Consider the following 276,477-nt stretch of genomic DNA (forward strand, 5'->3'; position numbering starts at 1 on the left):
TCAGTGAGTTTGATTTTCTGGAGCGGGGTTTTGCTGAGAGAATCGAGCTAGTGATCTGTTGCAGCGAGGGGCAGTTCGGCACGAGGCCGAGAATACATAATAGAGAGGCAGAGATAGTGTCAGAGAGACAGCGCAGAGCTTGGAGAGGCTGACGCAGAGGCAGCTGGGACTTACGCAGAGGGCCAGAGGTCTGACTCGGAGAGCCAAGGGACTGACATAGAGGCATCAATAGTTGAGCAGAGGCTAGCAGAGCTGACGCAGGGCTAAGAGGCAGTGTTGGGTGATTTTCATGGGGCAAACTGAGTGCTGGTGAGCTAAGAGGGTGATGCAGTCCCTAGTAGAGTGACGCAGAGCAGTGGAGAAGCTTGGAGCAGCATTCGTTGTCCAGCTAAGGAGTTGTCGTAGTTGCTGTGGGATCGATCATCTGGTGATTGAGTAGCCAGAATATCTGTCTCCAAGGAGAGGTACTTCTGCCGAGGGCATTCTCTGTTGGGTGAGCTATTTCTAGCACCCTAGTTTTATTCAGAAATTACATAATAATAAAACCCTCACATCCGTTGCACCGGTTTTCCCACATTGGGTTTTTTTTTCCGAGGACAATTGTCCAAAAATAACGGTGTCCCTTGTGTTGTCTCAGTTATTTCAGTTACTGATTTGTATGTGTGAAGGTTGCATTTGTGTTTATTTCGATGTTTATTGATAAATAACTTGTTAATATAAATAAAAAGTAGGAGATAATAAACCAGATAATGCAGTAGGGATTTCTAATGTGTAAGATTTAGAAATTTCCACATGGTATTAGAGGATTGCCTATCACAAGAGGACTGAAGACACCAGTAGAAAACAAAAATTTGCAGCAGAAACAATTGTCCCAAGAGACAGAGTTGTTCCAGAGCAGAAGCAGCAAAAGAAGAAGTGACATAGAGCCCGCGTCATCATTTCGAGCCAAGGGAAGGGCCAATGCAAAGGAGAGTGGGGCAGAAGAGGCTCACGAAGAGCCATGTCATCCTGCTCAGCCAGGTAAGATCGACGCAATTGGATGGAGGAGCAGATTCAACCTTTGTCGGGAATGAGCAGAGCCTAAAGGGCTCAGATTCTTCAGTTGTCGGGGCTTGGGGCGCTGTGTGCAAATTGTGATTTGATGAGCTTGTGGGGTGTTGTTTCTGTTGGTGCAGAACAGTGCCTAAGGAGACAGAACCAAGGTAGTGGGAATTACCACCTCAGCGGATTTCTAGCCAAGGAATCCAAATCCAAGTTGCAGCAACAAAAGGAGGATTGGAGAGGAGTAATCTAACAGTTGGCTAGAGGATTTCCAAGAGGGAAATCAGGACTCAAAGGTTGATTTCCAGGAGGGAAGTCGAGACTCAGAGAGTGTCCAAAAGAGGAGCTGAAATGGCAGTGAACGGACTAAGGGATCAGGACGGGTTGGACGAGGCTTCCTACTTTATCATCTGGAAGGCTAGGATCCCGACAGTCCTTGATCGACATCACATCAAGGACTGTGCCTTGAAGGCAGTGGTTGTTCCAGTTGACCCAGCTGAGAATGAGAAGTATGAGGAGGCAATGGCAAGGGCGAAGTGCATGATCCTAGACGGGTCAAAGATCATGTTATACCACATATTGTTGAGAAGAACACAACAAAGGAGATGTGGTACACCCTGACCTCCTTATATCAAGAATCTTTCGTGCAGAGGAAGATGTTACTAGAGAATCAGCTGAGGGCATATTAGATGAACAAGGGAGAGCAAATAGATCCGTTCCTTCTCAGATTGCAGGAGATTCGTGACAAACTTACTTTCGTGGGGTCTACATCGGATCTAGAGTTCATGGTGAGGACTTCCCTGAATGCAGTCTCTGAGGAGTGGGAGACATTTGTCCAAAGTATTTTGGGCAGGGTTACTCTTCCCGGTTGGGAGGAGATGTGGACAGCTCTTCGACAGGAAGAGCTCAGTTGGTTGACAAAGGCAAAGAGTAGTAGGAAAGGAGTCTGAATCAAGAAAGAGGAGTAGGAGGATGCAACTCTCGCATCTGCGAGACAGCAGGGGCTACAAAAGCAGAAAAAGAAGGGCTTCTACAAGGTAAAGTGCTTTCATTGTCGGAAGCTCGGTCATTATTCATCCCAGTGTCCCAGGAAGAAGGGCAAGGGAGAGGCTTTTGATTCGAAGGCAGCTCCAACAAAGGTGGAGCAGGAAGTCGAGGATGATGATGATGTGGCCATGAGTGCCCATCCACCTCTAGAGAAGAGGTGGGGAGACATCGAGTTGTGGTTAGGAGGACTACATACTAGGTGCAAGATCCTTGAGGTGCCCAAACTCTTGGATCATATCCAGCTATGGGAGCCCTTAACGACAGTAGCAGAATGACAGAGGTCAGGTGGAGCAAAGTGTAGTGAAGCAACTAGGCAGTGCTTGAGTGCATAAATCTGAGGCTGCGCAGTGGAGGTTGAGTAGTGCGAGAGGCACACAGGTGTATGCAGCAACGCAGTTTCGGCAGATGGAGCACAATATAGCAGTAGAGGCAGCTTCAGTTTCATGAGGCTTCTAGACTGACTCGAATGTCAGTATTTGGGTAGATTCATTACTTACTTCTCAGTAACTGAGTTGCAATGCAGCAGTTAGCAGTGGTAGTGCTAGGGGCAGCATGGGCAGCATATTGAGAGGGAGTTGCAGTACAAATGTAGTAGTGGCAGTGGTAGTGTCATGGGCAACTGTACAGGAAGCAGCAGTGCAGATGATGTGAGGCAGCAGGTCAAGCATCAACACAGGTACCAGTGCGGAAGGATCAGTGTGATGTTTCAGTGATGGAGCATTACTAGAGCACATTCCTCGCTAAGAGGGAGTGTTGATTTGTGGTAACATCGGATGTGCTCTAGCCATGAAAATTGGTGGAGAGGCTAAGGCACATAAGATCTCCAAGACCCAGAAATGGTTTGGGGAAATTCCACCTGGTTGGAGAGATATTAAAATAATTAATATTTTTAATGGGGTTCCTAAGTCTAAACTTAGGAAAATTAAAATATTAATGGGTATTAATATAAAACTGGGTGAGAATGTTCTAAATGACATGGATCAAACCAAATCTAATCTTAGTCATTGATTAGAGACTTAATATGGGTCGTTGAAGACTCAACAGGAAAAGTATAAGAGGAGGTTTGAGGGTCAGTTGGAGATACACCAAATTGATCAATTAGTTCAATTTTTTGGAGCGGGGTTTTGCTGAGAGAATCGAGCTAGTGATCTGTTGCAGCGAGGAGAAGTTCGGCACGAGGCCGAGAATACATAGCAGAGAGGCAGAGATAGTGCTAAAGAGACAGTGCAAAGCCTAGAAAGGTTGATGTAGAGGCAGCTGGGACTTACGCAGAGGTTGAGGAGGCCAACGTGCGTGACACAGAGGGCCAGAGAGCTGACGCAGAGAGCCAAGGGCCTGGCGCAGAGGCATCAGTAGCTACACATTGGCTAGCAGAGTTGACGTAGGGCCAAGAGGTAGCGCAAAGTGATTTTCGTGGGGCAGACTAAGTGCTGGTGAGCTGGGAGGGTGACGCAGTCCCTAGCAGAGTGATGCAGAGAAATGGAGAAGCTTGGAGAAGCTTTTGTTGTCCAGCTAAGGAGCTATCCTAGTTGCTGTGGGATCGTTCATCAGGTGATTGATCAGTCGAAATATTTGTCTCCGAGGAGAGGTACTTCTATCGAGGCCATTCTCTGTTGGGTGAAACATTTCTAGCACCCTAGTTGTATTCAGAAACTACAAAATAATAAAACCCTCACATCTGGTGCACCAATTTTCCCGCATTGGGTTTTTTTCCGAGGAAAATTGTCGAAAAATAACAGCGTCCCTTGTGTTGTCTCAGTGATTTCAGTTGTTGATCTGTATATGTGTGTAGACCGCATTTGTGTTTATTTCGATGTTTATTGATAAATAACTTGTGAATGTAAATAACAAGGAGGAGATAATAAAACCAGATAACGCAATAGGGATTTTCTAATGTGTAAGATTTAGAAATTTCCACACTATCCTTTTGTCAACCAAAATTTTTCATAGAAAATTATATTTGGATCTCTATAAAAAATCAAATTAGTGCAATTTTGAGTGCAATCCCTTTCAACTTTATTCATCTTCATGCATAAGAATCTTTGTTCTAATTGGATTTTGAACTTCAATAAAACCAATACTCAAACAAAGAAATAAGCACACTCTAAGTCTGCCCACCAAACAAAGCTTAACAATGTCAACTAAATGACATACGTTGTGTGCAATATTAGCACTCTATCATCCAACTACATAAGTTCTCCACACCCATATTGTATTCCAAGTATCATACAACGATGGGAATACTCGGAGGATGGCAACAGAGTCAACCAAACAATGGCTTAAAAAAAGTGCCCACTCAGCACACAGACCAATGATACGACAAAAATATAAGTGAAATCATTAATGAATCTATTTCATGTTCCAGTTAAATATATTCAAACCCAACCATCTATTAATGAACTTCTCAGTGTTTGGTATGAGTTTTATTCTTTGCACGACTATCCTCACACACATGTGCATCTGTTTTGGTTTGTAGGGGCGAAAGTCCCCGTGTGGGTTTCAGGGATAGTGCCCCAAAAAGGCAGTTTTTTGTGTCCATTTTTGGCAGTTGGCAGCACGGAGTTTTTGCTAAAAACAATTTTGTGGTGCATGGTGGTTTGCCCATGGTTTTGTAGTTTTGGTTAAGGAATTACAATTGTCTTCTAATCCACGGTAAATGGATTAGAAACTCAAGAATGCTGCAGAATATATATTGTATTGTAACACTGTATAAAAAAAAAAATCTTGTTAGTTTTCTTAGATTTTGGGTTTCTAAAATAAAATCTGTATTGATGTATATGTTTATCATTACATATTTTCTATTTTAATTAAAAAACTATTTGCAACAATTAATTATACAAAATTAAAACCTAACCTCAACCCATTCTTTATATTTATTGAAACAAATTTCTTTATATTTATTGAAACAATTTGTTGTAAGAAATTTACCATTATACATAGGCATGAGGCATACACGCTGTAAGTACTCTCCACACGTCTACCCACTATTCATATGAGCAATAACAAAAGGAAAATTATTCTCATAATTGTAAAATACTAACCCATAAATAATTGGTTGTATCTAATGACTTGGTTCACAACATTATAAAAATGGCTCCAGCAAATTGGTAAAAGGAAGAATCAATCATGGTAATTAGAATGCATTAGAGATGAGCACGTAACGGTATCATCCAATAGAAGGCGATCTCATCTGTAATTTTATCTAACCAGTAAGAGATCAATCACATCACATATGGTTCTAGGCTATGATTACCAAACGCATAAATTAAACCAACGAAAAAGCAACCACAAAATTCGTCTTCTATGTTGTAAAGATTTTTATGGGATTGCAAAGTAGATGACAGGATGTTACAGATGAATTTTTTTTTGAACTGAGGAAATGGATCGTCTGGTCGATCACAACAGGATTGTTTTTGCTTTTTGCAATAGATGGCTGGAGTAGTCTATTACAAGACATAACATGTATATTTATCTCTGATGAATATAAAGATATTTTTTTATGGAACAAAAAAACATACAAAATTCATTTTGTAACATGCTGTACACAGCAATATAAACAGAAGGCAAAGATTTCAAATGTGCAATAGACACACAGTTCTTTTTCATGGAAATTCCAAATGGAAAAACTAGATTTGATGGGGATTTTACCAAGCAGAAAAATTTATTACAAAAAGGTGAGATATAAACAGAATTTAGATGGCCATGGCTAAACAATAACATTCACTCATCATAAGACAGACTCAATTTCTTCTTCTCATCTGATCATTGAGTGGACTGCTTCTTCGAACTCTCATCTCTGTTATAGGCCTTCTTCATTTCCTCATCTCTATTCCATTGAATGCCCTTCTTCTTCACAGCTTTCATTTTTAATGGGTTGCCTTGGAAGACCAACCATCACAATGGTTCATTTCAACTTTCAAGGGAATTTTTGAACATTTCCTCAACTAGCCATAACTTGCTCCCTTCTATTCGCCATTTCTCAGTCTCCCCCATCCCCCTTGCTGATCATGCACTTCTTTCCTTCTCTCTCCAATTTGACCCTCCCCTTCGACCCCATCCCTCCCCTCGGGGCCCACCCCGAACTACCTTCCGATTTGACGAAGGAAACCCTAACATCTTCTCCTCTACCCTACGCAAGATGCTCCCATCAAAGACCCAGTTCTCCTTGCTTGATTCTGCTTCCACTAAATACACCTGTCTTTCAGCTGCCATTTGGGAAGCAGCACTCAAATCCTTCCCCCACTCCACTCGTTCCACTTCCATCTCTCCTAAAGTTGGATCTTGCCGTATGAACAAATGGTATGATGATGAATGCAAGACTCTACATCGAGAACTTCGATATGCTTTCACCCACTCTCAACCCTTCTACTCCAACCTCAAAGCTTCTTATCGTCATCTCCTTCGTCACAAGAAACGACTCTTTGTCTCCCATAGAAGACGAGAACTTTCTACTCTCCTTGCCCACTCCCCTAAACAATTCTGGTGTACCATCCTTCCCCGATGCTCCCCTCTTCTACCTGACCTCAACCCTACATCCATGTTCTCTCACACTTCCAACCTTTATGATATTCCCGGGCAGGCCCAAATTCATGTTACCTCCCCACCCTCTTCCTGTTATCTATTCTCAGACAGAGATATTAGAGAGGCCATTTGGGTGATGAACAGCAGCAAAGAAGCCGATGAGGAAGGCTACCAAGCAGAGTTCTTTAAGCACGGTTTCTGTGCTTTGGTTAGCTACTTGGTTGATCTCTTCAACCATGTAGTCCGTGAAGGTTTTCCACTGACATGGTCACACCACATCATCCATCTGATCCACAAATCAGGTTCCAACTCAAATCCCAATAACTACAGAACGATCATGGTGGGTCACACGTTCTCGAAGTTGTATGCTACTGTTCTACATAGGAAGCTCTCCAGTGACCTTGCATAGAGACAACTCAGAGCTAGGGGACAGGCAGGTTTTCGACCGACTCATCAGACCATTGACCACATCTTGTTCATTTTAGGTATGTTTTATGCTAGAGCAATTTATTTTAATTTCTTTTCCACATTAGCAATCACATCAGCATAAAGTAAATTGCAGATAGAACATAAATATAAAACGCAGAAGACAAGCCAAGACAAGAGGACACAAGATGTGGTGCTAGCCAGGGACAAACCCCAATGTGGGGAAACCCTTGATCAATTCTTTTTTTATGTTCTTCAAAGTTCAGCAGAGAAAGTGAGAGAGATAATACATTCACAATAGAAGTCAATCACTTTGACTTTTGATATCGGCATGAGATCAGTTGAAGACATATTGCTTCAACTGATTCTCTAAGGTGACTCGTTCACCTATCATAGTGTTGCATCTCGTCTATTTGCTGCACATTACCGTGTGACACCTTGTTGTACTGTCACATGTGTTGAACCTTGATGACTGAGCTGCTCTCATCTTCATGCTGCTCATCATGTTGCATCTTCCATGGTCTTATTCATCATCAAGCTGCCCATGCTCATGATCTCATTCATCATTATGCTACCCATGCTCATATCATCATGCATCATTATGCTGCCCATGCTCATATCATCATGCTGCTTATTATGTTGCCCATGATCTCATACATCATGCTGCCTTCCTTCAAAGACGGATGCTCCGGCTGTTTCGACAGTTCCCGATAGTTCCGACTTTTCTGGTAGTTCCAGCTTTTCTAGCAGTTTCGACAGTTCCGGCATTTCCGGCTTTTCTGGCTTTCTGGCTTTTCCGGTATTTCCGGCTTTTCCAGCGTTTCCGGCAGTTTCGGTTTTTCCAGTAGTTCCGGATTTTCCGGCTTTTCTGATTTTTTTGGTATTTCCGGCATTTCTGGCATTTCCGGCAGTTCCAGCTTTTCTAGCTTTTCCAGTAGTTCCGGCTTTTCTGGCAATTCTGGCGTTTCCAGCTTTTCCGACAGTTCCGGCTTTTCTGGTATTTCCGGCTTTTCTGGCGTTTCTGGCTTTTTCGACAGTTCCGGCATTTCCGACAGTTCTGGCAGTTCTGGTTTTTCCAGCAGTTCCGGCTTTTTCGACTATTCCAACTTTTCCTTAGGATCTCTCCTCCTACTAAAACCCAAAGACAAGTAGAGAGAGGAAGAGATCCAAGTATGCGTAGAAATGACTTGAAGTCCTCTTCTATTTATACTAAAACGTAGAGGTTGAATAGACATGACTGTTGGGCTTCTGAGCCTACATAAGTTGCTGGCCAGCTTAACAATTTGTCCATAACATAAACAAATTCATAACTTCATAAATACTTATCGGAATCGGAAGATCTTTAGATCAATCCTACACCTCTCAATGAGAGGGATCCAATAAAAATATCAGCTGCCATAAATAATATGACCCACATGGAGTTTGGCCCTAGTTGCCAATTTTAACACTCCCTCTCAACTAGGGAGAACTCCATCCGCTGATCCATATGTCCAACTGTACTATCTCTGCTATCAGTGCCCTGCACTACTCTACTCAGCTCTATTGGCTCTGCTGGCTCTACTTTGCTCTGTTGGCTCTACTCTGCTCTGCTCAGCTTTGTTAGCTCCATTGGCTCTGCTCTGCTTTGCTCAGCTCTGCTCTGCTCTGCTGGCTCTGCTCAGCTCAGCTCTGCTCAACTTAGCTTTGTTGAACCATGAAGAAGAAGAATTGATCGAGAATGTGTCATACCATTCTCCACTGACCCGAAGTCAGTGTTAGAGTGTGTACCACTGGTGCCAGACCAGTCCTCAACCAACCCAAAGTCAGTGTCATAGTAGGTACAACTCCTACCACTGGTCCCAGACCAGTACTCTACTGACTTGAAGTCAGTCTCAGAGTATGTACCACTGGTCCCAGACTAGTCCTCAACTGACCCGAAGTCAGTGTCATAGTGGGTACAACTCCTACCACTGGTCCCAAACCAGTATCATTGATCCCAGATCAATTGAAGGTCATCCTAGCATAGGGAGTACGGTAGATACAACAATGCGTCCATCAGTACTACTATGGTCCCTATCCTCATTTCCCTTCTCATTGATCAGATTAGAGGTACTTCCCATGAGTCCCAGACTGCATGGGTAGGATGCCTCGACAGGAGAACTTAATCAATCCTATCCTCACAGGAGAACTAATCATCCTGCTACACAACCACCATGGAGAACACATCATCCAGGCCTCACAGGAGAACTAATCATCTTGCTACACAATCGTCATGGAGAACACATCATCCAGACCTCACAGGAGAACTAATCATCCTGCTACACAATCGTCATGGAAAACACATCATCCAGACCTCACAGGAGAATTAATCATCCTGCTACACAATCATCATGGAGAACACATCATCCAGACCTCACAGGGGAATTAATCATCCTGCTACACAATCGTCATGGAGAACACATCATCTAGACCTCACAGGAGAATTAATCATCCTGCTACATAAGAGAGCGAATCATCCTGTCCCACAAGAGAGCGAATCATCTTGTCCCACAAGAGAGCGAATCATCTTGTTCACAAGAGAGCGAATCATCCTGTCCCACAAGAAAGTGAATCATCTTCTCCCACAAGAAAGCGAATCATCTTGTCCACAGTAGAGTGAATCATCCTGTCCACAGGAGAGCGAATCATCCTGTTCCAATGCGCACCACCAGGGGAGGGTGAGTCACCCTGTGGTCGTATGTTGCTCCAGTAAGAACCACAAGCCCCCAGAGCTCCCAGAGCTCAATGTATACAACATGCAGGACCCTTGTACAAGGGTCTCTTGACGACTCCAAGTCGTTCGAGAAAATCACAGATTTGATCTTTCCCCCAGGGCTTAGACAAAGTGTAGCGACCTGTACATCATCTCAGCGATTGAGCTTCCTTGCTCATAGACTTACCATATCCCAGATAAGGTAGTATCTGATGTCTATTTGCTCGAGCAATCGTCAAATACAGGATTCCTCAATAATCGAATCCCACCTCTGGTTGTCACAAAGAATCACAGTGGTACAAACAACGCACTTGAAGAGCTTCCCCAACCAGGCAGCTTCATACGAGATCATACTGGTAGATATGTATCCGGTCTCAGCGATGCTTATAACAACCGACTTCTTCTTCCTACTCATCCATGATATCGAAGCAGAATCCAAAGAGAAACAACACTAAGAAGTGCTCTAGTGATCCTCCACACTGCCTGCCCAATCAACATTCGAATAATCATGCAGTTTCATATTTCCGGCAGTGTATCTCAATCCATGAGAGATTATGCCCTGAAGATATCTCAGAAGATTCTAGGCACCAATCCAGTGAAGCTCAACCAAATATGAGCTCACCATACTAACTACAAAACATATGTCCGGACGGAGGTTCACTAAGAACATCAACGCGAATGAGTTTATGAAACTCAGAGGCATTTCCCAAATCTAGTCCGACATCACTACCATATAACTTCTGAAAGTTAAGATCCTCGAGGTAGTCACAGGCTTGCAGTTTATCTTTCCACATTCGGAATCCAACTCCCTCTGTCTCCTACAAATGAGAGGGTCTGCACCTGTCAGACATAGGTGCCGGTATGAGAGGTCTGTCATCCACAACCTTCGGATGGTTTGGATCGATTTCACTCCTAGTGAATCTCAGCTTCATCAGACAGCTGTTGATCCTCTCATACTATGCCCGGGGTGTTTTGCTTCAAGCCATAGAGGGCTTTCTACCACTTGCATACATGAGATTCCCGATCATGAATCTCAAACTCCTCGGGTTGTTCCAAACCTGTGGACCTGTGGCATGAGGGGAATGGTCCCCTTATAAGATTTTCCTTTGGTACATCTCAGACATGTACCTTCATGCTCTTTTTGAATTCAGGCATCCCTGTCACAATCTGACTCACAGACCTTCGGTGTTGTGTCAATGAACAAGGTCCCCAGTGGACTTCCTGCAACTTGATACAACCTTGAACTCAAAAACATCTTTGAAAAATATATTTTCAAACACGTACCTTTTCATCTATGAGTGCCACCCTGAAACCTTTGACTTCCATTTCCAAGATCGACACCAGGTTCTTCTTGCGATCAAGTACATAAAAGTGATTTGAGTTTCCTTGCTTTCTTTGAAGAGTCGACCATTTCCTTGATGACCTACATTACCTTCGGACACTCCTTCGCATAATGGCCAAACTTATTGCAACCAAGGCATCCGCCTTTCCTTCCACCCTTAGATCCAAACTTCCCAATGAAGTGATCTTTAGATGGGCCATCAGAAACTTCCACTACGCCATTCTGATAATATGTTCTGCTTCGACTTCACCCTTTGTGAACTTAGAAGAGAGATGTGGAACCCATTGATCCTTTTGTCTTGTCCCTATTGTCTTTGGTGATTGGTCTTTCACTCTTGCTTGGGCATTGTCTTCACTTTAGCTCTGATCCCATGTTAATTTTAGGTATGTTCTATGCTAGAGCAATTTATTTCAATTTCTTTTCCACATTAGCAATCACATCAGCATAAAGTAAATTGCAGATAGAACATAAATATAAATCGCAGAAGACAAGCCAAGACAAGAGGACACAAGATGTGGCGCTAGCCAGGGACAAACCCCAATGTGGGGAAACCCTTGATCAATTCTTCTTTTATGTTCTTCAAAGTTCAGCAGAGAAAGTGAGAGAGATAGTACATTTACAATAGAAGTCAATCACTTTGACTTTTGATATCGGCATGAGATCAGTTGAAGACATATTGCTTCAACTAATTCTCTAAGGTGACTCGTTCACCTATCATAGTGCTGCATCTCGTCTATTTGCTGCACATTACTGTGTGACACCTTGCTGTACTGTCACGTGTTCAACCTTGATGACTGAGCTGCTCTCATCTTCATGCTGCTCATCATGCTGCATCTTTCATGGTCTTATTCATCATCAAGCTGCCCATGCTCATGATCTCATTCATCATTATGCTGCCCATGCTCATATCATCATGCATCATTATGTTGCTTATTATGCTGCCCATGATCTCATACATCATGCTGCCTTCCTTCAGAGATAGATGCTCTAGCTGTTTCGGCAGTTCCCGATAGTTCCGGCTTTCCTGGTAGTTCCGACTTTTCTGGATTTTCCGGATTTTCCGGTATTTCCGGCGTTTCCAGCGTTTCTAGCTTTTCCGACAGTTACGACAGTTCCGGCTTTTCCGGCTTATCTGGCTTTTCTAGTATTTCCGGCTTTTCCAGCTTTTCCGTTCGTTCTGGCTTTTCTGGCAGTTCCGGCGTTTCCAGCAGTTCCGGCTTTTCCGGCAGTTCCAGCTTTTCCAGATTTTCCAACTTTTCCGGCTTTTCCGGATTTTTCGGTAGTTCCAGCTTTCCGGCTTTTCCGACTTTTCTGGCAGTTCTAGCTTTTCCGGCTTTTCTGGCAGTTCCAACTTTTCCGGCTTTTCCTTAGGATCTCTCCTCCTACTAAAACCCAAAGACAAGTAGAGAGAGGAAGAGATCCAAGTGTGTGTAGAAATGACTTGAAGTCCTCTTCTATTTATATTAAAACGTAGAGGTTGAATAGACATGACTGTTGGGCTTCTGAGCCTACATAAGTTGCTGGCCGACTTAACAATTTGTCCATAACATAAATAAATTCATAACTTCTTAAATACTTATCGGAATCGGATGATCTTTAGATCAATCCTACACCTCTCAATGAGAGGGATCCCATAAAAATATCAGCTGCCATAAATAATATGACGCACATGGAGTTTGGCCCTAGTTGCCAATTTTAACACATCTTCACCCTTCGCGTCGTGATTGAGGAGGCACGACACCACTCTTCGAAAGTCTATTGTTGTTTCGTAGATTTTCGAAAATCTTTTGACTCTGTTCCAAGGGAGGCTTTGCTCCAGAGACTTGGAGATATTGGCATCTCTGCAACCCTATTGACCGCTATTATGCGCCTATATGAGTCCGTTCTTGGTTGTCTTCACGCAACCCATAGGATGTCTAATTTCATTTGAAGCACTTGGGGTTAAACAGGGTTGTCCACTGTCCGCTACCCTGTTTGGGATCTATATTGATGAGTTGGAAGCATTTCTACAAAAGCATATCCAGGACACTGATGGCTGCCTTCTTCACCAGGTTCTGATATCTATTCTACTCTTCGTTAACGACGTGGTCCTCCTCTCCTCATCCCCAGAAGGATTATAGAGGTAGCTGGATGCCTTAGCTCTGTTTTGTGATCATCGACAGTTGATGGTCAACTTGGGTAAAACCAAGGTTATGATCTTCAATGAGGTGAAGAAAACCTCAGACCTTCACTTTCTATTCAGAGGGGAGGAGATTGAGATCACCAGCACGTATACTTACTAGGGGGTGCAATTCTCAGGTCCCCGCTTCAATTTGTGACCAGCGCTTCAACCTCGGATCAACAAAGGATATGGATCCTTAGCCCTTCTCAAGAGACATTGATTTCGACATCACTTCCAGAACATCTCATCCAAGATGAGCCTCATGGACACCTTGATCCATCCCACTGTTCTATATGGTTCAAAGATTTGGGGACCATCTTTACTTGAGTCAGACAGGGCTTCAGCTAAGAGAGTCCAGATTCTTCTTCTTCGCCGCATCCTTAGGTGCAAACTAACAGTGCCGCAGCACATCATCCTTGTAGAGTTTGGAGCCCAGCGCTTTCAACTTGAGACAATCTTCAGATTGGTTTCATTCTTGCATCATGTCCAGGGCTTGGCAGACTCAATAAAGAGTAGGGACCGATATCCTTACTTGGCATATTGCTCTTTTGAGACTATTGCCCGTTCTACTCCCTTAGGCTGAGCCAGATGTTGGTTTACAGGAGTTTCAAATCTCTTAGAGTCAGTGGGAATTCAATTGGATCGTCTCCCTCCTTTCTGATATTCCTTAGATGCTCCTGGTCACCTTTTACCTACTAGACAGGAGCTAAACAAGATCATCAAGGAGGACATCTACAAGCAGTTCGTCCAGGTCACCTGGGTCAATCCTCCAGAGGGTTGCGCCCAAAGATGGTCTTCTACACTGAGCACTTCTTGGAGTTGAGAGACGGGCTCATTGTTCGACCCCAGTATACGTTTCACCACTAGATGCATGCTCTTTGCATTCCTCTAGGCTAGTTCAGAGTAGGTTCTCATAGACTTCAGGTAGAAACGGACCACCAGGTGGATAGACTAGACAGACTCTGCCAAGTATGTCATTTATAGGAAGTGGAGACCGAGGTACAATTCATTCTTGGATGCCCTGTCTACTACGAGATCAGAGGAAGGTTTCATTGCTTGTTCAGAGATTCTCGGACCCTCGTCTACTTTTTCAGGTATCCCAATCAAAGATGTTTGGCCCTATATATGCAAGAGGCTCTTAGGTTCCGAGTGCATATTCTTCAGCCTCCCATCAGACCAGACCCCACACAGAGGATCACGACATTTTTCAGGGTACTACCTTCAGATAGGGGCACCAAGAGATCGATTGATACCAATACGTATCCAGACTCCAAAGTAGCAAGGATCCATGGGACCTCACCCTGCCACACGAGATCTCAGCAGTAGTTCCATCTCAGATTCGTTCCTAGGAGACGGACTAGGTCCTTAAACATTCAGCACCGTGTGAACCCCCCCAGGAAACGATTTAGTGGACAGTCTACATTTGCCATCGGCTCTTCATCGGGCCAACAAACTTTGTTGAGTTTCTTCAGTGTGATTCATTCAGCCTCAGATGTTAGGAGATATGGGTCTGATCCTCAGACCTATTAGCTCTTGGATCTTCTCCGCTAAGGCTAGATGTTGATTTACTTCATGCATTGTATCTTTTATAGGAGACCGTTTGGTTCTCCCGCTTTCTATATACATCAGTGTACTTAACAGTCCCTTTGACCTACTTTGTCGGCATTAGTTAGACATAAATATAATTATCTTATTATTATTATTATCAACCTCATTAGTTAGACATAAATATAATTATCTTATTATTATTATTATCAACCTCGCCCAAAACGCAATTACATGCTTATTACAAAATTTACAAAGATGTTATTTGGATAATTTCTTTCCCATTACAGAAAACTAGTGCAACATAGCTTTCAACATAATACGGGATAGACCAACCATTTTAGAATGTCATACATATACTAAATAGTTGTATATCTCTCTGTTATAACTCGGTGTTTGACAGCCCTAGTTCTGTAAAAACTAATGAACCTCTATTTCATAATTCTTCAACCACTTGCCAAAATCACCACAAACATCCACTCTACTTGCCAGAATCACTACAAACCATTTATTCTAGACTTGTGCTCCCGCCTAATGACGTTTAAAAACAACTTTTCTTCTGGAAATTTCCTCACAGAAACAAATAAACATTATTCTAGACTTTTGTCTTCAAAATTTCAGGAATTGTAGATCACATAAGATATTACACGCCATCCTTTGCTCAAATGCTACTCCTCTACAATAATGCTAGGTCAGCCCCTGTGCTCCTACGGCACTGCCGATCTCTACCTCATGTTTATATATGCTCAAGTCAGCGGTCAGTTGGATCCTACTACGATGATCCCCTACACGGACATGGTCAGAGTTGCTACATCTCGGCATCTTTCTACTCGTCGATTCCTCTGTAATCCTTATCCACGAGCTCTAAGAATCCCACAAAGGCTCTTCACACAGGAATATAATGTCACTAATGTCGACTCTTTGATCACGGTTCTTCACGATACTCTTCTCTGTCACAGGCTCTTCTTGATACCTCGACGACTCCCTCTCTAAAACGGATGTAACCTGTGTGGCTACGTTTGCTCACAATGACCAAGTCCCCATGACATCTCTCTTGAGTGGGACAAGACGACCTGATAGTTTCCTTATCCCTGGTGACTTTAGTCAGGGCTTTCACATTCATCATCGGGACGGGCTACACTCTTACTCACCATCATCCCGTCGGCCATAACCTTGTGGGGATTGCAGATTTTTGAATATTTTGGAAATGTGAAAGACATAAGAAAAGCCATATTTATTTGATTCTGCTCATATCTTTAAGCATAGTCTCTCTCAGCCATTCCCAAATATTTTGACATAACCAAAGTTAACTGTTTGAATTCGCTCATGTCCTTTATCATTTTCTTGCTTCTAGAGATCTTTATGTTAATAACAGATTCTTAAATATTTTGAAAATCTGATGGATATAAGCAAAGTCAAAGGCAACTATTTGACATTCCTCATACCCATCCAATTTCAGAAATATTCTTGAATCCTAATTTGACTCCTTTTGTAGCTGACCATCCTTGTGTAAATTGTTGATTCCCAAATATTTTAGACATCTAGAGATCTTTATGTTAATAACAGATTCCTAAATATTTTGAAAATCTGATGGACATAAGCAAAGTCAAAGTCAACTGTTTGACTTCCCTCATATCCATCAAAATTCAGAAATATTCTTGAATCCTAATTTCACCCCATTTGTAGCTTACTATCCTTGTGTAAATTGTTGATTCCCAAATATTTTGGAAATCTAATGGGCATTTCCACAAATAAAAACTCCATTTCAAAACTCACTGGCACCTTTCTCTCTGTGATACAACACCTTTCTCTCACCAAGTACATGCTCCTGGACTCTTCACAACCCTTTTTTCCAGTACCATCGAAACTCATAATTCAGATACAAATACAATACAAGATTTATTTCCAATAAATGAAAATTAAAATATACTCATTTCAATGCCCAGGTTGCCTCTTTTTTGTCCAACTGTGTGTAATTGTGGTTCTTCGCTACGTCACTGATCTATTTAATTACTCATACGTGTGCCCAGGTTCCCCATGTTTTGTCTATGTGACTGTGGTTCCTCGATCCATCACTGATGTAAGTAATTCTTGGAGCTTCACCCGCTTCCTACCTCGACACTTCATTACTATGGGTCTGTCAACTTTTACACAACAACATAGACAAAAATGCAGATAACAATGATAAATAATGGATTGATGTACATAAGAAAGAGAGAAAATGGATTGATTCATTACATATACATAAAGAGAGAGTATACTCCCAAATACTAAATCGTTTAATCACTACATTAATTAACCTTGATCACTAAGACTTATTGGTTACATCACTTTATTATAAAGACACTAAGACCCTGATTCCTAATTGTGACCATTATATCGTCTTTTTGCAAAACCACCATCCCAAACATTGGCTAGATGTAACTATAGATAAATCACTGAATATGTCCAAGTTGATTACAAGTACATAACAAAGTCAAAGATTTACCACAAAAAAATGTCTAAAGTAAAAACAAGCAGTTGGGTCTCAATCACAAGAACATCTCTCTAATAACATAAAATTTAGAAAATAGTGTTTGTAGCAATCATACAACAAAAGATGAGTGCAGATTTTGATTTTTTATGTTCTAATTTCTAAATGAAGGAAAATTTCCCAGAAAAATGCCACAACGTAACATAACATGTTCACACCCGAAAAGATGTAGCAAGAGGAGAACGAAAAGGATTTATGTAACACAAAAATTAACTGAAAATAAAAGTTTGAAGCAATTGAAAGGGAATTAAGTTTATTGTAGACTAATGGCAATAGAATTCTGCGACTAAAACATAGCCTTTACAGAATCATAACATAATTGCCTCTAGTTGCTTCCAATTTTCACTAGCAGAAATTCAAGAGGATTTCCTGCAAATTTCAATTTTCTATAACCATCAGACATAATATGTTCAATTGGAACAAGCTATCACATAATGTCAGTGGTGAACCTAAATACACCTAAAGCCTTATGGTACTGGGCAATTGTAAAAAGCTCAAGCACTCAAGCATTAGGTACCGGTATAACTTCAGTAGACAATTATATTTAGTATCACAATTTTATTTTATTTTCACACCCAAAGCATCAGGTCATATAGACCAGTCCATATAATTAATAGGATATCCACCAAAGTTTGTAAGTGCGCCCTTAACAGTACGTGCAAGCAATGGCATACGAACCATTATCGTTGTCTATAATATATTATAACAGATGTTAAAGAGAGAGATGCTCTTTACGACTCATAATTGGAGCATCAAAGTCGCTGTGAGAAAAACATCGATGTCTTGTCCTTGAACAGGATAGCTTAGACTATTAAAACTACAGAGCATGAATCTGTTTTGGATGTGGCGGTGGTGATGGATGTGATATTATCCATGGATTCAGAGGGGCATTGTGCTCAATGGGACCCGACCTAATTGTGGTTCGTGAGCTCGGCACTGGATCAACTAGATTATAATCTTTAAGATCCATATCAAACAAACTTCTTCGGTAGTCAATGCTTTTCTGATTATAGCTCTGCCCCTGTTCCAAAAAATAGTCATGTTGCAAAATTTACCCCCATATAAAAGAATAATACCTCACTAGTTCCTAATTCAAATTTAAACAAGCAGGTAATCAGAAGGAATTCCAGAGGGGAACAATGGATAGAGGCTTAAATTCCTCCTCTGCCCATCAGAATAGGATGACCATAACAATCTAACACCAAAGGCATTGGTGTTTCGTGTCTAACAGATAGTTCTTCATAGTCGGAAAGAACCAATCTCTATTCACAAGATCAATACCATTTGGCTGAATTAAAATAAAAATTAGCGACATACATTGAGTTTTCTGTGAGTTATCCTTGATGACATGTTCTCAGGCTCAGGCCAAACCATATCTGCACCACATAAGATGAAATGGATCAATTGCCAAATTCACAATAAACTTTGCATTCAATTCCCCAAAACATTTGAAATAAAAACAAGTATATGTATGAAACAATGTCTCATACTGTGGATTATTCACCGTAAGTGAAGATGCTACATTTAATTGATTTCCAAGATGCCTTCTAACCAAAATTTTCACCTGCTTTTCGTATTATCAACAACAATATAACTAGTTATGTAAGAAGATAGAACCGAATCCTAACTAATAATCTCTTACATGATTTTACTCAAGTAGCAAGAGGACGTCATCTGAAAGGAGATCAAGAAATATCTAAAGATGGATGAGTGCATCAGAAATGTGTTCACTTGGCCAGGAGAAATATCAAACCTTTTCTCCAAGTTCTAACGGTTGTTTTCTTGGTTGTTTCTTTGCCCGTGGCAGCTTCTTAAAAGGTACCAATATAAAAAAATAAAGACTAAAGAACCCAAAAAAAAATCTAACACTCAACAGACAAAAGGGAGTGGTGGAATGTAAATTGATTATGATGTGAACTCCATTATGATATAAGTATAATTAGACTCACAACATTGATGTGTTACATATGGTGGTTTTCTTTTGAGATATTAGCAGATTTACTGATTTATTTCTTGTAAGCAAAATCTGCAAAATGTGGAAGGGACCATTTCTTATAGTCAGAAACCCACTGGCCCCAGTTTCTTTTTTCCCTTATCATTTCTCATTTATAGTAGCATGCAGTGAAACCAATCACTCAACTGGACTATGACTACCAGAGAGTCAGGTAATTCTGATTTTAGAGTATTTTACTTTGAAATTATGTCTATTAGTTGCCAGTTCGACTGTGGTTCAGCAGTAAACCAGTGGGAGTGTATCTCCACTGGTACAGGTTATGCCTGGTGTATTGGAGCTTGCACCCTTTCTCATCACATGTCACAGAAGATTGACCCCACTTCAGCCTTGAAATGGGATGATTCTGTTAAAACAATTATGCCTATTAGTTGATTCAGCAACATAGTAGAATGCTGAATAAATGACAGACTTTTGTTGCAGTTTGAATGGATCCAAATCCATCAGAAGCTGTCCAGATATTTAATTCATAACAAATTATGTACTTTTCAGAGCCTCAGTGATAAGTTGAATTGTACCACCATTCAGCGAGGTGTAAGCATTGAGCCCATTTCAAGCTCTGTACGGTTATGAGCTTCTGATGGATCCAAATCGATCAGAAGCTGTCCAGATATCTAATTCATAACAAATTATGTACTTTTCAGAGCCTCAGTGATAAGTTGAATTGTACCACCATTCAGCGAGGTGTAAGCATTGAGCCCATTTCAAGCTCTGTACGGTTATGAGCCTCCTAAATGGAAGGACTTAGACATTATCAAGACAAAAGATCCAGCAGTTAAAGATCAGTTAGAAGAAACCCAAAAATTCCTTCAAGCATTAAAGGAAAATATAAGTATTACAAGAAATCGTATGAAGCAGCAAGCTGACCAACACAGATGAGAGAGAGAATTTGAGGTTGAAGAACGGGTATTTGAAAAACTTAAGCCTTACAAGCAATTATCCTTGAAGCAGAAAGGAAAAAACAAATTGGCACCAAAGTTCTATGGACCATATCAAATTAACAAAAAGATCAGCCAAGTAGCATACAGCTTAAGCCTTCCTGATAATAATCGAGTTCACAATGCCTTCCATGTATCTTGTCTTAAAAAAGAATTAGGCAAACACCAAACAGCGCAGACAACACTTCCAACATTAGATGATGAAGAGAAGATCATTTTTAAACCAGAAGGAATCATCACCACTAGGGAAAAGAAATTGCGATCACGAGCAATCAAAGAATACCATATTAAGTGGAAGAATCTACCAATAGAAGAAGCCTCTTGGGAAACGGAAAGGTTTTGTCAACAACACCCATCATTACGTATGTTTTGAAGACAAAGCATCTTTTCGAGAGGAAAGGAACGTTATGTAAAAAACTAAATATATGTAATTAGCATTAAATATATGTAATTAAGGCATGATCAAAAGATCATGCCCTTCTCGAAAGGGTACCCAAGGCCCTTTTTGTAAAATTAATCATTCAGTTTTTCATACAATAATATATATATATATATATATATATATATATAATTTCCTGTTAATTGAAGTTATTCACTTCACATTTCTATAAGAAGGTTGGAGATCTTAGAAACAAATCATGAAAGAGACCCCTGAAATGAAGACATTCCAGTGGTCCTAGCAAGAGCTGAAAAGAACCTTTAGACAAATTGAGCTCTATAGAAGCCATGGTGCAAAGATTAGGGGAAGACTGCACTGGATCAAGGATGGTAAAAACCAGCGTTACGAAAATCGTGATTTTTTTGCATGGCTGATAAAAATAATGATTTTTTCAGTTTGAAAAAATCGCAATCTGATAGGAAAAAATCATCAGTCAATGCAGCAGAGAGATTTTAAAGGTCAAATTTGGTTTTTTTCTCTCATTTTGCAGACAGAGGGCCAAGGTGAGAGCTAAGGAGGAGGAGAACTCATCTACAAGGGCAAGAGAGGAGAAAAGTGAAGGAATTTAGCATCCCAAGCAAAACAAAATTAAGTTTGGACCAAGTTTCTGTTGATTTGTGTAGCTTGGGAGGTACTCCAAGCCCCAGGGTTCATGGTTTGGAGGGCAAAGAACCACAAGGGTAGCTTGTGGGCTTGGAACCCAGGTATGGGTTTTGCACCCATCAATGTTTGGGCCAAAACCTTAATGGATTTGTGACATGTGATGGATGAGGATGATAGTACTTGGCGAGACGATTTGAACGCAACGAGAATCATCCAATTCCGAGTTGTCATTAGAGAGAAATGAACTTTTGAAATTGACAAGTTAATTATTGGTTGTCAAGTCATGTAGGCTTGGTGTAAATAATTCCAATAGGTGTGTCTCTTCATAATTCGTGTAAATAATTCCAATAGGTGTGTCTCTTCATAATTCGTTGAATCCCCTCAATATGTCTATAAATAGAGGGTGAGAACATGTGTTTTGAGCATCAATTTGAGAGCAATACATCCTCCAAGATAGCTCTGAAATTCGGATGCCCTAGCCCCAACAAGAGAGGGTCAAGACAGCGTGGGGACAAGTATGTTTGGAGGCCAAGAAGCAACGTGGAAGAAAACTGTTTGGAGGTCGAAGTGGTGGGCTGATTTGTGGATTGTCTTAGCATTGTTTAAGGGCTATCAAGGCAAGTCCAAGTTGTTGTTCAAGGGTCGAGTTGCTGGGCAGTGAAGGTCGCAAGGCTAAAGAGCAAAACAGTGTTGTTTGGAGGCAGTTAGGGTGGTGTCTAGGGGAAGTCACAGCCATAGCTAGCTGTTGTGCTAGGCCGGAGGCCATAGCCAACAACTAGAGGCCCTTTAAGGTTAGCATCCAGGTGGACATGCTTAGCAAGGGGCAACGTGGGTTAAGAGGTGTCTTCCCTTGGAGAACCGTAGCCTTAAAAGGCTCATCTTGTTGACTGTGTGTAGGGTGGAGGGCAGCATTGTGTGCCCTAACCAGAAGTGCAGTGACAGCAAGAGGACAGCAGCGTTTTGTGGAGGTGTGTTGGGTCAAAGTATTGACCAGATTTGGATCAGTTTACCTTGCAGCCTGTGAGAGCCAATTTGAAGACAAGATTGGGTGATCGTGTGTCTTCATCAAAGTAGATCTTGCAGTGACGTGATTGGGTGCCACAAATCTGATTGGAGGGCAGTGTGTTGGCCATGCAAAGTAGCCCTAGAGCAGCAAACAAGAAGGACATTGTTGGTGCGTGATTGGATGAAGGATTGCAGCCTTATGAGTAGCTCTTTGATGGACGAAAGAGGCTACTAGAACGCAGATTGAAGCTCGGGAATTGGCCAGCCTAGAGAGCAATTTGATGAGCTCGTGTACATGCAGCAGAAGTGACTTGCAGCATTGTTAGGAGGCAACCCTCTTGGAGTCTCGATGTGTAGTGGCCTTGATGGACTAAGGCACTACTAGTGAGCAGTACGGGAGCGAAGGACCGGCAAGACAAGATACGACATCGAAGTTGCGCAACAAAGTTTTTCATTGTATCTTGTATACCATAGACTGTTGTATTATTCAGATTTGGTTTAATATAACGAAGATTGGGATTGTACATATTGTACAATTTTGTTAAAAACCGTGTATATTTGTGCATATGTGATTTACTGCTTTATATTTCCACTGTGCAAAGTAGTTTATGGTTGAGATTCTTGGTTTGGTAGTGTCAATGATTTTAAGACTCTAACCTAGACCCAAGGTCGTGGAAATTCAACATGGTATCAGAGCATGTCTGAGCTACTTTGGAAGTAAGTAAATTAGAGTTGTGCACAACGAAGTACAACTTAAGAGGGAGTTGGTCACATTGTAGGTGACAATGTCGAAGTTGCAGGTAGGTCTCCGGTATGAGGACAGGTTGGAAGGGTTGTCCAACTATACTCCTTGAAAGGAAAGGATCAAGTTGATCTTGCAAGTCAACAGTGTCTGGGATTTTGCCGAGAAAGAGGTCAAGAAGGCAACCAACCCTAAGGAGCTGGAAATATGGGATCCTTTAGATGCGAAGGCGAGATTGATCATCCTAGATGGTGTGAAGGATGCCCTAATACCTCATTTTGTCCAGGAAGAACAATGCACATGAGATGTGGAAGGCTCTTCAGAATTTGTTCCAGAATATGAACGAGAATTGGGTATTGGTATTGGAGGATAAGTTGAAGTCCACCAAGATGATAAAGGGTGAAAGTGTGACCTCGTATCTGACGAGATTGTCTCAAGTCAAAGATGAGCTTGCTGCCATCGATGTTACTATCTCAGATGGAGATATGGTAAGGATTGCCTTGAAAGGGTTCATTGAGGATTGGGATCCCTTCAACAAAGGGATCGTTGCCAGGGAGAAGCTACCAGATTGGGATAGGTTGTGGGATGACTTCATTCAGGATGAGTTGCCAGACGAGGATCTTCATCCGAAGAAGAAGGCTATGGATGATGACATGCACTTGCATCACGAATGAAGGGTAAGCAAAAGGGCCTGAGTAAAGTCAAGTGTTTCAATTGTGGCGAGATGGGTCATTTTTCGTCAAGATGATCGATGAAGAAGGGAAATGATTAGAAGAAGAAAGGAAAGCAGGTCATCGGTGTTGCCACTTCAACTGAGATAGATGATCTCTCTAGGAGATTGGAAGAGGAGGGCTTTGCTATGATTTCTCATTTCTCGCAGGGTACTGTCGCTGAGGATGGATGGTACGTGGACAGTGGTGCGGCGAAGCATATGACATGGTCACAGGAGGCTTTTGAGACTCTAGCTGAATGGGACTCGAAGTTGTGAATGGTGTTGGGCGACAAGAGTCAGTGGGAGATTTGAGGATAGAGTGTTGTGCCATTCAGAATGGAGTCAGGACGTGTGATGCAAGTCCAGGATGTACTATTTGCACAAAGACTTAGATATAGCGTGATTTCCATCTCGATGATCGATAGGAAGGGGTTTGAGGTCTTGTCCCAGGATGGGAAGGCAAGACTCAGGCCTAAAGGCTCTAGCTTCAATGGATTCTGCTTGGAGTTAGAAAGCATGGTCTCTACAAGTTGACGAGCAAGCCTGTGGATCATGGAAAGAAGCAGGTGGAGCAGGTGCAGGTTCCAGAGAAGCAGAAGCAGGTGCAGGCTTCAAAGGAGCAGGTACAGGTTCCCAAGAAGGAGGTACATCTTCCCGAGAAGGTCCGGGTTCCAGAGACTCAGATGGAGTCTAGTTCGAGAGTGAGCTTGCAGATTGAGAAGGAGACTCTGCAGCCCAAGAAGAGTGCATGGTCAGTGGGGAGCAAGGGTGCTTCTACAATTGGCAAGAAGGAATCATGGAGAGAGTGGAAGACGTTACAAGATAAGAAGAAGAAGTAGGGTGCTTCCAGCAGTGACAACAACACTTCCGAGAAGGGCGTAGTTCACCGTACAGGGATTGTTGCGATTCTAAGTGCCAGGAGTTGGGCAAGTGTTGCGAGCGGTGATGATGGTGGTGAGAGACTTCCTAGTATTGGAACTACCTCCTTCACTAAGAGGGAGTGTTGATTTGTGTATTTTGGGAGGTACTCCAAGCCTTAGGGTTCAGGGTTTGGAGGGCAAAGCACCACAAGGGCAGCTTGTGGGCTTGGAACCCAAGTGTGGGGTTTTGCACCCATCGATGTTTGGGCCAAAAACTTGATGGATTTGCAACATATGATGGATGAGGATGATAGTGCTTGACGAGACGATTCCAACGCAATGAGAATCATCCGATTTCGAGTTGTCGTTAGAGAGAAATGAATTTTTGAAGTTGATAAGTTAATTATTGGTTGTCAAGTCATGTAGGCTTGGTGTAAATAATTCTACTAGGTGTGTCTCTTCATAATTCGTTGAAGCCCCTCATTATTTCTATAAATAGAGGGTGAGAACATGTGTTTTGAGCATCCATTTGAGAGAAATAAATCCTTCAAGATAGCTTTGAAATTCAGATTCCCTAGCCACAACAAGAGAGGGTCAAGATAGCATGGGGACAAATCTGTTTGGAGGCCAAAATGATGGGCTGATTTGCGGATTGTCTTAGGGTTGTTTAAGGGCTATCAAGGCAGGTCTGAGTTGTTGTTCAAGGGCCAAGTTGCTAGGCAGTGAAGGCCGCAGGGCTAAGGAGCAAAATAGTGTTGTTTGGAGGCAGTTTGAGTGGTGTCTAAAGGAAGCCACAGTCATAGCTAGTTGTTGTGCTAGGCTGCAGGCCATAGCCAACAGCTAGAGGCCCTTTAAGGGCAACATCCGGGTGGACATGCCTAGCAAGGGACAGTGTGGGTTAAGAGGTGTCTTCCCTTGGAGAACCGCAACCTTAAAAGGCTCATCTTGTTGACTGTGTGTAGGGTGGAGGGCAGTGTTGTGTGCCCTAACCAGAGGTGCAGTGACAGCAAGAGGACAACAACGTTTTGTGTAGGTGTGTTGGGTCAAAGTATTGACCAAATTTGGATCAGTTTACCTTGTAGCCTGTGGGAGCCAATTTGAAGACGAGATTGGGTGATCATGTGTCTTCATCGAAGTAGATCTTGCAGTGATGTGATTGGGTGCCATAGATCTGATTGGAGGGCAGTGTGTTGGCTACCCAAAGTAGCCCTAGAGCAACAGACAAGAAGGACATTGTTGGTGCGTGATTGGGTGAAGGATTGCAGCCTTATGAGTATCTCTTTGATGGACGAAAGAGGCTACTAGAAGGCAGATTGAAGCTCAGGAATTGGCCAGCCTAGAGAGCAGTTTGATGAGCCTGTGTACATGTAGTAGAAGTGACTTGCAACATTATTAGGAGGCAACCCTCTTGGAGTCTCAATGTGTAGTGGCCTTGATGGACTAAGGCACTAACAGTGAGCAGTATGGGAGCGAAGGACCGCCAAGACAAGATATGATATCAAAGTTGTGCAACGAAGTTTGTAATTGTATCTTGTATACCACAGACTGTTGTATTACTCATATTTGGTTTAATATAACGAAGATTGGGATTGCACATATTGTACAATTTTGTTAAAAATCGTGTATATTTGTGCATATGTGATTTACTGCTTTATATTTCTGATGTGCAAAGTAGTTTATGGTTGAGATTCTTGGTTTGGTCGCATCAGTGATTTTAAGACTCTAACCTAGACCCAAGGTCATGGAAATTCATTAGTTTCTTCAACAGGGTGTGGTTTTCAGGTACGGGCATCAAATTTGACCCTATTTTTTTCTTGTTCTTTGCTCGGGTTTCTATCTAGTATCACCCATATATTTTCCATGATTTTTTCTTGGATTTGAGTGTGTGTTTTTGGTCATTTTTGTTGCATTTAGTGGAGAGGAATTTTTTTGGTAAAAAATGCAAAATTTTGATTGTTAGTTTTCTTTGTTTAATTTCTTCTTGTGCCTTTTTTCTTTTTTCTTTTTTCTTTTTTTCGATCAAAAATTTAAAATGTTGTATGTAAATTTTAATTTCATTTGTTTAACTTGTAATTCTTCTTGTGCCCTAGGTTCAAACTTCAAACTTCAATCTTACACTAAAACCTTAAGATTCAACAAAGTTACAACATGCCAAGGAAATTGGACCCTCTGTGGAAATTTGGTGAACATGATGGAGGGTTTGACAAATCAAATTTGACTTGCAAGTTTTGTGGGCATCATATAACAGGGGGTGGGTATACATATTGAAGTTCCACCTTGCACAAATTCCTGGACATGAGGTAGGGCCTTGCACAAACACAAATCCCAAAATCATTCGCAGAGCCAACAAATCATTAGAGGAAATAGAGACAACCAAAGTGACCAAGGCAACTCTAAAGAGTCAAATGGCAGGGGATGGAGTGGCAGGATTGGGAGGTGACCGTGAGAGTGGTATTGGTTCTTCTTCAACATCTACACTCAACCCATAGTTGTCTCATCAGTTTTTGTTCCTAGAACCACACTTGGAGCACAACCATCTATCACATCAACTCTTAAAAAAAGGGAGAAGGAAGAAGCTGACAAGTTGACATGAGGTAGGGCCTTGCACAAACACAAATCCCAAAATCATTCGCAGAGCCAACAAATCATTAGAGGAAATAGAGACAACCAAAGTGACCAAGGCAACTCTAAAGAGTCAAATGGCAGGGGGTGGAGTGGCAGGATTGGGAGGTGACCGTAAGAGTGGTATTGGTTCTTCTTCAACATCTACACTCAACCCATAGTTGTCTCATCAGTTTTTGTTCCTAGAACCACACCTGGAGCACAACCATCTATCACGTCAACTCTTAAAAAAAGGGAGAAGGAAGAAGCTGACAAGTTGTCGGGTATGTGACTTCTTTGGAGTGATATTCCTTTCAACATTACAAGGAACAATCCATTTTTCCAGCTTGTGATTGATGATATTGCTATTGTTGGCCCAGGGTACAAATCCCCTTTCATGTGTGACTTTAGAGGGCGCATTCTTCAGAATGAAAAGGTTGAATGCACTAAGAGATTGGAAGAGTTTAGGGGCTCATGGGCGCACACAGGATGCACAATGATGTCAGAGGGTTGGGTCAATCAAAAGGGTAGAACTCTTATAAACTTCTTGGTTAATTGTCCCAAGGGGACAATGTTTATGAAATCTGTTGATGCATTTGCACAAATCAAAGATGCACGGTTATTATATGATTTGTTGGATGTGTTCCTTCAGGAGGTAGGTCCACAACATGTTGTCCAAGTCATAACAAACAATGTTGCAAATTATGTTGTTGCTGGGAGGATGCTTATGGAGAGGTATCCTAACTTATTTTGGACACCTTGTGCTACACACTACAAGGATTTGATGTTGGAGGACATCGGAAAAATTCCTTTTGTCAAGGATATTGTTGAATCATCAAAAAGCATTACAAAATTTATATATAATCATGCATCTGTGTTTAATTTGATGAGAACATTCACCAACAACAAGGAGTTGATGCGCCCTTCCATTACATGGTTTGCCACTAACTTCATGTCTCTTCAATCCCTCCTGAATTCTATATGGGATGTGAAGAGAATGTTTCTTTTAGAGGAGTACTGTGCTTTTTCATATAGCCGCAAACCAGAGTGAGAGGCCATATGTAGGCTAGTTTCATACCAGCAAAGCTTCTGGGCAGGAGTGTAGGAGGTGTGTGCATTACTGAACCTTTGGTAAAGGTTTTTCGATTAGTTGATGGAGACAAGCCCGCAATTGGCTACGTGTATGAGGCCATGGATAGGGCCAAAGAATCCATTCGCAACGATTATGATGATAAGGGGGATAAGGGGTTTTAGGGACAACAAATCATATGGGAAGTGATTGATGAGTGATGAAACAATACACTCCATCATTCCATTCATGTTGCAGGGATCTACCTGAACCCCGCATTTTCTTAATCCTACGGCTTCTTATTTGATGTTGAGGTCATGGATGGATTCTTCACTTGTGTTCAGAAGATGGTGCCATCTCCAGCAGAATGTGCAGAAATCTCCAAAGAAATGGAGATATACAGGATGGCAGGTGGCACATTTAGCTTCAACATCGCTATTGTGGATAGGAAGACTAAAATACTGATGAGCCTCATAAATGGGTAATTATATGGGCTCATTTTACCTCCTAACCTAGTCAAATCAACCATTCTCTTCTCTTATTGTATGATTTTCTGATTATATTTATGCTTATAGGGTGAGTTGAGTTAGTTATTATGCCATGTGGTCTAATATGTATTTAATGTAGATTATTAATGGATTTCGAGGTCAAAGTCAAGGATCCAGTGGTCAAATTGCAGCAATAACTCGAAGTGGACAGAGGAGAGGACTTATAGGAGGGAATCCCCCTCATTTATTACTCCTCACTTCGAATTCCCCTTCATTTAGCTCAGAGTACAAGCATCTCAATCATGCACTAGAAAGCAGTCGAGCAAGTGGAAGATGATTGATAGTTATCTCAAGTTTTGGAAGCCAAGCCTCCCTGATTTTAACTTTTAAGGAAGCTGTTGGTAGCTTCAGATGTATAAGTAGAGAGGCTTAGGGCCTCACTAGGGTCGGATTTTTTTTGCTTGTGTAAACTCGGCTCAAATTTCGAGCTTATTATTTTGTGACAGTTTCATGTAATCTTGCTATTTTTTTATAATGAAGATGGAATACTTTTTGAGCTAACACTAAGTTACCTCAGAGGGCTGAAGCTCTTGGGTTAGGGCCCAATCCAAGCATCGAAGCTTCTCTTTACTTGTATTTGTGTGCTTTACTTCAGTTTGTAGATTAATTTGTTGTTATATGTATTTCTTTTATGGTTTAAGAATAGGTTGCTTTTGATGATTTCGTAGCTTGCTTCCATTTAAGCTTTCTGTAGCAGGTTAAGAAATGATCAGAGAAGATTCAAAAGGCTAGCAGCAGTGCCTTGGCCTATCTTCCTCCCTCTAGGACCATGATTTGAGGAAAAGACTCTTTTGCTGCCCCAAAAATGCAGATTTTCCTCATTCCTAGGACTTCTAGTGTTTGCAGCTCTTTAGTAGGTTGATAGTCCAGTTTTGCTTTGCTGTAGATCTTCTTTATCATGTTCACTTCCTGATTTGCAATAGTCCTCTTTCATACTTTCCTTTCTTACAGCGTTTCCCAGCATTTCCTTCTACACATCATAGTTTAGGCCATTTCAATGCAAAACTCTGTTTTTCCTAGGATGCACTCATTTCATTGGTTGCTTGATTTTCTTGGTTGACTGTCAGTTTCTATGCAGCAGATTTCTTCCAGCAATAGGCCAGCTTACCAACGATCACACCCTCCATCTGATCCATGCCCTATAGATCTCCCAAACCACACCTCAATTCTGCCCTAGTTTCCTTCATTTTCATAGAACTTCTTCCTCTCTCCTTGAGCAAACTCAATCATCTTTCTCTCTCCTGGCGACTCATGGTAGACCTTAGGCACCCTAACACCTCATTCCAACCTTCATCCACCTTTTCCACCCACTCTCACACCCTCAAAACAGTGAAAATTGCTCTCGGCCTCCTCCTGTAGGCCTCCTGTAGTTACCCTTTTTTCCTCTTTTAGTTTTCCTGTGTCCTCCTGTAGTTTTTCCTGTAGGCTTTCTTTTGAAGGCCGAGTGTAGGAAAAGCCTGCAGAAGGCCACCTAAGACCTCTTAGGACCCATACACACCATCCTACATCCTCCCAAGCTCCAAAACCGCCCTCTAACGCCACCTGTTCCCTGCCACACACACACAATAAATTAGATGCATGTTAAATTCACATAAAAACACATAAAATCCAAAAATATGTTTTTTACTTATTTACTTCCAGAGATAGCATGGTTAGATGTTGTTTACTTCCTTGAGTAGGTAATGGCATTTCTTTCATGGTTTTCATAGTGTTTTTGGCAAAAGTAGAACTAGTTTGTTAATTAGTATTTCTCCTTTCTGCAGTTAGAATAGCATTTGTAGAGTAATCTTTCTTTCCTTTCATCATACATAGAGCTTCTTCTGAAATCTATGGAAGTTGGCTTGAGTTCCTAGTGATCCTGCGCCGGTTGACCAAGTGACAACCTGCAGTGAAAACTAGTACTTGTGCATACAACTTCAACGCTTCCAAGTTTGTTACGAACTACCGGGTTGATAAAAGTAAAGTTGGCAGCCCAAGAGTTGCAGCATTCTTGTTGCAATACTGGCGCTCACCACCTTTTTGGCGCTGTTCCCGTGAAGCGTCAGAGTATTCTGTGATTACTGCTTTTTTCTATTTTCTATTGCAACATTCTGCTAATAGTTTATTTCAGCAAAAGTAGACTAGTCATTTCTTTTCTTTCAGTTCTGCATTTCCTTGCTTTCCTTTTCAATTCTGCAAATTTCCATTCAGCAAGTTCATTTCAGCTAGTTGCAATTTGTTTTGTTCAATCACAATTTCAGTTTCTACAGGTACTTTCAGTGTGGGGAAAAAGAAACAAAAAAAACCAACCAAAAATATTTCCTTTCATGCCTCGTAGGAGTAGAGATAACTCAGGAAAATTTTTGCCCAATGCCCCCACTGCTTCACTTAGCCAACCTTCTCTCTTCTTCAGTGGCTGCAATCAAGAAGAACCCTTAGGTGAACATCCAGACATATTTGAAGAACCTATAGGGGAAGAAGAAGAAGAAGAAAACATTCCTCTGGAGCCAATGGCTGAAAACATAAATGCTAGGGGGAATGGAGAGAGAATAGAGGGTACCTTTCCCATTCGAGAGACCAATGGGGACACCAAAATGAAGAATATAAGTCCTTCAGCCCTACCTCACTTCCATGGTCTGACTACAGAATATCCTGACACCTTCTTGTTTGAGTTTGTTGTCATCTGTCGAACTTATGACTATGTAGAAGATGAGCAAAAGTTGAAACTATTCCCTTCTACTCTCAAGGACGCAGCATTGTTCTGGTTCATGGGATTACCTGGCAATAGCATCACAACTTGGGCTCAGATGCAGCAGGCCTTTAACAACAAGTATCGAGACTATTGTAGGTCAAAAGATACTAAAGAAAAAATCTTCCGAATGACCATGGGAAGTGATGAGTCCCTAGAAGACTATGAAGAGAGGTTCCAGCTCAATTACAAAAGGGTCGGGTGTACACTTGACCCTGAGTCTCTGAATTTGGTCCTGCTCAGGGGAATTTGGGAAGACCTTTTAGACACCCTCCATCTATTGGCTGGGGGAGACATCTACCAACTATCCTATGAGGACATAAAGACTGTTTTTAGAAACCATTATAGAGCAACTAGAAAGAAAGGTAGGGGGAGTCAACCCATAGCCAGTACCTCTTCTTCCAATTCATCCATTAAAGGTGAAATTGGAAGCATGCTGGAAGACTTCAAGAGTGAGATGCTGCAGACTCTTGCCATGCAAATGGATACCTTACATATCAAAAGAAAACAAGAAGAAGCAGAGAGGGCTTTGGCCATTTTTTGCCCTGGATGCACCAGGAGGCATCCTAGGAATGAATGCCCATTGAACTCTATAGGGGTTTGTTCAGTCTGTGAAGAAGATCATGCTACAAATAAGTGCCCTTCCTTGCCCGGACTTAAAGTTATATACCAAGGGGCTGAAGGAGTCACTGAACAGATCTATTACATAAACCAAAGGACGACGCCTAGACCTAGACCATACCAGCAGGGGATGCAAGGGACATCTCATGCATACTACAACCCCAACCAAGTCACCTCCATACCTTCTTGGGGCCCCCCTGCTCATCCTTCCTGGTCCACGCCTCCTCCTTGGTCCTTCACATCTCAATATCATGCCCAACCAACCACTCATTCATTTCAACCCTATGCTCAGTTGCAACCTCAGTGGAATGCATCTCATCAAGGGTGGAGGCCCCAATACAACTCTTTTCCCGCTCTTCTGCCTCCACCACTTGCCCAACCACAACCGTTACCTTCTGCTCCACCAAGGCAACCCCAAATGCCTGCCCAGCCAAATCCGAACCCGAACAACAAACAGGCTCAGCAAGTGTATAGTGGGGAACCATCATGCCCAACTTATGCTGTGGAGATTCAAGAAATTAACTTGTGATCCGGGAAGATTCTCCCAGATAACCAGCCTCCACCTAGGGAGGTTGAGGAAGATAAAGAGGAAAGCGAACCTAAAGCAAATCCACCATTTCCTGAGACTATCCATGACAATGCAGCCTACCCCAGAAGAGACTGAACTCCTGGGAGAATTGAAACATTTATGTGTGAAGATACCACTTCTCCAAGCCATAAAAGATGTGCCTATCTACAATAGGTTGATCAAAGAGAAGTGCTTTAGGCATCCAGGAAGGCGCAAGAGAGATGCCCCAACCATCAATGTCATAGGACAACTGTCCGACCTGATGTTGGGGCAGATAATCTGTCCAAAATATCTGGACCCTGGAAGCCTAGTAGTTGATGTCCACATCAATGGCACAATGGTCCCACATACCTTGATTTATCTGGGAGCTGCCATTAATGTGATGACAAAGGACACAATGCTCAAACTTAACCTCCAAGGCTCCTTGAGAAAGACCATAACAGTGTTGCAGCTAGTAGACCGCTCCACAGTGACCCTTGAGGGGATTGTGGAAGATGTGATGGTCTCCAATGATTCTTGGGAGTATCCTGCTAATTTCTTAGTTCTCCAGCCAAAGGCAAAGCTCACTGGGTATCCTCTCATTCTGGGAGGACCCTGGTTGGCTACAGTCGATGCCTACATCAGCTGTCGAGCTGGGAACATGACCATAAAGAACAGGCACATGTCCAAGCAGTTAACCCTATATTCTCCTGCCCAACCCTTGCTAGAACATGATCTACCTCTCTGGTTGGAGGAGGAGGAGGATGAAGTTTATTCTGCACCACTTTGTACATTAGAAATCACCATGGGGGGAAAACCGCAAGATGAGGATGATATGATTGAAAATTTGATTTAGAATCCAACTCTTAGTGCATCATGATTAGAAGACATAGTAAGAGAAACCCAAAACAACCCCTCAATTGATCTCTGTGTAGCCGACCCCACTCCTCTCCGTGTTTAAAATATAGAGTTTGGTCCAGAAAGAACATTGAAAATCAATCCATCCCTATCTACATCCCAGGAGAAGGAGCTATGCAGCATACTGAGAAAAAATCTAGATGCCTTCGCTTGGAGTTATAAGGAGATGAAAGGAGTGCACCCTTCAGTATGTACTCATCATATATACATCAAGGAAGACTACAAGCCAGTCAAGCAGCCTCAAAGGAGGATGAATCTAGCACTTAAAGATATTGTTAAGGAAGAACTGCAGAAATTGCTTGATGCCAGATTCATCTATCCCATTTGTAACAGTGAATGGGTCTCTCCTTTGGTGCTAGTGCCAAAGAAAAATGGGAAGTGGAGAATCTGTGTCGACTATTGGGAATTGAACAAAGCCACTAAAAATGACCATTTTCCTTTACCTTTCATAGATCAAGTGTTAGACAGTCTGGCAGGGAAAAGTTTTTCTCCTTCCTAGAGGGGTTTAGCGTGTACAATCAGATTCAAATCAGCCCAGAAGACCAAGATAAGACCACTTTCACTTGTCCTTGGGGTACCTTTGCATACCGGGTCCTTCCTTTTGGTTTGTGCAACGCTCCAGCCAATTTCCAAAGAGTGGTACTGAGTATATTTTATGAACCGGTTCATCATGCAGTAGAAATATACATGGATGATTTTACTCCTTATGGCTCTGACTTTCAGGAAGCTCTATCTAACCTAGGAAAAGTTCTAGATAAGTGTATTGAGATGAACCTGTCCCTTAGTCCGGAAAAATGTGAATTTTTTTATGACTAAAGGGACCGTGCTAGGTCATGCAATATCTCAACAAGGACTGCAGGTGGACCCCAACAAAATTGCCATCATCCAAAGGGTCCCACCTCCTCAAAAGGTGAGAGATGTCAGAAGTTTCCTAGGCTTAGCTGGATATTACAGGAGATTCATTAAAGACTTCAGCAAGCTAGCCTCTCCTTTTTTTGGCCTCCTAGGCAAAGATGTTGAGTTCATATGGTTGGAAAACTGTCAAGAAGCCCTAGATACCTTGAAGAGCAAGTTAGTGACTGCCCCAATTCTCAGAGGCCCAAACTAGGCCCTACCCTTTCACATTCACACAGATGCCTCGAACAAAGTGATAGGAGCAGCCTTAGGACAAATTGATGGAAAGTTACCTTATGCCATATACTTTATAAGCAAAAACTTGTCAAAGGCAGAGTTAAACTATACAGTGACCGATAAGGAACTCCTAGCTGTCGTGCATTCCTTAAACAAATTCAGACATTATATCACAGGCTATCTGTAGGAATTTACAGGGTAAGTTCCTCAGAAAGAATACCAAAAGGACACCGCTCACAACCAGATCACAGATCAATACACCAGTATTTTTGACGTGGTTAAAACCCTCAAAGAGGGAAACAGTCCACGGCCTGTCCCAACGTGGGTACTACAGGCAATTTATTAATCAAAGAATGAAAATTTACATAAGCTTCTCTCATGCACGGATTACCCGAACAATGACCCTCCATGCGCTTTAAATAGAACTCATGGACCAATCGAGTGTCAAGCCACGGATCAAGTGTCGGTAATACCGAGGAGAGAATGAACCGTCGGATCACTACATATCGTGACCGTCGGATTGTAAGTTACAATATGTACAACGGTAAAGAAACACACTTTACCTAACTCTATACCTAACTCTAAACTAGACCAAGTTGAACTTAACTATATCCTATGTGTCGGAATATCCTAACATCCCCCCTTAAGAACAACTTGGGATAGGATTGAAGGATTTACAAATATGACACAATAGGAGAAGGAAGGAGGCACTAGAGCCTATCCCCCCTTAGTGACAACTTCCTGAACTCCAAGCATATATCGAAGTTTAGTGAACTTCGCCTCTGTGAGAGCCTTTGTGAAGATGTCTGCAACCTGATCATCTGTGGGACAATATTGCACTTCAAGAACATGGTCATGAATGAGCTTTCTGATGAAGTGCATGTGTAGTTCAATGTGTTTGCTGCGCTGATGCTGGACTGGATCTTTGCATAGCTGAATGGCACTTTGATTATCACACCAAAGTGTGGTTGGATGCTGCTGCTCAAAGCCAAACTCTGATAGGATCTGACGAAGCCACAAGGCTTCCTTACTAGCTTCCACGGCACCACGATACTCTGCTTCTGCTGACGAAAGAGAAATGGCAGCCTGTTTCTTACAAGCCCATGTAATAGGTCCTGAACCAAGAGTGAAGACATAACCGGCAGTAGACTTCCGATCATCAGGGTCACCAGCCCAATCAGAATCAGTGAAACCAACTAATAGAGGAGCTGCTTTGGCACTGTAATGAATCCCAAACTGTACTGTACCTCGAACATAACGAAGTATTCTTTTAGCTGCTTTCCAATGACTTTCACGGGGGTTTTGCATAAAACGAGCAACAAGGCCAACAACAAAGGAAAGGTCAGGACGAGTATGGGTTAAATACAAGAGTTTTCCTACAAGTTGACAGTATAAGGTAGCATCAACTTCAGGAGAAGTACAAGAGACTGAAAGTTTGACTCCAGACTGAAAGGGAGAAGGGGCTGGCTTACAGTCTTCCATGTGAAAATGACGAAGAATATCACAAGCATACTTGGACTGGGAGAGGAAAATACCCTCCTTGGATTGCAAGACTTGAAGACCGAGAAAATAATGTAAGTGTCCTAAGTCTGTCATTTCAAATTTCTTTTTAAGGCTGGACTTCACATGGTTTATAAGGTTGGGATCACTACCAGTAAGAATAAGATCATCAACATAAAGAACAAGGATGATAAGAGAGTTGCCCACTTTCTTGGTGTAGACAGTATTGTCAGAATGACACCTAGAAAAGCCAGATTCTAAAAGAAAGCTATCCATTTTGGCATACCAAGCCCGAGGAGCTTGCTTGAGGCCATAAAGGGATTTCTTAAGTCGACAAACAAGGCTGGAGTCTGTTTGTATGAAGCCAATGGGTTGTTCCATATAGATTTCTTCCTGCAAGTCCCCATGCAAGAAGGCAGATTTAACATCCATCTGATGGACTTCCCATTTTAAAGAGGCAGCAAGGGAAAGAACAAGGCGGATAGAGTTCATTTTGGCAACAGGGGAGAAGGTTTCAGTGTAGTCAATGCCTTCAACCTGTGAAAAGCCCTTAGCAACGAGACGAGCTTTATGTTTATCAACTTTCCCATCTGGTCCATACTTGGTTCTGTAAACCCATTTACATCTAACAAGTTTGCGTCCCTTTGGTAGAGGAACAAGATCCCATGTATCATTTGTCATCAATGAATGATATTCTTCATTCATAGCTGCTTCCCAATGTGGATGGCCTGAAGCTTCTGCAAAAGTGTCAGGATCATGATTTACTGGAGCTTGAGCCAGTAAAGAAGAGGCTCTTTCAAACTGAGAACGTGTACGTCGCTGATCTGTAGGATCACCGGCAAGATCACCTGCTGCATCCCGAGTAGCACGGACCCATCTTGGAAGTTGAGGATCCTGAGAAGGTGGGGGAGGATTATCATCCTCACTTTCATCATCTGAAGAAGAAATGTTTTCAAAAGTAGAAGAGATAGGAAGAGGTGGCACATTCGCCGGACTAGGCTCGCAGGCCGATTTATTTTCATCAAATTTTACATCTCTTCTAATGATAACATTTTTGGACTTAAATGGAATAAGTCTATAACCTTTTACATCTTCAGAATATCCAACAAAAGTACATTTCTCACTCTTAGGTTCTAAAGCTTTATGCTTTTCATCTGGAATATGGGCCCATGCTTCACTTCCAAACACACGAAAGTGACTTACATCTGGTTTAATGGAACTCCAAGCTTCTTCTGGAGTGATATTCTCTAGAACCTTAGTAGGAGTGCGATTGATTATATAATTTGCACAATTAATTGCTTCGGCCCAAAAACTAAGACTGAGTCCTTTAGATTGCAGCATACAATTAGCCATTTCCTTTAAGGTGCGATTTTTCCTTTCAGCTACACCATTTTGTTGTGGAGTGTATGGAACAGTATGTTGCATTTGAATTCCATTTTCGGTGCAAAAGTTGATGAATGTGTTTTTAACATATTCTCCACCATTATCAGTTCTTAGCTTAAGAATTTGATGTCCAGATTGTTTTTCAACAAAGGCTTTGAAGGCCAAAAATGTGTTAAATACTTCGCTCTTGAGTTTTAAGAAGTATACCCAAGTGCGTCTGGAGAAATCATCAATGAAAGTTAAGAAGTACTTGCAGCCAAAGAATGAAGCAACAGGAAGAGGACCACATAAATCACTGTGCACAAGCTGTAAAGGGGCTGAGGCGTGCCAAGAGGCACGTTTGTCAAAACTGTCCCGATGATGTTTTCCGAGTACACATCCGGAACAAACACCATCTCTGCAAGATACCATAGGAAGACCTGTCACCATATTTTCTTTACATAGATGCTGAAGGGAGCGATAGTTTAAGTGACCAAATCGCTCATGCCAAAGTTTGCTCACTTCATCATTATGAGCAACAAATACTGAGGGAAGATTTGATGACCCAAAGTTGTGAAACTTATACAACCTTGTGGAATCATCAGCAAGACCAGTAGCTAGAATCTGTTTAGGATCTTTTAGATCCTTGATTACAACATCATGAGGTGAAAATTCAACAATTTTACCTTCACCTGAATGAGTTATCTGATAGACAGATAGAAGGTTGCAGGATAAGGTTGGAACACATAATACATCATTAAACTGACCATTGTCTAGATGAACAGTTCCAGTCCCTACAACATTAAGAGATCTATCATCACCAACATATATATTTTTGGTGTTACAATCATTTAAAGAAGAAAACATGGCTTGGTTTTTGGCCATGTGATAAGAGGCTCCAGAATCAATGAGCCACTCATGAGAATGAGAAGAAGAAGAAGATACATTTAATGCATAACCAGACTGAGATGATTGACAATGACATGCAGAAAGTGCCATTCCGGAAGTTGAAGTTGAAGTAGGCTCCACATGGATGTTATGTTTCTTCATTGCGGCTTCCAAGGCTTCCATCTTCTTAAAGCATTTAGATTCTAAGTGGCCATCTCGATTACAAAAGTTACAATGTCTATCAGTCTTCTTCCATTTGTTTTTATTGGTCTTATCATTTTGCTGAAATGATCTTTCATTTTGAGGCTGAGTTGGTTTAGGACCATTCTTTTGAGGATATGACTTCTTAGGATTCTTTGAATTTGGTTGCTGCTGGGCGGCTAACGCTTTCGTGGAAGAGTTTCCAAGATTAAGAAGACCAAGGTGTAAGAGTTTTTCTTGTTCTCTTATTAAGGAATCACAAAAGGAGTCAAAGGAAGGGGCCTTGTAGTCTTTTCCTTGACAAATGAAAGCTTCCCTTGTAGAATGGAAAGTGGAAACAAATACAGAGTAGGCTGGTCCCAACTTAGTAAGGATGGAATAAATAAGGTTACCATCTTCTTTCTTAACTTTAACACCTTCCAAGAGATATCTAAGGGTCTTGAATTTGGACAAGAAATCTTCAATGCAAGAAAAATTATTAGGATCCAAAGTAAGCAACTCATTTTCAAGTTGATGGGCTCTAATTTCATTTTTAATCCCAAAAACTTTAGCGAGTTTTTCTAATGCTTCATGAGGAGTCTCAAGTTCTGCAATGTGGAATCTAAGATCAGGAGAAATAGACATCCCTATCAAACCACGTGCTTGATCTTGTCTATTTTCCCATTTTGCAGCCTTGTCTTCATCTTTTGGTTTCTTCTCTTGGTCTGTGGCTATTCTGAAGAGACCTTTACTTCTAAGTAAATCTTCCATGTAGGCTACCCATTGGAAGTAGTTAGTGCTGTCAAGAATGACTTGGCATGGACTTTCCATTTTTTTTTTAAAACTGAAGCTGAAGATGCTGAAAGTAAGTGTTCCAATGGATAGATCTCGAAAAAATAGGCGGTTTTAAAAAAAACGGCTCTGAAAAAGGCTTCCGGATGAAGAAGTTATGACTTTTTGAAAAAAAAATTGTTGACGTTGCCGGCAAAGTGCGCGAATGTGCGGGAATGAAAAAAATCCGCCCCCACAAAATGGAGACTTGAACCCAAGACCTCTACTCTCTTAAAATAGCTTTGAACCAATTGATCTATACAAAAAATTTGAGAGAGAGAGAGAGAGAGAGAGGGGGGGGGGGCCTTGGTTTGCGTGCTTGCCTTGAGAAAGTTCTTTTTCCCTACAAAACACAAAACACAAAACCCAACACGAATATGCAAAGAAAAACGAACCTTGCGGCTCGAAGTTAGCTTTAGCCAAAAAACTAGAAATTTTAAAAAAAATCTCAAAGTTAGCTTTAGCCGAAAAACTAAATATTTTTCTCAATGTTTCTGATTTTCCGAGATCACACTAAGGTGCAGGGAAAAGAGCATACGCATGAGAAAAATCCTTCCTTTCTGTTTCTGATTTGCCCAGATCGCACAGAGTCACAGGGCAAAGAGCATACACAGAAATGAAAGGTATAGATCCGGTTAAAAAAAAGGAGCTAAATAACCGAAATCGAAATAAGCAGAGAGAAAATAACAGTAAACTGCAAAAAAAAACACTGTATACCTCCCGATCTGAAAAATGACGCAGCTAGGGCTACCGGAAACCTTTTCGCGTGAAACGAAAGGGGTTCCTCACTGGAACAGATGCTCCGAACGCAACAGAGCAGTCCTCTCGGCCCGAAAGCAATCAGAAACAGCAGATCTAGGAAACGACAGCCGCATGCAGTTCTACCGACTTCAGATTTGGATCACCAACAGACGCGGCCCTCAAATAGCTCTGATACCATGTAGGAATTTACAGGGTAAGTTCCTCAGAAAGAATACCAAAAGGACACCGCTCACAACCAGATCACAGATCAATACACCAGTATTTTTGACGTGGTTAAAACCCTCAAAGAGGGAAACAGTCCACGGCCTGTCCCAACGTGGGTACTACAGGCAATTTATTAATCAAAGAATGAAAATTTACATAAGCTTCTCTCATGCACGGATTACCCGAACAATGACCCTCCATGCGCTTTAAATAGAACTCATGGACCAATCGGGTGTCAAGCCACGGATCAAGTGTCGGTAATACCGAGAAGAGAATGAACCGTCGGATCACTACATATCGTGACCGTCGGATTGTAAGTTACAATATGTACAACGGTAAAGAAACACACTTTACCTAACTCTATACCTAACTCTAAACTAGACCAAGTTGAACTTAACTATATCCTATGTGTCGGAATATCCTAACACTATCAAACCTTTGTGCACACTAATCATGCTACAATTAGATATTTAATGAGCAAACCAGATGTAAATGCTCGCATTATTAGATGGTTGCTTTTACTGCAGCATTTTGATTTGACAATTATTGATAAGCCTGATAAAGAGAATGTTGTTGCTGACTTTTTGTCTAGAGTAAATTTGCCTGCAGGTGAAGAAGGGATGGTGGATGACCAAATGCCAGATGAACACCTATTTGCTATATCAGTACTCTCTCCATGGTTCGTTGATATAGCAAACTACTTGGTTTCAGCACAGTTCCCACCACACCTATCCTCAAAAGAGAAGAGCAAGATAGTAAGGAAAAGCGCCCCTTTCACCTGGATTGGAAGCAATCTCTTCAAATTTGAACCAGATCATATCTTGAGAGGATGTGTCAGGGAGGAGGAAGTCTTTGACATCCTCCTGACTTATCATGACGGGTCTTGTGGAGGTCATTTTGCAACAAAAATAACTGCCTTCAAGATATTGCAAGCAGGCTACTACTGGCCCACTCTTCATCAGGATGTGAGGAGATACACGAGCCAGTGTGATCAGTGTCAGAGGATGGGGAAACCCACTCCAAAGGATGAAATGCCCATGCAACCTCAAGTGACCTTTGAGCCATTTGAGAAGTGGGGCATGGACTTTGTGGGGCCTATCAACTCCCCTTCAAAGCAGAAGCAGTACATCATTGTGTGCACCGACTACCTGACGAAGTGAGCAGAGACAAAAGCAATCAAAGCAACGACAGAGGAAAAAGTAGTTGAGTTTTTGAGAGAAAACATATTTTACAAGTTCGGGTATCTGAGAGAGTTGGTCACAGACCAAGGCAGTCAGTTCACTTCCAGCCTAATTGAAGACCTGCTCACACATCATAATATCAAGCACAGGACTTCCACCCCTTACCATCCACAAGCCAATGGGCAAGTGGAGGTCACTAACAAAGCATTGGAAGGGATCCTAACCAAGGTAGTGAGCAGCCGCAGAAAACACTGGGCGGACAGATTAGTTGAGGCCACTTGGGCCTACAACACAACATGGAAGACCACCGTCGGGTTCACACCCTTTGAATTGGTCTATGGGAAGAAGGCTTTGCTGTCAATGGAGTTTGAATTCAATACCTTAAGGATGGCAGCTCAGCTGGACCTAGACCTCAGCCATGCACAGAAGGAGAGATTACTTCAACTCAATGGATTGGATGAATACAGATTGCAAGCCCTTCTCCATACAAAGGTAGTTCATCTTCAGAGAAAGATATGGCATGACAGAAATATTAGGGAGAAGAAATTCCAAGAGGGAGATTGGGCACTACTCTATGATTCAAGATACAAGGATTTCAAAGACAAGCTGAGGACAAGATGGTTGGGGCCCTACACTATGGAGAAATGCAATGACAATGGTTCAGTGCTGATCAAAACCATTGATGATGAAGCCATCCCCATGCTTGTCAATAGACATTGGTTGAAAGTCTACAAGAAACCCCTCTCCAAGAGATAGTTTATTGAAGATTTGAATAAAACAGTGATGGTAGTGGAGCATGTCTTAGCTTCCACTCCACCCACTCACTGATGAAAAAAGGGAAAAATAAGGACTCAAGTGAAAACCTCCATGAGGCGCTTGAGTCCCATCACTGAGTTGAAAACCTCTTCTGAAGCGACCTAGTGATGTCAAAAAAAAAGAAGGAAAGAATATGATTCCTGAGTGAAAACCTCCCTTGGAAGCGCCCAGGGCAGGAAATTAGGGTGAAAACCTCTCTAAGGCACCCTAGTTGTTTTCAAAAAAAAAAAAAGAGAAAGAAAAATGAATTTTTTATGCATTGCAGGTTTGCAGGAGGACTACAGGGAGCAGAAGAAGGTGACAAGGGAACCCTGACATTCATACCAGCATCCATCTCATCTTCTCCACATGTTAGGGCCCCACCCTAACCCCCTTATTTATGTAATAAGATCGAGTCATAGTTATAGTTAAGTAAAGAGTCGATAAAGCCCATATTAATAATTGTAAGTGGTTAACCCGCATTTAATGACGGGACCACAATTAGTTGCAAATGGGCCATGGTATTAGATAGATGGTATTAATAAGAACCATGGTATTACCCCATGGTATTGCATGTATGAATCCTATATAAAGGATAGAGACTCCCTTCGAGGAGCATCATGTCTTATTTTGTAATCGAGCTCAGCTCTATTGGAGGTTGCCCCCTCGAATAGGAAAGTGAACATTGCTTTCTGAATAATAAAATACTTGTCGTTATTGTTCATTGTTCTATGTTCTAGGTATGTTTCTTCGCATATTTGGTATTCTGGTATCGTCTTGCAAATTAAGAGCATAACAAGTGGTATCAGAGCGCTTTCCAGGGCTGGTGGGATCTCCAATTTTTAGCAAAAAAATTTTGGTTAGAGACGTGTTCCGGCGTCTTTAAACCACGGGATCTGTCGTTAAGCGCATAAACCTGCGGATTTGGGGAGGCATGCATGCAGGAAATACAAAAGGTGGTCACACTTGTTGGACTCCCTTGTAACCCCTATGGGTACCCCTTCGAGTAGTAGCGCATTAGACAGAACCGTGCACGGACTGTCTTCCAAGTACCCTCTGGGTATATCGGAAGCCCCCTAGCTCCCTTGGTAACCTCGCCATAGATAAACCGTCGACCGTCTTGCTGCTACAGTACACCGAGAACAGCACTCGGAGAGATTACTCGTGCGTACAATAGGGTAGTCGGGTTGTACGACTAAGGGTACGGTTGATCCTCCTTGGTTAGTGCCCTGAAAAATTGGGCCGAGTACTACTGTCAGACCCTTATGTATATTGCAATCTGTAGCACCTGACACTCCTGGAGACCATAATTCCTTGATCTATCTCTGGATCACGCATAATCTTTGCCAGATCAGATCTCGCAAGTGGGGTTTTTGTCGCCGCAGCAGCAATTAGTTCCGTCATTCATATCTATCAAATCAGCCATTCAGATCTCCCAGATCCATCAAATCCGCAACAACAATCAGTTCCGTCGTTCATATCTCTCAGATCCATCAGATCCACCATCCAGATTTGAGTAGTTGTGTGGGTTCCTATACCTGGGCGTGATTTTCGCAAGACTTTTGGCAGCATAGACATTTTTGGGATTCGGCTACTGCAGTATTCCTAAGCAAGGAGTAAAACTCCGTTCGGAGTAAAACAAAATTAAATAAAAGAAGAAAAAAAATCTGAGACCCCTCGGGGCGCTTATTGGTGACTTAGCCCATAAGAATCAGGACGATGAGTTGAGCAAGGTGGTACCATTCAATTGTTAGTGCCAAAAAAATTCGGGCGGTCCCAAATTTCAAGTACATCGCCTCGGTGCATGGTACAAACTAGAGCTCAAGCAATGGCGAATGAGAGGATGGATAGCCTTGAATCAGCCTTGAAAGACGTAGTGTCGCAGCTGAAGGAATTAAATGCAACACTCTCTAAGGGCAAGATGGAGGCACGCAAGGAGGCATATATTGGCACTGAAAACAGTGAGGGTGAGTCTAGCCAGTCTCTTCACCTCTTTGGCACCCACCAACAATCCCATCTGCGACCACCCAAGCTGGACATGTATAAATTTGATGGCTCTCACCCGGCAGCATGGATAGCACAAATGGAGCAATATTTCAATCTGAATTACATCCTAGATAATGCCACTCAGCTTAGTGTGGGTATCATGTACTTGGACAATGAAAGATGGCAATGGTGGCAATGGCATCAATGTTGCTATGGAAGGCCCTTGACTTGGGAGACATTCAAAAAAGCTCTTATGGATTGCTTTGACCATGAATCTGCCTTTTTGGGTCGTCTCACTAAGCTCCGACAAACAGGAACAATGGATGAATATATTACAGCCTTTGAAGCCTTAGCTTTCCACACTGGAGGTCTACAAGATGAGTTCTACACAAAATGTTTTGTCAGTGGTCTTAAAGAAGCCATACAAGCCCACGTCCGACTGCACCACCCTCCCTCATGGCTGTAGGCTTGCAGGATAGCTCGTGAAGTAGAACGTGCGTTAGCGGCCCAGTCTAATCGCCCAAATTTCACCGCCAAGGGTCGCCCCCCACAGGCTCAAAGCACTACCCAAACACTCAAGGTTCAAAAGGTGTCACCTGCAGAAATGGCAGAAAGAAGAAAGCAAGGATTATGTTACTACTGTGATGAAAAATACTCCCCCGGGCATAAATGCAAGGAGCCCAAATTCTTTCAAATTGATGCTACTGATCACAGTTCATCGGAGGAAGCCCCACCACTTGAGGAACCAGAGGAGGAAGAAGAGGACAACCAGTAGGACAATGTACCTGACGAATCAGTTATCTCGCTGCATGCTTTGGTCGGGATTTCTTCGCCTCAACCTCTCAAAATCAGAGGTTTTATTAAGCATCGCCCAGTAGTAGTCTTGATTGATAGTGGAAGTACACATAATTTTATCCATCAAAGAGTCGCGGAAGCAGTGCATTGTTTTGTACGGAACAATGAAATGTGAAGGCCGCTGTGAAAATGTCAAACTTCAAATGGGGGATTATCAGTTAAAGACCCACATGTTTGCCATACACATGGGAGGGTGTGACATTGTCCTAGGTGCTGAATGGCTTCGCACACTTGGCCCAATCACAATGGATTTCCAGGAGTTATATATGAGCTTTAAGAAAAACAACCACACACATACCCTCCGCGGACTCCAAGCGGGAGCTCCCTCTATCATCAGCTCACATCAAATGGAAAAATTGTTAAAAAAGGGCCACCATGGAGTTATAGCTCAATTTAATGCCATCCAGGCCTTCGAACCCAATTCTCTTCAGATTCATCCTGAGATGCAACAGATCTTAAATAACCATCTGCCAGTCTTTGACAAGCCTCATGAGCTTCCACCCTCGAGAGGGGAACAAGATCATAGCATCACTTTGGTCCGAGGGGCCCAACCCCCAAATGTGCGCCCGTATAGATATCCGTTCGCGCAAAAGAATGAAATAGAAAAAATAATCAAGGAACTTTTGGAAGCAGGCGTCATTCATCCCAGCATTAGTCCTTATTCATCACTGGTGGTCATGGTGCTCAAGAAAGATGGGGAATGGCATATGTGTCCAGACTTCAGGGCCCTTAATAAGTTGACAGTCAAAGATAAATTTCCCATCCCGGTTGTCGATGATTTGCTGGATGAACTAAATGGGGCTCAATTCTTCACTAAGCTTGATCTTCGCTCAGGCTACCACCAAATTCGCATGAAAGAAGTCGACATTCCAAAGATTGCTTTCCGAACTCATGAAGGCCATTATGAGTTCCTGGTCATGCCATTCGGTCTTTGTAATGCCCCATCCACTTTTCAGAGCCTTATGAACCACCTGCTCAAACCATATCTCAGAAAATTTGTCCCTGTTTTTTTTTATGGCATCCTCATCTACAGTCGCACTTGGGCCGCACATCTTCAGCATGTAGATCTGCTCTTGCAACTGCTCCGCGAGCATAAATTATTTGTCAAGATGTCCAAGTGTTCTTTTGGCATGGAAGAAGTTGAGTATTTGGGCCACATTGTGGGGCGTGAAGGTGTCAGGGTGGACCCCAAAAAGATCCAGGCAATGCAGGATTGGCCTCAACCTAAGACCTTGAAGAGCCTGAGAGGATTTTTGGGTCTCACAGGCTACTATCGCAAATTTGTCCGCAATTATGGTCGCATTGCGAGGCCCCTCACTCAACTCCTCAAGAAAAATTCATTCCTCTGGAATGATGAAGCACAACAGGCCTTTACAGCTCTCAAAAATGCCATGTGTTCCACCCTAGTCTTAGCACTACCCGACTTCACCAAATCTTTTGTCATTGAATGTGATGCTTCGGGTACGGGTATTGGGGCAGTCTTAATGCAGGAAGGTCGACCCTTGGCCTTCACAAGCCAACAACTAAGTGGGAAGAATCTGGGACAATATACCTATGAGAAGGAGATGATGGCCATCTTACATGCAGTAGATACCTGGCGACCATACTTATTGGGGCGACGTTTCCAAATCCGCACAGACCATCAAAGCCTTAAATATTTTTTGGAGCAACGCCTATCCTCACCACAACAAAATAAATGGCTCGCCAAAATGCTGGGATATGATTATGAGATAATTTACAAGAAAGGGCATGAAAATATTGTAGCAGATGCATTATCCTGCCAATTTGAGGAGGAAAGTACCCTGCTCGCAATTTCCCTTCCCATTCCAGAATGGATTGAAGAGGCTCACAAGGAATGGTTTTCACATCCCTGGCTCTCCCAACTCATTACTCAATTGCAGGCGGATCCAAATTCCATAGAGGGCTACTCGTGGCAGGATGAGATTCTTCGCTACAAGGACAGAGTTGTAACATCACCAACATCCACCCTCAAAAGCCGCATTTTGGCAGAGTTGCAGTCATCTCCCACTGTAGGACATTCAGGCTTTCCGAAGACGTATGCTCGCACTCAAACATCATTTTTTTGGATAGGCGTGAAAAAGGACATTCTTACTTTTGTAGCTGAATGCGACGTTTGTCAGCGCCACAAAGGAGAAACAGTCAAAGCACCAGGCACATTACAGCCATCGCCCATCCCGGCATCAATATGGATAGAGGTTTCTATAGATTTCATTACGGGTCTTCCAAAGTCAGGAAACAAGCCCGTCATCATGGTGGTTGTGGACAGACTTTCTAAGTATGCTCATTTTTGCGCCCTACCGCACCCTTTTACACCGACTTTGGTCGCTCAATCCTTCATGGATCAGATCTTCAAATTGCATGGCATGCCCACTTCCATTGTGTCTGATCGTGACCCAGTCTTCACCAGTAACTTTTGGCAAGAACTCTTCTGGCTACAAGGTATCCAACTACAACTCAGTACTTCCTATCATCCACAAACTGATGGTCAAACTGAAGCAGTCAACAAATGTTTGGAAACCTACCTTAGGTGTTTCACTTCAGAAAAGCAACATCTCTGGGTACAGTGGTTACCTATAGCTGAATGGTGGTATAACACCAACTATCATGCCACCACCAAAATGACTCCATATGAAGCAGTTTATGGTCAACTCCCTCCTTCCCCTACTTCTTATATCAAGGGGTGCTCAAAGGTACAAGCTGTGGATCAACTCCTACAGAACCGCACAACCATGCTGGCCCATCTTCGAGAGAATCTTCATCAAACTCAAAACCGCATGAAGCAACAGGTAGATCAACATTTCTCAGAACGCCAATTACAAGAAAGGGATCAGGTATTTTTGAGGCTGCAACCATATAAGCAAACATCACTCAAAGACAAGGGTTGTCAGAAACTATCTCCAAAATTCTATGGACCATATCAAGTACTTCAACGCATTGGAGAGGTTGCCTACAAGCTAGCTTTGCCACCCACTGCAAAAATCCATCTAATTTTCCATGTCTCATGCCTCAAGAAAGTGATTGGGAACAATTGTAGAATTCAAACCAGTCAAACTGAACTGGATGAAGAAGGGTCAATCTGGCTCCAACCTGAACAACTCCTGGACACATGAGAACAACACCTGCGTGGCCGCATGATCAAGGAAGTCCTCGTCAAGTGGAAAGACACCTCTCCGGAAGATGCAACCTGGGAACCAGCCACTATTCTTCAGCAGTTTCCACAGCTTCAACCTTGAGGACAAGGCTATTCTTATGGGGGAGGGCATGTTAGGGTCCCACCCTAACCCCCTTATTTATGGAATAGGATTGAGTCATAGTTATAGTTAAGTAAAGAGTCAATAAAGCCCATATTAATAATTGTAAGTGGTTAACCCTCATTTAATGACGAGACCACAGTTAGTTGCAAATGGGCCATGGTATTAGATAGATGGTATTAATAAGAACCATGGTATTGCATGTATGAATTCTATATAAAGGATAGAAACTCCCTTCGAGGAGCATCGTGTCTTATTTTGTAATCGAGCTCAGCTCTATTGGAGGTTGCCCCCTCGAATAGGCAAGTGAACATTGCTTTCTGAATAATAAAATACTTGCTGTTATTGCTCATTGTTCTATGTTCTGGGTATATTTCTTCGCATATTTGGTATTCTGGTATCGTCTTGCAGGTTAAGAGCATAACACCACACCTTCCTCCATCATTTTTGGCATCTCTTTCACCCCACTGTACCTTTTTCTTTCAACACTGTGTTTTCTACAGGAGGCTCCGGTAGTAATTATAGAGTGCCAAAAGTGTTTATAGGAGGCAGTTCGAGGGACAAGGAAAGCTTCATAAGGAACTTATCATCCCTCTTACCACCTTCAAGCCCCCTTGCCATCATTTCCAAGCCTGCATCACACTCCAAGCATCATTATTTTTTTCCCTGTCCAAGGAAAAACACAAAAAAACAGTTTTTCAATTTTGAAAAAAAAACAAAAATAAAAGGAGAAAAAGGCACCGTTAACCTTACTTGAAGTTTACCTACTATCCCTCCATCATTCATCTCCACCTCTGGCATCATTCTCGAGCTCCAAGCACAGGAAAAAGCTGAAGTTTCAAGGGGAGAAGCAGCTACAAGAGCTCCTGTAAGAATTCCTGTAGCAGCTGATCCCATAGAAGTCCAGCACCAGCAGCAAAAGAGTGCACATCTGCAGGTTGAAAAGGCACATGCAGCTCAGCTCCAGCAAGGGAGGAACCTGCAAAAGCACAACACACACATCAGCAAGCAGAGACAACATGCATGAAGGAAAATGAAGGCATGCAGCAGAGAAAGCCACAGCACCTCACAGCAAATACACTCAGATCACAGGTAAGTAACTAAATCACTCCTCTATCTGCATTTGTGTAATTAGAAATCATACGAAGGCAACGAGATGGTTGGAATCAAAAGGTGGCCAGTTAACTTGGCCACCTTCATGTAGATGACTCCACTTCACCGAGATGTCACCCACACGTGCGCACAGTCAACTCAAGCATAAGATGCCAAGGACAGGTAGTGGGAGGAAGAGTTAACTCCGATGCAATAATGAGAGATGATTACGAGGGAGGGTCATGATGACCAAGCAGGTGGGGACCAACAGCCTTAATCGGGCTAGCGTACACCTTGCCAGCTCAGCACTCCTAACCGAAAATATCCATAAAAAGTAATGAGCACTCCTCCCCGCGCATTCTCACCACCTTTTCTTCATTTTCTCCTCGTAACTCAGCCACACAGCAGTCTTCTTGTGCCCCCACAACCTCGTAACCACCATCCTCCATCGATTTCCTCCATATTCTTGCTCTCGGAATTTTCTACAAGAGCACCTACAGGAAATCTACAGGAGGGACAGCGGGCTTCTACAGGAGGGGCAGTGAGTCATTTTGAAGGGAGAAAACACGATTTTTGGCACGAATTTCAGTCTGAAGAGGTAGGGTTCATGAATGCCCCCTATTGAATATCAATATATGAAAGAAGTGGTCTCAATTTGAGGATGAAATAAGTCTTTAGGAGGGTAGAAATACATAAAAAGAATTTCTATTTTTTTTTTAAAACACAGTCCCCTCTGTTTTTCTATTTCACTCAAAATCCTTGTCTCCACCTCCATATTTGTTTTTTTCAAAAAAAGTACAGGCAGTATGATGGGGGGTTTATGAGAAAAGAGCCCACTAACTCCACTAGGCTCCATACACATCTTCAAGTGGTGGACATATTTACAAGGGCAAACTGGATGAATTTCTTTGAGAAGTTTAGAGGGTTTGATGATGAAATTTCCTAAGAATTTGCTCTCTCTGGTCCCTCACACAAGAACTCATGCCACTGTAACCATTAGAGGCCTCTCCATTGAAATAACCCCTGAATTCATCAGTAGGGTCACTACCCTTCCTCTTGGGCTGCCTTGGAGTAAAGATGAGAAACCAATTGGCCAGGCTGCCAAGAAGAAATTTTTCCAAGATAATGAAACCCTTGTTGAAGACAAAAATGGAATTAGGAGGGCTAGTATACCATATCCCTGGGATGAGGTTAGCTACCAAGTGATCAAATACATTTCTTGTGAGGGGAGGCACAACATTGTTTATGGATATCATTTCAGAATCCTCCATGACTTGAGATATGGCATGGATACCCCAGCACCTCAAAAGTTCAGTATCCCTTACTTTCTCCTTCAGTCCCTCATCAACTCCAACCAAGGTACAAGCAGGAAATTCACAGCACCTAGCTCACCATGGCCTAATCAAGATCCTAGTAGAAGAAGCCCTCCATACCCTTACACTCCCTATAGCATGGGAAGTTTTCAAAAATATGACAGCTAAGGATGACATCAAGGCACTAACCTATGATGTCAGTCCTGCTGTCACTGAGGAGGAAGAACAGCAAAGAGGAGAAGATGAAACTAGTGGTGACATAGTAGAGCAAGAAGGGAAGGAGGAAAGAAAAGAAACAGAGGAAAGAAAAGTTGAAGGGACAGAGCAGAAGGAAGGAAAAGAGACAGAAGAGGGAGAAAAGGAGGCAGAGAAGGCAGAGCAAGGAGAAGAGTCCCTTGAAACTTTGGAAAGAGAAGCAGCAGCTGCCCTCACTACCCTCAGTACACCAATCAAGCAGAAGCAGAAGAGGAAAAGAAAAACCTCCATGTATTTCAGGGCAAGGAAGAGCACAAGAATTAAAACAGGCAAACCTCAACCCTCCTCAAAGATTCCCATTACCATTGAAGATTCACTATCTGCCAAGGTGGAAGAATCTCCTTCAAAGACACCCATAACCTATGAAAGGGGGACTCCAAGATCTTCTACATGGAAGGGAAAGGCAGTTCTACAGGACCCCAAACCAGACCTACAGGAGGCTAAAACAATCCTACAGAAAACACTATCCAAGCTATAGGAGACACAAAAACTTGAGAAAAAGATAGGAGGACAGCCAGAGGTGAAGGAGGAAGCACAAGAGCTACAAGAACCTGACCCCCAGCCTAATCTTGCCTCCTATTACAATCTACTTGAGGGAGGCAGGATAATCCCACAGAAATTTGCAATTCCACTGTTTTTCGAATTGGAGAAAGAGAGAGTGAGAACACATAGGTGGATGTAGATAGCCAAGTCCAAAGGAGTTGAGGATATTGGCCACATGGAAAACAAACTCAGGGAAATGGGCAAAGAATTGAGTGCTCTCAGAGACAGAGAAGCCATTACAAGAAGCCACCTTGAAAATGAGAATGAATTACTAAGGAGGCAACTGCAGGAGAAAGAGACTCATTTGGCATACATGGCCAGCTTATCCATGGAAGCATTACAATGCAAAACACCAGCCAAATCTTATGGCCTCTATCTGAAGGATCAATGGCTTCAATTCCAAATAAAAACTTTGGCACAAAGAGGCACAATGCCTTTCCAAGACTATAGGCAGTTCATGGATTTGTGTGACCAAAGCACCTCAGAGGATAAAGCAAAGATGGTAGAGTTCTACCTACACAACATGGCCCTCACAGACATGAATGTGTGGGACCCCAATGCCAAGCTAGGGGATCTGCAATTAATGGCCATGGCCTCATGGATGAACCATGAAGAATTGAGGGCAGCAGAAATGAAAAGATTGTTAATAAAAGAGCAAAATGAACCATTGATGATAAGAGTTGAGCCATCAGATCCTATGGCACTCATCAACACACACAACCTGCTTGCCAATGACCCTCAGATTGCCCCTAAATATCTAGCCAATCAAGAACAAGCCATTGCACACTTTGAAGATATGTTTAGGCTACTTGGGGAGGATTGTGTGCATGCATGCATGAGAAGATGGAACACCCTACCCCACAGTTTGCAGATCAGGGAATACCATTCCCCCATGAGGCTGAAGGAGGCATTAAAAAGAGTGCCAATGTACAAGCGCTCCATGCAAAGGCTGAAGGTCAACTGGATTGGCCTCAAACTAAGTCCTTCACTCGTATTACGCATGCTGTAAGGCAGAAGAGAAGAAGAAGAGGAGGAGCAGTGGAAGGACATGGACAAGAATGCAAGATTTTATGGAGAACATGAGTAGAGCACATCAGAAGCTTGGAATGCTAGGGAGACCACCAAGGCCATAAAAGATGAAGAGATTGACTAGGTTGCTCAGAGGATGAGCAACACCTTCAATAGGGGGGTGATGATGAGCCTCATAAATGGGTAATTATATGGGCTCATTTTACCTCCTAACCTAATCAAATCAACGATTCTCTTAGCTTATTGTATGATTTTCTGATTATATTTATGCTTAGAGGGTGAGTTGAGTTAGTTATTATGCCATGTGGTCTAACATGTATTTAATGATAAGCCTCATAAATGGGTAATTATATGGGCTCATTTTACCTCCTAACCTAATCAAATCAATGATTCTCTTAGCTTATTGTATGATTTTCTGATTATATTTATGCTTATAGGGTGAGTTGAGTTAGTTATTATGCCATGTGGTCTAACATGTATTTAATGCAAATTATTGATGGATTTCGAAGTCAAAGTCAAGGATCCAGTGGTCAAATTGCAGCAATAACTCGAAGTGGACAGAGGAGAGGACTTATAGGAGGGAATCCCCCTCATTTATTACTCCTCACTTCGAATTCTCCTTCATTCAGCTCAGAGTACAAGCAACTCAATCATGCACTAGAAGGCAGCCGAGCAAGTGGAAGATGATTGATAGTTATCTCGAGTTTTGGGAGCCAAGCCTCCCTGATTTTAAGGAAGTTGTTGGTAGCTTCAGATGTATAAGTAGAGAGGCTTAGGGCCTCACTAGGGTCGGATTTTTTTTGCTTGTGTAAACTCTACTCAAATTTCGAGCTTATTATTTTGTGACAGTTTCATGTAATCTTGCTATTTTTTGATAATGAAGATGGAATCTTTTTTGAGCTAGCACTGGGTTATCTCAGAGAGCTGAAGCTCTTGGGTTAGGGCCCAATCCAAGCAGCCAAGCTTCTCTTTACTTGTATTTGTATGCTTTACTTCAATTTGTAGATTAATTTGCTGTTAAATGTATTTCTCTTATGGTTTAAGAATAGGTTGCTTTTGATGATTTCGTAGCTTGCTTCCATTTATGCTTTTTGTAGCAGGTTAAGCAGTGATCAGAGAAGATTCAAAAGGCTAGCAGCAGTGCCTTGGCTTCTCTTCCTCCCTCTAGGACCATGATTTGAGGCAAAGACTCTCTTGCTGCCCCAAAAACACAGATTTTCCTCATTCCTAGGACTTCTAGTGTTTGCAGCTCTTTAGTAGGTTAATAGTCCAGATTTGCTTTGCTGTAGATCTTCTTTATCATGTTCACTTCCTGATTTGCAATAGTTCTCTTTCATGCTTTCCTTTCTTACAGCATTTCCTTCTACACATCATAGTTTAGGCCATTTCAATGCAAAACTCTGTTTTTCCTAAGATGCACTCATTTCATTGGTTGCTTGATTTTCTTGGTTGACTGTCAGTTTCTATGCAGCAGATCTCTTCCAGCAGTAGGCCAGCTTACCAGCAATCACACCTCCATCTGATCCATGCCCTATAGGTCTCCCAAACCACACCTCAATTCTGCCCTAGTTTCCTTCATTTTTCATAGAACTTCTTCCTCTCCCCTTGAGCAAACCCAATCATCTTTCTCTCTCCTGGCAACTCATGGTAGACCTTAGGCGCCCTAACACCTCATTCCAACCTTCATCCACCTTTTCCACCCACTCTCACACCCTCAAAACAGTGAAAATTGCTCTCGGCCTCCTCCTGTAGGCCTCCTATAGTTTCCTTGTTTTCCTCCTGTAATTTTCCTGTGTCCTTCTGTAGTTTTTTCTATAGGCTTTCTTTTGAAGACCGAGTGTGGGAAAGGCCTACAGAAGGCCACCTAAGACCTCCTAGGACCCATCCACACCATCCTACATCCTCCCAAGCTCCAAAACCGCCCCCTAACGCCACCTGTTTGCTGCCACATTCACACACAATAAATTAGATGCATGTTAAATTCACATAAAAACACACAAAAATCCAAAAATATGTTTTTTGCTTATTTACTTCCAAAGATAGCATGGTTAGATGTTGTTTACTTCCTTGAGTAGGTAATGGCACTTCTTTCATGGTTTTCATAGTGTTTTTTGGCAAAAGTAGAATTAGCTTGTTAATTAGGGTTCACTAGGTTTTGGTTTACATTCCAGTCTTTCTCCTTTCTGCAGTTAGAATAGCATCTGTAGAGTAATCTTTCTTTCCTTTCATCATACATAGAGCTTCTTCTGAAATCTATAGAAGTTGGCTTGAGTTCCTAGTGATCTCGTGCCGGCTGACCAAGTGACAACCTGCAGTGAGAACTAGTACTTGTGCATATAGCACCGACGCTTCCAAGTTTGTTACGAACTACCGGGTTGATAAAAGTAAAGTTGGCAACCCAGGAGTTGCAGCATTCTTGCTGCAACACTGGCGCTCACCAAATACCAGGTAAGTTTTAGTTTGTTAAATTGTTTCAAATTTCATTATGTCTTCTTATTTTGCTTCAACTTTCAAATTTCAATTTTTTTGTTATGTTTATCGTATTTGTTGTAGATGCATGGTGGAGAAGCTACGGTGGTAGAGTATGTGCAAATGGCTTCAATATGTGCCAATGTCTACTAAACTCCAAATGGGATTAACCAAGTATCCTATTAGGTGGTTTCTACTTTTAAAGGGGATAATATGTTCAAGGTACGCCCTTCAAAAGGTGGAGGCGTGTGACAAGTAAGTGAATGAAGTAAGGGCTGAGAAGGCGCAACCTTAGGCCACATTCTGGGGTACAAGGGTAGCTAACAAAAGAGAAGCCCACAGTTGGGTTTATAATGTATAAGAGGGAGCAATTGTGGTTCATGAGGTACCTCGGCCTTGCTTTTTCCACCCTTATTTATATGTCTTTTGCCTTTTTATGTGTTTCTTTGATTAACTTCTCAGGGCTCAAGGGGTAAGAGCGTGATGCATAAGATATAGTAGTGAATACCCCCTCTTAAGGTAGGGCAGTTCATTTCCCACCAGGGGTTGGGACAATCATGGGTTCCTATATGATGAAGGAGGTTCATAGAACCTGTAAGAACCAAGGTGATAGCCATGAGGATGGGTAGAGCTCATGTATTGCCTTTTCCCCACGTGCTAAATGTGTTTATCCCGACCATCTTTTTCATTTTGTGGTACATTTTTCTATTGAATGTGGCCAAATATGCTTTATCTTTCTTTTTAGTTACATCAACCTTCAGGGCATCATTCCAAGCCTGACCCAAGGTGTGGGCAATGGGAAGGGGAAACCTAACCCTATGTGGACCGAGTGGTAGAATGTGGACCCAGGTGGGAGAAATGATGAATGGGTTAATAATGAGTGGAAAGAGGGCAATATGAGTGGATAAGGGAGCAGGACCACACAACTGAAATCGGGGTTTCCCATGAAATACCATCCCGAAAGCCAAATGTTCAATAAAAGAGATCCCATGGGACTAGAACGCAAGGTTAATGTATCCAAAAGGGGTCTAGGGGATAAGGGCACAGACCTAACCCATTCTTTCCATCGAATCCCCCCATTAATCCATGCCCAAAAGTGTCCATGATAACCAAACTACAATACTCAACTACCAAACGACAAGCAATACCTTTAGGTTCGGAAGGCCTGCCTTCAAACATACGATCATGGCAGATGGGCGAGGGACCACATGGTTGGCTCAAGTGGCAGAGAAGTGGCACAATGAGCTAGCTGGTGGCTGCAAGGGACTGTTGGCTATTGGCTGACAACCATCTTGGAGAAAAAAAATTCCTAGGGATATCACCAACAAAATGGTGGGTAACATCTGGCTCCAACTAGGACATGATCTCTCAAAGAAGTGGGCGAAGCTACTCGAACGGGAGGTCACGAAAACTCCAGCAATCTTTGGTTTCGCAGACCTGCCACCTACACATATAATAGATGAAAAACACGGGGCAACATGGTTTCGCGGCGTCTCATGATCGCACATGCTATATGTTAGGCCAGAAAATAAAATATGCAAATATGCATCTATCTACCATGAGAAATATCATATAACGTTAATTCTAATGCGGAAATGAGCATGCAATGCATCCTATCCTAACATGCATATGACAAAGCAATTATTAAGTGTAATCATAAAGCCAGTGCAACCAACATATCATCAAGTCAATATAAATATGCATGCATATATGATTACTAATGCAACAAGTCCCAAAGCGAATGCAAACCCAAACAAATTGAGGATGTTGTGGGCGGGAGGTGGGAAAATATGATGCCCACGTATGGATGATTATGTGAGAAGAGGTAAGAAAAGGATGTAATCTAGTCCATGAGATCTTCTCTTGCAACCAAAATATAGAGATGTCAACAACCAAGCTCATAAATTTTCGATGGATGGCAATCTCTGGCATATCACTTCCACCGTTGTCCTTATTATTACGTCATGGCTTATGGCCTTCATTGGGTTAGGATTAGTGGGAAAGGGAAGCTGACAAAATGGAGAAACACAAGTAGGTTGCACATGATGATTACACTAGAGAGGGGAGACTATGGAGTGATCAAAACCCTGAGGGTGCATCCAAGGAGGAAAAGTATAATCAATGTAGGGCTCCTCCTTGACACTATACTCAGGAGGGGGAAAGGGCTCACATACTTTAGATCATATGACTAGGGGTGAGGGAATCACTTGATGAAGACCCAAGATGGTGACCAATAGGAAAAAGGGAGAAAGAAGTATTGTATTCAACGAGTTTTGCTTTCCCAAAAGCACAATCTAAAGGCTCAAGCGATTTGCACATAGAATCGTACTCAGGAGAAGTGGGAACCTTATCAAGGTATCAAAGATTGGGTCTCTCCTAAAAGGAAAATTGATCACTTCCAACTGTCCCTCTTTATGCAAAGGTAAATGAAGATACTCCTTCCCAAGGGTATCAATGAGTATGTCATCATAAATAGTGCCTGAGCCTTGAGGGGAAGAGAAGACCAATCTCATCATCACCCTCCTTGTCGGTGTCGTAAATGGGAGCATAATCAAATTGATTACCAGCAATTTTCCATTTCTCCTTTTCAATGTGGAAATAATCTTCAATGTCATCTTCCAAGGGGCTATGAGATCATCTTTCTCAGGGTTTTCAAAATAGGATTCATCGGGAGCACTATCCTTGAGAAAGGTAAGGTTGGTCTCAATTTCACTTCCCATAAACTCATCCATCCCAACACGTGTCCTCAAAATCATCATTTTCATCATGTGGACCCAAGGAGGACTCGTCTTCTTGCTCATTACCTAGATTCTTGATGTCTTGATGATGCTCGATGAAGGCTTCCTCTTGGATGCTTAATGCAAGGTGTACTTGAAAATGTCTAAGAAAGCCATCAACGAATTCTTCAATAGAGGAGATACTCCTAGGTTCATGATCATGCATCCATGAGTTATGACCACCAAGGGATCCCATGAACAATAACATAAGGACATCTTGGTGAACAACCTTCTCTCTTGAAGCATGTGCATTAAATCTTTCTACGTGGTCAATTGCGGAGAGTGGATCACCATCAAACATGGGCGCCCCACCCCACTTACCATCCTTCTTGCAACATGATTAGGATGCCCAAGGATGCTAGCAATGTCCAAAGCGAGAAATTTATCAAACAAAGACAACCTATTTGAGGTATACATGAAAAATATGTAGGAGTCACCAGGGTGAAATTAAAGATGCCTAGAAAAATGCTTGCTTGACCCTACAAGCATCAACCTTAAAGTTCAATGAAGAACTACGGCTTCATTCTTCCAATGGAGTCGCCAATAATGATATGTCAATATGTTGTATGGGGAAAAAACACACACTTCACGTCCCCGACAATGGCACCAAAATGTTACCGCTCAAACTAGCAGGGGACCTAAAAGGGATCCCTAAAGGGCAAATGCTAGACCAAGGGAAACAAATGGAGACTTAGCCCACTGTCACCTTAGCTAAGGCTCCCTTCTATTTACGGACTTTCACTAATGGGAGGAGACCTGGTATATTATGGAGTCACTGATGAAGGATAAATCAATGAATGAATGTGGAGTGACCCAAATAATCCATTTCCAAAAGAGTTTGAAAGATAGAGCTTGCTTGTTTTCTAAGCAAGGTACAATGTCTTCTAGGAGAAGGAAGGGAGGATTTGAGGGTTAGGTTTATGGGATATGACTTGTGAAGGAGTTTCCCAATCCCTAAAATCCTTGTTGAAATTGGTATCCCAGATGGTTCTTGAAGAATTGTCTTTTTTAGGAACGGGACCAAGTGGAACTAGTCTAGGTCAGGAAGGAGTTTAGCAACCAATGGTGTCCTTAGCCTAGACAAGGTAAGGGAAAGGATCAAAGGCAAAATCTTCACTTAAAGGTGTTGAATTGACCTAATAAGGTACTAGCCTTTGGGGATGCTAGGGAAAAGTTTGATCTCGGAGCTAGGGCTTGGCTTTTCTCACAACTCCACTGTCGGAATGGCCTCAAATTTGGAGGAGGTCTTGAGGAAACACCAGCACAGGAGGGGCTAGGAGATCGAACTTTTTGGAGGGCTAGTTAATCTGGAAAATGATGCCCTAGGTGACCCAAGTTGGCTAGACCCAGGAAAAGGTGAAAGAAGTTGGTTTAAGGTGACCACCTTTTGGTATATCAGTGCCTTAGTCTTGGGAGAATGGAGTCTATGATGAATATTGAGTGAGGATCTTTGGTTCTTGATCGAGGAGGCCTCAAGACCACTTTGCTAGCCTTCTAGGTCAAAGAGAAGCAAATCTTGAAGCTTTTATACTTCGATGTGCAAAAGGTGATGGCTTATCAAGATAAATTCGTTGTTAGAACTACCCCTAGGAGATTTTTTTCACATTACATGGCTGACACATTGAGAGATGTTATATAGAGACAAATTCCACAATTTAAGTAGTAAATGCATGCAACAATTAGCCCTAAAAATAGCAGAAATCCCAGTCCAATGTATATTACAAAGTAAAAGAAGAATAGCATTAAAAGCATGTATTTACATGTAATATAGTATATCCAACCATCAACAATTTGACAATAGAGAAGCTCCAAGACAAGAGAAACCAAATCCACACATCAAAATTCATCCATAAAGCTCTAATTCATCCACTAAGAAAAGGTGTGAAATTCTCAAGAGAGAGAAGAGATCCAATCCAAAATGATGACAAGCAAATGAATTTATCTCACTTGTATTTATACACAAATTAGGAGTTTGAATTAGCCTCCTTGGCCTACATAAGCCCCAAAAAGAAAATAGTGTTCTAATAATTCAACTTTTGGTGACAAGTCCACCAAACTAATTCATAAATGAAAGAATAACCTTCAAGAGGTCAAATAATAATCTATGCATGGCATAGGCCCTTTAAGAGGCCTAATGAGGTCCATGGGTGCCACAATGAAGAGTAGGACCCTCAAAAGCAGTGGACAAGCGGTTGGCCCTTTGTAATAACATGTGGTGCTCCAATTGACATGTGGGGACGCACAAGTGTCTTCATGGGTCTCCAAACAAATCGAAGATGCTTGTAAATTGCTTCCAAGGGTTAGAATGATGGTGTAGGTGATACCACATCATCGTGCAAGTCCTGGATCATCTGCCAAGTGTATGGTGCAAATCTGGGGCCAGCTAGGCATGATGGATCAAGTGCATCTTCCTCGTCCAATAAGTGAACCACGAGCAATCTCTGAATGGTTGTGGGGATCCATGGAGTGCTATCTGCTGTTGTGGAGGCCCATGGATCTCAACACACACTCTACATGTGCCAATGTAGCCCTATGGAGGATTAGGACCCCGTATAGGGAGACCAAACCCAAGATGGAGACCATCTGCAATCCTGCATAAGATCCAATGTGTCCCCTAGCCTTCCAGTACAACAATTCATTAGAGAAATCAAGTAAATGAGCTTACCAATCATGGACCACAAGTGGGGACTTCATAATGGCCTACCCTTCCATAATGGGCTTTGGGATGTGCCAATGTCTCATAAACTCCAAATGGGGTTAACCAAGTATCCTATTAAGTGGTTTCTACTTCTAAAGGGGATAATATGTTCAAGGTACGCCCTTCAAAAGGTGGTGGCATGTGACATATAGGTGAATGAAGTAGGGGATGAGAAGGGGCAGCCCTAGGCCACATTCTGGGGTACAAGGGTAGCTAATAAAAGGGAAGCCCACACTTGGGGTTTATAATGTATAGGACAGAGCAATCGTGGTACATGAGGTGCCCTAGCCTTGATTTCTCCACTCTTCTTTATATGCCTTTTGCCTTTTTATGCGTTTCTTTGATTAACTGCTCGGGGCTCAAGGGGTAAGAGCATGATGCATAAGATATAGCATTGAATACCTCCTCTTAAGGTAGGGCGGTTCATTGCCCACCAGGGGTTGAGACAATCATGGGTTACTATATGATGAAGGAGGCTCATAGAACCTATAGGAACGATGGTGATGGCCATAATGATGGGGTAGAGCTCATGTATTGGCTTTTTTCCATGTGCTAAATGTGTTTGTCCCAGCCATCTTTTGCATTTTGTGGTACATTTTCCTATTGAATGTAGTCAAATATGCTTTTATCTTTCTTTTTAGCTGCATCAACCTCTAGGGCATCATTCCAAGCCTAACCCATGGTATGGGCAAGGGGAAGGGACGAGTTAATCCTATGTGGACCCAGTGGGGGAATGTGGACCCAGGTGGGAGAAATGATGAATGGGGTAATAATGAGTGGAAAGAGGGTAATATGAGCGGATGAGGGAGCGGGACCACGCAACTGAAATCAGGGTTTCCCATGAAATACCATCCCTAAAGCCAAATGGTGAGTAAAAGAGATCCCGCGGGACTAGAATGAAAGGTTAATATCCAAAAGGGGTTTAAGGGGCAAAGGCACAGACCTAACCCACTCTTTCCACCGAATCACCCCATTAATCCATGCCCATAAGTGTCCATGATAACCAAACTACAATACTCAACTACCAAATGACAAAGCATACCTTTAGGTTTGGGAGGCCCACCTTCAAACATACGATCATGGCAGATGGACGAGGGACCACATGGCTAGCTCAAGTGGCGGAGAAATGGCACAATGACCTAGTTGGTGGCTCATTGAGAAGAGTCTCCGACTAATGTTACAAAATTTTTCTGGTGATATTCAAGCCTGAAATCTTCATTCTTATAGCATGGAGAATTGTTAGTTAGCTGAGAAATTTGCACCACTTTGTGGGTTCGATTTTGGCTTGGAGACAGGTCAAACATTTTTTTGGGTATTTTTAGATTTGAGGAAAGGAGCTCATGGTTGCAATTTCAGAGCATTTCGAGCATTATTTTGAGCAGAACATCCAATTCTATTTGGCAGTCTGTAGGAGATTTTTTAGGCAATGCATATTATCAGTTTCGAGTCATTTCAGCAGTTGGGTCAGCGAGATTTCACCTGGGGTTTGCATAGCTTGCTTGGCAAGCCCAGGTTCCATTATTCTCTCATCTTGTACTCAAATTTCCCCATATTAATAAAATGGCTCATATTTTCTGCTCATATTTACTGGTGTTCTAATCTAGGTGCTTGATTTTATATTTTGTTTATTGTTCCTAGTACATAGCTCTATATTTACTATTATTTACCAATTAGGAATATTACAGTGGTATCACATCCATGATCTTGGCTAGCTTTGGGGTAGCCAATTAGATCATGGGAGATTTGGGCATGTATGCACAGTGATGGGTTAAACCATAAACAACCCATGGCTCAAGGAAGATTCAGTATGCAGGAATTCTGGAGTGGAATCCATTGGAATGATGAGAAGCTGGCCCAGTTGAGGAAGGTTTCAGACTAGATCCATCCTCATCCTTACAGCAGAGACACTAGAGGTGTGCAGGTTGTGGGGATGCAGCCATCTACACCATGTGGGGAAATTCGACAGAACCAGGGCATCGAATCTCCTCAAAAGGACTAGACAAAATAGGGATAGTTAAAGGGTAAGACCAAGGGATGCTTCTACTAGTGGAGACCTGACTTTAGATATAAGGAGGTTAAGGAGGAGGCTGAGCATGAGGTAGAGGACAAGCAAAGTGTGAGGAGCACATTGATATACCCAGTGTATCACAGGAGTCACCATTGTTGGAGACCTCTTTGATAGCACCGATTTACACCTTGGTGGAGAAAGTAGATCATACACCCATAGAGCCATACGTTGATGAGGTGTCGTTCCTAGATGGGGTTCGAGGAGACACATAGGTACCCAAAGCCATGATTGAGTTCCCAGACGGCAGCCACCTATAGCAGCATGGAGAACACATAAAGGGACGTGAGCTAGTCATGGAGGGGCAATCCAAGACTCATGTTGAGCCCATGGTGGAGAGGACAAGAAATCATCTTTTGGGCCAGCCACCGATTTAGAGCAGAGAGATGCATAGACCGTCAACAGAGTTACAGTACTTCCAGATAGTAGCTCTCTTTGGGCTTATATAGATGGGGCTTGCAACATTGCTAGGCTACCTTTGCACAGTGGAGAGAGAGATGCAGAATTACCCCGACAAATTTTATGTGTCGACCAGACCAGTGAGATGAGGCGACATGAGTTGCACAAGGGGCAGCATTCGTAGGATGGGGGGCTAGTTCTGTGTACGGGAGTTCATGCTTTTGATCCTTCCCTTGGGGTTGGATGGCGAGAGATCCTGAGTTGGTACCGGAGGGAGTGGGCTAGGCATATGGAGTTGGTCATAGATCAGAGTGAGGGTCAGCAGGCGCGATCAGGCATCGGGGATACTGGAGGCACAAATTCACATTGGGTTCCTGGTGGGACTACCTACCATTAACCCAATACGCAGATTGATTTTGACATTGGTCGCATAGATGACCCAGCAATCAAGCACACGCAGTCGCTAAGGGAGTTTCAATTAGCACCAGTGGCCAGTCAGTTTGTGAGGGGACTCCATGGGTCATCTTGGTATGTCGGTTATGCATGGGTTCGCGGGATGATCAACACACTCGGGCAGGTGATTGTCAAAGGAGGTAGCATTGGCAGGGCGCTAGACAGTGCCTTGTATGGGGCCAGGGGTTCTCCATAGTTATGTGGGGCACAAAGGACACAGAGGAGCAAAGCAGTGGTGGCATCGCTACTGGTAGATAGGGAGATTCACCTCGCGGGTCCTTCAGGGAGGACTTGGAGGGAAAATCCATGCATTAAATGGTATGAAGATGCGATGGTGGAGGTGGTCATGCACGTAGGATGCGGGCTAACGCGTACTATCTCAACTTTAGGCCATGGCATCCAGTGGTGTGTAGGAGTGTACACCGTCGAGCAGTGGTTTGCAGGAGGGCATGGAGATGCATGGTGATCTGTCGTAGTGTGGTGATTTGCACTATGGAGTAGGAGGAGCGACTCATTTTGCATTGAGTACACGTAGGGATTGTCTGGTACAATGGTACAAGCAGGGTACGAGACTATACAAGATGGTACCGTAGTAGCAGGGGGTATCCAGTGGTGTATAGGGATAGGTCACGCATGCCAAGGAATATAAGGATACTCGGTGGTATGCAGGGCATATGGTGTTGCACAACGAGGTCTTAGAGTGTTGCCTCCAAGGCGCCTTAGCGACGGGGACACCAAGCATACCTTTAGGTTTAGTTCACTCTGGATCGACGGGGAAGCAAATGAGCAACATTTGAGGGTATCCATAGGGACTCAAATGCCTATCCCTCTTCTACATCGCCTGCAAGCACAGATGATTTGACTGTTGCCCTTTGACACTCTAGGCATGAGAAGCAGTGTTTTGGGATCTCACCTGAGATATTCGGATGGGACTCAGCGCACGAGGGAAGAGACTTCTCAGCAGTGGCATTGGGTCAGGGCACGAGCTGACAGGTACAGGTTTGGGGAGTGTGTTGATTGTTGTGGGGATAGCGTATGTTCCACCCTTGAATTCACACTTAAGGGGATGCATGACACATTTTGGGCAAGGCACTCTGAGGTGTCACAAGAGCATATACAGCAGGTGGTTGACCTTTCTTATGGGTGGATGTTTAGTCTCCAAGCAGTATCAGGGTGCACTTTCAAGGGACAAGATAGCAGATCCGAGGATGTGGTATGGTAGGCACAGGGCAGTTTTGCATGCAAGGAGCCTAAATATCGATTGCATGCAAGGAGCCTAAATATCGATTGCATGCAAGGAGCAAAGACGTGGGGTAGGTGGATTTCAATAGTCGTCAAGACTATGCCATAGCAGATTTGGTTATGGGATCTAGGGATTTAGTTGGTTGACAGGCCACTCCATTTTGTGGGGAGTAGGACCAGAGAAGAGGGTGATCTAGCTCACTTTGGGGTTGACACATGGGGGATCGCTGAGGCCTCCATTATATGGCGAGGCAGGTTTTTCCAGTTGCAGTTCAAGATCGTGATTAGCAATGGAAGGGTAAATATTAACATCATACAAATACTTGGGTAGGATGAGCTTGGCCTTCATCGATATTTTGCCACTAGGTTTTAGGGGAGGAGGATACAGTGTGTTCCCGAAGGACATCCTATTAGAATCAGAGTGCCGCAGTGACAACATGGTGGCACCCTTCTGAGACTAGCATGGGACCCAGGCATCATCGTACTTGACAGCTCAGCGACCTTTAAAGATGAGTTGGATACTACAAGGGAAGATCATTCAAATCTTCCATTGGGCTTTAGTGACTCGCTAATGGCATGGAGAACTTCATCAGCATGGCAGGTTGGTCAACAAGAGGATATCAGGGGAAGCTCATGTGGGAGAGACTTCATCCTCATAGGGATTGGGTTGTATCTTCAGGAGTTTACTCCTAAAGTGCATGAGGTGGACTACTCGGTAGGGTAGCTCCATGGGGAGTTGGACAGAGTCCTACAATATAATGATGCTCTACTTAATGGTAGTAAGCAGAGGGTATCTGGTGCATATGTCAAGCCAGACAGTGATTGGAGCCAAGGATGCTTCATGTTGACCAGGATGGCTTGGGATCCTGGTATCGAGGGATTTCCCCATGGCAGGACAATGTAGAGATCAGATATGACTCAATGGCACATTTGGGACCCCGGTATTGTTTGCAGTTTTTGTTTGGGTTAGCTGATCGAGAGGGTGCTTGTTCATGCATTGCTCGAGGATAAGCAATTTTTGGTGGGGAGGACTGTAAAATCCCCAATTTTGATTTTCCGCATTAGAGACAATTTTGGAGAAGGGGAGAAATTCTCAACATTGGGGTTTAGGAGGAAAAAGGAGAATTACAACTTTAGTGGAGAGCCAGGACCACAAGGAGAGAAAATTCAACCCAAGTGGCAATTCACACTAGCGAGAAGAGCAAGAGAAAGGAAAGGGTGTGAATTAGTGGAAGGTGGGGACCACCAAGGGGAGAGGGCCAACAATTATAAATAGAGCTTAGAGGCCTCCATTTGATATCAATGATCATTTGACAATTTAACATTAGTTCTCTTGAGTTGCTTAGCCAAGACAACTGTGCTTTTCAAGACAAGGAATTTCCTAGCAGGAATTCCACCCTCATTTCAGAGAACTTCGAGTATCTCCCTAGTGAGGCAATTTGGGGAGCTCAACTCAGAGCTACCATTGGGCATAATTACAGGTTACTTCAGCTGGTAAGTGTTCCTTCCAAGGTGTAGAGGTGGCTCGAATTGCTTGTGGGGAGATTAGTTACAGAGGAGCAAAACACGTAAGGATTTGCAAGTATTTTCCCTTATTTTAGCCAAAGATTTTTGTGGTGATTAGCAGGGCTGAGTTTGAGGGAATTCTTGGGGCCGAAATTCTACATTTCTGGAAGTGTGCAGGGGTCTCCAGGCAAGCTTGCACAAAGGCTAGAGGAATAGAGGTTGAGGAGAGATAAGGGCCGAAGATTGGAGGTATTCCTCAACGAAGAATTTAGCCAGAGTTGGGATAGATTTCTAGTGGTGGATTTGGGCCTAATTCAACAATATCAATATTGTGGGGCGTTTTCTGGCCAAATTGGGTGATTTGCACTTGTTGGGGGTCATCGGGGGTCGGTGGATTCAGCCCAAACCCTTTCTGGGTTTTTGTGGGTTTATTGAGAGGAGTCTCTGGCTAATTTTACAGAATTTTCCGGGTGATATTCAAGCCTGAAATCCTCATTCTTATAGCAGGGCGAATTGTTAGTTAGCTGAGAAATTTGCACCACTTTGTGGGTTCGATTTTGGCTTGGAGATAGGCCAAACCTTTTCTAGATATTTTTGGGTTTGAGGAGAGGAGCTCACGGCTACAATTTCAGAGCATTTTGGGCATTACTTTGAACAAAACATCCAATTCCATTTGGCAATGTGTAGGAGATTTTTTGGGCAGTGTGTATTATCAATTTGGAGTCATTTCAACAGTTGGGTCAGCGAGATTTCACCTGGGGTTTGCATAGTTTGCGTGGCAAGCCCAGGTTCCATTTTTCTTTCATTTTGTACTCAGATTTCCCCATATTAATAAAATAGCTCATATTGTGTTCTAATCTGGGTGCTTATTTTATATTTTGTTTGTTGTTCCTAGTTCATAGCTCTATATTTACTGTTATTCCCAATTAGGAATATTACACCCCCTAATTGGGGGAAACCTGAACAATACTCTTCTTATAGAATCAGATCAAAATGAGACCTCCAAGACCCAAAGACCATTTTGAAGACCTCCTCAAGCCCCAAGTCAGCCATCCAAATGATCTCCTCCAAACAAGACAAAGTTTACCAAAGTCAACGAAGGTCAACATCTTCAAAGTTTGCACCAATCAAAGTTTTGGCTCTCAATTCAGGCCTGCAAATTTAGCTTGCAACTCTCAACCCTGTAACTTGCACAGAAACCCTAGACTTTCGCATGTGTGGGCAGAAATAAGTCAGATTTCAGATTTTCTTCCTTCACTAGGTCTTTCTTCTTGTTTCTTTTTCCTTCGTTCTCCTTGACTTGGTGCTAATCAAACTGGCTTCTGATTGGTGTCCAAATGAGTCGAAGTCTCTTTCCTTTTATACCCTTCTCAAGGGGTTGAATAAGCCTCTTCTAGGCCAACTTTCACTGGTAGGGCCGACTTGGTCTTGGGAGTCCAAATTGACTTTATAAACTCAAAAATAATGTTTCTTTCTTAATACAAATTTGCCCAAAAGGGTCTTTTACATATGACAATAATTCTTTTGACTCATGACAAATATTTCTTGACTTGACAAACCCTAGGAACATGAAATGCATTCTTGACATAGAAGACCATTAAATGGAGCATGAAACCCATGCTTGAAAACAATATTTTCTTTCTTCTTTTGCTTAAAACATAAAATATACAGAATGACATAAGTACAAAGACAATTATGAAGATCAAACCTAGTTACTTTTTCAACAGGGACCACTACTAAAGCATTATGTAATCTATGGTCCAAAAATTTGGAACCATGCTTCCTGGGTTTTCCATGCTTCCTGCCACTATGGAACCATGATGGTTCTATACATGGTTCCAGCAAGCTTTCCACGATTCAACAGATGATATTGGCATGTTTCCCATGGTTCAGCACATGGTTTTGTCATGCTTCCCACATGCCTCCCATCATGGTGGTGTAAGTGTTGATTTGGGGTAGCATCGGATGTGCTCTAGCCATGAAAATTGGTGTAGAGGCTAAAGCACATGAAATCTCCAAGACCCAGAAATGGTTTGGGGAAATTCCACCTGATTAGAGAAATATTAAAAAAATTAATATTTTTAATGGGTTCATAAGTCTAAACTTAGGAAAATAAAAATATTAATGGGTATTAATATAAAACTGGGTGAGAATGTTCTAAAAGACATGGATCAAGCCAAATCTAATCTTAGCCGTTGATTAGAGATTTAATCTCGGTCGTTGAAGACTCAACAGAAAAAGTATAAGAGGAGGCTTGAGGGTCAGTTGGAGATACACCAAGATTGATCAGTCAGTCTGATTTTCTAGAGATGGGTTTGCTAAGAGAAATCGAACAAGTGATCTGAGTTGCAGCGAGGGGCAGTGAGTGCATAGCAGAGAGGCAGAAATAGTGCCGAAGGATCAATGCTGAGGTAGAGGAGGCTAGGAAGAGCCAGCAGGAGCCACACAGAGGGCCAGAGTGACTGCGCAGAGGCCAGCAGGGCCTGCGTGGGTGATGCAGAAGGCCAAAGAGCCAGTGCAGAGCAGCAGAAGGCTGACGCAGGGGGTTTCAGAGTGACGCAAAGGCTAGGAGGGGTGACGCAGAGCCTCAAAGAAGCGTTGGAGAAACGTTCATGGAGCAGACTTGCCGAATATCTGCTTCCAAAGAGAGGTATTACTACCAGATAGATATCTCTGTTGGGTGAGCCAGTTTGGCACCCTAGTTGTACTCAAGAAAGTTGCTCAATAATAAAACCCTCAAAATTGCTACATCGGTTTTCCCAAGTTGGGTTTTTCCGGGGACGATTGTCCAAAAATAATGGTGTCCCTTGTGTGTTTGTCTGTTATTTTCAGTTGATGATATGTAGATGGTTGAGACTGCATTTGTGTTTATTTTCAGTATTTATATGGTTAAATAACTTGTTAAGGAATAAACAAGTAGGTGAAATAAACCAGATAATGCAGTAGGAATTTCTGATGTGTTAGATTCAGAAAAGTCAACAGTAAAGAGGAAAGAATAGTAGATAGATTCACTACATTATTGGTCATAGATGATAGATTAGTGTTTCGTATTTGGATTTTTCAGTCTTCTTTCTTTAGTGTATAAATGGCCTATTTTGTAAACATTACTATTTGATCATGTTGACAGTTGCTAGATAACCTATATCAATGATTTGATGGTATACTTTCTATTATATGATAAAATTTTGGTGTTTGTTTGTATTGCTAGAATCTAAATGGTTGATGCTCGAATAAGTAATCATTAATGTACTATGGATGCAATTTCTATCTTGATTTATGTACAAATATGCATGTTTATATATATTTTATGACTAACTTGGCATTTTGGATATATATATATATATAGACACTTCCAAGATGCTACGCTTCTGAGGATTTTTGGAAAATGATGCTCCCAACACTTCATTTCTAAAAAACACTCCCAATTCGTGCAATAATGAACAAAATAGAAGAGAATATTGAGGTTTATGCATGCCATTTTTATCTTGATTTATGTACAAATATGCATGTTTTTATATATTCTATGACTAATTTGCCCATTTGGATTTTTCTTTAATACAAATGCAATATGTATGTGTGTGTGTGTGTGTGTAGAATATACACTTCTGAGATGCTTCACTTCTGAGGATTTTTGGAAAATGATGCTCCCAACACATCATTTCTCAAAAACACTCCCAATTCATGCAACAATGAACAAAATAGAAGAGAATATTGAGGTTGATTTTCAACATAAATTATATAGTTCTTTCATGAACCTCCAAGTGGGGAGGAAGCATCAAAAGGTCACTATCAAAGTTGCATACTAGGTAAGGTCCCTATTAGTTTTTGTAGAATCGGAGGTGTTCTAGTCTCGAAACTTTACGAATAGGCAAAAACACGGGAGTTCTCCATAAACCCATAATTCATTTCTAGAAATTCCATCTAGAAGTGTCTTAATTAGATTATTAGCCTATCTTTTAATATTTCCTAAGTCTAAACTTAGGAAAACAAGTTAATTAATTAGTATTAATTGGCAAAGGTGTGAATTATCTAGAAACTCACACGGATCGACTGGGCAATAATCTCAACCATAGATTAAGATTTATTCTTGGTCGTTGGAGTCCTGTTACCCACCATTTTGTGGGCAATATCCCCAAGAGAAAATTTTTCTCCAAGATAGTCCTCAGTCGGCAGCCACCAACCCCTTACAGCCACTAGCTAGCTCATTGTGCCATTTTCTCCGCCACCTGAGCCAGCCATGTGGTCCCTCGCCCATCTGCCATGATCGTATGTTTGAAGGTGTGCCTCCCAAATCTAAAGGTATGCCTTGTCATTTGGAAATGGAGTATTGTAGTTTGCTTATCATGGACACTTCTAGGCATGGATTAATGGGGGGATTTGGTGAAAATAATGGGCTAGGTCTGTGCCTTTGTCCCCTAGACCCCTTTTTAGGAATCAACCTTGGATTCTAGTCCTATGGGATCTCTTTTATTGATCATTTGGTTCCAGGGATGGTATTTCACAGGAAACCCCAATTTTGGTTGTGTGGTCTCGCCCCTTATCCACTCATATTACCCTCTCTCCATTCATTTTTACCCCATTCATCATTTCTCCCACTTGGGTCCACATTGCTCCACTAGGTCCACATAGGGTTAGCATGCCCCTTCCCCTTGCCCACACCTTGGATCATGGACTGGAATGAAGCCCAGAGGTTAATGCAGCTAAAAATAAAGATAAAAGTATATATGGCCACATTCAACATGAAAATGTACCACAAAATGCAAAAGATGGTCGAGACAAACATATTTAGCACATGAGCAAAAGCCAATACATGAGCTCTACCCCATCATCATGGCCATCACCCTGGTTCCTGTAGGTTCTATGAGCGATGAACCGCCCCACCTTAGAGGGGGGAATTCACTGCTATATCTTATACATCATGCTCTAACCCCTTGAGCCCCAAGCAGTTAGTCAAAGAAAATCATGAAAAGGCAAAAGGCATTATAAAGAAGGGTGGAAAAATTAAGGTCGGGGCACCTCATATACCACGATTTCTCCCTCTTACACATTATAAACCCAAGTGTGGGATTCCCTCTCGTTATCTACCTTGTACCCCAACATGTGACCCAGGGTTATCCCCTACGCCATTCACCTACCTGTCACATGCCACCACCTCTTGAAGGATGTACCTTGACTATATTATCCCCTTTAGAAGTAGAAACCACCTAATAGGATTATTGATTAACCCCATTTGGAGTTTGGGAGGCATTGGCACATCCCAAAGCCCATTATGGAAGGGCAGGCCATTATGAAGTCCCACCTGTTTTCCATCATTAGGTAAGCTCATTTACTCGATTTCTCTAATGACTTGTTGTACTCGAAGGCTAGGGGACGCATTCGATCTTATGCAGGATTGCAGATGGTTTGCATCTTGGGTTTGGTCTCCCTATATGGGGTCCTAATCCTCTAGAAGGCTACATTGGCACATGTAGGGTGAGTGTTGAGAGCATGAGCCTCCACAACAATAGATTTCACTCCATAGACCCCCACAACCATTCAAAGGTTGCACGTGGTTCACTTATAGGACAAGGAGGATGCACCTAATCCATCATGCCCAGATGGCCCAAGGTCTACACCATACACTTCTCAGATGATCGAGGACTTGCATGATGATGTGGCATCACCTACACCATCATCATAGCCCTTGAGTGGGATCTACAAGCATCTTCAATTTGTTTGGAGACCCATGAGGACACTTGTGTGCCCCCAGATGTCATTTGGAGCACCACGGGTTATTATAAGGGACCACCCCCTTGTCCACTACTTTTGAGGGTCCTTCTCTTCATTTATGGCACCCATGGACCTCATTAGGCCTCTTAGAGGGCCCTACGACATGCATAGATTATTATTTGACGTCTTGAGAGGCTTATCTTTTCATTTATGAGCTAGTTTGGTGGTCTTGTCACCAAAAGTTGTATTATTAGAACATTATTTTATTTTTGGGGCTTATGTAGGCCAAGGAGGCTAATTCGAACTCCTAAGTTGTGTATAAATACAAGTGAGGTGAGATCATTTCTCATCATCACTTTGGTTTTGGATCTCTTATCTCTCTCTTGAGATTTTCACACTTTTTCTAAGGATGAATTGGAGCTTTATGGATGAGTTTTGGAGTATGGATATTGGTCTATCTTCTCTTGGAGCTTCTTTATTTTCAATTGTGAATGGTTGGATATGCTCTATTACATGTAAGTACGCACTTTTTGATGTTATTCTTGTTTACTTTTGTCATATATGTTGGATTGGGATTTTCGCTATTCTAGGGCTAATTGTTGCATGCATTTACTGCTTAATATTGTAGAATTTGTTTCTATTATAGCATTCCTCCAACATATGGGCCATGTAATGTGAGAGAAATCTCCTAGGGGTAAAATTTGACCTTGACAAGCCATTTTTCTTGCACATCGAAGTATAAAATCTGCAAGGATGCTTTTTCTTGACCTAGAAGGCAAAAGAAGTGATCTTGAGGCCTCCTTGACTAGGAACCAAGAAATCCTACTCTAACTCAACATAGAATCCATTCTCCCAAAGATTAAGGCACTGATCTACCAAGGGTGATCACTAAAATCCATATTTTCTCACATCCTTTTGGGATTAGCCACATTGGGGTGACTAGAGCATCATTTTCCCGACAAGTTAGCCATCAAAAAAATTTGATCTCCTAAGGTCTCTTGCATCAGCCTTTCCTCTAGCCCTCCTCCAAATTTGAAGCCATTCCGACAGTGGAGTTGGAAGAAAAGTCAAGCCCTAGCCCCTGGATCAAAACTCGGCCCGCCATCCCCAAGGCTAGTGCCTCATAGGGTCAAAACAACATCATTGAGTAGAAATACATTCTTTGATCCTTCCCCCACCTTGTCTAAGGTAATAATATCATTGATTGCTTCATGCCTTCCTCATACCCTAGACCGGGTCCACTTGGCCCCGTGTGGTCCCGCTCCTTCAAAGGACCATTCTTCAAGAACCATCCTGGACACCAATTCTAACAAGGATTTTAGGGTTTAGGGAACTCCTTCACAAAGCCCATTCCCACACACCTAACCCCCCAAAATCCTCTCTTCCTTTCCCTGGAATCTATACTACCTTGCTTAGTGAGCAAGCATGCTCCATCTTTCAAACATTCCTGAGAAAGGGTTAGTTTGGGTCACCCATATCCATTGACTTATCATTCTTTAGTGAACCCAATACATATCGAGTCTCCTCCCATCGGTGAAAGTCCATAAATAGAAGGGAGCCTTAGCTGAGGTGGCAGTGGGCTAAGTCTCCATTCGTTGCCCTTGGCCTAGCATTGGCCCTTTAGGGATCCCCCTTAGGTCCCCGGCTAGTTTGAGCAGTAACAAGTCCAACGGTGAGGTTGTAAGAAGAAGTCGATGGGTAGATGGAGAAACACACTTGAGATCGATTTCCTTGGGTAGTTCAATTTTCCAAAGACTGTAGCCAGAAGAGTTTGAGTCAGAAGGGAAACAAAGACAGAGAGGGGCAGGGACAGTGATCTGGAGGAAGTTTTCTAGTTCCAGAGAGGCAGCAACAAGAGGCCAAGTTATTCCCAGTGAGGTTGCACAGAGGACTACGCAGGAAACTTCATAAGGCAATTCAATTTAGCTGTGGGGAAATCGTTTAGCATCAAGAGACAGGGAAAGTCTTCCAGAAGGTCGGAGAATCATTTCCAGCAGCAGAGTAAGGCAGAATGACTTGATCAGAGGCAATTCCAAGCTAGACGTCAAAGGGTCTGCACAAGCACTGCGCAGAGGCCTGTGCAAGGGGTCTAGGAGGACAAGTTTCTAAAGCCGAGTTGTGTTGGGGTTGCTTGTGGAGGATAGGAAATTCCCTTAGATAATTTTGGCCAGTATTTCTTGTTGTGGATTGCCAATTTTCGACATCTAGATTGTACTCAGATTTATTTCACTATTTCTTAATAATAAATACCCTCAGTTGTTGCATCGGTTTTCCCAAGTTGGGTTTTTCCAAGGACTATTGTCCAAAAATAATTGTGTCATATTTTTTTTGTGAGTGCCGGTATTTTCTCATATTCCAGTTTATCTTTCGTAGTATTTTTATTTGTGAAGATTGCAGTGTGATTATTTCATTGTTGTTGTAGCAATAAATTGTTAAGTTAATTTACACTTAGAAGAAATAATTCCAGTTGTTGCAATAGGATTTCAGTAGTGAAATTTTCACATGGTATTAGAGCAATTTTGATCAACTGGGGAAGCTCAGAAGCAAAAGCAGAAATTCATTGTTCAGAGAGAGCAGCAGGACAAATTTCGTGGGGTTGCACAAAGCCTAAGCCAAGCATTGCGAATTGCTAGCCAGTTCGATTTTTCAGTTCAGGTTGGCAGAAAAATTCGGCTTGCCAATTCGAGTAATTCTAACAATCAGAGGGGCAATTGTAGCTCAGATTTTCGCTAAGCGGATTCCTTGTTTGGGCATAGAAGGGTTTTGTAGCAGCTTGCAGCAGTAGAATCAGCGTCGGGTGGAAGAGGAAGAGCACAGACAGAGGGAAATTTCTCTCAGAGGGTTTCTAGCCTAGAAATCTGAATTTTCCAGTTGCAGTCAGAAATTGTTATAGGCAGTTTTTCTCACTCCATAAGGGAGTGTGAGTAGCAGTGCTAGCAACCGTCCAGGTGAAAGAGGGAGATTTCCAGCAATAGTCTCCAGATTATTTGAGTTTCGTAGATTTTGTAGCTTTGCAAAGATGGTCGTATGAGATTGCCAGAGGTTGTGCGAGTTAGCCAAAATGGAGATCTAGGCAACAGATCGACTTTCAGTTGTTAGAGATAGGTGTCAGAGCTAGTACAATTTCTTTAGTGTGGGTTACAAAGCGAAGTTGGGTCCCAGACAGGGACCGAGCTCAAAAGGAGATTGTGAGGCACCAGATCCAGGAGGAGTATGAAACTCTAGTGTGCCAAATGGGTGAGGTCCAGCGTAGTTGCAACACGGAGATCAGTCATATCAGTTCCAGTTTGTTGCAGTGGGACCATCACCCTCGCTACAGGGGCCCACAATATCATAGTAGCAGGTTCAGTGTCAGAAAGTGCAGTCAGTTATTCAAATGGAAACTACATAGCTAGTTGCAGTAAGTACTCGAGAGACAGTTGCAGAACTAGTTGCAGTGACACAAAGTGAGAATTGCCTAATTGCAGGATGCAGGTGTAATTCCAACCAATAGAGATTCCTAGCATAGAGCTATGTAATCTAGTTTCTAGTACAGGAGGACAATGCAAGTTGCCAAGAGGGAGAAGAGAGATTTTCCATAAGAAGATCAAGACTCAAAGGGAGTCTAGTTTCAAAGGGAGCAGCCCTATGAAAGTTATTACTTATGGATCCGGGGAGATCAGACTCATTATTGCAGTAGTTGCAGCAGTAGTGCAGAAGCATCAGCAGAGCAATAGCAGCAGCAGTATGAGTAGATCAGATTTCTCCATGTATGCAGCTATACCTCCAGGAGTGAGGTGGCGTGATATGGAGTTATAGTCCCGTAGTTGCAAAGGTTTAGGCAAGGTCCATTGAGGTGTCCTCCTCATGGATCATTACCTTGCTACAGGGACCCACAGTATTCAGTAGCAGGATGGATCAGTGTCAGTGATGCAGTCAGATTCCAGAGTGACAGTGGCAGACTAGTTGCAGTCAGGTGTTGAGGAGCACAATGCAACATTGAAAACAAAGCAGGTGGCTCAAAGCAAAGTTAGCAGCAATGCAGATTCTTCAATGGACAATGCAAAAGATAGTAATAGTCATATGCTCAGGAGACAAATGCAGCACAGAGAAATAGTTGATTTAGAATTTTGGATATTTCTCAGTTGCAGTAGTTGCAGTAGCAGCAGCGACAGTTGAGAGGGAGTTGCAATGCAGATACAGAGTTGGTAGTAGTACGAAAGTGTTAGTAGCAGCATGGATGCAGCAACAAAGTTGTGTAGTGGTTGGTGGGCAAGGGCAGTCAGTCACAGTGGTCGGACATCAGCAACGTGACAGAGGGTGATACAGAGACAAGGTGTTTTAGCAGTAGTGCAGCACTAAAACACCTTCCTCACTAAGAGTGAGTGTTAGTTTTTGTAGCATCGAAGGTGTTCTAGTCTCGAAACGTTGTGGATAGGCTAAAACACAGGATTTCTCCATAACCTAAAAATTGTTTCTGGAAATTCCATCTAGAAGTGTTTCAATTAGATTATTAGGCTATTTTTAATATTTCCTAAGTTTAAACTTAGGAAAAGGGGTCAATTAATCAATATTAATTGAGAAAGGTGTGAATTATCTAGAAACTCACACGAATCGACTGGGAAATAATCTCAGCCATAGATTAATATTTAATCTTGGTCGTTGAGTTCCATACTGAGATTATAAAAAGAAGTCGATGGGTAGATGGAGAAACACACTTGAGATCGATTTCCTTGGGCAATTCCATTTTCCAAAAGCGATAGCCAAAAGAGTTCGAGCCTTCGAGCCAGAAGGGAAGCAAAGACAAAGAGGGAAAGAACAATGATGCTAAGGAAGTTTTCCAGTTCCGGAGAGGCAGCAGCAAGAGGTCGAGTTATTCCTAGTGAAGCTATGGAGAGGACTGCGCAGGAAGCTTCAGAGGGCAATTCAATTTCACTGTGGGGAAATCGATTCAGCATCCAGAGGCCAGGAAAGTGTTCTAGAAGGCCGGAGATTCATTTCCAGCAACAAAGTCAGGCAGAACGACTTGGTCAAAGGCCGTTTCGAACTAGACATCAAAGGGTCTACGCAAGCACTACATAGATACCTGCACAAGGGGTCCAAGAGGATGAGTTTCTGAAGTGGAGTTGTGTTGGGGTTGCTTATGGGGAGGGGAAATTCCCTTCGATAATTTCGGTCAGTATTTCTTGCTGTGGATTCCCAGTTTTCGGCATCCAGATTGTACTCAGATTATTTCACTGTTTCTTAATAATAAAATCCCTCGGCTGCTGCACTGGTTTTCCCAGGTTGGGTTTTTCCGGGGACTATTGTCCAAAAATAACTGCCATAATTTTTGTGTGTGGCAGTATTTTCTCAGATTCCAGTTTATCTTCCGTAGTATTTTTATTTGTGAAGATTGCAGTATGATTATCTCGTTGTTGTTGTAGCAATAAACTGTTAAGTTACTTTACATTTAGAAGAAATAATTCCAGTCGCTACAATAGGATTTCAGTAGTGAAATTTTCACAATCTCTTGAATCCTACTTCAATAAAAAGATCTTGAATTGGTCCTCTACTCTATAGCTAGTCAAAAGGCATTAGAGATGTATGTTTTGTATATGAATTCTTTAAGGCTATGTAGCCCACAGTTACGGGTGACACTTTATATTTTGAAGCCGAAAAGAAAGGCACCTTGTGTTAGATAACAAATAAAGGCTTAATCAAACTCATTCCCAAAGATGACACGAAAGATTCGATCTTGGTGTTACCCCCTGAGGGTCATTTCACATTTTCATGAGCTTTCCAATCTCATCAAGCACAGTAGAAGATCCTTGGAGTTCAATGGCAGTTATAGGCTATGAAGGTTATGTAATTTTTTGCATTTTCCCAAGATCCATTCATCATCCAAAGTGTGGAGGAATATGGTAGGTTTGTTGGAGGATGTTCCAAAGGCACATTTCACCAAGAGATTCCATTTGGGCAAACTTGGCAAATTTTAGACATGGATACATAAATTGCATTACCTTTTGTTGTATCATTGAAGAGTCTTATTCCAAAGATTGAAGACAAGAACTAACACCCATGGATATAAGAAGCAATCTCTAGAAATTGATTTCCCTATTTCAAAAGGTAGCTAAAGCATGACATAAGCCAAGACAAAACTAAAAAGAGAAAAACACCTACATTCGAGAAAGATTGAAGCAAGGCATGTGGCAAAGAAGACAACTAATATTGGAGCACCTTGATTGAAATGGTGCCATGTGGCACTAGAAAGTATTTTTATCATCAAATGTCCATTGGGGGTGTACCTCCTCAACCTGCACTCAATTCAAGCCCTAAAATGAAGTGCAACCATAGAGGAACTTAGGAAGGTTGCCCATTGTACCATAGCAACTTGTCCTCTCACCTTCGGTCACCTTTTCTTCGGCACAAGGGAGGAAACACTAGGGAAGAATGTGTAAAATATTCTTTAGAAATAAATTGGATGGTGGATTACCAATGCCCATCCAATGGGCAATGGAGTTAAACTCAATAATCAAAAGGGTTCAAATAATATGAAGAATGTGTAGATAAATTATTATAAAGACACTCAAACTAGCCACTTGGATTCACATCAATATGTAGATAATTGAAGGAGGCTCTTCCAAAGATGCTCCTTGCAACAACTACAAAATTAGCCAAGTAATAGTGTTTAGCCATGAATAGTTAAAGGACAACCACATATGAAATTATAAATGAAGTAGACATAAGTAGGAATCCCTCTTTATAGAAAATAGAACAATGATAAATCAATCCTCAAGTGTGATTTCACCCATGATCAAAGAACCGAGACATTGTAGAAAAAATATGATCTGCACCCTTAACCCACTTTACAAGTTTTCATGTGTTGTTTAGGCCCATTCCACATGTTTTTCATGTTGATATAAATTTCAGTATGCATTAATTGTAAACATTTAAAGAGTACTACTATTTTTCACTTTCCTATCAGCTGAAAATTAACACATAATTTTTGCAAGCATTTACACGTGAGACACTAGTTTTTGGTCAAGGTGACCCCGGAAAAACCCCACAACCTCTTGCGGAAAACCGGTCTTCAAAGGAGGATTTATTGGTTGGGAAAATTAGTCTACGTACATAAAATAATCACAATACTTATCTCCCTTAGCCCATTGATATTTTTTAGATTTTCACAAAAAAAATTGCCTATAAATTTTTTGCACTTTATCTCAGCTCAACTCCTCGATTTTTGTGCCCAGAATTCTGCCTTGGTTTATGTGTGAAATGTTGCCTCAATTTTTGTGCAGGAGGTGACTGTTGTACCTCAATTTTTGTGCAGGAGGTGACTGTTGTACCTCGATTTTCATGCCAAGAGACTTCTCGAAATTTGTGTTGCATGTAGCAACAAACCCAAAAAATTTGCCTCGAATTTCGGGCAAAGTCAACACTAGAACAACCCTCGAAATTCGTGCCCAGGTTCCTCGAAAATTGTGTTGTTGCCCTGGATTTCTGCACAGTTATTTGCCTCGTAAATCGTTTTGACTATCTCCTCAATTTTCGTGCCTCTCTCTCCTTGAAAATCATGCCTCCTATGGCTGACTTCCTCCTAGAAATTCAAGCCCTCCTTCTCTTGCTGTAAATTCTCCTTGAAGTTTTCCTCTCCTCTTCTCTTCATGCTCTCTCAAGTGTGAAATGAAGAATGAGCCTTCCTTTCCTCCTTTTGTCTCTTAGAAAAAATTGCATCCCTAAACCTAGGATCTAATGGATGAGATTTAATCTCCCAATCTCAAGATGTGTAGTTGAGATTAACTCTCTCAATTGACCCCCCTCACACATTGGCCCAATTACTTAAAAGCCTCCTAGTACCTTCTTCAAGTTGTGTACATTTTTCTATTTTTCTCATAAAGTGATTTTTCACCTCATTTTAATATTAGATAAGTACACTATGCACTTTACACATAAAACCACTTTATAAAGTACAAGTGACTCTAATATTAGAAAAAGTACATGGTACAACATTTTTAAGTATCTTTTCCACCCATGACATTAATTTAACTCAAATTCCACCAAGACAAAATTTATTAATGTGTCTACTAGGATAAAAGGGATAAATGCCTAGTAACACCTTTCCTTGGTACTATTTCCAACACTCCCTCTTACCGAGAAAGGTGTTGCTCACCACTCCCATCCTGTCTCTAAAGAAAACATGCTTTCCTCTTGGAAAATACTTAGTGAGCATGTTTGCTACCTACTCGTCAGTGGATATATACTCAAGCTTCATTGCTCCTCTCTAGACCCAGTCTCTGATGAAGTGGTATATGATCTCTATATGCTTTGACCGATCGTGAAATATTGGATTCTGAAAGAGTTTAATACAACTTTGATTGTCACAGTAAATCGTAGTTGGTCTCAACATCTGACCAAATAATCCATGAAGCATCTTGCGAAGCCATAATTCCTCGCACCCTGCCATATACTCTGCCTCTGCGCTGCTTAATACCCCTAACTTTTGTTTCCTGTTAAACCATGACACAACTATCGATCCCAATAAGAAACAACATTCGAAACTACTCTTCTAGTCACTGACACTGCCAACCCAATCTAAGTTTGTGCAACCAATCAATCTGACCCCATCAAATCTGACATAGTCCAAACCATAATCCACTATGCCCTGTAAGTACCTCAACACATGTTTTGCAACCACCCAGTGTACTCTCCTGGGCTCCATCATAAATTGACTCAATGTGTTGACTGCAAAACAAATATTTGGTCTAGTGTTGACCAGATACATCAATGAACCAATCCGGTGACAATACAAAGTGGGATCCACCAACTCGGAATCAACATCATGCAACTTCTTCCAGTCAGTGATCATAGGAGTATCCATAGGCCTGCAACCATCCATACGGAATCTCCTCAAGATATCTCCTGCATACCTACACTGGCCCACAAAGATGTACCCATGCTCCTACCAGACCTCCAACCCCAAAAAGTAATGCATCAGCCCCATATCAGTCATATCAAACTCTAAAGAAAAATCTCTCTTGCAATGTTGGATGAGACTATCCTCCCCTGTAATAAACAAGTCATCCACATAGAGTACCAGTATGAGTGGATCATCACCTACGAGGATAAAGTATAGGTTTGGATTTGCATCACTCTTCTGGAATCCCATCTGCTGCAAGTAGGCATCTATCCTCTCGTACCATGACTTCGATGCCTGCTTCAGTCCATACAAGGTTTTCTTCAGCCTACACACATGAGACTCCCTCCCATGCAACTCAAAACCCTCAGGCTGCTCAATGTACACCTCCTCCCATATAACACCATTGAGAAAGGCAGTCTTCACATCCATCTAGTGAATCCTCCATCCCATCTTAGCTGTTATAGATATCACTGCTCTAATGGAAGTATAATGAGCAACTAGTGCAAGGGTCTCCTCATAGTCAACTCTCTCTCCCTGTTAGAACCCCCGCGCCACAAACCAAGCTTTGAATTTCTCAAAACTACCATCTGCAACATGTTTTACCTTGTAGAGCCACCTGGAAGTCACAACTTACTTCACATCAGGACTTGGCACTACCTCCCAAACATCATTCTTCATGATAGAGGCATACTCATCCACCATGTCATCCCTCCAGATCTATTGTCTAGCGGCCTCTTCAAAACTAGCTAGCTCTGTCTCCACAACATTTTTCACAAAGCCACCCAACCTCTCTCGTGGTCTACTCTCCCTCACTGACCACTTAGATCTCCCCATTGCCTCTTCAGCCTCCTTCAGGGTCTCTCGAAGCCATTTTGGCTTCCTCTTCCTTGCAGTAGTCTCCTGTGGTGGTATGGGAAACTCCTCAACTGGTGCCTCTCCTCCAGATGAGGAAGGCTCTGAAATAACCAAGGGATATCCTGAACTCTAAGATATTGTGCCTGATGAACCTACACCAGGTGAGTCGGTACCAGGCGAAACTGTGCCCTGTGAACCTGTCACCCCTGAAGAAGGTGAATCTCCTGATCCTAATGTACCACCTGATGCACCTAAAACCTGTGGTGTGGCACCCTACTGCTCTACCTAATCAACCTCCCGAGACCTCCTCAAAGTCCTCTCCTCAAATGTCACATCCCTCCTCAAGATGATCTTCTTCTGTGCAGGAAGATATATGTGGTAGGTTCTACTAGTCTCACTGTAACCCACTAGGATTACCCTCTCTGCAGTGGGTTCCAAGTTCGTCCTCTTCTCCTCATGGACATATGAATATGTAAGGCACCCAAATATCCTAGTGTGCCCAACTTCCGACTTCTTGCCGATATATATCTCCTCAAGGGTCTTGCTCCCCAAGACTCTGTGTGGGCTCTTGTTCTGCAAATAAACAACAGTGTTACATGCCTCAACCCACAAGAAGAAAGGTAAACTCTGATCATGCAACATAGCTCTAGCTGCACCCACAATGGTCTTGTTCTTCCTCTCTGCCACCCCATTCTGTTGAGAGTTATAAGGCACAATGAGCTCCCTCTTGATGCCAACACTCCCACAAAAATCCCTCATCTCTGCAGAAGTGTACTCACCCCCATTATCTGATCTCAACACCCTGATTTGCCTCCCTGTCTGGTTCTCCACAAGAGCCTTAAACTCTTGGAATCACCGAAAGACCTCATCCTTGGTCTTTAGGAAGTAAATCTAGGTCCTCTTGGAGTGGTCATCAATGAATGTCACATAGTACTCATATCCACTCAATGAAACATGGGACATAGGACCACACATCAAAATGAATCAAGTCAAGGATACTTGCAACTCTGCTATCACTGCTATGGAAAGATGCCTTGGTGTACTTTCCCAAAGCACACCCGCTACACACATCTTGATGCTTCATGCTGAAGTCAAGAAACCCTGTAACCATCTCCCTCAACATCCTGAAAGCTCCATGGTTCAAGTGGGCCATCCTCCTGTGCCACAACTCACATAAATCACTGCTACTAGTCTACGTTACCATAGCTTTAAGAGGCTGAAATAAAAGTCCGTATAGTCTCCCACTGCGAGCTCCAACCACATGAGTAGACTCGATACTAGATCCTCTAGGATATATCAACACTTGTCCCTTTCAGAACAGTACCTCATACCCCATGTCCTCTAAGCTAGAAACTAATATCAAACTCTTCTTCAACCCTGGAACACAAAGAACATATGTCGCCTTCATAGGAGGTGATGACTCCCTCTAAAATGAAACTGCCCCCATACCTGTTGCCTTGACTTTCAAGTTGTCACCAAGCACAACCTACAAGTCAATATCATCCTCCAAAAGGCTCGTGAAGTGCTCTCTAACTCCAATCATATGGTAGGATGCTCCACTGTCTATGAACCATGCACGGGAAGAAGTGACATGAGTGGCTAAACTATCAAACATAGCCGCAAAATCATCCACATCTACTGAAGCTGCAACTCCCTGTTTCTTCTTACCCTTCTTATTGGGACACTGAACGGCATAGTGACTCATCTTCCCACAAGCAAAGCATTTCACGTTGGTTATGTCCTTCTCCTTAGCCTTTTGCTTCCCCTTCTCCTGCTTTGATCCACTAGAAGACCTCTTCTTGATCTTCTTTCCCTTCTTGCCCTTTGTCGCAAGAGCAACATTCTCCTCTTCACCTCCCCCACCACTCTTGTTGCCACCTCTCACACTCCTCCTGATCTCCTCCTAGATGAAATCGTCCCACATCCTCCTCTAACCAGGAAAGTGCTCTCTGGCCACCAAGCCGTGGATAAAACCATCCCACTTCTCGGTGAACCCATGTAAGGCAATCCTAACCAACTGCTCCTCTGGAACAACCTCTCCAACGACAGCTAACTCATCCTTCACCTGTGAGACTCTGGTGAGGAAAGATGTCACACTATCAATCTTGGTCATCTTGGTGTTGCGTAGTTTTTGTCTCAACACCATCTTCCTGTTCTCATTTGAACTCTAGTGCAAAGAGACCAAGGACTCTCACATCTGATATGCATATCTCATCCCTGAAACATGAGGGAATACATGGTCCTTGATGGCATCTAGAAGGATCCTTTTTGCCTTCACATTCTTTTTGCTAAACTCCACCAACTGAGCTAGATCAGTGGGTGCTTGCACAGCTGCTTCAACAACATCCCACACTTCCACCTCCTCCAATAAAAGCATGATCCTCTCCTTCCATGGGCCAAAGTTTTCAGCCCCCATCAATTTGTCCTCTACTCTCAACCCAGTAGCCATGACCCCACAACCAACAAAATGAAGCAAATTTGGAAGCTAGAACCATCCTCCCTCTAAACTGCTGAAGTCTTTGGATTTCTGGCAAAATTTCAAAGGTATGGTTCATTGTTTGAAAACTTTAGTAGTTTTCTGCCCTCTTTATCAGCTGACTGAAATTGAAGATTTAGCCTTAACTTGGCTCAACTTGGCTCTGATACCATGTAGAAAAAATATGATTTGCACCTTTAACCCAGTTTACAAGTTTGCATATGTTGTTTAGGTCCAACCGACATGCTTTGTCATGCTGATATTAATTTCAGTATGCATTAATTGTAAACATTCAAAGAGTACTACTATTTTTCACTTTCCAATCAACTAAAAATTAACACATAATTTTTTCAAGCATTTACACATGTGAGACACTAGCTTTTGGTCAAGGTGACCCCGGAAAAACCCCACAGCCTCTTGGGGAAAACCGGTCTTCAAAGGAGGATTTTATTGCTTGAGAAAATTAGTCTAAGTACATAAAATAATCACAGGACTTATCTCCTTTAGTAGCTGAAGCATTAAATGAAAATCTGGAAATTTGTGCCCACTATATTTTTCATATTTTCACAAAATATGTTGACCAGAAATTTTCTGTACTTTATCTTAGCTCAGCTCCTCGATTTCTGTCCCCAAAATTCTGCCTTGATTTCTATGCCAAATGCTGCCTTGATTTCTGTGCAGGAGGTGACTGATGTACCTCGATTTTCGTGCCAAGAGACTCCTCGAAATTTGCACTGCCTATAGCAGCAAACCTGAAAATTTTGCCTCAAATTTCAGGTTAGGTCAAAATTGGAACAACCCTCGAAATTCATGCCCAAGTGCCTCAAAAATTGTGTTGTTGCCCTCTATTTCTTCATTGTTGTTTGCCTCATAAATCGTGTTGATTGTCTCCTTGATTTTCATGCCTCTCCTTGAAAATCATGCTTCCTATGGCTTCCTTCCTCCTAGAAATCTGAGCCCTCCTCTTGCTGCAAATTCTCCTTGAAGTTTTCCTCTCCTCCTCTTCTCATGCTCTCTCAAGTGTGAAGTGAAGAATGAGCCTCCCTTTTCTCCTTTTGTCTCTTAGAAAAGATTGAATCCCTAAACCTAAGATCCAATGGATGAGATTTAATCTCCAAATCTCAAGATGTGTGGTTGAGATTAACTCTCTCAATTGACCCCCCTCACACATTGGCCCCATTACTTAAAAGCCTCCTAGTACCTTTTTCAAGTTGTGTACATTTTTCTATTTTTCTCATAAAGTGATTTTTCACCTCACTTTAATATTAGAAAAGTACACTATGTACTTTACACATAAAGTCATTTTATAAAAGTACAAGTGACTTTAATATTTAAAAAAGTAAATGGTACAACACTTTTAAGTATCTTTTCCACCCATGACATTGATTTGACTCATAAATGTCACAAAGATAAAAGTTGTTATTGTGTCTACTAGGCTAAAAGGGATAAATACCTAGTAACACATCTCCTTGGTACTATTTCCAACAGACATGTCATACTTAACATTGAACCCTAGCTAGGGCATCCCTCAAAAGAGATTCAAAACCCGTAACCAAGAGATTACAACAACAAAATCCTTCATCAAATACAAGGATTACAACAAGACAAAGGGAGGATTTCATCTTGACCTTAACATCTTATTTTGGGGGCAAGATTGCCCCTTTATGTAATGTTCCAAAAATAATTTTTGCATACATTTTCTTCATAATTTATGTCGTTAATTTCACAAACACATTTAACAAATTAATACCATAACATTAATCGGAAAAACAATTAAATATGAACTGCAACTGAAAATTGACAAAATGCACATGCAGTAGAACTCGACCTTATTTTATTAATATAGAAAATGTAGGTATAAGAAACTAAAAATGGTTCAATTAATCGCCTCAAAAGATATACAATAGTGCAGTATCGACCTCCAAAAATAAACTGATTTGCTGAAAACACCTGTGAATTCAAGATGAATTCACCAAGGGGAGAGATGGGTTCTCTCCCACTCTTGCTAAATCACCCGAGGGTTTCTGCCCTGGGGCTACAACTAAAGCTGGGAACTCTCGGTTCTCCAAACCTCTCCACAAGAAATATATTCAACTCAAGGATGTCTTAGATGATCTCCTCCTCTTTTTAAAGACTCCCTAGATAGATCCCCAAGCCTCTCGCAGCATCTTATTTTATTATTTTATTATTATTCTAGAAGCTCCTCTCTTGATTTTATCTTAAGTAACTTTTTAATTTTATTTTATTTCACTGAAGTCACTTTTGGCCTTTTCCTCCAACTAATTATTTTTCCCCTTTTTAATTAAATGACTAAGTAAAGATTTTTTAATCTAGGAAAATGGTAAATCACCCACCATACTCTCTTCAGCCACTAGAAGTTATTTCTTAGCATCCCATCCTGTAGATTTTCTCGTCTCGGTTCCAACGAGCTATTACACTGAGGTATTCCATCAAATATTCCTCCCGGAATGCCACTTCAACTATAATTAATTAAGTCAGGCCCAATAACAACCCCGTTTCATGAAAGTTGTCAAAATGCAACGAAACAAAAGGCAAGTTGTGTGAATGATGGAATATTCCAAGCAAATGCCATCAGATCTTGTAAAAACTTCTCAAAACCCCTCCAGAACCCCCGATGATGTAATCTTGCTCCTACGGCCTGGCCATCACATACCCTGGAAACCCATCATGGTTGTACTATGGAGGAAAATTAAAATGGGGCCATGACACTTTATAAAGATTATTTCAAAAAATTTGTACAAGTACTTTCAGCAATCAAATCAACCCAAGAAAAAAGAAAAGAAATATGAAGAACCTCACAATAAAATAACCCTTAATTGCTTTCTCCCAAAAGATCTTCAACTAAGATTGGAAGGGAACTCCCTCAATTCCAACCACGCCTAGCAAATGAGAGCTCTCTTTCTTCTATAAAGCTCCCCCACAACCATTTTACAATAAAATATTATAGAGAAGATACTAGAAGATTCAATAGTATTAAGAAAACTCTAGAAGCATCTAAGGAAAGCATTCTTCTAGAAGCTTCCAAAAAATATTATTTAGAAACCTCAAGAGATTCCTCCTCCATATTTTCTTCTAATAATTTATTTTAAATAACCTGCTAGAAACCTCCATTAATAAATTCTTCAAAGTATGTGAAATCTTTCATAAATATCACTTGAATTTCATATGAGCCTTCTCTTGGTGGAGTTCCCCTAAAAATTTGCCATGATTCCTTTCTTGAGTCATGCATAGATGCCATATGTCACCTCCTAAGCTAGGGCACTCCTAGAATCTTCTTGTTCTAATGTAAGCCATCATTCTAGAAGCTTCTCCATTTTTTGTAAGTGTGACAAAGGTTTGTTGATTTTTCCTTGGCAATTCACAATCAGGTCTATGTCTAAAACACGATCACAAACACACTAAAATGCCACAACACAAGAACTTTGCACAACGGAAAATGTACAACAGTGAATCAATGAAGTACACAAGAATTTTTCACACAACCCAAAACTTGTTATATTACAACTTTAATACAACAAATATAGGTCTCCCATACCAGGGATCATGGCCCTTAAAATTAGCCCTGATACAAGGAAAAACTAACGCTTGATGTCAACAACACATGATCACCAATCTACCCTTGAACAAGACACACTTGACTTACTTGTTGATGAAGCACTTACCATGGCCCTTTCAATCCACTTGCCCTGAACACCTGGCAAGTCCTTTGCCACCTATACATGCAGAGATCTTGCTACTCCAACACCTCTTCCCAAGCTACTCACAAGTTCTTTTGTTGCTCCAGATTAGCTTGCATCTTTAGCTCCTCAAATTTTGCCTTCTATTAATGGCATTGCTCCTCCAATGTCACTTAACATAGGCTAGCAAATCTGCCCTCCAACAGTCCTCTAGTTGCTCCTTAGATCACTATTATTAGGGTCTTCAACAATCACCCTTCACAACAATGATTGACCCCTTGGATCACTATACTTAGGCTCCACAAATCAGCCTCACCCAGTCCCTTTGCTCATTTCAAAGTGACTAATCATAGGGCATATCGTACAGTCCTCACAACAATGATTTGCACCTCAAATCATTGTACTTAGGGCTGCCATCAAATTGTTGTCCAATCACTCCATGTTGGATAGACCTTCCACACATCAACTCAACATCTATCTCCAACATTCATACCCTTCCTCCTTCACTTTATGACCTTCCTTCTTTCTATCCAAACCTCGCACCTTTGTCCACACTTGGAGATATACTTTGGCCTCTTTAGGATCACAAAACTTTTGTGCAACACCACTAAGATCTTCGGCCCTCACATAGTGACAAAACAATCACATTCTTGTCACCCCTCCAAGGTCTCGACCCTCTCTATAGGCACAAAACTTAAGTGAATAACTAACAGACTTCTGGGTAGACTTTGGATAGTTGTCATGCATAGAAGAAGCCCTAACGAGGGCACAAGCAACACATAATTTCAACCTCAATTCCTGCCAATGCAAATCTCCAACAAGGGATGAATTATACACAGAAAACACGTCTCACTCCTAAGCAGATTCGTCCATTAAAACAGAATTATAATAACCACAAAAATGCTCCAGCTCTTCCTTACTTGAGGTGTGCAGCTCTCTGAGGTAATCGCACTCCTTTCTTGGAAAAATATCACATGAGAAGATGCTTCTTAGATAGATGACAAATGAACTTGACTTGATCTCTTCTTATAGTGTCGTTAGGGAGAATATTAAACCCCAAGGGGCATGACTTTAGGCCAAGCCGACTTGAGCCTACTCACACAAACCCTACTAACATAAGAAATAAGTTCTCTTTCATTTGTTTTATCCCTCATCATTGTAGCCATAGTTGCAGCTTAGCCCTTCAAGGGTGCCCCTCATGCATCTAAAGAATAAACAATCATTTTCTCTTTGGGTCTTTCACCCACAACTTTGGGTGTTGTTACTGCTCAAACTAGCAGGGGTCCTAGGAGGGGATCCTATAGAGAAACTATTAGGTCAAGGAAAACAATGGAGTGATAGCCCACTGTCACATTGGCTAAGGCTCCCTGCTCTTTACATACTTTCACTGATGGGAGGAGACCTGGTATGAGAGGAATCACAATATGGATATGTCAATGAGAGGATGAAGGGCAATTTCAAAGGCCTATTCCTAAGAGAGACTCAATTGTATGGCTTTATTGCTTTGGATTTGTCAATGAGAGGATGAAGGGCGATTCCAAAGGTCTATTCCTAAGAGAGACTCAATTGTATGGCTTTCTTGCTTTGAAAACAATGTGATAAGCACTCTAGGAAGGGCTAAGAGGATTCTAAAGGCTAGGGTTTGGGAATGTATCTTGTAAAGATGATTCCTAGGCCTAGAAATCCTTATGGAGACTTGGTCTTTATGTGATCTTTATGGAGTTGAAACTTGGAGTTGTGAAATTGTGGGACCACACGGGACCAAGTGGACCCAGAATTAGGTCAAGGAAGTGGAATTGATCTATCAAGGAGGGGCTTGACATAATTGTGGAAGGGAAGAGGATCAATGGACATATCTTCTTATAATAGAATACAATGATCCAAATGAGGTTACAAGCCAAGGGAATCCTAGGACAAGAAACGATCCTTGGGCTAGGGCTTGCAATATTTCGAGATCCAATTGTCAGAATTTTGTGAAATTTGGAGGGCCTCTAGAGGAAACCCTAGCGCAGTAGTGGACAAGAAATCTAAGTCTTTTGATGGCTAGAACATGAGATAAGTGATGCCCTATATGACCTATGGAGGCTAGGCCTAGAGAGAGAAGGAAAGGAGAGATAAATATGTGTTTAAAGTGATCTCCTATGGAGGGGTTAGTGCCTTATCCTTTGGGAGAGATGGAGTCCGCAGAATTTGTGGTTTGGAAGAGGTTTACCCAATCAAGGAGGTCTTCAAGCAACTTCGCATGGCATTAGGGCATAAGAGCAGCTATTTGAGATCTTTATACTTCAATATAAAATAATTGATGACTTGTCAAGATGTATTTCAATAGAAATAATCTCTAGGAACATTCACCCATTCATACATTGCCCATGCAATGATTCAACGCTATAAAAGATCAAAACTTCCACAATTTCGCCTAGGAGACCAGTAAATTTTAGACTTGTATAGCGAAAATCCCAGCAACATTCATGTGACAAAGTAAATGACAAGAATAAGCATGAAAATATTACTTACATGTACAAAAGAGTATATCCAATCATCATGTTATGCCAATAATGAAGCTCCAAGTCAAGAGAAATAGATCCAAACATCAAAATTCATCCGTAACATCCAAACTCGTCCTCCAAAAGGGAATGCGAAATTCTCGAGAGCTACTCAATCCCTATCCAAGTGATGATCAACAAAATGAATCACCTCACTTGTATTTATACAATCACTAAGTAGTTCGATTTGCCTAACTTGGCCTAATTGAGCCCCAAATAATAGAATAATGTGCAACAATAACATCGCTTGGTGACAAGCCCACCAAGATAGCTCAATAACACAATAATAAGCCTCTCAAGAGGGTTTAATGATCAATAAAGTGAGTCGTTGGGCCTTTGAGAAGGCCTAATGAAGTCCAGAGTCTGCCATGATGTGAGAATGGACCTCAAACATAGTGGACAAGGGGTTGGCACCTTGTTATCCAAGCAAATTTCTATGATGCCCCCAAGTGGTTGTGAAGGGCACAAGGACATCCTCATGGGTCTCCAAGTGGATCGAAACTATCTGTAAATCGTCTGTAAGGGCTAGGATGATGTCATAAGCCCTCATCTGGACCTCGGATCATCTACCCAAGTGTATGGTGCAAGTGTGGAGCTCGCTGGGCATGGTGAACCAGGTGCAAAATCCTCATCCCAAAAGGTGGAACACGAGCAATCAATGAGGGGTGTTGTAATCCATGACATACTCTCTGCTATGGTGAAGGCCCATGGATCTTAACGCTCAACCTACAAGTGCCAGTGTGGCCCTCTGGAGGGTTAGTACCCTGTATAGGGAGACCAAGCCCCAAATAGAGACCCGCCTACAATCTTGTATAACATCCAATACATCCACTTTCCCTCCAATACAACAAATCATTAGAATAATCAAGTAAAAGAGCTTACAAATCATGGAACCAATGAGGCACTTCATGGTGGCATGCCCTTCCATAGCGGGCTTTGGCATGTACAAGTGTATCCAAGCTCAATAAGGGGGTTAACCAAGGGCCCTATTAAGTGGCTTCATCCTTTAAAGGGGGTGACATGTCCATGGTACATCCCTCAAGTGGTAGGTGGCAAATAATAAAGTAATGGAACGAAGTGGGGATCATGGGAATCATCCATACTACATGTCATGGTACAAAGGTAGCTATAATAAGGGAAGCCCAAACTTGAGTATATGAGTGTAAGAGGGAGAAAATCGTGGTACATGTGTTACCCCTGCCTTTGTTTTTCCACCCTTCTTCATATGCCTTTTGCCTTTGATTGATTTTTCTTCATAACTACTCGGGGCTCCAGGAGATTGGAGCATGTTGTGTAATATATAGCAGTGGATACCCCCTTAAGGTAGGGCAGTTCATCGCCCAGTAGGGGTTGGGACAATCATGGGTTCCTTAATGATGGAGGGGGCTCATCTAGGGCCCATAGGAACCAGGGTGATGGCCATGGGTGAGGGGTAGAGCTCATGTTGGGCTTTTGACCACGTGCTAAATTTGTATGTCCCGACCATTTTTTTTTCATTTTGTGGTACACTTCCTATTGAGAGTGGTCAAATTATGCTTTTTCTTTTTCTTTTTCTGTTTAGCTTGCATCAACCTCTAGGCATTGTTCCAGGCCCGACCCAAGGTGTTGACAAGGGGAGGGGGAGGCTAACTCTATGTGGACCCAGTGGGCACATGTGGACCCGAATGGGAAAAGAGATGAATGAAGCAAATATGAGTGGAAGGGAGTGATGTACATGGTGTTGGGAAGTGGGACCACACAACCAAAATCGGGATTTCCCATGTAGTGCCAACCCTAAAGCTAATGGTCAGTAAAGGAGATCCCACGGGACTAGGATACAAGGCTAACTGCAAAATCAGGGAATGGAGACAAGAGTATAGACCTAGCCCACTCTTTCCGCCGAATTCCCCCACCAATGCATGCCCAAAAGTGCCCATGACAAGTAAGGAAAATTACTCAACTATACCAATGAAAAGCCATATCTTTGCGGTCGGGGGGGGCACCTTCAAACATATAATCATAACAAGTGGGCGAGGGACCACATGGCTAGCTCAAATGACGAAGATAATGGCACTTAGAGCTATATGGTGGCTGCAAGGGGTTGCTAGTTGCCGGCTGAGGACCATCTAGGAGAAAAATTTTCTCCTATATACACTATCCACAAGTAGTGAGTAACATCTAGCTCCAACTAGGACATGAGCTCTCGGAGAGGTGCATGAAGCTACTCTAACGAGAGGTCATGAGAACGCTAGCAATCTCTTGGTACCGCAGACCTCTTATCGGCACATATCAAAGACCAACCACATGGGGCAACATGTTTTTATGGTGTCTTATGACCATCCATGCTTAGTATTAAGCCACAAAAATCAACAATAAAGTAAAATTATGCAATTTTTAACCTAAATGCAGCTAATCTACCATGATAATATCATATGATGCTAGTTCTAATGAAAGAAAAAGAAAAAAAAAAAAAAAAAAAAAAAAACATGTAATGCGTCCTACCCTAACATGCATATGATACAATGTCAAGTGTTAAGTATAATCATAGATCCAATGCAACTAGCATGTTAATTGATTAGTATAAAAACATGTACTTCTATGATTATTTATGCAATAGATACAAAAACACAAATGGGAGGAGCAATATGAGGGATTTTGAGGGAAGGGGGTGGGAAAACAAGAGACCCATATGCCATAGAAAGGAACCCTGGAAGAAGGAAAAGACACCAACCAATAAGATTGAATTTGATCCTCTAACCAGAAGATGGAAATGTCAATGATCAAATACATGAACCTTTGATGAAGAACTATCTCAGGCCTATCATCCTCAGGGTGAGAAAGAGTGAATGACATGTTTAGGACGATATTATCTTGGCTATTGGGAAAACAAGAGGTGGAATCATCATTGTATTTGGGGAAAAACCATGATTCTTCATTTTTCATGGAGAAAACCAACTCTTCATCAAAACTGGGGGAATGAACCTCATCACAAACATCTATATCCGGGCTAGGGACGCAACAAGGGGAGGAATGCTCAAACATGAAGAAAAACCCTTTATCAGTGGCATGGCTAAAGGAAGCATCTTCCTCAATCCCTTTCACACAAGGGCTATTGGGATTATCCTTAATGGTGGGAAGATATTCTTTGGTCGGATTATCGCCATCTTGGAACATAAAGAAGAGACCTTTCCAATCATTAGGAAGGGCTTCACAAGGACCACTATTGTCCATCGGGAGTGGTGGAGAATTTTCTTCTTCCTTGGGTTCATCTTTATGGATTTGAGACACCATGGGGCCCTCATACCCAATTCCCAAATCAAAATTTCTCAAAAATTCTTCACTTGCATGGTTATCTTGATTTTCCTCAAAATCGTCCTCATTACTAGGCAAGTGGGACTTCTCTTCTTTCCTTCTCTCTTCGAGAACAATAGTTAAGGTATCTGTTACATGAGTTTGGTATAATACTTCTAGGAGGAGATCGTCAGTAGGGTACTTTTCATATTCACATTTCATTTTATAGAGCTTCTCCTCTTGCTTGTATAAATGGAAGAATAATTCATTAGCATTATATTCCCTTACTAACCCCCTGCATGACCTACTATAGTCATCCATTCTTTCTTGCAGGTCTAGAGGCTTTTAGGATCAAACTCTTCGTCATCCTCTGAGGAGATGTTTTCCAATATATGAGTCTCTTTTTCGGTACAGGCCTCAAGTTATGCATCAATGACTTGATCTTGATGATCAAGATGTCCTTCCTCAAGCATAAAATCATATTCAATAACTTCCTCCTCCCGAAGGGCCATGTCCAACATTTGGCATATGTCTTCATGAGATTGCAAACCTGGCCCTTTATGCAAAAGGAAGTGCACAACCAACATTGAGAGAGAAGGAATGCTTTTAGGCTCACATGACTCAAGCCACTCGGATTGGGGGCAATGGATAGGACAAACAATTCCATTTGGTCACAAGGTTGGGTTATATTTTGCCTTGAAAGATACCTTATGAACCTTACAACGTGATTGGTTGCGGAATGTGGATCCCTATAGAACATCATCATATTCTTCATGGATTCCAATGAGGGATATCTCAAGGTCCCTTTCATATCTATGGCAGGAATATATGTGGTCAACCTAAGTTGCATGAAACGGATATGGATACAGGGTTTGAATCAGATGCGACAAATTTTCAAAAAAACTGGATACGATACGACAAGGAAATGGCATATATTAAAAAAAAAACATATTATCATTCATCTTTTAGTCTTTAGAATCTAGATTCTATATTTAAAAATACATAATTATCATCATGAATTCAACATAAACAAATCATCATCATCAGTAGTATAAACATTGTCGTCATCATCATCAATGATTATTATAACATTCAAGTTGGCACCTTTGATTAAAATGTCAATACCCACTCACAGTTTAAAGGAATATGAGATTGTTTTCAGAATCACATCTTACTTCATGAAATTATATATTTTTCTAATGAATTTGACAACACTAACACTGAGGCAACATAGTGAATTTGACTTTGTAAATAGTATGTTGTGCAGTATCTTGGTCTAGACTCTAAAGGAGTCCTGACATAGAAATATTGTTTAGTATCACTGAATATAATGTAAATTTAATCATTGTAAATAGCAATGTCTACACATTATAAATTGGACTGTATTTTAGTAGCTACAATAGGAGATGCTCTAAAATTCATAGAAAGCAGTATGTTGGATTTATTTATTCACAACATAAGATCATATGACCAAGAATCAAGATGCCACAATTTAACTAACCAAGTATTGTGAAGTATGATACTAGTAAAGAAATGTCGTGAAATTTAACCTAATGCAAAGACACTGTTTCCACTAGCCAACTTTGTGGGTAACAACTTTCCTTCTTGATTTCATAGATACCTTGTGAGTTTCCATTCCAAATTCCATGTTTCCATCCTTTAGATCTGGCATTGTTGAAAACATGTTGGCAAATACATATATCATGTCATGAATCCTTTTCAAGATAAATGTTCACTTTCAGATAAGTTGTAATCAGTGGATATAAGGTCTGCAAAGAATTCAACTACATTTAAAGGCTTTGAACAAACAAACCTGGAATATATTCTTGCAATAAAGTGCCTAAAACATTGGAAACCTGGAAACTTGGAAACGTATCCATATTTTCTGGAAATGTATCCAAATTTTCTAGAAACGTATCCAATTTTTTTGGAAATGTATCAAATTTTCTTGAAACTCCTTTGAAACGTTTCCAATCTTACATTGGTCGTTTCCAAAAAAGTGAAACGTGGCGAAAACGTTTCCATGTCGTTTCCAAGTCATTTCGTACGTGTTTTCGTATTAGGAACACCGAACGACGTTTCTAGGAGTTGGGGGCAACGTTTCAAGTAACTTAGTTGTCAACATGTTGTTAGGTCCCTAATGACATGGGAGTCACCAAGGTGAATGAAATTGCCTTGACAAATGCTTGCTTCACCCTACAAGCAATGACCTTAAAGATTAATAAAGAACTAGGGCTTCTTTCTTCCAATGGAGTCGCCAAGAATGATATATTGATATTGTCGTATGGAGAACAAGACACACGTCTCATGTCCTCAATAACGATGCCAAAATGTTACCGCTCAAACTAGCAGCGGTGCTAAGAGGGGATCCTATAGAGCAACTACTAGGTCCAAGGGAACAATGGAGCAATAGCCCACTATCACCTCGGTTAAGGATCCCTACTCTTTATGGACTCTCACCAATGGAAGGAGACCCAATATGAGAAGAGTCACAATAATGGAAGTGTCAATGAGAGGACGAATGGTGATTCCAAAGGCTTATTCCTAAGAGAGACTTAATTGTATGTCTTTCTTTCTGTGAAAGCAAGGTGATAAGCACTCTAGGAAGGGTTAAGACGATTCTCAAGGCTAGTGTTTGGGAATGTATCTTGTAAAGATGATTCCTAGGCCTAGAAATCCTTATGGAGACTTGGTCTTTATGTGATCTTTGTGGAGTTGGAGTTGTGAAGTTGTGGGACCACATAGGACCAAGTGGACCTAGAATTAGGTCAAGGAAGTGGAATTGATCAATCAAGGAGGGGCTTGACCTAATTGTGGAAGGGAAGAGGATCAATGGACAAATCTTCTTAGAATAGAATACAATGATCCAAATGAGGTCACTAGCCAAGGGAAACCTAGGGCAAGAAATGATCCTTGGGCTAGAGCTTGGAATACCTTGAGGTCCCACCATTAGAATTTCGTGAAATTTGGAGGGCCTCTAGAGGAAATCCTAGCGCAGTAGTGGACAAGAAATTGAAGTCTTTTGATGGCTAGAACATGAGATAAGTGATGCCCTAGATGACCAATGGAGGCTAGGCCTAGAGATAGGAGGAGAGTTGAGAGAAATATGTGTTTAAAGATTAACCTATGGAGAGACTAGTGCCTTATCTTTCGGGAGAGATGGAGTCAGGAGAATTTGTGGTTTGGAAGAGGTTTACCCAATCAAGGAGGTCTTCAAGCAACTTCGCATGGCATTAGGGCATGAGAGCAGTTATTTGAGATCTTTATACTTCAATATAAAATAATTGATGACTTGTCAAGATGTATTTCAATAGAAATAATCTCTAGAAACATTCACCCATTCATACATGGCCCATGCAATGATTCAACGCTATAAAAGATCAAAACTTCCACAATTTCGCCTAGGAGAGCAGTAAATTTCAGACTTGTATAGCGAAAATCCCAGCAACATTCATGTGACAAAGTAAATGACAAGAATAAGCATGAAAATATTACTTACATGTACAAAAGAGTATATCCAATCATCATGTTATGCCAATAATGAAGCTCCAATACAAGATAAATATATCCAAACATCAAAATTCATCCATAACATCCAAACACGTCCTCCAAAAGGGAATGCGAAATTCTCAAGACCTACTCAATCCCAATCCAAGTGATGATCAACAAAATGAATCACCTCACTTGTATTTATACAATCACTAAGGAGTTCAATTTGCCTAATTTGGCCTAATTGAGCACCATATAATAAATTAATGTGCAATAATAACGTCCTTTGTTGACAAGCCCACCGAGATAGCTCAATAACACAATAATAAGCCTCTCAAGAGTTTCGAATGATCAATAAAGTGAGTCTTTGGGCCTTTCAGGAGGCCTAATGAAGTCCAGAGTGTGCCATGATGTGAGAATGGACCTCAAACATAGTGGACAAGGGGTTGGCCCCTTCTTATCCAAGAAAATCCCTATGATGCCCCCAAGTGGGTGTGAAGGGCACAAGGACATCCTCATGGGTCTCCAAGTGGATCGAAATTGTCTATAAACCATTTGTAAGGGCTAGGATGATGTCATAAGCCCTCATCTAGACCTCAGATCGTTTGCCAAGTGTATGGTGCAAGTGTGGAGCTGGTTTGGCATGGTGAACTAGGTGCATCATCCTCATCCCAAAAGGTGGAACACGAGCAATCAATGAAGGGTGTTTGGATCCATGAAGTACTCTCTGTTATGGTGGAGGCCAATGGCTCTTAACGCTCACCCTACAAGTGCCAATGTGGCCCTCTGGAGGGCCACGATCCTGTATAGGGAGACTAAGCCCCAAATAAAGAACCACCTGTAATCCTGTATAAGATCTAATATGTCCCCTTGCCCTCCAATACAACAAATCATTAGAATAATCAAGTAAAAGAGCTTACAAATCACGGAACCAATGGGGCACTTCATGGTGGCATGCCCTTCCATAGCGGGCTTTGGCATGTACAAGTGTATCCAAGCACAATAAGGAGGTTAACCAAGTCCCCTATTAGGTGGCTTCATCCTTTAAAGGGGGTGACATGTCCATGGTACATCCCTCAAGTGGTAGGTGGAAAATGATAAAGTAATGGAACGAAGTGGGGATCATGGGAATCATCCATACTACATGTCATGGTACAAAGGTAGCTATAATAAGGGAAGCCCAAACTTGGGTATATGAGTGTAGGAGGAAGAAAATCATGGTACATGAGTTACTCCGACCTTCGTTTTTCCACCCTTCTTCATATGCCTTTTGCCTTTGATTGATTTTTCTTCATAACTGCTCGGGGCTTCAGGGGATGAGAGCATGTTGTGTAATATATAACAGTGGATACCCCCTTAAGGTAGGGAAGTTCATCACCCACCAAGGGTTGGGATAATCATGGGTTCCTTAATGATGGATGGGGCTCATCTAGGGCCCATAGGAACCAGGTTGATGGCCATGGGTGAGGGGTAGAGCTCATGTTTGGCTTTTGCTCACGTGCTAAATTTGTATGTCCCGAGCCCTGGCCATATTTTTTCATTGTGTGGTACATTTCCTGTTGGGAGTGGCCAAATTATGCTTTTTCTTTTTCTTTTGAGTTGCATCGACCTTTGGGCATCGTTCCAAGCCTGACCCAAGGTGTGGACAAGGGGAGTGGGAGGCTAACCCTATATGGACCCAGTGGGCACATGTGAACCTGGATGGGAAAAGAGATGAATGAGGCTAAAATGAGTGGAAGGGAGTGATGTATATGGTGTCAGGAAGTAGGACCATGCAACGAAAATCGGGATTTCCCATGTAGTGCCAACCCTAAAGCTAATGGCCAGTAAAGGAGATCCCATGGGACTAGGATACAAGGCTAACCGCAAAATCAGGAAATGGAGACAAGAGTATAGACGTAACCCACTCTTTCCGCTAAATCACCCCACCAATCCATGCCCAAAAGTGCCCATGACAAGTAAGGAAAATTACTCAACTATACCAATGAAAAGCCATACCTTCAGGGTCAGGAGGCTCACCTTCAAACATACAATCATAGCAAGTGGGCGATGGACCACATGGTTGGCTCAGGTGGCAGAGATAATGGCACATCGAGCTATCTGGTAGCTATAAGGGGATGTTGGCTACCGACTGAGGACCATCTAGGAGAAAAGTTTTCTCCTATATACACTACCCACAAGTGGTGGGTAACAAGTACAAAGTCCACTACTTGGGTACATTTCCCACAAAACCACACTTCTATGGATTAACTCCTCACACACCCAGTACCCCATGGGTTGTGGGAGTACCTCCCAAGCTACACATTTCAACAAGGTCCATATATGAATCATGCCTCCAAATATGCAATTTTGCCTTGTGGGATGTGTTATCCCACCAAAATGGGTAACCCTATAGCAGAAAAAAAATTCTCCCATTCTTCACATCTACTCAGCCAACCATGTAGCCCCTGACAGCCACCACTAGCCAAAGGCATGCCATTATATTTCTGCCACCTGCATCAATCATATATTTTCTCACCCATCCGATAAGAGCACGTGGATGAATGTGGGCTTCTGATCAAAAGGTACTTTACTGAATTTGCAAGCAGGTGTTTATGCTTGCTTGTATTTGGGCATTTGATATAGATTGTGGGGTGACCTGGAAGAAAGAGGGATTTTGACCATCATCTTCTTCCCTTACCTTAAATGGGGGCTTAATCTTTGATCCTAGTCTAGTGGGGCCTCCCCTAATGGCTCATTTGGTATAGGAGGGGCACTACTCGAGACGCCCTGATTGAGATAGCGCAATTCCATCTATCCCTATTCCATACTTACCACTTTCCATCTTACATTATAAGCCCATATTCCACCTCCATTCTTTGGGTTCAACTAACCATTGGTTCTCTGGGATTTGGCACCCATACATCCACATACTTGGGTAGGGCCCAGAACTTTGCCCTAGGAGGTTGATGCAGCTAAAAGAAAAGAAAAAGCATATCATGGCCACAAAATGAAATAAAGAAAAAAATATATCAAAATGCAAAAGATGGTCAGGACATACACATTAACACGTGGGCAAAAGCCTAGCATGAGCTCTACCTCACTCATTATGGCCATCACCTGGTTCCTGAGCACATGTTGCTCCATTACATCATAAAAGGAACCCTTGCATGTCCCAACCCTGATGAGCAATGAAATGACTCATCCTTAAGGGGTAATATAACTGCTATATATCATTCAAAGCAAGCTCTAACCCTTTGAGCTACGAGTAGTAATACAAGGAAAAATCAAGCAAAAGTAAAAGGCGCACAAGAGGGGTGGAAAAACAAAGGCCAAGTTGTTAACTCATGCATCCATGATTGCTCCCTCCTCACATCTATACACTCAAGATGTGGATCCCCATCATGTTGGTCCCTTTGACCATGGCACTTGGCCATGAAGTCTTCTCCCCTTCGTACCATCATTATTATTCACTAACACCTATCAATTGAAGGGTGGACTAAGGAAATGTTACTTCCCCTTGGGGGCTGGAAACACCTAATAGGGTTGTCCTTTAGCCACTCCTACCTAGGGAGGAAACACCATTGCAAGTTCAAAGCCCTAATTTTGGAAGGGAAGTCTTATTTGAAGTATTAAATAGCCCATTACATTCAAGCTTGGTTCACTTAGATGCAAAAATGATTATTGTCCCTGATGACTAGTTGCTTTCACTAGACTTTATGTTGTGATTGTCAAGTGGTTTAGCAACCCATGACCTAGGTACATTACCCATAGGTACCAAGGGCCCAGAGAAGTATATTGGCACCCACAGGTGAAGCATTGAGAGCCTTGGGTCTCCAAGCAGCAACAACACATCATATTTACCCCTGAGCACCTCTTGCACTCAAAACGTTTTGCCACTATCCACTACATTTGATGATTCTTTAGGATGATACACATGGACCCAACTTGCCCCCAGGTCGCCCTAGCAGTATATGAGGGATGGCAGTTGATATAAGGCACGGATGAGGACGGTCTTATCTTCAAAGACTTGGGAGGGTTAGTAGCACCTGGAAAGCCCTCAAGATTGGAGCGGAGATGGACATTTGTCCAGTATTGGAGACCCAGGAGACCCCTTTGTGGTGCCCCAAGTGGAATTTGGGCACCATAGAGGGCCATTGACAGAGATTTGAAGGCCAACCCTCAAAGGGTGATTTTTAGGTGCTTCTACATCACACTTGGCACTTTGGAGCACCAAAACTGACATTTGGAGCATCTTATATGGATGACATCAGCCTATAAGGTCTCATGGCTCACACATGTGGGTTTTCTTTTCCTTTTATGTTGAGAGCTAGTGGGTTGGCTTGTAACCCAATGCATCATTATGATTTTACTTTTCATTTAGGTGTTTTCAAACTCAATTAGAACTCATCCTCCTCATAAATAAAGGAGAGGACTATTTCATTCTCATCATCATCTCTTGGACTATTCGGCCCTCCTTAGAGAGATTTCGACCTCTTTTTCTTGGTGAAGATGTGATCTATTGGATGGTTATTGTACATTAGAGCTATTCACTTGACTTTGGAGAAGTTGTCTTGGATCAATAAAGGATTGTTCATGCATATTGTCTTGTAAGTGAGCTTGTTTATTGAAAAATTTCTGATTTTATGTCTAATGTATGGAATAAATTGATGATCTAGGGTTTTTCTATTGTGCCCTAATTTATTGAAAATCAATTGCATAGAATCTAGATCTCATTATTGTGTGCATTACTCATGTATGATATGTGAATGGTAATCCCCTTGGTGTATCTTGATTATAGCTCTTCCAAGTGACCTTGATCCCTCACAAAGGCAATAATTAGGGTTTGTGCTAGGGCATCAAACATCCTTACTCCTTTGCAAATTATAGCTTATCTCAAGTATCCTTAGACTCTATCCACCCAAGGACTAGGCACTGGCCTTGTCTACTTGGTGATTAAGTCAAATTTTTTCTCTCCTCTAATTCGGCCCTCTTAAGGCCAAGTAACCCAATTAGGGCTTAGTGCCTCAAAATCATTCCCTTGTGGTGGCTAATCTCTCCATTTCACCCATAGTTTCTTTTTCCCTAGGAGAAAACCTAGTTTGGTTATAGCTTCAACTTGAAGACTTGTTGAAGGTTTCATGTGCCTTTACCTTGCTAATTTTCATATTGGAAACCTTAGGTCATCCCAACTCACAACATATCAATCAAATCCTAGGTCTTGTGTTGCCTCACCTTGGCCTCTACTTGGGATGTGAATTGTCTTTTCTCATAGTATGAACCTTGTTCTTAAGCCGAGCCATCCCCAAGTGAGTTTTTTGTCACCTTGAACCTCTAAACCTAGAATATCTATCCTAGGTGACCTTATACGGGGACTCCTCCCATTAGTGTAAATCCATAAAGAGTAGAGGGTGGTAGCTATGGTGATAGTTCGCTACTACCTTATTGTTATCGCTTGGTGTAATGATTTCCTTGAAGGGTACCCCTCCACAAGGCCTGCTATATTTTGCAGCAATAAGATGTAAAATGCCTCAAAAGGTGCTCCTAAATGGAAGGATATGTATCAAAATATGTGAAGGAGCTTCTAAGGCAACATCTATTCTAATATCATGGTATTTTAGCCTTGGCGCTCAAGTCTTCAATCTTCATCAAGGGGTCACAAAGGGCATTGTTGCCCCAAAATCTAGCAAGTCTTGGAGAGGGAAACCCTACAAGGTATAAACTAGACTTATAAGCAACAATGGGTAGTGGCCCATTTTCACCACAACCAAAACCCCTGCTCTTTAGGGATTTTCAACGATGGGAGAAGTCCCACTAGGAAAGAGATCACTTATAATTGGTATTCTAGGTTTAGTGTATGAAATGATCTGACTAGGAGGTCTTTCAGAAAGAAACAATTTTTGTTCGAGGCTTCACAAGGAATCAATTCGCCTTCTATGAAGATACCTAGTAATAGAGGCACAATGCCTAGGGTTTGATTGATTTTGACGAGTGTTGGAGTAACTAGGGGTCAAGGCAAGGAGAAAAGGTTTCTTATAAATTTGACGCAGATGCCCACCAAATTAATAGGTTTTGTGGCAAAGCCTACCTACTTGATGTTTATGCTCCACAACTACCAAAATCCTCCCTCCCTAGAAATTAGCACTGTTACCCACCACCTGTGGTAGTGTATATAGGAGAAAACTTTTCTTCTAGATGGTCCTCAACTGGCATCCACCAGATAGCTCAATGTGCCATTATCTTCGCCACCTGAGCCAGCCATGTGCATTGTGGTCCCTCACCCACTTGTTATGATTGTATGTTTGAAGGTGGGTCTCCCAACCCCGAAGGTATGGCTTTTCATTCATATAGCTGAGTAATTTTCCTTACTTCTCATGGGCACTTTTGGACATGGATTGGTGGGGTAGATTTGGTAGAAAGAGTGGGCTAGGTCTATACTCTTGTCTCCATTGCCCAATTTATGGTTGGCCTTGTATCTTAGTCTCGTGGGATCTCCTTTACTATCCATTAGCTTTAGGGTTGGCACTACATAGGAAATCTTGATTTTGGTTACATGGTCCCGCTTCCCGACACCATATACATCACCCCCTTCCAATCATTTTAACCCCATTCAACTATTTTCCCATCCAAGTCCACATATGTCCACTAGGTTTGTTACCGCTCAAACTAGCAGGGGACCTAAGGGGGATCCCTAAAGGGAAAATGCTAGGCCAAGAGCAACAAAAGGAGACTTAACCCACTATCACCTCAGTTAAAGCTCCCTTCTATTTACGGACTTTCATCAATGGGAGGAGACCCAATTTGTATGGAGTCACTAATGAAGGATAAATCAATGGATATGACTAACCCAAATAAACCTTTTCCCAGAGGAGTTTGAAGGATGGAGCTTGCTTACTTTCTAAGCAAGGTACTATGTATTCTAGGGAAAGGAAGGGAGGATTTGAGGGTTAGGTTTGTGGGATAAGACTTGTGAAGGAGTTCCCCAATCCATAAATCCTTGTTAGAAATGGTATCCCGGATGGTTCTTGAAGAATGATCTTTCAAAGGAGCGAGACCACATGGGGCCAAGTGGACCCGGTCTAGGGTTTGAGGAAAGTAAGTAGCAACCAATGATATTCTTACCCTAGACAAGGGGGGAGAAAGGATCAAAGAAATAATTTCACTTGAAGATGTTGTTTTGACCCTATAAGGTACTAGCCTTAGGGATGGCAGGGCAAGATTTGATCTCGTAGCTAGGCTTGGATTTTCTCCCAATTCCACCATTGGAATGGCTTCAAAATTGGAGGAGAGCTTTAGGAAATGCCAGTGCAGGAGACCCTAGGAGATCGAACCTTCTTTGGTGGCCAACTTGTCGGGAAATTGATGCCCTAGGTAGCCCAACTTGGCTAGACCTGGAAGGAGGTGAAAGAATATGATTTTTAGTGACCATCCTTGGTAGATTAGTGCCTTAATCTTTGGGAGAATGGGGTCTATGATGAATATGAGTAGGATTTCTTGGTTCCCAGTCAAGAAGGCCTCAAGATCACTTCGCTAGCCTTTCTAGGTCAAGAAGAAATAACCTAACATCATTTATACTTCAATGTGCAAAAGGAATGGCTTATCAAGGTCAAATTCATTAATAGAATTACCCCTAGGAGATTTCGCTCATATTACATGGCCCATACATTGAGAGATGTTATAATAGAGACAAATTCCACAATGTTAAGCAGTGAATGCATGTAGCAATTAGCCCTAGCACAACGAAATCCCAATCCAACGTATATGACAAAAGTACACAAGAATAACATCAAAAAGCATGTACTTACATGTAACAGATTATATCCAACCATTCACAATTGACAATAAAGAAGCTCCAAGAGAAGATAGACCAATATCCACACATCAAAATCCATCCATAAAGCTCTAATTCATCCAATAGAAAAAGTGCGAAAATCCCAAGAGAGAGAAGTGATCCAAACCAAAGTGATGATGAACAAATGAGCTCATCTAACTTGTATTTATACACAAATTAGGAGTTCGAATTAGCCTCCTTGGCCTACATAAGCCCCAAAAAATAAAATAATGTCCTAATAATTCAACTTTTGGTGACAAACCCACCAAACTAGCTCATAAATGAAAAAGTAAGCCTCTCGTAGGGTCCTCTAAGAAGCCTAATGAGGTCCATGGGTGCCCTAATGAAGAATAGGACCCTCAAAAGTAGTGGACAAGGGGTTGGCCCCTTGTAATAACCTGTGGTGCTCCAAATGACATGTGGGGGCACACAAGTGTCCTCATGGGTCTCCAAACAAATCGAAGACGCCTGTAGATCACTTGCAAGGGCTAGGATGATGGTGTAGGTGATGCCACATCATCGTGCAAGTCCTGGATCATCTGCCAAGTGTATATTTTAGATCTGGGGCTAGCTAGGCATGATGGATCAGGTGCATCCTCCTCATCCAATAAGTGAACCACGAGAAATCTCTAAACGACTATGGAGATCCATGGAGTGCAATATGCCGCTATGGAGGCCCATGGCTCTCAACACTCACCCTACATGTGCCAATATAGCCCTCTAAATGATTAGGATCCCGTATAGGGAGACCAAGTCACCAAACCCAAGATGGAAATCATATGCAATCCTGCATAAGATCCAATGAGTCCCCTAACCTTCCAATACAACAAGTCATCAGAGAAATCGAGTAAATGAGCTTACCTAATCATGGACCACAGGTGTGGACTTCATAATGCCCTGCCCTTCCATAATGGGCTTCGGGATGTGCCAATGTCTCCTAAACTCCAAATGGGGTTAACCAATAACCCTATTAGATGGTTTCTACTTCTAAAGGGGATAATATAGTCAAGGTACGCCCTTCAAAAGATAGTGGCATGTGACAGATAGGTGAATGAAGTAGGGAATGAAAAAGGGCAGCCCTAGGTCACATGTTGGGGTACAAGGGTAGTTAATAAGAAGGAAGCCCACACTTGGGTCCATAATGTGTAGGTGGGAGCAATTTTTGTACATGAGGTGCCCCGGCCTTGATTTTTCCACCCTTCTTTTTATGATTTTCTTTGATTAACTGCTCAGGGCTCAAGGGGTTAGAGCATGATGTATAAGATATAGCAGTGAATTCCCCCTTTTAAGGTGGGGCAGTTCATCGCCCACCAAGGGTTGGGACAATCATGGGTTCCTATATGATGAAGAAGGCTCATAGAACCTGTAGGAACCAAGGTAATGGCCATGATGATAGGGTAGGTCTCATGTATTGGCTTTTGCCCACGTGCTAAATGTATTTGTCTCGACCATCTTTTGCATTTTGTGGTACATTTTCCTATTGAAAGTGGCCATATATGCTTTTATCTTTCTTTTCAGCTACATCAAAATCTGGGCTTCATTCCAAGCCATGACCCAAGGTGTGGGCAAGGGGAAGGGGCAAGCTAACCCTATGTGGAACCAATGGAGGAATGTGGACCCAGGCAGGAGAAATGATGAATGGGGTAATAAGGAATGGAAAGAGAGTAATATAAGCAGATAAGGCAGCGGGACCATGCAACCAAAATTAGGGTTTCCCATGAAATACCATCCTTGGAACCAAATGGTCAGTAAAAGAGATCCCACGAGACTAGAATCCAAGGTTATTTCTTATAAGGTGTATAGGGACAAATGAATAGACATAGACCATTTTTTTCGCCAAATCCCCCCATTAATCCATGCCTAGAAGTGTCCATGATAAGCAAACTACAATACTCAATTTCCAAATGATAAGGCATACCTTTAGATTCAGGAGGCCCACCTTCAAACATATGATCATGGCAGATGGGCGAGGGACCACATGGTTGGCTCAGGTGGCGGAGAAAATGGCACAATGAGCTAGCTGGTGGCTATAAGGGGTTGTTGGCTGCCGGTTGAGGACCATCTTGGAGAAAAAAATTCTCCTAGGGATATTACCCACAAAATGGTGGGTAACAAGATCCACATAGGGTTAGCCTCCCCCTCCCCTTGTCCACACCTTACGTCGAGTTTGGAACGATGCTCGGGGGTTGATGCAGCTAAAAGAAAAAGCAAAAGCAAAATTTGGCCACTCTCAAAAGGAAATATACCACAAAATGCAAAAGATGGTTGAGACATACAAATTTAGCACGTGGGCAAAAACCAAACATGAGCTTTACCCTTATCCATGGCCATCACCCTGGTTCCTATGGGCCCTAGATGAGCCCCTTCCATCATTAAGGAACTCATGATTGTCCCAACCCTTGGTGGGCGATGAACTGCCCCACCTTGAGGGGGTATCCACTGCCATATACTACACATCATGCTCTCATCCCCTAGAGCCCCAAGCAATTATGAAGAAAAATCAAACAAAAGCAAGAGGCATATGAAGAAGGGTGGAAAAACAAAGGCCAAGGTAACTCATGTACCACAATTTTTTCTCTCCTACACTCATATACCTAGGTGTGGGTTTCCTTTATTAGAGCTATCCTTGTACCATAACATGTGGTCTGGATGATTCCCCTGATCCCCACTCTGTTCCATTACTTTATCATTTGTCACCTACCACTTGAGGGATGTACCATGTGTGAAAATCTAGAAATGCCAAATCCTACTGCAGCAACTGATAATATTTCTTCTATTTGTTAATTTACTAAAACAAACTATTTTCAGTTGTCTACGGCAAATATCGAAATATATACACTGTAGCCTTCACACATTAATTACTACGAAAAATAAATGTAAGGAAAATACTAGCACAACAATAACACATTAACACAATTATTTTTGGACAAATGTCCTCGGAAAAACCTAATGTGGGAAAATCGATGCAGTAGATGAGGGTTTCTTTTATTATTCTTCAGCAAAATCTCATGTACAATCTACGAATAGTAGAATAGAAGAAGAATCACTGAGAGGAATTTTACAAACAAATTTCTTCACTCCACAGTGAATTTCTGACACTTGAGAGGACCTGTTGCCCTCACGCTAGCCACACTGCATCACCCTTTGCGCAATGACTGCGCTGTCCCTGCGTCACTACCTCTGCGTGGGTGATCTGCATCCCTCTTCTGCGCTGCCTCTTCCTATCGTTTCCTGCACTCTCAACTATTGTTGGTACCCTTCTCTCTCTCACCTGCAACTCACCCTCTGATTCAATTTCGCCTTGCCGAACTTCAGCCGGTGCGAAAATCAATCTACATGGGCAATTGAGTATATGCCTGGTGTATTTTTCAAATTCCCATCGAAGTCCTTATAATCTTCTCGTTGAATAATCAACAGCCCAGATTAGATTCTAATCAATGGCTCAGATCATTTTGACTTGATCCTCGTCTTCTTATAGAAGTTTCACACCTAGTTTAATTAATACCCTTTAATTATTTTAATTTCCTAAGTTTAGACTTAAGCATCGATTAAAAATAATTAAATATTTTAATAAAACTATCTCCGGGTGGAATTTCCCAAAATAATTTTGGGTATTCTGTTATACATGTGTCCTAGCCTCCCTGCAAATTTTGAGGCTTAGAGCACATCTGATGCTACCAGAAATCAACACTCCCTCTTAGCGAGTAATGTGCTCTAGTAATGCAATCTACTAAAGCATCACCCTGACTCTGTAACATCTCCCTCTGCGCTGCTGATGTCTTACATCACCACACACCAACTACTACGAAATTTAGCATATCTGTTGTTGTTGTCCCTGCATACTACTGCCAACTACTGCATTTGCACTGCAACTCCCTCTCATTTTTTGTTGTTGCAATTGAGAAGCCATTTGTTTCTGTTATTGAAACAGGTTATCTACCATACCCATCTGCTCCCTGAACTAGAAGAACTTAGCTCTTCCTAGAGCCTTTGTGAGTACGTCTGCTACCTCATCTCCTGTGGGGACATACTGTAATTGTACTGCCCCATGTTGAACACAATCTTTGATAAAGTGACATCCAATATCAATGTGTTTTGACCGATCATGAAATACTAGATTCTCAGAGAGTTTGATACAACTTTAATTATCATAGTAAACACTGTTCGCTTCCATCCTCTTCTTGAACAAACTCACAAGCAGTTTCCTAAGCCATATAGCTTCGCACGTAGTTGTGCTAGATGCCATATATTTTGCTTCTGCTAAGCTCAGAGCTACTGACTTCTGCTTCCTACTACACAAAGAGATCATTCCTGATCCAACACTGAAGCAATACCCAGAGGTACTTTTTTGGTCTACTGAACTACCTATCCAATCTGCATCTCTGAATCCGCTCAATCTGACGCCATCTCCTCGGGTGTATTTCAACCCATATCCGACTGTTCCACGGACATATCTAAGAATGTGCCTAGTTGCTACCCAATGTACCCTTTTCGGTTCAACCATGAACTGACTAAGGGTGTTGACAGCGAAACAAATGTCTGGCCTAGTGTTGACTAGATACATGAGCAACCCAATGAGTTGTCTGTACAAGGTGGGGTCCACTTCCTTGTCTCCTGATGCATCTATTTTATTCCAGTTTGTGATCATAGGCGTAGCCATGGGCCGACAATCCTGCATTTTGAATCTCTTTAGAATCTCTATAGCATATCTTCCTTGCCCAAGGAAGATTTCCCCATTCTTCTGCCAAACTTCCAACCTTAGAAAATAATGCATCAACCCCATATCCTTCATGTCAAATTATGCTTCAAGATTCTTCTTGCAGTCTTTTATGAGCCCAGATGACCCTGTTAGAAATAAGTCATCTACATATAATACAAGAATAAGTGGCTCATTCTCCACCATTAGATAGTAGATATTGGGATCAGCATCACTCTTGATGAATCCCAACTGTTGCAAGTAACTATCAATCCGACCATACCATGCTCTGGGTGCCTGCTTGAGCCCATACAAGGCTTTCTTTAACCTGCATACATGAGTTCTCTTTTCATGAGTCTTGAAGCCTTCAAGATGTTCTATATACACCTCTTCTTCTATCACCTCGTTCAAGAATGTTGACTTGACATCCATTTGGTGAATCTCCCATCCCATTTGAGCTGTTAGGGATATAACAAATCTGATAGAGTTATATCTAGCTACTGGGGCGAAGGTCTCCTCATAGTCTATTCCTTCCTTTTGTGTGTACCCCTTTGCCACAAACCTAGCCTTATACTTCTCTATACTGCCATCTGTAGTGTACTTGATCTTGTAGATCCACCTTGATCCTACAACTGATCTATCCTCTAGTCTAGGTACCACTTCCCAGACATCATTTGTCATGATAGAACTATATTCTTCTACCATGGCATCCACCCAAACTTGATGTTGTAAGGCTTCCTGGAAACTAGAGTGTTCTTCAACCTGTGCTACGAAGGCTTGATACCTGTCATGATGTCTACGTTTCCTCTTGTCGGTTCTAGGAGCTCTGACAAACTCCTCTGCGTCCCTCAACGCCTGTCGTACTTCCCTGCTGGTTCTACCACTGGTGGTGAGAGGCTCAATCAAATCCTCCTCACGTTTGTGTTGTTCCATCTTGCTGAGAACTAGCTGGATCTCCTACTCCTGAGGAAATACTGATGCTAGTTACGGTACTCGATCCTGATATATGTCCTCCAACTTGTCCTTGCTGTTGCCCCTGCTACCATTGGACTAACGGAACATCTGCTGACTGATCTTCTGTTGGCATCTCTCGGGATTTTCTAAAAGCTCTATCTTCCATGAACTTTGCATCTCGTCTTACTACAATTTTCCAGCTGCTTGGAATGTAGATTATGTATGCTTTTGAGGTCTTGCTATACCCTACGAGGTAGCCCTTTTCTATAGTCTGATCCAACTTACTACGCTTCTCATCTGGAATGTGACAATATGCCACACTTCTAAATATCCTGAGATGACTCACCCCCTGTTTTTTTCCCTGTGAAGACTCCTTCAGGCGTTTTCTTCCCCAATTCTCTATGAGGAGTTCTATTATGGATATACACCGTTGTGTTGCATGCCTCTACCCATAAGAATCTAGGCAAGTCCTGGTCATATAACATAGCCTTTGCTACCCCGACAATTGTTCTATTCTTCTACTCCGCTACTCCATTCTGTTGTGGATTGTATGGAGTTGTCCACTCTCTTTTGATGCCCTCCTTTGCGCAGAAATCTGTGAAGTTTTTATTCGTATATTCTCCACCATTATCTGAACGCAATACCTTTATCTTTTTCCCTGTCATGTTTTCTATGAGAGCCTTAAACTCTCTAAACCGATCAAAGACCTCATCCTTGGTCTTTAAGAAATAGATCTAGGTTTTTCTAGAGTGATCATCAATAAAGGTGACAAAGTACTCGCCACCACTAAGAGCTTTCGTGGACATCGGACCACAAATATCTGAGTGTATCAATCCCAACACGCCTCTTGCTCTGTTGTCACTTCTAGGAAAAGATGCCTTAGCGTATTTCCCTAGTACGCATCCTCTACATACATCATCATGCTCAGTACTGAGGACTGGAACTCCTGTAACAGTCTCTCTGAGCATCCTCAGTGCTCCATGGTGTAAGTGTCCCATTCGCCTGTGCCATAGTTCATTCAATTCCTTTTCACCATTATGATTACTGCCTATCAGTGCCATTGGAGATTCGAGTTGCAATCTATACAATCTGTTGCTTCGAGCTCCAATTTGTCTCTTCTTCTTCCAGCTGGGATGTTTGACATACACCTTCCTTCCAATGAAGTATACATCGTACCCCTTGTCCTATAATTGGGACACTGAAATCAGATTCATTCCTAACCCCGGCACATGCAGCACATTAGTGGCTCTTATGTTGGTTCCTGCTTCTGTTTGAAACGTTATGGTGCCTCTCCCTACTGGAGTACACTTCGTTATGTTTCCCATAGTGATCTGGAAGTCCATCTGCTCTTCTTGATAGCTAGAGAAGTACTCTCGTACTCTAGTCATGTGAGTTGAAGCCTTGCTATCAATATACCAAACACCTGTTGATGCTAAACTTGACAAACATGTGAATTCTTCTTCCAATCTGGAAGATAATACATCTTGACTATCCATGTTGTTCCATGCTATTCTCCTTCTCAATGTTGTACTTACTTCTGCAAGACACTGCGTTTTAGCTGGAGATCTGCTCTGCAAAAGAACCATAGTTTCTCCCTCTACCTCTAATAATCCTTCAATATGGGGATTGATTCTCTACCGACTTACTCAGAGAATTAACTCTCCCTCGAAGTCTTACCTGCCTGGCCCAAGGACTGCGCAGCCTTCTAGGGACTTTGAGCAATTGCTTATGCAGTGCTACACTGCTCCCTTTTCTTCTACACTAGATCTCTCCTACCTCTTGTCTATGCTTGATACCATGTGAAAATATGGAAATTCCAAATCCTACTGCAACAACTGATAATATTTCTTCTATTTGTTAATTTACTGAAACAAATTATTTGCAGTTGTCTACGGAAAATATCGAAATACATACACTGCAATCTTCACAAATTAATTACTACGAAAAATAAATGTAAGGAAAATACTAGCACAACAATAACACATTAACACAGTTATTTTTGGACAATTGTCCTCGGAAAAACCCAATGTGGGAAAACCAGTGCAGCAGATGAGGGTTTCTTTTATTATTCTTCAACAAAATCTCATGTACAATCTACGGATAGCAGAATAGAAGAAGAATCACTGAGAGAAATTTTACAAACAAATTTCTTCACTCCACAGTGAGTTTCTAACACCTGAGAGAACCTACTGCTCTCACGTTAGCCACACTGCGTCACCCTCTACGCAGTGACTGTGTTGTCCCTGCATCACTACCTCTGCGTGGGTTATCTGTGCTGCCTCTTCTTGTCGTATCCTGCACTCTCGACTATTGTTGGTACCCTTTTCTCCCTCACCTGTAACTCACCCTCTGATTCAATTTCCTCTTGCCGAACTTCAGCCAGTGAGAAAATCGATCTACTTGGGCAACTGAGTATCTGCCTAGTGTATTTTTCAAATGCCCATTGAAGTCCTCCTTATAATCTTCTCGTTGAATAATCAACGGCCCAGATTAGATTCTAACCAATGGCTAAGATCATTTTAACTTGATCCTCGTATTCTTCTAGAAGTTTCACACCCAATTTAATTAATACCCTTGAATTATTTTAATTTCTTAAGTTTAGACTTTGGCATCCATTAAAAATAATTAATTATTTTAATAAAATTGTCTCCGAGTGGCATTTCCCAAAACGATTTCTGGGTATTCTGGAATACATGTGTCCTAGCCTCCCTACAAATTTTGAGGTTTAGAGCACATCTGATGCTCCCAAAAATCAACACCATGGACATGTCACCCCCTTTAAAGGATGAAACCAGCTAATAGGATCCTTGGTTCCCCATCCCCCCACCCCTTCTTGAGCTTGGAGATGCTTGTACATGCCAAAGCCCGTTATGGAAGGGCATGCCACCATGAAGTGCCCCATTAATTCCACGACTTGTAAGCTAATTTACTTCATTATTCCAATGATTTGTTCTATTGGAGGGCAAGGGGATGCATTGGATCTTATGCAAGATTGCAGGTGGGTTTCCATTTGGGGCTTGGTCTCCCTATATGGGATCTTATCCCTCCAGAGGGCCACATTGGCACTTGTTGGGTGAGCGTTGAAAGCCATGGGCCTCCACTATAGCAGAGAGTACTTCATGGATCCCTAGTACCATTCATTAATTGCTCGTGTTCCACCTTTTGGATGAGGATGATGCATCTTGTTCACCATGCCCAGTCGACTCCACACATGCACCATACACTTGGCAGATGATCTGGGGTCCAAATGAGGGCTTATTTAATATCCAAGCCCTTACAGATGGTCTACGGGCACTTTCGATCCACTTGGAGACCCATAAGGATGTCCTTGTACCCTCCACACCCACTTGGGGTCACCGCAGGGATTTGCTTGGATAACAAGGGGCCAACCCTTTGTCCATTATGTCTGAGGTCCATTCTCACATCATGGCACACTCTGGACTTCATTAGACCTCCTCAAAGGCCTAACGATTCACGTTCTTGATCATTCGACCCTCTTGAGGGGTTTATTATTGTATTATTGAGCTATCTTGGTGGGCTTGTTACCAAGGGATGTTATTATTGCACATTATTTTATTATTCGGGGCTCATAAGGCCTAATTAGGCAAATCGAACTCATTAGTTATTGTATAAATAGAAGTGAGGCGATTCATTCTAATCATCATCACTTGGATTGGATTATTAGCTCTTGTGAGATTTTTATTGTCCCTTTGGAAGACGCGTTTGGATGATATGGATGATTTTTGATGTTTGGATCTATCTCTCTTCTTTTGGAGCTTCATTATTGGCATAATTTGATGATTGGATATACTCTTTTATACATGTAAGTTCTCCTTTTCATGCTTATTCTTGTTATTTACTTTGTCACGTGAATGTTGCTAGGATTTTCGCTATACAAGTCTGAAATTTAATGCTTTCCTATATGAATTTGTGGAAATTTTGATCTTTTATAGCATTGCATCATGTCATGGGCCATGTATGAATGGGTGAATGTTCCTAGAGATAATTTGTACTAAATACATCTCGATAAGTCATCAATTATTGCAAATTGAACTATAATGTCCTTGAAGTAGTTGCTCTCATGCCCTAATGTTATGCAAAGTTGCTTGAAGGTCTCGTTGATTGGGTGAATTCTTTCCCAACAATAAATTTTCCTTAACTCCATCTCTCACAAGGGACAAGGCACTAATCCTTCCGTAGGTGATCATTTTCAAAGCTTATTTCTCTCACCTCTATTTCTCTTTCTAGGCCTAGCCTCCATAGGTCACCTAGGGCACCATTTATCTCATGTTTTAGCCATCAAAAGACTTTGATCTCTTTCCCATAATTACGCTAGGGTTTCCTCTAGAGGCCCTCCAAATTTTAGGAAAATCCGACAGTGGCATCTTGAGATACACCAAGCCCTAGGTCAAAGATCGTTTATTGCCCTAGGTTTCCCATAGCTAGTTGCCTCGTTGGGATCATTGTGTTTAAACAAAAAAATAAATTCTCCATTGATCCTCTTCTCCTCCCTAATTAGATCAAGCCCCTCCTTGGTTGATCAACTCCACACCCTTGACATAATTTTGGGTTTGCTTGGTCTTGTGTGGTCCCACAACCTATTAACGCCATTTTCACAAAGATCACATAGAAGCCAAGTCTCCATAAATATCTCTAGGTCTAGGAGCCTTCTTGACAAGACATACTCTCAAACCCTAGCCCTAAAGACCCTCTTAGCCCTTCCTATAGAGCCTATCACCTTGCTTCTAAAGCAAGAAACCTAACTAATTGAGTCTCACTTGTGAATAGGCCTAGGAATCACTTCCACATCTTATCATTGATTATATTTTCTCGTGATTCCTCGTATACCAGGACTCCTCCCATCAGTGAAAGTCCATAAAGAGCAGGGAGCTTTAGCTGAGGTGATAGTGGGCTATCGCTCCATTATTGCCTTGACCTAGTATTTGCTATATAGAATCCCTTCCTAGGATCCCTACTAGTTTGAGCAGTAACATTTTGGCGTCGTTGTCGGGGACACGAGATTTTAGTCTTATTTCCCTTACAAAATCATTGACAATCATTTTGGCGACTACATTGGAAGAATGAAGCCCTAGTTCTTCATTCAACTTTAAAGTTAATACTTGTTGGGTGAAGCAAGCATCTATCAAGGCATTTTAATTCATCCCGGCGACTCCATTTTAATACTGATATGCAAAATCATGAAAAATGGATTATGGTCAAAGAGAAATTATTCTTGGCTCTCCATTTGCACAACTCAGTGATCAAGATCTTCAAGAACTACAAAAAAATGTGGACAAATATCTTGAGTTTTATGAAGACTTATTGGAGAACATGTATAAGGAATTCATGCTCAAGTTTCATGGGTCAACACAAAAACAACTCTACATAATCATGTGTGCCTATGAGAAGGATCCTAGTCGTTTCTTTGACTTTGTTGGCCTAACCTGTGCTTTTAATATTCTGACTGACCTAATCAATGAAAAATATTATAATTAGTCGCAAAGCCCCACACAATGTAATCAATTAGATGATCAAGGTGACCTTGAAGAAAATCTGAATGTGGAAGGCAATCATGAAAATGAAGAATATATGGAAGAATGGAACCCATCTAAAGAAGATCATAAGACTATAGAGGGGCTTCAGGATGAAAATTTAAGGATTGAGAATGTGCATGACATGAATGAGAGCCCCATCAAAGTCCATGAGGATCAACACGATGAAGTGGAGACTTTCATTCAAGAAAGGGAATTTGAAGGTGGTGTACCTTGGAAGACAACCTCTAGCTGAGGAGAGGTCAGTGCCCAAGACATTTGTTAAGAACTGTGATGAAATAAGTTTGTTGTCCCATTGTTTTAAAACCCCAGAAATTATAATTATAAAAATAGTGCTTCTTAGTCTTCTATGGGAAAAACAATCTTTCAAAGTGGCCTTCTGATGCTGAATACAATTTTAATGGTAGTATAGTGAGAAAAGATAATGGAAAGTCTTTAACAATAGACTGCTTAATGCAAAATCTTTTGTCTTTAACTTTAGAAGAAATATGTAGTTAACATGGAATGAAATATAGAAAAGAGGAGCACATAATTAAGGTTCTTTTAACTTTAATTCACAGGAATCAGATTTTGTAGAACTATAAAATTAAAGGCCAGTGGCTTCATTACTCTCTTCTATAGAAGAAAAACATAAGATGAAAGATAACAGGAAGCACATATCATACTCAACAAGTGTCTGGAATCACTTTGAAATCTTTATTCAAATCCACATGAAGATTGAGAATACAAGTAGTTTCTGCTTCTGAGGTCCAAAACTCGGAACCCTCACTTCTCCTTCTGAATTGATTTTTATACAAAATTTCAAAAAGGGACGGTTATGAAACTGTCAACTGCCAAAACTGCTAACCTCCTAAACTACTTTGGAATTCCTTGTTCTTTCGAACATTACATTCTTAAAAGAAGAAAACATAAATACATCATTTCATAAATATTAAAAAAGATTGTTGCACGACAGGTGGCATCGGTTCACTGAGTAAGTTGGGACTCTGGTGCAGTTGAAGGTCCAGCTTTTGCACTTGCTGCTGTTGGTGACATCCATTCCCTGCATTTCTTCCAAATAGCTGTGTCTGAACTTGGACTCTTGACAAACCTAGTATGTTGGCTTGTCAACAAAAAGGGTTCTCATTAACCATAATAGTTGGAAATCTCTATGTAAATAGTTCACAATCGTTGCTCCCTTAAGCATTGTTGTTCTCTCATGAGTAGAACTAATTTTTCTCTTGGCCTCCACCAGTAAAGTCTCATAGGTCTCCCAGGGTAATAAATTTCCCTGCTGGTCCCAACATGAAGGCAAACTTGCTCTAGTTCTCTTATCAAAATCAGTATTGAATTTCATTACAGCTTCTTTAACCTATGTCAATTTTGTCTCTGCTGTCTTCCTGTACAAGTTTTTCACAATCATTTTATTTATCTCTAAGACATACTCAATTCTGTCTTCAACTCCTAATTCCCTTAACTGCTGTGAAGATCTTGAGTTAAGGAAATCAATCATTTTCTTAGAAAACTGAGCTCGCTACTGTAATTTTTGCTTGTTAGCAGTAATCAAATTTTCCAGGTCTCTGATAATGATTTTCTCCTCTTCAACTATAGATAAGGATTCCCAAATATTCCTTACAGTATGAATTATATCATTCCACGGAATCTCTCTTGCTTGAATAAGGGACATATTTCCCTTCACTTTTTCCTTCAATTATTTGATTTCTTGTGAAGCAATCTGAAATTCATTTCTGTACTTCACAGTATTTTCCTTGGACATGGCCAATTCCCTTTCAAATTTTTTCAAAGCATTATCATAATCTCTTTGAACTCTCTTCATTTCATTTTCAGATATTTGCAGTTCAGTCATTACTCTAGTCAATTTGTCAGCTAGGTCTTCAGAATCTGCTTGTACTAGGATAGTACAAACATGAGAGTCAATTTTCTGTTGTAAAACAGAATTCATTTCTTTTAGCTTGGCAATCTCATCATTTCTTTGTAAGAGTTCATTAGTCAATGCTTCCTTTTCTTTTTCCACTTGTGCTACTTCTGAAGCCATAGGATGTTCCATAGAAGGCAACTTCAATTTCTTTCTGAGCACCTGAATCTCTGTTTCAACTCCTTGCAATAATTTCTAAACAACACTTCTATCCTCTGGATTGACACCAATTTTAACAATCAATTTCTTTAACTCCTCATTCTGAGTGGTCAAAGCTCTAGAATTTGCCTTTTCTAGTTTCAATTGATTGACCACTTTCTCTAACAAAGCTTTAGCTTTGCTAGCAGCCAAGGAATTTTTGTTCAAATCACTATAAATCAATTCCCCTGTCTGCCTATGTAAATTAATTTTGTCAGGTAGTGGGATCTCTCTAGCATTTACTGTCAAGTTGACAGTCTTGAAACCTGATGAAGAAGAGACAATCAAAGAAGAGGGGTGAGAGAAAGATAGTTTAACTGATTCCTCTCCAGGTCCATGGCAGAAAGAAATCTAGTCTAGTAATATGAGATGGACTGAGCTTCTAATTGGGACTCCATGTTTTCTTTGACCTTTTTGTTCCTTTCTTCAATCTGAGAATATAATTGTTTTATAATGGGAACAAAAATCTGAGCAACCTCTTTTAGAACAGGGGAAGAAGGTGTGCAAATAACTTCCCCCAACTGCAACTGAAAACCTACTGCTGGTGAAGAACTCCCCCCTTCAGATAACTTAACCCTTTTACAACCTTTATCTGCTCCTTCAAAATCAATAACATATTCACTGCCTCTTTTCAAATTCTTTTCACTTGGATGAGGAGTTTCAACCTCCATCCCTCCAGTCAAACTGGTTTGTCCACCATTTGCTAACTTCTCGACATCTGGTCGAGGCTCATGTACATAGGGAGCATAGGCATTCTCCACTCTTCTGTTTGAAATAATATGGTGAGGGTCATATGCCCATTTCTCACCCAATTGCAAATTCATATCTTCAAGAACTTTCTGCACTTCTCCTATAGCTTGCCTATTATTTACAATAAAAGGTCCCACTGTCCTTGGCAATTTAAATAAATGCCCCTTCTTTGTTGGAACAAAATGTACTTGGTCAACATTCAAACTCTGCCTGATAAATTCTAATGAAAACAACCTCATAGGCACAAATGTGGGGAGCCTGTAGGGGGCAACTTCTGCTCCATATAATCTAATTTCTACATAATCTTCAAATAAAAACCAATCACCTACTTTGACATCTTTACTGAGTTGAAGAAAAGACTGGGCCTTTGGTAGTATGCAAGGTGAAGGAGAGTTGTTTATGATTGAATAAGCAACTGATAAAAAGGAAGTGGTGAAATACATCAAGCCCTCATTATTTGCATTACTTCTTACCACATTTGTCCAAAACACCAATCACTGTTTGTTCTTGTGAGGATCCATGATATTCAATCCCAAGTGCATAAATCTTTCCACATGAGTATATAAGAAGAGATAAGTAATTAAAGAAGGAAATCTGAAACATCCAGTAAGTGAAATATCTGTTAATTGGGAATTAGCCATCTTTTCCCAGAAAGCAGGTATGTCAAAAACTGTTTCAGGATTCATCATCAAACTGAACATTCCCAAGATAGCTCTATCAATAATAGTTGTATCTTCTCTTCCCAAAATCTTGGCCAAAATTTGAAGAATAGGTCTGACCTCCTCAACAAAAGTATCCAAAGGGAAATGAGAGGGTTCCAAAGGGAAATGCTTCCCAGCGGGCATTAAACGGAAAGTTAATTGAGCATAATTTGACCTAGACATATTTTGAAAGGTAGACAATAGGATTTCCTCTGAGAAAGAAGTATTGGAATTTGAAGAAGGAAAACACAACGTTTGTTGAATCAAAAGGTAAGACACTTGAAAGATATTTTCCCCCAATTTGTTCATGACAAAACATTTTTGTGGATGTAGGACAGTGACTAGCCAATAAACGAATTTTGTAAAAACATATGTTTGAGGAATCATTGCAGCTAAAACACCAAACCTACCAATAGCAGCATATACAAGAGACTCAATCTTGGTTGAGTAGGACATGCTGGTGAAATTCTATGAAGTCAATGGAGCAAATTGGGTCAAATACATCCCTTTCGGTGTCCATTAATGGAATATGAGAAGAAGAACCTGCTAGAATGGTTTGGACATTTTGACAGCTAGGATGCAAAAGATATCGTGCAAATACCTAATTAGCGACAAGTGATGCTGACTGGAGCTATAATTTGTACAATTTCAATCCACAAAAGCAAGAACAAGGAACAATGATAAATGGAATGAGCAGGAGTAACGGGATTTATGGAAAGAACGGAAAAACGGGAGGGAAAACAGAATTAAATGCCAACGTGGGGTGTTTGAATTGATGACATGGTGACAATATGGATGAGGTGATGGGTAACGTGGTTGATGAGGTGGTGGAGGGGTAACGGTGACAGGACGATGACGAAGCAGTGACAGAACAAATAGATAACAATTGCGCTCACTTGTCGATGTATTACGGGGGCACACTCCCGTACGAAGGAAATGCATGGAGTCCCCCGTAATGCATATGCACCATTGATCTGTGCCCAACGGAGATCTGCAAAAATGTTTATGGAGGCACTCGGTGGGCTAACTGTCAGGCATATAGTGTTGTCGGGTTTGCTCCATTCGATGGGCCCTGCTCGTACTCTCCATCACGCCCAGCAATTTAAACGACATTTAAGCGCTGTCAACTTTGGTGAATGGGGACCCACCATAATCTGCTTAACCTTAAGTCTGCATTATAATTTGATCAGTGCCGCTTAATCCACCATTACAAATTAATTAAAATTCAAAATCAAAACTTTTTCCTTTGATTTTATTTTTATTTTTTATTTTTTATTTTTTTTGTAGTGTGTGTGTATATATATATATATATATATATATATTGAATACATGGAGAAAAGTGTTGGAAATACTAAGAGGGGGGGAGGGTGAATCAGTATTCCCTAGCAATTAACACTTTTAAATATTTTCAGAGCATTAGTTAATCTTCAATTATTATTAATGTTTATGCAGTAATAACAGTAAATAAAAGAACACGGTAGGCACAAGAATTTTAGGTGGAAAACCCCAACTGAAATGAAAGCAACAACTTCCTAGAATTCTAGAAAAGCATTCTTCTCCAGCTCCCACTGGAAGGATGCCCCAACGCCCTAGTTTCTTCAGTAATCAACTGAATGGATGCCCCAACACCCTAGCGAGCCACAACTCACCCTAGCACCACCCTACCACCCTGAAGTGTTCACAGGCCCCAACCTATAGGCGACTTCATACACCTGCCTAGCACCTCCCTGCCACCCTATAATGACTAAAATAAGACAAGACTGTGGATTCCCAAACCAGGGACAACAATCCACGATATAATAATATGTACAATGATTTTCATGTACTTGACCAAATACCCAATCACTCTATGACCTGCAACCCAACCATGACATCATCCCAACAGTGACTCCTATACCTCCCAACACTGCCTCTTCGACTCTAGGCAGAATGACTCTTTTACAATCTTTACAATGATGACTCTTGGCCTTAACAATACTTCACGACATCTGGATGGCTATCATGTCTTCAAGGATGTCCCACTGTAATGCTTCCTTTGATTTGATACTTCTGCGCTTGAATTCTTGCTTGATGTTGTACTTGAATCTTCTTCTACCTACATGCAAAATTTGGCCAGCAAAACCAATCCCAAAACAAAACAAAATACCTTCAACTTACCTGCTTGTAAAACACATGTAATTGCATAATAATGAATTAATACAAATTAAAATTACAATGCATACCTGAAGTGTACTTGTCACTTTTTTTGTTGACTTGTTGCAGCAGTAGACAAAGACTCCCACTCTTGATATAGGCCTGGACTCTATGCAAGACTATATCCAAAACTGACCTAAAGATATATACAATAAAAACTGATGACAGACCCTAGACTTGTGATGGACCAAGTTCTAAGTACAACAACAAAGACCATTCTATCAACTATGACAAAACAAGTAACATGAACTTACAACATCATATAGATTTAGCAGACTTGGTGTAGCATCAAGAATATGTAGCATCAAATGTGTAGTATCAAGAATAGGACATCCGAAATGTGGTATCAAAACTAACTGTGACATATAGAGACATAGAGATATAACCGAGACCCTATATATACTTACATTGTCCTACAAAAACATATGTCAAAGATGATACTCAAAATTCAAATGTAAACACTAATCATACATACCTTGTTGTAGGAGACTTACCCTTGACTATTGATGTGTGGTCCTTACTGCAGTGATCCTTGAATGCATGTTTTTTCTTGCCTTCTAGGAGCTCGATATTGAATCTGTTGTATCTATGTAATTTCAGATCTCTAGGGTCTGAAATTTTGTCCTGTGGTAGCCCTCTGAGTCCTATTTCCAACCCCACATGTCTGATCAAGATTGGATTCTTCAAGAAAGAGTTATTCCCAATCTCCCACGATGACCTAATTATAGACTGGTTTAGTAGAGCGAACTTGTACGAAGTGCCACGTGTCACTGTTGCAACCTTTGGCCCTGAAAACGATACCCAACAAACTACAGTCTGTCCTCTTTCTGTCACTATTTACAAAATTTGAATCCAATGCTCAGAGAGAAATTTATGACGATTTTCCCAACGTCACCTGTTTGACATGGAATTCGGGAGCCTGCAAAAACCCTAACTTCCTTGGATCATATCTCCGAAAATATAGTGAACCAAGATCTAAAATTTGGTCACGAGGTTCATCAAGATGTCGGCTCAAATGGGTTTTAATTTCAACTTCTGATATAGCGAAAATGACACGATGACCTGTTTTGAGCCACAAAATCCCTACTAGAGGAGGATATGAGGGTCACTTATTATATGAATGTCTTGAGTTGAGAAGGCCCTCAACAAGTGAACGTTGGAGGGATTATAGGAGCAAAAAAAAACATTATTAATTATTGACTATTCAATGACCACAACCAATTATGAGTGCCATGCCACAACCCCATAGGGTTTTAGCCCACTAACTAGGGTTACTAACTTCAAACACGAATATCTCTCAAACCATGAAGAATTACGTGGCGTGCCATATATCAATGGAAACATCTTGACGAATAGAATCCATCTAGAAGATCCTTGACACAGAATAGAGTAAGTTGTCAAGTCAAAATTCCCATGCAAAGTCGGGGTAGGCCCTAGTGCTGTTTGGGTTGACATCAATGACAACCACTGATCAACAAAAAGTAAAACGAGTTACAACAGAAGGCATGAATATTGTAGCTCCCTATGATGATGACATTTCCAATTTCTTATGCATTGATGAAGGAAAGTGGGATGTGGGCAACCATCATTTTGACTACGACCCTATTTATGATACTGACACTGAAAATGAGGTTGGAATTGATTCTCCTTTTCCCCAGGGCATTACTCATGATGATATTCTTACTCACACCATCGAAAGGGAGGATCATGGTTTTCCCACGCATGAAGAAGGTTCATTGGAAATGGCGGGTCCCATTTATGATATTGATGATGACACTGACAAAGGCCTTGTTTTTCCTAACCTTCCCCGGGATCCCAATAGCATAGCTACATTATCCAGGAACCCTCACCTTGACCATTCTCACATTATCACAATTATGGATGATCCCTTTTCCTCTCCTAGGTATGATGTTAAGGAAGAACTATCTGTCAGATGTATCCCTCCTTCCCCCTCATACCCTCAGGATTGTAAATATGATTATCATGAGCAACCTGCTTATTCTGTCTCCCCTTGTCATCGATCTCCCTTTCCTCCCAGTCATGACCCTATGGTGATCATAAAGCATGGCATTAATGATGGGGACCATAATGGGGATGATTTGCTTGAGGTTGCTATCCATTGGAGGTTCATGAGCTTAATTGTTGATATCTCTATCTTTTGGTTAGAAGAAAGGATCCTATGGAAAAGATTGCATCCCTTGGCTCCCTCTTTCCCCGTGATACTCCTTGCGTGGTCACTTCATTTTCCCACCTCCAGCCCTTGTGACCTTCAATATTGTCATTCCTACCCTTGCCTTTGGATCCATTGCATGAATAAGCAAAAAAGTAGTTGCTTTCATATTGACTGGATGATATGTTGTTTACATTGGGTCTATGATTACACTTAGTATTTGGGTGATGTAACATGCATGTTAAGGTAGGATGCATTGCATGCACCTTTTTTTATTAGAACTAACGTCATATGATATTTTCATCATAGCTTAGTTGCATTTAGGTTAAATTGCATTTTTACTTTCTTGTTAATTTTTATGGCCTACTACTAAGCATGGGTGATCATAAGACACCACAAAAACATGTTGCCTTGTGCGCTTGTTCTTTGATATATGCAGGTAACAGGTCTGTGGTACCAAGAGATTGTTGGTGTTCTCATGACCTCCTGTTTGAGTAGCTTCATGCACCTCTCTGAGAGCTCATGTCCCAGTTGGAACCAGATGTTACCCACCACCTGTGGGTAGTGTATATAGGAGAAAAATTTTCTCCTAGATGGTCCTCAGTCGGTAGCCAGCAACCCCTTGCAGCCACCAGATAGCTCGACATTCCATTATCTCCGCCACTTGATCCAACCATGTGGTCCCTCGCCCACTTGTTATGATTGTATGTTTGAAGGTAGGCCTCCCGATCCCGAAGGTATGGCTTTTCATTCGTATGGTTGACTAATTTTCCTTACTTGCCATCAACACTTTTTCACATGGATTGGTCGGGGAATTCAGCAGAAAGAGTGAGCTAGGTTTGTACTCTTGTCTCCATTGCTCGATTTGTGGTTGGCCTTGTATCCTAGTCCCGTGGGATCTCCTTTACTGGCCATTAGCTTTAGGGTTGGCACTACATGGGAAATCCTAATTTTGGTTGTATGGTTCTGCTTCCTGACACCATATACATCACCCCCTTCCACTCATTTTAACCCCATTCATCTCTTTTCCCATCTAGGTCGACATACGTCCACTGAATCCACATAAGGTTAGCCTCCCCCTCCCCTTGTCCACACCTTGGGTTAGGCCCGGAATAATGCCCAAAGGTTGATGTAGCTAAAAGAAAAAGAAAAAGCATAATTTGGCCACTCTCAAAAGGAAATGTACCAAAAATGCAAAAGATGGTCGGAACATACAAATTTAGCATGTGACCAAAAGCCAAACATGAGCTCTACCCCTTAACCATGGCCATCACCCTGGTTCCTATGGTGATCCGAATGGAAAATGGCATCAACCCATGGTACTCATCCACCCATATTATTCATCGACCCATGGAATTTACCCATGGTATTGTAAATGGCATCCGCCCGTGGTATTGTAAAATCCACCCATGGTATTCATTCACCCATGGAATTGACCCGTGGTATTGTAACTGAAAAAATACTATAAGTAACAAGTCACATTTTATAAAAGGACAGATTGTCTGCCACAATGTAGCCTTTACAGTTCAGAGGCATGTAGCCACCACATCTCTTCTCAGAGATAAGCTACCATCGCCCTAGTTGGTTTATTTCCATTACTGTTTGTAAGCTTTACAGTTATTATCGGTTTTAATAAAAAAATTCTTTGTGTTTTTTGTATATTGGGCATTCTCCTCTCCTATTTTTCTTCTGGCAATTCAAGTTTTCAGATCTTGGGGGTCTCTCCTCCCAAAATCCATTTCAATCTTTTAGATCTTGGGAGCCTCCTCTCAAGATCCGAATTAGTGGTATCAGAGCAGGTTATGATTTCATGGGAATGAGGGTTTAATGCATATTTCAGTTTCAAATTTTGCAGCAATATTCAACAAACTTCAGGCATGTGCTACAACCTCCACAGAGCACTTTCTTGGGTCAAGCAGGAAGAATTTTTCTTTTTTCATTTTTTTGCAGGAAATTTTTTTTTGGGCGGTGACTTTGCAGATCAGATCTGAAACATTTGGTACAAAATTTACAAAAAAAATACCAGATCTGGATTCCTCTCGAAAAATCACCCAATTTCAAAAAAAAATGGGTTGAATCGGAGTTCGAATGTGGGAGATATCGCTGATTTAAAATCAGCTATTTTATCAAAATTTTTGTGACGGCGGAACTGTTGCAGCGCGAATCTGAGATCTCAGAGTGTCCAGATAGGGATTTCCAACTCATGGGAAGATGCAAAATGATCCTTCTGCTTCTAAAAATAGGTTATAATAAATATTCTGAGTTATATTGGCCGAGTTATGTCCATTTTAACTTTGGAGCAGCATTCAGAGTGGGTTTCCATTGGAGACGTGCCCTCCCACCCCACTTTAGTAGGCACCTGCTTCACATTCATCAGTTTCAACATAGCAGCATTTGGCTTGGGTTATTTGGAGACGTGCCCTCCCACCCCAGGCTATGTAGGCACCTGCTACTTCATCAGCAACCAACATCATGGTTATGGGTCAACCGCATAAAATCCTTGTCATCAAAGTCCATTTGCTAGGCCGCACACTGTCAGAATCACAGTTGGTCACAAGCATTACAGGGTATCTCTATCCTCGGATCTTCGTTTATCAGGGTTTTGGGTTAACCACATAAAACCCTTATCTTCAGTGGCTCTTCATATTCCACAAAGGCTTCGCAAGAGGGAACTCTACGCAATGGAGACCATTGCTTCTTAAGGAGGGAGGAATGATCCGAATGGAAAATGGCATCAACCCATGGTACTCATCCACCCATATTATTCATCGACCCATGGAATTTACCCATGGTATTGTAAATGGCATCCGCCCGTGGTATTGTAAAATCCACCCATGGTATTCATTCACCCATGGAATTGACCCGTGGTATTGTAACTGAAAAAATACTATATGTAACAAGTCACATTTTGTAAAAGGACAGATTGTCCGCCACAATGTAGCCTTTACAGTTCAGAGGCATGTAGCCGCCACATCTCTTCTCAGAGATAAGCTAGCACCGCCCTAGTTGGTTTATTTTCATTACTATTTTAAATAAAAGTTTCTTTGTGGTTTGTTTATTGGGCATTCTCCTATTTTTCTTCTGGCAAGTTTTCAGATCTTGGGGGTCTCTCCTCCCAAGATCCATTTCAATCTTTTAGATCTTGGGAGCCTCCTCCCAAGATCTGGATCATATGGGCCCTAGATGAGCCCCCTCCATCATTAAGGAACCCATGATTGTCCCAACCCCTGGTGGGCAATGAACTGCCCCACCTCAAGGGGGTATCCACTACTATATACTACACATCATCCTCTCATCCCCTAGAGCCCCGAGTAGTTATGAAACAAAATCAATCAAAAGCAAGATGCATATGAAGAAGGGTGGAAAAACAAAGGTCGAGATAACTCATGTACCATGATTTGCTCCCTCTTATACTCATATACCCGGGTGTGGACTTCCCTTAGTATAGCTATCCTTGTAACATAACATGTGGTCTGGATGATTCCCCTGATCCCCACTTTGTTCCATTACTTTATCATTTGCCACCTACCACTTGAGGGATGTACCATGGACATGTCAGCCCCTTTAAAGGATGAAAGCACCTAATAGGGTCCTTGGTTCCCCCCCTTATTGATCTTAGAGACGCTTGTACATGCCAAATCCCACTATGGAAGGGCATGCCACCATGAAGTGCCCCATTGATTCCATGACTTGTAAGCCCTTTTACTTGATTATTCCAATGATTTGTTGTATTGGAGGGCTAAGAGATGCATTGGATTTTACGCAGGATTACAAGTGGGTGTCCATTTGGGGCTTGGTCTCCCTATATGGGATAATAGCCCTCTAGAGGATCACATTGGCACTTGTGGGGTGAGTGTTGAGAGCCCTAGGCCTCCACCATAGTAGAGAGTACTTCTTGGATCCCTAGTACCATTCATTAATTGCTCGTGTTCCACCTTTTGGACGAGGATGATGCATCTGGTTCACCATGCCCAGCCGGCTCCACACATGCACCACACACTTAGCAGATGATCTGGAGTCCAGATGAGGGCTTATGTCATTATCCGAGCCCTTACAGATGGTTTACAGGCACTTTCGATCCACTTGGAGACCCATGAGGATGTCCTTGTACCCTCCACACCCACTTGGGGGCACCGTAGGGATTTTCTTGGATAACAAGGGGCAAACCCCTTGTCCAATATGTTTGAGGTCCATTCTCACATCATGGCACACTATGGACTTCATTAGGCCTCCTCAAAGGCCCAAGATTCACATTAATGATCATTCGACCCTCTTGACGGGTTTATTATTGTATTATTGAGCTATCTTGGTGGGCTTATCACCAAGGGATGTTATTATGGCACATTATTTTATTATTTGGGGCTCAAAAAGGCCTAATTGGGCAAATTGAACTTATTAGTGATTGTATAAATAGAAGTGAGGCGATTCATTCTAATCATCATCACTTGGATTGGGTTATTAGCTCTTGTGAGATTTTCATTGTCCCTTTGGAAGACAAGTTTGGATGATATGGATGAATTTTGATGTTTGGATCTATCTCTCTTGTCTTGGAGCTTCATTATTGGCATAATTTGATGATTGGATATACTCTTTTGTCCATGTAAGTGCTCTTTTTCATGCTAATTCTTGTTATTTACTTTGTCACATGAATGTTGTTGGAATTTTCGCTATACAAGTCTGAAATTTACTGCTTTCGTATACGAATTGGTGGAAATTTTGATCTTTTATAGTGTTGCATCATGTCATGGGCCATGTATGAATAGGTGAATGTTCCTAGAGATAATTTGTGCTAAATACATCTTGATAAGTCATCAATTATTACAAATCGAAGTATAAAGTCCTTGAAGTAGTTGCTCTCATGCCCTAATGTCATGTGAAGTTACTTGAAGGCCTCCTTGATTGGGTGAATTCTTTCCAAACAATAAGTTTTGCTTGACTCCATCTCTCCCAAAGGACAAGGCACTAATCCTTCCATAGGTGGTCATTTTCGAAGCTGATTTCTCTCACCTATCTTTCTCTTTCTAGCCTAGCATCCATAGGTAACTTAGGGCATCATTTATCTCATGTTCTAGCCATCAAAAGACTTTGATCTCTTTCCCATAATTGTGCTAGGGTTTCCTCTGGAGGCCCTCCAAATTTCAGGAAAATCCGACGGTGTGATCTTGAGATACACCAAGCCCTAGCTCCATTGAACCTCTTCTCATCCCTAATTAGGTCAAGCCCCTCCTTGGTTGATCAAATCCATACCCTTGACTTAATTTTGGGTTCCCTTGGTCTCGTGTGGTCCTACAACCTATTAATGCCATTTTACAAAGATACATAGAAAGCAAGTCTCCATAAAGATCTCTAGGTCTAGGAGTTTCCTTGACAAGACATACTGTCAAACCCTAGCCCTAAAGACCCTCTTAGCCCTTCCTACAGAGTCTATCAGCTTGCTTCTAAAGCAAACAACCTAACTAATTGAGTCTCTCTTGTGAATAGACCTAGGAATCACTTCCTCATCTTATCATTGATTATATTTTCTCGTGATTCCTCGTATACCATGACTCCTCCCATCGGTGAAAATCTATAAAGAGCATGGAGCTTTAGCTGAGGTAGCAACATTCTTCCAAGTAGCAAAACTATGAACCAACCAGATAACCAATATCAAATATCAATATCATAATTACCTCATCATGATGGCCTTTCATCAAAGTATCATTTTTCATGGTCTATCTTCATATTGTGCAAAAATCCATTTCCATGCCTTTTGATTTGAATCAAAGTACCCATGGAGCAAGTCGCAATATCTTCTTCCTTGGAGTTGTCATCATCAACTCTCTTTCTTCCTTCAGGAGACCATATGTGATGCTGATCAATATCATTATGTCTATGCCATGCTATCTTATGGAAGAGTCTTGATCTTTAGCCATTCCCAAGCATACCAAACTTCTTTGCTTCCATACAACCATCCAGCCATCCTTTCTTTCAATGAGCTTGCTTCCATCCTCATCAAAGATAAGTTTTCCTTCCTTAAGAGTATAAGGAAATCAATTTTGCCTTTCAAACTGTTATTCGACCATCTGCATGCCTTCATCCTTCAAGACTATAGTATCCATACTAGATGGAATACATGCTAGTCATGTCATAATGCTTCTTCCAAGAACCTTCCTAAATGATGGTTCTTATTGGAGGATCCTCGTGATCCTTTTTGCAAGATGACTAATTCTAACATTTAGAAAATACTTGGATGAACTATGATGTGCAATATGGTCCCATTATTCTCATTCTTGCCAGCGAGATGACTTCTTCTTTCCTAATGATAGAGCTCTTAAGGGATATTCATACCTTTTCCTTCATTTAATCAGCTTCTTCATGTTTCAAATTGCTTCTTTGATCTAGTCTTCTTGTCATCAAAGAATCATTTTGCTCTTGTTTGTTTATCCTCCTCTTGCTATCATGTTCTTGACAATATTCATTTTATACCAACAATTCTTACCAAGGAAAATATACAAAGGCAAAATCATAATATCAATTTTGTCAATCTAGAGTTTATTTTTATAATTTACTAGGGTTTATAAACCCTACACATTTTTTAATCCATCCTTAAGGGATTTTACAATACCACCAAGTTCTAGGATTAAGATTTTTCAATTCAACCCTTACTAGGATTTAACACATACCCTAGAATTTATACTTTTAAGACTAGGGTTTTAATATCAAGGAACATTTAGTCCTGCAAACCCTAGATACCATTCCTCAAGAGCTATAATTTCTTTAGAGGAATCAAATAGCTAGGTTTAGGGTTTTCTATCATATTCCTTTCTAGGGTTAATTCAGAAACTCTAAGTATCAAGAATTTTTAAGACTTCACAAACCCTAGCAACTTTTTACCACAAAGGAATAACAATCTACAAGCATACAGCTAACTACAAAATCCTAGCCATATTATGCAATATTCATCATAGCATTACTAGATTGTAACTGATCGTACCTTAGACTTCCATTATGAGAAGCCACTAGAAAAAAATTGCCCATTGCTTCTTGTCATGGATATATGTCACGACATGCCTTCCTAAAAGATCATGATTCTGTAGAAAGATCTCACAATCCAAAATACTATGTTGATCTTCAAGAACTATTTCTTGTTATACTTCACGTTCTTTTATAAGAGATATGGTATCTCTTGGTAGGTTTGCTACCTCCATTTTTGGATCATGCTCAAGACACGAATTGTGCCTTCATTAATTTGATGCTTCTTCATACGATCTTCATCGAGCATGCCATGATTCTTTAAAGTGTACTAGAGACATTCATTACCTTATCTAGGTCATTATATCATCCTTACTTGGAGCAAGTATATATCTGTCACGTCACCCATATTTTGATCCAAATGCACCAAACTCGCAGTTTATATACCATAAGTCACTTAGATCATACAATGCAATAGTCTATAAACTTGGAGTACCTAATGTAACATATTCCTATTATGACTGTAACTAATAGAGTTACAACCATAGCTCTTATCACTATTACAAACCATGGCTAGAATCTTATGGCATACTTCTTAACTCGTATCATAGTTGTATCTTGCATTATAATCCCAAACAAGCCAGATTTATATCATGATCATACCTTAGGAGAGGTAACCACAGTGGAGGCTCGCATCAACCATCAGTGTAGAAGCTCGAATTAACCATGGAAAGCTTCATAAGAACTTTTTCAAGTCAAGAGGGTAACTCATATTATCTGACAGACCTTCGTGTATAATTTCAGTATGAATACTTTGTATTGTAAAGCTTGGATGCACCATAGAAACATTTCTTTTTACAATCTTCATAAAGAAACTTACATCATTGTATTCATTACGGTTATATAGAATATTGTAGTGTTCATACAAGTCCCAATTTTATTTGTACGGGCCATCACAGAAACATGTATGCAATGTTTCACAATTCCTTGTAGGTGCGGAGAAAGAGCTACTGGTGCTTCTCTAAAATGTGAATCATAGTAGTGTAAGCCATATTGAGATTATGGTTTTTCAAGTCACAAAGATTGAACTATATCCTCAAGAGATCCATGGCTTCGTTTAATCCACAGTAGTTTCACAAGAATACGTCCAATACAGAGAGATCCTTCAAGAGTATATCATATGCCAACAATAATGTGATCCTCAATTTGCCTTGTTCTACCAACCTTAGCTCTGATACCATGTTGGAAAATCGAAGTTCTTGTAGATTATAGTCGACTTTCCTTGATAATTATTTGATGTTAGTTGGCCTTTTATTACTTTTTATTTCTTGTTCATCAAGCAATTACCAAAATAGTGAAGATCACAAAAAGACAGTACACAAGATATAGCCTCCAAGCCTGGGCAAACTCCCTCCAAGAGGAAAACCCAGAAAGAACACTTCTCTTCTTATAGAATCAATTCAAAATGAGACTTCCAAGACCCAAAGACCAAAGCCAAAATTCCTCCCAAGCACCAAGTCAACCCTTCAACAAGATCTCATCCAAACAAGGCAAAATCTTCCAAAGTCAATGGAGGTCAAACTTCTCACAAACAAGGTCTCAGTCCTGCAACTTTAGATCTGCAACTCGAACTGCAACTTTCAACCTTGCAACCAGCCCAGAAAACCCTAATTCCTTGCACGTGTGAGTTGAAATGCTTCGATTTCAAGGTCTTCTTCCTTCGCTCTTGGTTTGCCCTTCCTTCTTGGACTCTCATTCTTGTAGATGTCTCCTTATTGAACTTCAAATCGAACTCGAGATATTTTTCAAATGAGTCGAACTCACATGCTATATATACACTCTACAAGTGGTCGAATAGGCCTCTTCTAGGTCGACTTCACCTTAATAGGGCCGACTTGGTCTTGGAGGATAAATTAGCTTTCTAGACACAAAAAATAATTATGTTCTTTTGTTACAAAGAGTCCAAATGGGACTATAACATATGACAAATGTTTTTCTTTGACTCAACAAAAACTTAGAAGCATGAAGAACATGCTTTGACCTAGACTTGAGCATGAAACCCATGCTTTAATAAATAAAAACTCTCTTTCTTTATACAAAGTCATGATTACAAATGTCATTATGAAGATTGAACCTAGTTACATTATCCAATGCATCCTTGGGTCTGTTAGTCGTGGAAAGAATATAACACACACCCAACATGCATGATGAGTTGGGTGTTGTTGGTGAAAAGGTGGAGGAATCAAAGTTGATTAGGACAGCCTTGCATGTATTTTCTAAACCATGGGATAACTTTGTGTGTGGGATTGTTACAAGGGAGAGCATGCCTAGTTAGGAGATTAGACTTGGTTTGGGCCATACAAGTCAAGACTCAATAGCAAGGGGGTGATGAGGAAAATGTTGCTCTTTCAGCAAAGGGCAAGAAAAGATCCAAGAAAGGTCTTAAAGGATGGGCTAAGTCAAAGGGTGAATAGAAGAAGGACATGAGCAAGGTCAAGTGCTTTGCATGTCACAAGTTGGGGCACTATGCAAGTCAATTTCCTAACAAGAAGAAGAAATAGGTTGTAGCTTCAACTGAAGTGGATGATTTTTCCATTTAGTTTGAGAGAGAGTTTTCTTTGCTACTTTCCACAAGTGCAACATCTACCAGTGTTTGGTATATAGATAGCAAAGCCTCCAACCATATGACAAGTCTGTGTGAGTACTTTATAGATCTTACAAAGAGTGGTGTGGATCTTGAGGTATAGTTTAGAAACGAATCCAAAGTCAAGGTTTTTGGGCGTGGGACAACTTCCTTTCAAAGGGAGTTCCAGCTATCTATGGTAGTGAGGGATGTATTCTATGTTTTAGGGTTGATGAAGAACTTGATATCAGTTTCTACCAAGGTTGCACGAAACAGGGAAACGGTACAAGTTTCCGAAATGGGCACGGGTACGAAACGTGATCCCGCCAAATTTTGGAAACGGGGAAACGCGAATATATATATATATTAGGACATTTAAGAAATATGTGGAATCATAAAGCATATATGATACATTTTAATTTATTACATTATGATAAAATTGTCAATTGTCAATGCATAAACTATAAGTCTCTAAATTTACATCACATTTACTCATGAATGATCACATAATGAAAATAGAAATATCCAAAATAAGCCACGAGAAATTTCTAATTTCTTGTCTCGTGCTTGATTGGGAGTCTCCTCCTACATAGTCGAACGACCTTAGTGCTCTTGATTAGATACAAGTTTCATACCCTAGTACCCTACATGCTCTTGATTATTGGGAGTCTCCCTTGCATAGAAGGTTCTCTTGATTAAATACAAGTTCCATACCCTAGTACATGAGAAAATACAATGGAAACATTGCAATCCCCCCAATCCTAAAATCCTGAAAAACAGATAAGTTTGCTGGATTTTGAGTGAGATTTAAAATTCTACCTTCTCCATATGAAATCCAATGAGGGCAAAACCACTCTCAAACATCCTGATTCATTTCATGGTAATGTTAAAAATTTAAGTAAAAGTGATATTCTCCTTTTATCACTTTTACTTTAAGAATTTAACATTACCATGAACTGCATATGCCTCAAACTTTCTGATGAACTGCATATCAACACTAGGGCAAAAATTCACTTTTATAACTTTAGACAGGCATCTAGAAGCAACTAGAAGGCATTAAAAAAACCTAATTAAAAATTAGAAGACAAATTAATGAAAAAAAGTCAAGTTGCATGTGGAAACGAAGTCGTACGGCCCAGAAACGCGTTTCTGGCCGTACTGGTCACGTTTCCACCTCGAGAAATGTGCCAATACGGCCAGAAACGTGTTTATAGGCCATACCGTAGGCGTTTCCACGTTTCGTTTCCGTTTCCGTACGGAAACTCCTCCCTTGCCAGGGTTTCCTGCAACTTAGGTTTCTACCATAGAGGACAGGGGGTATGAAGTGGTGTTCTAAGATGGACAGATACTCATTCATCCTATGGGATCCAGTGTCACAACAACAAAAGTGGTTGGGATCAGGCAGGGGAAACTATATAGGCTTATGTTTCAACCAGCTCGAGCCTAGATACATAGTAGCAGCAACAGTGATTTATGTGAGTTATAGCATAGGAGGATGGCTCATTTACACCTTGGGGCCCTTAGGGTGTTGAGGGAGATTGTTATAGGATTACCAAAGTTCAGTACAAAGCATCAAGATGTGTGCAAAGGGTGTGCACTTGGAAAGTACACCAAGACTATTTTTCCAAGCAGTGACAGCAGAGCAGCAGGGATTCTAGATTTGATACACTCAAATGTATGTGGTCCAATGTCATCAGTCTCTTTGAGTGGGTATGAGTATTATGTTACCTTTATAGATGATTTCTCCAAGAAGACCCGGATTTACTTCATGAAGACCAGGAGTTAGGTCATTCAACCAGTTCCAAAAGTTCAAAGTTCTTGTGGAGAACCAGACATGGAGGAAAATTCAAGTGTGGAGGTTAGACAACGAAGGTGAGTATACCTCTAATGAATTCCAAAAAAAATGTGTAAAGGAGTGCCTTAAAAGAGCATTGATAGTTTTGTACAACCTGTGTAGAATGGGGTTGCTGAGAGGAAGAACAGGGCCATTGTTGAGGCTGCAAGAGCCATGTTACATGATTAGGGTCTACCATTTTTTCTTTGTGTTGAGGCATGCAACACAATTTTTTATATTCAAAACAAGAGTCCTCATAAGATGTTGGGGAGTAAAACCCTTGAGGAGGTCTTTACAGCGAAGAAACCTGAAGTTGGGCACTTTAGGATTTTTGGGTGCTTGAATTATTCACATGTTCCCTCAAAGACGAGGACAAAGTTGAAGCCCATAGCAAAAAAGGGAATTTTTGTTGGGTACAGCAAGACTTCAAAGGCTTACCACATATACATTCCTGCTTAGAGGAAACCAATGGTTAGGCAAGATGTGATATTTGAGGAGGATTGAGCCTTTAGGAGTGCATATGAGTTAGAGAAGGGGGAGCAACATGCTCCTAAGTCTTAGGTGAGTACACCACAGGTTACAGGGTCACAGAGTACATGTTCACGGGTTTCAGGGATTACAGGTTCGCAGGTTACAAGTTTACAGACCACAGTTGCACAGTCTTCAAGTACATGGTCTTCAAACAAGAGGAATGAGCAAGAGGATTCAACTACACAAGAGATTACCTCAGGGAAGAAGAAGCCAGGATGGATTCAACAAACTTTGAAGGAAGCCTAGGAGTCCGTGGGGAGTCCCGAGAAGGTTGTTAGCGAGAGTAAGGCATCAGAGAGATTTTGCAACTATATGGCTTTGGTGAGCAGCATTAGTGAGTGCAAGCCTTCTACTTTTGAGGAGGCAATAGACCAGTAGGTCTAGAGGGATGCCATGGTGGAAGAGTATAATTCCATCATGAAGAATGATGTATGGGAGGTTGTACCGAGACCTAAGGGGAAGTCAATGGTGACTTCCAAATGGCTCTACAAAATCAAGTATGTTGTGGATGGCAACATTAAGAAGTACAAAGAACGATTTGTGGCATGGGGGTTCTCACAAATAGAGGGAGTTGACTATGAGGAGACCTTTGTACTAGTTGTGAGATACACTTCAATCAAGGTAGCCATTTCCATTGCAGTAGGGATGGGCTAGAGGATACATCAGTTGGATGAAAAGACAACTTTTCTTAATGGAATCATACAAGAGGAGGTCTATATTGACCAGCCACAGAGGTTTGAGGTGCATGGGAGAGAATCTCATGTGTGCAAGCTAAAAAGGGCCTTATATGGACTAAAGCAACCTCCCAGATCTTGGTACTCAAGGATTGATACCTACTTGCGGAAAATGGGTTTTGAGAAGAGTGAGGCAAATCCCAAGCTATACTACATAGTGGTTGGTGGAGATCCTCTTATTCTCATACTATATGTGGATGATCTCTTTATTATAGGGTTAGAGAGGCTCATAGCTAGTTGCAAGCGAGATCTTGCTTCAAAGTTTGAGATGAAAGATATCAAGTTGATGCATTATTTTTTGGGATTGGAGGTTTGGCAGGAACTAGGACATATTTTTCTAGGATAGGGGAAGTATGTAGTTGACATCTTGAAGAGATTTTAGATGGAGGATTGCAAGCCTATGTTAGGTCCCTATAATACTAGTGATTACCCCATTACTATTGTAGTTGTATCCCTTATTAATATTGTTGTGCCCCTATTGTCCCCATATTGTTATTACTATGCCCCATAGAATCCCTCTACTATTATTTTTGTGCCTTTATATTATTATTGTTAGGTCGGCTGGGTTATATTGTGACTCCTTAGACTCCTATATATAGAAAGGAGGTTTTGTCATTTGAATCATCAAAGGATCATTCATTTGTGTAATGTAAAAGAAGTTGCCCTCTTGAAGAGGCTGAATTCTAAGGCGTTGATCTATCTTTTCTATCTTTTTGTGAACTAGTTTCATAACATTTGGTATCAGAGCTTTGGATTCTAGGGTTTCGCTGCTCCAAATAGGTCATCGTGGCATTTTCGCTATAACTTTTTTTCTGTGACGTTTCAAAAGCGAACAAAAACCCATTTAAGACGAAATTGCACTGAACCTTGGGTCCAAATTTCAGAGCTTTTCGCGCAATATTTGTGGAGATATGATCTAAGGAAGTTAGTCTTTTTGCAGACTCCTAAATTACATTCCAAACAGGTGACTTGAGGAAAATCGCCATAACTTTCTCTCTGAGCATCGGATTGAAATTTCATAAGAAGGTACAGAAAGAGGACGGACTGTAGTTTCTTGTATATATTTTCCAGAGCCAAAGGTCGAAACAGGGACATGTGGCATGTTGTACAAGTTTGCTCTACTGAACTAGTCTATAATCAGGTCACTGTGGGAGATTTGGCATAACTTTTCCTTGGAGAATCCAATTGGGATCAGACTGGTGGCATTGGAAAGGGGACACAGAGGGCTACTGCAGGTCGCAATTTTAGAACTGGAAGATCCGAAATTACAGAGATACATCAGAGGCAATATCGAGCTCCTACAAAATGAAAAAAGGTGTGTAGATTTTTTTAATTTTTTCTTAAGCTTGGTTTGAAAAATTATTTTGAAGGAATTCAAAGGGCATAGTAGAGCATTATTATTGGTAACTGATGCCCCGAGGAAATAAAATGCAAACACCTAGTAAGCAACATGAAAGCTCTAGCATGACTCATGAAGAAGAGGAAGAAATGCTACATGATATATCAAAATTACAAGACCAAGTGTAACAAATTTCACTCTCACAAAAGCTAACAGAAGCTAAGATAAATGGCATGGAATCTATGATAAAGGGCATGGAAGCTAAGATTGACGATTTGAAGATAGATTTGAAGACAGATTTGACAAATTTTTTACAAGAAATACTTACTAATGGTGAAAGGGTAGTAAAGGAAACTCATGATGCAAACAAAAGAAATGTTAATCATGATTTCATAGACTCTAATGTTGGATCGAAGACCCACCATATTCCAAATATTGATATGAGGAAGTTTGATGGCAAGGATCCCGCAACATGGATATTACAGATGGGGCAATTTTTCGATCTCAATAATGTGCAAAACACACAAAAGGTACGTATTGCAACTTTATATTTGGAACTGAATCAGTTTGTATGGTATCAATGGCTTTGCTCTTGTAAACAAATTATCATTTGGGCAATTTTTACAAAAGAATTGACAGCACATTATGAGAATACAAAAAGCAACACTTTTTTTTAGCCAATTGATAAGTCTCAAACAAAAGGGTTCAATAATGGAGCACATTGAGGAGTTCCAAAAATTGAACATAAAGGTAAAAAATATTCCAGGGGAGCATAGGATTGATGTGTTCATAGGGACATTAAAAGATAATATCCAACATGATGTTCGCCTTTGAGAACCTGATTCATTAGAGAAGGCATTCAGGTTAGCAAGAAAAATGGAAAGCAAAATTATGGCAACCAGGAAGCATACCACTCACAACTATAAAGATGGAAGTGTTGTTGCCCCTAGTCTTCCACAACCTATAAGGTTGACACCACAACAATTGGAAGAAAAAAGAGCAAAAGGGCTTTGTTACAGTTGTGATAGGAAATACACTAAAGGTCATAAATGTGCTGAGAAGAAATTATTCTACATAGATTGTGAAGAGGAAGAAGAAAATGAGCAAGAAAGGTCAAAAGAAGAGGATATACTCCAGGAACAAAGCCTAGATAAAGAAGAAATGAATCCGACCATATCTTGTAATGCATTGGCTGGAATTACCACTCCTCAAACCATCAAGATAGAAGGACAAATCAAGAAGAAAAAGGTAATAGTGTTGATTGATTCAGGAAGTACCCACAATTTTATTCATTGTAAGGTAGCAAAAGAATTGAATTGCTTCCTATATCTAGCACCAGAGTGTCAAGTGATGGTTGCAAATGGAGGAACAATAAATTGCTCTGGAAAGTGCCATAATATCAAGCTATCCATGGGAGAATATGTATTGACTAGCCCAATGCTTTCCATTCCAATGAGAGGTGCTGATGTTGTACTAGGAGTCCAATGGCTACAATCCTTGGGTACAATAGCTTTTAATTTTCAAGAACTTTTCATTAAATTTTTTGCGGAAGGAAAGGAAGTTGAATTAAGGGGTATTGTAGGGAAACCGGGAAAGATAATCAACTCTAACGGTATGACAAAGCTTCTAAAAAAGGAACAAAGAGGTGTAATTGCACAATTATGTTCGCTAGATGTTTCCACATCGAAATCATCTATTTCTCTAGATCTCCAAAAAGTCTTGGACAATCATTCCAAGGTATTTGAGACTCCCAAAGGTCTCCCACCTATTCGTGATCATGATCATGCTATTCATCTGATTCCAGGAAGTGTTCCTCCAAACATTATGCCCTACAGATATCCCTATGCCCAAAAGAGTGAAATTGAACGTATGGTTGCAGAAATGCTAGAGGCTGGTATAATTCAACCTAGTCAAAATTCTTTCTCTGCTCCAGTAGTATTGGTGCACAAGAAGGATGGATCATGGCGCATGTGTCCGGATTATAGGGAGCTCAACAAGCTCACTATTAAAGATAAGTTTCCCATTCCTGTCGTTGATGAATTACTGGATGAATTGCATGGATCAATTTACTTCCCATTCCTGTCATTGATGAATTATTGGATGAATTGCATGGACCAATTTACTTCACCAAGTTGGATCTTCGTTCAGGATATCATCAAATCAAAATGAAGACTAAAGACATTCCGAAAACAGCATTTAGAACTCATGAGGGTCATTATGAATTTTTGGTCATGCCTTTTGGCCTTACCAATGCACCTTCTACATTTCAAGGTTTGATGAATTCCATTTTCAAACCCTTCCTTAGAAAATTTGTGTTAGTATTTTTTGATGATATACTAATCTACAGCAAGTCTTGGAAGGATCATGTTGAACATGTTGACAGGGTGCTACAACTATTGGAGGAGAAACAATTATATGCAAAAAGATCCAAATGTTTCTTTGGAGTACAAGAGGTGGAATATCTGGGTCATATTGTATCTCATGAAAGAGTTAAGGTAGACCCTAGCAAAATTAAAGCCATCAAGGAATAGAAAATCCCCACATCCATAAAGCATCTGCGAGGATTTCTCGGGTTGACAGGGTATTATCGCAAGTTTGTTAAGAATTATGGGAGAATAGCAGCACCTCTAACAACATTATTGAAGAAAGATGCATTTTCATGGACTCCAGAAGCAACAAAGGCCTTCAAACATCTTAAAGAGGCAATGTGCCAAGCACCGGTCTTAGCTACACCGGACTTCACAAAAACCTTTATTGTGGAATGTGATGCTTCAGGAAATGGAATTGGTGTTGTTTTAATGCAAGATGAAAGACCCATTGCTTTTGAAAGTCGTCCAATCATGGGAAAGCTTTTACACAAAGCTATTTATGAGAAGGAAATGTTGGCAATACTACATGCACTTAAGAAATGTCGACCCTACCTAATGGGAAGACACTTCAAGGTAAAAACGAATCATGATAGCCTTAAATACTTTTTAGAACAAAGATTATCCTCTGAAGAGCAACAAAAGTGGGTCACAAAGATGTTGGGTTATGACTTTGAAATCATCTACAAAAAGGGGAAGCAAAATGTGGTGGCAGATGCACCCTCAAGAAAGGATGAGGATGTGGAAGCATTGTTGTGCGCCATTTCTATTATCCAACTAGATTGGATAAACGAAGCAAGGGAAGAATGGAAGAATGATGAAAAAGTGTGGGCACTTATTCGAAAGTTACAACAAGATTCCAGTACATCTGATACATTTAGCTGGTAAAATGATTCATTATGGTATAAAGATCGCTTATACCTCTATAAGAATTTCCAACTCAAACAAAATATTCTTATGGAATTGCACACTTCTCCCTTAGGAGGGCACTCAAGATTTTTAAAAACTTACCACAGGGTTAAGAAGGAATTTTTTTGGGATGGCCTTAAATCGGATATTCAAAATTTTGTGGTGGAATGTTTGGTTTGCCAACAAAATAAAGTTGAAACAATTAAGACCCGGGTCTATTACAACCTTTATCCATTCCAAGCCAATGTTGGGAGGAGGTTTCAATGGATTTTATCACAGGTTTACCCAAGTCTGAGGGAAAGAGTGTCATCATGGTGGTAGTTGACAGACTTACCAAGTATGCACACTTTTGTGCATTATCACATCCATTTAAAGCCAGTACAGTTTCTACTGCATTTATGGAAACAATTCAAAAGCTACATGGAAACCCAAAGATTATTGTAAGTGACAGAGATCCCATTTTCACTGGAAATTTTTGGACAGAATTATTTTCTTGTCTCGGTACTCAGTTAGCTCATAGCTCATCTTATCATCCTCAATCTGATGGGCAAACTGAGATAGTAAACAAATGTTTGGAAGGATATCTTCGTTGCTTTGTCTCTGATAAACAGACACAATGGATCAAATGGTTGCCTCTGGTTGAATGGTGGTATAACACTTCCTTCCATACAGCAACCAATGTTTTAAGACTCCGACTTGGCCGAGGATCGACTCCGACTCCGACTCCGAAACGGTAATGACTCGGCCGGCTCGATTTCAATGACTCGATCGTTGTAAAAAATACATTAAATATTTATTTTTTTTATTAAAAAACATAATTTTAAATATTTTAAACATAATTTTAAAGATTTTCATTCATGTTTCCAGAATCCAAACACACAGCATTATAATATAGATGGAAGACAACATATGATCAAAGTAGGCTCATGAACCAATCTACTATATCAAAATGGTACCCAATGGCAATACATAGTCAACTGTCATACATGATCAAAGACTCAAAACAAAATACAAATAACCAAGGAGGCTAGAAATGGCCACTACAACAAAAGTAAACTGTGATGGTGACCAGACTCCAATACTAGTACTACTGCAGCACTGCTAGCAGCTACACTACTACTGGCTAGTAGCTACTGCCAGAGGAGCCAAGATCATCTCGACCAATCTCTGGATCATCATCATCAGAGTCAGACAAGGGGCCCCATGGCTCCTCCTCATCATCATCGTCTCCAACTGCAACTGTAGAAGTGGTACCAGTACCACTAGCAGGCTGTGCAGCAAATGCAAGCTGAGATAGAGTAGATATGCGGCTGCGCTTCTGTCGTGGCTGAGCAGAGGAAGCACCTACAACTGGAGTCCTTGCTGGCTGTGAGACTGAGGCTGGTGGATTGGGATCTACATTCAACTGAACAGGCTGAAGTTGAACAACATGTTCAAGTTCAACTGATGTCTCCAAATCTATATCTACATCAAGATCCTCATCAGGATCAAACTCTGGTGGACGACTCTCCACTACCCAATCTGATGTTGGATCAATGTCTTCCAACACAATGGGATCTGAATCAGGTCTTTTGTTCAACAATTGGTTTCATCTGAGCCGAAGGTTGTATTGGACATAAACTAGATCATTCAACCTTTTTTGATCCAAACGGTTTCTCTTCTTTGTGTGAATCCTCTCAAAGACAGACCAATTGCGCTCACACCCAAATGCACTGCAAGTTTGACTCAAAATACGAATTGCAAACCTTTGCAATTCAGGGCACTGGCCACCAAAGGCCTCCCACCATTGTGCTGCAAAAAACATAGGAGTGTAATGAATTATGAGTTGGATGAAGGCTGAAGCTCAACAAAATTACAAATTATATCTAACTTTCAAATTATAAATGATTTAACAAACTTTAATAAAAAAAGTAAAACCATTAAGAAATTGAAAATTGAAATTTTTGTTTACCTGGCTCATCTGCTTCTCTTGCAATCTTTGCTAGGTTCTTCCCAAAGGTACCTGATGCATTGCTGAAGGATGTGACCTGTCGATGTATCTCCAGCTGATCAGACTCCAATGGGATCATGCGTTCAATGCAATCAACCAGTCCATCTCTGACCTCCCCCCTCAAAGCTCCTGACTCCTTAGCTTTATAATGATACCGTGGGTTCAAAAAATACCCAGCTACATGTATAGGGCGATGGAGTTGATTGTTCCATCTTTCATCAATGATTGCCCAAATGGGCCCATACTTTGCCACTCTATCCTTGTATGCTGTCTTTATTTGCTCCTTTGCTTGATCCATAGCCTCATAAATGAAGCCCATAGCCAACCTTTCCCCATCCACCAACCGCAACACCTTAACTAGTGGCTCAGCAAGCTTCACAATCTCTGCTGCCTTTCTCCAAAAAGTCTCTTCATGGACTTTCCTTTTCAATTCTTTGCCTTCTGGTTTGTTAGACCAATTGCTTTGATTCCATTCATCACTAGAAAACATCTTTTGCAAGTTTCTATGTTGGGAAAGCATAGATTGCAATGTCAAAAAATGTGTAGCAAATCTAGTGATGGTAGGCCTAATAATATCCTTGCCACCAGTGTGTTTCCTCATGAGACTCAAAACCAGTGTATGATTGTAGATAAATTTTGTTATGCTTTTGGCATGATCTACAGTGTTTTTGACCCAATCTAATTTTCCAATATCCTCAAGCATGAGGTCTATGCAATGTGCAGCGCATGGGGTCCAAAAGATGGTCTTGTGTTTTTCCTCTAACAGTTTACCAGCAAGAACATAGTTAGAGGCATTATCTGTGATGATTTGAACAACATTAGCCACCCCCACCTCCTGAACAACCTAATCCAATAGCTGAAACAACAAGTGGCCATCTTTTACCTTATCAGATGCATCAACTGATTTTAAAAACATGGTTCCCTGTGGGCAGAAGACAATAAAGTTTATGATGGTACGGTTTCTTTGATCAGTCCATCCATCTGACATGATGGTACACCCTGTTCTTGCCCATGAGTCCCTGAACTCTTGCAAATACTCATTAATGGATTGAATTTCTTTCTGCAAACGAAACCCCCTTAGCTCATGCATAGTAGGGCCTTTGAAGCCTTTTCCAGCAGCATGTATGGCATCATAATATGGTGAACGAGCAGCATTAAAGGGGATATCAGCATCATACCACCATCTAGCTATGTACTCACAAGCAGTCTCCCTCAATTCTTTCTTCCAATGGTCATCTAAAGTGGGTTGAATTTGACCTTTACTAACTTTAGGACCATGTGCATCTGATGGAGAGGAGGGAGTGAAATAACTTTTGATAGTCACATCACCCTTTTTCAAATTCATTCTACCCTTTCCCTTATCTTGAACAGAACCAAAAGAGGGAGGAACATATCAGAAAGGGTTGGATGCCTCAGTTTGAGGGATAGAGGAAGAACCCTCAAAATCATAGTGGGGGTTGGTAGCCATCATTTTTTGTATCTCCCTCTTCCTCCCAATTTAAGCCGGTATCTCTTTTTGCCTAGCCTTATCTTCTTTAAATTTCTCAAAGCTTGCCAACAAATTCTTTCTAATCTCCCCAATTTCTGGTGAGGTACATGGGGTAATTTGGCCTCTAATCCCTGCCAAGTGTTGTTTCAGCCTATTAATGCCCCCAGGACCTTCCTTAATTTTCCTATGGCAAAATTTGCAATGCATTTGACTATCAACCATTTCAACATATGCCCAAGCAGGATCTCTTGCTCTAGGTGCCATTTTTTGACTAGGAAAACAATCTGAAAATGAAAAAAAAAAAAAAAACATTGATTCAATGTTCATTTATTTGACAAAAAACACTCTCTAAGCTTTCTTGATATGCACCTAAAATTTACTAAGCAAAAACAGATTTATAGAGGTGGAAAAAAATACCTCCAGGCACAAACTGCCTCCTCAAGCTTGCTCCAAGAATCAGCTCCTCAATGCTGCTCCAAATGGCTGCCCAAGAAGCTCCTCACTCCAGCTACAATGCTCCTCCAAGACTCCTCACTGCTGCTCCAAAACAAGCTCAAGAACTGCTCACTAATTCTCAAAGAAGACTCTCACTCAAATGCATAAGATTGTTTTGAGTGAATGAGAGCATTTGGGTGTGTTAAATAGGGTTTGGGAGGGGGAAATGGACCCCAAAAAACATTTAGCATATTATTATAACAGTTTGGGATCCATAACAATCATTAAACAATTCAAAAATCCCAAAAAAATGAATATTTTAATGCGGTTTACGTGTGCCTGGCCGTTCCCTTGTGACTCAGCCGAGTCATATCGGAACCGGCCGGGTTGGCCGAGTCATGGGTGACTCGACCAACCGGACCGTTTCCAAGGCCGGGTCACTCCCTCCAGCTGCAACTCGGATCAACTCGGCCGTTTCGGTTTCGAAACGGCCGGTTTTTAAAACACTGACAGCAACAAAAATGACCCCATTTATGGCACTTTATGGATATCAGCCACCATCCATCACATCATATTTAAGAGAAAATTCTAAGGTTCAAGCAGTGGAACATCACATCGAGCATCAACAACAAGTCCTCCAACTCTTAAAGGATAACCTCATGTTGGCGCAAAATAGAATGAAACAACAGGCAGATCAACATCGCAGCGAAAGAAGTTTTGATGTAGGTGATTGGGTATTCCTACGGCTACAACCATATAAACAAATGTCCCTCAAGCAAGCCAGGAAGGATAATAAATTATCACCAAAGTATTATGGTCCGTACAAGGTGTTGCAAAAGATTGGTACTATGGCATACAAATTGGAGCTTCCTGCAGCTTCTCGAGTGCACCCAGTTTTCCATGTTTCATATTTAAAGAAGGTTATAGGCGACAAGCTCCCAGTTCAAACAATATTGCCAAAACTTGACGAGGAAGGAAAAATTATATTGGAACCGGAAGCAGTCATAGAAACAAGAACTCGACAGCTACGAAATCAATCAATTTCGGAGTATCTCATCAAGTGGAAGAACTTACTCACTGAAGATTCCACATGGGAGGATGAGAATTTTATACAGAAACATCCAAAACTACTCAAGCGTTGAGGACAACACTTTTTTGAAGAAGAGGGGCATGTTAGGTCCCTATAATACTAGCGATTACCCCATTACTATTGTAGTTGTATCCCTTATTAATATTGTTGTGCCCCTATTATCCCCATATTGTTATTACTGTGCCCCATAGAATCCCTCTATTGTTATTTTTGTGCCTTTATATTATTATTGTTAGGTCGGTTGGGTTATATTGTGACTCCTTAGACTCCTATATATAGAAAGGAGGTTTTGTCATTTGAATCATCAAAGAATCATTCATTTGTGTAATGTAAAGGAGGTTGCCCCTCGAAGAGGCTGAATTCTAAGGCGTTGATCTATCTTTTCTATCTTTTTGTGAGCTGGTTTCATAACAGCCAATGTCAATACCAATGATAACCAAGTGGAAGAAATTGAGTGCTTTTGAGGGTGAGTTGGTCGATTCCACCTTGAATCATCAGTTGATAGGATCATTGATGTATCTGGTCAACACCAGACCATATTTGTGTCTTGTTGTCAACACTCTTTGTCAGTATATGGTTGAGCCAAGGAGAGTTCATTGGGTGGCAGCAAAACATGTGCTCAGGTACCTTCGAGGTACAGTGGATTTTGGACTGGAATAAGTGAGATGGGATGGAGTCAATTTGACTAGTTACACAAAATCAAACTGGGCAGACAGTGTATTGGACAGGAAAATCACTTCAAGTTGTTGTTTCAAATGGGGCTCAGCAATTGCGTCATGGTTCAGTAGGAAACAAAAGTTAGTGGCACTGAGTTTTGCTGAGGCAGAGAATGTGGCAACTAGTCAAACAAGTTGTGAGACCATATGGCTTCGCAAGTTATTGGTTGGGTTATTTGATCAACAATTGCAACTTATGGTGATTTATAGCAACAATCAAAGTTGCATTACACTCTCGGAAAATATGGTATTTCATGACAAGTCAAAACATATTGAGATCAGATACCACTTCATCTGGAATTATGTTCAGAGGGGCCCAATTGAGCTTTCGTATATATCCACAGATGAGTAGGTTGCGAACATTCTCACAAAGTCGTTGATGAAAGGAAAAAAAAAAATTGAAAGACAAGTTGGGGGTCATGAAGAACACCTTCCTCACTAAGAGGGAGTGTTGAAATTTTTAGCTCGAACAAATGTCTACCATATTGGCTTGGTGTCTAGCATGTGAGAGAATGTCCAAAAGTAATCCATAGAACATTAACTTTATAAGTTTAAAAGTTAAAGTGCCTTTTGTGCATTATTAACGAATAAAGTGACTTAATTGATTTAAGTTGTGATAATTAGAGATTATATCACAACCATAGATCTTATTGGTTTAGGATTTAATTTGAGTCATTAGACCTAGGTTTAGGGTAAATTCATAATAATGAGACATAAAAGGAGATTTTAGGGAAAGGCACCATTAGTATTTCAATTCATTTTTAAAGAGAGAGAGAGAGAGAGAGAGAGAGAGAGATGAGAAGAGTCAAAGAAAGAGGAGAGAAGGTGTAGCAAGAGGATGCATTTACCAAGGGCATTTGGTGGCATGAAAACCAATAAAAGTTCTAGCATTTATTGCAGAGCATATAGTTGTTAATCTGCATAAAAATTGAAGCACTGTTTGCACAGATTTTGAGGCACAAAACCATACAACTAATACAAAAATTTGGACACACAAATCGAGGAATTTATTGTTGTCGTTTCAGACTATATAGGTTGTACAAGCCATAGAGGAAATCAAGCACAGATTTCAAGGAGTTTGGCACAATTTTCGAGCTGGTGTTTGGGCATGGTTTTCAAGATAAGTACATATTATTTAATGCTGTAAATGACTACTGTAAACTCATCTTTTTCTATGAGTTCATAATAAAGATTTATTCTCTCTACTAGTTTTCCCTTCAGGGTTTTTCCAGGGGCATTGCCCAAAAAGATATTTGTCATTTAATGTGTTTGCTTTCCTAGTTTCTGCTCAATATTTGAAGTAAATGAGTCAATGTGTTTTCAATTATAAGTTCATATTTATATGCATGTATGGATGAACTATAAGTTCATATTTATATGCATTTATGGATGAACAATAAATGAAAATTAAACTGTGAAAAAACTTGTTGAAATTGAAAACCATCATATCGAGTCAAGAAAAGTTTACAGAAAGGAATTCCATTGTTGGAACAAAAGAAGGAAAAGGACATAAATGAGTGTTGCAGATATGTAAAGACTGATATTGTGTAGTTGAAAGAGACGGTATGAAGATTGTTGTAATGAATTAAAGACACCTGAGATGGTGTGTTACATGGAATAGTATGAACAACGATGATGGTATTCCTTCAATGGGGAGGGGATTGTAACACCTTAGCCTTTAATCCCCATTGATATTGTAAATATATTATGTTAATGTTTCCTGTGATGGAAAGTAATGTGAAATGAGTTAAAGACCCAAAACAATTGTAATTATATTAATATAAAATGTCAAACACCCATTGATATTATAAATTTATTATGTTAATGTTTCTTGTGATGGAAATTAATGTGAAATGAGTTAAAGACCCAAAACAATTGTAATTATATTAATATAAAATGCCAAACACCCTGTGATATTGTAAATTTATTAGGTTAATATTTCTTGTGATGGAAAGTAATATGAAATGAGTTAAAGACAAACAATTTTAATTATATTAATATAAAATGCCAAACAATTGATGAAAAGGGTGAAGAATTAATATGGACCATGAGAAGCCATGAGACGGAATTGGAGTAGTGAAGCGGCTCCCTTTTGATGTACATAGCTAGCTGAGAAACCACCCATGTGGCAAATATATGCTTGTTGAAATGTCCCATGCCCAGACTTATTTTATGAGATAAATATTAAAAAACCAATTTCCCAAGAAAATACCAAAATAGTTAATGAGGGGGATTAATAATTGAACCGCCAACTCCCATAATTAAGGGAGGTAGTTGGGATTTGTACCCAACTGTCACATCAAGGTATGTCACATTAAAGTATGGGAAAAGTAAATATCCAAAAAAAAATTGATATTGACCTATGAATTTGAAAAGGAGACCTACAAAATCTTGGGCAAGGGACAAAGAATGCAAAGTTCTCACATCCAAAGAGTAGGGGATGCTCATAAATGGCTAAGTAACCGATCTAAACGAAAAATTGGGCAAAAATGTTGTTTGTTGGTGGAAAAACCATGAGGAATCATCTGATCCGTTTTTTTATTGAGAAAATAGAGCACAGGTCCCCAAAGCCTGATTTGCAAGGACAAGCTATGTTTTTGGTTTCTTGCTAGGCAAAGTACAAAGGCATTGAAAGGGGAAGTCACCAAGAGACTATTGGAACAGTGAAGAGGCTCCCTTGTGATGTACATAGCTAGCTGAGAAACCACCCATGATTTGAGTAGGCTCTTGGCTCAAAAGGGTTGACGGGAAAAATAGTTGATTTTTTTTTAATGAATGAAAGTGGCATTCATAAACTTATCTTTTATTGACTGAGAGAAATATAGTCCCCTCATGGCTTTATGGTCAAGCTTGAGGGTGGCCAGCTGCAAAGAATAGAGTAGACAATGATTCTGTGGTTGTATGGAAAGTGGTTCACCCATCATCAGATGTAGACAACCATCTGTCTTAATCAGATAAGCATATTTGTGGTTTGTAATTTGACTTGTACATTATGTTAAGTGAAATGGAAATGATGTTTTAGTTGCATAGTGTCTAACTGTTGACTATTGAGTTCTGAATGTTTTACTAATGATGCATATGCATGGTTGAATGCATAAATTTAGTGGATTTAATGAGCGTAGGACTTAGCGAATTTATAATCTTTGGTTATCTCTAATGACTTGACTGTATCAGACTGATTGAAAGAAATTTTATGTCTCGAAGGATAGGGAGGCCACACGTTAGCCTTTTGAATATCCATGATGACCAGCTCACAAAAGAAGACCCATAGAATCTAGAGAGCTATGTTGCAATAGCCATGAAAAACATGTCCTTGATATGCCACTCAAGGACAGACTACTCGGATAAATTATAAATCTGAATATAAGAAGCAAGGCCTTGGTATATAAGTAAAAACTTCGTAAGAGGAGTCTTCACAGGACCTCTGATACAATTTATTCAAAATTCCACTAATGAACTTTTGAATCGGTGGAATTTGTTACAGGGATATGATGCGGGCTTTTTAGAGCCCTTTACATTAATGTTAATGATAATATCTTTGTTCGAACAACTGTGTGGTTTCAGCAACCTAGATCTATCCCTGATTTGGGATAAGAAAAAGACTTCCATGTAAGGTGTCCTTAGCATGATAATGTGAATGCCCCGTTGGGATAACCGTGAAGCTTATCTCATAATCAAACTAGGAAGCTTAAAGAGCCTTTGGGCTATCGCAAAGTTTAAGAGTCCATTGAGCCATCGTGATTTGGGATAAGAAAAAGACTTCCATGTAATGTGTCATTAGAAGGATATGGTGAATGCCCCGTTGGAATAACCATGGAGCTTATCTCATAATCAAACTAGGAAGCTGAAAGAGCCTTTGGGCTATCGCAAAGTTTAAGAGTCCATTGAGCCATCGTGAATATGGAAAATAGCATTTGTGTTTATTTTAGGTAACTGGTTATGGTTACATCTATGAAAGCACAAGTGTGTAACATGATGTTTAAATTTTTTTAACATTTTTTTTGAATGGTTAATCTTGTTTCCTCTTTCACTCCGATAGAATCTTAAGTTTTATTTGGTTGAAATGTCTTCAGTTTTAATAAAAATGTTGGGAAAGATTAATTAATATTATGGATAATGTTGATTACATAGCTTAATTTCCAAAATAACTATTATTTGAGTTTTTAGCATGTAAAGACATGTTATTCTTTTCTTCCTTTTTTTTTGGAAATCTTGCCTTTTATCATTATTGTTTTGGTGGGCTAGACTTATTTATTGAGTGAAAGAAAACAATATGTTCACATGTAAATTGCATGATTTTACCCAATAAGATTTTGTGTGGAATTTATGCTTATGAGTTAAATTTTTGTTTTCTCTTTTTGAGGGAATAAAAATTACATACTCTATAGAAAAAAATATATTCATATTATTGTTTTAAAACTATGTGATAAATCTTCTCTACCTTGAAAATTATACAAATTCCAAGGTATACAAATTATACAAAGTTTAAAGCTTTGCAGGACTAAGTCCTTCTGAGATGATCCATGAAGGAACATACATAGATACAAAATAGACCAAGGATGGGCAATGCAATTTGCACATGGAAATGCGGGTGAAATATGGCTAAGCTAAGTAGGAATGCAGATGTGGGTTGCATGAAGCCTTTTTGAAGTCTCCCCTCCCACAAACATGAGCCTGCATCACTAGAAAAATGGCCCAGTGTAAGTCAATGATGGGGTAAGTAATGCCAGTGAAAAGTGTTTGAAAAGAATGGGGTTGAAAAGAAGTATTAAAATAATAATTGTTTTGACAAAATGGTTCAAGTATTTTGATGTGGACATAAATAGTAAATGATAAAGAAGCCAAGAAGTGGGTAATAAACTAATATTTATTTTCTTTCGAATTTTGGCTTGATTATTTAAAGTGGAATAAAAATAATAAAGTTACGGGAATCAAGCCAAAAGGCCTTCTTAATAAGTAAATAAAAATAATTTATGAGAAATGTAAGGAATGACCTGGCATGGTTAGGTGGTTCTAGTGCCAATCAAGCACACCTTTGAGGTGACATGTGGCACTAATTTTTATGTCATTTACTATGTGTTAAATGTATGGACATGCTGATGTGTTGTTGGGGTAAAAAAAAATTCCAGGGGCCATATCTTGGTGCCCCAAATTTAAAATGGGAAAGTTTTATATCGTTGGAAAGCTCCTGAAGAGTAGAAGACAATGTAGGCCTTATCAATGGGATTTGAAGTGATTAAAAGAAAACAAAGATTATAACCCTCGCCTCCTTAAGGTGACCTAGGGGTTTGGGTGTGTTATAGTGTGCTATCAAATCTAATCTTCAAGCTACTGAAGATGAAAATTTGTTACCCTATATCCTTAATCAAGCATTAAGGGACTAGATATGTTACAACAAATTAGGTTTTATTCCCTCTTTAATAAAGATGGCTATTCTCTTCTCTTGTAATTAATCCTATCAATCAATTAAATGTTATTGTTTTTTTATTGGCTCTTAGTTTTCCCTCTTTCTTTCCTCTTTGTATTTGTTATTTGTTTTCTTTATATTGTTTGGTTATTATCCTTTTTGTTTGTTATGGGTCCCTTGATTATCTTCTTTCATTTGTTTATATTATTGTCTTTTGCGTGTTTTGATTTGTTTGGCTCTTTAACTTTTAGTTTTATTATTCCAATATAAAAACTTTATAAGAATAATAATAAGAAAATATTATTAATTATGCCAATAGGCATGTCTATTTTAGAATAGGGTTTCCAAAATTTTAATTTAATTATCAATAATTACTAGGTGTGTCTATTTTGGAATAGAGGTTCTAGAGTTTTAGTTTAATTATTAATAATTATTAGGTGGATGGTAAGGATTTAATCTCCATGGAATATTCTAGAATATTCTTAATAGTAGTTATAGATCAAAGGTTGAAACTTATTCAAAAGTAGTTATGTATTTTCTACCTTTTTAATTAAAAGTAGTTATGTATTTTCTACCTTTTTAATTAAATTGATTAATTGCAAAAGATGTCTTATGAACAAGTGTCATATTAAATAAGTTATGGTTTTTTGGGCATGTGGTATTGATAATCCATGGTATTGGCCCATGGTATTGTAACAAAACCTATTTACTAGTTAAGAATCTCCATGGTAAAGTGAGGGTGAATTTCCATGGTTAAAAATCTTGTTACATGTTTTTTTAATATATATATATATATATAACTCGTATATTAATTATTTTTATAATTAATAATAATAATAATAATTTAAAACAAAGTTACAATTTAGTTAATTTAAAAAAAAAAAAAAATCTTGGCAATGTAAGTTGTTTCATGAAGTAAGTGTTTTGATGTTTATCATGGATTGATGCCCATAAGTTTTTACCATCCATTTTATTTATATGGTTGCACTAGTTATTAAGTGTATGGTAGAGATTTTACCTACATGGAATATTCTAGTGTATTCTTAGTAGTAGTCATACATCAAAGGTTGAAATTCATCTCATGTGTTTGGAGTTTAGGAAAGGTACAATTGCATAGGGTTTCACACAGTCAAAGAAGAAGGTTGTTCATTATGGAAGATCATGGAACGCAACAGGTGAGACAAAGACTGCTAGGTGAGCAAAGAGTGCCTCCCACTGCTTATAAGCAGCCAACCATGGTGGGAGGCAAACAAAGTAGGAGTCCTTAGTTTAACAGAATTCATTCATGGAGCGAATGAGGCCAAGGGGTCTAATCCTAATAATGAATGTTTATTGCTCCAGCCTTATCTTTTTCGCACATATGTCTTCCCACAATGCACTCGACATTTTTACGTTTAGTATCTTTGTTCTATTTCCTTTCAATCTCACCTCAATTCTAAATTTCATTATTTCTAGTCCATTGTCTTCTTCGGGCTTTATTGGTATTTGGGTTTCTATCCTCTCGTTGGGCATTGTATTTTTGGGTGGTATGGTCTTGATTTAGTCTACCCGCCCTCCCCCTTACGTTTCTCTAATCCCCTGCCCCATCTCGCTTTCATCCTAACCTCCTACCTTATCTTTCAAGTTGTCCCATTATGTTCGAGCCTTTACCTATTTTATTCCTTCTCCACCTCAGGCTCTCAAGTCTCCCTTCCACCCTCCCCTTCCCCCTCCTATTTCATCTTCTTTTGTGTTGCTCTCCTTCCTTCTACCCATTCTCTGGTCTACCATTTTCACTACATGGCCAGGCATCGCTTAGTTGGACAAGCTCACTAAGGTAGGAGGAAACATTCCAGTCCCACCTCTTCACTAGAAATCAGTGCCCCCTCTATTCGGGGCATCTGCACACAATTAACTGCCAGAGCAGTTATGGAAAGGTACAGGGATATCATCCTTGATGTTGTTCAAAGAGCAATATCTTAAGTGGAAGAACAAGCAACACAATCTTGGAGGTGCATTCCTGACATGCGCGTGGACCAGGAAACTAAAGAATGGATCCTAGACACTGGGAACTCTACCAAAGCCAAAGCCTCCGCATACATGCGGACAGTCAACCTATATTGGCATACAAATACTCTAATGGGAAAATCCCTCCCAGACAACATCAATACTCAACAGGAAATTATCATTTGCATGGTAGGACTCGTGGAGAAAGTGGACATAATTAACAGGAAAATCACACTCCTAACCAAATGAATGACAGGCATGGATCCTTCTACATCGGACTCAAATGGAGAGCCTCAATCGTCAAGCCCAAAGGAAACTATTGTAGAATGAAAGGCTATAAGGCACTATCCCATACCAGCGATTTAATTTTCATTAGTTTTACTATGATTTCCAGTCTTGTTTACGTTTTCTGTGTAGCACTCTTTGCAGTTTTTGCATTATCAAATCCTCATATTATGAATAGTATGAACAATTTCAAAATTTTGTGTCTATGCTACTAGTTTGGTTTCCCAAGTGGTAGACCAATAGAGACAATTGATAATTTAAGCTCATGGTTTTGACTGTAATATAAATCTTTCAATTTACTATAAAAAAGAAAAGACATAGGTTGAAATTTATCTCGAAAATAGTTTAAGCATTTTCTTCCCCTTTCATTAAATTAATTAATTAGAAAATGGCATATGAACAAGTGTCATATGAAATGAGCTATGGTTTTTTGGGTATATGATATTGATAAGCCATGGTATTGGTCTATGGTATTCTAGCAAAGCCTATAATCTCCATGGTAAAGTGGGGGTGAATCACCATGGTTACAAATTTACTTACATGTTTTTTTAAATGTTTGTATGTTTAATTTATATATTAATTCTTCTTATAATTAATAGTGATAATTGCATCAGGAGACACTCTCTAGCCCAGTATGGTAGAGGTAATGTAATGTACAATGTAATGTAATGTCTTGTATAAACATGTTTGTGTGTTTAATTTATATATTAATTCTTTTTATAATTAATAGTGATAATTGCATCAAGAGACACTCTCTAACTCAATATGGTAGAGGTAATGTAATGTACAATGTCATGTAATGTCCTGTATACATTTTAACTCAGTCAAAATAAAAGAAATAAAAATAGATTATTATTTTATTAATTATTATTGGTGGTTTTTGAGCTCCATATTTATGAGAACCCATGGTATTCATGTGGAATATAGCCCATTTAAAAGGGGGAACGAAACCAATCTAGATCCATCTTAACTTTGGATCTACCAAGCTACCAAGCTTCGAAAAGGATTAGATCTCTTCAAATGCAAACCTCTTTTAGAGTGAAAAGAGATTTGATTTCTCTCAATGTTTACTAGATCTGAAGTTAAGATGGATATACGCTGATATGGTATTAATAATTCCATTGTATTAATAATTGCATTGAGAGACACTTTAGCATTAGACATAATGTAAGTATGTCAACATTTTTGTGCCAATCTACAGCCCACTATATATATATATATAATTTTTTTCCTGACATTTAAAAAATATTAGCATATTTACATTACCCCTCAACATCTCTGTTATAGTGGGTTGTAGAGGCAACAAAACAAAATTAAATATCTGTGTCATATGTTTTAATTAATATTCAAATTAAAGCATAAATAAACGTAAAATGTTTTAATTAATATTCAAATTAAAGCATAAATAAACGTAAAATGTAATTCAATCAAGACGACTCGCAAGAGATGTTGTAAAACATTATGTAATCTAATGTTCACTCAATCAAATTGAAATTAAATTAAAAAATAATAATTAAAATTAAAATTAAAATAGGTATAATAAAACCCTAAGTAATATTATGTTTACACATCAAATTAAAATTAACATTAATAATAATTAAAATTAAAATGTCCACGGGGTTTTGGATAAACGTGGGTGCTCTGTTAAGACACTCTTTGACCTTCACCGATTCAATTCCCCGCCATGATCGAGGTGATATATTAAATATGATGAAGACATACTCTTGCCAAACTTACAAAAAATAATTAATTAAAATTAAAATAACCCTAAATCATTCCATATAAAATTATAACCAAACTTACAAAAAATAATTAATTAAAATTAAAATAACCCTAAATCATTCCATATAAAATTATAACCAGATAATTAAATTATTGATAAAATAATTTTTTATTTTACAGCTAAATATATATTAACCCCTAAAAACATCTTTAAGGTTTCTTTCGTAAAAAATTTGCATTTGAATGTTGTCTTCCCATCTATTTTGGTACTCGAGAGATTTAATATTTTTATACCTTCCTTCGATCCCTCCCGCATCTGCAGCAAATTTAAACAATTTAAACATATTTGTAGAATCGTGTGCTTACATGCATCTTTTTTTGTGTATTTAAAAACCAAAATTGGTTCAAGTGGCACGAGAGAATCGTATTTTTCATTTATTGCATGTGTGTTTATTTCTATAATTATTTGAAAATGCGTGCTCATTTTATTTATTCTATTTCTGTCATGTTGTGACGTGACTGGGGGAGTTTTCAATCTCACACATGAGCTTGAAGCAGTAAAGAATATTTTATGAATGATAAATAAAATATTTATATATTGGTAAATATAAATAAATTAGTAAAATTTATATGGATAAAATTTGTATTTTTACATTTGAAAAAGAATTTGTATTTCCACTTAATTAGTTATAATGAACTTTATATATTTCAAAATAACAATAAATTAGATAGCAAGTCATCATATATTTGCAAGTAAATGTCTTAAGAGAATAAACTCTGAAATCTCCAATCACCAGGTTATGATTTGTTTCTAAAAAAGGTTGAAATAAAAGTTTTGTACTTGTACAAAGAGGAGGAAAATTCCGAACAAAATGTTGAGAGAAGGAAAATTCTTGATTTAAAAAAAAAAAAAATTGAAATAAGAGTTTTATAGTTGTACAAAGAGGAGGAAAATTCCGGACAAAATGTTGAGAGAGAAGGAAAATCCCTGACAAAATGGTGAGAGAAGGAAAATTTCTGACAAAATGTTGAGAGAAGGAAAACTCCCAACAAAATGCTGAAATGAGGGTTTTGCGATTGTTGAGAGAGAAAATTTTCTAAACAAAATGTAAATGAGGATTTACAGAGAAAAGGGAAATTATTTAAATTATTTTATAAAGAGAAATTTAGATTAGCATTAATTAACATTTAAAAAGAGAAACAATGATTATTATGTAGATATCTAAAATTTTAATTTTATTATTAATAATATGATGAAAATAGTAAGCCTATAGGATTTTTTATATGAACATGTGTTATAGATTTTGGACGTGCTAATAGTAAACCATGGTATTGGCCCATGGTTCTACTTCTAGATATATCTCAACTTCTAGAGATATTTTTGGTAAAGGGATTATATCTAAATTGCTTAAAACTGTAAAGAAAATATATGATGGAATTCATGTATTCAAAAGTGTGAATGATAAATATTATTTTGATATATCGTAAATACAAGTGAATCAATAAAATTTATATGGATAGAATCTGTATTTTTACTTGAGAGAAAGAATTTGTATTTCCATTTAATTAAAAAAAAAAACAAAAATCCATTATAAACTTTATATATTCCAAAGGAACAATCACCAAGATAGCAAGTCATCATATATTTGCAAGTAAAGATGTGACAACCCAGGGAAAATGTTGAAATGAGGGTTTGGTAGTTGTACAAAGAGAAGAAAAATTCCTCACAAAATGTTGAAATGAGGGTTTTGGGATTGTACAGAGAAAGGAAAATTCCACACAAAAAAATGTTGAAATGAGGGTTTGGTAGTTGTACAAAGAGAAGGAGAATTAGTGACAGAATGTTGAAATGAGGGTTTTGGGGTTGTACATAGAAAGGAAAATTCCACACAAAATATTGAAATGAGAGTTTCACAGAGAGGAAAAATTGTTTAAATAATTTTATAAAGAGAAATTTAGATTAGCACTAATTAACATTTAAACGTATAAACAATGATCATTATGTAGATATCCAAAATTTTAATTTAATTATAAATAATATCATGTAAATAGTAGGCCCATGGGGTTTCAGTATATGAACATGAGTTATATATATTTTGGACATGTGATATTAGTAAGTCATGATATTGGTCCATGGTTTTACTTCTGGATATAACTCGGGAGACATCTTTAGGGTTAGATACATTTGAAGCCGTAAAAATATATATATATATATATAATAGACTTCATGTATTCAAAAATAAGAATAATAAATAAAATATTTATATATTAGTAAAACAAGTGAATTAGTAAAATTTGCGTGGATAAAAAAAATTTGTATTTCCACTTAATAAAAAAAATAAAAATAAAACTATAATTAACTTTATATATTCCAAAATGACAATAAACTAGATACCGAGTCATGATATATTGGCCAGTAAACATGATTTAGTAAAATCTATATTAAGTTTGTAGGAAAAGAGGTATATAACAAACTATAGGTGTTCAAAACTAATATAGACAATAAATTGATGTCATTACAAGTAAAACTTTATTGATATCGTTACAAGAGTGAAGTAATAGAACTCGTAAAGATTTTTTAATATATATAATTTAATTGATAAAAGTGAAATTATTATTAAATTTTATAGAAAATTTTTTAATTTTTAATCAATGGTTTGCATCTGAATCATGTAATGTTATAAGTTCCTTCAAGTATTTCCACTCAATTAATAAAAAAAGACAAATAAACTTTATATATTCCAAAGTAACAATAACTTAAATAGCAAGTTATCATGTATTCACAAGTAAACATGATTTAATAGAATTTATATTAAGTTTCACAATTATATCATTAATTAAACCAATCTAGATCAATCTTAACGCTGGATCAAGCATCTAGAGAGATCAAATCTCTCGAGGTGAAAACCTTTCCTCAAGTTTTGCACTCAAAAAAGAGGTTTCATCTTCATTTGTGTTGCTCCCCTCCTTCTGCTCATTCTGTGGTCTACCCTTCTCACTACATGACCAAGCATTGCTTAGTTGGACTCGCTCACTAAGGTAGGAGGGGACATTCTGTGGTCTACCCTTCTCACTACATGGCCAGGCATTGCTTAGTTGGACTAGCTCACTAAGGTAGGAGGGGACACTCTGGTCCCACCTCTTCAGCAGACTTCGATCCCCATTCTATTCGGGGCACCGGGGTATCGTCTAATGGAATCAATAGTTAATCAAAGCACATAAACTCCACAATAGGATACCTATAACCAGCCTAGATCCATCTTAACCTTGGATATATCAACTCCCAAGAGGAATCAAAGTTGTCGAGGTGCAAACCTCTTTTTTGAGTGCAAAACTTGAGGAAAGATTTGCACCTCTGAGAGATTTGATCCCTCTCGACACTTGAGACCTCGGATATATCAACTCCCAAGAGGAATCAAAGTTGTCAAGGTGCAAACCTCTTTTTTGAGTGCAAAACTTGAGGAAAGATTTGCACCTTTGAGAGATTTGATCCCTCTCGACACTTGATAGATTCGAGGTTGAAACGGATCTAGATTGCTTTAAAATAAAGTTATAATTTAATTCATTTTATGATGTGAAATGTATTATGAAGTAGGTGTTTTTATGCTTATCATGGATTGTAATTTATATGGTTGAGCTAGTGCTATGTTATTATTATTGATACTTTATTAATAATGCTATATTATTAGCTCTTTATTATTATTAATTAATTTTTACTATTATTAATACCATTGATACTTTATTTATGTATACTATTAGGGCATAGTTTAATTAATAAAATGGCAACAACTTAAACTCGTGATCTAGATTTTGGACAAAATCGAGCCAAAAATTTTAGAAAAGAGTCATTTCATATATTAGTTAGACTATGCATACTATTAATACTGTGTTTATTCATACAATTTGTTATATAAATACTCTAGTATTTATTCATATGTATATTATATTTATTGTTGCTATTATTAATATGTTTATTTATTGTTAAGTAATACTTTATTATTAAAGTATTATTAATAGTATTAATGCTTTATTTATTTTCACTATTAACACTATATTGGTTAATATTAATAATAGCGTTATTTTTAATAATACTATGACTATTATATTTATTAATTCAACTAATTTATTATTGTTATTATATTTCTTATTAGTACTATATTATAGTATTACTGATTTTATTATCACTCCTAGGTTATATATTAGTATTTTCTTTTATTTATATTATTTTAATATTATATTAATATTTTATTTTTTTATTTTAGTTATATTATTTTAATACTATATTATTATTGATACAATAATATATTATTTATTATCATATATTTGTTTATACTTTGTATTCTTTATTATTTTGGGGTGGTGGTTGTTTTTGCTTTGCTTTTTTCTCATTGGTTTTAATGGTCTTTAAGTTACACTTTCCTTTTTCTCGACTTTTGGTTCTAAAAGTGGATCTTGGTTGGTATTTGAAAGGCCGACCAATGAAGATGTCTACTGTGGATTTCTCTATAGAAAACTTGCAAACCAAAAATACACACCATGAGAATCTAAAAGGGTTCTGAAAGTGGATCTTGGTTGGTATTTGAAAGGTCAACCAATGAAGATGTCTATTGTGGATTTCTCTATAGAAAACCTGCAAACCAAAAATACACACCACGAGAATCTAAAAGGGTTCTGAAAGTGGATCTTGGTTGGTATTTGAAAGGTCGACCGACGACCAATGAAGATGTCTATTGTGGATTTCTCTATAACAAACCTCCAAACCAAAAATACACACCACGAGAATCTAAAAGCTATTATGATATTACTCTTTGAGTACATTTGGAGAAGTCGTCCTCCATTATTCAGATTTATGGGTATAATCCACTCTTGGGCATTATTCAGAATTATGGGTATAATCCACTCTTGGGCATTATTCAGATTTATGGGTACAATCCACTCTTGGGCATGCAGGTGCTTGTATTCTATCATATTTCTTTTTCTTAATCAGATTATATTTGTCTTGCATAGTATTGTGCCAATTCTCACTTATGTGCATTGCATGTGGTAATGAAGCATGTTTTGGAACTATACAGAAAACAAAAGTCTTTGTGTTACAGAGGGCCTAACTTTTTATTAGAGAGTTGGAATGAAGTCATTTTTGTTACAAACTAGACTCATAAGCTCTTCCAATGAGTGGTCAATTAGATCTTTTTAGAAATATCAAAGGAGACACATCCACCGCAATTGCCCCTTCTTGATGAGTTGAAAACAATGTCCGTTGAGTACCAAATATTCACCTAAGACTTTTAGTTGGAATTTGATTTAGATGTCATTTTTTATTGGAAAGTAAATCAAAATGTTATCATGAATGAGTGGTATTTTAAAAGATTTGATGAAGTAAGAACAAAGATACAAGCTATGAAAGTTGTATTTTTCGACCTCAAAACCCTAGAAAAAAAGGTGAAATCATCACAAATTTCAAAGAAGATAAGAAAATCAAATGTTTTGTTGAAGTTGTACAAGTTTTTTGTTTGTTTGTTTGTCTTTTGTTTGTTTGTTTGTTTGTTTTTGTTTTGTTTTGTTTTTTTTTTGTTTCCATGGGATCGTAGCTTCATATTCACATCAAGAAGGGAGATCTATCGAATGTGTTTCAACAAAATCTACCAGCCCCAAATGATGTAAAGTCCCAAGTGTTAAGGGACTAGTCTTGTGCAACTTAATAAGGCTACCCACTATCACCACAGTGGCTATTCCTCTATTTTTGGTTGGCTCTTCTCCAACTCAAGGGAGGCTTCCCTAAAAGGAAGGATTGCTAAGGCTATAGAATGAAGCCACAAAGTGGTTGAGTGAAGAGTAAACATGAGCAAAAGAAATGGATGTAGCATATGAGGAATAATGAGTGGTGTGAGTGTTACATTTTGATCATAAGCACATAAGAATCTAGTTGTGAAAAAAGCAACAACACTAACAATTGCAAGATTGAGACAAAAGAGAAAAAAGAGAGAATGGGAGACCACATTTTAGACCAAATAGACAGAGAGAACAATTCAAATTATGAGGCCAAGAGGTTAATGGAATTTATTGATCCATACACTGTCATGTATAATCCACTAGACAATTCATCACAACAGCTCTGATAGAATTATACTTAAAAACCAAAGATCTACACTATTTCAGTTTTATTTCTCTTTAGATTTATAGATTTGTGGATTACCATTAATGGTGTATGCATGCGAATTAAAATTATGCAGAAAATAGAAAACAACAAAATATAAGCTCACACACATTTGACACAAGATATGACCTGGGAAACCCTTTCGAGAAAAAAACTCAGCTGGAAGGTGAGGTCGCTCTCCTCTCTTTATTTGAATAGAAAATGTCTATGAGTACAAAGAAGTAAGGCTTGTGGCCCGTGAGCTACTACAGTGCACAAATCATCTTTGTATGATCTATCTCCTATCCCTCTCGCCTATTTTTTCTCAGTTATGGAACAAATGCACTCGAAATAATGAAACCCCTTTTCCTCCTAGTGTCCCGATTATACCACAACCCGAAAGCCTACTAGTGGTTAGGTTTCACTACGTCAACACTGAACTAGAGTTACAATATAGAGTATTTTACATCATAATCATGTGGCCAGCCCCTTTTTCATGAATAATTAGGGCTGACGTGGCATCCTCTCAAATTATGGTGGTGAAAACATGAAGGTCAACTTCTGAGTGGCATAACTTTCGCATACGGACCCCGGTTTACACGATCCTTGTGTTGTTTGAAAGGTCTTTGTGTAGAATAGGAAATAAAGTATCATGCTAAAGAAACAAAGTTTTACCTCCAAAAAACATCGTTTAACAACCCAAAATTCTCCCAGAAGGTTTTAGACCCCAATTTGCCAAATTGGGTTCCACCGATAAAAATTGTCCTAAGGGTTGATTCCTCCACTTTTTTCCATTCTAAAAGCATCTAGATTGATGAAAACAATATAATGATCCTATTCGAATCATTTCTAGTATTACATTGAATGCCATGAGTACATGTTTATAACACTCTCTTGGAGAGAGGAACAGTGTGCACTACGTGTTGTTCCTTAGTGTATGCACATGTAAGCAAAAATAAACTCTCCCCTAGTTTCAATTAACTAGCCCAAGAATAGAGTTAGCTAGTCAAAGATGGAGCTAGAGCCATAAATAGAGTTAGGTAGTCCAAAATAGAGTGAGAACTCAAGCAAGCATAACAAGCCAAATGAAGTGTTCTTTCACTCCTAGAAAGTAGGGTCTAACTCCTCAAAAGTGCACTTATTCATAGAAAATAAGAATTTAGCAATGGTGATTTATAAACCCATGGTTTTGGAAACCCATGGTATTACATATTATGCACATGGGGGAAAATGCATGTAACTCTAAACTCTAAAAATACGACTAGACTCCAAAATTAGGACTAATGTCTAATGGATAAGGTGTATCCTAGAATAGAAGGATAAGCAAATAAGGTGAACTCCAAGAATAAAACTAAAGTCTCTAAGAATAATTGTGCACTTGTTTGGGTGGAGGATAAGGATAAGGCTCACAGATAAGGTTAATGGATAAAGCTAATATATAAGGTCAATGGATAAGGCCATACTAGTACACTATGATGCCATGTCACTGCCACATGTCATCCTCCATGGCAGCACCTGCTAAAAATAGACATGTTATATATAGGCCACCTACTAGTAATAAACATGCTAATGATAGGACATGCTATAAATTGGCATATTAACAATAGACAAGCTATAAAGAAACATGCTATAAATATCAATCCAAAACAACAGAAAAAAGTAGGAAAATGTGCATGTACACCAACAATGGAAGGGAAAACCCCAAGACCATGTGCCTAATCACAACTTGGCAAATGGAGTCAAGAAAGCTTATAGATCAAAGAAGGAAAATGCATGGAGATGTAGGGCAGTAGGGTCTACTATGCATGCCACAGATTGCCCTAGCTTAATGAAATATTCCAAAAAAAATGTCCCTGGAAAGCTAGGTGTGCTATTCAAAATGTTAGTATGAAGGTGATGCCATATCATGCTAGCAAAAATAACATTTATTAGGCATAAGCTAGATACAACAATACTAATGAGGGGTTAGTGATGGGCCTCCCAAATAGATACAATTCAAGGCCCATCTAACCATCCTTCAGCACATTTAACCTCTCTTTTTGCATTTAATGACATCTTTGGGCTATAATGTGTTCATTAGGAGGGTTTAAATATAATTGCATATTATGTGCCTAATATTATTTATTTTGCAAAATATTGAGAGAATATCGAGTAAACTCTGAAGATCGGAAGAATGAGAGAATTTAGAAACTTGCTCCTTACCACAAGATGTCATAGGATGGACCAATAAATGAATAAGATATCATGAAATTACTGACAGATTAGGGATGTGTTCCCTACTACAAGAGAAGCCAGAACTCAGTATTTAATGAAGATTCCTATTGTTGGAAACTAGATCCACTTTTTGAGGTCTTTTGGAGGGAAAAGCTACCTCCTTTCAAAAAGGATGCTTCCCCACCAATTTGGATAACTATCAATTCGAATTAGCCTCTAGCAAGCATGGATTTCTTAGTCTTCTTGTGAAGAAAACTTCTTGTTTCGCAGTTCTACTTTCGTTTCTAGCAAGCATGGATTTCTTAGTCTTCTTGTGAAGAAAACTTGTTGTTTCGCAGTTCTACTTTCATTTCTAGCAAGGATGTACTTGGATTGACTCTAATAATGAATTTTGTTGTCATTTTCAGCTTATAAAGCTCGATTTCTTTCATAGGACATTGAGTATGGACTTGGTCATCCTAGGAGCCTCAAAGCTCTGTTGTACAATTTCTTTATCTTCTTTGAATGCTTTGTTCACTTTCATTTTTTATTCTTGCAATTTCTTATTTATGCACTTAGTATTCATGCTTCATTTGTTGTAGGTTAGATTGGTTAAATAATTGAAATAAGTTGTTTTGTAGGTCATTTATACATTTACAAGTATGCTCCATCCTTAGAAAAGTTCTGCAAAGTCATATTCATCACTGAGCTACTTGGATTGGTTTACTAGTTCACCATTTTGGAATTTCTGGAAGTAGCCTATAGCAAAACAATAATAAATTTATGTTGAATTTCAGCACGTGTTAATGAGCTTATTTCGAGTTTATTCCACTTGTATTGATGCCTAAAAACATCCAACTTAATAACAAAATTCACCCAATAGCATTTGCACTTAATTAGCTTAGGCATTTTGGTACTTAGATCATCTTACTGGCTCATTGTTCTAACATTCTTGGTTTTTAGTAGTAATTTTTTTTTGAATTTTAGCACGTGCTAACGAATCTCTTCAGAGTTGATTCCATTTATAGATTGAAGTCTAAAAACATTGAAATTAAATAACAAAATTTACCCCGCAATGTTTGCATTTGATTAAGTTGTACATTTCTCAGGTTGACTCGAGAACCATGCATCCTATAGCAATAATGTAGCAACAAAAAGTTTTTTGTAGAAGTTTGTTTTCAAGCTTTTATTCACTCCAAATTCATGGTAGAAGTAGATTTATAGCCTATGAATGCTCTTAGGCCACTTTTGTTGAGCAGGTGCTTGATTAGGTCATCATTTAGCTTTTACAATGCTTGCTTCTGGAATGTTGATTTCTACAATTAGTTTAGATTTCCTTTTCATAGTTTACTTTAAGCAAAGTGTGATTTTCTTCCTGCAAGAGTAATCTAGTACTTTCTTTTCCTGCAAAATAGAATAGATTTCCTTTAATGTCATTTATTTTCCAGCAAGATAGATTTGTTTGGTCGTAATTATGCTTTACACTTTTGCAAATAGAATAGACTTTGTTTTTGTCATTTACTTTCTAGCAAAAGTAGAATAGGTTTGTTTATTGCTATTTACTTTTTGCAACTTAGGACTGGTGGCTTACCTAGATCTTTGTTGATTCGAAGTTGTTTCATTGACTTCTTTAACCTGTATCAAAGGGAGTTAGACTAGGAAGATAAAGTGTCTGTTTCACATTCAGTGTTGGCCCCTCTTAAGTTTGTACGAACCTCGGGTTGATAATTAAAATTGGTAGCCTTGGGAGTTGTAACATTCCTGTTGTTACACTAGGGCTCATCAGTTAGAACCTCACATTACATTATCCAAATGAATCATGGTTCATTACAAAGTCTTTCCTACAACATAAATCAACATGTTAAAACATTACAATCATAAAGCCTCACAATGAAAGATGTTATATCTCCAATCTTTGATTCAATCTCCAAGCATGTGGGGTACAAATAAATTCCAAGGGAAGAGCTCCCCGATCACCAAGTCCCAACCATTACAATGAAAAGAAAGTTATTCTCTCATACAATAAATTTTTTTATCTCCTAATGAACTCCATAACAAGTAAAAGAAATAATATAAAATTGTAGTTATCTCTCTCCTTTATCCATGGGTAACTATGTCACAATATGTGACACAATCTTTTGAAGGAGAACTTTCCCTCATCCAAAACTAGGAAAAATATTACACCAAGAGTCTCCAAGACAAGGTGTAATACTAAGAATAAGCATGATAATTGGGTCGACATGCAAGATGTCCACATAAAATTCACCCTCTAAGAATGGATGCAAGCAAAATACAATAAAATAGTGTTTAACTTGGGAGGATGTGTTCAAGGGTGCACCTAGAAGAGCTCACAAAGTGCACCCTCCAAGGTGCATGAAAGATAAGACAATAAAATATATTCCTCCTAGGAGAATTCTCCATAACCAACCTCCAAAAATAGCAATTGGTCACAAAATGAATGTAACCAATCCACATATGTGAATTCCAAGGCAACCAACTCCATGGATAAATGTGCAATGTGCCCGTGGATGAAGCACTTCACAAGAAATGAAGTGGTCAAACACCAAAATAGCAAGTGGACCATCTTCAATAGGACAAATCCAAGAAGATAAGGGCAAAATAGGGTTGTGAAAATGCCAAAACTCCATGAAATAGTAAAATATATATCTCCATAAATAGCAAGAAATGTCTCCAACAGAGCATCCACCAAGGATATACTCAAACATAGCAAAATAACCAAGTGAAAGCATGTAATGTGTTATGTGTGGCCCTCCAAGTATGCCACACACCTCTCAATAAAATCCTCCATAACCACATCCAATAAAATGATATGTGTGCATTAAAGGAAGAGGTCTAAAATGGGCCTCCTAAGGAAATTATAAAATAATAGTGGAAATAATAAAATAAGATAAGATTAGATTACATTATCAAATTTTTTAGGGAAAAAAGAAAAAACTATTTTTTTAACTCCTATCTTCAACTTACCTCCCTATGGGTTTACTCAAATTTCGAGCAGGAACACCCGTCGGATGCAGAATTTGATTCATCATCCAAGGAGTACCCATGTTGCATACTTTCGATGGACCCTGCTACACGAAAAATAAGAAATACATGAAAAACGTTATTGCAATCACGTTTTTCACGTATTTCTCATTAACAGAGTCCATCGAAAGTATGCAACATGGGTACTCTTTGGATCAGGAACTAAATTTTGCATCCAACGAGTACTCCCACTTGAAATTCGAATAAAACATTAGGGAGATAAGTTGAAAATACGAGTTGAAAAAGTAGTTTTATTATTTTATTATTTTTTAATTCTTTTACTTTTTTACTCCAAAAATGGTGAATCATCCCCCATGGTTGACATCATCATCTTGAATCCTATTGGTTCTTATAAAGTTTATTTTGGTTGTACATTTTTCTTAGGATGCCCATTTTAGACCTCAAAATTCCTCTAACGCCAAGTCAAAGAGGTGAAGGGACTCTTCAATGGAGATCAAAAGATGGCAAGTGTAGGTGAAATATCCATGTAATAAAGATAAGGGAGCACCTAGGAGAGGTGCACCTAGGAAATTGCCCCATGTAACTAACCGAACCACCCAACACATAATATAATATATCCATGTCAAGTGTGCTCTAAGAGGAAGTGTCAAAGGTGGATAGAACTCATCAATGCCCATGTCAAAACCATGTGTCGTTTCCCAATACCATCAATTTATTTCCACCAAGCCATGTGCACTGGAGATAGTGCACCCTAGAAGAAATGTTCTAACCTCTTCAACAATAAAATAATCATGAAAACCTTGGAAATTGTGACCAAGAAGGAAGCGCTCCATAAATAAAGCCTCAAATAAATTCCAAGTGTGAATAGCCACCAAGTTTAGTATGGCACTTGAAACAATAACCTCCACAGTAATTAAATGGGTAAATTAACCATTGAACAACAAAATCAACCTCAGCATGCATGCACAAAAATTAATATTAAAATAAAACCATAGTCCAACTTCCCAGTAGTCACCAACTAATTAAATCACCATGAAAATGTGTGCCAATGAAGTGGGGTGCACTCCAACATGCATTGTACAAGGGAAATAAGTTATATCTCCTAGCAAAGACCATCGTAACAATAACATAATGATAAAATAGAAACTCCATCTAGGTTTGAAACTAAGATGCACCATCAAATGGCTATAACATGATAAACCTTGATCAAACCTTAGAAAAAGGCTTGATCATCAAAGATGTATGGTGTACCCCCACTCTAACTCAAACTTAGAAGAAAGAACATCCACAAGGGTAATAACATCATCAATCTCATCCCACCAAGTTACAAGTTACCAAGGTGATGTCCAACAAATGCTACAAATTTTAAGTCACATCACCAAGGGAAATCCAAACAAGGCAAAGCGCACTTAGCACAACACAACCATCATCTAACCACATCAACATCATAATAGAAGGAGAAAATAGAAATGCTAACCCATCCAACCATCAAATATGCCTCCACCACACATCCAATGCAAGAGGACCATGCAAAACACCCCTTCTAATGATAAATTTAATTCAACATCATCATGAAAAATTCGCTAGGAAACTCAATCAATGTCATGAAACATCTACCTCCTAACACCATCATCTAACCCCTTGGGGGAGTAGAACAATAATCACGAACAAGATGTAGCACATCCATGATAAACATATAAACCAAGCCTTACCATAACAAGACAAGATGCTCCAAGATACCGACATGTTGGCCTTGTTGTCATTGACGGGAAAGAAGCAACAAGGCAAGGATGTTGCAAGAGATTGTTAGCATTGTTGTCATTGATGGCAAAGAAACAACACATCCATGATAAACATATAAACCAAACCTTACCATAACAAGACAAGATGCTCCAAGATACCAACATGTTGGCCTTGTTGTCATTGATGGGAAAGAAGCAGCAAGGCAAGGATGTTGCAAGAGATTGTTGTCATTGATGGCAAAGAAACAACAGGAGAAGCAAGGAGGAAGCAACTTAGGTAGAGGAGAAGTAACATGATCAGCAAAGGAGCAGATGTAATACTTGTTGGTTGTTGAGCACATGTTGAGAAATGTTAATGCATAAGCTCATGTTGAGAAATTAGTGAGACAAATGTGTGCAGAACAGATGTTGATGACATATGTTGGCTTGTTTATGTTGCTATATGCATATAATGGTTGAGTTGAATTGTTCGGATGCAAGGCAAAGGCAAGACTACATGACAGCAAAGGCAAAACTCCATGAAAACAAAAGCAAAACTCTATGACAACAAAGGCAAGACTCCATGACAGACACGACAAGACTCAACGCTGCTGAGGCAATGGCATGAAGAAGTAGTGATACGAAATGTATCAAAATAGATATATGGCTTTGGAGAGTGATACATTGCTTTCATATGTTGCATGCATATTGCTTGCATTGGAAAGTGAATGTTTTACATGTGTTATGATGTTATAATGTATTACTTGCTTGCATATGTTAGCATTTTTGTGGTAAATTTACCATTTAATCACCACAAGTGGATGAAAATAATATTTGGTGGAGCACTTATTTATGTTCTAATATTCAAAATATAAAGAGCTTTGAAACGAATGAGTGGAAGGAAAATATTCAACCCTGTTCACTTCATATTCTTATGTGGAATATAAACAGTAAGCAAATTATCTTTATAAAAGTTGTGATTTTGGAAGGCAAAAAGAGTGAAAGAGTTAGAGAGCATGTGAGAGTTGATTATTCGTGAGTTATTTGACACATATGAAGCTGATGTGAAGCTGATTTGTAGGGAAGAAGAGGCAGAGATAAAGATGAGGATATGCAAAATTGATGACCAAGTAAACCAACATGTTGTTTGTTGTATGTATCAGGGGATTGTAGTCTCCTTTCAAGTTGGAGCTTGATAAATAATAGGTTGTATCTTGTTGAGGTAGGAACCCCCTTGTGGGTTGTATCCTGCAGAAAATGTATGGGAGTTGGAGCTTCCTTCATGTTGTAGCTTGCAGAAAAATTGAGGTAGTAGCCTCCTGTAGCTTGGAGCCTATAGAAAATCAGATGTACTAAGGGAGTAGGAGCTTGTCTTTGCATCACAACAATAACAAATCGTGGTTTTCTCCCTTTATGTGTTTCCACTTATATCTGGTGTCCATATGTGTTGATGTTATGTGCTTATGTGATGTTTTGGATTACTTCTTACTTATTGTTCGCATATTCCATCTGTCAGTCATTATGTGTTAAGTTGTTCATTTAATGTTTCAGTTAATCAATCAAAAGAAAAGAATTTTAATGTACATGAATGTACTAAATTGATGCACCCCCCCGCCCACTAAGTTTAGTCAAGTTTTCATCAATTAGTGTTAGAGCAGGTTCCTTCGGTGTCAGCCTAACAATTTGAAGGTAGACGTAGTTAAGTCATGGACTATCAAAGTGTTCTCGTGCTAAGCGCAACAAAATCTCATGAGTGGAGAAATAAGGTTAAAACAAAATTGATAGCTTGTGTACCTGGTGTATGGAAGTTTGTATGTGATGGATATTGTAAAGATGATTCTCCCTCTATTCAAGAACAACAGTGGAATGCTAAAGTCAAAATGTGCAATCTATAACAATATTCATAATAAGGATCTTGAGACAATTATAGACCTTAAATCTACAAAAGAAATTTGTGACAGATTACAGCACATGCATGAAGGAGATACTTGTGTTAGCAGTATTAAAAAAGATAAGGGTAAGAGGAAAAAGAAAAAGCCTTGTCGAAAGGAAAGTGTTTAGTCAAATGAGACTTGTTGCACTCAAATTGTCAAATTTCTAGGGAAGTGGAAGTACCAACTTTTTCAACAATGATCAGATCACATATCAGCAGGGTGTGTGTTATGGTCATCCCATTTTGCAAGTTATATATTTTAAATGATCTTAGTCAAACCTTGAGTTTATGTAACAACCTAAGTGAGCCTATAATTTGATGACGAATTCCATCCTAGGGGATTTTTTAACCTCGTTGATTACCAGTGTTTTCTCACATGGATAATCAGAAAAGTTGTTTTCCCTCCAGCTTAAACGCCAAAGCTAGGGTGAAATTTATTGTCGAATTATTAAGTGAGTCCTAGCGTTTTAGTCAAGTCTGATGTAAAAAAGTTGGGTGTGTGTTATATTCTTTCCACGACTACCCCACGCGTAGAGGGATCATAGGGGGGCGAGAGCCCCCCCTGTACGTTGCGTCGAGCGCAGTGGGGGGTGGTTGCCCCCCTTGTCAGGGGGTATGCAGGGGGGCGGTATCCCCTTTGGAAGGGTCTGGGGCAACGCCCTAGGAAAATTATTTTGGACCCTATATTAGGTGGGTGGACCTACCTATGGTTTTGTGCATGGATTTCGCACATGGTTTTGGGCATGATGGTTTTCTATCCATGGTATTTTGTATATCCGGCCAAGGGAACTACGGTTATGTTCTAATCCAGAGTTAATGGATTGGGATTTATGGATGGTTCAGCATATATATATATGAAAAATCAATCTCGTAGTCCCGGTTTTGGAATCTAGGGGAAAATCTCTATATATATTTGTTTTATGTTTTATGCTCTCGCCATTGTTTATTTTTTATTTTTTAGAATTTGTATGCAAGTAATTTCTTTACGGGATTAAAACCTACAAAAAGTGGTTTGGGAATAATTTAAGTTAATTGGCTTAATTATTTTATTACAAATCACTTGGTTTACTAGATCATATTATGTCGCAGATGGGTTGTGTGTCTTGAGGGTCTAAGCCAAATGTGTATTCCCTCTTTGAGTCTTGTAAATAAAAAATCTTATATATTAGAGGGTTGGAAAAATAATTAAATCCCTTCATGTGTAATTAATTATTTTTTCCAGCAAAATAAAATTAAATCTTAAGCCAGAAAATTAATTAATTAGAGTAAAATTAAATTGTCTTAGGAAAATAAATTCTTCAAATGGAAAAATTGAAAGAATTGATTTTTAAAGGTCCTCCACTGAGGAAATATCGTATATTTCAAGAAAAATTGGACCCTTGGTGGTTAAGTCAAAGTCAAAATTTTGAGGAAATTAGATCTAAATATCTAATTTTGAGCTATTTAAAATGAAATTAAATGATAAATTCGAAAATTCCTCAAAAATAATAATAAAAAAATCAAGAGTCGAGATTAAAAGATCTTGAAGTGTTTATCAACGGCCAAGATTATTTAAAAAAAAAAAACTAGTCGTTGTTTTTCCATGTGGAGGATTTTTCTATAAATTAAAGAATCAGTTGAGTCTCTAGCCATCTTGATCTCTAGCTAGAATTGCTACTGAAGCATTTTGTAAATTATTGTCTCCTTGAGAACTCTTTTTTCTACTATAATAAAAGACTTTGGGGGGTAACTCGAAGTGTTCTTGTTTGTTAATCCGTGGTATGTATTGACTCTGAGCTTCCTATGAGGAGTTTTACTTGATATATTTTGAGATAATACATAGTGTTTGCAGGGACTCAATCCTTGGTCTCCAAGTTCATACACTGTGAGCAAGGATCATTTTGCTTGGATTCCTAGTTTTTATATGGTGAATTAAATCTTTGCTAGGGCTATATTGAGCAATAATTTTTTTGAAGTGTTTTAGCCATTCTTTCAAGAAAAAAATATTATAAAAATTATTTTATAGAAATTTATTTAAAAACCCATGTACAATTTGTAAAATAATTGTGTAATTTTAAGTGTAAATTATTTTTCTAGCTTGGGTTGGGGTTTTAGATCTATTTTGTATGTATTTGGGGTTTGGGTGTTTTTATTTTCATTTTCGCAGGTTGGATCAAATAATCAAGTGAAAGATGATCTAGATCTAAGCCCTTAAGGGTAAGATCTAGTCTCTAGACAATTTTGCAGGGACATTTACTGAAAATTTGACGACAAAACTCAGATTTGGAAGAAAAAAAAAATTCAAGACAAGGATTTTCATTTTTTGGCCTCCTCTTGCCATTTCAACCCCCGATCTATCATTTTAGCCTTTTTATCCCCACAAATTGGCTTTCCTTGGCCTTGTTTTGTATTTTCTTGGCTTTTTTCCCCCAAGCTGCCCTAAACCCTTATTTGAAATTTTTAAAGCTAAATACTTGATGGTTTTGCAAATTTTGAGGCTCAAAAATTCTAATTTTCAAGTGGCATACTCATCCAAATTTTTGGGTCACTTAGGCACGTGTTTCTACAAGGCCTTCGGCCTAGGGTTTGACCTCTAAACCCTTGTTTTACTTCAGTTTTATTACAGCAGTCAAATAAACAATAATTAAGCCCTAAAAATCACACATTTAACGATCAAAATTCTAAAAATTGTAAAATCTTAATTTTCATGAGTTTTGGCCACTTCGGCATCTTGGATTTGACCTATATCTAAATTTTTGCTTACTGCAATTTTTTGCGTAAATTGTTGAATCGAGCCTACAAAATTTTCTGAATCAAATACTCAAAGAGGGCCAAAAATTTTGAATTTTCAACTTCCAGCAAAAATTTACTATTTTTGGATATATTGGGGATTTCCTTGAGCATTGTTGAGTTGTTGATCTATTATCTATTTATTGTTGTAATAAATAGATCAGATCTAAAATTTCTAAATCACATCTCTAAATAGCGATAAAAAAATATTTTTTTTCAAGTGTGGTGAAATTTTAGTATTTTTTTACATCTTAGGCACTGTTTTGGGCCTCATTAGTTTGTTGATTTGTGATCTATTTACTGTTGTTATAAATATATCAGATCTAAAATATCACTAAATACTTCATCATAAAGAGGGATAAACAAGTTAATTTACATTTGCTGGACATTGGAAATTTTTATGCTTCATGGTTGAGCAAATTTTCATGATTTAAAGTGGTTTCCTCGTTGCTGTCATAACACTAATAAAGTCTGAAATTTCTGAATTATCACTGTTGATATAGACTCATAAATCTGAAATTGGCTTATCTCATCTTGGTCTTAAAGTTTTTCTAACTTTGTACTAAAAATCTGAAGTTAATCTTGTTGATAGAGTTAGCTTCGGCTTCTAAGTTTGAATTGTCGTAATACCTTGTGTTGATAATCATTGGTGGATAAGTTGATTTACTTGAGCATTTTGTGGATTGACCTAGAGTTGAATTTTGCACTTGTATCGTTAAGCACTCATCTTGTATTAAGATCGTTTTTCCCATTGTTGTTAAGTACTATTGGCATAAAAAGTAATCATAACTTAAGTACTTAAGAAACTCAAACAATCTTAATTCAAGATAACCTCACTCATCATCTTGCATTTAACATCCTAGCTCTAGCTTGCATTAAGAATTTATCTCCTAGCATAAACTAGGTTGATAGAGATATAGGGCAACTCTTTTCACACTAGATTGAGAGATCCAGTTTCTCCTAGTAGTTAACACAGTGACCTTGCAGTCATCAAAGCCACGGTTTTTGTAGTGCCGGAAGCACTGGATGAGTGGAACACAAGGGGAGGTATCATTAATCACACCACTTCCTACTTCTCGTTGGCTTCCATTTCACAACTTACTTTGAGAATTACTTCTCAAAACAATTGGGGAAAAGGTTACATTTAGACTAGGGAACTAATTAAAATTTACCGAGATCACTGCATCTCACATAAGTCCTAGGTCATGTGTTAAGTTTAGGTATGTTCTATGCTAGAGCAATTTATTTAAATTTTCACAGTTAGCAATCACATCAACATTACAATAAACTGCAAATAGAACATAAATATAAAATCGCAGAAGACAAGCCAAGACAAGAGGACACAAGATATGGCGCGAGCCAGGGACAAACCCCACAATGTGTGGGGAAACCCTTGATCAATTCTTCTTTTATCTTCAAAGTTCAGCAGAGAGAGAGATGGTACAAATACATTTGAAGTCAACACTTTGACTTGCCAAAATAAGAGATCAGACTTCAGAGATATTTCATCATGAAGATGACAGGATAGTTCTGATGACAAGGACTGCAGATCTGAACTCAGGTGAAGGCACACTTCTCAGTCCTCATACTTCAACTGATTCACCATGCTACATCCAACCATGCTGCGTCCATCACTATGCTGCATTCAACACCATGCTGCATTCAACATCATGCTTTCAAGCTATTAAATAACTAAGCCCTTCAAGGGCTTCAGTCCACCTAGGAGAGTCTCTCCTAATCCATGCTGCCATCCGAACTCAAAGCAAACTATAATACTGTCTTTGAACAGTCTTAGCTGCTTGCTATGGCTTGCAGCCTAGCAAAGCAGCTAGCTGTAGCTGTAGACTCCTTCAACAGGCCTAAACAAGATCCTGAATAGCAGCATTGCCCTGTCTTCTAATCTAGTGACTGCTAATCCCAAACGTACCTTATCCATGCCTTAGAACAGCAGTATTTAACACGTTGTTACAGCGATTTCCATGTTGCTCCTTTACGCTGATATATGTCTCCTTTATGTTGCGGCTAGGCTTCATTTGCAACGTATAGAAGCTCCCTTAGATAGTTGTAATTGTGACAGCGGATTAGGGCACCTTCAAGTCTGAGATTAGGGCCTCTTCTAGGCCTCCTTACTGCGGCTTAGGACAGCGTATGAGAAGCATATAGAAGGCCTGTCCTAACTGCGTATATACATCCTTCTTGACTGCAGCTAGGTGATTTCTTCATGACTCTTTCAGGACAGTGTTTAGGGAACTTAAGGACAGCGTTAGATTAGGTCTCCCTTGCCAGCGTTTAGACCTCCTTTATGCAGCGTATAGGATTCTTCATAAGCCTGCGGCTAGGGCACATTATGACAACGGATAGGGCCTCCTCATTACAGCGTATAGGGCTTATGTTTCACTGCTGATCAGCCCTCCTTTTGCTGCGGATAAGGCTTCTTCATAACTCCGGATTAGGGCATCACTAAACAGCAAATTAGAATTCCCTTTTAGGCTGCGGATTTATGCCTCCTTTGACTGCGGCCAACCCTCTTCCTTGATTACTGCTAGGGCTCTTCTTAACTGTGGCTAAGTCTCCTCTTTTACCTGCGGCTAGGGCTTTCTTCATGACTGCGTCTATGCCTTCTTGGTCAGCAGATAAGGGCCTCCATTAAGTGTGGATTAAAGCTCTTCTTTCAACGGATTAGAGCCTTCCTTAAGAGCGGATTAAGGCTCCTCTTTGACCTGTAGCTAGGGCACCTTCTACTGCGGCTAGGGCATCATCAGCGTACTCTTAGTGTCTCTCTCCTTCACCAAAAACCCAAGACGCGGTGAGGAGGAGATCACATGAAGAGTGTTTCTAAAAGACTTCACATCCTCTCTTATTTATACTAAAAGCGTAAGGTTGAATAGACATGACGTTTTGGCTTCTAGAGCCTACATAAGAGCTGGTCGGCTTGATAATAATTACATAAACAAAATAAATTCATATCTCCATAAATACTTATCGGAATCGGATGATCTTTGGATCAATCCTACACCTCTCAACGAGAGGGATCCAATAAAATTATCAGCTGCCATAAATAAGCTGACCCACATGGAGTTTTGCCCTAGTTGCCAATTTAACACTCCCTCTCAACTAGGGGAAACTCCATCTGCTGATCCATATGTCCGACTGTACTATCTCTGCCATCAGTGCCCTACACTACTCTGCCCATCTTTGCTCAGCTCTGCTGGCTCTGCTCTACTCTACTCAGCTCTGCTGGCTTTGCTTAGCTCTGCTCAGCTCTGCTGGCTCTGCTCTGCTCAGCTCTGTTGGCTCTGCTAGCTCTGCTCAGCTCTGCTGGCTCTGCTCTGCTCTGCTCAGCTCTGCTGGCTCTGCTAGCTCTGCTCTGCTCAGCTCTGCTAGCTCTGCTCTGCTTTGCTCAGCTCTGCTGGCTCTGCTCTGCTCAGCTCTGCTGAACTATGAAGAAGAAGAAGAATTGATCGAGAATGTCTCATACCATTCTCCACTGACTCGAAGTCAGACTCAGAGTGCGTAACACTGGTCCCAGACCAGTCTCAACCGACCCAAAGTCAGCATCATAGTAGGTACGACTCTCACTGGTCCCAGACCAGTCCTGCCCTGACACGAAGTCAGTCTCGGAGTATGTACCACTGGTCCCAGACCAGTCTCAGCCGACCCGAAGTCAGTGTCATAGTATGTACAACTCCTACCACTGGTCCCAGACCAGTATCATTGATCCCAGATCAATAGAGTACATCCTAGCGTAGGGAGTACGGTAGATACAACGATGCGTCCATCGGTACTACTATGGTCCCTAATTTCATTTCCCTGCTCATTGATCAGATGAGAAGTACTTCCCATGAGTCCCAGACTGCATGGGTAGGATGCCTCGACAGGAGAACTCAATTAATCCTGTCCTCACAGGAGAACACATCAATCCTGCTACAATTGCCATGGAGAACACATCAATCCAGGCTGCCATGGAGAACACATCAATCCAGGCCTCACAGGAGAACACATCAATCCTGCTACAATCGCCATGGAGAACACATCAATCCAGGCCTCACAGGAGAACACATCAATCCTGCTACAATCGCCATGGAGAACACATCAATCCAGGCCTCACAGGAGAACACATCAATCCTGCTACACAGGAGAGCGAATCATCTTGTCCCACAAGAGAGCGAATCATCTTGTTCCAGCGCGCACCACCAGGGGAGGGTGAGTCACCCTGTGGTCGTATGTTGCTCCAATAGAACTGCAAGCCCCCCAAAGCTCCCAGAGCTCAATGTATGCAGGACCCTTTTACAAAGGTCTCTCGACGACTCCAAGTCATTCGGGAAAATCACAAATTTGGTCTTTCCACGGGGCTCTAACCTGAACATCATCTTAATGCGATGGAGCCTCCTTGATCATCGACTTACCATATCCCAGATAAGGCAGTATTTGATGTCTATTTGCTGGAGCAATTGTCAAATACAGGATTCCTCAATAATCGAATCCCATCTCTGGTTGTCACAGAGAATCACAGTGGTATTCATCATGTGTACAAACAGCTCACTGAAGAGCTTCAGCAACCAGACCGCCTCACAGAAGGCCATACTATCAGCAATGTATTCTGCCTTGGTGGTGCTCAGAGTTACCGACTTCTACTTCCTGCTCATCCAGGACAACGAGGCAGATTCCAAAGAGAAACAGCACTGAGAAGTGCTCTAGTGATCCTCCACACTGCCTGCCCACCCTTCATAATCATGTGGTTTCATATTTCCGGCAGTGTATCTCAATCCATGACAGATTGTGCCCTGAAGATATCTCAGAAGATTCTTGGTACCAATTCAGTGAGGCTCAACCAAATATGAGCTCACCATGCTAATTGCAACACATATGTTCGAACGGAGGTTCTCCAAGAACATCAATGCGAATGAGTTTATGAAACTCAAAGGCATTTCCCAAATCTGGTCCGACATCATTACCATATAACTTCTGAAAGTTAAGATCCTCGAGGCAGTCACAAGCTTGTAGCTTATCTTCCCACATTCCGAATCCAACTCCCTCTGTCTCCTATAAATGAGAGGGTTTGCACCTGTCAGACATAGGTGCTGGTACGAGAGGTTTATCATCCACAACCTTCGAGTAATGGTTTGGATCGGTTTCACTCCTAGTGAATCTCAGCTGCATTAGACAGTTATCAATCCTCTCATACTATGCCCGAGGTGTTTTTCTTCAAGCCATAGAGGGCTTTCTTCCACCTGTATACATGAGATTCCTTGATCATGATTCTCAAACTCCTTGGGTTGTTCCAAACCTGTGAACCTGCTGCATGAGGGGAATGGTCCCCTTATAATATTTTCCTTCGGTACATTTCAGACATGTACCTTCATGCTTCTTTTTGAATTCAAGCATCCTAGTCACCATCTGTCTCACAAACCTCCGGTGCTGAGTCAATGGACATGGTCCCCAGTGGACTTCCTGCAACTTGATACAACCCTGAACTCAAAGACATCTCTAAAAGATCTATTTTCAAAACATGTACCTTTCCATCGATAAGTGCCACCTTGTAACCTTTGACTTCCATTTCCGAGATGGACATCAGGTTCAATCAGGTACATAAAAGAGATTTTGGGGTTCCTTGCTTTCGTGGAAGAGTCGACCATTGTCTTTGATGACCCGCATCTCTGTCATTTGGGCCGAACTCATCTACCTTTCCTTCCTACCCTTAGATCTGAACTTCCCAATGAAGTGATGCCATCAGAAGTTTTGATGTGCCATTCTAATAACATTCTCTGCTTCAACTTCACCCTAGGTGAATTATGAGGAACCCATTGATCCTTTTGTCTTGTCCCAACTGTATTTGGTGATTGCTCTTTCACTCTTGCTTGGGCATTGTCTTCACCTCAGCTCTGATACCATGTTAAGTTTAGATATGTTCTATGCTAGAGCAATTTATTTAAATTTTCACAGTTAGCAATCACATCAACATTACAATAAACTGTAGATAGAACATAAATATAAAATCGCAGAAGACAAGCCAAGACAAGAGGACACAAGATATGGCGCGAGCCAGGGACAAACCCCACAATGTGTGGGGAAACCCTTGATCAATTCTTCTTTTATCCTCAAAGTTCAGCAGAGAGAGATGGTACAAATACATTTGAAGTCAACACTTTGACTTGCCAAAATAAGAGATCAGACTTCAGAGATATTTCATCATGAAGATGACATGATAGTTCTGATGACAAGGACTGCAGATCTGAACTCAGGTGAAGGCACACTTCTCAGTCCTCATACTTCAACTGATTCACCATGCTGCATCCAACCATGCTGCGTTCATCACTATGCTGCATTCAACACCATGCTGCATTCAACATCATGCTTTCAAGCTATTAAATAACTAAGCCCTTCAAGGGCTTCAATCCACCTAGGAGAGTCTCTCCTAATCCATGCTACCATCCGAACTCAAAGCAAACTGTAATACTGTCTTGGAACAGCCTTAGCTACTTGCTATGGCTTGCAGCCTAGCAAAGCAGCTAGCTGTAGCTGTAGACTCCTTCAACAGGCCTAAACAAGATCCTGAATAGCAGCATTGCCCTGTCTTCTAATCTAGTGACTGTTGATCCCAAACGTACCTTATCCATGCCTTAGAACAGCAGTATTTAACACGTTGTTACAGCGATTTCCATGCTGCTCCTTTACGCTGATATATGTCTCCTTTATGTTGCGGCTAGGCTTCATTTGCAACGTATAGAAGCTCCCTTAGATAGTTGTAATTGTGACAGCGGATTAGGGCACCTTCAAGTCTGAGATTAGGGCCTCTTCTAGGCCTCCTTACTGCGGCTTAGGACAGCGTATGAGAAGCATATAGAAGGCCTGTCCTAACTGCGTATATACATCCTTCTTGACTGCAGCTAGGTGATTTCTTCATGACTCTTTCAGGACAGTGTTTAGGGAACTTAAGGACAGCGTTAGATTAGGTCTCCCTTGCCAGCGTTTAGACCTCCTTTATGCAGCGTATAGGATTCTTCATAAGCCTGCGGCTAGGGCACATTATGACAACGGATAGGACCTCCTCATTACAGTGTATAGGGCTTATGTTTCACTGTTGATCAGCCCTCCTTTTGCTGCGGATAAGGCTTCTTCATAACTCCGGATTAGGGCATCACTAAACAGCAAATTAGAATTCCCTTTTAGGCTGCGGATTTATGCCTCCTTTGACGGCGGCCAACCCTCTTCCTTGATTACTGCTAGGGCTCTTCTTAACTGCGGCTAAGTCTCCTCTTTTACCTATGGCTAGGGCTTTCTTCATGACTGCGTCTATGCCTTCTTGGTCAGCAGATAAGGGCCTCCATTAAGTGTGGATTAAAGCTCTTCTTTCAACGGATTAGAGCCTTCCTTAAGAGCGGATTAAGGCTCCTCTTTGACCTGTAGCTAGGGCACCTTCTACTGCGGCTAGGGCATCATCAGCGTACTCTTAGTGTCTCTCTCCTTCACCAAAAACCCAAGACGTGGTGAGGAGGAGATCACATGAAGAGTGTTTCTAAAAGACTTCACATCCTCTTATATTTATACTAAAAGCGTAAGGTTGAATAGACATGACGTTTTGGCTTCTAGAGCCTACATAAGAGCTGGTCGGCTTGATAATAATTACATAAACAAAATAAATTCATATCTCCATAAATACTTATCGAAATCGGATGATCTTTGGATCAATCCTACACCTCTCAACGAGAGGGATCCAATAAAATTATCAGCTGCCATAAATTCGCTGACCCACATGGAGTTTTGCCCTAGTTGCCAATTTAACATCATGTATGTCATATAGGTTATTCAAGCATTCAAGAAGCGGGTGTCCATCCGCTCATTTGGTTCCAATTTATAGAAAGCAAGAATTTGTGACTCCATCAAGGCACTAGTCTCATAATAGAAAATCTAAATCTAATCAATAATCTTGCTCAATTTCAACCAAGTGGCTAGGCCACTCATCTGTGTCTCTCAAACAAGTTGGTTCCCAACTTGTCTTCCTTCGCCTAATTTCACAGGGACTACCCCCCATAGCCTGCTATTGGGAGACAGCTAGCACAGAGTGGGCAGAGATCAGAGTGACAACCCCCTGTCCTTAGCGTTATCGCGGTGTCTTTATAATCAGGGGGGCAACAAGACCTTTGTATGTGTGAATGAACATGAAAAAAGGTTAGTTGAAGAACAAGTCAAGCTTGATTTAGACCTGACTGAAATAGAAAGACTGAGGAATGAAAACAAAGATTTGAAGAAATTGGTGCAGATATGTGATGAAAGAGAGCATGAATACAAGGAGGAAATCATTAGCCTAAGGACACAGCTTGAAGAAGCAAGAAGAATAGAAGAGGTAATGAGCAGACGACTGAAGGAGAAAGAAGAACAATGTGAAAGGTTAGAGGTTGAGACTATTTCAACTAGAAGTGAGTTAGAAGAAAAGAACAAATTGTGTAAACAGCTAGAAGAAGGGAATGTCTTCATGAAGAACTCAGAAAAATCAGCCATTAAAGAGGATACAATGGCCTTGAAAAGGCATGTAGAAGAAGGGACAAGCAGTGTGATTAACAAGGAAACAAACAAAGGCAAGCAGCAGAATCAAAATGAAAAGAATGATTCGAAGAAAATGCTTTTTGCAAATAGGTCATTCGCTCCTGGAGATAAACTAAGCAAACTCGGAAGATCTCAAAATAGATTATTTGCTCATGTGAAAGATATCAAGTGTTTTTCTTGCCATGGACCTGGACATGTAGCTGCAGAATGTAAGAGAAAGCAAAGCAAATCAAAACTAATTAACAGAAAATGCAGCGAACAAGAAGGCTCCCTCAAGAAAGCAAGTAGAGAAGACAACCATTCACCAAGTACACAAATCATTTCCATGGTTATTGTTATTTGTGCAATGAATTTGGACATAAAGTTGTTGAAAATATATTGTTTGCAAAGAAAAGCACAAGAATACACACACAATTTTCGCCATATCTCGGTCAAATAAGGTGTTATTTATGTAGCAACCTTGGACACAAATCCAAAGACTACAATCTCCCAAATACCCTAAAGAACTATAGACGGATGATGAAAGCTAATCAAAGCAAACTAAACTTTGAATCAAAAAGATGCAGCCAGTAGAAGGCAACCTACTAAAACGTGGAAGAGGAAGAAAAAGGAGCAGCTTGTTACATCAATGACATAATGAAGTCATTTCAGGGGGAGCTGCTCTAACCAACAAAGAAGTCATCCAATCAGTAATAGAAGAGAAGTAGCATGCCAGGGGGAGAGCATCCCATAAAATGTCCTAAGAAGATAATGGACATGGTGAGATCAAAGTTGTGTATGAAATCACACTGGCATGGCAAACGTGAAGCAAACAAAACATATAAATATAGCGGAAACAATTAAAAAAGATCAACGAGAAATCCATAGGGGGAGTGGCAATATCATGAGGATAGACTTGTTGCATTATGCATTTTATAACACCCTTGATTGGGAAGTTGGAAATAAAGAGCAAGTTTCTCTTGTAACTTCAAAGGCCATAAGAGAGCAACACCAAAAGGAAGGGGTGGATATAGCAAGAATCATAATTAAAATTCTAATGTACGTGGAAGATGTCATCCTAGCAGTGAGATCACTAAGAAGCCTAAAAGAACACCTAACAACGTTGGAAAAATTATGCATGTGACTGAAGTGGGTGTGGAAGTCAACACAAGAAAGACCGAAGTGGTCACTTTCTTCCCTAAAAGATGAACAACACAACACACTATTAAATTAAAAAATGAACCATTAGAGATCATTCAGAGCTACAAGTATCTAGGCTTTTATTTTAGCAAAAAGTTTAGGTGGGAGCAATGTTTGAGAAACAGGCTCCAAGGAGGTTGAAAGGTGGTATTACTTCTACAGAACAGGTATTGATCAACATAGATATGGTACTAGAGAATGATCAGATTGTTGTTTTAGACACTTTCCATGTTAGTTCTACTCTATAGCTATGAATTTTGGAAACCAAGCATGTCAAACTTTTAAAGAGCAGATGAGGACAAGTGGAAAAGTTACAAAAGCACATTATAACCAGATTTCTGTGAATAAAATCCTTCACGTCCTATGAAATCATTGTTGATTTGGGGTAGCATCAGATGTGCTCTAGCCACGAAATTTGGTGGAGAGGTTGGGGCACATGAGATCTCCAATACCCAGAAAGGGTTTGGGTAGATTCTAAATAGATCAGGAGATATTAAAATAATTAATATTTTTAATGGAGTCCCTAAGTCTAAACTTAGGGAAAATAAAATATTAATGTGTATTAATATGACTCTGTGTTAGAATGGTCCAAAAGACATGGATCAAGCCAGATCTAATCTTAGCCGTTGATTAGGGACTTAATCTCGGCCGTTGAGATGTCAACAGGAAAAGTATAAGAGGAAGCTTGAGGGTCACTTGGAAGGTACACTAGATGATCAGTGATTCTATTCTCTAGAGCGGGGTTGCTAAGAGAGATAGAATCAGTGATCGGGAGAGCAGCTGAGGGACATTGAGTACAGAGGAACAGAGAAGGCAAAGATTGTGCCAGGAGAGCAGCGCAGACGTGGAGCCAGCAAGGGCTCACGCAGGGCCACGCAGAGGCAGCCAAGTGTTGTGCAGAGCACCAGAGGGGCTAGTGTGGCTAACATAGATGCTCCCAGAGCTGACGCAGGGCCAGCACTGGGCTAGGAGAGGTTGACGCAGTCCAGATTGGGCAAACGCTAGGTTACAGGGTCAGTTTTGTGCTGAGGAGCTGCCGGAAGGATTTTCCGAGGTTTCAACTAGGAGATTTCTCTCAAATTGTGAGGCATAATTTCTAAGGAAATTCTCTATTGGGTAGGCTAGTTTCAGCACCCAGATTGTACTCTGATATTGCTTAATAAGAAAACCCTCAATTAGCTGCACCGGTTTTCCCACATTGGGTTTTTCCGGGGACATTGGTCCAAAAATAATGGTGTCATGTGGTGTGTTTGTTCTTGTTTCTTTTAGTCACTGATCTGTAATATGTTGAGCATGCACTGATGTTTATTTTCAGTATTTACTTTGTAAATAACTTGTTAAGGAAAAAATAACAAGTAGGTAGGAACAAATCAGATAAAGTGCATGAGGGGTTTCTAAACTAAGTAAAATTAGAAACTTCAACATGGTATCAGAGCGTGATTGCAAATCATAGGAGGACTAAGAAACATCAGCCGAGTGGAGCAATAGCAGCAAAAAACAGCAGTCCCGAGGTGACAGAAGTTGTTTCTAACAGCGCAGAAGCCAAGAAGTGTGACGCAGAGCCAGCCAGAGCCACGTAGAAGAAGTTGGGCGCTGCGCAGAGCCTCAGAGAGGCCAGCGTTGTTGACGCAGAGGGCCAGAGGGCTGACGCAGGGCATCCCAAGGCTGATGCAAACCCATCCGGGGTGATGCAGAGCTAGCGTGGGGCAAAGAGGGGCTAACGCAGTTCACAAAGAGGCAGTTGTTGGAGTCTAGAAGGCTGCAGGAATATTGCAGAGTGGAGCTAATGAGGTACTGTAGTCTAAACAGTACCTGACAAAGCAAGGCCAAAGGAGTTGTTACCGAGGGTTTCTAGTCGAGGAACCTGGATTAGCAGTGCGATTGCACAAGACAATCAGAGTAGGGGGCATCTCGACAAGCGGCAGAAGGATTTCCAGGAGGGAAATCAGGACTCAGAGGGAGTCCAAAAGAGAACTTCTAGACAGGAAGTAGAGACTCAGAGGAGTCGAACAGAGAACTTCCAGGAGGGAAGTAGAGGAGCGTCATGGCACTACACGGGGTAAGAGACCAAGATAGACTGGACGAAGAATCGAACTTCGCAGTCTGGAAGGCCAAAATCTTATCAGTGCTTGACAGCAATCGTGTCAAGAACTTCGCCTTAAAGGTCGACCCCAATGAAAATGACAGTAGAAGGAGGCGATGGTGAGGGCCAAGTGCATTATCCTTCACAAGGTCAAGGATGATGTGGTACCACATATAGCCGAGAAGGAAACGGCAGTTAAGATGTGGGAGGCTCTCAAAAACCTGTACCAACATACTTCTATGCAGAGAAGAATGTTGCTCGACAACCAGATGAGTTCGTATCAAATGAAGAAGGGTCAATCGATTGACACCTTCCTCGGAGGACTGAATGAGATCCGAGACCAATTGCTGCTATAGGAGCAACCCCGGATTGGGAGCTTATAGTGAGGACAACCCTGAATGCTGTCTCAGAAGATTGGGAAGTGTTTGTCTAGAGTATCCTGGGCAGAGGGACTCTCCCACCTTAGGACGAGATGTGGGCAGCTCTTCGCCAGGAAGAGATCATACGGCAGTCGAAGACGGGTAGCAGCAGCAAAGGGATCAAGGTCGAGGAGGAGGAGGAGGATGTGGCCTTATCATCTGAGGGAAAGTAGGAGAAGCAGAAGAAGAAAGATCTCTCCAAGATCAAGTGCTTCCACTGTGGGGAGATGGGTCATTATGCGACCTAGTGCCCAAGGAAGAAGAGAAAGGGAGAGTCTTCTGAGATTAAGGCAGCACTAGCACGGACAGAGAAGAAAGTTTTGACAGACGATGGCTGTGCCATGAGTGCACACGCGCCACTTGAGAAGAAGTGGGGAGACATCGAGCTGTAGTCAGGAGGACTACAGGCGATGAGGGGCAAGATCCTCGAGGTACCCAACCTCTTGGATTAGACCTTGCTACGGGAGCCCCGACGAGGAGTAGAAGGACTGGCTGGGTGGGTAGAGACAGATGCGGATGGAGCGGCAGAGAGAGCTACAGTGCAGGAGTACCAAGACAGCGCAAAGCTAGCAGGCTGCAGCAGTGCGAGAGGCACAAGAGTATTGCACCAGTGCAGGAGGGAACAGAGAGGTGTGCAACGGTGCGAGATGCAGGGAGTTGTTGCAGCAGCACAGAGGTCAGAGAGAGGGAGCACTTGTTAGCGGCAGAGAGAGCTTCAGCATCAGTGGGTGTTTCTAGCCCAACAGGGAGGTCAATTGGGAGATCAGTTATTTACTTCTCAGTAACTGAGTTGCAGTACAAAAGTGGGTAGCACGATGCAGCTTGATGAGAGGAGGTGCAATGCGGATGCAGTGCTGGGAGAGAGGACCAGCAGCAGCACAGATGCAGCAGTGGTAGTGGCAGAACCATGGGTAGAAGTACAGGAGGCAGCAGTGCAGAGGATGTTGGGCATGAAGGCCTAGCATCAGCACAGGTACTGATGTCGAATGATCAGAGTAATACTCAGTGAGGAGTATTGGTAGAGCACAGTGCTCGCTAAGAGGGAGTGTTGATTTGGGTAGCATCGGATGTGCTCTAGCCACGAAATTTGGTGGACAGGTTGGGGCACATGAGATCTCCAATACCTAGAAAGGGTTTGGGCAAGTTCTAAACAGATCAGGAGATATTAAAATAATTAATATTTTTAATGGAGTCCCTAAGTCTAAACTTAGGAAAAATAAAATATTAATGTGTATTAATATGAATCTGTGTTAGAATGGTCCAAAAGACATGGATCAAGCCAGATCTAATCTTAGCCGTTGATTAGGGACTTAATCTCGGCCGTTGAGATGTCAACAGAAAAAGTATAAGAGGAGGCTTGAGGGTCACTTGGAAGGTACACCAGATGATCAGTGATTCTATTCTCTAGAGCGGGGTTGCTAAGAGAAATAGAATCAGTGATCGAGAGAGCAGTTGAGGGGCATTGAGTACAGAGGAACAGAGAAGGCAGAGATTGTGCCAGGAGAGCAGCGCAGCAGCTAAGGAGGGTGACGCAAAGCCAGCAAGGGCTCACGCAGGGCCACGCAGAGGCAGCCAAGTGTTGCGCAGAGCACCAGAGGGGCCAGCGTGGCTGACGCAGAGGCTCCCACAGCTGATGCAGGGCCTCCTGGGGCTGACGCAGGGCCAGCGTTGGGCTAGGAGAGGTTGACGCAGCCCAGATTGGGCAAACATTGGGGTCGCAGGAGCAGTTTTGTGCTGAGGAGCTGCCGGAAGGATTTTCCGGGGTTTCAACCAGGAGATTTCTCTCAAACTGTGAGGCATAACTACTAAGGAAATTGTCTGTTGGGTAGGCTAGTTTTGGCACCTAGATTGTACTCTGATATTACTTAATAAGAAAACCCTCAGATAGTGCATGAAGGTTTCTAAACTAAGTAAAATTAGAAACTTCAACAATCATTGTGGCGAAACATGGCTCTACATAATAGAATTGGAAACAACAAGAACATTGCTGCCATATGGGGAGGAAATTGAAGGATTGGACAATGAAAGGTTACCCAGCCAAAGTAGCAAGCATCTAGGGAGAAAAAAAGCACTTAGGATGGGCAATACAAAAGATGACTAGACTGTTGGGATATAAAGGAAGAGGAATGCTCCTTAGACAAGACAGCAACGGAGAACCACATTCAGGGTTGCTACAGGAAGGAAAGATGGTGAAAAAAGGGATAAAAAAATACATATATACTATATTTAACACGTCAACACCATGGAGGGAATAAGGACACAACACTATCTCAGATTCTCACTTACACTAAACACCCAATGGAAGGAGAAACCCACCATGACACAATTTCAAGCATTCTCTCGTTGTCTAAGATGTGAGTCAGGTAGATGGAAAGAACCAAAGGAGTAACGGGATCAAGGGACCTGTAAAGTTTCCAATTAGGGGAGGTAGAAATGGAACAACACTTCCTTCTCCAATCTAGGGCTTATGATTAGATCAGAAGGGGGTCAGCCCTTGTGGGTGCAGTGTGCGAGGCAACTCTTGAGGAACGCTGGGTAGAGGAGATAGCAAGGAGGACAAGGATGATGTACCACATAACCAAAGTCATAAATGATATGCACAATGGAAGCATAACCACAGCTAATGTTATTTAACAAGGCTTTAACAACAAGAACTGCAAGTTGGGCTTTGTCTAATCACGTTAAGGGGCCAAATTCTAAGTTTGTGACTGAGTTGAATGACAATGAATGACGACAAGATGTCGAGATGTCATAAATTGATAATAATTCTGGGAGCCTTCAATGTTTCATAAAGTAACGGACCTGAGTGCAAAGTTGTCACATGGATGTCAAAGCACCCTAATCGATTATAGACCTTGAACATTTCAATTTCTGCAGGCCTTATATTAGTGATGTTACTCTCTGCATTACCAGCGGAATAATCATTACACACTTTATATTTGAAGATACTTTGGCAATGGGACCATTATGATAATGAGAGTGTTATTCACCCCAGTGGGAGTGTTATTAAACCAGTGCTAGCGGAATTGTGGCATGAACCTACATTACATTGCATATCATTAATACTACAGGGATTCAGAGAAGCATTACAAATTCGACTGGCACTATCTGAGTTGGTTTATTGATTAATTCATTGGCAATGTTGTTACTTTGGCATCATATATTTATTAAGGCTACATAATATATTCATGGGTGTTGCATAATGCGCATAATATCTCAAACAGTTGAGGATTGATATTATTGCTTTGGTTGTTCATATACATATTATTGATATATTAATATATTATAGTGGGATTCAACGTATGAGTATTGACATATATTACAATATTACAAGCATTGATAATATATTACAAGCATTAAATACACCAGTGGTGGCAGCGTTAAATACAGCTGACAAACTTTCTCAAGATTGAAAATTTTTGGAGTGCTCCAACCATGACAATGGAAATATATTTTGTTACTGGTATGAAAGCTCTTCCATTGCTTCTAAATCTTTCGCAGTCAATTACGTGAGTTAAGAGAGAAGATTCAACTCCTCTGCAAGATTTATGCATTGTAGACACGACCTTTAAATTCTTTCTCAATGGCTTCTCCTACATGAATCCAAGCACAATGGTAACATCCCACTTCAAGACATCAGCTCTGGGCGTCCTGGGGAACACCAGGGCCAACTCATTGTTGCTGAAACCCTGAGGTGTCGCTCGAGAGATTCAACACGTAGGGAATGGCCATAGCTCGTACCGACTTCACTAAGGGAGCTGCTCTCACCATTTCGGGGCCCAACAGTCAAAAGCCTCGACGCTCAAATCATGCCACTTGGTGCTTTGGATCGAAGCCAGAGATCCCTCCCGCTATTCTGGAGAAGGCATTCCAAATTAACTACGAAGAAGTGCAGAAGATCTCGTTAATATGCTGACAACATTGATTGATATTTCTAGTTGGAGAATGTTAATAATATTGAAGAGCATTGTATGTTGATGGTATAGTTGGAGAACGTATTGCTCATTTAATATGCTCTCTCATCACATCACGATATGGAGAGCGTATTGTTCAACGTAATGTTATGAGAGCATAAGTGTTTCCCAACAATGGTATGGAGAATGTAATATGGACAGAGCGTATAGTTTAATGTAAAATTATTTTATGGTGGCAGCTTTTAACGTGTGGTGGAAGTGTTAAATGTTTAATGTTTCGCGTGGGGTGGCACGTTTAGTGGTTGACAATATACAATGGAAATCTTTTTATGCAACGTTGATGCAAAACATGAGCATCATTAATTTATTTATGTAGTGTTGATGCAAAACATGAGCAACGTTGATTTATGGAGAGTGTGGAAAGCGTCACTAAACAAGCACAATCTTCGAAAAATCAAACAATGAATAACTTCTATGTATTGGAGAATTAACATGATAATGGGCGTTCGTCTTTCAAATGTCGTCGAGAGTCAGCCCTAGTTGTGGAGAAGATATCTCGTACATGTTGAAATTAAGGATTCATCAAGGCAAGTCATGGATTTATTGGAGTGGGGAAATAAAATAAAAAAAGAGTTGTCGAGATTGTTTTGTATGGATTTGGAGGCATGGGAAAGACCACCCTTGCGGATGTTGTTTTCTCGCAAGTTCACTTCAATGGATGTCGATATTCTACATTTGAACTCTGGGATGGGTGATCACCATTTAATAAATTCAAAGTTTTAACTTTAGCCTTAGTAGGGCATTGGACGTGGAATCACATGCAACAATTTGCGCATTCAAAACCGGGTTGGTCCTGGGATGGGCTAACAAGTAAACGATAAGTGACTAGGTGCAGTGTGTTATTGTAGAAGTCGAAGTATCGAAAAGGGACAATGAATAAATTAATTTGACAATAAACCACTGTAAATCAATTTAGGTCTTCTGCCTATGAGCTTTTGTAGGATTGTTGCCTCCTCTTTCTGTAATCGACTACAGGTCTTCTGCCTACGAGCTTGATTCGCAGTTGGTACTTCGTCTGCAATTTACGGGTTAGCCCCAGAATGATCGATCGTCCCTCTCGTTTTCTTCATTCACATTAGCAGCCTCGCTACCTCATTTCATTTCAAAATTATAGAAATTCGCAGGCCGAGCTATTGCAGAACGTTAATATCACATGATGAACTCCATCATAATATGGTTCAAATTGTATTACACATTGGCGTGCATGATATTTTTCAATTGATTCGACTTATTAATTCTACTGGTATATATATATATATATCACTGTTCGCATGATTATATTAATTCAACAGGACAAAGAATCATTATAAGGAATGGTAGGCTAGTTGCTCTGTTGGAAGTTGTGATTAATCCCTAGGATGGAGACAAGGAAGTCAATACGGGAAAAAACAAAGAGTAGTCGCTACATTAAACAAACCAATGAAAAATTCTTCTATGGATTTTGCATTTTCTCGGGACCGACACAGCTACATCTCTTCCTTGTGCAGAGATAAATGTTGAGGTTCTATTAAAAAGCAACAAACGTTGATGAAGTTTATGACAATGATCAAAGGCTTCGATCAGATGCTCATCTTTTGACTTTGTTACTTATCGTGATGTCACTTCTAGAGATCTCTCTGTATTGGATAAAATAGTAATAACACTTAGGAAAATAAAATACCTGTTATGTATTTCAGTTTGAACAAGACTGGAAATATATCTAGGTCTATTAGTGATGAGCGTGTTGGCACATTGATTGATCACGCCAAGAATTTATTCAGCAAACAAACTTAATGCACCAAAGTATACTTTGAATCAACTCTGTGTTGATAATAAGTTTTGAATGTTAGATATACTCATTTTCATATGGAGTGACGTGTTTGTAAGGGGCAGGAGCCACAACAATGAGACCATTTATTTGATTCCTTATTGCTCCTCTTATATTACTGCAGAGGAGAAGTAATAGAATTAGCAAAGATATGCAAAGGAGCAGAGGTAATACTTGTTGGTTGTTGAGCACATGTCGAGAAATGTTAATGCATAAGCTCATGTTGAGAAATAAGTGAGACAGATGTGTGCAGAACAAATGTTGTTGATAGATGTTGGCTTGCTTATGTTGCTATATGCATATAATGATTGAGTTGAATTGTTGCGATGCAAGGCAAAGGCAAGACTCCATGACAGACAAGACAAGACTCAAGGCAATGGCATGAAGTAGTGATACAAGATGTTGCAAAACAAATATATGGCTTTGGATATTGATGCATTGCTTTCATATGTTGCATGCATATTGTTTGCATTAGAAAGTGAATGTTTTACATGTGTTATGATGTTATAATGTATTACTTGCTTCCATATGTTGGCATTTTTGTGGTGTATTTAATCATTACAGGTGGCTGAAAATAATATTTGGTGGAGAAATTATTTGTGTTCTAATATTCAAAATCTGAATAGCCTGGAAACGAATGAGTGGAAGGCAAAGAGTCAAGCTTGTTCACTTCATATTCTTATGTGGAATACAAAACAACCAGCAAACTATCTTTATAAAAGTTGTGATTTTGGAAGGAAAAAAGAGTTAGAGAGTTAGAAAGCATGTGAGAGTTGATTATTTGTGAGTTATCTAGCTCATATGTGTGAAATTTTCAACTCTATTGCAACAACTGGAAATTATTCTTCTAACTGATTATTATTAAGTGCAATTTATTTGCTACGACAAACAACGAATAAAATCACAACATCAACTTTCACCATATAAACGTTGGCGAAAATAAAATAATAGAACTAAGAAATATAGAGCACACACAAAATAAAAATGACAGATATTTTTGGACAAATATCCCCAGAAAAACCAATGTGGGAAAACTGGTGCAGTAGATGAGGGTTTTATTGTTATTATGCAGCAGTGAAATTTCCGAGTACAATCTGGATGCCAAACTGGAAATACTCAGCAAATAATCTGGCCAAAATTATTACAGGAATTTTTCCCTTCTCCACAATAAATCCTATAACCAACTGCTACTCAAAAAATGGCCCCTAGAATACCTTTGCACAAGCCTTTGCATTGCCTCTGCACAGCTTGAAACTTGTTGAGGAATCTTGGGGTAGCTAGATTATGTGATTTCTCTTACTTGGATCACTACGTGTGATGTATTTTTATTATCTTGATTAGATTCTTTTTCATCTTATTGTGTTATTTTCATCAAATAGCTACCAAACCATAAAGAACAAAGAGACAAAAGGACACAAGACATAGGTGATTGAGGAAAACCCACAAAAATTGTTCTCTTCTTATAGAATCTTCAATTAACGAATTTTGATACCTATGACCCTTGACCAAGACCCTCCAAAACCAAGTCCCTTGACGAGCTTTCCTTCTAGCAGTTCCTTAGCAACTTCTACAATTTTGACCTCCAACAAATTCTTCTGCAAATTCTACTGCAACTTTGACCTCTCCAGCAAATTCACAGCTTTGTCCTAGCTGCAGTTTCACAACTTCGATAAAGCTTCACAACTTCGATGCAACTTCATAGCTTCAATGCAACTTCAAAATTTCGTCTTGCCCAATAATTGTAGGAACCCTAACAAAGGATAGAGAGAGAGGCCCAAAACTTTGATCTTGTTCTTCTTCTTCTCCTTTGTCCTTTTGCAACTTCTATCTTGAAGAGATTGAACTTGCTTGATAGTGTGTCCAAATAAGGCCAAGTTCCTTCTTAGTTTTAGGCTCTTGAGGGCTACAAATTGTTGTCTTTAGGCTGACTTGTCCCTTCATGTAGGTCGACTTGATATTTGCACCATGACGAGGTCTTGGAGGGTCTTTTGACTCAAATAAATTTTCTTTACAATATGTAACATGCCCAAAAGTGTCTTTCATACATGACAATAACTCGATTGACTTGTAGACTCAATGACAAACCCTAGAATCACTCAACGGGTGCTTGACCTAAAAATAAATCTCCCTTGAGCATCCATTCCTCAAGAATAACAATAACAAATTTAGTTTTCTCTTTTCATTAAATACATAAAATCATGATTAAATGCCATTATGAAGACCGAACCTAGTTACATATTTCAACATAACTCGCACTGCCTGAAACTGCCTTTGAATCAAATGTCTTCCATGTTGTTGCTGCTGGAAATGATTCTCCGACCTTCTAGAAAATTAACCTGGCCTCCAGCACCTGAATCGACCTCCTCCTCAGTGAAATCAAATTGCCTTCTGAAGTTGCCTGCATAGGTCCCTACACAACCTCTAGTGGAATAACTCGGCCTCTTGTTGTTGCCTCTCTGGAACTGGAATTTCCTCCAAAATCACTTTTTCTACTCCCTCTCACTCATGCATCCCTTCTGGCTCGAACCATTCTTCCCTGCTTGACCTCTGTAGCTGGATGGCTCGATATGCCAAGGAACTCTGACCTCACAAGTGTGTTCTCCATCTCCCCATCGAGTTGCTCTTATAATCTATCGTTGGTGAACCAACAGCCATGATTAGATCCCCATCAACGATTAATATCATCTTTAACTCGAACCGTGTGAGTTTCTAGAGCATTCTCACCTTTCTCAATTAATTACTGTTAATTAATCACTTTTCCTAAGTTAGACTTAGGAAAAATTTAATTATTGATCAATTAATTTACTTGAGCCATCTGTAGGTGTTTTCTCCTTAAGCTTTTTCTAGGTTCTAGAGATCTTGTGTTTCTTAGCCACTGACCGAAGTCGAGACTAGAACACCAGACTGATGCTACAAAAACTAACACTCCCTCTTAGAGAGGAAGGTGTTATAAACTCTTACATGTCTCATAACATCCTCTCATACACGTTGCTGATGTCTGACAACTGTGACAACCTACCACTGCCCACCAACTACTGCGCATACCCTGATTCATCTGCCACTTTGTAGCTGAACCATCCTGCACATGCGCTGCTACTGACACTGCACTGTACCTCTTGTACTACTTCGAACACTTCATTGCACTACCACTAATCTCATGTTGCTACTGTTGCAACTACTGCAACTGAGAACAAAATCCTCCGGCTACTGAAAAGGGTTCTCCACCATACCCATTTGTTCTCTGAAATAGATGAACTTAGCTCTCCCTAGAGCTTTCATGAGTATATATGCAACCTACTCTTTTGTGGGAACATGTTGTAGCTAGACTGCTCCACGTTGCACGCATTCTTTGATGAAGTGATATTTGATATCTGTGTGTTTTGACTTGTCATTAAACATTGGATTTTCAAAGAGCCTAATGCAACTCTCATTATCACAGTAGATATTGGTCACCTCTATTCGCTAACCAAACAAGCTCACCCACAACTTCCGAAACCATATAGCTTGGCACATGGTTGTGCTAGCTGCCATATACTCTGCTTCTGCAGAGCTTAGTGCTACTGACTTCTACTTCCTGCTGCACCAAGAAACCACCCTTGATCCAACGCTAAAGAAGCACCATGATGTGCTCTTTCTGCCCACTGAACTACCTACCCAATCTGCATCTGTGAATCCACATAGTCTGACACCATCACCTCGAGTATACCTTAATCCATACTCGACCATGTCGCGTAAATACCTCAAAATGTGCCTCGCTGCTATCCAATGCACTCTCTTCGGTCCCAACATAAATTGACTGAGAGTGTTGACCGCAAAATAGATATCTCCAATGCACTCTCTTCGGTCCCACCATAAACTGACTGAGAGTGTTGACCAGATACATGAGGGAACTGATACGCTGTCTATACAAGGTGGGGTCAGCATCCTCATCCTTTGATGCATCAAGCTTACTCCATTTTGTAATCATTGGCATAAACATAAGTCTATAGTCCTGCATCTTGAATCTCTTCAGAATCTCTGTAGTATATCTCCCTTGATCAAGGAAGATCTCCCTGTCCTTCTGCCATACTTCCAAGCCTAGAAAGTAATGCATCAGCCCCAAATCCTTCATGTCAAATTATGTTGCCAAGTTCCTCTTGTAGTCCTCTATGAGCCCTGATGACCCTGTCAAGAAGAGGTCATCCACATACAACACTAGGATGAGTGGCTCATCCTCTACCATCAGATAGTAAAGGTTGGGATCTGCGTCACTCTTGACAAATCCCATATGTTGCAAGTAGTTGTCAATCCGAACATACCATGCCTTGGGAGCCTGTTTGAGCCCATATAGAGCTTTCTTCAGTCTGCACACATGCGTGCCCCTCTCATGTGTCTCGAAACCCTCTGGTTATTCTATATATACCTCCTCTATCTCCCCGTTCAAGAAGGTTGTCTTGATGTCCATCTGGTGAATCTGTCATCCCATCTGTGTTGCTAGAGATATAAATGACCAGATAGAAGTATATCTAGCAATTGGGGCGAAGGTCTCCTCATAGTCTATTCCTTCCTTCTATGCATACCTCATAGTCTATTCCTTCCTTCTATGCATACCCCTTTCCCATGAACCTAGCCTTGTACATCTCCACGTTGCCACCGGTAGCGTACTTGATCTTATAGATACATCGAGAGCCCACAACTGACATGTCCTCAAGCCAATTACCACTCAAACTAGCAAGGGCTATAAAAGGGATTCCTAAAGGGCAACGATGGAGACTTAGCCCATTGTCACCTCAGTTAAGACTCCCTACTCTTTACGGACTTTCACCGATGGGAGAAGACCCAATATATATAAATGGTCACTTGTAAGAGATAAATCGATCAATGGATATGAAGTGACCCTTGTAATCCTCTTCCTAGAAGGGGCTTTAAGAATAGAGCTTTCTTGCTTGTCAAGCAAGGTACGAAGATTTCTAGGAGGAGGTGAGGACTTGTGGGTTAGGTTTAGAGGATTATGTCTTATGAAGGAGTTTCCCAATACTAAAATCCTTATTGAACTTGACTTCCCGAGTAGTTCTTGAAGATTTGAGTTTTCAAAAGTGTGGGACCACACGGGCCCAAGTGAACCCAACCTAGGTTAAGGGGGAAGAATTTAGCAACCAATGATGTTCTTAACCCAAAAAAGGAGGGGGAAAGGATCGAAGCAAGAATTTTCACTTAAAGGTATTAATCTTATGAGGCACTAGAGCCTTGGGAACATTAGGGAAAAGTTTGATCTCGAAGCTAGGGCTTAAGTTATCTCACAACTCCACCATCAGAATGGCTTCAAAATTAGAGGAGGCCTTCAGGACACACCAGCGTAGGAGGGGCTAGGAGATCGAACTTTTTGGAGGGCTACTTCATCGAGAAAGTGATGCCCTAGGTGAACCAACTTGGCTAGACCTAGAAGAAGGTGAAAGGAATTGATTTTTTAGTGACCACCTCTTGGTAGATTAGTGCCTTAGTCTTGGGAGAATGGATTCTAGGATAAATATGAATGAGGACCTTGTTTCTTGGACAGAGACCTTAAGACTACTTCGCTTGTCTTCTATAGCAAGGGGAAGCAACCTTACAACTTTATACTTCGACTTGCAAGAGTTGATGGCTTATCAAGATGAATTCAGTGATAGAATTATCCCTAGGAAATTCCATTCAAAATTATATGGCCCATACATTGAGAGATGCTATATAGAGACAAAATTCCACAATTTAAGCAGTAAATACATGCAGCAATAATGAAATACCCAATCCAATAGTCAAAGATGCTTGTAGATCATCTGCAAGGGCTATGATGATGGTGTAGGTGATGCCACATCATCCTACAAGTCTTGGGTCAGCTGCCAAGTGCATGGTACATCTGTGGTGTTGGCTGGGCAAAGGTGAACCAGGTGCATCTTCCTCGTCCAATAGGTGAATTTCAAGCAACCTCTGAACATCCTCGGGGATCCATGTTGTGTTGTCTACTGTTGTGGAGGCCCATGGCTCTCAACGCACACCCTACATGTGTCAATGTAGCCCTCTAGAGAATTAGGACACCGTATAGGGAGACCAAACCCAAGATGGAGACCATATGCAATCCTGCATAACATCCAATGCGTCCCCCTAGCCTTCCAGTACAACAAGTCATTAGGGAAATCGAGTAAATGAGCTTACTAACCATGGACCACAGGTGGGGACTTCATAATGGCCTGCCCTTCCATAATGGGCTTCGCAATGTGCCAATGTCTCCCAAACTCCAAATGGGGTTAACCAAGTGTCATATTAGGTGGTTTCTACTTCTAAAAGGGATAATATGTTTAGGGTACATCCTTTAAAAGGTGGTGGTATGTGATAGAGAGGTGAATGAAGTAGGGGATTAGAAGCGGCAGCCCTAGGCCACATGCTAGGCTGCAAGGGTAGCTAATAAAAGGGAAGCCCACACTTGGGTGTATAATGTATATGAGGGAGCACATTGTGGTACATGAGGTGCCAATTATGCTTTTTTTTTTTTTTTAGTTGCATCAACCTCTGGGGCATCATTCCAGACCTAACCCAAGGTGTGGGCAAGGGGAAGGAGCAAACTAACCCTGTGTGGACCCAATGGAGGAATGTGGACCCTGGCGGGAGAAATGATGAATGGGGTAATAAACAGTGGAATGGGGTAATATATGTGGATGGGGAAGCGGGACCACGCAACCAAAATCAGCGTTTCCCATGAAATACCATCCCTAAAGCCAAATGGTCAGTAAAAGAGATCCCACGAGACTAGAATCCAAGGTTAACATCCAAAAGGGATCTTGGGGACAAGAGCACAGACCTAACCCATCCTTTCCGTCGAATCCCCCCATTAATGCATGCCCAGAAGTGTCCATGATAAGAAAACTATAATACTCAATTACCAAATGACAAGGCATACCTTTATAGGTTTGGGAGTCCCACCTTCAAACATATTATCATGGTAAATGGGTGAGGGACCACATGGTCGGCTCAAGTGGCGGAGAAATGGCACAATGAACTAGTTGGTGGTTGTAAGGGGCTGCTAGTTGCCGGCTGAAAACCATCTTGAAGAAAAAAATTCTCCCAGGGATATCACCCACAAAATGGTGTGGGTAACAAGGCCTCGAAACCACCTCCCAAACATCATTCATCATGATAGAACTATATTCCTCTACCATGGCATCTACCCACACCTGATGTTGTGTGGCCTCCTGATAGCTGGAAGGTTCTACAACTTGTGCCACCAATAGTTGGTATCTGCCTAGCTGTCTGTGTTTTCTCTTGTTCGTCCTAGGAGCTTCAATGAACTCCTCTGCATCTCTCAATGTCTAGCGAACTTCCATGCTAGTTCGACCACTAGTGGTGGGAGGATCACTCAGCTCCTCATCCTGCCTTTGTTGCTTCGTCTGTTGCAAACTCACTGGATCTCCTACAATTGAGGGCGTGCTGGTACTGGCAACATTATTGGATCCCTGTGACTGTGTTTGCAGCGGTCCTAGCAGTTGCCCCTGTTGCTGGACCAATGGAGCTTTTGTTGGTTCACTCTGATCACATGTTGTCATCTAGTGAGATTTCTTGAAGCATTTGTCCTCCATAAACTTCACGTCTTGTCTCACGATAATCTTCTGGCTACTAAGAATGTAGATTCTATATGCCTTGGAGGTTTCGCTATACCCAACGAAATATCCCCTCTCTACAATCTGGTCCAACTTGGTACGCTTCTCATCTGGTACATGGCAATACGCTATGCTACCAAAGATCCTTAAGTGACTGGCTCCTGGCTTCTTTCCTGAGAAGACTTATTTTGGTGTTATCTTTCCCAATGCCATGTGAGGAACCCTGTTATGAATATACAAAACCGTGTTATATGCCTCCGCCCATAAGAACCTGGGAAAATCTCGGTCATATAACATCGCCTTTGTAGCCCCAACTATAGACCTATTCTTCCATTCTACTACCCTATTATGTTGTGGATTGTATGGAGTTGTCCACTCCCTCTTGATGCTTTCCTTCGCACAGAAACTCGTGAAGTTACTATCTGTGTACTCACCTCCGTTATCTGAGTGAAGCACACTGATCTTTTCCCCTGTCACATTCTCCACTAGAGCCTTAAACTCCTTGAAGCGATCGAAGACCTCATCCTTGGTCTTTAGAAAATAGATCCAAGTTTTCCTGGAATAATCATCAATGAAGGTGACGAAGTACTCATACCCTCCGAGAGATCTAATGGACATCGGGCCACATATGTTTGAGTGTATAAGTTGTAACACGCCATCTGATTTGATGTCACTTCTTGGGAACGTTGCCTTAGCATACTTCCCAAGCACACACTCCTTGGACACATTATCATGTTCCATGCCTTATTCTGGAACACATGTTTCTATCTCCCTGAGCATTCTAAGTGCTCCATGATGTAAATGTGTCATCCTCTTGTGCCATAACTCATTCGGGTCTTTTCCCATTAGAAGAAATTTTAACCTAAAAGTGGCATCCTAAGGAAAAATAATAAAATAAGAGCTATTTATTTTGGAAGGAAGAGAAAAAAACTATTTTTTTAATTGTATTTTTGACTTATCTCCTTGTAGGTTTACTCAAATTTCATGTGCAAACACTCGTTGGATGTGGAATTAAATTCCGCATCCAACGAGTACCCATTATACATACTTTTGAGAAGACCCACATTGATAAAATTCGAAGATACATTAAAAAAACATGTTGAACACATCTTTTTAATGTGTCTTCAATTTTTATCAACGTTGGTCTTGTCAAAAGTATGCATAATGAATACTCATTGAATGTGGAATTTAATTCCACGTCCAACGAGTGTCTGCACTTGAAATTTGAGTAAATCTATAAAGAGATAAGCCAAAAATACAATTAAATATATATATACATATATATATATATATATATATATATTTTCCCTCCAAAATATTTACATGTACCTCTTTTTAAATTTAAAGTATTCTGGTTGGTTTACATATTATGACATGGAAATTTCATGGGTACTTTTAGGCTGAAATTTCCTCTAATCACTGTCACTACCATTGCTCACTAGTGCCATTAGACAGTCGAATTGCAACTTGTACAATTTGTTGCTTCATACCCCAATTTGTTTCACCTTCTTCCAGTTCTAATGTTGGATGAACACCTTCTTCCCTACAAACTGGACATCATATCCCTTATCCCATAACTGGGATACTAAAATCAAGTTCATACCTAATCCTGACATGTGCAATACATCTGTAACTCTGGTGCTTGCTCCTAACTCCCTCTAAATTTCAATGGTACCTCTCCCAACTGGAGTGCATTTAGTTATGTTTCCCATTGTTATTTGGAAGTCCATCTCCTCCTCATTATAAGAGGAATATGCTCTAACCCTTGTCATGTGAGTTGATGATCCACTATCTATATACCAGACACCCTATGAAGCTGAGCTAGTTAAGCAAACAAATTCATCCTCCAATCTGGAAAAAAGATTTGTAGCCCCCTGAATATCAAATCTTTCCATGGCTATACTAGAGAATTCTGAAAAATTTATTGAAGACATCTTGAGTATAATTTCGTGTGATATTTCTCTTCCTTGCCTAGGGCTGATTTGTTACTACCGGTCTAGCTGCAAACCAACTACGCCCAAATATACTCAATGAAATCTCTGATCTGCTCACCCAAACTCCTTCATGGCAATACCATTGTCTGTTGGAACTCCTACTGGGTTCGAACTTTTCTTGCACCTGCAACTGGAAATCGAACCCTTCTGCGCAACAATTCGCATTATCTGGCTAGACCTCTACGTAGACCTGGAAGAAATTCACTCAGACTCCCTCTAAACTGCAAAAATTCTCCTTCTTCGCAACCAAGTTACTAATCTGTACAACAACACTGCTCTGATACCATGTGAAATTTTCAACTCTATTGCAACAACTGGAAATTATTCTTCTAACTGATTATTATTAAGTGCAGTTTATTTGCTACGACAAACAACGAATAAAATCACAACTACAATTTTCACCATAAAAACGTTGCAGAAAATAAAATACTGGAACTAAGAAATATAGAGCACACACACAATAAAAATGACACCGTTATTTTTGGACAAATGTCCCTGAAAAAACCCAATGTGGGAAAACCAGTGCAGCAAATGAGGGTTTTATTATTATTATGCAGCAGTGAAATTTCTGAGTACAATCTGGATGTCAAACTGGAAATCCTCAACAAATAATCTGGCCAAAATTATTATGAGAAATTTTCCCTTCACCACAATCAATCCTACAACTAACTGCTACTTATAAATTGGCCCCCGGAATACCTCTGCGCATCCTGTAACTCGCACTACTAGGAACTGCCTATGAATCAGATGTCCTTCCTGTTGCTACTGTTGGAAGTGATTCTTCGGCCCTCTGGAAAATTATCCTAGCCTCCAGCACCTTAATCGACCTCCTCCTTGGTCAAATTGAATTGCCTTCTGAAGTTGCCTGCGCAGCCTCTAGTGGAATAACTCGGCCTCTTGTTGTTGCCTCTCCAATACTGGAAACTCCTCTGGAATTCACTTCTATTGTTCCCTCGCACTCCTGCGTCCCTTCTCGCTCAAACTCTTCTTCCCTACTCAACCTCTGCAGTTGAACAACTCGATCTATCAAAGAACTCCAACCTCACAAGTGTGTTCTCCATCTACCCATCGAGTTACTCTTATAATCTCTCACTAGTGAACCAACGACCATGATTAGCTCCCCATCAATGGCTAAGATCATCTCTAACTCGATCTGTGTGAGTTTCTAGAGCATTCTCACCTTTCTCAATTAATCACTATTAATTAATCACTTTTCCTAAAAGTTAGAATTAGGAAAAATTTAATTATTGATCAATTAACTTAATTGAGCCATCTCTAGGTGTTTTCTCCTGAAACTTTTTTTGGGTTTTGAAGATCTAGTGTTTCTTAGCCTCTTCGACCAAAGTTGAGACTAGAACCCTTAACCGATGCTACAAAAAATAACAATATGAAGCTAATGTGAAGCAGATTTGAAGGGAAGAAGAGGTAGAGATAAAGATGGAGATATGCAGAATTGATGACCAAGTAAACCAACATGTTGTTTCTTATATGTATCAGGGGATTGTAGTCTCCTTTCAAGTTGGAGCCTGATAAAGAATAGGTTGTAGCTTGTTGAGGTAGGAGCCTCCTGTGGGTTGTATCCTGCAGAAAACTTATGGGAGTTGGAGCTTCCTTGTATTTTGTAGTTTGCAGAAAAATTGAGGTAGCAACCTCCTGTAGGTTGGAGCTTGTTATCACTCAAACTAGCAAGGGGGCTAAAAGGGACTCTTAAAGGGACAATTGCTAGGTCAAGGGCAACAATGGAGACTCAGCCCACTATCACCTCAGCAAAGACTGCTTACTCTTAATGGACTTTCACTGATGGGAGGATACTTGGTATATGGGAAGTCACTTGTGAAGGATCAATCAACAAATGGATGTGAAGAGACCTTAATGATCCTTTTCCTAGAAGGAGGTTAAGAATGGAGCTTGTTTTCTCTACAAGCAAGGTACAATGCTTTCTAGGATAAGGAGGTGAGGATTTAAGGGCTAGGTTAGAGGAATATGGCTTGTAAAGGATTTTCCCAATCCCTAAAATCCTTATTGAACTTGATTTCCCAAGTGGTTCTTGAAGAATTAACTTTTCAAAGGTATGGGACCATGCAGGACCAATTGGACCCAGCCTAAGTTAAGGGGAAGAAGTCTAGTAACCAATGATGATCTTAACCCAGAAAAGGAAGGGGAAATGATCAAAACAAGAATTTCCACTTAAAGGTGTCAAATTGATCCTATGAGGTACTAGCTTATGGAACACCAGGAAAAGTTTGATCTCAGAGCTAGGGCTTGGATATCTCACAATCTCACTGTCGGAATTTCTTCAAATTTGGAGGAGACCTTGAGGACACACCAGCGCAGTATAGGTTAGGAGATCGAATTTTTTCTATGGCTACTATGTTGGGAAAGTGATGCCCTATGTGACCCAATTTGGCTAGACCTAAAAGAGAAAGGGAAAGGTGAAGAGAAATGGTTCTTTGAGTGACCACCTATTGATAGATCAGTGCCTAATCCCTTGGGGAGAATGAAGTCTAGGAGAATGATGAGAAAGGACTTTGTTTCTCAGTCAACGAGGCCTCAAGGACTACTTTGCTTGGCATTTAGGGCAAGAATAAGTGACCTTAAAGCTTTATACTTCGCTTTGCAAAAAGAGATGGCTTATCAAGATAAATTCAAAGGTAGAATTATCCCTAGGGGATTTCATTCAACATTACATGGCCCATACATTGAGAGATGCTATACAGAAACAATAATTCCACAATTTCACAATTACGCAATGCATCAATTAGCCCTAGTATAGCGAAAATCCCATTCCAATGCATATGAAAAAGTAAAACAAGAATAGCATTAAATGTGTGTACCTACATGTAAGAGAACATATCCAACCATCAACATATTTGCCAACAAAGAAGCTTCAAGATAAGAAAATCCAATCCAAACATCAAAATTCATCCTTGCTCCAATTCATCCTCTAAGAAAGAAGTGTGAAATTCTCAAGAGAGAGAATGATCCAATCTAAAGTGATGATACAAATGAATTCATGTCTCTCCTATTTATACACTCATTAGGAGTTCGAATTACCTTATTTGAGCCTACATTAGCCCATCAACTAAAATAATGTGCAAATAACTATATATTGGTGACAGGCCCACCAAACTAGCTCATAAATAAAATAATAAGCCTCCCAAGAGGTTGAATAATTAATAATGCATGTCGTTGGGCTCTCTAAGAGGCCTAATGAAGCCCATAAGTGCCAAAATGATGAATTGGACTTCCAAAAGTAATGGACAAGGGCTTGGCACCTTGTTCTCCACATAATAAACCTGTGGTGCTCCCAATGGCTATGAGGGCACACAAGTGACCTCATGGGTCTCCAAGTGAGTCGAAGATACTTGTAGTCCATCTATAAGGGCTCAAATGATGGTGTAAGTGATGCAACATCAACATACAAGTCTTGGGTCATCTGCCAAGTGCATGATTCAACTTTGGGGTTGGTTGGGCAAAAGTGAACCAGGTGCATCTTCCTCGTCCAATAGGCAAATCTCGAGCAATCTTTGGATATCTCTGGGGATCCATGGAGTGTTGCCTATTGTTGTGGAGACCCATGGCTCTCAACACACACCCTACATGTGCCAATGTAGCCCTTTGGAGGGTTGGGACCACGTATAGGGAGACCAAACCCAAGATGGAGACCACCTGCAATCCTGCATAAGATCCAGTGCATCCCCTAGCCTTCCAATACAATTAGTCATTAAGGAAATCGAGTAAAAGAGCTTACAAACCATGGACAACAAGTAGCTTCTTGATAGTGGCATGCCCTTCCATAATGGGCTTTGGAATGTGCTAATGTCTCCAAGCTCCAAATGGGGTTAACTAAGTATCCCATTAGGTGGTTTCTACTTCTAAAGGGGATAATATGTCCAAGGTACATCCTTTAAAAGGTGGTGGCATGTGATAAAGAGATGAATGGAGTAGGGAATGAAAAGGGGTGGCCCTGGGTCACATGCTAGGGTATAAGGGTAGCTAGTAAAAGGGAAGCCCACAGTTGGGTATATAATGTATAGGAGGGAGCAATCGTGGTACATGAGGTACCCCAACCTTGGTTTTTTCACCCTTCTTTATCTGTCTTTTGCCTTTTATGATTTTTCTTTAATTAACTGCTCGGGGCTCAAGGGGTAAGAGCATGATGTGTGAGATATAACAGTGGATACCCCCTTTAAGGTAGGGCGGTTCATTGCCCGCCAAGGGTTGGGGCAATCATGGGTTCCTATACGATGAAGGAGGCTCATAGAACCTCTAAGAACCAGCGCGATGGCCATGATGATGGGGTAGAGCTCATGTATTGGATTTTGCCCACATGCTAAATGTGTTTGTCTCGGCCATCTTTTGCATTTTGTAGTACATTTCCTATTGAATGTGGCCAATTATGCTTTTACTTTTCTTTTTATCTTCATCAACCTATGGGGCATCATTCTAGGCCTGACCCAATGTGTCGGCAAGGGTAGGGGAAGGTTAACCCTATGTGGACCCAGTTGAGGAATGTGGAACTAGGTGGGAGAAATGATGAATGGGGTTATAATGAGTGGAAGGGGGGCAATATATGTGGATGAGGGAGCAGGACCACGCAGCCAAAATCAGGGTTTCCCATGAAGTACCATCCCTAAAGACAAATGGTCAGTAAAAGAGATCCCATGGAACTAGAATCCAAGGTTAACATCCAAAATGGGTCTAGGGGACAAGAACACAGACCTAGCCCATTCTTTTCGCTGAATCCCCCCATTAATCCATGCCCAGAAGTATCCATGATAAGAAAACTATAATACTCAATCACCAAATGACAAGGCACATATTTAAGTTCGGGAGGCGCACCTTCAAACATACGATCATGGCAGATGGGTGAGGAACCACATGGCTGGCTCAAGTGGCAGAGAAATGGCATAGCGAGCTAGTTGGTGGCTGCAAGGGGCTACTAGCTACTGGTTAAGGACCATCTTGGAGAAAAAAATTATCCTCGGGATATCACCCACAAAATGGTGGGTAACACTACAGAAAATCAAATGTAATAAGGGTGAAGGAGTTTGTCTTTGCATCACAACAATATCAAATTGTGGTTTTCTCCCTTAATGGGTTTCCACTTATATCTGGTGTCCATATGTGTTGATGTTATGCGTTTATGTGATGTTTTGGATTACTTATTACTTGTTGTTCACGTATTCAATCTGTTGGTCATTATGTGTTAAGTTACTCATTTAATGTACATGAATGTACTAAACTGATTCACCCCCCCTCTCAATTTAGTCAAGTTTTCATCACAACAAATATGCAACCAAGGGATGGTCAACAAGGCAAGCACATGTGAGAAAACCACCAAGTTAGCAAGCACAATCATCCAACGAAGGAGAAGTGAAACTTGCCCAACTAAAGATTTCCATTAAATGATCCAATGCTGTGAAGAGAAGGGGATCCATGAAGATGTATTCCCCCACCCTGTCGTCCCAAGTGGGTCCAATACTCCAAGATACCAACAACAAATCTCCATCAATGTGATGCAAATCACAAAGTGGAACCTCATACAATATGAGGTGTCACAGAATACATGTTGTCTTTTATTTTTGTTATCAAATTCTAGCTTGAGAAAAATAACATAGCATATGTAAAGACTAAGATAGAAGTGTTGAAAATAGTTTTGAACATATGCAATAAATTTATTCATAAATGCATTTACAAAAATCATTTATAGAAAATATAGATGTTTGGCTAGATATTAAGGATTCTTGTGAAGAATGGTACAAGGAAAATGTTGAAATCTTCCAACTAGATGAGGGTGACCACTTTTAGCTCCTTGTTAAGGAATCTTCTCTCACCTATGATCAACCTCCATGTGAAAAGGACTTAGAATAGACAAAGAATATCTCATAGCTTCTCTTCAATCAATCTCTTCATCTCTATGTGAATTACCTAGTGAGAAGAATGTATTGGTTGAAAAGCAAAAATCATTGAAGGAAAATGTGAACAAACAATGAAAGAGAGTTTTCAACTTGAATCTTCTCCATTGAAAATGCCCCCTCCAACCAATGTCATAGGGTCCGCCGAATTTGAACCTTGGGGTTCAAAATTCGACGAACTTCAAATAATCTTCAAATTTGGATTAGGTTCGATAAAGTTTAGTTTAATTTCGTTTTTCCATCTATCATATTCCGCGTTACAAAGTTCGCCATATTCTGGTTTTGGAGTTCCAATATCTTTGAATTTTATAGGCTTTCGCAACACTAACTTGGTTTGGGTCAACAAGCATGCAGATTAGTCAATAGGGACATTTATATTTAGATTAGTCGATGAAAACGTGCACAAACATCTCGCATATGTTGTATTAGGGCCATCGTGCTGCCAAGACCATCGACGAAGTTGCTATTGCGAAGAGAGGAATGACACTTTGGTAGGTTATGCACTCACAAAGAGAGGAACGATGCTTTGGTAGGTTAGGCAATTAAATCTAATTATATTTTATGTTAAATTTAATGATGTTTTTAAATATAATGGGTCAACTTCATTTGTATTATAGACATAAAAAATTAATATGTGGATATTATATTAGGTTATATTTTAAAATTAAGAAAATTATATATATATATATATTTGAATTTAATAGTGAACCTCATCCGAACTTTATTAGAAAATTAGAATTCAAATAGAACTTGATCATTCTCGAACTTGAATTCGAACCATGTGACATTGCCTCCAACCCCACAAAAATATTTCCACCTTTATGTGAATCAATTTGTTATCACTCAGTATTGGTTGAACCATACCTAGACCCATATGAGCTTGTTGAGTGACTTCAACCAAGGTACAACGAACGAGTTAATTCAATTCATCAAAAAAAATTATTCTAAATCCCCTTTCCATACAAGCGGGTGAATCACACCCACCAATATAACTATGAGAATCAAATGACTCTCCTAAGTGTCCTGGAGCCTATCATCCCTCCCATAGTAGCAATAACTGCGCCCCCACCCTTGGGTCAGGAGGCCACGACCACTACTAAAGCCCTACATAATCCACGGTCTGAAAATTCAAGACTACGCTTCCTATTCTTTTCCATGCTTCCTACCACTATAGAACCATGATTGTCACGACCCCATGCTAGTGGCGACTCTAAGCCCACTGTGGGCGCAATGCAGCACCGACCAACTCTTTCATTTCACCACTACTAAAGCTCTTGGACTACGCCTTACCACCACTTAGTTTATTTTTCTACTCAAGTGTTCTTCAATTATGCAGCGGAATTATATTTACTTCAATTATCTTCTTTACCATTTACTTCATAACATGTGCGATCCAATAAACATCAATAAACAACTATACACACAAGATTATGAAGGGAGGGGGCAACTCCCCAAACAAGTCTGCCCCAACTGTCAAAATATAATACAAATGTATTTTACAAGTTTACAATGATGTGGCAATTGCCTGGTTGCACCAGCAACTCGCCCACAAAGTTTTTCCCAAACCGTGCAGCTTCTGCCTGCACTATCGACCTTGTCGTGTAGTCCTGACCGCACTGCCAAGACGTGCCACCTCTGCCCACACTGCTTGCCGAACTCGTGCAATACTTGCCCTCACTGTTGAGGAACCCCAAATATTCGTTCAGTCAAAATGCAGAAACACCTGTTCAAAAATCCGCCCTGGATGAGCGCATGGCCCAGCTCGCTGCCTGTTGCATGCGGTCGCCCTGCCTTGCCCTGGGACGCCCTACGAAGCCTTGCGATGCCCGAATTGGTCTACGCACTGCCATGAACTTGCTTCAACTTCACCCTTCGCTCTGAATTTGTGTGAATTGCTTGGTTGGTGATGTCGTTGGTCGACTCCCTCTCCTTCAATATATACCCATTCGACCCTTCATCATTTAATTGAGTCAACATGATATTCCTTGATTGAGCCGACTTATGTTCTGCCATGGGCGCCCCTGCTAATGGGTGCGCCCCACAAGCCAACCTGTCATTCAGCATGTGAACACCCCTTCGGTCGGCAGGCGTGCCAACGCCGACCTGTCGGTGGGCAAGCACCCCCTGTGAGCGGGCGCGCCTTGCCTTAGCATACACACTAACTCCTCCGTTGAACCCCATGTCGCTCCATGTTTTCACTCCTCATCGTACGCTCGTCACAACTCGCCCGTGTCGCCCCTGCCTAGGTGCCCCAAGGTGAGGATGCATCCTTAGTGCAAGCCGCTACAACGTGCACAGTGGGTCCAACGCTCAAGTCTCTGCTATAAGTGTTGAATGCACGTTCTTCCTTTGACGCGCTCATCCAAGTGTGGGCGCTCTCCTATACAACACGCCCGTGTCTTTGCCTTTCAGTTTTGTGCAGTCGGGTAACCCACCTTTGTGCGGGCGCGTGCCCCTCCAACTCACCTTCCACATGCCTTCGATTAAACATGCCCATCGCCCGACTCTCCTCATGTGTGTGTGGGTAGTCACAGGCGCTCACCAACTCAAGGCCATGACATCCTCCTCCACTTTAAAAGGTTGTCGCCCTCGACAACACCATCATGGCAAACTCCATCGCAAATACCAAATGTCGCAAAGTGCTACCAACTCCAACGTCAGTCGTCCCTATTGCATAACTCCTTGCCCTCATTGCACGAACCTCCATCAAAGTCCATGACTCTATGTGGGAAAAACTCCTCAATCCATGGTCCTCAGCCACAACTCATCGTAATCCTCCATACTGCCTCATCTCGTGGAAGGTCGCTCCCTCCAACTCGGCTATATGCTACGATTGCAACTCATATCGTGCCAATCCACCATGTATCATCATCATGTGAACTATTGTTCTAATACTCCAACTCAACTCCAACATTTCTCGGTGCACTACACGCCCACATGACTTGAACTAGTCAGATGGCTAGTCCAACCATTATCCAAATCCATGAGAATGCCCCTCCTCATGCCTTCGTCAGTCGTTTCTCCAGCATTCTATCACATCTTCAACTCGATCAAGAACTCTTCCCATCAATCCAATGCTCAATGTGCCATATCCAGGTCCATGAAGTAATCTCCATCTCATTCACAATATGTTTCCCATCAATGTTGTCAAAGGGGAAGTCTTCACTTACCTCATCGTCTCGTCCATGTGATGCCCATGGTCATAGACCAACAACCTCCATGTCTAAGAAAAATGGTTAAGTCTCATTGACTCAACCCATGTCTAAGTGTTCACACCAAGGCACCTCCATCGCTACAACTTCATCCAACTCCAAAGTGTCTCGCTTCTATCGCATCCATCAAGTCACTCCTCACGAACATATCCCATACTATGTCCAAGGTATGCATCCCATACCACATCAAAGTCAAGTGTCAAACTGACCTCAGCTCCTCAATGAACTAGATACTCCAAGACCACCATAGTATGAAGTCTTCATCGGCTGCAACTCTCCCAAGTCATCATAAGCTCCCATGAATCATCCTCATCCAACACTTCGGCAAGCATACTTGACTCGGTCGCAAGTGCCATCGCAAGTTTCCTCTGCCCTCTTCGTTGTATCAACACTCTCATAGGTTGCCCATGTCTTCCTTCAAAAATGATCATGACCTTGTTGTTCGAATGTGTCCAACATACCCATCGTTCTATCTGCAAAACATCATCATGTCGCATCGGCAAGTCCATACGCACAACATCCTCACATTGGCACTTCTTCTTGATGTCAATATACAAAATCTCTAAAATTGCTCTCGCTTGATGCTTCTGCACGAAGTTTGCCATGTGCCCTTCTTCTTCAACTCGATGCCCACGATTTCGGTTGTCCAACTCGTCCACCCTAACAGACCCAACGCAACTTCAGTCATCACATCTTTGCTTTTGTTTAGGTTGGCGCCCTCAGTCGCCCTACCCTCATATCGCATTGTAGGTCTCTTCCATCATTGCTACCTCCCCCACTAAAGGTTCGCCCAAGTCTACTTCTTGGACTAAACGAAACTGCAATGAAGAAGTCCACCCAAGAATGTGTATATCACTTCGGTTCGGTGTGCTCTTCCTTCATTCTGTCCATGAGTCATGTCAGGCACTTAGTCATGTCGGGCACTTAGCCAATTCTCTATTTGGCTAGCATGACTCATCCATCGCAAAGTTCATCATGTTCCACCCTTGTCACGGGCATCTCCACCTTCTGCTCTAAGGTAACATACTGCCCAGACAAGTTCTGCAACAACTAATGTTCCTTGTTGCCCAACTATACAAATTCTCATCGTAATCACCCATCAGAAGTTCATCCATCACATCGGCAAACAAATGCTTCCTTCACCCATTTATGCATATGGCCCATCTTTCAAAGATTCCAACGAAACACGAGCTACAACAATACTTACATTTTCGTGAGGTCGCTCCATGTGAGTGCCTTCTTCCCTCAATGGATGCATGGTGCACGAATCTGGTTCAACCTAGGTAGGTAATGTTGTCCCAAGTTCCTCCTCTTCCGCTGGCACTTCCGCAACACATTCTTCTTCCAAGACTTCAAGTTCAGCGCGAATTCTTGGTTCCTCTTCTCTCATGCATTTCAACCTATACAAGGTTTGCACAAGTCTCTCACAACACTCAAGCCAATTTTCCATTTTTTTGTCATTCAGCGCGGCCCTGACTTGCTGCCTTGCCCTTGCCAAACTGCCACCTATGTCGCACTGCGACCAACTAGTTGTTTAGCTCAGTCCTGACTCCAACATGCTTTTGTCGCTGCTAAACTTGCCTTCAAATCAGCTCGGTCCTGCCTGAACCAAGCTCTGATACCACCTGTCACAGCCCCACGCTAGTGGCGACTCTAAGTCCACCGTGGGCACGGTGCAACACTGACCAACTCTTTTGTTTGACCACTACTAAAGCTCTCGAACTACGCCTTACCGACACTCAGTTTATTTTTCTACTCAAGTGTTCTTCAATTATGCAATGGAATTATATTTACTTCAATTATCTTCTTTACCATTTGCTTCATAACATGTGCAATCCAATAAACATCAATAAACAACTAAACACACAAGGTTTTGAAGGGAGGGGAAACTCCCCTAACAAGTCTACCACAACTGTCAAAATATAATACAAATGTATTTTACAAGTTTACAATGATGTGGAAGTTGCTTGGTTGCACCAGCAACTCGCCCACAAAGTTCTTCCCAAGTCGTGCAGCTTTTGCATGCACCATCGACCTTGTCGTGTAGTCTTGTCCGCACTGCCAAGACATGCCACCTTTGCCCACACTACTTGCCGAACTCATGCAACACTTGCCCCCACCGTCGATGAACCCCAAATATTCATTCAGTGGAACAGCAGAAACACCCATTCAGAAATCCACACTGCCCGCCCTAGGCGGGCGCATGGCCTAGGCTGCTGCCTACTGCACGCGGTCACCCTGCCTCGCCCTACGATGCTCTGCGATGCCCTAAACTAGTTTTCACACTGCTCTAAACTTCGTTCAACTTTTCCCTTCGCTCTGAATTTGTGTGAATTGCTTGGTTGGTGATACCTTTGGTCGACTCCCTCTCCTCCAATATATACCCATTCGACCCTTCATCATTTACTTGAGCCGATGTGATATTCCTTGGTTGAGCCGACTTACATTCTGCCGTGGTCGCCCCTGCCAATGGGTGTGCCCCACGGGCCAACCTGTTGTTCAGCAAGTGAACGCCATTTGGTGAGCAGGTGCGCCCAAGCCAACCTACCGATGGGCAATTGAGTGCACATTGCCTTGGCGTACACGCTAACACCTACATTGAACCCCATGTTGTTGCTCCTCATCACACGCTCATCACGACTTGCCCATGTTGCCCCTACCTGGGCGCCCCAAGGTGCAGATGCGCCCTTAGTGTGGGTTGCTACAACGTGCACGGTGGGTCTACCGCTCGGGTCACCACTATAAGTATTGAACACTCATTCTCCCTTCGACGCGCTCTCCTATACAACGCACCCGTCCAAGTGTGACCGCTCTCCTATACGACGCGCCCATGTCTTTGCCTTTCAGTTTTGTGCAGTCAGGCGCCCCGCCTTCGTGCGGGCATGCGCCCCTCCAACTCGCCTTCCACACACATTCGGTTAAACGCACCCATCGCCCGACTCTCCTCATGTGCATGTGGGTGGTCATAGGTGCTCGCCAACTCGAGGACTTGACAATGATGGTTCCATGCACAACTTTGGTATGCTTCCCATGGGTTGGGACATGGTTCTAGTATGCTTCCCATGGTTCCAACACACTTCCCACTATATGACACATGGTTCCAACATGCTTCGCGTCGTGATAGTGTAAGGAGGAAATAATAGTAGATAGATTCACTACTTTATTTTTCATAGATGATAAATTAGTTTTTTGAATTTGGAATCTTCAGTTTTCCTACTTCGGTGCATAGATGGCCTATTTTGAAAATATTACTATTTGGTCATGTTGACAATTGCTAGATAAAATATTTTGATGATTTAATGGTCTAGTTTCTATTATATGCTTAAAAATTTGATGTTTGTTTGTAATTGCTAGAATCTAAATGGTTGATCCTCCAATAATTAATCATTTATTTCTATATTGATTTATGTACAAATATGCATGTTTTCAGCTAACTAATTTGGCATTATGGATTTTTTCTTTAATATAAATGCAATACACACACTTATCAGGATTTTTGAAAAATGATGCTCCCCCTTGGTGCAACCTTGACGCCTCTTCCTCAAGAGGGATATAGCACCAATTAGGGTCTCTTGCTGACGGGAACTTCATGTTACTGCCACGATGCCAAATCCAAGTAACATCCGTAGATGTATATATTATTAATTAAAGGATCAACCAAGGGTAAAACCTATCTTATCAGATACCAAATCTCAGGAAAGAACAAAGCTAAAGAATGGAATATAAAGTTATATCCTAACAATAAACCTTTCCCAACTAAACAGAGATGCAAAGTAGAGAAACACACTTGAGCTATAGACTTCTAACTCAAAATTACTTTCAAACCATCGATGGAGGGATTCATCTTTCAGCTATGTCTAGTAGAAGAATTCTATCCTCCAGTTACAGCCACCTCCCATACAATAGCTATGTTTAGTAGAAGAATTCTATCCTCCAGTTACAGCCACTTCCCATACAATCTTAAGGAGAGGAACACACAAATAAAACAGATAAGACAAATTTCTAAGAATATTCGAATTTCAATCTTGACTGCTGATTCATCTATTCGAAAAATATTCAGGAAGTAAATAACTAAATCCTGCAATGATTATCCAAGTAATTTCAAGCTAAGGTCAAGACTTGTCAATGCAAACTATAGCTATGACATTAACTCTATAAATACAGTAGGCTTAGAAATAAGGGCACCTTAAAGAATAAAATCTTTGATATTTAATATGAAATTTAAAAAACTAAGCAAATGAAGGTAAAATTGGAAAAACTTTATCACAGGGACATTTAAATTCAGTTTTTTTTTTGGGTTATTTTGAAATTCTAGACCCACTATTTAATTCCAAATGTAATGAAATATGTCAACTATCGGTAGAACAAAGCAAGATTCATGTGAATTGATCCAGACAAACCCAATACAGCTGGGGCTCTATGAGAGGTTTTTTTTTGGCATGGATGTCAAAGCTAGCTAACATAAAGGGATGACAAGTAGCAAGTTTACAACTTACACACCAAAAATTGGCTGTGATTGATTGCCTATATGTGAAGCAAACATATGTGACCTTCCATTGGGCCTTCTTATTGTCATTGCGCCTTTGAAGATCTCAAATAATAAGCTTAAATATACTCTGTACAGTTGGCAAACTGAATATTGATATAGTCAGTTTAGCATAGCCAAATTGAACATCAGTCTGGCTGCACATCAGGACTAATAGTATTTCGTGGTTGTAGTCCATCGGAAATATTTACTACAAATGGAGCCCCTATGAGCTCCATTCCTGAACAAATATGCAATACATTCATCACAATGAGACCTTAAGTGCTAGCATGGCTGTTGAAAATAATTTGTCTGCATCTTAAGAAACTGAGTAACTTCACTTCCAACCTTGGAAGCAATCAACAATGTCCACCATATAACTTTTGACAACAAAAGAAGATGAGAACCATGATAGGTGAAGGCAAATATTAAACACAATACAGTAAGCCAATCATTTGCTTGCTGTCTTTTCATCTTGTCTGTTGAATCTTCCAACCTTGGAAGCAATCAATAATGTCCACCATATAACTTTTGACAACAAAAGAAGATGAGAACCATGATAGGTGAAGGCAAATATTAAGCACCATACAGTAAGCCAATCATTTGCTTGCTGTCTTTTCATCTTGTCTATGGAATATGATTTTATTCTCATCCTACAGACAAAATGGAAAGACAGTGGGCTAATGATTGGCTTACTGTATGATGCTTAATATTTGCCTATAGGCTTACTGCATAATGCTTGCATAACGCCTGAGGGTATCGAACTTAGATATATACTATATTGTTGATAAACCAAAAATTAATACACAATTGAAAATGACCCTAGCTGTACATCAGGACTTGTGATATGCCGTTGCTGTAGCTCATCGGAAAATTCAGCTCCATTCTTGGACAAATATGTAGTTTATTGAATATATTCATCACAAATGAGACCTTAAATGCAGGCATCGCATTTGAAAATAACTTGTGAGCATCTTAAGAATTTGAATAACTTCACTTCCAAACTTGGAAGCGATCAACAACCTCCACAATATAACTTTTGGCAACAAAAGAAAATGAGAACCATGATACATGAGGTCATTTAAATTATGTTCTAAAACTAGAAATCCAGTAAGCCATTACCATATACCCAAAAATTACAGTGGGCTTATATGAAAATTGACAAAAAAACCATCGGTGCTTCATTTTGCATTCAGGGATTACACAAAGACATAAACAGTTATTTGACATGGAAAACAACCGTTGATCATACTTTATCTTTGAAACTTAAACGTGTTTTCTACGAGACTGGAAAAATCCAATGAACTGAGAACATAGCTTATGTCTACACTTCATGAACACATGGAAAATTTAAAACCAGTGAATTGAATAGGGTTTGGAGCACAACCCATTTGCCAACATAGAGAACCCATAAATAATGTTTTAGTGGGGCAGCCTAGTTGTCTCGGTGAAAGCCCATTTTGCAAGATTTGATATTTCAAACTTTAGCATGTGCATTTTGAATTCAAACATGGAGAGCTTTGTAAACTGACCTTGAAGCCTGTTGTTGAAAACAAGGACCATGAATGATGCTCCCACCACCAGCAAAACAGTTGCAGCAATTAAGGCCCGCATATCTAACAGTTATAGAAACCAGGAGATGCCACCTAACCTTATGAATATCAATTTTCACTCACTGAGATATATGCATTCATTGTAGAACAGATAACAGGGGATGCTTATGCTCTTTAATGTGTGTGTATTATTACCTATCAGAGTAGAGTCCAGAAAAAATATCCAACATGGGAGGAATACAAGACAAGGTTTCCATTAGTTTAATCCGAGAAATGGAGGTACCTGGCAATCTCCAGGTCAACCATTTCCAAGAAGTGAACTGATAAATGTATCAAAAAAGCCGTTAGGCCTGCAAGTCTATTAATGGCAATGAGGTGTCCATTGCAGAATGATATGTGCCCTCCTGCTTTTGCTGAGGAATATTTTGACAATGGGGAAATAAATGAATAAACAAATGTTTTAGCAGCAGATGATGGTTATCAATTTCCAATCAGGCAGAAATCTTGGGCCACCCACCAATATGACTTCTGAACGACATAAATGCGTCTGCTGTGGTAAATGAGCCTGCACTGGGTCTCAGCCACCTAAACAGTACTCATGTGCATACTCAGGAGGTAAGGTAAACAGAGAGTTAAATGACCGATGATCGAAGCAATCAGGGTTGATTCTCACGTTCTAACACACAATAAAAGTCCGTCCAGGCATGGCAGACTTTAATTGGATTTTGAAATTTGAATCAAGAAGCTCGGAGCCATTGCAGGACATATGAGAATTCCCAATCCCAAATTCGTCCTGTTACCCTTCGTGGTTACTCTATAGTTTAGGAGTTGCCCACCTAAGAAACTTATCCGCGTATTTCAGCTCAGTTTATTACATGAAAGTTCCAAGCCACTGTATCACGTTCTCGCTATCATTGGGTTAATTTTCGATACTTTGGCTGACCGGAATGGCAACGGTCTGCAGATTTGTTGGCGGATAATTTATCAGATCGAAAAAGCATAATTGTATTTATATAAACATAGCATTATGTTGGCGGATAATTTAATGTACTCTTTTAAAACATTTAAGATAACTATACCTATATATCATTCACTTTTATCAATTTATACTATAATTCAGTGTGTATCTCATATATCATAATTTTTACTATGTCAAATCGTGCAAATTTTAAATAAAAACTCTTATCCATAGACTAAAATTTTAAATACACTTGGATAAGTACACATAGATGACATTAGTTATTGGTTGACAAATGTTAGACACCAACGGATAGACTCAATGTTCACCACTATTAACTTATATTATAATTTATATAGAGGAAATTTATTAGGATTTTTTACTTTTTATATATGAAACGAGAATTAGTTATTGGTTAACAAATGTTAGACACCCAACAGATCGACTTAATGTTCACCACTATCATAATTTATATAAAAATCATATAGAGAAAATTTATTAGGATCACTTACTTTTTATATATGAAACGAGAATTTCTTATAGTTTATATAAAAATCATATATATTTAATTTAATATACCATTTATGAAACGAGAGTTCAATTGGACTATTTAGCTATAGTGAATATAAGAATCATATGGATTTAATTTAATATAACTGTTTATTCTTTTATTTTATAGATATTATTGGTTAAAACAATGAAATTGTATTCATTTTCTCTAATCCACTATGGAAGAGATATTGTTATGTTATGTAAATATTTTGACTATATCAAATTACACAAAAATAAAATTAAAACTAAAAAATAAAACAAATTAATTATAATTATTAATTAAAACATTTTTGTTCTATGAAATTACATAAAACAAATAAATAAATTTTAAAAAATAAATAGTTATAATATAATTAATAATTAAATCAATGTAGATCCGTTTCAACTCTAGATCTACCAAGTACCAAAAGGGATCAAATCTCTTTTCACTCTAAAGTGATTTGCAACTCAAGAGATTTGATGCCTTTTGGTGCTTGGTAGATATTGAGTTAAGATGGATCTAGGCTACTTTAATTATTAATTATAATTATTAATTATTTATTTTATTTTATTTTGCAATCAGATGGCCAATAGACCTGGTTTCCAATGGACAAGTTGAGGTCATGTAACCCTATTGGATGTGGACATATGCATTGTTTGCTTTTTGAAATGGAATAGAAAGGAACTGCTAAGCTTATATATATATATATATATATATTATTTTTTTGTGTAACTTGGTTGAGTCAAAATGTTTACATTACATGACATGACAACATCTCTTTCATATAAGTGTTTACATAACATAACAAAACATGACAACATCTCTTCCATATAGGGCTCGCGATGGCCTAGCAACACGATGAAACTATGTTTCCTTCTTACAGTGCAAATGGCCCAATTGTTTAAAAATTTGCAATGAGTTTTTTGGACAAGAGATTGTCTACAACCTGCCAATTGTTCAAAAATTTGCAATGAGTTTTTGCGCAAGAGGTAGTCTACAATCCAATATAGGGAAGATAGGTAGAAGTAACATATGTCAACATTTTTGTAAAATGTTATGTTGAGTTGGGCAAATTATTTAAAAAATAAATAAAATTAATAATTAGATCCATTTTTGGAATCTACATTAACTCCATTTTCTTATTTTGAATTTTATATCACTCTTGAATTTATATGAATTTTTATTAATTCACTTTTGAATTTATATGAATTTTTAAGAGCTCTGGGTTTATAAGAACCCATGGTATTATGGTTTATGAGAACCCGTGGTATTCATGTGGAATATAGTCTATTTAAAGGGGTAAATATTCTAAGTAAATGTGTACTTCATATCCCAGCAATTTTAATCTTTTAATATATTTTTTGAATTTTTTATTTTTTGTGTAATTGGCAGTGGTTGGCAAACATGTGTTTGGCCAAAAATCTGGACCTTTCACATTATGTTAGTGTCGTCTTTTCTTTTAGACTTTTTTCAATACCTTTATTTTCCAAAGTAAAGTTTGAGTAAAATTACAATTTGAGGGTTATATTTCTATGTTATTAAGAAAAAATAATTAATTTATACTTTATGTGAATTCCTTTGGTTTTTTGCATGGGCTTCTACACCTCAATAACCATTTCCTTTTTTTAAATCTTTCAATAAGAACAAGAAGTTTAGGGTTTCATGTGGAAGATGAAAGTAGTGTTAAGACCTAGCGTTCACTGGACCATTCAAAAAAAATTGTGCATGTTGGGTCTAAAAAGTTTGATGCCCGCCCTTGCAGTTTCATCTACTCTGTTGATGTGGGTGTTCTCCTTCCTTCAAGAATTTGTTGTTCTAATCACCACAATTTTTACCTCTAATTAGTTTCAAAGATCTTCCTCTCTTCAGCCACTATTTTAACATTTCTTCTATACACTTTCTAAGCTAAATTTCAATCCTCCTTGAGTTCAACCTGAACATCTCAACCACGATCACCTTTCCCCACTACTTTATATATATGGAAAACTCCTTCAAAATATTAAGGATTATGAGCATGATATAATATTCCAAAATAACCATAGTAAATCCACCCATACATTTTTAACATATTAATTGAAATCTTTTTTCATATAGAATATTTTACAGAGTTTCTCTAATTTGGACATATCGAATGAATACTTATCAAACAAAAATTTAAAATGAATAAAACATTAAACATTATAAAACATTAAAAAAAAAATGCAACATACATATGTAACTATATATATTATTAATGTTTTAATAATATATATATATATATATATATATAGATAATTAAGAACCATCATAGATTCATTTTAACTCTAAATATACTAAGTCTAAAGACCAATCAAATCTCTCTACATCCAAACTTTTCCTCAAGTTTTGCACTCAAAAAGCGGTTTGCATCTTGAGATATTTGATCCCTCTTGATGCTTGGTACGTCTATAGCTAAGATGGATCTATATTGGTAATTTTATTAAATATATTCATAAGCTTACACTGGATAAAGTTTATAATTAATTTGGAGAGTTTATGGCATTAAGAATAAGTGTGGTTAAATTACAATTAAGGGTGTTATACGGATTTATGTATGGAACTAAGGTTAAATGTTAGTGAAAATCATTTGTTCCCACTAGAGGTAGCCTTAACAATGGCTACAAGCAATATTGACTTTCTTTTGGATGTTATTTAGGTTGAAATCATGTTTTGGTTGTGGAGTAAGACCTAAAATTGCTTTTATTGGATAATAGCTCATCTTCCTCAAACACAAAAAATAGGTTGACGACCCAATACCCAAAATCATATAGTAAGAGTGAAACTTTGTCCCCTTTCAAACCACCATTGAGTTATTTTGGGTGGCGTTGTTGTCCTTAAATAATGATGATGAGTTAACCTACATTCATGGATAGCAAACAATGATGACTATCCTCACAGTCAATTGAAAACTAAGTTATGATAAGGTTTGTCGGATTCATCAGAGAGAGACGAGAACTATTTTTTTCCTTTTTCTTTATTAAGATATTTGACTTCCACAATTGCTTTGTTCTGCATCCTTTGAGGTAGTTATCATTGACCTATATGACTTGTGACTTGGACGACCATCTTGCTAAAAAAACCAACTAGCACAAGGAGACCATCTATTCACACTTAGAATTGAACATAATACCTTCTAGAGCCCCAAAGCACTGGAGGAGGGTGGCTATGTGAATCCACTTACAAGCCTAGGCCCTTAAATTTGTTATATTAATAATGAAGAATTAAATTTCTTAGTAAGGAAAATGGACATGCTTGAGTTTTCTAATCATTGTTAGGGTTTTTTCATGCCCACCATAATGCTTCGTGTTCTTTCAAATACTTATTTAGCTCTTTTATGTCTTATAACATTCTTTTGTAGCCCCTTTGTGATCCCATCATTAATATCGCCATGTTTTATAAGTTTGGATTTCTATTGATATATCCCATAGGGTGAGGGAAGTGTGGTGGCTTGAGAAAGTTTTAGCACGCCCATAGCTTGACAAGGAGGGAGGATCTCATCTCTTCCATAATGTCCTTCAAATTATATTTGACAACTTTTAGGAAATTTCTCAATGCCTTGACAAAATAGTAAAGGTTTTGAAATTACAAACATTTTTTCCAAGTAGTAAAAAGGAATTCCCAAGATGCAAACCCCTTTTGGAGGTCTTAAGAGGAGAACTTTATTGTTCGCTAACAAAGGCTTTGTGAGTAATACTTTTGGGAAGCTACTTCGAAAAAAAGATTAAAGGTTCTAAATTCACAAATAAAAGAAACCTTAAAGGTGAAAAACCTTTTTGAAGGTCCATGGAGAAAGGTTTTGTTGTTCACTGACCAAAGGTTAGTGGGCAAGTTCATAGATGCATAGTTAAACCATAAATATTTTAATGGTTGGATTCTAAAGTAGTGGTTTTGTAACAACCCCATTTTGAACCCCAGGATTATTGTAACTAATTATGTCATTATCACTTATAGAGACATGTACATGTCATCGGGGCGATGGAAAATGCTAAACAATTTTAAAATAATGCATATGTAAATATTTATTTGATAATTAAAAATGTTGAGCAACCAACCAAGGATGTGAGCACCGATATAGAATATGATACCACAAGTGGGAACTATTGAGGGGGTTATGGGAAATTAACTATGATTATTATCACCAATAAAACCTCACCTAGTGATATATGCAAAAAATTGAATTTGAAATTTTATTATCTTGTTTTCCCACCAACCCATAATTCAATTAATGAAGTAATGGGTAGTTGAAGCAACTACCTTCAACATTTATAAAGGTTGAGTGTTGGTTGTGGAGTACTCTTAGAATTCATTGGGAAACATGGGGTAGTACCCATCTCAAATTTGATGCTTGACCCATGAATGGTGTGGGAAAATCTAGAAAATATGGGGATAAAACATCCATAAGTTCATTCAAACCATGCCCAGAGAGATCAGAGAGACATGGGTCCATGGAGTAGTGATTTTGAGGAAAGCTCTGTCATTTTCATGTGGAAAGCTTGTTTGATTGTTCTAAGAGTTTATATAGAGTTTTGGGTGCCTAAATACACCCATGAAAGTGTCAATCATGGATTGAAACCTTGTTGGTGTGTTTTGGGCTCTCTAGAAATGAATTTTGCATGCACATTAGTCAAAGAGAACTCTCAAACTTAGCTAAGTAGTGGTGGTCATGAAGTGATGCATGTTGGGCTAGTATGGTAGGAAATGGGCAATGAAATTGCCAAGGGAGTGTAGAGTAGTGAAGGGATTTATGTATTACTATGTTGGCTAGCTAATGGCATCTTATATTTGTGGAGATGTCAAGCTCAACATGTAGAAGAGTTCTCTGATTTTTTTTTCTTGTGAAGGAGAGTTGTCTTCACCCATCCTAATTTTTCTTTGAGTTGATGGTAACCCCTTGTGGTATCGTAACATGGCTAAAGGATGGTCAGCTGTAGATAGAATTGATGCAATTGTTCCTATGGTTGGGTTGAAAAGGTTGCTTCCCAAGTTAGTTGCTAGCATGAAATTTCAAATAAGTTTTGCCTCTAAATCCTGTGATTAGTTTTCATCTTCTCTCTAAATTTATGTTGGTAAAATTAGAGAAGAAAAATGTGTGTTTTCTCTTGCATGAAATTTATAATGTGTTACATGTGTTAAATTGTCATATAGATCTGGTATGATGATATGAAGGTGTGTAAGTCTATTATCTTGCTACTTCCCTTATTTTCATAGGCACGTGGGTAAGATCTAGGTGTGGTATAATCTGAATCATTGAGCTTGTAAGAGGGGTAAATCTCATATGACTTAAATCTCAATAAACCCATAGAAGTGTAACATATACTGATGCATTACAAAAATATTTATTATATGTTAAGGGATAGTATAAGTAATGGAGGCCTAATAAAATTGGTAGAAATCTCTGAGGAATGTAAAAGTTAAATGTTAAATTTCTTATCGAGAAGTTTGTTCATATGATTATGGGATATATGTGTTTATTCATGCCTAGATCTAAAGTATGTTTGATTGAATGCACATTAATCAAAGCTTAAAAGAGCTTTTTGGGAATACTTTAATGTATGAAGCAAAGGAAATAATTACATAATCCTCCTACTTAAATTTATGCAAGGAAGTGCATAAATTTTGGTGGGTCGTAATTTCTAGTAACTTTGCATTTTTACTTTATTATTCTTATCTGCTTTTGTGCTATGAAATGTATAAATTTTGGTAGAGAGTAACTATTGGAAAGTGTGTTTATTCACATCTCATTCACACCTATTTTGGAGCAAAGACTTGCTTAAATTAAGGCAGGCTAGTAACTCTTGGTCATTAAGTATATATACTTGAGTATAAAGAATGTGGGAAGTTTCCTTATGCTAAGGAATTGAAATTGAAATTGAAACTTATGTATATGGAGCATGGGCTAGTAAATCCTAGTAATTAAGTATATTTACCTTGAGTATAAAGAATGTTGAAAGTTTTCTTATCCCAAGGATTTGAAATTGAAACTTCAACTATATAAATTCTTATGTATATGGAGTTGAATAAATTTTTGGATTGGTGAATGGAGGTAAGAATCCTATTTTAGTGAAATAAATATAATAATTATGGTAATAATCATTTCCAAGAGAAAAATGTTCTCTTGTAAAGTAAAATGGAATTATGGGAATGGATTGGAACTAGATGCAATCCCAAATCCTATGTAGTAAAAAAGTTTACCATATGGGTAGTGGGAAGAACTTTTCTTCTTTTTTTTCTTCTTCTTCTTCTTTTTTTTTTTTTTTTTTTTTTTTTTCTCAGAGGAAAAAAACACTTTCTTCTCATACCTGAGTCTAATTACAACATTCTTATATGTCCTATGCATATGCCTATCTATCTACTACCCTTCTATCTTCTATTATATAAAGTATAGATCTTGATTACATAGATAACCATTTTATGGCCCCACCTGTTAATAAAAAAAGTACCAAATTGTTACATCATATGTTCTCATCATTGAATATCCCCAAAACTTATAACAGAGCCCACCCAGATTATCAAAAAATATCATATTCCTCTCCTAAGAATAATTAATGATGCCAACATTAATCATGACATCATATGTGAGAGTTGCAAAATAGAACTTACTTGGTTCCTTGGAAATACCTCGCTTCGATAGGAGATTTGCAATCATATTTTGTTCCTTGTAAATAAGTCCAAATTGTATATGTTGGAAAGTACTTACCAGGTTCCAGATATGCTTCATCTAGTTTGTTAATATGGGAGAATTAAATAGAGGATAATCCTTGACCCAATCAATGATGCCCTTAACATCTCCATAAACGTGTAAGCTCTATAACCCCAACCATTTTGCACTTATGAGTACTCCCCATAAAGCAATAATCGTTGCTCTGTTGTTAGTGCCATAGCCACCCTCCCACCAGAAATGGTAATAGTTACCTGGCTCTAATACTATGAAAGCTCCACATCCACATTTTCTCTACAAACATGCCACATCAAAAACCCCATAGGAAAGTCCTTCCAAATGTCTTTGTACCTGATTTGTCTTTTGTTTGTGTGCCTCTTAGTTGGATCGATTTCACCAAAATATGCCACTGTCTTAATCACATCTTCCCGAACCATTGCAATTTTTTTCTAAAGAATAAGAGCATTCATGTTGCACCATATGGACCATATGATGTAGAATGGTAAGGCATGATGTTGTTGTTGAGAGTCGAACCAATAATATAGACAAGATCTTAGAGTTTGATGTTGTCTACATGGAGTGATATTCAGTGCATCTAGTACCCCATCCCAAACTACCACAACATATGGGAAACATAGAATCAAATGATCTACCTCTTCGGGACCCCTCATGCACATATGATAGATGCCAGGACCTATAAATCCCTAGAGTTGTACGTTCTTTGAAGTGAGCATGTGGTCATGTAATTCCAGCCAATAAAAACATTTGAACTTGTATGGAATATCACATTTCCATGCCTCCTGGAACCACATGTAGTATTCAAAATCCTTCTCTGTCATAGGAAATCTAAGATCAATTTCGTTGACCATCGACTAACTTTTTTATATCAAGCCATCCCAAACCATTTTGTCCTCTTGATTAGTGATTGGTATACCAACTATGCGTAATTATGTAAGGTAACTCTCCCATTCATAAGCAATATTTCCTTGTAACCCCAACTCCTTTGCCTTGATCCAAGACTGTAAATTAATGTTATTATTGTGTAGATAATGGATCTAATCAAGGTGGTATATGCCTTTGTCATGGATGAAATTAAGCAGAGGAACATATAAAGAGTGTTTCCCATTAAATCCCTTTATTGCATATAAACTCATATCAATCTTTGATCCATCACCTACATCCCAACAAATGTATCCCAACAGCCAATGCAAGTTTTTCATCATGCTGCACCAGATGAAGAACACATTTGATTTCCTCTTGGCACCATTCATGATCCAAGAAGAGAACAATTAACCATACATATATTTATCTCTAACAATTTGTGACCATAAGTTGTTACTAGACATTGCCATCCACATGTTTTTGACAATCATCGCCATGTTAAAAGTATATGGATCTATAATCCCCGAGCCACCCTCCTAAATTGGCCTGGCCAATGCTTTCCATATAACCAAGTGTATCTTCCCCATAAGGTTGGTACCAAACCACAAGAATTTGGACATAAAAGAATCTAACATGTGAATGATCTCCCTTGGTAACATGAACAAATGCATCTAGTATACTGAGATGTTTTGTAGCACCAAATTTAATAGTGTTAGTCGGTCACCCATCGATAACCATCTATGTTTCCAACCAACCAATTTTTTGTCAAATCTGTCAATCAACCAGTCCTAGTCCTTTATATTGTACCTATTAGGTTTTAGTCTAAAACCTAGGTATACAAATCCTTCATCATAATGTATGGATGCAATATCAAAGAGGTTACAAATGTCCCTGATCACCGAGTCCTCTCTATCACCAAATACCAAAATAGACTTATTTTTTCTCATGTATAAACTTATTTCCTCTCCAAAAGTCTTAATGATCTTATGAATATGTTTCCATTCTTCAAGAGATGTCACACCACCAAATAATAAGTCATCTACAAACATTAGATGCATGATAGCATTGTGTCAAATAACACGAACCCCATAAATCAACCCCATGTTCCTCACATCCCCCATCTTGTGACTCATACAATCAACCACAAGGAGAAAGAGGAGAGGTGACAGATCACATGCCTGCCTCAAACCCCTAAATTCCCTGAAGAATTGTGTCAGTAATCCATTAATAATCACTACAAAATTAGTAGTACTGATACACACCATAATCCATTTAATATTTTGAGGGGAAATACCAATTTTTATTAGAGCCAACCTCAGGAACTCCCAGTCAACACAATCGTAGGCTTTGATCAAATCAACTTTGAGTAGACATGTCTTCAACTTCTGCACCTTCATGGAATGTAAGACCTCCTGTGCCAAGGCAATGGCATCTTGGATCTGCCTTCCCTCCAAGAACCCAAATTGTTTAGAAGTGATGTGTCTCGACAATTCCAGTTTGAGTTTCCAAGCGATTAATTTTGAAATCATCTTATAAATAGAGTTGCACATGGAAATAGGTCTATAGTCTACAAAGGTCCTTGGTTTCTCCATTTTAGAAATTAAGGCAATAAACGTGGAATTGATGGCCCCAAAAATGTAGCCATGAGTCCTTGATTCTTCAGCAACTGCCATGATCCGGATTTAAATAGGAACGCAACAAATTACAGAGAAACCATATACACAAAGATGCAGCAGAAATAATACCTCATTTCATTAATGGAAAATACTGAAATATGCTTACAACCAGAAATGGAAATAAACCAGCTAGGGCGATGGTAGCTTATCTCTGAGAAGAGATGTGTGGCTACATGCCTCTGAACTGTTCTAAACTGTGTTACAATGAGGCTCGAAGGCCTATTTATTGTTGAGAAACAATGGAAAACCCTTCACATTCCAAAACCTAACCCTAGAAGATGAAACGCCAAATTGTGGGCCCCGTTTTTGGGTAAGTTGGTACATAAACTTCTCGGGGTCGTGAATTGGTCATATTATCTCCGTTTGACGCGCATGATAGCCCGTTGGAAAGTTATCTCCGAGGACTACGACGAAAAAAAAGATTTTTAAGCAGAAAAATCGCTAGTGGTAGATTTCCCAAAAAAAACGTCGTTTAGGGCCTCAAAACGGCTCCGGAAGTTTAGGACCCGAAAAACTGCTAAAAATAGTAAATTGCGCTATAATTAAGGAAACTAAAAAACTAAAAGGGACAGTTGTGGGGGTCCAGATGGGATAGGTGGGTGGCCACCAACATCCACCTGGATCATTCCTCCCCCCTTAGGAAGCAATGGTCCCCATTGCGTTGAGTTCCTCCCTGAGATGAGGAAGCTTCTGCTGAGCTGGGTCTCTGGTGAGCTGTTCTGCAATCTCTGATGTGTCCAAAAATGGTGAGGAGCATGGTCGACGACGGTCCACATTGAACACTCGGTGCAAGTGAAGGAATGAAGGAATGTTGTGCTTCAAAGCATTGTTGCCCGTGGCCTTGTTACTGGTGTAAGGACCATGTCGAAGTGGTATGAGTTTCTGATGGGTTCTGGTAAGGCACTCCCTCTGCAAATTGAACCAAACTTTTTCGCCCACCTGAAACTTGTGTGGTACCCCTCTGGGTAAGGAGAAGTTGTTCCTATGATCTGTCATGACTGTATCCCTCTGTTGTTGCTGCTGTGTGGAGGAACCCTTCGCGGGGATCATGGATGTAGCAACGATCTTCCCCTTACTATGGGAGCGAACCAGACAGAAAATAAATTTCCTAGTCTGTGAGATGAGCTTGTTGCCTTTCTTAGCAGTGATCAAAGAGGTGGCGGTAGGTGGGGCTACCTCCGGTATCCTGTATAATGAATTATCCAAAGAAATAATGACAGCGTGAGGCCTCGACTTATACACAGCGTGTCGCCTCCACAAGTATGGCTGGCCTAATAGTACATCACAAACATCCAGAGGTGTAACATCACACAATACCTCGTCTGTGAAGGGCTTGATGCTGTAGGGAAGTCGGCACTGCTGGCGAACTTTGAGATCTCGTCCTTCGTGAAGCCACCCCATACTATACGGCTGTGGGTGTGGTGTAGTTGGTAGGCCCAACTGCTTCACGACCTCTGCTGAAATGAGGTTCTTTTGGCTGCCACTGTCGACAATGAATTGCAGCGGCGAACCCTTCACCCACATCTGTGAGTGGAAAAGACGTTCCCCCTCCTCTGGATCTTTGGGCTCATTTTTCTGGATCTTGGCGGTGGCAACAGTGGCGCTGGGCTCCGCATCAATGATTTGCTTCCCTTTGCCATTCCCCTTGTCAGGTTCTGGCTCAAGGTCGGAACATGCATCTGATTCAAAAGCCTTCAACTCGGCCACCAACGACTGCTTGGTCCAACACTCACTTGTGTTATGAGTGGGACTCTTGTGGAACTCACACCACTTTCATGTGTCTTTCTTCGGCTTCGTGGTGTTGTTCTTTTCTTGCGGCTTCGACGGGTTGTCTTGGGTCACCCCGCCTTGGCTTTGTCCTTTGGGCTTCGGATTTGCAGATCCAAAGTCTCGCTTCTTTTGTTTGAACTTTTGCTCGATTTTGACAGCGTATCGGTATGCTGTGCCGAGTGAGGAGATGTTCAAGAACTCCATCTCTTCCTGGATGTATCTGTGTAGGCAGCCGCGGTATTTGAGTACCAGATGTAGCTTAAAATCTTTGATACCCAACTGTGTGTGAAGGGTATGGAAAATGTTTGTGAATTCTAGCACATCTTGGTCTCGTCCCTGTCGCAATGTGGTCCATTTGATGTATTTGTCCTCATATCTTTTGACAGGGTAGTACTGCTCCTTGATGGCATCCCGAAAGTCATTCCAAGTGGGTGCGGCTGAAAATAGTGAGCCTGTACTTTCATCCTTCTTCTCGCAGTAGGTTTCCCACTAGTCCTTGATGTGGGGGGCTGCTTTGAGAAGAGCGAAAACAATCTTTTCCCGACTTGAAAATTCATGAACAGAAAAATACCCATCTAGCAGATTTAACCATTTATCTACAGCATCTGCGTCTATTTGACCCTCAAAGATGGGGATTTCAAAATTAACTTGTACCTTAAATGGTGTGGCGTTTCCAGAGTAGCTGTTGGAAGCCGATGTGTCGCCTCTGGGTAGCCGCTGAAGGATCTGCGCAAAGCTGTCCATCATTGCGTTCCTTTGTCGCTCGAGGGCTTCTTCGAGCAAGATTTTGATAGGATCTCCTGCCCTCTCGTCTTTCTTCTCATCCGCCATGGGAGGTCGTCGAGATTTGCGAGGCTGGTCTTGCAAAGGTTCGACCAGTTCAAGCCCTAACTCCTTATATCCCGACCTCGTTGGGGACATGCAAAGAAAAACAGAGAAAAAAGCAGACCGCTCTGATACCACTGATCCAGATTTAGACAGGAACGCAACAAATTACAGAGAAACCATATACACAAAGATGCAACGGAAATAATACTTCATTTCATTAATGGAAAATACTGAAATATGCTTACAACCAAAAATGGAAATAAACCAGCTAGGGCGATGGTAGCTTATCTCTGAGAAGAGATGTGTGGCTACATGCCTCTGAACTGTTCTAAACTGTGTTACAATGAGGCTCGAAGGCCTATTTATTGTTGAGAAACAATGGAAAACCCTTCACATTCCAAAACCTAACCCTAGAAGATGAAACGCCAAATTGTGGGCCCTGTTTTTGGGTAAGTTGGTACATCAACTTCCCGGGGTCGCGAATTGGTCGTATTATCTCCGTTTGACGCGCATGATAGCCCGTTGGAAAGATATCTCCGAGGACTACGACGGAAAAGACGATTTTTTGACAAAAAATCACTGGCGGTAGATTTCCCAAAAAAAACGTCGTTTAGGGCCTCAAAACGGCTCCAGAAGTTTAGGACCCAAAAAACTGCTAAAAATAGTAAATTGCGCTATAATTAAGGAAACTGAAAAACTGAAAGGGACAGTTGTGGGGGTCGAGATGGGATAGGTGGGTGGCCACCAACATCCACCTGGATCATTCCTCCCCCCTTAGGAAGCAATGGTCCCCATTGCGTTGAGTTCCTCCCTGAGATGAGGAAGCTTCTGCTGAGCTTGGTCTCTGGTGAGCTGTTCTACAATCTCTGATGTGTCCAGAAATGGTGGGGAGCATGGTCGGCGATGGTCCACATTGAACACTCAGTGCAAGCGAAGGAATGAAGGAATGTTGTGCTTCAATGCATTGTTGCCCGTAGCCTTGTTACTGGTGTAAGGACCATGTCAAAGTGGTTTGAGTTTCTGATGGGTTCTGGTAAGGCGCTCCCTCTGCAAATTGAACCAAACTTTGTCGCCCACCTGAAAATTGTGTGGTACCCCTCTGGGTAAGGAGAAGTTGTTCCTGTGTTCTGTCATGACTGTATCCCTCTATTGCTGTTGTTATGTGGAGGAACCCTTCGCGGGGGTCATGGATGTAGCAACGATCTTCCCCTTACTATGGGAGCGAACCAGACAGAAAATAATTTTCCTAGTCTGTGAGATGAGCTTGCTGCCTTTCTTAGCAGTGATCAAAGAGGTGGCGGTAGGTGAGGCTACCTCCGGTATCTTGTATAATGAATTATCCAAAGAAATAATGACAGCGCGAGGACTCGACTCATACACAGCATGTCACCTCCATAAGTATGGCTGGCCTAATAGTACATCACAAACATCCAGAGGTGTAACATCACACAATACCTCGTCTGTGAAGGGCTTGATGCTGTAGGGAAGGCGGCACTGCTGGCGAACTTTGAGATCTCGTCCTTCGTGAAGCCACCTGATACTGTACGACTGTGGGTGTGGTGTAGTTGGTAGGCCCAACCGCTTCACGACCTCTGCTGAAATGAGGTTATTTTGGCTGCCACTGTTGACAATGAATTGCAGCGGCGAACCCTTCACCCACATCTGTGAGTGGAAAAGACGTTCCCCTTCCTTTGGATCTTCGGGCTCATTTTTCTGGATCTTGGCGGTGGCAACAGTGGCGTCGGGCTCCACATCAATGATTTGCTTCCCTTTGCCATTCCCCTTGTCAGGTTCTAGCTCAGGGTCAGAACATGCATTTGATTCGGAAGTCTTCAACTCGGCCACCAGCGACTGCTTGGTCCGACACTCACTTGTGTTATGAGTGGGACTCTTGTGGAACTCACACCACTTTCCTGTGTCCTTCTTCGACTTCGTGGTGTTGTTCTTTTCTTGCGGCTTCGACGGGTTGTCTTGGGTCACCCCGCCTTGACTTTGTCCTTTGGGCTTCGGATTTGCAGATCCAAAGTCTCGCTTCTTTTGTTTGAACTTTTGCTCGATTTTGACAGCATATCGGTATGCTGTGCCGAGTGAGGAGATGTTCAAGAACTCCATCTCTTTCTAGATGTATCTGTGTAGGCAGCCGCAGTATTTGAGTACCAGATGTAGCTCAGAATCTTTGATACCCAACTATGTGCGAAGGGTATGGAAAATGTTTGTGAACTCTAGCACATCTTGGTCTCGTCCCTGTCGCAGTGTGGTCCATTTGATGTATTTGTCCTCATAGCTTTTGACAGGGTAGTACTGCTCCTTGATGGCATCCTGAAAGTCATTCCAAGTGGGTGCGGCTGAAAATAGTGAGCCTGTACTTTCATCCTTCTGCTCGCAGTAGGTTTCCCACTAGTCCTTGACTTGGGGGGCTGCTTTGAGAAGAGCGAAAACAATCTTTTCCCGACTTGAAAATTCATGAACAGAAAAATACCCATCTAGCATATTTAACCATTTATCTACAGCATCTGCGTCTATTTGACCCTCGAAGATGGGGATTTCAAAATTAATTTGTACCTTAAATGGTGTGGCATTTCCAGAGTAGCTGTTGGAAGCCGATGCGTCGCCTCTGGGTAGCCGCTGAAGGATCTGCGCAAAGCTGTCCATCATCGCGTTCCTTTGTCGCTTGAGGGCTTCTTCGAGCAAGATTTTGATAGGATCTCATGCCCTCTCATCTTTCTTCTCATCCGCCATGGGAGGTCATCGAGATTTGCGAGGCTGGTCTTGCAAAGGTTCGACCAGTTCAAGCCCTAACTCCTTATATCCCGACCTCGTTGGGGACATGCAAAGAAAAACAGAGAAAAAAGCAGACCGCTCTGATACCACTGATCCGGATTTAAACAGGAACGCAACAAATTACAGAGAAACCATATACACAAAGATGCAGCGGAAATAATACTTCATTTCATTAATGGAAAATACTGAAATATGCTTACAACCAGAAATGGAAATAAACCAGCTAGGGCGATGGTAGCTTATCTCTGAGAAGAGATGTGTGGCTACATGCCTCTGAACTGTTCTAAATTGTGTTACAATGAGGCTCGAAGGCCTATTTATTGTTGAGAAACAATGGAAAACCCTTCACATTCCAAAACCTAACCCTAGAAGATGAAACGCCAAATTGTGGGCCCCGTTTTTGGGTAAGTTGGTACATCAACTTCCCGGGGTCGCGAATTGGTCGTATTATCTCCGTTTGACGCGCATGATAGCCCGTTGGAAAGATCTCTCTGAGGACTACGACGGAAAAGATGATTTTTTTACAGAGAAATCGCTGGCGGTAGATTTCCCAAAAAAACGTCGTTTAGGGCCTCAAAACGGCTCCGGAAGTTTAGGACCCGAAAAACTGCTAAAAATAGTAAATTGCGCTATAATTAAGGAAACTGAAAAACTGAAAGGGACAGTTGTGGGGGTCCAGATGGGATAGGTGGGTGGCCACCAACATCCACCTGGATCATTCCTCCCCCCTTAGGAAGCAATGGTCCCCATTGCGTTGAGTTCCTCCCTGAGATGAGGAAGCTTCTGCTGAGCTTGGTCTCTGGTGAGCTGTTCTGCAATCTCTGATGTGTCCAGAAATGGTGGGGAGCATGGTCAGCGACGGTCCACATTGAACACTCGGTGCAAGAGAAGGAATGAAGGAATGTTGTGCTTCAATGCATTGTTGCCCGTAGCCTTGTTACCGGTGTAAGGACCATGTCGAAGTGGTTTGAGTTTCTGATGGGTTCTGGTAAGGCGCTCCCTCTGCAAATTAAACCAAACTTTGTCGCCCACCTGAAACTTGTGTGGTACCCCTCTGGGTAAGGAGAAGTTGTTCCTGTGTTCTGTCATGACTGTATCCCTCTATTGCTGCTGCTATGTGGAGGAACCCTTCGCGGGGGTCATGGATGTAGCAACGATCTTCCCCTTACTATGGGAGCGAACCAGACAGAAAATAAATTTCCTAGTCTGTGAGATGAGCTTGCTGCCTTTCTTAGCAGTGATCAAAGAGGTGGCGGTAGGTGAGGCTACCTCCGGTATCTTGTATAATGAATTATCCAAAGAAATAATGACAGCGCGAGGCCTCGACTCATACACAGCATGTAACCTCCATAAGTATGGCTGGCCTAATAGTACATCACAAACATCCAGAGGTGTAACATCACACAATACCTCGTTTGTGAAGGGCTTGATGCTGTAGGGAAGGCGACACTGCTGGCGAACTTTGAGATCTCGTCCTTTCGTGAAGCCACCTGATACTGTACGGCTGTGGGTGTGGTGTAGTTGGTAGGCCGAACCGCTTAACGACCTCTGCTGAAATGAGGTTATTTTGGCTGCCACTGTCGACAATGAATTGCAGCGGCGAACCCTTCACCCACATTTGTGAGTGGAAAAGACGTTCCCCTTCCTTTGGATCTTCGGGCTCATTTTTCTGGATCTTGGTGGTGGCAACAGTGGCGTCGGGCTCCACATCAATGATTTGCTTCCCTTTTCCATTCCCCTTGTCAGGTTCTGGCTCAGGGTCAGAACATGCATTTGATTCGGAAGTCTTCAACTCGGCCACCAGCGACTGCTTGGTCCAACACTCACTTGTGTTATGAGTGGGACTCTTGTGGAACTCACACCACTTTCCTGTGTCTTTCTTCGGCTTCGTGGTGTTGTTCTTTTCTTGCGGCTTCGACGGGTTGTCTTGGGTCACCCCGCCTTGACTTTGTCCTTTGGGCTTCGGATTTGCAGATCCAAAGTCTCGCTTCTTCTGTTTGAACTTTTGCTCGATTTTGACAGCGTATCGGTATGCTGTGCCGAGTGAGGAGATGTTCAAGAACTCCATCTCTTCCTAGATGTATTTGTGTAGGCAGCCGCAGTATTTGAGTACCAGATGTAGCTCAGAATCTTTGATACCCAACTATGTGCGAAGGGTATGGAAAATGTTTGTGAACTCTAGCACATCTTGGTCTCGTCCCTGTCGCAGTGTGGTCCATTTGATGTATTTGTCCTCATAGCTTTTGACAGGGTAGTACTGCTCCTTGATGGCATCCCGAAAGTCATTCCAAGTGGGTGCGGCTGAAAATAGTGAGCCTGTACTTTCATCCTTCTGCTCGCAGTAGGTTTCCCACTAGTCCTTGATTTGGGGGGCTGCTTTGAGAAGAGCGAAAACAATCTTTTCCTGACTTGAAAATTCATGAACAGAAAAATACCCATCTAGCATATTTAACCATTTATCTACAACATCTGCGTCTATTTGACCCTCGAAGATGGGGATTTCAAAATTAATTTGTACCTTAAATGGTGTGGCATTTCCAGAGTAGCTGTTGGAAGCTGATGCGTCACCTCTGGGTAGCCGCTGAAGGATCTGCGCAACGCTGTCCATCATCGCGTTCCTTTGTCGCTTGAGGGCTTCTTCGAGCAAGATTTTGATAGGATCTCATGCCCTCTCGTCTTTCTTCTCATCCGCCATGGGAGGTCGTCGAGATTTGCGAGGCTGGTCTTCCAAAGGTTCGACCAGTTCAAGCCCTAACTCCTTATATCCCGACCTCGTTGGGGACATGCAAAGAAAAACAGAGAAAAAAGCAGACCGCTCTGATACCACTGATCCGGATTTAAACAGGAACGCAACAAATTACAGAGATAACCATATACACAAAGATGCAGCGGAAATAATACTTCATTTCATTAATGGAAAATACTGAAATATGCTTACAACCAGAAATGGAAATAAACCAGCTAGGGCGATGGTAGCTTATCTCTGAGAAGAGATGTGTGGCTACATGCCTCTGAACTGTTCTAAATTGTGTTACAATGAGGCTCGAAGGCCTATTTATTGTTGAGAAACAATGGAAAACCCTTCACATTCCAAAACCTAACCCTAGAAGATGAAACGCCAAATTGTGGGCCCCGTTTTTGGGTAAGTTGGTACATCAACTTCCCGGGGTCGCGAATTGGTCGTATTATCTCCGTTTGACGCGCATGATAGCCCGTTGGAAAGATCTCTCTGAGGACTACGACGGAAAAGACGATTTTTTTACAGAAAAATCGCTGGCGTTAGATTTCCCAAAAGAACGTCGTTTAGGGCCTCAAAACGGCTCCGGAAGTTTAGGACCCGAAAAACTGCTAAAAATAGTAAACTACGCTATAATTAAGGAAACTGAAAAACTGAAAGGGACAGTTGTGGGGGTCGAGATGGGATAGGTGGGTGGCCACCAACATCCACCTGGATCATGCCAGTCGGTTTGACATCATCAAATATATGAAATGAAGGAATAATTATACCCCCCAACCATCTGGACCACGAATCTTCTCCTTCGCTCGAACCTTTAATACTGCTATCAATTCTTCCCTTGTTATTGGTTGTCCCAAAAGTTCATTATATTCCTCAGAAAACATCTTAGGCACAAGTGCAATAATCCATTTGTGAAGAAAAATATTGTCCTTGCTCTTTAAAAATCTTTCTAAAGTGTCTGGCAGTAACTTGTTCGATTATCGATTGTGAGTTACCTAGTTGACCATATTCATCCCAAATATCCCTAATGGCATTGGCTTGCTTCCTAAGGTTAGCATGCATGTGAAAAAAATTCAATGTATATATCCCTAGTATCAACCCATGTAGCCCGGATTTTCAAGTGAATGTCACCGTCCTAAGACAATAGTATCCTTCTCTTATTTTCCTCCAATTCTAGAATTTTGGATCGTATTGCCCGGTGAAAAAGAGTGGGTCTTCAGGGTCATTTTAATACCAAATGATATTCTCAATATCGAATAGAGACTTATATTTGACATCCCTCTCACCTTTGACCCAAATGCAAACTTCCTTTTTAAAGGTTTTCAATTTCTCATTTATGGAGGACATGCAGTCCATCGGGGAAGATGTCAATTCCTTGCTCCATACATTAGACACCAGAGTCTCAAATTCTCTCAACTTCATCCATTTTGAGTTGAATTTAAATGGGTAGAATCGTGTCATACCAACCCCCTCCCAGGATAGCATGATTGGTTGATGATCAGAAATAAAAGAAGGGATGATATGAGATATAATCCCCACCAATTCATTATACAAAGGTTGACTCAAAATGAACATGTCCAGTCTCTTGGAAATTCCCTTTGATCCAGTACGTCCATTCCTCCATGTGGGGGCAATAGGTACTGACGCGACATCTATAAGAGCATTATCATCCAATAAATCCTTGAACAATGAAGACAAATTATCCTCCCTTGCCTTATCTCCCCAAATTTCCCCAAGCACCATAGAAAAGTTGAGATCCCCAACAATAATAAGTGACTTTAGTACCAACAGACCCGAGCCAGATACAAGGTCACATAATTGATTGTGTCCATCATATGGTACATAAGTGTTAATAATGTGCATCCTTTGAGACAAGTCCATAAAATGACAAGTCAATATGATGCATGCACATGATATAAATGCCTTTAGCCACATGGCTTTAGGTTCCACATCACCCCCAAACTACTAGAGTGACCTGTCACACTAGTGGCACACACAAACTAGTCTAGGCAAATCCACAGTAAATCCTCCCAAGATTTTTCTTAAGGGATCATAGTTTCTTGTAATAGAATCATTGAGGGGTTATGCATCCTAATAATACCTCCGAGGGAGCTAATTTTACGGGTCACTCCCAATCCCATGACATTAAAAGATAAAATAATCATGGAGGCAACTGTCACTCAAGTATATCCCCTCTAAGGACCCGCATACTATCGAATTCATAAATAGAAATATGACCAACATTGTAATGTAGATCGATATTGAAAAGAGCCAGGAGCATCCATCCTCAGGGAAGAAGACATACTAGAAAGGTTGCAAACAGAGACCTTCTTAAATTTGGGAAGTCTCTTTTTCCTATGAGTTACATTATTCAGTGATACAAGACTAACTTTATTCTTTGGGTTCTGAAAGAATGACTGCATGATTGTTAAGGGTTCAAGATCTGTAGAGGCATTTTGAAGGGCCCCTAGATCCCTATTTGGGGAGATCGACATGGCATCTACCCCTAGAGCTGGGATATGAGAAGAATTTTGAGGGCATATATCAAGATCAGGGGAAAGGCTAGAGCCTCCAGAGTCCATAAGAGGATGAGTGCCAACAAGACCAACTAGATTTTGTAGCCCCTGTGACAGATGTTTAATAACAGGTTTATGAGCCAACGAAATATAGGTCTTACCCCCGTCGGGGAGAGGAGAATGAGTGGTGGGGAGAACTTATTAGGTAAAAATGTCAAATTTAGTTGAGTGAGTTCATTAAGAGTCAACATGAGTTTCACTGCATCCTTGATTGTTCAAATATTTTGGATACCACTTTAGTAACCCATGAAATTTCACGGATGGCAGATGAGCTTATTAGGAGTTGACTCCATTATTTTGGGTGGGAAATCCATTAAATTTTGTTGATGGAAAATGAGTTCATAGGAGGTAAACAAGAGTTGACTCCCTCAACCAAATATTTTGGATAACTAACCCATAAAATTTCGCGAATGGTCGTTGAGCTCAATGAATGGGGATGGGTAACTCATCAAATTTAGAGCGACGAGCTCATAGAATGGTCAACCAAAGTTGACACAGAAAAATATGAATGGGGTGGTTAACTCATCAAATTTAGTGCGACCAACTCGTAGAATGGTCAACCAAAGTTGACTCGGAAAAATATTTTGGGAGAGTAAACTATCAAAGTTCGATGACACTTTTGGGACTTTGGAAATTGTGCATATGGGTAATTTATCAATTTAATAATGGTGTTAATTAAATGTATTATATTATTTATTATTTTTAATCAATAAATATTATATTAACTTAAATGTATTAAGTAGATTATTAAAGATTAACCCAATCAAATGTAAGATGATTAATTCTTGGTGTCAATGATGAAAATATTCAAATGATCATATCTTAATGCTTCAAACTCGAATTTTAACAAAATTCATATTGCCATAAATCTCTTAATGAGTATGAGGTGGTGGCAATCTCAAAACATGGTTTCAAGTTAGGGTATGTTATAGGTGGCATCGAGGTAGAGTTACAAAACTACCTTGATATGGGATAAAATTATGCTTGAAGGTTAAAATATTATATTGATTTTGTTATGATGACAAACTATAACTAACAATTGAATCGCTTGCTTTTCAACGCTAAAGAGAAGATATAAGTAAGTTCCAAGAGTGTAGGAAAAATTGCAGTAATTCCACGATGGTTCAATTCTCTCTAAAAGAAATGTCACATGCTAGATATAAGGAATCTAAAGAAAGGAGGAATGTGGAAATGTCTTTGGATCTAGAAAAAATGATGACAAGTCAAAGGCATGGATCCAACGATGTAAGGAAGATAATGACATATTAATCAGGGAACAAAAAATACATGTAGAGTAGAATTTCATATTGCTGGAAAGTATGTCTAAATTACAAAAGAAATTGTAGCAAGAACTAACTTCCAACGACCTAGAGAGAAATCCTTCTAGAAAAGTGTGAATCCCATCCATAATCTTGTTGTAGTCGCTACAACAACACCCAAAATTTTGGGCATATCTAAAACTTTTGGATCCCCCTCTGCTTGCCTCAAGCCATTATGGTTATGATTAGTTTTCAATTGGTCAATCTCCCATGACCCACTTGCTATCAAACCCTATTGGTAACCCTGCTCACGCAATGCATGTTGCATTGATGAATTAGGATTTTGAGAGTGGTTACTATGATAAGAAATTACAGACCTCATGCACCCTCAAGATTCATCCTTCAATGAGTATTGCAACTTGGTAAAAATACCATGTATTAATGAACAATGGCTTCTCCCTAATTGCATTAAGGTTTGGGAAAACGTGACTTTGCTTATACACTTGTTAAACCCACACATTGGTTAAACCCTCAATTTTCATGATGAAAGCCTCAACTATATTTTAATGTAATCCCAACCTTTAACATGCTTTCTCTTGAGCATTTTTTTGTTGTACCTAATGTTGCATCATGTAGAGGATCACATTACATACCATATCACATGTGATCCTCAAGCTCATCCACGTGCTTGTATGCTACATTATTTAAAGAAATGATCTTGTTTAAGCATGATAGACCAAGCCCTTAGGATGCCACTAAGTGTATGTCATATCACAATTTCAAAAGGAACATTGGGCACTTATGCACGCTTTTATGCGCCATAGGCTTTGGTTTCTGTTGATTTATAAAACATTATTATTATATGTAAACTCATTTAACTAACACATGTTATTATCATTGTTGTATGTTGGGCAAGTAAGGAAACACATTTATAATTTGGACCAAGGTGTATTCAAGAGGTCTTATCTCCCATATGAGCGAAAGATGTGTTTAACAAAGGGCCTTTTAATAACATATATTAATGCAAGAATAATGTGATGTGTTGAGGACCACAAATTGACATGGGCATAAAGAAATTTTATGTAATATATGTCCAAACGAATGTCAAATAAGTTTTCCCCTTTGTAAAAGTGTTAGGTCCCAGATTTGTTGGACGATGAAACCTCTAAATGACAGTTGCATTTTGGAGACATCAAAGGTTTATAAATCCTGATGAGAACAACTCATTGAGTATGTATATCGAAAGCATTTCAAAGGGATACAAAACAATGATACTGCACTACGCTGCTTGACAACTGTTATGACTAGACTCCACCTACTAACAGCATTGGCAGCGTTGATGAGCTTATACGAATCTTAAGAAGGAGGCAATGAGACCAAAGCATCACTCAGAACCATAAAAAATATAGGATATCATGCATTGTGCCAAGACATGCCCGTGTGTTGGAATTATGATTGTGCCAACACACAAGGAACAAATACCTATCGATGTATACATAAGTAAGGAATTGGAAATCAACGACAGATAGTGTGATACATTGGCAAAAGGAAAGGACATTGGACACTCTAGTGTCAATCACCAAGAGAATAGTAAGCTCAAATGACTAATGCACGTTTCAACTATTACGAAATTTCAAAGAAAGCATGGCACGTGGGCAACATAAATATGGTATTTTGAGCTAGAGGAATCTAAGAGAATTCTGACAAAGAACACATGAAAGTTTTGGGGCACCATTTAATCTTGCAGCGCTAACATAAAGAACACTTAGAGCTTACAGTTCTATGGAGAGAGTGATGATTTTAGACGTTCTACATTCCCTAATCGATTTGCATTGAGGTTTCTTCTGCAATCTAGAAAGAAACCAGGCATAATTCATTTCCATGATTGGTAAAAACATTTGTTGCATCAATGTATTGGGATATACATGCCCCTCAAGTTCTTAACTCAACAAGGATTTCTTTTACATGCCACAATTTTGAGTATCAAGGAATAAGATATGCCACAACTCTAACATCTTGTGGTCTAGGTGTTCAACAGCTAAACAAACTAGACATAATGCAAGACCATCTCAAGCATGACAGAGTAAATGTTGTTAAGGGGGTATCATTTTATCAAATATTGTAACAACTATATCACCAACATATGTAGAGGAGTTGGAAGTGTGAGATTCCAACACGTTGGCCCTCTTCAATGCAATGATAATAGACAAAAGACATATATAAAGAGTTCCACACACTTTAACGACAAGTTCTATGAAGACATACTACTCGTTGGAGGCTATGAATGAAGACTCTGGAGGACACAATGGAAGGTTAATGGCACAGGAAGGAAGTTTAGCTTCATTATGCATCAGGACGCTAAAGGAAGAGCAATAGTGGTTATTTTGGGCTCATCATTTACCTTGACAATGAGTCTGGAGGACAGTTGGAATGAGTCACAGTTCCTAAATGTGACTTGGGTAGTTGTAACACCCTTCCTCTTTAGATTTGTGACTTGATCCTCTTGTTAACCTAAAGTCGCAAAATCGCACTTGAGTTCCTCATTTGTAGTTAGGAAGTGTGGCTTGAACTGCAGTGCGGCTATGCGACCTCCACTATTCGCAAGGATGCACTTCAGAACTTCTGACAAGAAACATAAGAGTATGACTTTCATTAAAATATGACTATGTGATTGATCACATCACCCATCTGTGACCACTCTCTATGGTTGCAAAGTCACATCTCATAGCTTTAGAGGTAGGCCAAAAAGTGTGACCTGTTGTCCTTTGCAACCTAGCGACCTTGCAACCTACCTTCCTATGCAACCTCCATAGATGAACAAAATTGTGACTTTACCTGTACATTCACATTTACAACCCATGCTCTACTTTGAAATCTGCGGCCTACAAATGAAGTCAACTCTCTTTCTTCCAAAGGTGTTTTTGTGATATCTACAAGTGTTGGCATGACTTGCCATGCTCAAGCTACATAGAAGAGACTCTCGCTAATATGCTACCTTGTGGTCCTACATGTTTTAATATTAGTAAATTTGCTTGTGTTGTGATCTTGTCTTTTTTTAGGCCAAAGACACCCCTTGAGTCTTGGATGTTATCATTGGGATGGCTTCATGGGCACATAATAGGTGGGATGAATCACAAGAATTACATCCCAATTTCTATCTAAATAGTCAAGAACTCAATAAATACGCCACTTTCACTTCATCTATCTAGTCATTTGTGGATGGACTAATTTTGGTGTTATTATGATATTTCGTTATGCTGGTCAAAAGATAAACCCTATGACTATTGTAGTAAAGGTCATGCATCTCAGAGTTAGTGAAGTGAATATCAATGGGAATGTATGTACTGTGATGGTCCAAACATTGGTTCTTGAAGAGCGAAGCACAGTTTGGATCCATATTACAATGTCATGGGCACCTTGCAAACTCTTCTTTTAAAAATCGATTGGGACGTCAACCTTGGACAAGGATAGGGACGATGAACTTCAAATAGAGAGACATTGCCACTACTCAAGCAATCTTTACTGCAAAGACCCTATAATTTTATGCTTAATGATGGTACTAATACTTTTAGGTCTATGTCAATTTATGATTATTTGGTGTTGGGAAAAGGGCATATATTTCTCCTTCGGGAAACCTGAATGTATTCTAACCACTGGTAGAAGGTGTATGAGGATTCACCTTTTCTTTTGCAATAAACCAAATCAAACTAGAACCTTTTCTCCAATAAAGGAAAACAAAGGTCCAAAATTGCTTTGGTCAATGAACATGAACTCTACAGAGTAAATAGAAACTACATTATGGTCACAAGAATACTACATAGTGAACAAGAATACCTATGCACTTCAAAGTTGATTTTGACCTGGGATAATGCCAAGGAATCCACAACACCTAAAATATGCTTTATGTTTAGATGGCCTAATACAAGGAAAATGGGCTTTTCCAGGGTTTGAAGTTGGTGGCCTAGGTGTGACCAATTCCCATCCTTTTGAGCCATTCTTAGAAGAAGGTTTGGAGCAATAGTCCAAATAGCAAGAGGGAACCCCTAGTATAAGCAAAGAACAAGTCTCAAAGTTGGCAGATAATGAATAGACTAATCATGATTATGTCAACCTCTTACAATATTCAACCACTCTTTGTAGGTTTGAATAAAATAACCTTGTAGAGACTATCGTCACTAGTGTTAGTCTGCAATAGCCTAGCCTTGTAGTCAGCTCAACTTTGGTACAAAAAGTAGCCCACAATCATCCAGATTTTTGACATTGCCTTATGTAGAAATTTACTATAGATTCAACAACTCATGTGATATACTAAAACATAAGACAAGAATCTACTCTACTCTTTACAGCGTAAACCAATAATGATCAATGAAAACAATAATCAGAAAGAGGAAGAATATCAATCGCACATAACACAATATTTCTCTGGGGAAAGCAACTTCTCAAAACCCTGACTATCTATATTGCATTAACCAGAAGATCTGAGAATAAAATACAATGCTTGTTCACACTAGAATGATCCCTGCATAAGTATGATCTAACTCTCTTCCTCACAAGCCTGCTTTGAAAACACTTAGGCAATTATGCTGCCTGCTAAGAACATACTTCCTTGCGGAATCCCTGAGAGAATCAACCCATATTTAATTGGGAAATCCTTCCTCCATAATTGCGCAATCCAAACTTAGGTCCTCAACTGATTGCATGCACCATTTGTACAACTCGGAAAATTATACAACTAATAGTACATTGTCCCTGCACTCTAATCTCAACTGGGTCTTCATTTGAACTAACATGCATGAATTATTTATGAGTGAATCTTCAGTTAACTGGTGTGGTACTGGTGATGCATTGGTGCACTACTCCACTACTAGACCTCTACTAGTTCCTCCAACAGTTAGAACTAGTTTAATTGACTATAACTCAGTTAGACTGAGTTATCTAATTACAACTCCAAAGAACTCAACCTGGGCCCCTAAAATTTAGGGATCACTTTACATGACTCTAGATAGACTTCCAACTCAAATTTCCTAAGCTAACTAAGTCAACTTAACTTAGTTAACTATTACAAGTTGCTATGAGAAAAGAATTACAATTTTAATTCACAATTTAATTCAAGGACAAATTAAATTGGAATTTCTTGTTGCTATTTTTAACACTCCCTCTCAACAAGAAAGGGATTATCAGCTACCCTGATCCTATCTCTGTGAAACTCGAATTTACATCTTGATAATGCCTTTGTCAAAATGTCACATCCTGCTCCTCTGTGGGAATGTACTCCAATAACATAATCTATCTCTGCACACAATCTCGAAGATGGTGATACTGGATATCAATATGCTTTGACTGATCATGAAAAACTGGATTTTCAAAGAGTTTGATACAACTCTAATTATCACAGTAAATCACAGTTGGACCCATCTTCTTATCAAACAAACCAACCAAAATCTTCCTCATCCAGATGGCCTCACAAGCTGCTTGACTAGAAGCCATGTACTCTGCCTCTGTTGAACTGAGTGCAATTGACCTTTGTTTCCTGTTGTACCAAGAAACAATTGTTGACCCAATACTGAAGATCCCTTCTAATGTTCTCTTCCGGTCGGATAAACTCCCTACCCAATCTGCATCAGTGAAGCATTGAAGCTTCACTCCCTCTATCCGTTTGTACCACAATCCATACTGAGTAGGGCCTCTGAGGTATCTCAACACATGCATGGACGCCTTCTAATACAACTTGGTCAGCCTAACCATCACTTGAATAAGCTGGTTAACTGCATAGCACATGTTTGGTCGTGTGTTCACCAAATACATGAGTGAACCCTCAAGCTGCTTGTAAATAGTAGATTCCACTACTTCACCCGAAGTAACATCCTCCTTACTCTAGTTACCTGCTAGAGGAGTCTCCATGGGTTTACTGCTCTCCATGTGGAACCTTTTTAGTATCTCATTGGCATACTTGCCCTGAGAGACAAAAAAATTCCCCATCACCTTACCATACTTCCATGCCCAAAAAGTAGTGGATGAGCCCCAAATCCTTCATTTTGAACTCTCTTGCAAGATCCTCTTTGCAAGACTTGATCAACTTATCATCACCTGTCAGAATCAAATCGTTGACATATAAAACAATAATCAACAATTTACCTTCCACCACATAATGGTACAAGTTCGCATCTGCTTCACTTTTGGTGAAGTCCAACCCGGTGAAGTAGCTATAAATCCTGGTGTACCAAGCACGGGGTGCTTGGTTTAGCCCATACAACGCTCGCTTGAATCGGCACACATGTGAATCTTGGTCAAAGGTCTCAAAACCTTCAGGCTGCTTAATATACACCTCTTCCTCAATCATGCCATTAAGGAAGGTTGTCTTTACATCCATCTGATGTATCTTCCAACCCATCTGTGTTGATAGTGCCAAAATGGATCTGATTGATGAGTACCTTGCAACAGGAGAAAAGGTCTCATCATAGTCAATCCCCTCTACCTGAGAAAAGTCTCGGGCCACAAACCTAGCCTTATGTTTCTCCACACTACCATCTGTTGCTTGCTTTACCTTGTAAAGCCATCGAGAACTCACTACTGACTTGTTTACTAGTCTTGGGACCACATCCTAAACACTGTTCCTGACAATGGAGTCATACTCCTCAACCGTGGCATCAACCCAAACCCGTTGCTGCACTTCCTCCTCAAAATAAGACGGCTCTATCTCAACACATCTGCTCATAAGAGCCATGTATCCAGTGTACCGCTCAGGTGACCTCCTCTTCCTGCACTGTAATGTGGGTGCTCCCACATTCTCTCTCGCATCCTGCAAGAACATGTTAGCCTCTCTGGTGCGCTTTCTCCCATCTTTGGAAGACTCTGCCTGAGTGGGTGTCTCCACTCTCAGATCCTCTGCATGTGGCTACTCCACATCGATTTGAGGTTTCTCTTAAGGAGCTAAAAGCTCCTCACCTTTGTGTAGTTGAAGCTCCCTCTCAAGGGAACATCTCATGGCTTTCTCTTCATTGAATTTTATGTCCCTATGAACCATTGCCATCCTGTTGGTCGACAGGTACACCCGATAATTGAGGTGTATCAGTGTACCCCACAAATATCCCCAACTCTATTGTCGGCTCAAGCTTCTTCTGTGCATCTTTGGTCACATGGAAATATACCCATGATCCAAAAATCCTGAAGTGACCCACATATTGTCTCTTCCTTGAGAAAGCCTCCTCTAGTGTACTCATCCCAAGAATCCGATGAGGGATTTTGTTGTGCAAATAAACAACTGTGTTGCATGCCTCAACCCACAAGTGTAGTGGTAGGCCCTGATAATGCAACATCGTCTGTGCTACCCCTACAATGCTTCTTTTCTTCCTTTCAGCCACCCCATTTTGTTGTGGCTTATGGGGTGCTGTCAACTCTCGTTTAATGCCTTCTGCCACATAAAAGTTTTAATACTCATTTGACACATACTCTCCACCATTATCACTCCCAAGATATTTAGCCTTCTTGCTAGTATCTTTCTTGACCAATGCTTTAAATTAACAAAACTTTGCAAAATTTTGATCTTTCTTCTACATGAAAATGATCCAACACTTATGAGAAAAATCGTCAACAAATATAACATAATACATGTGCTTGGTCATGGATGTTGTCGAGAATGGTCCACACACATCTGAATGGACTCAATCTAGGATCGCCTGTGCTCGACTGTCTTTGTCGTGAAAGGAAGCTTTGGTGAATTTTCCCAAAGTACACCCTTTGCATGTGTCAACTTTCTCTAGTGTACCTTTGGGAAGACCGGTAGAAATTTTCTGCATGATTTTCAAAGCACCATGATGCAAGTGACCCAACTGCTTGTGCCACAACTCACCGATGTCTCGGCTCTACACCTTCTCTGCTTTCGAACTCAAGGCAACACAATCTGATACCTCCAACTTGTAGAGATTCTTCACCCAAATCCCTATCCTCTTTACATGTATTGTGGCTATGTGACGAAGGAACGCCTTTCCCTTACTAAAGATCACATCATAGCCTCTATCCTCCAACATGGCAACAAATACCAAGTTCTTCTTCAAACCAGGAACATACATAACATCTCGCAAGGTGAGAGGAGCACTCGACTCCCTCTGAAGACAATTGTACCCAACCCGGTAACACTGTACCTCCCATCATCACCCATCTTGATATGCATCTGGAGATCCTTCTCCTCCAAGTCACTGAAGAGCTCCTTGTTACCAGTCATGTGGAACGAAGCTCCACTGTCTAGGTACTATACACTACCCATCATCGATGACACCATGCATGTGATGAGGGTAAAGTCCAATTCAAATTGTGAGGCAAGAGCCTCACCTGTCGCTCCTCCTGAGGAATTCTTCTTGGACTTCTTAAGCGAACAATTTGTAGCAAAATGTCCCCGCTTGTGACAATTAAAGCACTTGACTTTCGACATGTCCTTCTTCTTGCCTCCATGACAAGAATCCAATTTGGAATGGGACGCCTTGCCCTTCCCTTTCTTTTCCTTACCCGCTAAGGCACACTTTTCCTCATCATCAGCCTTTGACGAGGATCCATCTCTGGTGTTTCTCTGAATGTCTTCCTCCACCAAATCCGACCACAGTCGTTCCCAATCTGGAAACTTCTCCCTCCCATTGACAGAGTCCAGATAATTGTGCCAACTCTTGGGGAGTCCTAGAAGAGCTAGGCTCACCATATCATCCTTGCCAATAGGAATCCAAAAATTTCCAAGCTCATCACGACAATGAGTGAACTTGGTCAAGTATTTCAGAATAGAGTCGCCCTTCTCCATCTTGATCTTTCTGAGTTTTTCCTTCAGTGCCAACTTCCTATGGTCACCGCTATTCTGAAATAGGTCTGCCAATTCCTTCCACATTGAGTATGGAGTTTCCTTGTCGTGGGGACTCGATACATTTTGGTCTCGAACTCCCTCAAGAATAATCCACCTCGCCTTTGCCACACACTTTCTCCATTCAGCCAGATCTTGAGCATCCGATGCTGGAGGCTTAGGAATGTCTTGATCAATGAATTCCTTGAGGCCATTGTCTTCCAACATTGCTTCCATCTTGTCCTTCCATGCTATGTAATTTGAGCTACCTTCCAAGGCATACTCAAGTCGCAACCAGTAGAAAGACATATTGTTGATCTGAAGTATGAACTGCAAATTCCGTTTTCACCTGCACAACAAACTCAAAATCTCCTCTTCTATATGTTGGGTTGTGTTATATTCTTTCCACGACTAGCCCAAGTAGTTAACCGAGGGGTTAGAGGGGGGGCCGAGCCCCCCTTCGTTGCGCCGATTTTGTAGCAGGGGGGTCACAAGGGGTTTGAGGCGTACCCGTAACCCCCTTTATGGGGTCCAGGGCAGCGCCCCAGAAAATTTTGGTTTTGGACCCTATGTTAGGATGGGTGGACCCACCTATGGTTTTGTGCATGATTTTCGCACCTGTTTTTGGACGTGATGGTTTTCGGTCCATGGTATTGGATGCTTCGGCATGTATAAATATGTATTATAACATTGAAAGGAACATAATGAAAAATCAAGCTGATAGTCCCGATTTTGGGATCCAGGGGAAAATCTCTGTGTATATGTGTTTTATGTGTTATGCTCTCGCATTGTTTATTTTATGTGTTTTAGAATTCGTATGCAGGTAATTACTGTACGGGGTTAAAACCTACACTATACTGTCTTCAACCCTGATACCATGTAAAAATTTACTATAGATTCAACATCTCATGTGATATACTAAAAAATAAGACAAGAATCTACTCTACTCTTTACAATGGAAACCAATAATGATCGATGAAAACAATAATCAGAAAGAGGAAGAATATCAATCGCACATAATACAATATTTCTCTAGGGAAAGAAACTGCTCAAAACCCCGACTATCTATATTGCATTAACCAGAAGATATGAGAAGAAAATACAATGCTTGTTCACACTAGAACAATCCCTACACAAGTATGATCTAACTCTTTGCCTCACAAGCCTGCTTTGGCCAACACTTAGCCAATTTTGTTGCCTGCCAAGCCTCTACTTCCTTGTGCAATTCCTGAGAGAATCATCCCATATTTAATTGGGAAATCCTTCCTCCATAACTGCACAATCCAAACTTAGGTCCTCAACTGATTGCATGCACCATTTATACAACTCAGAAAATTATACAACTAATAGTACACTGTCCGTGCAATCTAATCTCAATTGGGTCTTCATCTGAACTGACATGCATGAATTAGTTATGAGTGAATCTTCAGCTAACTAGTGTGGTACTGGTGATGCACTGATGCACTACTCCACTACCCGACTTCTACTAGTTCCTCCAATAGTTAGAACTAGTTTGACGGAATATAACTTAGTTAGACTGAGTTATCTAATTACAACTCCAAAGAACTCAACCCGGCCCCTAAAATTTAGGGATCACTCTACATGATTCTAGATAGTCTTCCAACTCGAATTTCCTAAGCTAACTAAGTCAACTTAACTTAGTTAACTATTACAAGCTGCTATGAGAAAAGAATTACAATTTTAATTCACAATTTAATTCAAGGACAAATTAAATTGGAATTTCTTGTTGCTATTTTTTACACCTTATGAACAAACATAGAGGAAGAGGACATTATGCTTTGGAAATTATAAGGTAGTTGCATTGGAATACTCATAGTAGTGGAATTTTCAGCTTGGTGGAGTAAGGATAAAACAATGACGAGGAAGCTTATTATGACCCTGTGAAGTCCACACACTCTGACAACATCGTTACAAAAAAGGGACCATACAAGGGTCCAAACTAATCTTTTCTCTTCATGAATATGTCATTTTTTCTAAAGTTATTATTTCATTGCAAATATGTGTTTAATCAAATGTAATTTATTTGCATGTAGAGGAAAGGGAATGAAATGTTGGTTTACGTGAGAGAATGCTAGGTTTTCCTACAAAAGGTCATGCAATTAGGGTTTCAGTAAATAAGCAAACTGACCCCATGTAGCAGCTCCAAGAAAATGTGTCAACCTTGATGGTGTGTGAGGTGGCAAGAAAGAGGTCAATCAATTCAACAAGTGAAACACACAACCTTGCCCCAAGACCTGGCAACAACATTGGCATTGAACACTCAAGGGTTTCCAAGAACCCTCTGTACTCGCCTCATGTCTTTCCTACCATCATAATGTAAATATTTCTTATAATGATCCTAACAGTTATACAAGTGTCACTTGAGCATGTAATAGTCATTGTACATGAGAGAGAGTTGAGGAAGTCCAAGAGTTGCAAGGGTAGGTCAAAGATCACAATACGAGAAAAATCATCTCACCTTGATAAATATGTCCCCCATGCCTCATTTGGGAGTGGGGGGGAACTTTAGCACTTGAGCTTAGAGTAGCAGAAGATAGTTGATCTATGCTTGAAGAGCTAGAGACACTTAGCTCTTGGTATCTAGTAGGGTGAGTCGTAGTGAGGCTAGGGTTTTGTATTGGATAATGGCATGAGCAACCCATGTTCCACAATTGGGATTTGATGAATTAAATGATTGTACTCATATTTGCAGCAACAATAATAAGAATTTCTTCATTTCTGGCATTGGTTACCATGCATGTCCATGTGGTTATAATAGATATCTGGTATTTTCACTGTATTTTTTTGTGTGATTTCATATTGACAATATGTTATAGACTAGTTTGTAACTATTGCATGTATGTTTTCTTTCGAATTTGTGCTTACTTATTCCATGCCGTGTCGGTGACCTATTGTGAACTAATTTGCAATTAATCTCTGGCATGTTCTTGTTTAAGTATGTCTGAGGCGATTTTGGCTCACTAATCCTTCTCATGGCATACTTCTTATTATGGTTGTTGTGACTTTCTTGTACCTCTTTCTGCAGTCTGTCGATCTTGGGTTGACCTTGTCTTGTTGTCCATGCATTTCATTCTTTCCCTCACTCTGACATCTTTCATTTGACAACCAAGAGCGAAACATTCAGGGTGACATCCGGGCCCACATACCGGATGGGGCTCCTATCCCAAACAGTTTGAGGTCTAATTGGGACTTCACACTGGGGAGACTCCTAGTTGTTGGCGACATCCAACACCATCAATAGATATAAAAGAAAATTCTAATTGCTAGAATTATAGGGGGAACAACTTCTAGAAGAAGGCCTAGAAACTAAAAGTTAGATACATCTAGTGATAAATCATCCATAGATTCTTCTAGTGATGGGAAACTAGGTCAAATGAACTTTCAAGCACTAATTCTAAGTTTGCCTCACATAAGAAGAAGAATAAGAGAAAGCACTTGAAGAATAGATTGCATGAAGAGTTAAAGAAGACAAGGCCTCCAACTTTCGATGGTGAAATTAAGAAAGGAGAAGAGGCATATGCATGGATATTAGGACTAAAGAAGTAATTATGTGTACACAACTATTTAAGAAACATGTAAGTCGTAGTGGATATATTCAACATGGGTGGAAGGCCTTCCATATGGTGGGAAGATATCAAGAATGTAAAAGGATTTAATGGAAGGAATATCACCAAGAAATAATTTGAGTAATCCTTCAAGAGGAATTACTTGTTTGAAAGATACTATGGTAGGAAGATCAAGGAGTTCCATGACTTGGAGTTGGGACAACTGACTATGGAGGATCATGCCAATAGATTTCTAGAACTACTATACTACATGCCATATATTAAGGATGACAAAGTGAAAATTCAATGTTTTCTTAGAGGCATGCCTTAGTCCTACCAAGATCAAATAGAGTTTAATGAGCTCAAGACTCTTGATGACATGATAAGAAAATAAAGTATTGTTATGAGAAATCAAGGCACCAACTAGAGCTACTGAAGCGGTAGAAGTAGAAAGACAAAACCACCTTGAAGGAGAAGAGATTCAAATCACAACAACAAAATATTTTAGTAAAGGGTGTGAAAATGAGCTACCTAATCAAAAGCAAATTCCAATAGAACTATCCCATGCAAACTAGGAATAAGCTGACAAAAAAAATGCAAGAAAATACAACAGATGATTTGGATTAGATCATTATATTTTTTCTCATCCATCTCAATGCTTTCAGAGTGGAAAAAGTTGAGGAATCAACTTAGAAGACCATTTTTACTGGTGGGACCTAGTTTAGAAAATTAGGGTCTAAAACCTTTTAGGAGAAATTTGAGGAATTAAATGGTGCTATTTGGGGGTAAAAATTTATCACTCAACTACGACACCCTTTTATGCTATTTTACACATAAATACCTTTCCAACAGTGCAAGAATCACCTCAATCAGTGTTTGTATTCCAAAGTTATGCCACTTGGAAGTTGACATTCTTGCTTTGACCACCATAATTCGAGGATGCTACATTATCCCCCATTATTCATGGAAAAATGGCTAGCCAAATGATCATGATGAATAATACTCTAAAAGAGTCAATATTGTAATTCTGGTTAAGAGTTGAAGGAGTCAAACCTAACCACTCACAGGTTATCAAGTTGTGTTATAACTAGGCCACTATAAGGAAAAGGGGTTCCATTCAATCAAGTGCATTTTGTTCCATAAATGAACAAAGTAGCTGAGAGTGGATAGGGAGAGAATAGAAAGTGGTAATTTGTTCACTGTAGTAACTCATGGGCCACACAACTTATTTATTTGTACTTGTATCTATTTTTCATTTTGAGAAAAATAGCGGAGCAACCTCACCTTCCAACCGGGTTTTCTCTCAAAAGGGTTTCCTAGGTTATATCTTGTGTCAATTATGGTTTGTGAGTTTTTATTTAATTTTCCTCTATTTTCTACATAATTATAATTTTCATGCATACAAAATAAACAATAACTAAAATATCCATAAATCTAAGGAGAAATAAACCCTCACAGTGTATATTTTGGATTTTCTAATATATTTTAGTAGATTTGTTGTGACAAATCTCTAGTGGAATATCCATGGAAATTTACGAATCAATGGACAAAGAAATGGACCCTTGAAGTGTTCAGTTTGTGGAGAAGAGCATATACTTTGATATTGTCCCCATGAGAAACATAATGACAAGATGATTTATCAAGTACAAGAAGCTACCATTGTTAATGATGAAGCATAAGAAATGTCTCAAATATATGTTATGGAAAATAGATAAGAAAACCACCAAGCATCTGTGGTTGAAGTAGAAGGTATAATCACTTAATGACATTTTCTTATTTTGATTAACCCTAGAGCTAACCTTAGTTATGTTGCACCTTGATTTGTTGATGCTTGTGTCCCTAAAAAAGCAAGCATAAGAAATTATGGTTGGTCTGACTAGCTATGGGGACTAAAAGAAAGGTGACTGAATTAGTGGAAGATTGTCTGATTGAAATGATAGGATACACACATAGGAAACATTGACTATATTTCCCTTAGTCTCATATGATGTCTTTATTAACATGGATTGGTTGGAAGTGCACCAAGTCAAGATCGATTGTTACAACAAGACTTTGAAATGTGTGGACAACAATGGACATCTTGAGATCCTTAGAGGTTCAAAACTTGTTGTCATAAGAAAGGTATTAGTGATGCAACTAAAAAAATGTCATAGGAAAGGAATCTAGTTGTATTCCATTCATGCACTAGAATCCAAAAATAATAAAGCCATGAAGCTCAATGACTCTCATATAGTAGGAGTTTCTATATGTATTTCTAGAAGTGATACCAGGATCGCCACCTAAGCAAGATATGGACTTCTCAATAGATCTCATGCTAGGAGAAATACTAGTATCTCAAGTACCTTAAAAGATGAGCACACTTGAGTTGGTGGTCCAACCAAAGTTGCAGTTAAAGAGATGTTGGGAAAGGGATATATTAAGCCAAGTGAATCTCCTTAGGGAGCACCAACCTTGTTTGGCACTTTTAGGTTATGCATCGACTATAGAAAACTAAACAAAGTGACTATCACGAACAAGTACCCATTTCCATGAATCAATGATTTGTTTGATCAATTGAGGGGAGCCACCATGTTCTCAAAGATAGATTCAAGACAAAGATATCAATAATTCAAGATAAAATATGAACATATCTATAAGATAACATTTCAAACCTAATACGAGCACTCTGGTTTACGGTCATGCAGTTTGGGCTTATTAATTCCCTGAATACATTCACCATTCATGTGCCTAATGGAAAACATCCTCTATAAGAACTTGAACAAATTTTTATTGGTGTTCATCGATGACATATTCATCTATTCAAAAATTGAGGAGGAAAATTAAGAACACCTTAAAAATGTACTATAGGTATTGAGGGAGCATCAATTATATGCTAAGTTCAACAAGTGTGACTTCTACCAAAATAAAATTCACTATCTTGGTCATGTGTTAAAATTGGCAACCAGGGAAAAACTTCGTGTGGGTCATCTTATTCATGGCTAATAATATTTTTATTAGATTCCTCTCGTCAAGAGGTGTAGGATTGATATAAAGATCATCCGATTCTGATAAGTATTCATGGAGATATGAATTTATTTTGATTATGGAATTATTATCAAGCCGACCTACAACTCACATAGGCTCAGAAGCCCAACAGTCGCTTCTATTCAAACACCAACGTTGTGTATAAATACAGGAGGAATTTTCCTCATTTGGACTCACTCATCTCATCACATATCTCTCTCTCTACTGTGCAGACAAGAGTCTCTTCTCTACTACGTAGAAAAGGGTCTCTCCCTCACACATTTGAAGCCGGAAGTTGTCGAAACTGAAGCTGCAACTGCAGAAGTAAAGATTGACCTGCGTGGACTAGAAGATCTCCTCATCTGAACTGCACTGTAGGTTCATCTGAACCTCCTCTGAAAGCTGCAACTTTTGGTGGTGGAATCAAGTCAATCCGAAGGACGGTTTGCAAGATATCAACTGCCCTAGTTTGAAGCCGGAAGCTGCCAAAACTGAAGCTACAACTGCAGAAGTAAAGATTACCCTGCGTGGACTAGAAGATCTCCTCATCTGAACTACGTTGTAGGTTCATCTGAACCTCCTCTGAAAGCCGCAACTTTGGTGGTGGAATCAAGCCGATCCGATGGTCGGTTTGTGAGATATGGTCTGCCCTAGTTTGATGATGAAGCAGCTAATGCTGATGCTGCTGATCTAGGGTTTGCTACTGCTGATATGAATCAGATTTATTGTACTATTTCTCTCTGCTAAATTATTGAAGATAAAAGAAGATTTGATCAAAGGGTTTCCCCACACACTGTGGGGTTTTTCCCTGGCTAGCCGCCACATCTTGTGTCTCTTGTCTTGGCTTGTTTTCTGTCGATCGTTTAATGTTCTATCTGCACTTTAGTTTATGTACATGTGATTGCTAATCTGTGGAATATAATAAGAAAAAGAAGTAAACTGTTATAAGCATAGAACATACCATAACTTAACATCATGTGATCTTTGAACATGGGATAGTAGTGGATCATGACGAGATAAAGGCCATCATGGATTGTCACACACTAAGGAACATTAATGAAGTAATTCCCTTCATGGGATTAACAAGATACTATCAAATATTCATCCAATGATTCTTCAAAATTGGCCATCTGATCACTTCATTGCATAAGAAATGTGTGAAGTTTGTATAGTCACAGTAGTGTAAAGAAAGATTCCAGTAGCTAAGGCATCTCCTTACCAATGCACCAATATTGAAGATTGCATATCTAGAAAAAAATTCTCACATGGCTCAAAAGAAAGATCCAAACGCTACTACACTAGTTAAACCTCTTGAAGGCTCATATAGGACTTATGAAGAAATTGAAGACTTATAATTTAGATTCCCCCAATTAGAGAAGAAATTCAATGAAATGGATGTTTATATGTTTAAAAAGGTGGATTTATCAAGTTCACAAGAAAACCTTTAAAAATAAATGATGTATAAAATGGAAAAGAAGATGAATAAAAATAAGGAAGAAATGATAGATGAAATGGAAAAGAAGATTAATGAAACTAAGGAAGAAATGAAAATAGTCAAGGAAAATATACAAAATTCCATTAGTGAATAAATAAAAGAATTACAAAACATTTTATTAAAAGATATCCCTAAAATGGATGTGGAGATCTAAGGAAATCATGAACATAACGAGAAGCATTGTGTTGAAACTCAATGTAATATGGGGTCTATGTTATCATGATTGGAGAGCACAAATATTGAACCACAGAAACATAATAATGATTTTTCACTTCAAGATCCACACCATCAAGGCTTCAACTCAACACCAAGGAACTACCACATTCCAAAGATCGATTGAGGAAGTTTGATGGTAATGATCTTATAACATGGATATTTTAGATGGAGAAACACTTTGACCTACACCAAGTGGCATCCTTAAAAAAGGTAAATATTGCATCCATGTTTTTTAGACCAAGACGAACATGCATTGTTGGGCATTGGATAATCCATCGCTTCATGTGTATTTCGCGACATGGCTTAACTACCTCTCGTGGATCTGTTAACTTTGGTGATGTGTCTGCTTACTAACACTTGCGGGTTTTGGTGTAATGACAATCGTGAATCCAACAAGTGGTATCAGAGCCAAAGATCTCGAGTTTGAATCAAACTTGGCTCGCACTGGCCGGGGGGGGGGAGATTGTTGGGCATTGGATAATCAAGTGCTTCTCGTGTGTTTCGTGACATGGCCTAATCACCTCTCATGGATCTGTTAACTCTGGCAGTGTGTCTATTTACTAACACCTGCGAGTTTTGGTGTAACAACAATCGTGACTCCAACATGTATGGTATCAAGAGAAATACATTCTCCAATTAAGAGAAATACATTCTCCAATTAATTGGTAAATCTTCAACAAATGGTCTAGTTACGAAGCATATTCAACAACTCTAAAAGTTGAGTCTTAGAGTAAAGAATATTTTAGAGGATATTTTTTTAGATCTATTTTATGGGAACTTGGAAAGCATTCAATATGAGGTCAATATCTTTAAACCTAAATCTCTAGAGTATGATTTTAGTTTAAAAATAAAAGTTGAAAGTAACAATATGGCCACTAAATAATTTGTGACTAATAACTATAGAGAAAATCATGCTCCATCTCCTAAATGAACAAGCTTGACTCCTCAGTAAATGGATGAAAGACGAGAAAAAGAACTATGTTTCTACTGTGATATCAAGTATAGTAAGGGGCATAAATGTGGTGAGAATAAATAATTTTACATAGATGGCAAAGCTGAAGAAGATCAAGAAGTGGAAACTTCACAAGATCAAGAGCTAGAAGAGACTACTCCAACAATCTCTTGTCATGCATTGGCCATCATGAGTACTCCACAAAACCTCAAGATAGAAGGAGATATCAAAAAGAAGAAGGTAACAATATTGATTGATTCGAGGAGTACCCATAACTTCATCAGTTACAAATTGTGAAAGCTTCTTAATTGATTTGTATATCCAACATCATAATTTCAAGTAATGCTTGTAGATGGGGGTACAATAAATTGTTCAAGGAAGTGCCATAATATGAAACTGAATATAGGGGAGTATTTATTGGTTAGTCCCATGATTACAATGCCAGTGGGTGGTGTTAATGTTGTATTAGGGGTCTAATGATTACAATCATTGGGAACAATGGCTCTTAATTTTCAAGATAATTTCATAAGGTTTTTCTCAGAAGGAATGAATTTGAGCTTAGAGGTATCTAAGGGAAGGAAACCCAATACATTGATAAGTTTTAATAACTTGAAAAAATTTCTAAAAAAGGGACACCAAGGTCTAACTACTCAATTGTGTTCATTATATGTTCAAACATCTATATCCTCTACTCTAGTGGATCTCCAAAACTTTATCACCAATTATTCTAAGGCATTTGGAGAGAGTCCCAGGGATCTTCCACTTGCCTGAGCTTGTGATCATGCAATTCATTGGCAACCTTGAAGCATACCACCTAACATTAGGCCTTATAGGTATCCACATGTGCAGAAGAGTGATATTGAGTGTATGGTTCAAGAAATGTTAGAGCCCAACAACATTTAATGTGCCCAAAGTGCTTTCTCTTCACTAATGGTGAGGGTTATAAAAAAGGATGGTTCATGGCAAATGTGTCCATATTACGTACAAATAAACAAAATAAAAATCAAAGATTAGTTTCATATTCCTGTCATTGATGAATTATTAGATGAATTGCATGGTGAAACTTTCTTTACTAAGTTGGATCTCAATTTTGGATATCATCAATTCATAATGAGGCAAGAAGACATTCCCAAAACAACCTTTAGAACATGTGAAGGTCATTATGAGTTTTTTGTTATGCCATGTGGACTTACAAACACACCTTCAACATTTCAAAGTTTGATGAATTATATTTTCAAATCCTTCATTATAATTTTTTTTTTAGTATTTTTTGATGGCATACTAATTTATAACAAATCTTGGGAAGATAATGCATAACATGTTGACAAGGTATTAACACTATTAAAAGAGCAACAACTATATGTAAAGCCTTCCAAGTGTGCCTTTGGGGTTCAAGAAGTGGAACATTTAGGTTATATTGTAGCACATGAGGGTGTCAAGGTGGATCCTATCAGAATCAAAGATATGAGGGAATAGACAATTCCCATTACCTTGAAGAAAATTAGAGGATTCTTAGGATTGAAAGGATACTACCACAAGTTTTTCAAGAATTATGGTCAAATAGAAATAACTCTAAAAAATTATTGAAGAAGAAAGCATTTTCGTGGACTCAAAAAGAAACCAAACCTTTTGAAGAACTTAAGGAGGCTATGTGTACAAATCTCATCTTGGTGGTTCCTGACTTCACAAAATACTTCCATGTAGAGTGTGATGCTTCATGCCATGGCACTAGTGCAATTTTGATGCAAGAAGGAAGGCCCGCTTCCTTCGAAAGTAGAAAAATTAAAGGAAATGAAATACTCAAACCCATCTATGAAAAAGAAACATTGGCCATGCTACATGCAATTAAGAAATGGCATCCATAACTAGGAAGATGCTTCAAAGTAAAAATAGATCACAATAGTCAAAAGTACTTCTTAGAGAAAAGCTTGTCTTCAGAAGAGAAACAAAAATGGGTCACTAAGATTTTGGGTTATGATTTTGAAATTATATACAAAAAGGGAAAACAAGCTATTGTGGCAAATGCACTCTTATGGAAAGAGGAATTGCACTCTTAAGGAGAGAGGAAGATACAAATGGTTTACTATGAACTATCTCTATTCCACAATCTAATTGGGTGGAAGAAGCAAGGATAGAATGGAAGTAAGAAAAGAAGATAGGAAAGATCATTCAACAACAATTGGAGGACCCTAGTGTAGAAGAAAAATATTGTGGAAAACTTATTTGTTATGGTATCAAGATTCCTTATACTTGTGTAAGAATTATCAGCTCAAATCTAAGGTCCTTTTGGAATTACATACTTCTCCTATAGGAGGACATATAGGGTTCTTGAAGACATACCATAGGATCAATATTTTGTTTTGGGGAAGGTCATAAAGAAAATGTGAAAAATTTAGTGGTGGAATGTGTAGTATGCCAACAAAATAAGGGAGAGACAATCAAGACACTAGGGCTCAGTCAACCATTAGCCATACCAAGCCAGCATTGTGAAGAAGTTTCAATGGATTTTATGATAGGTTTACCCTAATCTGCAGGAAAGAGTGATATTATGGTAGTGGTAGATCAATTGACAAAGTCTGCCCATTTTTTTCTTTGTTTCTCATCCTTTTAAAGAAGGTACAATGGTAGAAGCATTCATGGAAACAATCCAAAAGCTACATGGAATACCGAATATTATTGTAAGTGATAGAGATTTGATTTTCACTAGAAATTTTTGGATTGAATTATTTTCTTGTTTGGGTATTCACTTGGCTCACATCATATTTTATCATTCTCAATCTAATGCACATAGTGAGATAATGAAAAAAAAGAAAGAAGGATATATACAATGGTTTACATATTATAATCAAACATAATGGGTCAAATGGTTTCTCTTAGTAGAATGGAGATACAACACATCCTTCCATACTTCATAAAAAATGTGACAATTTATGGTACATTATGGATATCATCTTCCATCCATCACATCACCCTTGAAAGGGACTATAAAGGCTCAAGCAATAGAGGACCACAAATAACACTGAGAAGAGGTTCTCAAACTATTAAAGGACAACTTGGTAAAGGCACAAAGTAGGATGAAACAAGCATGTCAACATCATAAAGAAAGGGAATTTAAAGTGTGGGGGATTGGGTATTTTTGATATTACAACCATATAAAAAGATGTCTCAAAAGCAATAAAAGAAAGACAATAAATTAGCACCAAGGTATTATGGCCCCTACAAGGTGTTGCAGAGATTGGAAGTATGGATTAAAAATTGGAGTTGCCTCCATCTTCACGTGTACATCTAGTCTTCCACGTTTCTTGCTCAAAGAAAGTAATCAATGACAAGATCCCAATCCAAACTATTCCACGAGAGATTAATGAAGAAGCGAAGATAATACAAGAAGAAGAAACAATATTGGAAACAAGGACTAAACAACTAAGAAATCAATCAAACCTCATCAAACAAAAGAACCTACCAATTGAAGAGGGAAGATGGTTTGTTCATGTAGAAACACCCATAGATAGTCAAGTGTTGAGGACAACACTTCTTTGAAGGGGAGGAGCACGGTAAGCCCTATATAAGCCCCATGTTAACTTAACCCTTTATTAAGCCCTAGATATTGAGTGATTACACTTCTATTATTATATTATTATGTAGGCTAGAACCTCTCATGGTCCCATTTTATTATAATTCTCCTATATATACTAAGGAGACATAGTCGTAGGATCATCACATATTGTCTCGTACATTATATTCATTGTAAATAGAGGTTTCTCCGTTGAAAAGAATGTTATGAATTTAAATTCATAAAATTGATTAAAATGTTAAAATATTATCTAAATAAATAAATGATTAATTATAATCAATTAATTAACAATTAATTAGTTAAATGAAGAGACATTAGTCCCAAAGGACATGTCTTTCTGATTAGGCATGGCTAGTTAACTCCTATTAAAGGAGCACCGCCTCAATGTTGTATTCATCATTCAAATATTATAAATCAATTAAATATATATTGCAGAAACTTCTTTGTATTTCTCATAAACAATCCGTAATTAGAAATTAATATTTATAACAGTGTTATCGGAGCTAGTTGTGTCTGGTGACACCTCCACGTCACCTTGCTAGCCGTCAGGCTTGGCGGGCCTTCCATCTACCCCCCTCAGCCCCTCTATTCTCCACACATCTGCTGCATCTACCACACCACATCGTGCATCCACCTCCGCCATCGTCCACCCTATCCCCCCACGTCTGCAGCAGTTAGCAGCTTCACTGGTCTCAGCACGCGGACAATCGAAGGCACGGGCATGTTGTGTGGCTGTGCTGTGAGGTTATGCTGTGGGGTGTAGGTTACGTTGCGTATTAACAGACATAGACATCGTATTGACATCGTGACTATTGGCTGTCTCTGCAAGCCATTTTCTGCACATGTAACCTCCGCACAAGAAGACGACTACAACCACCGGACGTGACCTCAGTCAACGATTGTGCCTGTAGTCAACCAACGCGACCAATCCGTTGATAAGAAATAATTAAAATTTTCATTATAACTTTATAATTATAAATTTTAATTATAATTTAAAAATAATAATAATAAATAAATAAATTTGGGTCTTCGAGGAAAAAGCGAAACAAAATGGTGGCCAACAACAATGACGATATGAAAAAAATTCAAGAGGACGTCATCAAGTTAAATAAACGCCTGGATAACATCGAGAAGTCAGTTAGTAAGCAGGACCAAATGGCCAATGATATCTCTTTCTTAAAAAATTTGATGAGCAAGCGGTTTGGAGGGACTGATCCACCTTCAACTACACAGAGTCCCAAGACTCCGGAAGGTGAGACTTCTCCAAAGCATGAGTTCGTGAAGCATGAGAAGCAATGAATACTACAAATTCACTTTGAAGGAAGCCAATATTATACTAAATCTTCTGAGAGAAACCATCTTAAAATAAAAAAAGAATTACCTAAGTATGATGTTAAGAACTATAAGGGCGTTGTCATATGGGTAAACAAGATGGGCGCCATTTTTTTAGCAAACCCTCCACTCAGCGAGAAAGAAAGAGTCATGACTGCATCCAATTACTTAGAAGCATAAGTGTATGATTGGTTTTTGTGGTGGTCGTCTAAATGTACAAGTTGTTCGTTCAATTGGCAAAACTTTAAAAACACCATGTTAAAAAGGTTTCACGAGGAGGAGGAGGAGGATGTCTACGAGAGATTTGTTCACCTGAAACAAAAAGGATCAGTGAGTGAATACACCCACGAATGGCAAGTATTAGCAGTAAGGCAAAGAGGGTTCTCAGATGAAGAGTTGTTAAAAATGTATCGTTGTGGCCTTAAAGATTACATTCACGAAGAATTAAAATTGCATAAACCCAAAACCTTTGAGGAGGCCAAACACGCACCCATAATTATCGAGTGGAAATATAAACTCCACAAGGAACCATATGCCAATAATGAGATAACTAACAACTATTCCAAGGGGAAATCAGGTAAACCATCATCAAAGAACACTAGAAAATACGTTCCACCACCAATGCAAAATGAAGGATAACAACAACCTAGTGTCGAAAGGAAAAATGATGGAAAATGTTGGAAATGAGGAGAGAAGTATTACACAGGACACAAATGCGCAATGCAAAAATTATACAACTGCGAAGCCGAACGAGAAGAAGAATCTTTAGAAGACAACTCTTCCAAAGAGGACAATGAATAAAATGCAAACCTTATTCCAAAATTAGAAGAAGATATGCCACGAATTTCTTTAGCAGCCATCACAAGGATAGCTCAACCACAGACACTGAAGCTTAAAGGTCACATCAAGAAGCAAAATGTTATCGTTCTTGTAGACTCAAGGAGTACACACAACTTCATAGATGTTAATGTTGCAAAAAGACTGATCTTTTTTGCTTACCCAGTGTCAGATTTAAAAGTTATGGTAGCAAATGGAAAACGTATAGATGGAGTTGGAAAGTGCCATAAAGTTAAGTTGCAAGTAAGCGAATATGAAATGGAGTCCATTTTTTATACGGTTCCCCTAGGAGGAGTAGACGTTGTTTTAGGGGTACAATGGTTACAAACACTAGGCACGTATTCAACAAATCACATAAAGCAGTTCATTAAATTCAAGTGGGATGGAAGGAAATATATGTTGTTTAGGTTTCAAGTGCCACCAATTCAATTCATCTTCGCTCAACAGATGAAGAAACTTATTCACAAGGGGGCACCAACATTTGTCTCGCAATGTCAGCAATTGGAGTTATTATCGATAGAAGGGACCCACCCGCCATCAGAAATTTCATCCTTGATTCAGAAATACGAGAAGGTTTTTCAAGATCTACCAATGAAATTAGCCCCTAAAAGGAAAATTGAACACATTATCGAAGTCAAACTAGACTCATCACCAGTAAATGTTAATCCATATCGTTATCCCCATCACCATAAGACAAAAATAGAACGCTTAATACAAGACCTACTGAAGCATGGAATCATTATAAAAAGTAGAAGTCCATACATTGAACCTATAGTGTTGGTTAGGAAGAAGGATGGATCCTGTCAATTATGTATAGATTATAGAGGTTTAAGCATAATCACTATTAAACATAAGTTTATGATTCCATTCATTGATGAAATGCTATATGAACTACACAGTGCATAATACTTCTCCAAATTAGATCTAAGATCAGGCTACTACCAAATACGAGTAAGACTAGAAGACGTTGAAAAGACAACATTCAGGACTCATAAAGGGCATTATGAGTTTAAAGTTATGCCATTTGGATTAACAAATGAGCCAACCACTTTCCAAGCAACCATGAATGAAATTTTTCACCCATATTTGTGGAAGTTTGTATTAGTTTTCTTCGATGATATGTTGGTCCACAATAAGACGTGGAAGGAAAATCTCAAGCATCTGGAAGAATTATTGTCTGTATTGGAGAAGAAACAGTTCTAAACCAATCTATCAAAGTGTACGTTTGGGAAAAAGAAATTTGAATACCTAGGACATGTTATATCCAGGGAAGAAGTCCAAGTGGATCCCAACAAAATCAAGGCAATCAAAGAATGGCCCAAACCCAAGAATGTAACCAAACTAAGAGGATTTTTAGGTCTGACCGGGTATTACAAAAGATTTATAAAAAACTATGCACATCTGATAGCACCCCTGACCAATTTGTTAAAGAAGAATGCTTTTTAGTGGAATGACCAAGCAAACAAGTGTTTTGAGAATTTAAAGGAAGTAATGTCAACCACACCAGTGCTAGCAACTCCCGACTTCTCCAAACCATTCGTAGTCGAATGTGACGCTTCTGGATTCAAAATTGGAGTTGTATTAATGCAGGATAATCACTCTATAACATTTGAGAGCAAGAAACTTAATAAACAAGAAGGCTTAAAATTAACATACCAAAAGGAGATGCTTGCCATCATACACGCTTTAAAGAAGTGGTGCCAATATTTGCTTGGTAGTAAATTTTCAATATGAACCATCCAAAACAATCTTCAGTTCTTACTTCAACAAAAGACATTATCAACAGAACAATAGAATTGGATGGAGAAGTTGTCATCTTTCAACTTAGAAATATTGCACAAGAAAGGAAAGGAGAATGTTGTAGCTAATGCACTTTCACATAAGGATGACGACCACACAACATGTGCCGCCATGATAGTTGTTCCGGAATGGTTAGATGAAATACGAGACGAATATGCCAAGGATGAGGATTGTGACTCCATGATTAAGAATATCAATCAATATACCAACTTCGAGTGGAAGAATGACATCTTATGGTACAAGGGTAGAATTTACCTAACACTCGCATCCAAATTTAAGGTGAAAATACTAAAAGAGTCTCACAATTCACCTACATCCGAACATGTCAGATTCTACAAGACTTACTACAACATCCGACAGTCATTCTATTGGAAGTGTATGAGCAAGGAAATTCAGAAATATGTTGTAGAATGTGATATTTGTCAAAGGAACAAGAGCGAAAATGTTCCAACTCCAGGATTGCTACATCCACTACACATTCCAAATCAAAAGTGGGAGGAGATTTCGATGGACTTTATTGAAGGACTACCTACATCTGACGGAAAGGATAAAATATTTGTGGTAGTCGGCAGGCTCACAAAATATGCCCACTTCATGGCTATTAAAAGGACTGACACAACTAAACAAATCGTTGATGCGTTTTGTAAAAATATTTACAAACTACACGGGTTTCCTAAGGTCATCGTCAACGATAGAGATGTAAGGTTTAAGGGAAAATTTTGGAAGGAATTCTGCCACCAAGCAAGAATATCCCTCAACATGAGTTCGACCTATCACCCCCAAACAGATGGGCAGACCGAAATTGTTAATAAATGCTTGGAAACATATCTTCATTGTTTCGTTACAGATAAACAAAACAGATGGACTCAGTGACTACACCTGACAGAATGGTGGTATAATACCACATACCACACTTCAGCTAAGATGACACCTTTCCAAGCCTTATATGGTTACGATCCACCTAGGTGGAAATACTTTGCACTCCTTGATTCTAGGGTACCAACATATAAAGACCACCTAGGAGAAAGTCAAAGGATCATCAAATTACTAAAGGACAATCTAATCATGGCTCGTAATAGAATGAAACAACAAGCCGACCAACAACGATCTCAAAGAGAGTTCGAGGAGGGAGATTGGGTCTTTGTTAGACTCCAACCTTATAAGCAGTTATCACTAAAACAACAGGGGAAGAATAAATTATCACCTAAATATTATGGACCGTATCAGATAATAAAAAAAATAAGTAGTGTAGCTTATGGATTAAAGTTACCTGACAATTGTCATATCCATAATATCTTTCATGTATCAAGTCTCAAGAAAGTATTAGGGCAAAACTAAATAACACAAACAAAAATACCAGAGACTGATCAAGAAGGAAGAATAGTCCTTGAACCTGAAGGTATACTAGCTACCCGAGAAAAGGTTTTACGATCCAAGACAATAAAGGAATGCCTCATCAAATGGAAGAGGTTACCAGAGGAAGACTCGTCTTAGGAATCAAAACGTTTACTTTATCAACGCCCAAACCTACCTATGATTTGAGGACAAAGCATCTTTAGGGGAAGGGAATGTTATGAATTTAAATTCATAAAATTTATTAAAATGTTAAAATATTATCTAAATAAATAAATGATTAATTATAATCAAATAATTAACAATTAATTAGTTAAATGAAGAGACATTAGTCCTAAAGGACATGTCTCTCTGATTAGGCATGGCCAATTAAAGGAGCACCGCTTCAACCTTGTGTTCATCATTCAAATATTATAAATCAATTAAATATATATTACAAAAAATTCAGTGTATTTCTCAGATTAATATTTCTAATAGAGAACTACAATTATTGGTTTTTTATTATTTTTAGGGCACAAGTTTCATAACACTTTCTTGATAAATTTGTATTGATGAATGAACAAAATAGCTTGAAGTACTTGTCAAACTAGCCTCGTCTAAATTCCAGGCAAGCCAAATGGTTAGCACTCATTTGTATGTGTGACTTTGAGATTCAACATAGAAAGGAAAATAAAATCATGTTGTAGATGCATTGCCCAACATACATTTAACACACATGGTAGCAATTAACAATTATGAGCTGATTTGAGATCTAGATAAAAGATGCTTTGTAAAGTGATGCATGCTTTAAGCATATTGATGAATTGCAACAAAGGATTGAAGGAATCAGGCATGTAGGATATCAATTGACCAAGGATGCATTATTCATGTACAAAGACAGGATGTACATACCAGGTGTCATTGAATTGAAGAAGCTCATCATGGATGACGTACATAAAAAGCCTTATTCTAGGCACCTTGGTTATCAGAAGATGATTACAACCATGAGAAAGTTGTACTAATGGCCTTGGATGAAGAAGGAAGTTGCAGAATACATTGTTTGATGTTTGGAATAACAACATGTCAAGGTTGAGAATATACATCCGATAGGTTTGTTTAATCCCTTTCAATTTCAGAATTGAAGTGGGAAACCATAACCATGGACTTCGTCACATGACCACCAAATATCGTGAAGCAACATGATGCCATAATGGTAGTAGTGGAAAATTTGAGCAAACCAACTCATTTCATTCCAATGAAATCTACTCATAAGGCAATTGACATTGTTGATATCTTCATGAAATAAATTTTAGATTGCATGGTATGCCAAAGGTAATAGTGAGAAATTTTTAGACTGCATGGTATGCCAAAGGTAATAGTGAGAAATTTTTAGACTGCATGGTATGCCAAAGTTAATAGTGTTTGATCGGGATGCTAATTTCACCTCAAGGTTTTGGAAATCATTGTTTGAAGGAATTGGAACATTCTTAGCTTTTAGTAATTCCTAGCATCCTTAGATGGATGGAAAAATAGATAAGAGAAATAAGATCCTAGATGATATTCTTTACATGTATGTGATGGGTAAACCTACTAAATGGCAAGACTATCTACCATTAGTAGAGTTTGCTTACAATAACGATTACTACGAATCATTAAAAACGAGTTTGTTTGAGGCCTTTATATGGTTGGAAGTGTAATACCCCAATTAGTCAGGACCGTCTAGTGGATTGAATTATAATTGGGCCTGACATTCTAAAGGAAATGGAACAAGAAGTCTTACATATCAAGTAGAGGTTGAAAGTAGCCCAAGATTTCTAGAAGCGCTATGTAGATAAAAATAGATTCCATAGGAAATTTAAGGTGGGAGATCATGCACATATATGATTCAAGCCCAAAAGAAGTTCCTTGAGACTGGGAATTTGTGCCAAATTGGCACATCATTACTATGGACCATTCAATATCCCTTAGAGACTTCCTTACCTCCTAATATTAAAGAACATGATGTAATCCACATGTCTTTGCTTAAGAAAGATGTTTACAATTCTAATTACATCATTGATTGGGTTGAGATATAGGTGGAATCATAAGGAGAATTCCAACCCAAGCTTCAATGCATACTAGATAAGAAGGAGACACTGCTATGGAATTGAGCCCTCATGTATTTCAAGGTGCAGTGGAAGCACTATGGGTTAAATGAACCCACAAGGGAAATGGAAGCTACCATGAGAGTGGTATACCCATTTTTGTTTATGGCATAAGACATTATTATATATAAAAAACACTAAGGAAGGTGTTCCTTTAAGGCCGTGAGTATTGTAACAACCCCATTTTGAAACCCAAGCTTATTGTAACTAATTATGCCTTCATCGTTTATAGAAACATTTTAATGTCATAATGATGATGGACCACACTGAATAGTTTAAAATGATGCATATGGAAATATTTATTTGATATTTAAAAATATTGAGTAACCAACTAGAAATGTGAACATCAATAAATACTAGTGGGAAATTATCCATGTCTATTATCGCCAAAAATACCTCATCCAATGACATGTCCCAAAACTTGAATTTGAATTTTTATTACGTTGTTTTCCCACTATTCCATTATTTATTGAATGAAGCAATGGGTAGCTAAAGTAACTACCTGTCATATTTACAAAGACTGCATGGTTCATATGGAGTACTCTTAGAATTCATTGGGCAGCATGGGCAAGCACCCATCTCGAAATTCGAGGGTTGACCCATGAATGGTGTGGGAAAATGGGTAAACATAGGTGGATCAAACATCCACAAGTTCATTCAATGTAACATCCCCAAGATGACCCTTATATGTACTGCCACATATTGTTCATAGGTTGGTGAGCTAAGTTATGTTGGCTCTGTGTGCTTATGTTTTCTATGTTGTTAAGGCTAGTGAGTTGATACACAAATATGTTTTGATGTTGGAGTGCCTATGTGGTTAGGCTTGAGAGCCTATGAGATAAAAGGATGGTGATATTGTTATATGTAATGAGTAAAGCACATATGTATTAACAAATGACACCATGGATATAAACCAAGGAATGAAAAGAGTATGGGGGTCTAGAACCCCACAAAAAGGGAAAGGTGAGGTGGCCAAACCAAGACGTGGTTCCTAAGCCAAATAATTATTATTGTTATAATATTCCTAAAGTAACATTAGAAATATTATTAAAATATTATAATATATTAATATCCTAAGCTATAAATAAAAGGTAAAAGGGAGGTTAATGGGGCACATTCAATCTTCTTTTCCCTTAGAGAATACTAAGGGGTCACTATGGTATTGCTTATGGGGAGAACTAGAGGACCCCTAGATATTGTACCTAAGGACTGTAGGTAGGCTTGGGTACAAATGAACTTCTCCTTGAGCTGCCTTGGGGAAGGCTAAAGCCCTAGAGGGAGACATGTAGGGACAAGTGTCCCTATATGGGCCTGGAGGGTACCTGGAGACCCCAAGGGAAGCTGGAACTTTTGGAAGCCACTGGGATTTTAGACATCCTTGGTCACCCTGAGTTGGAAACACTGGATGGGTAGTGGCATATCCTAATGAACTACATGTGTAAAGAAGGAGGTGCACTACCTTGGGTTGTGTGGGCTGAATGGGTTGTGAGACTGTTTGTTGGAGGGTATTGGGGTTTGGTGTCTTGGCCCGATTAGGTTTTTACTCATTATGTACCTAGCTTTGGGTAGTCATTTTCATTTTGGAGTCATGAACCCATCTTAGGGTGATTCATTGTTGAGAGCGTTGGAGTAACGATCTATGGCTGGGTAGTATTTTTGAGCTCTACAACTAGTCAGATTCTTTTACCAAATAAGCATTGTATATACCCTATTGTATATATATTGTCAATGCTTATTTGTCTTATACATGTTATCATATTGCTCCAGGTATATTTATTTAGATGTGGTTATGACATTAGTGCCAAAGTGGTAGAATCACCCTAGCTAGGTGGATGGGAGTTGTTACAAGTGGTATCAGAGCCCAAGTTGCAACGCTAGGCTTGCATGGGCTATAGATAGAGCACACAAGATTTTTTTTTAGAATTCTTACTATTTGATGGACAAAATTTTGAAAAGATATGTGGTATTTGGGGTATTCTAAACATGGGTAACAAGGATACTACATAAATCATTGAATCATTTTTGTCTGTCATTGTATTGTTAGAAACCTTAAATGAAATCTTAGTAATAATTGATTAACTCACTTCTGAGGTCCTATATTGCAACCACGTATTCATAATAGTATAAAAATCCCTTACAAGCACATGTTATGATTACTAAATTATCTTTGCTTTTGTACAATGAACTTATTTCCATGTTTTTCTAGACATTGATTTTGTGTACGTTGTTACAACTTTAGTCCATATCCATAAGGAAATTTCCAATAAATATCAACATATTGAGATAGAGCAGTTGGAAAATCAATATATACTAACTTTGGCACATCTCTAACTTGTAGTTGCAAATATCAAGCATTATTCACTAGGAAGGGAGATAGTACCATCAAATCTATTGGTAATGATGGTGCAACCCAATTTATATGAGATGGTGTCTAAAGTTATTTTCAAATTTTGGAGGAACTCACCATTAAAGATGGAACTAGAAAAAAATGTCCAGATCATGGCCCAAGAGTGCTAGACAAGTAAATCTAGCTCCTCGTTGATGAAGGAATCACTTGCAAATGTGCTTCTCATACCATCTAACACAAAGATAGATCAAAATGATGTTGATATTCTTCATGGCACTAACTTTCAGATTATACAACACAAAAATTCAAAGACTGCATGGCATGCACTTCAATTATAACTTGAAAAATACAAAGATTTGCATAAACAACTTCTAGTTATTGTTATTGAAATCTTGCAATGTACAAACACTCAAATTGAGCTAGCTTTATGGCTAGTGTATGTGTTGAAGGGTTCAAGGAGGAAACCATTGAAGTATAGAACATAACTATTGGTATAGATCACATAAAAGTCCAATACCTTTGAAGAGATTGATGCAATAACTTGACTTTATATGTGCCAAGATGAATGTTTATCCAAGGTCCAATTATTGGAATATTGAAAGATCTAAAGCACTCACAATGTTCATGAATGTATGCCAAATGTAGAAAAGTTGAGAATGCATGGAAATTGTTTAACGAAATGCATGAATATAATGCAATATTTGTAGACAACCATGATTATAAAGCATGTGTAAAATGGGGATGGAGAGGAGGCCTTCAAATTCTTCAAAGATATGAATCAAATAGGTTTGATTTCTGATCAGTTTACATATACTAGCATTATTTGTACATGTACTACCCTCCTTTATCTAGAATTGAGTAGATAAGTTCATAATTGCATTGAACAGATTAAGGCCATGAGTTTTTAATCTCACTAGTGGTTATTGTTGGTAAAGGTAAGCCTTCCCATGCTGAACACCAAATTAAGCTTTTTTTGGGTATCAAAGTGTCTTATAGGCAAAGTTTTTAAAGAAAATAGGGAAAATTTTGATGACTTTTTCTGTTATAATTTCTAAATTTAAAAATAAAAACAAGAGTTATTTCCTCTTCATTTTTTTTGTCAATCAAACCATTTCTATTAATTCATAAAAAAACACTACATAAGATTTGCAATTGATTTGCTTCTCTCTCGGCCTCACTTCGACCAGATTTGTTGGCTAGGAGAGATAAAAAAAATCTAAAAGGCATGTGTCAAAAACTATAACGTGTCCATACGCAAAAAACACAGAGTTTCTAAAACACAGAGAGAATACATATATATATCCAACTGCCATCGGGGATTATGAGGAGGATTCAGAGTCTGTTCGACGTTAAAAGGGTCTGGACATCCAGGGCCCTCGTGAACGTGAACTCCAGGTGGTCAATCCTGCCCTCAATCAGGTCCAACCTCTCGTGAATGTGTCTTTGACTCCTTCAAAGCGGAGCCATCTTGTCCAACATTTCCCATTGATTATGTTGTAAGTCGTTCACAAAAGTTATCACCTCGTTCTGATCATCATGTCATTGCTGCCCCAACTCCACCAAGAGTGGAGTTACACTCTGCAATTGTTTGTCCAATGACTCCAAAGAAGGAGGTTTTTTTGCAAGACTAGGTGCGGGCAAGTTTTCATATGCCAATTCACCATCGTAAACACTTCAACACCTCCTTTGCCATCCATTGCACCCGCCTGACCACCACGGTCTACCATTTCCCCATGGGGAACCCCACCACGCCGGGCACACCCTCTTTCTCTAAACATTCTTCGAGAGGATCCCAATCGCCAAGACCAGTTCAATTCAACCCCCTAGGCACTGTGGTTAACCAAGGAAACCTTCTTGTAAAACTTAGTAAAATGAAAACTCCCCAACCCAACAGAACCATACCCTACTGTCACTGGATATGCACCCCCAGGAACCAGATACACCACTAAAACACAGTCCCCCACACAATTAAAGAACTAGTCATTCCAAGGCAGAATCTAAGGACCCAACACCTTAAGCACCCACACTCAACTTCAAGGCAACAAAATGGCACAAACTTGCAATACAACCACAGAAAAATACTAATACTCCGGTAAAATCCACTGAGTGCATAAAAAGAGAAGTGAAAGAGAAAACCCAGAAGAACTTGACAACCACCACCCTAAGATATCCAGATACAACCAAATTCCAAGCACAAGGAGCGAGTGCAGTGACACTTACCAGGCATACCAATAGAAACCACCCCACCCTTAGGGAATCCACAATGAGATTGCAAAAAAGAGACCCGCTTTGCACCACGATCACCCTGCCTCCAGGGAATTTTCCACACGACCATGCACCAAGGTCCCAGACCCTGCAACTCAGCTCCTTGAACTCAACATGACACCCACCCCTCCTCCCAACATGCACTTTCATCCCTGCGACATTTTCTCTTTATTTTTATTTTTATTTTTAAATTATATTTTAAATCTTTTGTGAATGGTTTGTGTAACTAACAAAAAAAAAAAAAAAAATTCTCAGACCAAAAATACCTCTATTTTTTATTTTTTATTTTTTGACAAAATCGGATACTGGTATATTATAAAAACTTCAAAGGACTGAGTCCTAATACATTGGGATGACAGAATAATGTAGTGAGGATCCAAAACGGGTTCGCAGACCCTTGATCCTTGCTGCTACATAAACGGTAACTGAAATAAAAGAGGTAACGGCTATATAGCCTGATGAAAGAGCCTGCAAGCCAACAAAATTTGCAGTTCATGAGATTTAGTTGTTCTTCTGGTTAACAGAGTCATCCGGTAAGGATTCCTTCTTTGCGCTAGCTCTGGTGGAGAAATGCATGGATATACCGCTGGATGTGGACGTGAACCGATCTCCAGGTGGATGCGCCCTTCTTCTGAACAGTGACTGAGCAGGGAGAAGGCACCCGCAATACTCAATGAGACAGAGGAAGATGGATTTGCGAGGGGGGGAGATCTGCTATAAATAAAGGGAGAAAGGCAGCTTGAGCGGGAGATCCAGAGATGAACAAGTCGGGACCTGAAGTGACTGTGAAGCCAGCTGGAGGATTTGCAGCGCGCGGTGAAGATACTGAAAAGATTGCCTTCTGAGCAGAGCCTGAGGATGGCGGCGGGGTGCGGATAAGACACTAAATCGAGGCTGGGAAAGGTGACCTGAACGTTCACTAGGGAGCGATTATGAGAGATGGGGGACAGAATGGTGCAGTCGAGGAGATTTGAGAGTTTGGGGATTGGCGAAATTCTAGAAAGATTGGGTCTGAGGTGACTCAGAGTCTGAGGGTTGGGAAATGCACAGAGATTTTTAAGGAATAGCTTGGTCATAATGCTGATCGTTTTCTCTGACTTGGCCGACCTGTCTAGTAGTTGCCTTGTTGGCCTGTTCGTCCGCCTCTCTATTATTGCTCCTTAGCACATGTTTAAACGTGGCTCCATTTAGATCTTTTATGTTATCGTTGATCCTGGCTTTGATGTTGTTCAATGCTGCTTGCTTGAAATCCTTCCCCGAAACCATGGCTGCTATAATAATGGATCTATCATGTGTCGAGATGGATCAAATCTCTCGAGGTGCAACCTTTCCTCAAGTTCAATTCTTAAACCTCTTTTTTTTATTGCAAAACTTGAGGAAATGTTTGCACCTCAAGAGATTTGATCCCTTTAAGCACTTGATAGATCTGAAGTTAAGATGGATCTACGTTGGTATATAAAAATGCAATGCAAATATATATATATATATATATATATATATATATATCCTAAAAAATGGCTTTGAGCTTTTGTTTTATGATTTGTTCTATTTAAATTTATGATTTGATGGTTTTATAACCTTTGTGGTGGACAAGAACACTAGTGTAAATAAAATGTTTTAGAGTCACTTTTTTCTCCATCTTAAGTTTTACAAAATATATTATTGATATTTGTATAAATTTCAGTGAAACCTAGATTTTGCAAGTACAATATTATGTGTATGATAGTGTAGATGTGTGAGAGTGAAATCTAGATTTTGCAAGTACAAATTTATTAGTGAAATCTAGACTTTGCAAGTAAAAATTTATGTGTATCTTAAGGCAGATGTGTGAGAGTGAAATCTAGATTTTGCAAGTACAATTTATGTGTATGTTAGGTCAAATATGTGACTTTCACATCACCTATAGAGGTAATGAATTTTAGTCCATGCATAAGAATGATGTAGAGCACAATTGCATTTCTTAATGTGTGAACATCACACTTGTTGGCATATATGTGATGATTCTCTTATGCATTGTGAATATCTTGTTCATTTTATTGTTTTTGAGTCTCTAATTGAGTTGTATCAACAACCACCAAAAATGTTTGAGATGTAATATTGACTCTAAATTTTGTCTTAATCCAATGGTTCGAGGAAGATTCTCTTTATATGTCATGGCTTCTGTGTTTTGTTCATGTCTCATTTTAGTTAAACATCTAGATTTTTTTTAAATGGTGAGAACTCTAGATGAAAAAAAAGAAAGACATATTGAATAATGAAATAAGAGATACAAAGTTATCAATGTCTATCCAATCTATAGATCAAATCTAATTTGGTGAAATTGTTAATTTAAATTTTACCATAATTACTAATTTAATAATAAACAAGAATATTAACAAATTTTTTTATCACATCCTCCCAATTTAATAACTAATTATAAATTAATTTCAACTTTAATAAAAATAAATTAAAGAACACATAAACCATGTCAAATAAATCATTTTCAATTATTTAATAACTAAAAAAAAAGGAAGGAGAAGACCAATCTACTTAATTTTGAATAATATAACTACCCAAATTCCCTTCAACATACCTTTCCAAAAATAAAAATAATAAAAATAAAAATACACTGCTCCTACTTGGTATCCAAGTTAACATTCCCTGCGGCAGAAGAGAAATATACTAGTAAATCATTTTCAATTATTTAATAACTAAAAAAAGGGAAGGAGAAGACCAATCTACTTAATTTTGAATAATATAACTACCCAAATTCCCTTCAACATACCTTTCCAAAAATAAAAATAATAAAAATAAAAATATACTGCTTCTAC

General features: G+C 39.9%; 1 protein-coding gene across 2 annotated transcripts; it reads right to left on the reverse strand.

Annotated features, from left to right (window-relative positions):
• Positions 1 to 17,556: 17,556 nt before the first annotated feature.
• LOC149140697 (Glycosyl hydrolase family 35 protein) lies at positions 17,557 to 217,819 on the reverse strand. Of its 2 annotated transcripts, none has more exons than XM_089449590.1 (4): positions 217,595 to 217,819; positions 217,291 to 217,409; positions 18,665 to 18,723; positions 17,557 to 18,368 (listed from the first exon to the last, which is right to left on the reverse strand). In XM_089449590.1, the coding sequence occupies exons 2-4, from the start codon at positions 217,370 to 217,372 to the stop codon at positions 18,165 to 18,167; spliced, it is 345 nt and encodes a 114-aa protein (XP_089305716.1). In that variant the 5' UTR covers positions 217,373 to 217,409; positions 217,595 to 217,819; the 3' UTR covers positions 17,557 to 18,164. The 2 variants fall into 2 exon arrangements, with proteins under 2 accessions (XP_089305716.1, XP_089305717.1); XM_089449591.1 differs by having other exon boundaries at positions 217,507 to 217,819.
• Positions 217,820 to 276,477: the final 58,658 nt, after the last annotated feature.

The sequence above is a fragment of the Pinus tabuliformis genome, chromosome X (assembly GCF_031772625.1).
Source record: "Pinus tabuliformis cultivar Carrire ecotype Pingquan chromosome X, CPIR1, whole genome shotgun sequence".
Lineage (NCBI taxonomy): Eukaryota > Viridiplantae > Streptophyta > Pinopsida > Pinales > Pinaceae > Pinus > Pinus tabuliformis.

What these genes read in the sequence shown, in the direction of transcription:
- LOC149140697 (XM_089449590.1), bottom strand. Translation starts at nt 217,372, where the DNA reads ATGCGGGCCTTAATTGCTGCAACTGTTTTGCTGGTGGTGGGAGCATCA. An exon ending in TTTCAACAACAGGCTTCAAG is followed by an intron (nt 18,724 to 217,290) that starts GTCAGTTTACAA and finishes TATGTGGTGCAG; the next exon opens with ATATGGTTTGGCCTGAGCCT. An exon ending in TAACTCACAGAAAACTCAAT is followed by an intron (nt 18,369 to 18,664) that starts GTATGTCGCTAA and finishes TTTTTGGAACAG; the next exon opens with GGGCAGAGCTATAATCAGAA.